Here is a 288358-nt window from a genome sequence, read left to right as displayed (position 1 = left end):
TGTGTCCCCACACAGTAGAAAGAGGCCAAGACAGCTCTCTGGGGTCCCTTTTCTAAGGGCAGGAATCCCATTAAGGAGGCTATACGCTCCTGACCTAATTATCTCTGAAAGCCCTCACCTCCTAATCCCTTCACATTGGGGGTTGTGAATTCAACATATGACTTTGGGTTGGGACACAAACATTGAGTCCATTGCATGTAGCCTGCAGTTAAGTTTTGGTACTGTGACTTGGGATTTCTAGAGATTTCTTTTAACTTCTTTAGGTATATGTATCTTCCTTTACATTTTAATTTGCCAACATAGTAAGCTTTTATTTTTGGATTCAGTGAAGAATGTGTTCACATTTCTTAGGAAGAAATTTTCATTTATAATGATATCTCATCTTTTCAAATGTATCAGCACTGATTTCAAGATATTTTCTTACACTTCAAAACATCTATTTTATTTGACATTTTTCCCTCATTAGATTCTTTAAAGGTTTAAACAATTTCTTTTGGATTTATTTTAAGAACAAGTTTTTTCATTCATTTATAATTCATTTTTGTTTTTTATTTTCAAATTCTATAAGTTCTGACTTTCTATTGCTTCTTATGATTACTTTAATTCTTTCTTATCTTATAGATTAAATTGTCATTTACTTACACTAATTTTCTTCTTGTTTAATAATAAAAAACACTAATTTTTCTCAAAATGTAACTTAACCTTTTGTTTTGATATGTGATATTGTCATTTCTATTATTTATTTACCCCCTCCAAAAAATCGGTTTGTTTAAATGTTTGATTTCTATATAGCTTGAGATTTCTAATGTGTTTCTGACTTTTCCATTAATTTGAGCTTTAGCACATTTTATTAGAGGATTTATAAAATTTCTAAATTTTGAAATATGTTGAGCTTTCATATATAATTGAATATGATCGATTTTTAAAATACACATCCATTAAATAAAATAATAAATTTTGTTACCAAATTCTTCTATATCTATTTTCTCTATCTAACCCATCAAATCTTTGGGTTTTAACTATTCTTAATTTCTATTTTATGATGCCTATTTGTCACATGCAAAAAACAACAGCAAGGCATGACTTAATTTTCTATTGAGGTTTGTGTTTTTTATCTTTATAGAATGCAACCCCTTTGTCCTACTTAAACAATCATTTTTAATCTTGTCACCTAGGTCTCCAAGCTTTCTATTGGTGTTTTGTAGAAATTTATTACCTATTCTTTTATCAATTTAGCTTTGCTTTAATTTTTTAAGTGTTGTTCATTACAAAGAGTGAGGTATTTGTTTCTTGGCTTTGTGTTTAATACAAATTAAAAATTTTAACTGAGGGCCTAACTCATATTTATTATGATAACTAATATGTTTGTATTACTACTGCTGACTTGTTAATTATTTCCAGGTTTTTTTTAAACTTCTGTATTTCCTAATATTCCCTTTTATATAGTAATTTTCAAATATCACATATCAAAAGGTACAGCTTTATTTGATCTTTCATTTTTACAGAGAATATTAAGTAATACCATCTTATTTTTTAATTAATAGGTATATTCAGATTTTTTTTTCAAATTAGACTTTATGTAAGCAACAGGAAAAGGTTTACTGACTCCCTAAAATAAAAATATGCAAATAGTTTTGCATGCTTTAAATTCCTTTTCTTTACCTCCTTACTTCCATATATTTTTCTGGGACCCCAAAGACAATTGTGAAGGTTGGACACTAAAAAGAACTGGAGCATAACATTTGTATTGAAAACATCAAGGGTTTTTATAACATGATGGAAAGTTTGCAGCAGACAGCAGTAATAGGTATTGTGCTAGCAAAATCTGCACATTATAACAATTTCCCAAAGGATGAAAAGATGGAGTAACAGGGACCCAACTTGTCTTTTTTTTATCTTAAGCAAATAATAATAATTTTAAAAATCAACAACAGACAAAACAACAGTAGTTTTCAGAACTACAGTCAGACAAGTCATTTCTGAGCAATGCGTAGATTTGGTTAGTGATCCCAGAGGGAGAAGAGAGCCTTCTGATTGCCCCAAGTTACTGCCCGGAGTGTGTACACACTGAAGGGCAAAAAAGGAAAATCTGCCCTGGCAGGGTGGCTCAGTTGGCTGGAGCATCGTCCCATTCACCAAAAGGTTGGGGGTTCAATTCCAGGTCAGGGCACATACCTAGGTTGCAGGTTCGATGCCAATGCCTGAGAGGTAACTAATGTTTCTCTCTTTTCTCTCTTTCTCCCTCTCTCTCTCTAAAAATCAGTGAAAACATATCCTCAGGTGAGGATTTAAAAAAATAAAAAGAAAAGAAAGGGAAAACAAAACAGAAATCTGACAGCCTCTCTGATTTGAGTTAACCAGCTTGAGAATTAAGGGCAGTTCGAATTTGTGGGACAGATTGCCAGAATGGAGACAGCTATCTGGTGAGAAGGGGGCTGCACAGAGAGCTCTGGAGACCCACAGGTTTCCTTTAGTCTTCAGCTCAGTGTTGACAGCACATGCACATGAGAAAACCATGAGGAGGGGCCAAGGTAAGAGCCACCAGATGTGCAAAAGCTGGTAGAATTCATGAGCAGCAGACCTGCGCTGCAAGATAAGATAAAGGAAGTAATCCAGGTAGGAAAAAAAATGATACTCATGCTCAAATCTTAGTTTCTAAATATGATTCTCCAATTAAAGGAACCGAGGCTCTTTAGAGAAATGGCCAATCCTAGAATTAGGACACACAGAATGAACAAGAAGAACCTCGAATATCTTATAGTACTAGAAAATGAGGAAATACTTAAAAACAAAAAAAGGATTGAGTCATTTCAAAGACAATAGGAATAATTTGTGCAACAGATAATGTAGTATTGGATTATAAGCCAAAGCATAAATAACTGTGCCTATGTCCACATTTATATAAATAAATGTGTAAATAAATGTATTGGCAAAAGAGGTAAATCTTCCTCTTTGACAAAAGGATTACAATAATAGAAAATTTTATATAATTTGAGGGTTGTCCCAGGAACTTACACAAGTTCTGTGAGAAACTTTAGATCATTCAGTGTCCTTAGAGTAGATCATGCCCCATGCCCATGGGAGGTTGAATGATATATGAATTTGCCAGACACGTCCATTACCTAAGCTAAATAAAACCAGGTGGAAAAGAAAAATTGTCAATTTGGTCCCTGAGAAGCACCACTGAGGATAATGACAGCTCACTTGAGCCAGTCTGCCCTCTGATATAAATAAAAGGACAGAGAGAACAGCAATGCTACATAGTACTAGATGATATTCTACAGGCTTCCCTCACTTAAACTTGAGTGCTTTGAGGTGTCTCTCCTTTACATGAACAGCTTCTTGGAGACAGCTCAGCAAGACTCCACTGTGGTTGCCCTGCAAAAGTGGCTGAAGGAACAATGCCAAGCTAATAGTCAATGATTATGCAAAAACTTTTCCTGTGAAGGAGAAATAACTGGGAATATAAAAACCACTGTCAAGACTTTCTGACCATCTAGCATTAAAAGGAGGCTCTTGGGAGCTATTGCTTTTAGTAATTATTGTAAAGGAAAGCATCCATGGCCCCGAGAAGCTAACAATGGAGATGGAAGCAATCATTGGGTATCACTACCATCCCTGGTGGCTGCCAGCAATGAGCAACTGCCAAGAGGCACAGGGCACCCTGGCAAGCCCTCCCGAAGCACAGAGTGTGACTGGGCGTGTTGCCTACTCAACATCCTTGAACAGTACCTCAAAGGCACCTTAATTGTAGCATGTCCTAAATCAAAATCATAACCTACCCACAAACCAGCCACCTTGCCCCAAACTGGCTGCATTCTAGTATCCCCATCTTAACAAATGACAAACCAATAGCTCTCTTAGTCTGGTTATTTACATCTCTTAAACTCAATCTATTATCATGTCCAATTACTCTCACATTCTAGATAGCTCTAAGCCCTGTTTACTTATCTGTAATGTCACTAGCCTACCCAAATAAATGTCCACACCTTTCTGGACTAAAGCTATATTTTTGCCTAATTGGTTTTCTTGCTATCCCAAAATCTACAGTACAGCCAAGGATTAGAAAATGCAAGAATGATCATATCATGCCCTTCTTAAAGCCTGTCAAAGTTCTCCATTGCTCTTGAAATAGAAACACAAATGTTTAAAATATCACTCAAGGCTTTTTGTGTTCCTGATGTTGCTTCTCATTCCAGATGGGCCACTAACAACTGAACATCACTATTGCCCCTTCCAAGAACTTTCCCATGAATTAAGAAGAGCTACATTTCCTGGAATGCTTTATCATGTTTAGAATTTATGGGTAACAGGAACTCATACAAGATTCCAAAGGCAGAAGAGTGAAAATCCCATTTTTCTCATATTAGGAAAGCCTGGGCAGCTGTGAGCAGCACAATAGCGTCTAGCAAGCTCTGGAAAGCACATGTGTTACTGAAATTCTTAAAAGCAGTTATCATTGCTTTTTCTGTTCTTCGGTGGTATTGTCCATGCTCTTCTGTAGCAGCTTTCCTGGCCTTTGCTGGTAACTTCTATAATCCTTGTTTCTGCAACCTTTCTAATAGTTGGATATATCCCTATATTTCAGACTCATAATAATAGAGTGATATCTGTTTCCCTGACCAAATCCTGATGGACCGAAGATTTTATTCTAGAACTAGAGGCCCAGTGCATGGATTCATGTACTTGTGGGGTCCCTCGGCCTGGCCTGTGGGGATCTGGCCAAAACTGGCTATCTGACATCCCCCGAGGGGTCTCAGATTGCGAGAGTGCACAGGCCAGGCCAAGGGACCTTACGGGTGCAGGGGCCTCTAGTATGCATATAAGATCTTTGGTTAATCTCTTCCTGCCCTCCCCCCCTCCCCTCTTCCCTCTGTGATTCATCAGTCTGTTCCATGTTTCCATGCCTGTGGTTTCTGCTCCTGCATTGAAGGTCTGTCCCTGGTGGTCAGTTTGCGTCACAGCTACCAGTCGGATGGTCGAATGGTCAGCCAGTCACTTAGGCTTTTATATATATAGATTGGCCCCATGGCACAAAGCTTAAAGATAAGACTCTGAATTTGGTTTGTAGGTTAGGTTAGATTTAATACAGTAGTGATCTCATTGCCAGTGCACATGGGGGCTGACCTTCCCTCAGAAGCAGACCCTGAGGCAAACATTTTAATGCAAGGTGATCCCAGGGAACATGGTTTAAAAAGTTAGGAAATGAGAGAGCCAGGAAAAGGAAGAGCATGTAAAAAGTCCTTTATCCAGACTTTCCTGCTGTGGGCAACTGGAGAGATAACAGTGGTACTAGAGACAAGGGAGTCACAGAGTAAGCCCAACTGAAGGAGGATGCTGGAGTTTCCATCCGCTAACTGCCCATTCATATTTGCTTCACAACTGCTTCCAGGGTCATGGGTTCTCCCGGCCATTAGACTTGCCCTGAATGCAGGCTGAATGTACTCCTGAATCAGGAAGAGAAACAGAGAACTCAGGCAGAGAGCCACAAGTATTCACAGTTAACCATCTACAGCACACACAAGAGAGTATTTCAAGGACAAGGGAAATGGGGCTGGGGCACAGAGATGCAGTGTCTACTCTGAGACACTGGGTGATCCCTCACATTAAGTGGGAGGAATGCTGTTTCTATTATAAGCTATGGCTGCCTGGAGTCTAATGCCTGCACCAGGCAAAGCTTTAGGAGACAAAATGGCTTTTGCAAAGATGGGACTATATACAAGTGCACTGGAGAGCCTGGAGAAAGAAACTGATGAACTCAAGGTTTTACATCCTCACTTCATGGCACAGAATAGAGCACTACAGAGATTGTATGACTTCCATGAAAGAATTCCTTATATCTTGATACTACAATGTGAGGTTTCTGAAAACTAAAGTCCGACCATGTAGCTGAATGACAATGCAGATTGAACTATAGTCTTAAGAGGGCTCTTACATTAAAGGTAGGGCATTGAATGGGGCATTAATAATTGGAACAGAAATCTTTCAATTCATCTAATAACATTGACCTACTCCCCAGGTTTTTCTGAGTTTGCCTTACCAACAAAAGTTGTCTCTCCTTTATCCTCTATGTGAAATTATCAGCCTCCATTTGCCTAAAGACGATATAATTACTATGACTGATTGGAAACCTTTGAGGGTTATGTTGAATTCTTACCACCTCTTACTATTTCCAGACATATAAATATTCTTTTGAGGGAGAATGCTGAAGCTTTTATCCACTAACTGTGAATTCATTTTTGGTTGAAGGCTACTTCCAGGGGCATAGAAAGGGGTGTGATAAAATAGGCATAACATAAAATTAAACATTTTAATGGTTTTTAAACATATAGGTCTGTGGCATTAAGTGCATTCAAATTGTGCTACCAGCATCCATCTCCAGAGCTTTTTCATCCCTCTGAAACTAACTTAAACACTAACTTTTTCATCTAAGTGAAACTAGCTTAAGCATTCAACACTAACTTCCCTTTCCTCTCTCCCTACTGGCCTCTGGAAACCATTCTACTCTCTGTCTCTATGAATTTGACTATTCTAGGTATCTCGTGTAAGTGAAATGATACAATAGTTGTCCTTTCATGGTTATCTTATTGCGCTTTACATACTGTCTTCAAGTTTCATCCCTGTTGTAGCATATGTCAAAATGTCCTGCCTCTTTAAGGCTAAGTAATATTCCACTGTGTGTATATTCTACATTATGTTTATTCTATCCATCCATTAATAGGCATTTAGGCTGCTTCCACCTTTTGATCATTGTCACTGATGCTGCTAGGAACATTGTTATGGAAATAGCTATTCAAGTCCCTGCTTCCAATTCTTTGCATACAGTAAGCTGTTGAGAAATGCTTATTCTAGTGCTTCAAGTTTCAGTCATTGATAGAAGCTTCCCTGACATTTGGTGTTCAGTTCTTCGACAGTTATTCCTCCAGATCTTTCATGCTATGTATTCCCCTTTGTACCTTGTTTTCCTGGGTGACACATTCACCTTTCGTGTCTTATGATCTCTCCCACTCATTCTCAGTGCTCCATCTTTCTTTAAGCCCATTTGCCAACTATTCTCCCTCCTACCCCGGGACCTTATAACCTGTTCCTCCGGGAGCCTGGGTTACTTTTGATATACCCATCCCTTTACCCAATTAACTCCTCATTTTTCTTTTTTTTTTAAATATATTTTTATTGATTTCAGAGAGGAAGGGAGAAGGAGAGAGATAGAAACATCAATGATGACAGAGAATCATTGACTGGCTGCCTCCTGCACTCCCGCACTGGGGATTGAGCCTGCCACACAGGCATATGCCCAGACTGAAAATGGAACCATGACTTCCTGGTTCATAGGTCAATGCTCAATCATTGACACATGCCGCTGGGCTAACTCCTCATTTTTTAAATCTCACTCAATGTTACTTCCTTGAAGGAGCATTTCCCGACTCAGTTATCTTTGAGTACAACGTCCTTAGCTTGGTTTCTAATTTCACATTTATTGTGTCCTTATTTAAGTAACATTTCTAAAACCATCCAGAAACTAAGGTGTAGATGACCAGAGATCCTGTGCTCACTGTGTATTTCTAGTACCAAACGACTACAGTGTGTAGCAATTACTATGATTTCAAGTCATTTTGGATGTCTGTTAAAAAACTGTGAACTCCAATAGATGCTGGTGTTCTCTGGACTGGGGTACTGAGGTATACAGTGGAGCTAACCCAAGTGGCTCAGACAGCTGTTTGAGTCAACAGCTGAGATCAGATTCTAGAACTGAAAATGCACTTACACATATTGCCAATAGAAATGGGAGATGAATCTGGTTAAGGAAGGAGATGCCCTGGCATCTTTTCAGCATACTGAAGGTTTGGGACTTGCATTTTAGACCTCACTGAGGAAAGAGCCTGGACTTCTCACTGTAAAACTGGGAGACTTCAGAGAGACACACTGGAGCATCGAAGGCAATTAGAATGACTTCAAACTAGAACCCAAGTTTTATAGCAGGAGGACAGTGGCTGAGAGGAAGAGCTAAGTGATTCTACATTTTTTTGGTCACATATTATAAGCTTCTAGATTTCAAATTGAAGTCTTCAACAATTCAGAAAGAAAGAACAAGAATGGAAAGTACAAGTATGCCAATAAGAGACAAGTTTTTTTTTTGATTTAAGTATTTTAATAAAGGTAGATTGTTTGCTTCTATTTTTCTTATGTGAACTATAGATTATTTTCAGAGGTCATTCCCCAAAACTGACGAAGAAGAGTTTCCAATTTAAAAAAAATTGTCCAATTTAATGGAGGATAAAAATATGACAATATCCTTTTAATTTAATCATGTATATAATTATGTATACATGGTCTTATACATATGCTTATCCAACCCCAAAACTTGTACTTCTATAAAGTCTAAACACTGAAAATTATATTCTCTTCAAAACTGAGAACTGATTCATTAGATTGCACCTATAATTTCATCATTCTAGTCATGATAAAAGCCCTATCATTTATTCTAGATGATCACTTATTCTAAAGAACTTAATTGCAACTCCTAAGCCACCAGTTTTCTCTTCTGATTCACCCAAATTTTTGAAGTAACTAATGCTTTGATGATAGTTAAGTTATTATAAATAATGAATGTAGCCACTATCTTATAAAGTTCTTCAAGAAAAACAACTTTTAATGATACAGTAATTGCATGGTAGTTCATTTCTAACTCATTTAAAACTGCTCCAAGGTTTGTTTTTCATTCTTGTTCTAGTTATTTAAAAACTACATGTTTTATAACATTTGGACATAGATAACAGCGTGGTGATAGCCAGAGGGAAGGGGGAGTGGCAGGTAGGTGGAGGTGGGCAAAGGAGGGATAAATGGGGTTGGAAAGAGACTTTATTTACTTTGGGTGATGGGTGCACAATGCAGTGTTCAGAAGATGTTTTGCTAAATTATTACACTGGAGCCCTACTAGCATGGCCTAGTGGTTCAGCATCCACCTACGAACCAGGAGGTCATGGTTCAATTCCTGGTCAGAGCACATGCCCGAATTTTGGGCTCGATCCCTAGTGTGAGGCGTGCAGGAGGCAGTCAATCAATGATTCTCTCTCATCATTGATGTTTCTCTCTCTCTCTCTCTCTCTCTCTCTCTCTCTCTCTCTCTCTCTCTCTTTCTCTTCCTCTCTGAAATCAAATATATATATATATATATATATATATATATTATACACGTGAAGGCTGTATGGTTTTGTGAACCAATGTCACTCCAATAAATTCAATTGAAAAAATAAAGACAGAACTACACAACTTTAAAAAAAAAAAGACTACATCTTTTAGACTATTAATGCAAACAGGAAGAGAGTGTGGTACTGATGGTAGAGCTTCTGGAGAAAGCACATGATGCAGATTTCAGGTAGCAGTAGGATAAGAAACCTAATCAAAGAAAAACAGAAAATACAGGTATTGGGAAAGCCAGAGGCATCTAAGTACATTCAACAAGCTCCAGACTGCCAGAACTTGAAGGAACCAGGAAGGCAAGGTCAGGGTGATGTAAGGTCAAGTATTTACAAGCAATGATTCAGAAAAATAGTTGAGAGCCCAGGGTCAAGGCAGGCAAAACTGAAGATTCTGCAGAGCAGCGGCAACAAGGAAAGGATCTGGATTTTATGGCACCTTCTCTGTGTACTTCTCACTCTGGAAAGAGTTGCTCCTAAATGCACCAGCCTTCAGGCATGAAGTGATAATAACAGAACAGCTGGAAGCATAACGAATGTGCATGTGGGGAGCAGATACAATCCTCTGGCAAGAAAACATTTCCCTGTAATATCAGAGCTTCCTTGTAATGTCATCCTCAAGGTCCACATTAATGGCCCATGCTGTAAACAAAATCATGTTATGATGAGTACCTTGGTGCCCACTCCCAGGAGCTCAAAACCCTCCTGGAGGGAGTCCAAGATTAGCCCAATCTTTTATTCCAGCCTTTCATATTTCATATTATTGTATAGTTTTCCCTATAAATATGAAATTCTCAATGAAGCCATATGCAATCATATTGCAGTGTGTTACATGATATGAAAACTGTGGTTATCTTACACCAGAAACATAGGGAAAATGCTAATCCCATTTGCCACCTGGATATGTGAGCTCTAGGGTGCAAAGCAAGTGTATATTTGGAATTACACAGAGATGATCTGTATGATATTCTCCATTTCATTTCAATACATTGTTGTAACCTTATTGTAATGTTAAGTTAAGGAACAGAAACTTGGTTTTTAAAGAAGGTTATTCTTGAAAACCTCTAAATATTTAATCTACTCTTTGGGGTAGGCAAATGCTTAACTCTATGGGGACTGAAGTGGGAGGTTCAAATGTTTCCATCTGTCCCCTAGGTTTCTTCCATGCATGAGTTACTCATAAAATAGTGTCAGTCATGGTATATGAGTGCACAATGCTAAAAGTACATTTGGCCTTCATGGAGATTTTTCCATCCCCAGACTAGCTCAAATAGATGGGCCTAGGAGGAAGAACAGGGAAAGAGCAGTGAAAGCTAGACGATGGATATCAGTAAAAATGACAGCATGCCACAGTCATACCCACTACACCTTTAATGCTAACACAGATCATATACTACAATTTATTAAAATTATCCCCACCAGTATACCCTTCAAATGCAAACTCAATATAAGTACTTGTCATTAGACCCAAAACCAGAACTCATTAAACAGATTAAATTGGAATAATCGAACAATTTTTGTAATGCACAGTCTAAACTGTGACTATCCAGTTTGTTTGCAACTATACAGGTTGCTAATGGGGTCTCTAAACATTGAAAAATATTTGACCAAGGGAATGCCAAACCAAGGGGAATTTCCATTGCCCTGAGTACCTACTCAATATTGAATTTAATTCAGACTTCAGTATAATAATCTTCATGAAAATACTATCATGGCCCATAGTTTTATCAAAGATCTAATCAAATGAACCACATGACTGCGGTGTAGATTTATCTATGGAAGATAAACTTATATAAGTCAAGCACTTAGAATACGGTAGGGCTTTGACTTACAAGTGTCCCGACTAACGAGTTTTTCGAGATACGAGCTGTCTCTCAGCCGATTTTTTGCTTTGAGTTGAGAGCTAAAATTCAGGTTACGAGCCAGCTTCAGATACCCCACCACTAGTTGGCGCAGCGAACGTCACAGTGAATGCCACAACATCAGCCCAGCATCACGTCTCATTCGTTCACTTTAAGATTTGACATACGAGTAATGAGTAATTTGAGTTACAAGCTCCGTCACGGAACGAATTAAACTCGTAAGTCAAGGCCCCACTGTACTAGTATATGACTTAAGGTGGAAACACCTAGAAAAAATGTTTCCCCTAAGATAATTCTATTTTTAGATTGAATATTCTCTTAAAGTTGTACACAAGATAGCCATTTTATCCTAGATACAGGTCAAACTAGACATTATCCAAATAACTCAGCAGGTAATACAGTCGGTGGAAGGAAGGTTTTGTAGACTCCAGTGGCCTCACACGCTATTTGGAAATTAGTAGAGCGTTGGTAGCCCAGTGCAGCTGTGGTTGCTATAGGGATGGACTCCTGTGAGTATTCCATCTGCTACAAGAGGGACAGCTTGGAAACCCCTCACAGGTCTTAAGAAGAAATGAAGCAAACAAATGACACATCTGGTTAGGAAGGCTGCTTTGACTAAGTAGCTATTTCAGCAGAATTCAAGCATATGCATGCCACAAATCTATGGTCAAACCAGAAAAATCCTAAGTTTCAAAATTAGTTGCAGAAATTATCCAAATTCCACTCAATTACTTTAACATATGCATGTCACCCAAGCACAACATGTAGCAACCTTTTTGTGTTAAATTCAGCAAATGCTGAATTTAATCCACATTTTCCCAAACAATTAATATTAGCTTCTAAAACAAAATTAAGGGCTCATTTAACAGGCTCATTTTGGAGAACACATAAACAGACTTGAGTGGTAAGTCCATATGGACGTCAGGGTCTCACCCACACTGAAAAAAATTCACTCAAAATTGTTGTCACCTATATTTTTAGCATTGCCCCTGATTATTAAACAGAAAGATTGATAGAAAATCTAGACATGTGCTAATATTACTTTTAAACTTCTACATCTGACCAAATTTAAAGAATTAATCAAAATCTGGTTTAGTATATTTTGAAAAATTAGAAAGTCCCTGTTTCTTAAATTCTCAAAAGGAACCAAATATCCTAAAGGGAAATTGGGCTATTGGGCAATTATATTTCAGATAATACAAAATATATAAAGATATGGGTGATAGTGGCCAGTACAGTGCATTTCTCTCACCTATTCAAATGAGGTTTTACCAACTTATTTGGTGATAAAAATCTAACAGCTGCTGACTCATGTAGTTTTCATTTTATATCAATTTAAAATTATATGATATGTTTAATGTACCAGAATCATGTTTAGATAAGTTGGATCCTCAAAGAGTTTCCTATGCAAAGGACTGTGTTTTGAGCAAAACACAATCATTTGGATATTGTCTCTAAACAATATAATTATTCCAATACTAGAGGCCTGGTGCACGAATTCATGCACCAGTGGGGTCTCTGCGGGATTGGGCCAAAACTGGCTCTCTGACATCCCCCGAGAGGTCCCAGATTGCGAGAGGGCGCAGGCCCGGCCAAGGGACCCCACTGGTGCATGATTGGGGCTGGGGAGGGACAAGGGAGGTTGGCCAGCTGTGGAAGGACTGCTAGAGGGCTCCAATGTGTGTTCGGCCCATCTCGCTCAGTCCCAATTGGCTGGCCCCCAGCAGTAAGCTAACCTACTGGTTGGAGAGTCTGCCCCCTGGTGGTCAGTACACATCATGGCGAGCAGTTGAGCAGCCTTAGCATATCAGTAGCATATTACACTTTGATTGGTTGAACAGATGACTGGATGACTGGACACTTAGCATATTAGGCTTTTATTATATAGGATATCACCACAGAGTTTAAATGTCATTGTAGAGATCTATACTCAAAATGGTATCTCCATATTCTACCCTACCAAACTGTCCCTAAACAAAACATATGGCTGCCCTACCTTTCTAGATGGCAGAAAAACTATTCTTCAAAGACTCACAGGAGAGGCTGGTGGGATAAATCTATGGTCCAACATTGTTGTTGAATCAAAGAAAACAACAGCTAAATTTCCATATAAAATTGATAACACATTCAGACACAACCTTACTTATCCTGAACTGAGTGTCTTCAGGTGACCCTGTTTCCTCTACTTCTACTAAAGCTCTCCTTCTGGGGTTTTGTCCCTGCCACTGCTTTTATGCCCATACCTTCTCCAACTCTCTATCATTATCAAATTTAGGCACCATCTTTCTCACTTTCTCATGGTCCTCCTATGTTATCTAATTCTTGCTAAATTGTTAATGACTGATAATGAATTAATATGGCATCTCCTACATGACATATTTGAAGATTTTAGCAGAAATTTTGCTAATCAATAGGAAATAATATATTTAAGGCATCACGTAGAAAGGACTGAGAGATACTTTGGAGCAAGGCAAGAGAGCCAGGGAGGTTTCTAATCCCTCTCATCTTGCCATATGCAAAATGCTCTGTTCTGCTTTGGTGCAGGACTAGACCTTTGCTTACCCTGTATACAATGTATCACAAAAATATCAAGTACAATAATTTATATGCTCAAGTAATTTAGAAATCATTAAAGGAATGGTCTTTAAACAGCATTATACATACAATTTACATAAATATGATATAGATTTCAATTTATTCATTCTCTGAAAATTCACAATCTACTCATGACTGGATGAAAATCTGTGTAATGGGGAAGAAAATCAGAAAGACAACGCTGAAGATAACCAGGGACAACCAAAAGATGGCAGAGTTATTGGACTGACACTTTTACAAATATGGGAGAAATTAAAGAAAGACAAGGCTAACTAAGAAGGAACTCCAGAAAAATAAATTGTAGGATTTTATTTTAAACAAACATCTTTGACCTTCTTTAAACAATCAAAACAACAAGAAAACACCTTAGCAGAGATTTGACATACCAAAGCAGAATGAACAAAAATTCACATATCTCGAGATTCTAGAATCCAGGCCGGTTAGGTAATTAGAGGGATGTAAAACCTTCCTCCTTTCCTTCTCCTGCTCATCCCCTGCTTCTGCTTCTTCTACTGCTTCTGATGATTCTTCTTTTTCTCATCCTCCTTTTTTCTTCTTCCTCTTCCTCTTCCTCTTTCTCCCTTTCTTTCTCCCATTTCCTTTCTTTCTTCCTTCTTTCATTCAACAAATGCATCCCTAGTGAAGACAGTTCTAGACACTAAAAACTCAACAATGAACAAATCAACATTCCTTTTCTCCAAAGTTATATTGCAGACCTCTTCTAGCCCACCCCCACACCACACCCCAGGCCATCACCACCCTATTGTCAGTGTCTATGGGTTATGCATATATGCATACAAGTTCTTTTGTTGATCTCTTCCTGCCTACCCACTCTCCCCTGCCTTCGCTCTGAGGTTTGACAGTCTGTTCTGTGCTCCTGTGTCTCTGGATCTCTTTTGTTCATCAATTTATTTTGTTCATTAGATTCCACATATGAGTGAGATCATGTCATACTTAACGTTCTCTGACTGGTTTATTTCACTTAGCATAATACTCTCCAGGTCCATCTATGCTGTTGCAAATGGTAAGAGTTCTTTCTTTTTTACAGCTGTGTAGTATTCCATTATATGCTATCTTGATAATATTACCAAATTTCCGTAAATGATTTCTTCTCTATCTCTATAGTACCTTTTATATATTCACATTTAAATGTGGAAATCTTTGTATTCTAAAACTTTAAGGTGTAACCAACTTCTCCTTTTTCTCAGTCTAGTAAATACACTATCCAGCATCCCATACAAATAATCATTTTAAATTGAAACCTTTGTATTCATTTGTGCCTTATCTTTACATATGAAATGCTCATGCATTTTGCTTTCAGGAAGTCTTTTTTTTTTGTAATTGATTTCAGAGAGGAAGGGAGAGGAAGAGAGAGATAGAAACATCAATGATGAGAGAGAATCATTGATTGGCTGCCTCCTGCATGCCCCACACTGGTGATTGAGCCCGCAACCCGGGCATGTGCCCTGACTGGGAATCAAACCATGACCTCCTGGTTTATAGGTTGACACTCAACCACTGAGCCATGCCGGCCAGGCTTGGGAAGTCTTTACATGGCACTTTGACCCTACTTTTACATTTCTCTAATTTCTGGTATGAAGTTCGCAATTCAACTGAAATGGAAAATTTGGACTGGAAACACACGGTGTTTCCCTGGGCAGGATGGTTCCCAGGCTCTTGTCCAGTGGAGTCGAAGAATGAAACCAAGGATGAAAGGTGGTATAGCAAAGGTGGAAATTTATTGAGAAACAACACAGACTCCCACATGGGAGGGGGAAAGAGTCCCACTGAGTTCCTTTATCCTATGGTTTATAAAGACTGCAGATCTTTGTGCCTTGATATCCCTTCTGATTGGTCACTATCCCCTTCTGATTTGGTCACTATAGCAACTCCAGAGCCCAAAGGTCAAACTTCACATGGGACATGGGAGGCTCGCCACCTTTTTCTTTCTTATTGTTTCCCTATTCCCCCCAGGCTTTCTTCTTTCCTCTCTAAATGAGGGGCTTCCTCCTTCCCTTTATTTTGTAAATATAGACTTTCTGCTGTTCCCAGCTCCCTTATTCTATGGAAATGTGCCTTCTGCTGTTCCCAGCTCCCTTATTCTATGGAAATGTGCCTTCTGCTGTTTCTAGCTCCCTTATCCTATGGAAATGTGCCTTCTGCTGTTCCCAGCTCCCTTATCCTATGGAAATGTGCCTTCTGCTGTTCCCAGCTCCCTTATTCTATGGAAATGTGCCTTCTGCTGTTCCCAGCTCCCTTATTCTATGGAAATGTGCCTTCTGCTGTTCCCAGCTCCCTTATTCTATGGAAATGTACCCTTTGTAGCTCTCTAGCCCTGTGTTTTTTCCACGGACCCCTTAATTTTCTAAAATTTCCTACACCTGCCTATTTCACCCTTAAAAACTCCTATCTTACCCCTAAAAACTCCTTTCATAACTTTAATACAAATTGATATATAGATTATATAGATTTTTAATGATTTTTAAAAGATAAAAATGTTTTCAAGCCTTCTCATGAAGTTACCATTATGCTTTTAACATTTTATCTTCTTTCTAAATGACAGAGATATGATATGGTTCCCTAATCCTTTGTTCCTAAAGATAAATGCCATCTTTAAGAATTCAATGTATTTTTCTACAACCCTTACACAGCTGCAAGTATATTTCTAATATATGTCTATCTCATTGGGGGTCCTTCTGCCCAACCTGAAACACTGACGACAATACCACCTGAGTCCTGTCTCATCAGTGGCCAATACTCAGCTGGTTTCTGAAGCTTAAGGAAACTGAAAATTAAACCTACAGCCTTTGCTGTGTGCCTATGACACCTGAGGCTATCATACTGAATAGAAGCCCACAACATCACACATAAAAGCAAAATCAAATGAAATGAATAAAGAAATTTTCAAAGATTTTTTTTTGTCAGGACAATGTAATGATGCCAGGTCTCAGGCACTCTGGCAGGAGTACAGATTATTATGAAGACAAGGGAGAAAGTTCATAATGGGCTTTTTTATGAGAATTTATGTGTCGCCTACACTTGCAAGCAATGGAGACAGGTGTTCTTCCCACTGCGACTCCTGCTGATTCTTCTTTCAGAGACTAAAAGCAAATGTTGGACAATGGGTGACTTATGTCCCTGGACCTCCCAATAGAAGATACCTATAAGTCAAATAGCAGCAAAAAAGAGGTTTCTAATGTGGACACACTGAGGTTAGTCTACATAGTATTGTTAAAACAGGTAATTGATAAAATGAAAAACTTCTTCAAATTGCTTGTTTGGTATAAAAAACTACAGAAGAGCACATGTATAGGGACCTCTTTTATAGGACACTAGAGGCTCAATGCACAAAATTTGTGCAAGGGGTTCGCCCCCCCCCCCCCCCCCCCGTCACCGCAGGCCTCTGCCTTGGCCCCCACCCACTGTGGTGGCAGGGGGTCTCTGCTGCCTCTGCCTCTGCCTCAGCCCCCGCCACCTTAGCTTTGCCCAGAAGGTCGTCCAGAAAGATGTCCAGTCTAATTAGCATATTACACTTTTATTATTATAGATACCATGTTTATATATCTGTTTCCACCACTAAACTCACCTTTTCAAGAAAAGCTCTATGTATGACATTCTATTGCTTAAATGCCTAGCGGGGAGCCTGGTTGATAGTAAATACTCTGTTTAGATGAGTGAACAAATGAATGAGTGAAATGTTGCTCTCATGTACCTGACTCTTAGTTTAAACTAAATTTCTCCCATATTTTTCTACCTAATGTGGTTCAAGAATTTTTATAATGTGATAATATACCCAGTGACCAATATGCTAATGCAGGGGTCCTCAAACTATGGCCTGCGGGCCACATGCAAATACAAATATTGTATTTGTTCCCGTTTTGTTTTTTTACTTCAAAATAAGGTATGTGCAGTGTGCATAGGAATTTGTTCATAGTTTTTTTTTTAAACTATAGTCCGGCCCTCCAACGGTCTGAGGGACAGTGAACTGGCCCCCTGTTTAAAAAGTTTGAGGACCCCTGTGCTAATGAGTAGAGGTAACCATTTTTAAGTGATTCAGAATGTGAATGTCATTATGCAGAAAAAAAATTTAAACATGTCAACTGTTAAAGTATATACTTTCTTTTTCATTAACCATGAAGGGAAAGGGACAGAAAGGCATTAAAAGGCTCATCTCCAAACAAATCAAATATGAGATGTTCACAAGGGATCTATTTAAAAAGGAAATTGTTTTTTCTGACCTTTGCGACATCCATGAAAGATAATATACTCAAGTCATCAGGAAGTTTCAAGGTGTGTTTACTAAGAATTAAGACTAGTGGCAAAGCACAATTTTACTTTCAAACTTCGTTTGTGAAGAGACCATTTCACTCTGACTAAAGGAACATTGAATTATAGAATACTGTTCCTGTCTTTAACCGGCATACAGGTCACATAATGCAAAGGATAACACCACATAAATATGGCATATTTTAGAGAGAAGAGAATATTTAAACCTTAATCAGCAAGGCTGACCTTTTCAAACACCCATTCACTTTTTACAGCTTAAAAGTGCTGATGTGTACTGCTCTTTCACTCAACTTAGAATCTTTCCAATAACAAAAAGAGAGGAGAGAACTTCCTGTCCCTTCTAACAGGTATAGGCTTTGTCCTGGATGTCTGCAGGTTAACACTCTCACACACACATGCGAACTAATGATGAATAAAACATTTTAATTCTCTAAACACAAAATGATAGCAAGGTTACTCTCCTCTTCAAATCAAAGCTACTTGAAAGGCAGAATACTTGTTTTTCTCAATCCTCATGCTTTCCACAATTCATTCATTTAATAAATAGTCATTTGGACCAAATCTGTGCCAGACGTTGTTATAGGTGCTAGGAAATCAGCAGTAAGCACCACAGACCCAAATCCTGAGATGTGTGTATCTTTCATTCTAGTGGGAAGAGTTAGACAATGCCAGGAATAAATAAAGCATATGTAGTTCATCATTTCCACGAATGAAAAAATAAGTCACAGTAGGTCTACTGATGCTCCAAAGAAGTGAAATTTAGTGGAATAATTAGCAGATCAAAAGGTTCTTGATAAAGGTGAGGAATTTAGCCAAGGGATAGCTGCTGATAGTAGATATACCACTGGGAGACCCAGACCAGTTGCAGTTGGGGGAGAGAGAATCTAGTTCACCCGCTGATCTCCTTCTTCTAAGATCTTCTCAGGAGAAGCCCACCAGAATCCTGGAGGAGCTGCTTCTCAAACCCACATGGACGACTGTATCTGTGCAGGGCAAGGTTTCAACGGGGCAGCCAGGGAGGTTCACAGCAGGGGTTTCCCTTGAAAAAACAACATTCAGCTATAAGGAATGAAGTTAGCTGCCGGCCTCCAGCTTTGGAGCCTTCAAGACCAACCACACATTTCAAGTTCTTCCCAGGAAGCCACCAGCCAGTGACTAAGCATAGTGCTCATGCTAGGGCCTGGCTGTTTCAGTCCAGTGTGGGGCTCTCCTAGTGGGAAGCTTTGCTTCAAGGCTTTCTATTGGACGGGCTAAGAATGTCAAGTTTGCTTCATGGTCTGAGGCTTTCTACCCAATTTTGCTTGCTCTGTATTTTCCTTTCACAGATAATAGATTTGCACTGCTTTCTGAAGGCCTTACCCATGCAGTTCTTCTCTCTGCACCTTTGTTTTTCATAGGCATCACTTCACAATCAACTTCTTGCATTCCTAGACCTGTCTCAGCTTCCACGTCCAGAACAGCCAAATTGATACACTACCCCATCAACCGAACACCAAGACACATATAATAACAATTTAAATGAATCATTTATAATATTTTGATAATGCTTAGTTATAAAAAAAAAACACTTTCAGGTTGAAAACAAATCCTTGCTATCGTTTATCTGTCAAATTATAAGAATAGGATAGAATATATTTAATTTTACTTTAGCTTGATTTATTTATTTTAGGTATTTAGGCAAGGAGCATATATGTATCTTAGTTTGTAACTCTTATTCTTAGCCCCACAAATACTAGAGGTGAGTTTGGGTAGGAGAGAGAAGGGGTGGCAATATTAACAAATATTACATTACAAAGAGAACTAAAACATTTCCCAATGTCCATGATTCTATTGTCTAGATGGTTTACATTTTGTTAACCACATTTCAGCCACAGAAACTACCTGGACTACCAGGAACATCAGCAATAGCTTTTGTGAGACTCCAGACAAAGAAAGATCCATAAGAGATTGATTTGGGAATGCCTGCTTCTTTTTACTGAATCTTCATTTACCAGGAAATTACTGTGCGCCTTGTGGTATGGCAGGTCATTGAGCATCCAGACAATATAGGAATCACAGCATTTCTGGCTGGAAAGAAGTTGCAGAGAAATCGACCAAGTAGTGAATGACACAGGAGAGAGTAGGAGAGAGGTGAGACTCCGGCCCTGAGTGTCCAATTCATCTTCTGAATTTAAGTCGCCCCTGTGCACAAATCAGCGTAAGGCACACATGTGATATCGTGCATACCCTTGGCCTCCTGGAGGAACACTCACCCAGTGGCAGTCACCCGGTCACTGTGACAAGCTTTGGTAAGCCTCCAAACAATGCCCCCGCCTTTTCCAAATCTGACTTGTGGCCCCATCCTTACCCTTAGAAAAAGGAGGCTTCAGAAAGCATGAGTGAAACCTCCCTCAGTCACCCTGGCATTAGTCTCCATATTCATCATTTCAGGGCAGAAAAGGAATTTGTCTCCACAGATGACTCAGGCCCTTCCAGGAAAGGTTGTAGGTAATGGCATGGTTTTGCTGACGACAGTAGTGCTTTCTTCAGATATGAGCACTTAGTTATCGCACAGTAAGTGAATTAAGATTTGAAATCCCTTTTATGAAGGGAACCAAATAGCTTCAGTGGCCAGTAAGTACCAAGCCCTGTTTCGAGCAGCTTCTTCACCAATGGCCATCACCAGCTCCAAGAACATGAGCAGACTGCACGTGTCCAGATTCACTTTTATCCCTTTGTTCAAACTCCACTGGCTCCACTCTAAATATGCATCCAGATCTGATATATAAGGCCATCTACTTTAGTTCAAAAATATCCAATGACTACTTCGCTCTTAATAAGGAGGATCCTGAATGAAGCACACCTAAAATGCTACAATTACACAGCAGATCATCGGTCTCCATGATCTTTTGAATTGGAAGGACAGAGACCATAATACATATTTTCAGAAGGGGTGGCTGCATTTTCTGGGTAGATCTCTGTCTCTCTCTCTTTCTCTCTCTCTCTCTCTCTCTCTCTCTCTCTCTCTCTCTCTCTCTCTCTCTCTCCAATTCTGCTCCTATACATAGTCATTAGGGGAAGGGGAGAGAGCAGAGAAGCTTTAAATTCTTAAGATACTAACAACTGACACTAAACTATATCCCATTAAGCTGTAACACTCTCTATACCAGTATTAAGTTCAGTTCAGAGACTTTTAGGCTAAAATCTAAAGCAAGGTGAGGTGGAATACTTGAAATATCCCAGTTCCTGAACCCAGACAGATGTGCACATTTCAAACTTTCTGATCCATGTTTATCTCACCGTAACTTGAGTCTGTTAACCCTAATCCAGCAGAGTTGTGAAGTTGAATCATAAAATGTAAAAACAACTAATACAATGTCTAATATTAAATGGTAGTTGCAATTGGAAATTATAATAACTGGTGTGTACTAAGTGATAGGCATCACGTTAAATGTATTTTACACATCATTGAATTTAACCAAATAAGAATCTTATGAGGTAGATATACCTGTTAACTTAAGGTTGTCAGTTAAATTCCAGATGCCCTGTTAAATGTGAATTTAGCATGCATGCAATATCTAAGACACACTTATACTAAAAAAGTTAATTATACATATGAATTAAAATTAAATATTTGCATTTGTATTTGCTAAAAGTCCAGCAACCCCTTACTATTCCCATCAGGTGGGTAGACAGAAAGAGTGCTGAAGACACCTGCCCAGGGTCACAGAGCTAGCAAGTAGTTGAAAAGAAAATAGACTTCCTCAGAGTACCTTCAGAGCCAGGGCACTAAAACCTTCCCCTCTTGTGGACATTCTGAGAACAGCCCCCTGGTAATGAAGTCTAGCCGTCTGGAAAGAAAACCCAGTTAACAGTCCCAGAGTCCTCTTGCCCTTGTAGAGAGGTGTGTCTACAGCACCCTCTTATGGATATTCTGAGAACAGCACCCTAACATCATAGGCTATTCCATTTATCTTTACATCATAAAATGAAGTTAAACTCTTAAAAAAAAAAAAAAGGAGCCCTTATCTTTTCTAAAACATATGTTTTTATTGATTTTAGAAAGTAAAGGAGATGGAGAGAGTGATAGAAACATCAACCATGAGAAAGAATCATTGGTCCATAGGCTGCCTCCTCACGCACCCCACTAGGGATCAAGCCTGCAGCCAGGTCATGTGCCCTGACCAGGAATCGAACTGTTACCTCCTAGTTCATAGATCAAAACTCAACCACTGAGCCATGCCAACCGGGCTGAAGTTAAACTTTCAACAAAGTTTTTGGAGAAGTTCTATCGCTAAGATTTTAAGGGAGGAGGAACAATCCATAGATAAAATGATATTATTTTTATCTATTTGCTTTTATCTCTTCAATAAAGCAGAGTTTTTCTAAGCACAATGGACACTTTATGAGTAGTTTCCACAGTCAATTTCATATATTAAACTGTATCATCATAGGGAAAATGACCTAAATCTGGTGGAATAATTTTACCTCTATTTATGCCCTATTATATCATATTTTTCCAATTGTTCCCGTCATTTAAAGGTTATAATACTAATGGCATGCAAAGAGAGTCTTGATATTAATTATAAATTGGTTTAAAATTCAAGAAACTTTGTCTCCTTCATTGCTTACATTTGCATAATGGCTTTCTTTTGTTTCCTTTATTCCCAGATAATTGAGTTAGAATATCTCTGCTAAACAAACAGCCTTTCAGAAAGACTCTTAGACCTAAAGATAACCCTTGTTAGAATAAGAGTACAAGTCACAAAGTGAAGGAATGTCTCTTTTCCCTTATCTAGGGCATAAATTCTAGAATTTAAGTTTTTGAATCATGGCTTAGGAAATTAAAAAATAAAAAAGCTATTGCAGCCTAATTGGGAAATAGATGGACAAAGGACCAAAGTGACTGGTTGTCTAGTTGAGATAGTTCCCCTACTGCACAGTGGATGTAGGTGAGAAAGTGCTATGATGGGGTGTGGGCAGATTTCATTGGCGAAACTCTTCTTATTGTTCTATTGAAAGGACGAGGACTACACCCTCCACCTTGCCCCAGGGTAAGGGCTATGCCCTCCATCTTACCTTGGCCATGTGCTCAGCAAGGCTTCTTCCCAGAAGCCAAGCCTCTGCTAGCCACACCCAGGACTTCTTTAAACTAACCAATGACAATCAAGGGAAGTCGCCATAGATATGACCACATCCTGTGTAACAAGACACCGACTTGCGCCTGGCCAATCGGCAGGGCCCACAGCCCTTTCTCCTCCCCTTACCCCAACCCCCTATAAAACCTCTCTCCACACAGAGTGTTCTCTCTCTCGGCCACTTGGCTTGCCGTTGTGTCTGTGAGTGTGGTGGATGGGGAGCTCAAGCTAGCTTGAAATGAAGGACTCTTTGCTTTTGCATCGGACTGGCTGGCTCCCTGGTGGGCCCTTGGGAATCTTGAAATCTGGGCACAACACTACCATTCAAGTGAATCATATTCAGAGTCGGAGGAGTATTAGAAAGCACAACCGCCTAAAAATACCCTGGTTCCTAAGCCATCAATGATATTAATATCACATTTATTATTTAATCAAGCAATAATATCTTGATTCTTTAAATTCTAAAATGTGTTTATGTATCTTGGAATAAATCGATGCCATCAGTTCATAGTTCACATTTATCAGTTCATTTCCCCCCTAATTTTTAGATTTGCATTTGTCATTGTATTTTTGTCATGTTGATTTTCTCAGATAAAAGCACATTACCTTTTACCTTCAGCATTTGTATTATTTATGCACTTTGGATTATTTTGTGTTTAAAGTTCATTCTTTTTAAGTGATAATTATTTGTATTACCCATTTTCTGCATTTATCTATTATTCACATCCAGACTTCTCAAAGTATTTTTAATAAAATATTGCGAGGTCTCTTTTGCTATTCCATGTTGGTGTAACTGAACTGCTGTTTTAATATTATTTTCATTTGTCTTTCTGCTTCCAGCATTTCTTTCCAAGACCATCTGGTTGACTTTTACAATTAAGCATTCCCTATAGACTCCTTCACTAGAAAGACCCATGCCCCCCTATTCTGTTGAACTATCTCATATATTTTATTATCTATATATATAAAAGCATAAGTGACTGTTACAACCAGTCGACCATGACATGCACTGACCACCAAGGGACAGATGCTCAATGCAGGAGCTGCCCCCTGGTGGTCAGTGTGCTCCCACAGCCAACCTCCCATGGCCGGTCAACCCCCTGCGGTCCCTCTCCACAGCCAGTCGGCCCCAATAGGCCCCTATTGGGACTGGGCCAGACAGCCCTGATCGCCTGCCAGGCTGAGAGACCCCACCCATGCACCAGGCCTCTAGTATATAATAAATTTATATATATAATGCTGGTAATGTTATGCTATTCCTCTTCTTCTTTTTCTATTAATGAAGATATTTCAACCACCAGTTGCTATGCAACCTCCAAGTGTTATAACCTTGAAATAGTCATTTTTGGAATGGTGATACCATTTTGGAATATAAACCAGGTCTTACAGCTGGTCACTCTACAGAACCTTTCAGAGAGAGAGATTCATTAGTTCTTTTGTATGGTTTTGTAGTTGGCTAAGTACTATTTTTTTGACACTTTTTCCTTCTTTTTATGTTCTCTGCGTATAAAATCTCAATATAGATGCTTCTATATTTCTTTCACTCTATGAAGCACAGCTGTGAGATTATTGCTAACTTGTACATTAAAGAAAGAAACACAATCGAGAGGCCTGGATACAGTGAATAACTGATGAGAGCTATGATTGAAATGCCTTTTCCCATTTCCACACTTCCAAATGGAGTAGCAAAAAGGAGGTCATTTGCATATGCTATGAGAGTGAAATGCAATCTTAATAATTTGTATATTTCAAACCAAATCGGGTCTTTGCTATTATGTATGTTAATCAAACTGTAAGTTCATAATTTCCTGTTGTTATTACTCCTAGCCTCCATCCTATTATTTAAAAAATTAGAAAGTGGTTATCATCGACATTATTTAAAAGTAAAGGTTGACATATAATTTTATTACTGAACCAGTTCATTCACTTACAAAATAGTACTGGGCATCATGCTAATGTTGTAAGAAGAAAGAAATGAAAGAGAAGGGAGGGAGGGAAGGAAGAACGGGAGGAAGAAGAAAAGAAGAGAAGGTGGGTGGGGAGGAAGAGAAGTAGAGTGAGAAGGGGGAGAGGCAGGAGGAAGGAAAACGGAAGGAGGAAGGATTTTCACTCCCTTCAGCAGGCTATTTTGAAACTAAAGCTGGCTCTCTGCTGCGACCTACCGCCAGAGTAGAGAACTACAAATGAGAAAACATTCACTAGTACTATTGGCAGTAACAAATATGCATGTTTCTTTTTAAATCCTGAAGTCTTTATAATTGATTATATAACCCAATGGGGTTAGCCTAAAACAAAGCATCAGTGTTGTTTCTCAGAAAATCATTTAGTTAAACTTTTGCAACAGAATGTATAAATACTATAATATACTTCTTAGTGTGGGATATAGAAGGAGATACCAAATTTGAAAATAATAACCTGGCCCCTAACCAATCCCTGGTTAGTTAAAGACTCACTTTAAAGAAGCTCATATCTCAACCAAATAAAATTATGGTGGGGACAGAGCACAGATGAAAATCGCTGTATAAGGGGAGACTGTCATTTTGAGGATCTGTTTTAACCAGATAGAAGCTCTGGGACTACATTTGAATATTTAAAATATCAGACAGTTTTGTAAAAAGGACAAAACATAAATTGTGAAATGGCCAATATGTGTTTCATAGAACTCTAGGTGGGAGTAGACATGAGGCTTTGGGGTAAACTTTTCTCTGTTCCTGCAAAGCTCACAGGGGAATTCTTATAGCCCAAACTCACTCACTCCCTGGACACTGTTGAGGAAACCATGGGATGCTAAATATATTTTTCATAATCTAAAAGGTTTTTTAATTGAGGGAGAGAGCTTTCTGTCAGGGACACACACACACACACACACACACACACAAATTACCTTATGAGACTTTATGGTTATTCTAGTCAGCTGAAGGATAAGACTTTAGAGCTTCTGCAATAGGCAAAAATAAGAATTAAAGAAGAGAGGCTGGTCTTGGTTGGAAAGTTTCCCACAGAGATGATGGTGCTTGAGTCCCCAGCGAAGAAAAGCACCTGCAGGGACTTCACATTGAGTGAAGTTTTCTTTCCTGTATTGCAACTCTCTTACGATAGCCTCCAATTTTCAGTTCAACTTTAATCAATGCAATTAATTGAAGTCTTAATTTCCAGAATTAAAAAAATCCCCTAGAATAAAAATTTAGAATAAAAATTTTAATATGATAGGTTGAGGATAACTTCTGAATTTTTCTTAAATTCCCTTAAAATGTGAAGTATATGTGGGAACCTTAGAAATGAGTAAGGGAGTCATGGATTAAAAGTTGGGTATAGAATTATTTCACTTTAAGAACAAAAAGGAAGAGAATAATGTCTGGTGTATGATTAAAGAAAGATCTTAGTGACAAAAGATTAGTTCTTTGGTGGCTTTAGAGAGTGAGAAATTAAATAAGATTTTTAAATCCTCTTGTGCAAAAGAACTATAACAAAATAATACAAATAACAACATCAGTTAATGACTAAGTAGTATGATCATTCTTAACAATCCTCACAAAATTCTTGAGGTGCCTTTTCTATAAACTTTTTTATAGATAAGAAAACAGAACCTTGGATGGGCAGCATATTGCCTTAACCTCAGTATCTGCTCAACAATTTTTTTTTTTCATTTTGGGGAGTCATTTATCGACAATATTTCTTGCAGCATGGGCTTCATCAGCACTATTCAGAATAAGGGCATGATACATAAATGACAATAAATGATTTAAAAAACATTATATTGGCTATAATAAAGTGTAAAAAAAAACTAACCAGCAGTAAAAGAAATGAGAATAAAATGGTAAAAATAATTCAAAACTATTTTAGACAGTAATTAATAATTAGTAAAGTATCATCATTATAAACATAGAAAACAAGTAGAAGGGAACAGGCTGTTAGTTTTCTAGTTTTCTCTCCTTTCTCAAGAAAGTTGTGTTTATGGTTTATGTTATAATGTTTGTGTAATGAATAAATATATGCATAGGCATCAGTTCAGATCTTCTGAGAAGCAGAGACCAAGACAGGATTCCACACAGGAGAGATTTATTGGGAGAATCCTGTGAAGGATGGAGGTGAAGAGCCAGGGTAGGCAGGCAGTCTTCAGACAGTGACGCAATCCTGCCACCATAAAAGGAGAGGGGAAGGAAGGAGGATTGGTAGGAAGAGTCAGGCTGCTGTGTCAATCTAAGAAAGTTTGGACCATACTGATGGGTCCCTTAGAGGAGTCCTACCTTCGGCAGGAATGAGCCCACACATTCCTTGTCAGTCACTGGCCGAGGGAGACTCAGGCGTGTGGCTTCAGCAGGAACATGGTTGAGGAACCCAAAGGACAGATGAGGCTCTCACTCACCATGTTCCCCAGCAGAAGGTCGGGGCTGTGCAGTCCTGGCTGCCGCCCACCGTGTACATAAATGTTATTAAGTCTGTGCTGCTTCTTCTGGTGTCATTTTCCCCCTTCACATCTGAGGTCCACTTCCACCATAAGAATTGCCCCAATTCTTCTGAGTTTTTCTTTCACCCACAGTTTACTTACATGGTATAGCAAAATTGACAATTCATATAATATATTGTGTGTCTGGGATTTTCTATTATCTTCCATCTTTGTCCTGTGACTCAGTATATCAATTGAAATGGCATGTCATTTATTCAAATGACAATTTCCAGGCCTATCCATAAGAGGTTTTGGAAAAGAAGCACCAAGTCAACTTGAAAAAGAAAAGTAAAAATAAAAATCAACAGACAAAATGAAAATAACCCACATCAATGGCTTGGAACCCCCATAATACAGGTAATAAAACATCAGTCTCCTATTATATTCTACCTCTGTTATTCCCAGTTTACAGAAATTCTTTCTTTTACTCTTTACAGGTGAGGGAGAACTTCTGTGCTGCTTGTATCCTATCATAATTCCCTGCCAGTAATTCCGGTTTTTGGAAAGTGACCTAGAAAGTACATACATTACACATCGCAAACTACTGTTTCTTTGAATCTGATAAGCCATACGCACTCATTTCTCTCCTCCTCTCTGAATAGGAGGAAATCACCCATAATGAAGAAGGGAAGAAGGGAACATTACTAGATTTTTAATATACTAGTAAAACTAATCTTAAATACCTCCCATGCACCTTAAAATACTAAGTGGAGGAAGCAAAAGTAATCATTTTATCTACCTTTTAATTATTATTCACTTAAGAGAAATATTTCCTACTTAAAATCATCTTATTGGGTAGTCATATTATGAGTCTTCTTTCTTACTTGGACTGTACTGAATAGAGATAAATTAGAGATAGAGGCTGTGCAGTTCCAGACATTAGAAAAAAACAGTCCAGGGAAATTAGTCAGGTTCTGAGACCAGGTAAAAAGTCCTGGGCCAAATTAGTGACCTACCTGAATGGTCAGTGAACTCCCAAGTATTTGTATGTCAGTCTTTGACAATTGATGTTGTCCACCCCCAAAGGGAAATAGCTGCTGGCAGGCACAGGTGACAGTAGTTGCACTTCCACATGAAGCATCAGTGATGGTACGTTATGCCCAACAGTATACTTTAATAAAGGAAGTTGCCTGTGACTCCTTCTGCTTTCCCTCTAAGTATAATAGTTTTCATTCACTTTGAAGGTGGTCTTACCAGCTTCTTGACAATAGTGTGACTTGTGCCTGTTTTGCCATGAGTAATGCAACCTTGATGGTACCACCTGCAGTTTTTTTTAAGCAATAAGTTGATGAATCATTTTTTTGCTGGATCTAGAAAATGTTGATTGATTTGCCAGAGAGGTCATTAGGCAGTTTTGTGGAAACATTTCATAACAGAAGAATTTGTGCCACTGCTTAACCACAACGTTCATAGTAGAGAGAACAGTAGGGATTAGGGGAAATGGAAGGAGTATGCAAATTGCCCACATTTCAGTTCCATTTTTCTGCTTGTCTAAGGTCTTTACACCCACAAGTGCACTTGGCATTGTCAAGTTCACCTGTACAGATTTCATATTCACTGAAGGCCTGGGCACCTTTGGCATATAGAAGGTAATTTTTTGCTCATAGACACTATTTTCATCACTGCCTTTATACTTCACTTAATTAATTTTAAGTATTGCTTCATCTTTGAGAATTGTGGTACAATGCAAACAAATAGCACCCACCAAAAATGAAAAATTGTCAGATGTAAACAATAGAATGAGGATGATCTGGAAAATGTTAGTTGAGTTAAACTTTCCCCTATTATCTGGGACTATAATATTAAGTGAGATTTAGTCAATGCATTCCCATAGGACATGTTCGGTCTTTAAGATCGGAATTATTGGCCAAAACCGGTTTGGCTTGGTGGATAGAGCATCAGCCTGCGGACTGAAGGGTCCCAGGTTCGATTCCGGTCAAGGGCATATACCTTGGTTGCGGGCACATCCCCAGTGGGGTGCAGGAGGCAGCTGGTTGATGTTTCTCTCTCATCGATGTTTCTAGCTTCTCCATCCCTCTCCCTTCCTCTCTGTAAAAAATCAATAAAAATATATTTTAAAAAAAATTGGAATTATTGAAAATATAAGTGGATGTCTGTTAATATCACAATTAATCACATAGTTCTATTTATTCAATGCAGGTAAAAAAAAATTTGTTTTGTTTCTTTGAGTTCAAAACTTTTATATAGCTCTTGATAGAATAAATGGAAGACCATTGCCAGATACTCCTCTTTAAATAGTACTACTGTAGAGCAATTGCTAATCTTGGATTCTTAATATACTGATTAAGAAAAAAAAAGTCCAGAACAAGGATTTAAAACTTTAGCAGACGCACCAATTAGACTACATTTGACTGCCTGATTAAAATGACCTAAACAATAGGAACAGAATAATACTTTTCACATAAAGACAACATCAGAAATAGGTTCTAACAGGGTCCATTCAAAAATTTGTGATTTCATAGCTCTAAGTTGCTCCTCTTGTCCTTCATTTCATGTTAGCCAAATGGCTATGCCCACTGAGGGATTTGTAAGAAGAGACCCTCCTCCCCTCATCCTGCCTTTGTCCCCTGTCTCCACAGCAGAAAGCGCGTTATCAAACGCTAGAGGCCCTATGCACGAAAATTTGTGCAAGAATAGGCCTTCCTTCCCCCAGCTGCCGGCACCAGCTTCCATCTGGCACCCAGGACCTGCGCTGGCTTCCCTCGGGTCACCTGCAGGCACCTGGGACTTGGGCTGGCTTCATCAGGAAGGACATCCAAAAGACATCCGGTCTAATTAGCATATTACCCTTTTATTATTATAGATTCTGTAGCTGCCCCAAATATAAAAATGAAAAAATATGAAACAGATGAAAGCAGAGTAGCACCAACTGAAGAAGAGCGCGGACAGAGTCTCAGTGTCTCCGTGTACCTCCCTTCCCCTGCTGTGGCTCCTGAGGACCTCTGCTCAACCCTCAGGAACCACATAGGAACCTGTCTCAGGAATTGAAAGACTGCTCAAGGTATTCGTTGGAAACTACACCATGACTAAATGGACTTCATCCCCAGAATGCAAAGATGGTTGAATTAGAAAGAGAATTGTATCTTGCTTTATGTTGCTATAAGCCCAGCGACGGAATGGCAGAACGACCAGAACAACCGGTCGACCAGTCTCTATGATGTGCACTGACCACCAGGGGACAGATGCTCAATCAGTGCACTACCACAGTGGGAGCGCCATTGGGCTGACCAGGATCCAGGATAAGCGACTGCTCCCCTTGTAAACCCTTGGCCAAGGAGCAGGAACTCAGGCTGTGATCATTGCCTCCTCACCCCAGGCTCCGCCTCCTCACTCCCTGCTGCCTCCTCCGGACGCATGCAGGCCTTGCAGCGCTGCCTCCAGGCTTGCAGAGGTGACCCTGGAGGCTGGGAGGCGGGTTCGTGGCCACTGCGGGACCGAGGCCTACTCTGCCCCCTCTCAGTGCTATTGTCCCTGGGCCTGGCCCCGACCGGGTCCCCTGGAGAGGCGAGTGCACCGGCTCCACGGAATTCAGATTGTTTTTATCCTGTCTATATTTTATGTATAACAATAAGTGACAAAAGGCAGACCAAAGTGTTGAAAGAACAGAAGCATTTCTATTAAGGTCAGAAACAAGAGAAGAGTATTTGGAATTAATTAATCTGGAAAACTGGTCTCTGCAATTGAAAAACAGTGCAAGTCCACATTGCTCAGAAGGAAGCACATTCCATTATCTGTAGATGATATCATTGACTAACTAGAATATTCAGAATAATACTCTAAGAATAAATTTGAGCTTAACCATGCATGACCCACATGGAAGAATCCCCTTTCTCACTCTTTGAACTCTCTCTTTTCATCATCTTCTTGGGCACTCATAGACAGGCACTTTTAAAAAAATATGAACTGATTGAGTTAGTGGGCATTTTTATGGTAAGACAGTTCAACCATTGTCTAGCAGATAGGCAATGATATCAAAGTTCATATTATATTGGAGGCTCTGTTACTGTCAAGGCAATGCCTGGAGTAAAAGTGATAACAAAGGGGGTTAATAAATTTGGGATACATCTTGAATGTGGGTTTTCATAGTTTGTCCCAAAAGTATACTCTAAGACAAGATTCAAGGGCGAGTAGTTTATTTGGAAGGCACAGGGCATACCAGTGAGCTTGGGGAAGTAACAAGAGAAAAGGAAGGTGGTCAGTAACTGGGTGTTATTAGGCCAATTACTACCATAGGCAACCGGAGCTTATGGTCATGGGGAAATTCTGAGAAACAATTCAGTTATCCTATTGGAGAAGTCACGGATCTGGAGTGCTAGTATTTATACACAAATTCCTGAGAGTCATTGTTTAAGGGCTGCTGCCCGGTGGAGGGATGGACAGTGGTGCTAATCCCCAGGACCTTCAAGTATAGTAAGTGTGGGCAGAATAGCCTTCTATGTTTCAGGAAAAGCCCCCAGACTTACAGAAGCAGATAGTAGCTGCGGAGATTTGGCTGAAGCATGCTGTAATGGCTGAGATGTTAGGGATCTGAGAGGGGTGCACAAGTCAATAGGGATTAGTGATAGACAGGATTGGGAAGTGAAGGACCCAGTCAATTGTACACTTCTTGTCTGCCAATGACAATTAAATTGATAATGCTGAGAGGGGGAGGAATTGGCAAAAGCTTATAGAGGGACAGTCATGTAGGGCTAAACACATGTAACACAGACCACAGGAAACTCACAAAAATTCTCATTGAGCACTGTGAAAAGGGCTAAGATTTATGGAGGTCATGTGTAGCCTCCATCATCATGATTTGAATATTATTGGAAATATGATCTTATTTGTAGCCACTGAAAAAATGATACCTAGAAATATGATTTACATAATAATAAGATTGTTTGTAATTTATAATGTCCAGGGTTCTATAAACTGTGGATAGAAAGGAATACAGAAGCTAAACATGAACATCTATAAAATCCACAGTGACATTCAATTTACTTGCCAAAGTATAATCAAACTATATGACAGTGGCCCTCAGACTTTCTTGGCTTCTCCGTGATAAAATATTAAGTTCAGCTTACCTAATGGTCATGATATCAAATTAAATTTAACCATTTCAGTTGACATTTTGTTGGGTTCACCACTGGAGAAAGAGATAATCTTGAGGCTGCTGTTTTACAACTTTTTAAATGAGCCAATAAAGCCCATGGGGTTGTCAACCGTATTTGAAATATAAACCACTCATAAACAGGAGAAATGAAAACAATAATTCTTTCCCCTAATAACAAGAAAAAAAACCCTTCCCAGCTGCTGTGTCTCAGTGGTTAAGCATCAACCCATGCCCCGGTCAGAGCACCTGCCCAGGTTGCCAGATCGTGCAGGAGGCAGCTGATTGATGTTTCTTTCTCACCGGGGTTTCTATTGCTCTCTCCATCTCCCTTCCTCTCTCTGAAATCAGTAAGAACATATTTTTTTAAAAAGAACAAGAAATCCATGCCTGGGCTTCCCAGTCATAAAATAATCCAGTTTGCATGGAAAATAAATAAATAAAGAAGAAAATATAACAGAATCTTTCAGCAAAATCTTCATCATCGCCTTAAAACACTGTCTCCAGTTATTTTCTCCATTCCTCCTTTTTAATATATCAGCTGACAGCAACAATTGGCCTACAGCCCCCCTCTCATTTGACTGCTCTTTGACCCAATTCAAGCTCCCGAGTGGGGGAAGCAGAGCAAAGCCAGCACTTGGAATTTGTTTACATCTCTGTGTCTCAGCACAAATGATGATACCACTGGCAAGAGTCCGGGGAATAATGTGTCTTTGTTCTGGTGCAGGCTGCCCACCTGCGGGGTCAGTGCATGCATTGTTTTGTGGTTTTCTTGTATGCCAGACCAGAGGAGAAAGCAATTGTTGTTACTGCTTTGTGATTCAATATACCAACCTATTCTAACTCCACAAAATGTGGGTAAAAATGTGTATGCAACTGAGTGCACACTTCAGAACTCTAGGCAGTTATTAATTATTTTTTTTTCTAGCAAATGTTGATTAGGAAAATTCTGGACTGAAACATTATCCAGTTGCCATGGGATACCACCAGTAATTACTGATTTCAGCATTATGTTATAAAAAGTTCCTTCTAGGAAAAAATTATTCAGAGAGTTTTAATAAACTTCACACCATTCTACAAGTTTATTTTCCCCTAATCTCTCTCTTTGTGGTGACCAAATAGAAAATAAAAATTAAGCTGTGACAAAATTATCTGGAAAATGATTATTAAAAAATTAGATTAAAAAAGTTCTTAATTTTCTCATTCAATGATGCATTATATATTTTGGACAGAACATTGGCATACATGAATACAAAATTTATTACCCAACTACTGTAATTTGTATTGAAATGCACTGGACACGAATCAATTACAGTTAATATGCTGAAGACATTAGTGGTAAATGCGGATCCGGCGTTACTGTATTTCTGTGGAAGTTAACACAGTGTTCTACTAAAGCTAATGTGATTGTGACACAGGGTAGAGTTCAGGGTTCCAAAGGAAATACACAAGCAGAACCCTCCCATCGTATCAGCACTCAAAAATTAAAGGTGGTTTACCTCCCGGACTGGAGATACAGTCTTATCCACTCTTAGATTCTGAACATTGCCTTTCTGGGTTTGATTTCTGGGCTATAAACTGCTTGCCTCTCAGGAGGCACTGAGAATTAACAGTTGTCATGTTTTTGGCAGTTTGGGAGAGGCATCAGGAAATACAGTCTCCCATAATCTAGCCCTGACTGCCAACATTTATACTGAGCATTTCGTAAACAATGAAACATCTATGTCATTTGTACCGCTGTTGGGTAATCTCAGGCCAAGGGGACTCTGGGTCACGGATGTGACAGATGTCTTGGACATCTGATTTCAGCAGCCTTGAATCCAAAATATTCCTTTCTATGAGTAGAAAGTCCTACTGTGTATTTCTATAAATTTTATGAACATTTTAAAACAGAAGTAGCACTTATTTGAAAGCAATTACTTGATTTACTGATATTCACTACCTTTGATACTCTATTGGGAAGTATTCTGCCTTTATGACATTCTAAAGGAAAATTCCATGACATACAACTTGGTGCAGCTGGATGAAAAGGGCTTGGCATCAGGCAGAACAAAGTTTAGTTCTAGTCTCTTACATTTAAGAGTTTTTTTATTGTTTGGCAAGATACTTAAACTTCCAGAACTTGTAAAACCTTTTCATTTTTAAATCTATTTTTAATGCAAAACAGGTTTAAGAGGATGGTTTAATAACAACATGCGGTTGTGTACTGAAAGCATAAAGTCCATACAGTGTAAAGAGTGACATGAATCTCAATGGGGTGTGTGCACAGCCTGACAGCTACCGTTTCTGCCTTGGGAGGAGAGGACTGTGACAGGAACAGGGACTGCAGTGAGGGAAGGCGGGGCCTGTGGCATCATCTGGAATGCAGAAGTGGAAACAGAGGGAGCTAAACTGCTCTGTAGAATTAAGTTTAAAGAGAGGAGGGAAGGGTATCCTTTTGGGCTCAAGATGTTAATTTCATGTAAAAAATGATTTGGGGATTTCTGGAGGTGAGCTGGGAAATGGGAGTCCGTGGACACTGAGTGTGGGGAACTAATGAGACACAGCAGTGGAAGTAGGACATGGCCTATGGGATGGAGTTGGTGGAAATTAGTGCCCTCCTCCCTGTGATGAAGTTCAGCGTTTGGACTGTACAATGATGTCTAATATCCCATTTGAGTGATTTTCTCAATGTATAATGTAACACTCTGTCATTTACCAGAGTGTGGTATTCAGCAAAGGCTTATCAACCACAAATTTCATTCTGGTCTTAAGCCTTAAGGATTCAAGAGAAGGGGTTACGACCATCTGGGACAGGGAGAAGGGTCCAGAGAACTGGAGCACCAGGAATATACAGTGACGAGATGGCCAGGTGCTGTCGAAGAGGTCCAAGACACCTGGGTCAAAAGTGAAGTGTCACAGACCACAAACAGGATGTGAAAGCAACCTTGGAAATTTCCTAGTAATAATTTAAAAGAAGAAGAAGAAGATTTAATTTCTTACATTTACATCAGGGTGAGACTCATAATTTTGTATATGAAAAATAAAGCTAACCCCAATTTCTGGAGGACATTTCAGCCATACACAGTATTAGTAAATTTAAATTTATAAAAATAGCAGGAGTTAGTTCAGAAGTAAGAAACTAAAGGGAAAAAATCTGTAATTAAGCTGGCTTAATAGGCCTCATTTGGTGTTCCTTCAATTTTCTTTCAAGGATAATGAACCACCTATGAGGCAATTACATAGAAGGGGAAAGAAGAAAGAAACCAAATTATACTGAGCCCCTCCTGTGTGCCAGGCATCTTAGGTTATCTCATTTGGTTCTCAGATTTTTCCTACTGTTTGCATTTTAGAAATGAGACAACTGATGCTGTGAGCGGTAAAGCAATTGGCCTCAAGGAGTCATTCAGTGGTGGCTTATCGGGGCTGGGAACCTGGGTCCTTTGACTATCTCCTCCCTGCATGTTCCAGGTCTCATCGGCTAAATACCAACTTCCCACATCAGGAAGGGAGGCCGGTGCCTCACCCTCCCACGTGCACACAGATACTTGTAATCTATTATAATTGCTCCCAGAGAAGAGAGCCTAACTTCTTTTATGCAGCCTTAATTCTCTGGGAGCTACTAATATCATTGTTATATGAAATGCAATCAATTTTTCGGTTTAAGAACAGTGCATCATTATTAGCAAACACCTCAGAAAAAAACATGAATAATATCTGAATGTCGCATCATAGTGATAATATTTGTAGAATATTTACTAAGTGCCAGACACTGTGCTAAGTGCTTTCCATAGTTTAGATCATTAAATGCTCACAAAACTCATAAGGTCATTATTATTATTTTCCCCATTTTACACTGGAGGACATTGAATGTTAGAGGGGTTAAGTAATTTGTTGATGGTCACACAAGTAATAAGAGCCCCAGCCAGTTTGCTCAGTGGATAGAGCGTCGGCCTGCAGAATGAAGGGTCTGAGGTTTAATTCCTGTCAAGGGCACGTACCTCCGTTGCAGGCTCCAGCCCTGGTTAGTGGCAAGCAGGAGGCAACCAATCAATGTGTTTCTCTCACATCAATGTTTCTCTCTGTCTCTCCCTCCCCCATCCACTCTCTCTAAAAATTAATGGGGAAAAATATCCTCAGGTGAGCATTAAAATCAAAAAAGAATTGTACACTTGAAATCTATATAACGTTTTAACCAATGTCACCCCAATAAGTTTAATTTTTTTTAAGTACTTAAATCATTTTGTGTAAGGTTTTATTTTCTTTGGGGTTGTTAAAAACGGCATTCCTGCATGGCCAGTTTGGCTCAGTGGATAGGGCATCGGCTGGTGAACTGAAGGGTCACAGATTCAATGCTGGTCAAGGGTACGCTCCCGGTTGCAGGCTCAATCTCTAACCCTGGTTGGGGCATGTGCAGGAGACAACCAATCAATGTGTCTCTCTAATCTCCACGTTTCTCTCTCTCTCTGACTCTCCCCCTCCCTTCCACTCTCTCTAAAATAAATGGAAAAAATATCCTTGGATGAGGATTGACAAAACAAAAACAAAACTACATTCCCTACAACATGTGAAGAATTAAAATGAGAGTAGAATGAACTATTCAAACATTATGCTGTCATAAAGTCACTTCTTAAAACCACTATTGTCCTTCCTTTTCCTGTCAACTAATCTCTTTACTCCATGTTAGTGTAAGAGGAGGTTTTGGTTTTTTTGTTTTTTAATAAAGAAAACAATAGTATTTTGTAAATAAAACCTATTTTTTATAGTAAAAATCGAATTATTTTTGACAAAAAAAAGTAAAGGGAGATATTGTACTATTACTCCTAACTACTCATGATTGTTTTTAAAAGTTAAGTTAAAAATGATGGATAGTGTACTTCCAGATATTTATCCTAATGAAATGATCAAATATGCAAAAAGATAAATACATTTTTGATATTTCACATGGCATTTTAATATTAGTGTATAATTTTTAAAACTCAGTTGTCCAATCATAAGAAATTGGTTCGCCCTGGCCGGTGTTGCTCAGTGGATAGGGCGCCAGCCTGTGTACTGAAGGGTCCCGGGTTCAATTCCCAGTCAAGGGCACATGGTCGAGTTGCAGGCTCGATCCCCAGTGTGGGGTGTGCAGGAGGCAGCCGGTCCATGGTTCTCTCTCATCATTGTTTCTCTCTCTCTCTCTCATCATTGTTTCTCTCTCTCTCTCCCTCTCCCTTCCTCTCTGAAATCAATAAAAAAAATATATTAAAAAAAAAAAGAAATTCGTTCAATAAATTTTTTGTGCATTCACCAATGGACTGCTTTGGATTCTTTAAAAGTGATGATATGGAATTACACTTATCAGTATGGCAATTTATTCACAGCATATTATTAATTAGAAGTGAAATTTACAAATTATTGTACATAGTTTGAACTTTTTAAAAATGTATTCAACAATATGTGCAGAAATATATCAAAATGGCTATATGTGAAAATAGAAATAGTAGTCATCTCTGGGTGGTCATATTGCATATCATTTTTATTTTCTTTTTCCTACTTTTATGAATCATCTGATTTGTCTATAAATGCATATGATTTTGTTATAAAGAAACTATTTGATAATAATTAAGTGAAGCTATTTACATGTAGATCTATCTAAAATAATTTAATAACATCTTTCTTGTTAATATAAAAGGAGAGACACAGATAAATAAAACTTTCAAAGGTCTGCATGCCATAGTTTTAGTCCAATGATTAATATTAATTATAAATCAAGTCTAAAATTGTAAATTATAATAAAAATTAAAAAATCAACATCACCAAGTAGCTTTTATTTGATCCTGGCTGTGGTGCTGACTCTATGATGTAGAGTGAGTTATTTAACCTCATTTTTCTGAACTATAAGATGAAGACAATAATATTTGTACACCTCTCTTAGTAACTGTGAGAATTAAATGATAAAAGAATGTAGGATACCCAGTCAACAAGTAAGATCAGTGATTATGGGGACAGGGTGATTTCTTGCTAGTTCACTGCTCCTTGACTACTCTTGACATCCTGTTAAGTGAGTGAATGAAGGACTGAACTAATTAAATTGTAGAGCAGGTAATAGGTAGCTATTATAGATAACACAATCTCAACTTACCTCCAGAGGCATTGAAAATTCAGCTTAAAGCAATCTTAAGAATCTATAATTTTCTGATAACAGATAGTGTAGGGATTCAGAAAAATAATCTATGCCATTGGAACACTTCCTAGGAAGTTTAGGTTTTCAAAGGCTCTAAAATATCAATGTCTTTTTTTCTCCCACACCTGAAAGGAAGAAGATAGTTAACACATATGTCTTCAGCAAAGTTGACCGGCATTTGAAAGTTGTTAATAATCATCAAGGATTTTGTTTTTCAGAGAAAAGAGATAATCGAAGAGGTTTCCCAACACATAACTGCTTGCTGCCTGATTAGGAAGCCTTTTTGAATGAGAAACATTTCAAAATGGAATTTCAATTTTAGTTAAAAGGAAAGTACCATTTCTCGGTGGCAGATTAAAAAATATGTGTGGGAGTTCCCTCTTATCCAATACATATACATTCCACTTCTAAGATGGAAAAATTAAGAAACCAATCATCAATGCCCCCTCCCCAGCAGAAATAGAGACAGAGGCAGAGAATGAAAATCAGAAATGCAGGCTCCATCTAAAGGGACACTGGACCTGTAATTCCTAGCTGTGATATATGGGAAATCACAGACAAATTCATTAAGGAAAAGCTAGGATGTGGGAAGAAGTTGTCAACTGTGCTGCAGATCTCAGACAAAGCTGACAGCAAAATTGCCTAAAGTGTTACCTACTACCCTTGAGTGGCAAATACTACAGGCTGGCTCACTTAGCAGCCATGCCAACCACTTTACCACCCTCCAACATAGAGTACAGAAAGCAAAGTACTCAAGCACTCTCTTTCAGAATAAATATAAAACTATAAAAAAAGGGGGAGAGGTGTATCAATCAGCAAGGCTATCAATGTTGAAAGCCTGAAAGTATATTGAAGTGGTTGATGGTTGAAAAAGGGAGGAAACTACATCTGGGAGGGGACTGCAGTGGAGGTGGCTGCTGTTCTGCTCTAGACACAGAAAGTTAACAGAGGGCAAAGCGGGAAACATGGGGCCTCAACACTCGACTGTCTATTCATTGAGGTCTGCCTACTGGACAGCTTTCCCTGTTGACCCACCTGTACTTCCCCACAGGCAGGAGACAAAGGCTGTCACTGTGGGTTTGGGCCCCAGAGTGGAGTCCTCAGCTTCATGTTCAACACCCCTCTTGCTCACACAGGGGTTGTCAGGAAGCTTCACCCATATTTACAGTTCAAAATCAGGCCATGGAACACAGATCTAGGGTCACTAAAGCAAAGACCAGTTACAGAAAGAGCACCTGCCATATGGAATAAACAACACAAGCCAATGCAAAGTAAATGCCAAATGAAACATGGCAGCAACATTGGAGAGCAGGTACAGGAACGCACAACGCGGTGCCTGTGATACTCCATCACCCTTCACCGGCAAAGCTGCTAAGGTTGGCAAGCCTAACTGTAATGTTTATTTGTTCAATCCATGGGATTTTTGTTTGTTCAATTTGAGGTATAAATAGATCAACTATTAACTCCCACACTGTATATGCATAAAAATCTGACAACATCTCAAGTTATAATCTAAATGCTCTCAACCCATGTAAAAGTTCTAGAAATCACCAATTGCAGAAAGAAAGCAAAAGAAAAATGACATATAAGACTTGTGTTCCACTTCCCTAAATTCCCTTGAAATTTTAACTATTGCAAATGGGAAAATGATTTCTTATAACTTTTTATTCTGAAACTAGAGGCCTGGTGCATGAAATTCATGCATGGTAAGGTCCCTAGGCCTGGCTGGCAATAAGGGCCAATCAGGGCTTCCCTTGCCCTGGATGCTGGGACCTTCTTTCGTTCCGTGCCACCCCCTGGTGGTCAGCGGTCAAACTCTAGGTCAGTTGAACTCCTGAGGGGACAATTTGCATATTAGTCTTTTATTATATAAGATAGTCATAGAGTCAGAGGAATTTGCACACATACACTTGTCCTTATATCAAAAAAATAGAAATTTATCTTTTCACAAAAATGTGCATGAAGAATATGATTTAAAAAGTGAATTCCTATTCACGTGGAGGAAGCCTAAAAGGCCATTACCTTGGTCTAAACAAGCTTCCAAAGAACATGGCATCCATGAAAGAGAAAAATAAAAGATCAAAAGGACAGTTGAAGTACCGAGGAAAAAATCACTAAGAAATTGTTTAAAAGTAATAATGAGGAGAAACCAAGATGGCGGCATATGTAAACACCGAAATTGCTGCCTCCTACAACAACTTCACAAATACAACAAAAAGACAAAACAGACATCATCCAGAACTACAGGAAGGCTGGCTGAGTGGAAATTCTACAACTAGAAGGAAAGAGAAAAGCACATGGAGAGTCAGGAGCTGCGGAAGTAAAGTGCAGAGGTACGGAGGCTCGAGAGTGCACGGAAAGGGGCTGGTACCTGAGGACGAGGCTGTCTTTTTGAATAGGGAGGGAGTCACAAGCTCCCGACTGCTCTGAACTCCAGTTCTGGTAAGTCTCTGGGGACCCAGGACTCATATGGGGAGAAACTGGACTGTCTGGCAGCGGGTAGAACTCGAAACTTGAGGGTGGCTTTCCCTCAGAGGTGCTTGCAGCAATTTAATTACCAGGACACTGAGACGCACGGCCCCTTAGGGCAGGGCTGAGGATCTGCTTGCTCCACCCTGTTGATTCCTTGAGACCCCACCCCACCCAGGCTGCGGCTGAGGCTTTTGCATATGAATGCCCTGGCCCTTTGCAACCTGAAAATTACCTAACAAATTACAGCTGGGCCAGACAGACCCAGAACTTCCAAAAGAAGACCCAAGGCCCCACAGCAGCTTGCATTGCTTCACAGCTGGGCCTCATCTGGGCACTTCCAAACTCCAAAAAAAAGGGGGAATCTGCAGATCTTTTCGTAGCTCCTTCTGGGTAACCTCAGGCCGAGACTAAATTAGCACCTCCTTAGATCCAAGAGCCAGTGTACCCAGTGGTCAGAGTGGGACCATTCAGATTACAACTCCTCAGATCCATAAGGGACACACTCAGGGGGAAGACTCAGTGAGCACCAAAGCCCTACTGAAGCAAGTCTTGCCCCAGAAGGGTGTCTTCAGCACAGAAGTTCTCCCACTGCAGACACAGCTGATTCTCACTGCCAATCGGCCTGTAGGTCAATTCCTCCCAGTGATACCTACAACAATCAAGGCATAACTACAACAAGACTGTGCACAAAGCCCACAAGGGGGTGCACCAAGAGTGTCCACCTCAGGTAACGGGGGAGGCTGAACCACTGGGCCCTAGAGGACACCTAGCACACAAAACCACTCTACCAACACAGGGAAGCATAAAAAATGCGGAGACAAAGAAACAGGTCACAAATGACAGAAATGGAGGAAAGCAAACGACTGGATATAGAGTTCAAAACCATGTTTATAAGGTTTTCCAAGAATTTTATGGAAACCGCCGATATATTTAGTGAGACCCTGGAGAATATGAAAAAAGACCAACTAGAAATTAATCAAACACTGACTGAAATAAAGAATAATATCCAGAGATCCAACAGCAGACAAGAGGATCCCAAGAATCAAGTCAAAGATTTGAAATACGAAGAGACAAAAAATACCCAACCGAAGAAGCAAAAAGAAAAAAGATTCCAAAAATATGAAGATAGTGTAAGGAGCCTCTGGGACAACTTCAAGCGTACCAACATCAGAATTATAGGGGTGCCAGAAGAAGAGAGAGGGCAAGATATTGAAAACCTATTTGAAGAAATAATGACAGAAAACTTCCCCTACCTGGTGAAAGAAATAGACTTACAAGTCCAGGAAGCGCAGAGAACCCCAAGCAAAAGGAATCCAAAGAGGACCACACCAAGACACATCATAATTAAAATGCCAAGAGCAAAAGACAAAGAGAGAATCTTAAAAGCAGCAAGAGAAAAAAAGTCAGTTACCTACAAGGGAGTACCCATACAACTGTCAGCTGATTTCTCAACAGAAACCATGCAGGCCAGAAGAGAGTGGCAAGAAATATTCAAAGTGATGAATAGCAAGAACCTACAACCAAGATTACTTTATCCAGCAAAGCTATCATTCAGAATTGAAGGTCAGATAAAGAGCTTCACAGATAAGAAAAAGCTAAAGGAGTTCATCACCACCAAACCAGCATTATATGAAATGCTGAAAGGTATTCTTTAAGAAGAGGAAGAAGAAAAAGGAACTCTTACCGTTTGCCACAGCATGGATGGAACTGGAGAGCATTATGCTAAGTGAAATAAGCCAGTCAGAGAAGGATAAATACCACATGATCTCACTCATTTGTGGAATATAATGAACAACATAAACTGATGAACAAGGACTGATCCAGAGATGGAGAGGCATTGATTGGACTGTCGGGCCTTGGAGGGAAGGTAGGGGAGGATGGGGGTAAGGGGGAAAGATCAACCAAAGGACTTATATGCAAGCATATAGGCCTAACCAATGGACACGGACAACAGGGTGGTGAGGGAATGAGCAGGGGGGTGGGGGGGTAGGGGGTAACGTGTGGATAAGGACACATATGTAATATCTTAATAAAAATTATATTAGAAAAATAAAAATAAAAATAAATACAAATGAAAAAAAGTAATCTACCCTAATAAAAGAGAAAAATGGTAATTGGCGTACGGCGATACCTTTTTCATTGGCTAATCAGGGCTATATGCAAATTAACTGCCAACTAAGATTGGCAGTTAACTGCCAACAAGATGGCAGCTAATTTGCATATGTAGGCACAATGCAGGGAGGTGAAAGGGAAAGCAGGAAGAAGCCCCTTGCCACTGACAGTGATCTGAAACCCAGGGGGGAGCTAAGAGCTGGGGGGCAGGGCAAAGGCGGCCCTGGGACATGATTGGAGAATCAGGCGCCTTTGCCGCCCTGGCCAGTGATAGCAGGAAGTAGGGGTGGAGCCAGCGATGGGAGCTGGGCACGGTCGAAGCTGGCAGTCCCAGGAGCTAGGAGTCCCTTGCCTGGGCCTAAAGCGAAGCCCACGATCGCGGCGCCCCCCGCTGCCACTGCAGGTCCCCACTGCCTGGGCCGGACGCCTAGGCCAGAGGCGTTAGGCCTGGGCAGGGGCGGAGCCTGCAACCGCGGGGAGCTGGGGGTCCCCTGCCCAGGCCTGACACCTCTGCCAGAGGCCTCAGGCCTGGTCAAGGGGCCGATTCGGTGATTGGTGATCGGAGGGTGATGAGGGTCAACTCCTCTGGCTAAGGCATCAGGCCTGGGTGGGGGGTGGAGCCGGGGATTGGGGGGATATGATGGTCCCCTTGCCCAGGCCTGTAGCCTGGGTCAGAGGCGTCAGGCTTGGGCGGGGGGTAGAGCAAGCGATCAGAGGGAGATGGGGGTCCCCTGACCAGGCATGATTCCTGGGCCAGAGGCCTCAGGCCTGGGCAGGGGCCAGAGCCAGTGATCGGGGGGAGATGGGGGTCCCCTGTCCAAGCCTGACACCTCTGGAGGAGGCGTCAGGCCTGGGCAAGGGGCCGATCAGGCGATCGGAGGGTGATGGGGGTCAACGCCTGAGGGCTCCCAGTATGTGAGAGAGGTCAGGCTGGGCTGAGGGACACTCTCCCCCCCACCCCCACCCAGTGCACGAATTTCGTGCACTGGGCCCCTAGTAATAATATAAAGTGATATGAAAAAATAGCAAATAAAGTTTCAAAACATATAATAGAGAACTGAAATGCATAAATATGACACAATATATATTTATATACTGTATATTAGGCCCCTAGAACCATAAGAAATGCAAAAAAAAATGCACTGTTAATAACTCATTCTTAAATTGTCCCCCTCCTTAAAAATCAAATTGCTCCCCTGTGGGATGTGTACCCCTGCTGAGAACCACTGATCTAGATCTTGGTTGAGTTGAGTGGGGCAGCCTGTTTTTCTGAGTTTGAACTCAGTGTATTGAACATTTTCTGTACTGCTGCCTGGAGAAAAAGCCGCTGAGAATGGAATGATCAGATCCGTGTGTTTTTTCTCACATGGAAGAGCTTTAGGTTCCAGCCTGGCTCACTTCTGTGACTGGCTCAGCCACCAAGCTGTGATTCGTGCTTCACAGGCTAGTAAACAGTCCTAATATTGCAGGCAGGTAAAGTATTTTTGAGGTCTCTCATCCAAACCACCATCTAATATGTAAATTCCCAACATAATATAAGGCAGGTACCTAGGAACCTCAGTCCTTTGCCTTGTGTTACAACATCTCCAGAAATCATGTTTCTGCGCAGAGGGGCAATTCATGGGAAGTGATTCCATTGTTGAACCACCAATGAATTTCCTTTCTATGTTGGACCGATCCCATTTACAATGAGAGACAAAAAATTTCACTTGCATCCCAGTGGAAATACATTTACTAGGCCGAAGGAGGAAGAAAGATACATTTCTTGAAGTCAAACAGTTTCCACTAATTTTATTAACAAAGTAAAGATTATCTAGCTGGATCCTTGTTTGCTATGCTTGTGTCTAAATGTAAACACATTCACAGAATGGCCCTGGGCTGATGCGGTAACCCTTGCGAATTCAGATACAGCTGCCCTAAGTCCCAAATCATGCAATGTACTAGATGGGAAAGAAGACACAGATTCACAAGAAATGACTGAATGCATATGCTGCTCAGGCCCTGTGATAAATGCAGGGGATTCACACTGGTGACCAGAACAGATGAAAATTGTCCTGCTGCAGATTAGACAGGGTTCGACGTAGAGGGTTCAGGATGGATGGGAAGAGAGCACACAGTGCTTCCAGAGTGTGGAGAAGGGGCATGACTACGGCAATTGAAATCTTCCTGGAAGCAATGACACGGGAGATGAATAGGAAATGTCCAGGTGGAGAGACTGGGGGGAGGGAGAGTGCATTTCAGGCAGAGGGTGTAGAAGGTACAATAACATCTCAATGGAGTGGCATTTTAAGGACTTGCAAATACATAGCCTGGAGCAGCCTTTGCACAGCCTGAGAGGACTGAGGGGAAGGTAGAGGAAAGCAGGATGCAGAGAGCACGGCCGCCCGTGAGGCTGGTGAGAGGAGCTCCTTCATTCATCTGAGCAGAAATCTTACCCAAGGAAGGGGGGCTGTTATTTTTATCATTTTTCTTAAATATATCTTTAGTGTTTTTTTAAAATGATTCATATTTACTGAAAAGAATCCAAACAAGATAAAACATTGTTAGATTGTTAATTTTTAGATTTAGAAACCAAAGACTTAAAGGATGGAAAGAATTCACTGATCAAATTTGTTCAAGGCAAAGTCCCTTGGGACCCTGTGCTCTCCCTGAACTCTGCATGCACTTGCACAGCCCGGTGCACTTCCTATGCCGCCTCCACATCACCTCTCTGACCCCACCTCCCTCAGCACCAGCCCCTCCACCCTTCAGGATCAGTTGCTCTGTTCTATGCACTCCCAAGCATTTTACACATTGTTATTAATTAACATAAATATAATACTAGTAATGATAAGAATAATTATTATACTGGTAATTAGTACCATTTAATTATTTATAATGATAGTTATTGGGCTAATATAATAATTAAATTATTTAATTAACAATATTAGTATTACACACTATTATAATGAACATTTTCTTGTCTTGGTATGTCTGCTTTCACTGGTAGGCTGAGTTCTTAAAGAGTTTGTATGTATCAGTTCTAAGTCTCTGTTCAATTTCTCATCCATTTATTCATTTTTAAAAAATATATATTTTTATTGATTTTAGAAAGGAAGGGAGAGGGAGAGAGAGAAACATCAATGATAAGAGACTCATCAACCAGTTGCCTCCTGCACATCTTGTACTGGAGATTGAGCCTACAACCCTGGCATGTGCCCTGACTGGGAAGAGAACTGTAAACTCTTGGTTCATAGGTCGACACTCAACCATTGAGCCACACCAACCTGGCTCATTTATTCATTTGATAAATGTTTATTGAGAGCCTACTACGTCCCAGCAAAGGTTCAGCTCAGGCTATGAGGTTAAAAATGTAACGCACAGGGTTACTGTGCAGATTAAATAAGTTAATCTTCCACATCACTGGCATTCAATAAGTATTAAGCAACGCCCTCCCTTTTTTGGTTAAGGAATTCTGAAAACCATCAAAGAAAATAAAGTCAGAGAACATAACACAGAGAGAAGATTTTCCAAGTGTAATGAAGTATGGAGCAACAATAACTAATGTGCTTTCATTGTGCATATAAAATGAAATCTCCCCAGGTGCTGCCTTCTCAATTTGGTCTTTATTTAATTGCACATTATTCCAGAGCCTCCTCTGTCTTCTCTGCAGTGCTTTGCTCTGGATCCAATATGCATTTGGATTGGACTAAGTAAATATCTTAAAATTAAATTGACATCACAGACACACACACACACACACACACACACACACGCACGCGCACACACACACGCACACACACGCACGCACACACACAGTCTCTATTTTGCAATATGTGTATAATCATTAATCTAATCAAGAACTCTGTGAAGAAGTTATATTCCTCCCATTTAATTATCCCGGGTTTATAATCCTCAGTCTAGGAAATCCGAAGATGGAAGTCCTCGTGTTGGCCTAATCAATAGCTAATGAAGATTTAAATTAAGGCTTTGCTTCCTGGTTTCCTTTCCTTTAATGAGACACCAGGCCATTCTTCCAGTTGATGGCTAATTTATTAAGAAAGTAATTTAAAGGACTTCACAATTCCTATTGTCCTCTGATAGACACATATTACATTACAGAAGTAGAACTTAGATACTTAATATAATAACAATAGATCATCTTAAAAATTAGAATCCTGAGAAACAAGAATAGATTTTAAAGTTGCAAAAAAAATCCCTTTAGTGAAATATAGTGAGTATATATATAATTAGATTGGTTATTTTCAACCTTTTAAAATAGCTGAAGATTTTAGGTAGCTGGTTATTTTTTATTTTGTCTGGATTTTTGTTTGTTGTTTTTAGCTTTTATGCTATGACCACATTAGTAAGATATTCTACTATTCTACTGGGGGCAAAATGAGCATGTTTTATGATATATTTTAATCAAAACTTTGCTGAGTTCATTATAAAGCAAATGCACCAGGGTAAGCTGGTGCACACAGTAGACCTGCAATGTATTGAGTACTAACAATGATTACTGAACATTAGAACTAATGGTGACCTACATATAGACTCTAGCTCAGATATTGCCAGGGGTGACCCTATGATATCTATCCTGCCAATACAGAGTTCTACAAGAATTTCACTTAGTTTCAAAACTTAAATTTTTAAGATTTCACATTTAAAAATCCAGATTTACAGCTTGTATTGAAAAATAGGTAGGTTTGGTAACACAACACCTAGATTCCTGAGCAATCACTTTTGGCTGGAGCTGAGTGGTAGTTACCCTTTTTAGATGGTATCCAACACCATCTTCTTTCCCTCATTTACTTTTCCTTCATGCCTGGAAGGCAATCTGAATTTGGGACGCAGCCCTATCCCAACACCCTCATGTTGCAGAGAAGGCAATTCATCCAGAGTAAATAGAGCACATTAGTTCTATGGCCCTGATTCTGCTGCACAGTAGAGAACCTCAAAAGCTCAGCAGCACACAACAATGAGCATTTGTTTTGCTCACATGTCTAGGAGTCAGCTGGGTTCAGCTAAGCTAGGCTGGGTTTTTCTGGGGTTGGGGTGGCTTGGCTTTGGTCCACATGTTCTCATTCTACTCCACCATTGGCAGATTAGATAGACAGCTTCTACTCATGGCAATGACAGAAATGGAAAGAGCAAGGGACCACACAAGCCCTCTTAATGTCTAGGTTCATAACTAATGTGTCTTCATGTCTGTCTCTTTCATGTGGACAAAGCAAGTCACATGGCTAAACTAAAGTCAAAGAATGGGGAAATACACACTGCCCCTTTAATGGAGGGTAGTTCAAAATCACAGCATGAATGGGAGCAGGGATAAGGTTAAATAATTAAAGCCCGTAACCACTGCAGCGGTATTCAGTCACCTATGGCTCACACTCCATCAAGCCCTACTTCACTCATTCACCTTTCATTTCTGCCCTGAGCTGTGTATTTGGAAACAGCTGGTCTAATCTTACAATAGAGACAGGAAACCTGCCCAGAGGCCTGAGAAGAACCTGACTCCTAGCCCAGTGTTCTTTACTTTTCAGTTTGACAATGAAGCACTATTATCTTACCTGTGTGAAATAAAATAAGCACTCATAGTTTTTGCCAATAGAATTTCAGGCTTCTAAAGAGATTTATTAGCGCTTGAAAGGCAAAATAGAACATAATGCAAACCACTCATTAAAATCAATCCTAAGTTCTCAGAGCAATCTGTTCCTTAATAATTCTCAGAGTCTAATTGCACCTTGTATAATTCATATATAAATAGGGCACTAGAGACCTCCATTAGGAAAGCAAGAGCACCTCACAAATTAGGCAGTGTTATTTACTTTAGTCTGGAACAACTCAGCAGGCTTCCATTTACTTTCAGAATGATATTTTTCCTTGTTCTCTGTTTCTAAGACTTGATACTTAAAAAAACCCCTTTATATTCCAAAAGCTAATGAACCATTACAACTTCAATAAATGGAGAAAAGAAAAATAAAGCTTAGTAAATGAATGTCAACAATGTCATCCACAAGTGACCTTTGGGATTCCTTAATCCATACAAGGGAAGTAAGCTCCAGTCATTTTTTCTGTACCCAGAGGCTCCCCAAAGCCCTGCGTCCTCTCCTGAAGAGCTGGTGAGCAGTACAGCAAAGGCAGCAATCTGAAAGACCCGAGAGCTCTGATTCCTGAGCCTAGACCCAGCCCCAAACACCCAGCTCCCAGTGTCTTCCTAGGATCCGACCTTTGTAGATTTGGCTTCCCAGGGCACTGTTTTCAGGTCAAATGTACCTCCCACCCCATAAAATGAAGAAGCACCAATGTGACAATCAGAAACCTTGAAGGTGTTAGCAGTTTAAAACATCCAAAAGGTCCCCCAGATACCCCTAGTTTAGCCCTAGCTGGTGTGGTTCAGTTGATAGAGTGTCAGCCTGTGGAATGAAGGGTTCCAGGGTTTAATTCTGGTCAATGGCACATGCCCGGGCTGCAGGCTCACTCCCCAAAGGGAGGCATGCAGGAGGCAGCTGATCAATGATTCTCTCTCATCATTGATGTTTTTATCTCTTTCTCCCTCTCCCTTCCTCTCTGAAATCAATAAAAATATATTTAAAAAATAACTGACTTGGGATCAGTTCTTTGAAAACAAAACAAAGCACCCCCAGTTTAAAAGTTCACAATATCAACCCTCACCTCCACCCCACACACAGACACACAGTGTCCAAATCCTTTCAATCCTTTGACCTTTGACCTTCCCCCGGCTTATATTGTTTTCTTTCCTCCCCTCCTTCCAAGTCCAGAGTAAACTATTTTTCTTTCTCTAAAAACTTTCCAGTCTGTGGTATAAATAATTTGTTGACACCTTTGCCGGTTGATGTCTTTCCGAGTTGGGTGGTGTTACGCTGCCTCCTTGGCCCTGGCTCATACCTTTATCTGCTCTGAGTTCTTCCTGTTCATCATGACCCTTCCCCAAGGAGATTGAAGTGAATGAAGATGCAAAGTTTACCTGACAAAGGGATATGAAAGAATTCCATCAAGAGTGCCTCCAGGAATTTCTGCATATCTGGCAGGGATGGAAAACAGAAATTATAGATAAAGCACTTTCTTCTGTGCTTTCATGAGTTTAATGTCCCTTAAACTACACAACCATGCTAAAAGTTTGTGCCTTCAGTTTGTAGAGGGGAGGAGCTCATAGTTGAGAGAGTTGAAGTCACCTTTTCAAGGTCACACATTTGGTAACTAGAACATCTGGGGGCGAGTTGAGGGACTGTCAGAAGAACTTGGACCTCTGCAAGGTCCCTTAGTACTTGATGAAATATTCTAAACATAACTTCGCTCAAGTTTTCTTTCTAGTGCCTGTAAATTTATGTTGGGAATAAAATCTTCTTCACAAAAGGTTGATTTTGCCATTACAAACTTACATGTTTGTTTGTTCTTCAGAGATGGTTTGTGAACATATTTTAAAGATATTTGGGAAAATAGTAATGCTGTCAGGCTGTACTTTTCTTCAAGAATTCTTTCGGACAAATTGACTGATGCCAAGAAGCATAGAATCCAAGGGCAGAATATGTTTCCAATGTCTTGGTTTGCATCATTCCAGATGTTGTGCCAAGGAGTAGAAAACCTCTTTCCTCATCCAACTGTGAGAGAGCTAGACAGAGGGAGGTGTTGAGAAGGTGCAGAAAGGCCTGCCACACAGCACGTGCTATCTTTTAGATCCCCAGTTGTTCTTCAGCTATCACTTGACCGGGAAACTCATGGTCAAGCTCTACTAGGCATAGTTGCAGCAAAGCTTTATATTTCCTTCTCCTACTTTTCTTCTCCCACTAAGGATTAAAAATATACTTTTTTAGGAGTGAATTATCCTAGTTCTTTTTAAAAATATATATTTTTTTATTGATTTCATAAAGGAAGGGAGAGAGAAAGAGGGATAGAACCATCAATGATGAGAGAGAAGCATTGTTGGCTGCCTCCTGCACACCCCCTACTGGAGATCGAGCCCACCACCCAGACATATGCTCTGACCAGGAATTGAACCGTGACTTCCTGGTTCATAGGTTGATGCTCAACCACTGAGGCACCATAGCTAGGCCTAGTTCTTGATCTAATGGAGAGTCTACTCTAAAATCTAACCTCATATTTCTTATAGTTATTTGAGACACTTTATAAACATCTTTGCACTACATGAACACAATAAACAGGTTGATTAATAAAAATGGAAACATCATAGTCATGACCTTGTGTAATTCCCTCTCGTTGAGCGTGGACTGGCCTAGTTATTTGATTCTAATAGAATATAGCAAAGATGTTGGGATGTTACTTTCATAATTACATGGCACAAGATAGTGACTTCTACCTTGCTTGTAGATTCTCTCCCTTTTTGTCTTTGATGAAGCAAAAAGTCATATTGAAGAGCTTGTGGAGCAAGGAATCAATAATTGTTGAGAAATTGAGGCCTCCAGTCCAACCTCCTTCAAGAACCTGAGTTCTGCCAACAGTCACATAAGCTTGGAATTAGATCTTATCATAGTATAGCTTTGCAATGAGACCCCAATCCTCATGACATCTTGATTGCAGCATTATAAGAGATTCTGAATCTGAGGCACCCAGATAAGCTAAGCCTGGGTCCCTGGCTCACAGAAAGTATGAGATAATAAGTGTGTGCTATTTTAATCCAGCAAATATGGGGGTAGTTTTTACACAACAATAAATAAATAACACAGCTAACCTTAAACACAAAGGGCATATCAAATACCCCTTGAACCATGATGTAGTTTAATTTTCTATAATACTCCTGAGAAGAAAAATAAAATTGGTGGAATTCAGTAATTTCAGAAAAATGGAGACACCTGGATCAGGAAGAAATGTTTTAAAGACTGTCAGTATTTTAAAAATGGATTATGACAGCAGCAATGAATGGCTTCAAAACTTTGATATAAAACCACTATTTGGACATGAAGATGCATTTGGGCAATGCAATGAATTTTAACACCAACCAAATGCCAGTTACTTTGAAGAGATGTTAGTGGATCTCTGATGTAAATTTTTTCTGACCATAATGTAGGCAAAAATAAACCTAACCCAGACACTTCTTAAAAATAGAGAAAAAGAATTCCCTTCCATTTCATTGTATCACAACCTAGAATTTCTACTCCTTCTTAAATTTAAAATAAGAGCATAGATAAGAATCACTTATGATTAGTAACCTATATAAATTAGATGAACAAACCCAAAGAAGATTCCTGAATTCTTACCTATGGATTCAACAGATGGTGTGCTAGTGCTGGCTTTGTACCACCAAGTGAGAGACAATTCTATATGTCTATTCTCAATTTTAGTGTCCTTTTGGTAGCTTGAATTTGTCCAAAAAAGAAAAAGAAAAAAAAAGACTGTGAAAGGCAAAGCAGAGGAAGAGAAAGAGATAGGATCCTCCATAATATTGTTAAGTAAAACCTTGAAACTGTTTTTATTTAACTGTGTAAACCTTCATCTAGTTACTGAAACAAAAAAAAAATCATTTTTATTGTTTTTGAAAATTTGAGTTGGATTTTCTGTGTCTTAAACCAAATACATCTCAACTGATGCATATTGGGGCGGGGGGGGAGTAAAGATCTACTCAGCTTTTTTGATAAACCATTGTCAGCTCTGTGCAGCTTCTCTCACTAAATGCCTATTACAGGATAATAAGTTCATTCTAGTTCAGAGTTTTAGTTGGAAACATGAAGAATACACATAAAATGATAGAATCAAAGTTGTTTCCCAAGAAAAAGATATAATTCCTTAGAATTTCAAAGTAGTATAATATTAGTTTGCATGGATATTTAACAATTTTTTCTTTGTTCTTGATATAGCTATATCAATACTCTCAAGCCGAAACCGGTTTGGCTCAGTGGATAGAGCGTCAGCCTGCGGACTGAGAGGTCCTGGGTTCGATTCCGGTCAAGGGCATGTACCTGGGTTGCGGGCACATCCCCGGTGGGGGATGTGCAAGAGGCAGCTGATCGATGTTTCTCTCTCATCGATGTTTCTAACTCTCTCTATCTCTCTCCCTTCCTCTCTGTGAAAAATCAATAAAATATATTAAAAAAAATACTCTCAAGCAAACAAATTTTTTAAAAAGCACCACTGGACAAAAGGATCAAATCAACTATCGCTGTAATCCCATTTTATAAATGCCAACATGATTAGTGACTGTCACTGTTATTTAACTGGCAGAAGAGGGAACAAGCCAGCCTTCCTCCAAGTGGAGACAAGGGGACGAAACTTCTTATTAGGGAGTTCAATAAAACCAAAGAAAAAATTGAAAATAATTTTAGAATATATTATCTAATTTTAAAAATAATACCCAAGCATTTGAGCTGCTCACAAAGCTATAAACATAACCCATGGAAGTCCCTGCATAAAAGATATCTATCTTCTAAACTTTTGGACCAGTGAATTTTACCTTACTAGACAGAAAGGGTCTTTGTAAATGTGATTCAATTAAGGATTCATGAGATTGGAAGACTATCCTGGATTATTTGGGTGGTCCCTAAATGCTATCACACTGTTCTTATAAGGAGATTTCAGATAGACAGGGAGAAGAGACAGTGATATGAAGATAAAGCGGTCAGACTGTTGGTGATCTGCACTCCTGGCCTTGAAGATGGAAGAAGAGGGAGGGCATGAGCCAAGGGAAGCAAGAAATTCAGAGCTAGAAACTGAGAAAGGCAAGAGAGTGCAGCCCTGCCAACACCTTAATTTCAGCCGAGTGAAACTGACTGAATGTTTCACCTCCAAAACTGAAAACAGATAACTGTGTGTTGTTTTTAGCAAAACTAGAAACCACATTAAGCATGTGGTAAAACAGCTACAGGAAACCAACAGACTTAGAAAAATTAAAGTTTCCAAATAAGTTTTTTTTTTTTTTCTGAAGGCATACTTTTACTACACTTTGATATTGACAGGATGTTACTCTTTAAGATTATCATGAAATGAGTTGTCTTTTATCAAAAGAGATCATTAATCCCATGGTCGGGCAGAGATGCAAAGAATTTCTTAAAAACAAATATGCTTTGTAATTCTTTCTCTGTTGTATAATTAGAATATCAGTAAGCAAAATCAACTGTAGAGGAGAAATAATAAAAGGTTTGGGGGATGCTGTTCTAAAACCTTGAAAATATATCTTCATGTATTAGCAACATCTACCTCAACTGGAATTTAAGCAGCAATGGATCAGAATATGATTTCTCTAAAACTATCTTTCCATGTATTCATTCTTGATTGGTGGTACTTGACAAGGACATACATGAACTATCAATTTTAGAATATTGCTAATTTTTACTTTTAAAGCACATTGGTAAATAGCTTAAATATGCCTTTAACTATTCATTTACTTTCAAAGGCCAGTGTACAGCTATCATTCTTAAAATTATTGAATTCTGAAAGTCAAGAACATGTTCTCCCATGTCTCTGGTTTTGGGGTTTGACAGCAGCTGTTTTGCAGGTGGTGCCGAATTCTGATTTCAGACTCCCAAGAAACAGAATAAAAGATACAGGGCATCCCCAACTCTGTAGGAGACCAACCGAGGTTCCACTATGATACACTCTCCTAACACTTGATAATTCTCCTTGACTCTTGCCACAATTATAACCCATAATCATTGTGTAATTCCTTATAGGATGCCTTTCTCCCTTAACTACGGTGGGTTCCAGGAAAGGAGGATATATATATCTCTCTTATGTTCCCCTGTTTCCAGTGCCTAACATTGCCTGGCTCATAACATGTATCTGTTGAATGAATGGATACAATAAATGTATGAAGTCATTGTTGCTTATTGAGCTCACTAAGTTATATATGCCTAGTATTTCTCATGTTAGTTATTGCATAAATAAAGATGAGAAATCTGAATTTGGTACAAGCCCCATTTGAATATGCTAACCTTAATAATACATTTTAATTATTTTTATTTCTTGAGTATTATGACAAGGATAACGTTAGAAATATTGGGAGTAGGTATTTAATACATTATCAGCAAAACATTACATGGCATAGAGAATATAGCATCAATATTCAGTCCTGTTTATATCATATTATGTTTAATTAAGAATGTATGTACCGTATAGGGATTTTTCTCTCAAAGAACTTACACCTGTATTATATCATAATTCATGAAAATGATACGACCTTTTCCTCAGATATATTAAAAGAATAAATTATTTTATCTACCTTTAAGATATGTAAAATAAGCTCTCAATATAAAATATTTTCAAATTATTATAGTCAAATTCCAATCATGACTATATATATATTTCATCAATAACCATTCCATAAACGTACATTGGATAAACATGATATATAAGGATGTTACAAAGAGAAATGACATCATTCCTGCCACAAAAATGAAAATTATTCAAGCTGGAAGTGGTTAAGAAAAACACCCCAATGGCTACTATCCATCTCTCCCACACCCCGCCCCATCTCTCCCCACATGTCCCACCAATCTCTCCCTACAGCTAAATAAGCAGGGTCTGTTGGTCTGGTCCTGGAAGGATCAAACAAAAAGACTTGGGCTGCAATTTGAATAACGGTTGGAAGTGAGATAAGCAGAGAGGAAATCCCAAGCCAAGGAAATGACTTTGAAAGAAGCTGCAGAAGTAAGAAAAAAATATATGTAACGAAAAACATATATCGAAGGTAAGACATAGGACTATCAGATCATCTATCTTAGTAAGAATGGGCAGCATCAGCTATTGAGACAAAAACTTCTATCCTGATCTAGTTGCTGAAAGACCTTTTTCCTCTTCCTGCCCCAAGAAGTCTATAGATTCTTTTAACCTTTCAATAGGACTCAAAGAACAATCCTAACTCATGCTGTTGAGGGATTAGGCTAAAATTGCTCCACATTGAAAAGCTGGTACCTGGAGTAGAAAGATCTGACCCAGAAAGGGAGTGGTCACTCTGAGATTGCAAAAATGACTTGAACTTTTTGGAGTTCTGTGTAAGGAGCTCAATAGCCTACTCCCATGCCTCCGCCGCAGCCTGGCCTCTCTCACCTCTTCTCAAGCCTGCAAAGTACATACCTCTTTGCTGTCATTGTTGCCCTCTCCCATTCTTGCACTGGCTAAACCATCTTTGGAAGATCTTGTATAATTTTTTAATTATTCTTTGAATGTTAGAGCTGCCCAGTGAAGTCAATCGGCCCTGAATATTCTTTCAATAATAACTCAATTAATTTACCTTAATAATCATAGGACTATTGTGGTTTTCCATTACTATTAAATTTCAATAAGCTATGTTTTTTCCATTTTATCTAAATTTTTCAGTTTTGCCACCAGTTTGCTTAATAATTTTTAATTTCTGCTAGGCCATTAGCGATTTTCTGTTTATTACTAGTATATCTTCTAATAATCTACGACAGGCTTTTATTTTAACCTTAATGTTGTGCTTTCGATTCTATTTACTTCATCAGTCTCACCAGAGGTTTATCAATTTTATTTCTTTCTCTTTAAAGAACTGTTTTTTGGCTTTTTTGAACCACTCCATTATATGTTTGTATTCTATCTTGTTAATTTGTGCTGTCATTTTTATTATTCCTTACCTTCTATTTTTCAGTTTTATTTTGCTATTATTTTTCTCATTTCTGTAAAGGGTAGTAAGCTTGTTAATTTTTAGATTTTATAAATCAATGAATGTATCTGAGAATATAAATTTTCCTCAAAGTGCTGAGCTAGCCACATCTCACAGATTTTATACATATATGTTATAGGTCAGTTCAACTGATTTTTTAATTTCCATTATGGTTTTTTAAAAAACATTTAGACTATATAGAAGTATGTTTCCTAATTCTAAGACATACTGAACTTTAAAATTATACCTTTGCTATTGATTTGTTTCATTTTTATATTGTGCATGGTAATAAATATTGTATAATTCAAATCCTTTGGTATAGTTAGTTTATTCCATTTTGTTCAAGTATTTGTTAATTTTTTGCATGTGTTCTATGGGTATTTTTTAAAATTTATACGATGAAAAATATAATTTATCAAAATTCATAGAATGCAGCAAAAGCAGTGCTTAGAAAGATATTCATAGCATTGGATGCACATTTAAGAATAGAAGAAAGATCTAAAGTCAATAATCTAAGCTTCTAACTTAGGAAACTAGAAAAAGAAGAGCAAATTATATCCAAAGTAAGAAGAATAAAAGAAATAATAAGAATTAGAAGAGCAGATATCATGGAATTAAAAACAGGAAATCACTCGAGAAAATCAATGCAACACAAGCTGTTTCTTTGAAATGATCAATAAAATTGATAAGCTTCTAATCAAGCTAATGAAGAAAAAAGAGGAGACACAAATTACTAATAGCAGAAATGGAAAAAGAGACATTATCACAGATCACAACTCTAGGCCCACAAATTTGATAACTTAGATGAAACAGATTTCTTGAAAGACACAATTTGCCAAAATTCATAGAAGAAATAGACAACCTGAATAGTCCTAGTCTGTATGATGTTATAATGTATGTGTCATTAGACACTTGTCATAAACAGCACGACACCAAAAGTGAATGATATGTAACCTATGGTCTTTGGGTGAAATGATGTGCTAATATAGGCTCATCCATTGTAATAAAGGTTACATTGTGGTGCAGGTTTTTATAGTTGGGAAGGCTGTAAGTTTGTGGGCCTGGGGCATATGGAAATCTCTGTGAATTTTCTCAATTTTGTGGTGAACCTAAGACTGCTCTAAATAATAAATTCTATTTTAAAAAAGAATACATATTTTGAAGTTGGGTGCAATTATCTCTATGTGTGTGTAGGTCTTTGTTAATTACTAGAGGTCCAGCACACAAAATTTGTGCATTGGTGGGGTTCATAGGCCTGGACAGCCATCAGAGCCTATTGGGCCATCTCACCCAGTCCTAACTGGGACCGGGCTGGCTGGGGCCTGCTGGACGGTGCCTGCCAGATAGGGGGAATGAAGGGGGGGAAGTTGGCTATGGAAGCACGCTGACCACCAGGGGGCAGCTCCTGCATTGAGTGTCTGCCCCCTGGTGGTCAGTGCATGTCATAGCAACTGGTCGACCAGTCATTCCAGTCATTTGGCTGTAAAGGTCGCTTAGGCTTTTATATATAGAGATGCTGTTCAGATCTATAGCCCTACTAAATGTTTGTCTGTATATTATAAAATAATCCAAACACAGAGTCACACAAACATATATTTTATCTCAATTTTTCAGTTATCCTCACTCTCAATTACATATACTATCATTATTTCAACCAGAATTCTGTGTCACAAAACTCTTTTCATAACTTTAGTTATTCCCTTTTTTCTTCAGACAAATTTACTCATTCTCTCAAACTCCTACTCAGCCTTCAAGACCTTCTTTTAGAATGACCTTTCCTCTGTTGGTTTTTTGAGTGCCTAGCAGAGCTAGTGATTCCCTCCATGTCATTCTGTGTGGATTATTATCATACCCTTCTAACCTATTATTTATTTCCTCAAGGGCAGACATTTTCTTATTCTTAGCACTTAGCATGATTACTTCAAATGTTATATACTAAATAAATGTCTGCAGCATAAATAGATAAAATTTTTGCAGAATTAGAATGGGAAAATGAGAGATTTGGCCAGACTACCTCATACCTGAATCTTTTCTCCTCTTTATGTTGGTCTTATGTTTTTCTGTGGTTTCTGCCAGTTGTATTTCTCCTGCTTAGGTACAGAATTATACATCATTTCTAACTTGGCTAATGAATCCCAGGTCCTGCTTCCTGCTCAGACGAGTGATAAAAGACTATGGGGAGAGAGGAGGAAAAGTATTAAGGCATCTCTGCAGACATGTGAAGCTGCCTCAGATATTCCAGCCTCAACGGAGCTCCTTTGCTGATCGCAGCCAACCACATGAGGCAGAAGAACTCCTGCTGATTTCAACCAACCCCAGAATCATGATAAATAATACATCATTGTTGTTTTAGAACACAAAGTTTTGAAGCAGTGTCTAACAGATGAGAAACAACCACTGTATCACTCTGGGTATAAGAAAGAATTTAATCTTACAAAATAATTGGAAGGGTAAATTGAGCCCCAATTCAGGGATCCTCTTGGACTATTGTTTTAGAATACAGATCCACCTCATCACTGAACCAGATATCAGGAAGCTTTTGTGGCTACCATCACAGTCACTGCCACAGATGCCTCTTCAACCTCAAGGCTGGGCACCAACACTGGATCCTTAAGTGTGGCCTCCACAGTTGCCTCTATACACTCACATCCCTGCTACCTTGCTTCCCAGCTGCCACACCAGCTGGTAGATGGCTGGCACCTCACTACTGCCTTCCAGATTTCACTAGCACTTTGTGTCACATACCCAGAATCCCAGACTCAAGAGAGTATGAAAAATGTAGGTTGAAGTTTCCAATCTCAGAAGCTAGAAGGGGAGTGGAATGAATGATGAGAGAAGTCTAGTATCCATGACCACAGTCTTCTGACCCTGAATTTAGTCAGCATGACACATTGAAAGGACGTAAGATGGGGAGGGTGACAAATAGGATTTTCCATCCAGGCTCTGTTGCTCATTAGGTATATGAACTTGGTCATACTATCTAACCTGTCTGAATCTCAGCTTCCCCATTCCTAAAAATGGGAATACTCATACCAAATACGGAGGATTTTTCCAAGAGCTCAGTACAGCTTTCATAAAGTTCCCAAACGTCTGGCACATAGAAGGTACTCAATTTTTTTATGATAGTTATTATTAATGGAAGAGAAAACAAGTGAAAAAAACACACTACCTATTATTATTATAATAATAATAAGACAATATTATTCGATCAGGTGGAAGGAAATCTAACAGATTGGGTGGGGAGGGAGGGAGAAAAACATCCTAAGGAAAGGGGATTTCTGGTCTAAATCTTGAAATAGGAGAAAAGCCAGGCAAAAAAATTGGTGGGAACAGGGATTATGGATATTGATGGCCCCACCCATGACGCTATAGATAGGACCATGATGTCAGTGGTTCTGTGCTGTATTTTTGAACAGTTCATATGAATGGTATTTAATTTAATGTCATTAGCCTGTGATTTTTTTCATTTCATGCTTCTGGCTGCAGGGTATATTGGAATAAACACTGGACCAGGAGTATATCTGAATAGTACACTTACTCTTAAGCAAAATAGTTTTGTCACTAACTAGCTGATCTGATATACCACACGGAGCTTCTGGGTTTTCACTTCCCCTCCTGTAAACAACAATGCCAATAATATAAAGAAAAGATAAACAAACAAACAAACCTGATTTAGATAATTTCCATGACCACTTCAAGCTCTGAATATCTGAAATTCCTTAATCCACTTATACCCAGTAATTTTTACCAGCTTACTAAGCATCTGTATATCAGCCTCTCTATCCCTGCCTAAAATGTGAATCTAACCAGAAAATACATATCCAACAATTGAATTAAAGTCTATTAAGTAGATTTACTACTAAACAACAACTGTGGCCTTTATGGGTAAACTTCATCAAACTGATCAACATTGGTTGGATACATTTTATCATCAATGACAGCTGAAAAGAGTATCAGAAGCCTTGTTTGTGTCTTTATGGAATATTGTTGTTGAGCTTCAAGAATCATGCTCATATGTTGTCAAGTAACTCCATCCAAGCATTTCTTCAACAGAAGACAGACTCAAAAGGCCTCTTGTTAACGTGAGCCTGGAGCTTTGTGCATGTGACGATGCCAATGGTACCCTTTTAAAATATACAAAAAGTATTTTGACTTTATTAAGATTTTTAAAAAATAATTGCATAATAATCCCCACTTGCTTTTAATATTCCTACAAAATTCCTACAAAATATCTTTTTCGTCCCTTTAGCAAATAAACAAGGAGAAAGGGGACAATATTTATGATTAGCTCAGAACAGAAACATTTTAAAGCCTACATATGAGAAATTGCTAAAAGATATAGCTATGAAAAACCCAAATCTAGTTGTGTTAATAAATTATAATGATCATGTTGGGAAGAGCAAAGGCCCACTGGCTTTTATTTGAATGAAGACATCCTTAAGACTGTCAATCTGCCATTTTTGTTGTGGGCTTTGGGAAAGCGCGTACGGTTTGCATTGCTTTCCTCCCTCTCTTTGACTTATCCCTTTTCAAAAACTGAGCTCTGGGCAATGCAGTTATATTTCTATTTCACTTCCTTTTACCTCAGCAACAGCAGAGAAAAGCAGAGCATAGGCACAGGAAGTGGGTTAGGGCAAATTCAAGTGCACACCAAAACCACATGCCTGAGAAAGCACTCTGACAATGTAAAGTTGCTAAAATAAAAAAATTCCTGGAAATAAAATAGTGTCTTTACATGATTAGATCCACCCAAAACATGTTTTCTGCCTACCTAATCAAGGTATGGAATTAAGGCTTTGAAAAATTCAACAAGCCTAGACTAAGTATTGATATGTTTCTTTGTAGGGTGGCCTATTAAGGGAAGAAAACACATCCTATATCTTTTATGGGAAATAGTCACTTGATATTTGGTGTAATGTTCTCGGAACTAGATGAAGAAAATGACGGTTGTGCCATCACTTCTGGTCACTATTAGCAATGTGCAATAGTAAAACAAATCATAAAGACATAATATTGACAGAAGACTCATATGCAGAATATATAAATGAGATTTTAAAATCGGTAAGGGAAAGACTGAGAACCCAATTTAAAAGAGACAAAAAATATGATATTTCTTTCCTTTTTCTTTTTTCATTTAGAGTTTCCCTTTTAGGAATTTGCCTATTTGGGGTATTTTCTTTTCAGTTGAAATCTTTATATATTATAGATTTTTGCCTTTGTGGTTTATTTCTATTATAAATATTTACCCAATTATATAACTTGCCCATTGACTTTTTTACTAATTTTTTGCCATAATGAAGATTTAAGTTATTATGTATTTAAATATTATTATTTTTATTACATAATATATGAGATTCTTATCTTGATCAAGAGAGTATCAAACCCTATTGATTAAAAAAAATGAACAATAAGACATAGTCAAACTAATTAAACTCAACACCAGTTCTTTGAAGAGACCAATATAACAGATAGTCCTCCATTGAGGACCCAATTAAAGAAAAAAAAGAGGAAGCAAAAAATTCAACATTAAAAATAAGAAAACACTTTAGATAAAAATAAACAAATTAAATGTCAGTAAGAAGAAACAAGACATGTGGGCTGACTGACTTGGTTTCCTCAATAAGTCAATGTCATCATCAAAAATTGGAGAGGAAAAAGGTTTTAGAATAAAGACTAAGGATACATGACAAGCAAATCAATGTGTCTTTTGTGGTTAAATTATGGATTCATCAAGTCAGTTATAAAAGAAAAATCATTTTGGAAATAAGTGGTGAAATTTAAATATGAACTGGGTAGTAAAAGTTATTAGAGATTTTTGTTAATTGAGTTCAGGGTGTTATAAAAGTACTACAGTTATGTAAGAAAATGTTCTTACACTTCAGAAGTAAATGCTGAATTATTTAGAGATAAAAGTCATGATTTCTCTAATTTAAAATTATTAAAGATAGCAGTTATATGGATATTTTTGATACTTTTAAGGCATGTTAAAATCTTTATGATAAAATTAAAAAGAATATATGATAATGAGGTAAATATGTAAGGCATTGCTGTGTACAATTCTAAGACAAATATTTCTGAACTCTGAAAAAAATTGATGCTACTCTTAGCAAAATATAAATTGCTAAGGATTAAAAGAAGATGTATACATCTTGAATAGACCAATTTCTACAGCAGAGATTATCTCACTCATGCATATAGACGCAAAAATGCTCAAGAAAATATTAGAAAATTGGCTTTATTTTTATGTTGCTGTTTTTTAAAAGTAAAAGAAATAATCCTACATAGCAAAAAGTAATATGCAAATTGTCCCTTTGGAAGTTCTCCCGATTGGGAGTTCGACCACTCGCTATGATGTGCGCTGACCACCAGGGGGCAGTGCGGAACAAAGGAAGGCCTCAGACGGCAGCCAACAGCTGGGGGAAGGAAGGCCCCGATGGCTCTGATTGCCCACCAGGCCTAGGGACTCTACGTGCACCCAGCCTCTAGTGATCTTATAATTTGTTATATGTCAAGATGGATTTCTGCGAGAACAGTGGATGTCTAGAGTCATCAACACACTGAAGAAGAGGAGGAGAAAATGGAAATTCCTAGAAGAGCAAAGTACAAGCATTTAATTATGCATGTAAGAAATTGAAAAGTTTAATTCCCTAAGGCCAGATTCCAAATTAAATCCATAGCAGAATAGAGAACCCAGAGACTAGTTTCCAATGGGAACTGTTCTTGTCATTCAACCATGTGCCTCTCTTTGAGATATGCCCCCTGCCTCACCTATGGAGACTCTTGTGGACTAACAGTAATAGATCCACTCCATGTGGACTGGGGACAAAATATACAGCCTAGCAGAGTTACCCATTCAAATAATATTACTTTAAGTATAATTTTCTTCCAAGGAGTAATCTGTCTTTTAAACAGAGGAACAAATTCATATCAAATGTAATACCTTTGCCAATAAACGACTGGAGAAACTCAGTGCTGTCAAATGGCTCTGGCGCTGGCAAGGACTAATAAATCCCCATAAATATCACTGCTTTCAAACCATATTTTTCTTGTTGCTTTTTAATATTCCCTTGGCAAGGTGAAGAAAAATCTATCTTATGAAATAGTATGCAGCCAAAATGCCACTGGATATAAATTCAGTTTAATTTTTTTTCTTAATACTAGGGAACAAAGAAATGCTTATAGCAGAGTATTTTCCTTGTATTTTATTTTATAGTTCTGACTAGAGGTCCAGTGCATGAAATTCGTGCACTGGTAGGGTCCCTAGCAGCTGCCAGCAGCCAGCCAGGGCCACCCTCCCTTCCCCCAGCTGGCCCTGCCCTCTGGTCAAACTCCTGGACAATTCCCGGTCTAGGGGGCAATTTGCATACTACACCTTTATTTTACAGGATATTTTCCTTTCTTTTTGATGAATAAGATGAGTTGTCTATTTTTAATTGCCAAATGAAATTATTTTAACTTACCTACCCCAATTATAGTCACCAAAGTGTCAAGGCAAGACACCTGCTTCTGTGGACCTCTTTTCCATTGCCTTACTTTATTAATAGAAAAATAGACTTCTTCTAATTTCCATGTTATTAAATTCTCAGCTTTCTCATATGTAAAGTGGGGGAAATATTACATTCCCATCTGCCTTTTAGGATGAACAATTTGAGAATCAAATGCCATAAGTGTACTTTGTAAATTGTGAAACTCAAGTCAAAACTTGAGACATGCTCATGCCCAGAATGAAACCCAGAGTGCTTTGGAGTTGAGATCACTCAGAAAAGGTGGTTCAGTGCCATGGAATTAGTGCAAGGGGTATCTGGTCTAGTCTCTATGATCTCTGAGTATCAAGACCTGAACTCACACTCTGGTCTTTAGACTCCTGGGTTAATAACTAAATTTTAACACCATTACACCTTTAGGTGTTTTGGAAAAGATATTACAGTCTTCACTTTTATACTTATTATTATTATGAAAAATTTCCTGAAGCCTTTCCTACTCAAAAGACCAGTATAAAGTCATAGACAAAGATGGGAAAAGTCATAGAGAAAGATGACAGGAGAGAGCTACTGACAATTTCATATTTCTAGTTATAGAGAGTTTTGAACTGTACCAAGGCAGGTAATCATTGGTTACTGCATCTTAAGAAAACCACTGATCTTTTCAATAAGAAGAATGTGTGCTTGAGCTTTAAAGAAGGCAAGGAAGGCCCTACCCAGTTTGACTCAGTGTATAGAGCACCGGCGGACTGAAGGGTCCAGGGCTCTATTTTAGTCAAGGGCAAGTACCTTGGTTGCAGGGTCCTCCCCGACCCAGGCCCTGGTTGGGGCGCTTATAGGAGGCAACCAATTGATGTATCTCTCACATTAATATTTCTCTCTGTCTTTCCCTTTCTCTTCCACTCTCTCTAAAAATCAATGGGAACATTTCCTCAGATGAGCATTAAAAAAAAATATAAGGGAAGGAAAGAAGGAAGGAAGGGAGGGAAGGAAGGAAGGAAGGGAGGAAGGGAGGAAGGGAGGAAGGGAGGAAGGGAAGGGAAGGGAAGGGAAGGGAAGGGAAGGGAAGGGCTAGAAAATTTCATGTTGAGATCAGTTGTTTTTTTCACCTTAAAGATGAAAAAAATTTTTTCATCTATAAGAATAATCCTACACCCACTGATGTTTATTAGTCAGTTTCTCTATTTGAAAGTAAGCTATCCAGAGGCAGAGACCATTTGCTTAGCTCTATGCCTCCATAGCATAGGGTGAGATCCTGTCTACAGTTGATATTCCATGAACGTCTGTTGAGTAGTGTTATTTCTTTTTGATTGAATGGCTTTGTCCATGCCAACTCAATTAAAGAAGAGATTCAGAACTTGGTAAAACTTGATTGTGGGCTATGCACTCTAAATAATAGAAAATACAGTACAGTAAAAGATTGACTTTGGGGTCATGGGAAAAAAATTAATATCACTGATTGGTTCTAAAATACCTGTTCTGTGGATTTAGGGGGCTTGCTTAATGAGCCATCTAGAATAAGTGGGCTGAACAACCCATGACCCTCTTAGAAGTACAGTCTCACACTACCTACTGTTACCCCAATTTTTGGGTAAGAAAACTGAGGCTGAGAGATCTTAAATAACTGTTGAAGGAAAAAGTAAACCTAAAATTTAAACCCAGGCAATTGAAGTCCATAGCATGTGCTTTCAACCACTATTCTGCAGTATTAGAGGTCACGGAAGATTCAACTCATTACATTAATTGTTCCCTGAGAAATGGGAACCAGGATGGACATGTTTCTGTAACGGTATCTCTTAAAATGGAAAAGGTGCATTTTTATTTGTTTGTAAATAAGTTATTATAATACACTAGTAGCCCTGCGCACAAATCCATGCACCAGTAGCTTGCCAGTAGCTCGCTGCTGCCCTCCAATAACTTTCCACCCACTGCTGCACCCTCCTGTAACTATCCCTGCCCCTCTCCCCTCTTCTCCTCTCATAGCTTGCTGCCCTGCCCCCTTCTGTAGCTCTCTGCCACCCACTTGTAGCTCACTGCCCCACCCTCCTGCTGATCTGCATAGATGTAATTTGCATATTACATCTATATTATATAGGATGTGATACAAAATTCAATAAGTACACAATGTATAGTAAAATATGTATGCATTATGTATATAATATGTAAACACTCTTGTCCCTCAGCTGTCAACTTCTCCTTACCAAAAGCAACAACTGTAATATGTTTCTTGTGCAACCTCCACCACAATTAATTTTAGAAAACTTGCATCATTCAAGAAAGCATCCTTGTACCCATTAGCTGTTATTCCTTATTTTCTCCAACCCCTCAATCCTTAGGCAACCACAAGTTTACTTTCTGTTTTGAGATTTGCCTATTCTGGACATTTCATAGAAAAGGTATCATAAATGTGTCATCTTTCGTGACTAGCTTATTTCACTTAGCAAAATGTTTTCATGTTGTAGCACATATCAATACTTCATTTTTTATTTCCAAAAAGTATTTCATTGTATGGATATACCACATTTTGTGTAACCATTTATCAAGTGATGGATATTTGGTTTGTTTCCACTTTTTAGGTATTATGAATGATGTTGGCTGTTAATATTTTTTGTACAACTTTTTTCTTATACAACTTTTTGTGAATATATGTTTTGTGAGAATATATGTTTGTGTGAATATCATTTCTGTAGGAGCGGAATTGCTGGGTTACGTGGTTACTTGTTGTTTAACATTTTTAGGAACAGCCTAATCTTTTTCCTAAAGCCTGTGCCATTTTGCATTCCTACCACTAATGTACCAGTCTTCCAATTTTTATACATCTCCTTACTAATTTCCCTGTTTTTATTAATTTCCTTATTTTTCATTGTGGCCATCCTAGTGGATGTGGTGTCTCATTGTAGTATCTCACAGTGATTTTGATTTCATGTTGAGCATTGGCTCAACTAATGACTAATGATGTTGAACACTGGAGAAATGTTATGATCACATGCTTTGCCCTTTGTTCCGTTGGGAAATTTGTCTTTTCATTGTTGTGTTACCTTGCTTTCTTTTTAAAAAATAAAACTTTATTTATAGTGCAGTTTAAATTTAGAACAAAATAAAGGGGAAAATAGAGATATTTCCCCTACCTCCAGACATATATACCCAGGTCCCCATTTTCAACGTCCCCAACCAGAGGGGTACATTTGTTACAATAGAAGAACCTACATTGACACGCCTTGTAATCATCCAAAGTCCATAGTTCATATTAGGGTCTTCATGATATAGTCATAGATTTACCTTTTCAAAGTATGTCAGCCAAGTCTCTCCAGGGAACTGAGAGATGTGATCAGCAGAGAGTCAGAATGCCAAATTAGCAGACCCGAAGTCCTATTTCTGAAGCTAAGAAAGTCTGTCTATGCTGCTGTGGGGGAGGAGGGTTGTGTGTGATGGAACTGTTCTTAACATCCAGAGGGGCCTTAACTGAAACCCACATGACGTCAAGGGCTGACACCCAGTGAGTCTCCTCACTGAAATGCTCAGGGTGTAAAGGTCACATACACACACCTTCCTTCTCAGTGAGACCCATGGGATGATCACCATACGGGGTTTGGATATGGCAAATAGGCATTTGTTCGTCAAATGTTCTCACACCAGTTCTCTGGCGACCCCCTGAAGCTGGCAGCAGTTACATTCACAGTAATAAAAGAAGTACAGGTGATTTTCTGTTAGTTGATTCAGTTAAAAACTGGGTTGTGTGGATTACTCATTAATTTGGGTTAGCTCAGTGAGTTGCCATACTTAGGACACGTTACAGGTATTTTCAATTACTATAGACCTCCCTTCCAGCACACCTTTCTCGTCTACTTTCTGTCTGTCCCTGCCTCAGGCACTCTGAGCCCTCCGGCTGCACCAATCCATCTAAGCCCTCAGAAAAGTCATCCACAAACTAATATTTATAACGTGCCTACCGTGTGCCAGGCGCTCTTCAGGGATAAGGACTAAGACACCTCCTTTTGGGAAGCTCGTGTTCATTCACAACTGTTAGAGGAGAGAGTGGTTGGAAGGAGTTATTTCCACAGAGATTTTCAAGAGCCACCACAGAGGCAAACACCTACCTTGCTCACCCTTAAGGTGATGTCCCCATATTGTGCAGCAATGTAAAGGCACACAGTGCAAGACACCGTACTTTCTTGTGAAGGGTATTGTAGAACCAACTGATCTTTCAATGGTACCTCCCAAATTTTCCAGAGCCTCTGCCCAACATGATTTCTAGAATGTGTTTAAATGATGTCCAAGCGGTATCTCTGGATAATTGGATCCCAGATGACAGAGAGCTGATGCAATTGCATTTATCGGCTGCTTAAGAATTCTTTATACCCAAGTGTGGCCTTGTGTTAACAATATGCTGCGGTGGAAAAACATCGGGGTCACAGATCTACATAAAGCTGTGAAGAAAAACCTGGAATACTTGCAGTGGCTGGCAGATCTCTCCAGACTGGTATCCTGGGGCCAGGACAATTCTGCTCTTCCTCCTACGCAGCCCCACAGGGAGTCGGAGAACCACCCTGGTGTGACTCAGGAAGAGAAATCCTAGAGGACTTTAATCAGATAGCTGCAACTGCAGGGCAGAAGGTGTGTGGCAAAGGTGGAAGCAGAAGAGCAACACAAATGTAAGTCCACCCCCATCCCCCTATCCCTGACCCGAAGGACCTACTAACCCCACAGGCTGGTTCTAGCCTCCTAGTCCCTCTAATATCCTCCCTCACCCCCCAGCCTCTTCTACCACTTTACCCTGATGTATTGATTTTAACTTCTATTATCTAATCTCTCTTGTCCCTACACTTGTATTCTTTTATTTGTTGACTTGGTTATTGGCTGCCTCCCACCCCCAACCCCAAAAAGTTATCAACCCCACACAGCCTAAAGGAAGAGGGCTGGCAAGACCACCTTCGTCTCCCCAGTTTTCAGAACAATGTGAACTGACATGTAGTGGGCGCTTAATGGATACTGGTTGAAGGCACGCATGCATTTAAAACCTTGTTCCAAAGCTCTGAGTGAGGGCTGTGGGCGAAGGAGCCTCTGAGGCTGGGTTGGGCGAGGCCGTGCGGATACCAGCCACCAGACCCTTCCTAAGGGTGGAAGGGCGAGTTGAGCTCCGCACGCGCCCATTCGCCAGCCCCAGAAAGCAGGGGTCAAATCAGTAAAAGTGGCCAGAGCTCCCCTGCGAGAAGCCTCCGAATGGGGACCAGGGCCCTGGGCAGGCCCCGCCCGGAGCCCCGCGGCGGCCGCTGCAGGCCCTCCCCCGTCGTCTGTGGTCCCCGAGGTGGCGGGGACAGCCCCGGCCGGCCGGCCAGCTGAGCCTGCGGGGAGCGTGGGCTGCGGCCGCACCACGCGCGCCCCGCGCCCCTCGCGGCATAGGCGCCGCCGCCGGGCCGGGCCCGCTCGCCCAGTTGGCCGCGCGCGCCGGGAGGAGCGCAGAGTTTGGAAAGTCGTCGAGAAGCTTCTGCGGAGAGCAGGGGGTGGGGAGTGGGGTTGCCGGAGAGAAAAACCCGCCTCTAGCGAGTTCGGCGAGGAAGAGGGGGGGAAAGGCGCCGAGTTCCGCTTCCTGAACGGCTGTGGAGAGAGGAGCTCGGCGCTGGGCAGGCCGGCGGGACGCGCGCTCCGGCCGCAGCGGATCGGCGCGCCGGCGATGGCCGTGGAGCGGACCCGCAGGTTCACGCGGAGCCTGCTGAGACCCGGGCAGGCGGCCGAGCTCCGGCACAGCGCCGCGTCCGCCGCCGCCGTGGCCGTCAGCACTCGGCAGCAGCAGCGGGTGAGTGCGCCGCGTCCTCCGCGCCTCCCCGCGCGCCCCGGGCGGCCGGGGACCCCGAGCCGGGCCGCCCGGCACCCGGCGCGCCCTGTCCCCGCCGCTCCTCGCTCCCCTCCCCCGCTCGCCCTCCCGCGCTGCCTCTGCTCGCTCGCGTCCCCGGCGCCACCTCTGCGAGGCAGTGCCACCGACGCGTGAGAACCGGGCGCGTTTGGGGACCTGGGACCTTCGGAGGAGCAGCCGCGCAGGCGGCAGGCGCGCAGCGTGGGAGAGGATGTGTCTGGGTGGGAGGCGGCGGCGAGGTGGCGGGACTGCATCGCGGGGGCGATAGGCTGTGGGTGCGGGGGACCCGAGGAGTGGGGGAGTCTACTGGACCGAAGCCCTCGGTCCACAGCTCTGCGCATCGCCCCTCAGCCCAGTGACTGGTGCGCAGTGAAGGGAGCTGGTAGTCCGAGGTCCTCACTGGGGCCAAAGCTGGGAGCCCCCTGTCAATGCAATCGGGGGGCATAAATGTACTTCGCATCGCCCACCCTCTACGGGGCAGAAAACACACAGACCACTTTCTACGACTCCAGAAAGGGCAGGGCGAACAGGCTGGGGGAGACGTGGGTCTTTAGCTATCCAATGGTTTCTGGCATTTTTCTAAAATGTTCGCGGGGCTCTCCCGCCAAGATCGCTGTACTGGTTACTTCCTCATTGAAGAGCCTTCTAAGTGCTGGGTGATTTCCGCGGGAAATCCTGGGGCAGAAGCCAGCCGTTCTCGCCTGATGCCGAAATCAGATCCGTTCCTCTTGGGATGTTCATAAATTCCAGTAGGTGTCACACTCCGGGCTGGAAGTGTCAGGAGGGGAGAAAAAAAAATCAACCCCGATGGGAAAGGGAAGCCAGAGGAAACAGCCTTCCAGCAAGACCTGGGCTCAACAGCCGCACCGCCCTCTTGGCTGGCCTTTTGCTGGACCGGAATCCCATGTGGTGGGTTGCACTTTCCTTTTCGCCAGGAAATAGCATTAGGAATTAAACGGCTTCTTTTAAGAGTGTCAAAGAAAGTGTTACTCTTGCCAGTCACCCATCAGGAGGGAGCCAAGAGCTGCCCAGAGCCAGTTCCCACAGCAAGGACTTTTCTCGAAAGCCAGAGTTCAGAAAGCTGAACAGAACGGAAGCTAATTGCCTGGCAGAGGGAGGAGGCATCGGATGCCCATGCGGGCGGGGGTGGTTGTACTGTGAACCCACTCAGTGCCCAGGGTGCCTTCTCTTTCATTTACCATGGATGGCAGCCTGCAGTTACTCAGAGGTGATTCAAGTGTTAGCCTACCCTGTGGTTCTGATATCAGCAGGCACACTTTCAGGGCAGGAAGGATAAACTGGCTAAAAGAGCATTTAAAAGAAAAGGTCCAATTCCAGTAAAAGTAGAGATAATAAGAAAACCTCTAGGCATGCATGGAAAATAATCTTTAATTTTGAGTGATTATTTAGGAGTGTGGCTTTGTCATCCTCTGCCATTTGCTTTACAATAGCTTTATTTTGCAAATGATTCATTTTGCCAAATGTCAATAATGATTTGATAGAGAAGTGCAGGGAAATAAGGAGCATTCAGTTGGAATAAACAGCTCTAAATGTTTTGTTTTTAAGTGGGTTGTCCTAGACCTAGAGTGTTTGTCATGCTGGAATTTCTATAAAGAATATGTATCCTGCATACCTTTCTACACACACACACACACACACACACACACACACTACTTTCTCTAAATTCATGTCACCTTTGAAATCCTAGGGCATCTTGTCAAAATGAATAAGCTCAATGTTTAAATGACTGGTGGGGGGTGATTCACCAACAAAGGTGTCCCTGCCTCCCTCCCCTCACTTCAGCACCTTGGCCAACACTCCTGAACTAGCTTTTGCCAAGACATGTCATAGGATCTTACACATCTAGTCAGGCACTATTGGCAGTGATTTTGGCCACAAGAAAACATGTCTTTGCTTTCCATGCTCTCCAGTGATGAGTTTTCTGAGTTGGCACCCAAACTCAGTGGGATTTTGTATGGCAGAGCATCCCTTATGAATCTAAAACCTTGTAATTGAACTGCACAGTGGAGGCTGATCTTGGCCTAAGTTGAGCCAATCCCTTAAGACTGTTTGTTACTTCAAATCCTCAAATCCTGGTTGTCAAGGGGAAAAAATTAATAGGATGGGGGAAGAAGATTATCGGTAGCCCACTTCTGTACAGACAAGAACTGCTTGATTGGAACAAGCTGTCATCTATTGAAAACTATTTGAGAGATGCTAGAAAGTTCTGCTGAGAAAAACTGTGTCGCTGCTAGATTCATAGTGTCCTTGCTGAAATCTCTGTTTAGGGACAGAAATGCTCCAAATGCTACAGAGAGATTGTTGTAGGGTTAGAACTTTGCTTTATCCAATAAGAATGGTTGAGAATGGCATACATCCCTATGTCTATACTATGTCTATATATATATAGACAGTGATTATATATATATATATATATATATATATATATATATATATATATCACTGCACATATACACATAGGACAAGAAAGCGTCAAAATGTATTTGGGTTATGGAGAGCAGAGGGCAAAGGATGCTGAGTGAGGTCACTGACTAGGGAGCCAACTTAGGGCAGTTGCTGAGGAAAGCTGAGGGAGATAGCAAAGCAGATTTGATTTCAGTTTTAACCCGAGACATTGAAGAAGGCTTCTATGCAGGAGACTCACCTTATTTTGCTTCCCTCTTCAATAACAATTACAAAGAGATATCTGTACTGCCATGTTCAATGCAGCATTTTTACAATAGTCAAGATATGGAAACAACCTAAATGTGTGTTGAGGGACGAATGGATTAAAAAAAGTATACATATAACGGGAAGTTTGTATGTTTTAGCCAACATCTCTTCATTTAGCCAACATCTTTTCATTTCTCCCTTACTCTTACCCGCCCCCCCCCCCCCCCCATCTAGATGTTGGCTAGGGCATTGTCTTCTTTCCGAAGCGATTTGGCCTTGCAGTCAATGTTGATGGTTGATCTGGATCAACCCATGATTTTGTGTATTTGGGATTCTCAAAATAAATCCACTTTTCATCACTACTCATAATTCGATGCAAAAAAGACTTTCTTTCCTGCTATTGAAGCAACATTTTACTGATGACTTTGCGGTTTTCATTTGTCTTTCGTTCAGTTGATGTGGCACCCATTTTCCTTCCTTTAAAATCTTTCCCATTGCTTGTAAACAATCGGAGATTGTTTTCTGAGTAAAGTTTAATTTTTCTGTGAGTTATTTTTGGGTTAGACATGCATCCTCATCCAATAATGCTTGTAATTGTTGGGCTTCAAACTTTTTTGGTTGACCTGGCCGTTCTTTGTGTTTCACATTGAAATAATCACTTTTAAAGTGTTTGAACCAGCGTTCACAAGGATCTTGAGATGGAGCATGTTCACCATAAGCTTCCCGAAGTATTCAGCAGCACTTTTCTTCAAAATAAAGTAATGAATTATACTTCCTACAAATGCTCTTTTTTTGGCACTAAATTTGACATTTTTAAGTGTAAAAATATCTATGATGTTAACACCTTCAGAAAATTTGACATGAAGTTTTGAAGCGTGTTGTCGATACAACAAAATAGCATACATATCGAATCGCATATATATCAACATATGAGTAACTCAATCTATTGAAAACAATCTTCATTATTAACTGATATACCTAGTGTGTAGTGTGTGTGTGTGTGTGTGTGTGTATACATATATATATATATATATATATATATATATATATATATATAGAGAGAGAGAGAGAGAGAGAGAGAGAGAGAGAGAGAGAATATGATTCAACTTTTAATAAGAAGGGAATCCTGCCAATTACAACAATGTGGATGAGCTTGGAGGACATGGTAAGTGAAGTAAGTCAGACAAATACTGCATGAACCCACTTATATGTGGAATATACAATGTTAAAACTCAGGGAAGCAAAGAGTGATTGCTGGGATGGGATGGGGGAGTGAGAGTAAGGGAGAAATGAAGAGGTGTTGGCTAAAGCACACAAACTTCCAGTTATGCAAGACAGATGACTTCTGGAGATCCAGTGTACGGCATGGTGACAATAGTTGACAATACTGCTTTGTATATTTGAAGTTTCTAAGAGGATCTATCTTTTTTAAAATATATATTTTATTGATTTCAGAGAGGAAGGGAGAGAGAGAAAGAAACATCAATGATGAAAGAAAATCATCTGCATGCCCCCTACTGGGGATCAAGCCTGCTATCCGGGCAGATGCTCTGACTAGGAATCAAACCAGTGTCCTCTTGGTTCCTGGGTCAACACTCAGCCTCGGAGCAACACCGGCTAGGCTGAAATTTCTAAGAGGATCTATCTTTAATTAAATTGTCTCAACACACAATGGTAACTGTGTACAAGTCATGGATAAGCTCTTTAACTTGACTATGATGGCTTTTTCACAATGTAACATATATCAAGCCATCACATTATACACTTAAATATATATAATTCTTCTATGTCAAAGATATCTTAATGAAGTTAAGAAGATAAAAGAAGCAATAAATAATAATAATAATAATAATAATAATGAACAATTTATGGGAAAAGCCATACATTTTGAAAAGAGAAGTTCTTACTATAGTTATCCAAAAGTTTTTTTTTTATAGAAAATAAGTGAATCATAATTCATGCAAAAGTCAATCTCGGGATCAAGTGAAGTTTAATTTGCTGACATTTCGTTCGTGGTAGTTCCACAAAGTAAGCTTTTCTGGAGCAGAATTTCAGTTAGAAAATAATTAGAAACATTTCTCTCATGTTCGGACTTGAGTGTTGTATTACTTTGGTTGCATGTACATACCATGTTGGCCTCAAAGTTGTAATGCCACTAATTAGAAATTTATTTTTTTTGGTAAGAAGCCCTTTTAAAATGTATGAAGTATATTTGTACTTTTGCACTAATTAGTTCATTTAGATGGCTTTCTACATTTTAGTAAGCTATAAACCTAGGATTTTTACACTTGTGTGCATATGTATTATATTTGATAGAATTTTAAAAGAAAAATACTTTAAAAATATAGACTAGTCTTTGCTAACAAATCAGATTTGTCTCTTTGAAAGAACTAGAGATTTTTTAAAAATATATGTTTTATTGATTTTAAGAGAGAGAACAAGGGAGAGATATAGAGAAATAGAAACTTGATGAGAAAGAAATATTATCGATGCCTGCCTCCTGCACACCCCCTACTGGGGATTGAGCCTGCAACCCTCACATGTACCTTGACCTGGAATGGAACAGGTGACTTCTTGGTTCATGGGTCAATGCTCAATCACTTAGCCATACCAGGAGGGCTGGAGTTTTACTTATAGAACGTGATTGGGTGAGGCAGAGTAATGGGAAATTTGGAATAACAGAGAGGGTGAGAGCTAAGAAGGAGGAGGGTCAGATGAAGGAAAGGATGCCTAAGAGACAGTGAAGGTTCACCAAAGATTTGGCCAGCTTTTGCCCAAAGCCTCTTGTGTGTTTCCTAGATCAGAACATACCACTTTATTTTCATTCATTCTTTACCACATGTATGGTATTTATTATGACACAAAAATTCCTCTGCAACTCATTTGTGAATTCTATCTAACTTTATTAACTTCTTTTAAGAAACATCCTGCCAGAAATGACTGTACTTAACCAGCATGTTCTGTCCCTCCATACCCACCCAGGAAGGGTAAGTGGTAAAGAGGGGATAATATTGACTTTAGTGTAAGCACAAAAATCCATACCTTCGCGTTGATTTGATGTTTCGTCACTTCCTCTGTTCCCCAATGATACAACATTTGTTTGATATTTCAGGGAGCTTTGAATAAAAAGCAGAACCTTCAACAGACCAAAGATCCTTGGTAGAGAAGTAATGACATATAAAATGTTTACAGGACCAGGAGGAATTCCTAGAAGGAAGAATTTCCTCTCCTCTGAACTTTGTGATATTTGAATAGTTTAGAGTAGGAGGTGTTTGGTTTTTTGGGTTTTTTTTTAAGTGAGTGGGAAATTCTAGATGTTAACAAAAAGTCATGTTGGGGGTAAGAGCTAGTGAAAAGATGCCGAAAGTGAATTGTATAAAAATGAAACACTTGTTTTACTGTTCGTGTCTAGAGTTAAAAGCCCTATGCAAAGTAAAGGCCTGCTTATTTGGCATTCACAGCAGTCTTTTGTTGTGTTGTTTTTTGTGTTTTTTTTTTTTGGACAGGGCTTTTCATAACAAGAGTATTTACACTTTGGCAGAAATCACACATTGAGCAGAAATCACACACTTTAGCAGAAATCACACTTTCATGTTTTGACATGAGGAAAGTCCCTTGCCTGGTGAAGAAGTCAACATGGACTTATTAGACAAGATCAAGGTTGAATATTATTGATTGTACCAACTAATGTTTTTGAGTTCTCAAGGGCATTGCAGAAATAACTGTAAAAAGAAAATTTCTAGGTGGGTCCAAAAACTGAAAGAATGAATACCCATGTATGGTGTTTGGCTGTCTTTTTCTTCACCATTTTTTAAGGCCTAGCATAAGAAAAGAGTAGTAATCAATGTATTATGATGAACCATTTCTTGAGAACCTACCGAGTGCCCAGCATAGTGGTATTTTATTTAATTTTCAGAGCAATCTTATGAGGAATGATGTTGCAAATTACAGAGGAGGTCATTGAGAGTCATAGGGTTAAATACCTTGCTCTAAATGAAGGGACTGGTGTGTGATATCTTCTGTAACCTGAATAGTAACGAGCAGAGGGTTACCTTCCATTTTTGTAATGGTTTCCAGCAGCATCTCTAAATTGGAAGACATGAGGAGTTGATTTTGGTTGATGTGGCCTCCGATCAGTTCCTCTATCTAAGGAGCAATAACTATTGCCCCATTGGTATTGTAGAGTACCTGTTAGCATTCACTTTAATGTTCTTCTAAGATTAGAAGCCACAGCATAGTCTATTCCAGTTACCAGTAATAATAACAAATATGCCCAAGGCAAGTGGGAGCTCAGTTGTCAAGACCTTAAAGTATACTAGTAAGTGTACTCAGCCATTTATCTGGCAAAACCATAAGCACACTCTGAAAGAGGGTGGAGTTAATTCTTCTCAAGTCCACTTCTGTTCTAGGACTAGCTCCCTCTTCATGCTCAGTCACTTCACCCCACTCCATCAAGCGCCTGAAAATTGTCCATGCATTGTGTGTCCTTGGGCACATATTTCCATTGAACTGGGTTGTGTTGGAATCCTTTACTCACATGCTATCATATTCAAAGGAATGATTCTAAGTGTTTTACAAAGATAGATGTAAGACAGCAACAACAAAAATGTAGTAAGTAAGGGGGTAAAAAACAATATTATGAACAACAAAAAGCAATATTAGGAAAGTTAGATGTAGTCAGGAGGACTCAGTAAATGGAGAAGGATCAGTAAATAAAATGCATAAGTGTTAAGTCCTATAGTCTTGCTAAAGGTGCTTCCTAGTGGCCAAGTCAAACAGAAAAACATGATCACCCATGAGATTGAGAAGTTCATGAGGTAGAAGAAAATAATTTGCTGTAGACATGTTTAGTTTTAACTTGTACTGAGACTCGAGAGACAAGAGAAATTTTTCTGTGATTTTTTCTAAAGAGGGACATGATGCAGTGATGCACCCTATCACTCAGAGTGTTCTGTGGGCCAGCAGCATTGGCATCACATGGAAGCTTGTTAGAAATGCAGAATCCAAGCTCTGCTGTGGACCTACTCGGCCAGAATGTGCATTTTAACAAGATCCTCTGGTGACTCCTAAGCACAGTAAAATTTGAGAAACACAAAAATAAGCTACATCAGCCATTTTTGGCAGCATATAGTCAGGAAAGACAATTGTATGAGGGTCCAGTATAATGTGGTTTATTCTGCAATTCTTTGAAAGAGTCCCTTGAGGCAAAGATAACACTCAGACCAACTAAGAATGAAAGTGGGATTGGTTCATTGAAAAGTAACTTTAGGGAAGTCCCTTTTATTTTGCAATATATTTTCTGCTTCATTTAGCACCTTAATGGTAGTGTGAACTTACATTTAGCTTCTAGTTTAAGAAAAAAAAATCCATAACGTACAGGAAACTGTTGCCATCTGAATATGCAGAAGGTCTCACCCTGGGTTACAGCCCTAAAGATGTGTTGCAGTGCGTGGTAGGTGTTACCCCTCTTACCAACAAATTTTAAAGCAGAATCTTGCTAACTCGTGAAGGACGTGCAATGATGACTCCTTATTGCTTTGTAAGACTTACGTTGCTATCATAATGAAAATAATTGGTTATATCAGAAAATCTGATTGCTAGAATCAGAAAGTCATGAAAATGTTTCTTTTCTCTTATACTCACTGAGTCTCGGAGAAGAAATGATTTCTCTCGTTTACGTTTGAAGGTCCTAAGGGTGGGATTCCATGGAGTTAAAGACCTTGGTTTGCCCATAGGCTGTAATGTGGTCCAGGGTCCTTTGACTGACTGTCCTGCACCCCTATCTTGGGATGCTCTTTTCTCTCCTTGACTATCCGAGAGCTGAAGTGTTCTCTTGTACTTTGAACAGTTTGGCCATATGGGAGTTTGATGAATGGGAGCTGGTGTGGGAAGTGTCCATGCCTGTGAGTCTGGAGAAGAGAATTCCAACCATGGCCTTTGATGCTTTTTTAAGTCAATTCTCTTTTTGGAGTCTCAGTTTCCTGATCTGTAAATTTAGGGGATTCTATGATTGGGTTCTTGCACTGACCATTTCTCTGCCCGAGTTCTCAGGGCCTCTTCCGCTGATCCTTCAGGTTCTCCAATGTTACCTTATCAGGAAAGTCATCCTGAATCACCATATTAAAGTATTTTCCTCAGCCTCTCTGCTGCTGCCTTCTCTTTCCCATTCTTCTGCTTCCTTTTCCTTAGACCTCTGATCACTACCTCCATTGATATTTTTATTTAATTGACTTCTTATTTTTCTTTTCCAACCTTCTTTCCTTCAATATAAATGCCACTGAGAGCAGGGAACTCATCTCTGTCACTGCTTTTATACTGTATTTACTACTGAGATGAGGTGCTTAAGGAAAGTCAGGAGAGTGGGCTGGATGCACAGGCATCAGTGAGACATCACAGAGGAATTATGACTTAAAAATTTCCAGGCAGTCAGTATCTGCTAATGCTGCTCCTTGAGTCATCTTCACCATCTACTTGGCACGTGGTAGAAACACAATTATACAAAAAGTACGTCCTCTGTGCCAGGTGTTTTACTTGTATAATCTCTTTTGATCCTCATGACAAGCCTACGGCAAAGGAGTTTTACGTATATTTTGTAGATGAGGAAAGAGATACTTAGAGATCAGGAACTTGCCCCAGATCAAATGACGAGTGAGTGATGCATCCAGGAGTCACATGCAGACAGTCAGCGTTCTTCAGGACCACCCAGTGCTGCTGGCCAGTCCCACCAGTCAGGCAGGCAGGCAGGCAGGTCTCATTAAACATGCAGTTTGCATCCATGTGAGAGAGCAAGGAGGAAAAAGGAACCTCAGAGTGCTAGCCATAGGAAGAGGTTTCTAAAAGGAGTTTCTTAATGAGAGAATAGCTGTGACTACTACTTTTGCTCTGCTTACCAATTTTTCATTTATGACATCTCAGCAGCACGTGATATCGAGAGAGGCACCGACTTTGGAATCTATGTCAGTGCTCAGTCACTTCCCAAGGGCAGGACTGGCACAGAGAAGGTTAGGCTCACAAACAAAGCCTTCTTTAACTCTGAAAAGGCAGCCTTTGAGTCTCCTCTTTCTATAGAAATGCATTTCTGGCACCATGAGCGTGGAGTAGTTGGGTTGCAGCTTTATATCTGCTGCATTGTCTTTTGTAGTCTTGATTTTAGTGTTCATGTTTACAAATGAGAGGGTTTTTTCCCCCCATGAAGTGAGATTTGTGTGCCTCTTATCTTTTACAGAAGTGTCAGTGGGCTGGAAAGAAATGCTTGTGGTTGCTGGACTTGATGTGGTGACCTACATTAAATGATGTAGAAATAACGAAGTGTGATGAATGTGACTGAGTTAGTAGCAATAGAGAAAAATACTTGCTCTTAAAAACATTACTATTTGTCAGTTGGATTGAAGTGGAAATGTCTGCCTCTGAGAATAGAAGGATTAATGGGCCCAAATCATCAAAAGTTCCTTTAATTGTGCTGCTACATGTGAATATAGTCAGTTTCTGTAATTCATTTTCAGCATACCTCCTCTCCTGAAATGTAGAATTTGGGATGCTTGGCAGCTTTTTAATTTTAGTTAAACACCAAAATGGCAGAGTTTAAGACTAGATCTGGTGGTGGTGTGAGGGTGTCTGTTTAAAAAGAAGACACCATTTATGATCAGTACAATGAGCTTTTCTTCATATCATTATTTTAGTAATTACCAATTTAAGTGACTAATTACAGCTGTCAAAATGACCAATGACTTTTGGCCTTTCAAATCACACATTCCAAAAGAGACCATGGTCATGAACATTCGACTTGGCAAACAAGAAAACAAAAAACTTAACAAAATTTACCTCTTGATGAAATATGGCAATGAATTTTTTGAGCACTCATTGTTTATTTGCTTAGCTCTTAAAAGTCCCTTTGTCACAGCTCTTTTGAATAAGTAAATGGAAATTGACTATAGCTGAATAACCTTCACAAAAATGAAAGTGATGCTGGAACTCCGTAATGTTTTTGAGAAGAAAATTCAAATATGGAGAACTAACATTTAAAGTAATTTACTTTTCATGTTTCCATTTATTTAAAAATCAGACATTTATTCAAAAATGGGTTTTATTGTTAAAGGGAAAGTATTCCAGTTGCTTTAAAGTATATCTATATACAAAGCTATATATTTTTTCTGTATGTGTCACTAATATTAATAAAATTTATCGTCATACCAAAATGCACACATCGGGTTCTTTCAGGACCTTTCTGAGTGCTAACAGTCAAGGTTCATTCATTACCTTCAGTTTTTTGATGCCAAAATCATTATGTGGCTGCTAGCCAATCAATTAAGAAAAATGTATATTTTTATCATTAGGAAGCAGTGTTTTCCAGACTGTGTAACCTTGGCCAAGTCTTTTTTAGGTTTTACTTCCTCATCTTTCAAACAAGACGGTTGGATAATAAGATATTTAAAGATGCTTTAGTCCTAAAAATCTAGTCAATTCTTATTCTTTTTAAGGGGTTTTCATAGAAGATTTTTTTTTATTTTAATAACGCCATTGCTGATTAAGATACCTGATTTTAACAACTGGAAGAATTAGTCCAAATGATCCACAACCATATTTGTATTTCAGCGATGAAATGGTAGCATAAAGTGGTAATTAGAGGATGTAATCAGGGGAATGGCTGTTTATACCTGAGGAAGGGGCTAGTTGCATGAGAACTGGCCATAGGGCAGCCAACAGGGATGAAGGTGGGCAAGGCAGGTTCTTCTGAGCTGGTGCAGGCTGCAGGCAAGCATGCAATCTCACTTCCTTCTTTCTGTTCCTGGAGAGAACAGTAAGGCCCATCTGCTTTAGAGAGCGAGCTGTCCAGTTCCCAAGCCCACCCTTTGTCATTGCAGCTCTCTGGCATCATGTCTGTGCCAAGGGCCTCTCGGCAGCCACATGGCTGGAACACAGGCCGGTGCAGGGAGGGGTTGAACTGCCCTCCAGGCTCAGGCCTCCTCCCTGCCCTGAAAAAGCAGCAAGAACTGCTCTTTTTTTCCAGCTCTTGTCTCTGCTTTTGGTGGCTGCCTCTATCACCTCCTTCTCACACCTGCGAAATGTCCCTGACATAGTGTGCTTTCAGAGGTGTTGGAGAGACAGCAGAGTCTTCCTTCCCAGATTGGTCTCCTAGAAAGCTGATCACTAAGGAGGTCTGCGGTATTTCATTCAGCAGTTAGAAATTAACCTTAGTCCTCGCAGTTTGGCTCAGAGCGTTGGCCTGTGGACTGAAGGCTCTCGGGTTCGATTTCTGTCTAGGGCACACGCCTCAGTTATGAGTGTATGAGGGAGACAACCAATCAATGTGTCTCTCTCACATCGATGTTTCTCTCTCTGTGTCTCTCCCCTTTCCTTCCACAATCTCTCTGAAAATTAATGGAAAAATGTCCTCAGTGAAGATTAACAAAAATGGAAAGAAAAGGAAAAAAAAGAAATTAACTTTATTTTATTTTATTTTTAAATATATTTTATTGATTTTTTCCAGAGAGGAGGGGAGAGAGATAGAGAGTTAGAAACATCAATGGGAGAGAAACATCAATCAGCCGCCTCCTGCACATCTCCCACGGGGGATGTGCCCGCAACCCAGGTACATGCCCTTGACCGGAGTCGAACCTGGGACCCCTCAGTCCTCAGGCCGATGCTCTATCCACTGAGCCAAACCGGTTTCGGCAAGAAATTAACTTTAAATACACAAAGTGGCTGATGACTTAAGTTCACCACAAGATGTAAATCCATTCCTTAGCAGGTGGGCCTTGGAAAGATCCCTGTTCCAGTAGGATAAAAGGAAATAGAAATGGGAGACTAGAGGCACCAGAGATAACTTTTCATGATTTTGCTGATTTCTGTAGCTCGTCTGATCTCTGGGATACCTCACCATGGTTTTCATGACACTTGTCCCTGATGCCTGCGGGACCAGGAGGATGAACTATGGTTTTGCCCTCACATTTCCAATACCCTCAGGGTAGTCAAGGATAGTCACTGTGGTTATTGTTTCCATACTCCCAAGGCATAAAAATATCTGGCACATAGTAGGTGTTCACTAAGTACTTACTAAATGCAAGAAAGTATGTCACCCTTGGAGATGACAAAAGTACAGGTTAGGCAAAAGCAAATCTAAGTGCCTGATTTGAGCTAAACAAATTCTTAAGTATGTTTGAGAAGAATTACTTTGATGATGCAGTACCAGCATATAGTATCTGCTAAGTAGTCACAAATTGAATTGAAGTGAAATGAATGAAATTGAGTTCAGAAGGCTACTCGAAGATTAAAAAATTAAATGTTGATTGGCATGAATGCCTACTTTTGAATAAATAAAATTTGTCCAAAGAGGCGTTATCGTTATTCCAACACCAGCTTCTTACCTTGGGGGCTCCTTGGTAGCACACACAGCCCTCACTATCTGGCCAGGGATGTCTTTGTCATTCCCTCTGATGTTGTTGGAAGTCTTGAGGCTGCAGCAGAATAAAACCCTGAGCGGGGTGCAGAAAATGATTGCTTAAAATTCAGGAAATGTGGGTGACAGAGTTTTGACAACAATAGTCCGTTCCTAGTCCCATGATGGAGAGTGGTTTATATTTTTAAGGAAACTCTTAATAAATCACCAGAACTATATGATTTTATCAGTGAATGTGAGGGCTATTTTAGTTTTGAAAAACTCGGCTTCTTTTTCTTAACTCAGGGAGTTTTCTGACACTGTTTTAGAGTATTGTAATAACTATGCCCTGTGTGTTGTTGCTGTTTTTAAATTTCCATTTCCATTGAATAGTTTCTCTTTACATTTGTACTTTTTAAACTTCTGTTGCTTTTATTAAATTAATAACTCAAAATGTAGAAAATAATGAAGAAAAACACCAGTGATCCCCCATAACCTACCACCCACTGGTAACAACTTTTTGTATGTTTATTTGCAACGTTTTTCTGTTCACCAGAAATATTCTTTGACACACACTTAAGCTAATATTAAAATTGTATTTAATTTTAATGTGTGTTAAGTGACTCAAGCTAAATTTTGGCCAGGAATTCTTTCTTCTGGAACTTATGTATACCAACTCCACTTGAAATTTATGTGGTAAATAAGAAAAAATAAGTTGTGCTACATTTCTTGGCATCCTATAATCATAAACATTTAGACCCCAAGGAAAATTTAGTCTAAAGTAGATGAGGAAAGTGAGTCACAGGGAGGTTTAAGTGGATATGGTCAAGGTCACGGAGCAAAGCCATGGGTCATCTTGAACCCAATACCTTTTTCCTTCAGCCCAGCTTACCATTGCAGTCATAAGTATAATTTATTATCAGAAAATAAAAGTCTAGAATTGACATATTTCTATGAGGCTCTCCAATAAAAGCGAATAAACAAACTCAACAGATATACATACATTTATAAACCTGAGTGTACACGCAAGGTTTAATTCTTGAGCATGTGAGGTTAGTATCAGCTGTTGTTTGCTGCCCCTGTGACCTGTGTGTGTCTCTGGGTCTGTGATGCAGGGGAGGGGGTGGCTGTGCCCTTGGACTTGTGTCAGTCCTGTAAACTGACATGAAACCTTTTGTTACCACCTCTAGTGATCTGAATGATGGCATGTGATCTATCAGTGCCTTAAAAAGCGATCACAATTTGTCTAATTCTGGGCCTCTGTGACTTTGTAGAGAGATAAACACAGTCACGAGATTTCTATTGCTGCCATGAAAAATAAAAATATTACTTTAGTGGATTAAGCAATACAGCTCTGTTATCCCTCCTTAGTGTAGGTGAGGAGTTCCCTAGGGGTCTTGCCAGGCTAAAATTGAGGTGTTGCAGGGCCTCTCTCTTTTTGCAGGCTCGAGGGGAAAACCTGTTTTCTGCTCATTTGGGTTGTTGGCCAGAATATGTTTCCTATGATTGGGGCCAAGTTCCCTGTTTCCTTTATAGCCAGCAATGGTGAGTCAAGTCTTTCACAGGTTGCATCTCTCTGATTCATTCTTCTGCCTTCCTCTTTCACCGTTCTTATGTGATGACAATAAGCCATCTGGATAATCCTGGATAATCTCTCCATCTCAGGTTCTTAACCTTAGTCACATTTACAAAGTCCCCTTTTCCATGAAAGTTAGCATATCCCAAGTTTCTGGGGTTTGGAATCTGGACAACTGTGGTGAACCTACCAAAACCACAGTTGGATGGATTATTAAAAGGGGCAAGCTCTTCCTAAGCACTGTTTTCTTATCTTGATATCAAGAGGAGGAAACAGTCTTTTATGGAAGACCAGAGTTCAGTTCCCCAATCTGACCCTTTATGTTTGTGTAGCTTTGATCCAAATGAACAAATCTTAGCTATTCTTTTGGCAAAATAAGGATGCCCAAAATGTCGACATCCAGCCAAGGAGAAAGTCACCTTAGTCACCTTTTGTTTCTGTGTCCCTGTGCCTAAGAACAGGCACTGTGGAATGAACACCACTATGACTCAGGAGACCGTAGACTATCACCAAAGGTGACGGTTGTTGGACCTGCTCTGAGCATTCAAGGGAATCTGTCTGACTTCTGTTTAGGGCCTCATCTCTGACCAGGACTATATGACTTTATCAGTGAGTGTGAGGGTTATTTTAGTTTTAAAAAACTCAGCTTCTTTTTCATTTTGTTTATATGAGGGTAGCTTAGATTCATGGTAGGTAGATCTCACTCCTACCACTCCGAATTTTTTTTTCCATATTTTCTTTAGTATTCAGTAGGTCTGGTGGGCCGGACCACATACTCTGTGTGTCAGAGTCAGACAAGTCTACAATTTATGTACAACAATGCAATGACCACTACTCAGAAAGACAGTTTGAAACTTCTATCTTTCATTATGTAACCTAATAGTTAAATGAATCTTTTAACACGGGCTGTTTTATTCAAAATGGCATATGGATTCATCAGTAGGCAGCAACTCTGCATTTTGGTCCTAGAAGAATGAATCAAGTATTCCTCAATATATTTTCAGTTCATGGCACACCTTGAGAGAAAATGAACCACTCCATGTTGGGGTTCACCAGAGATCAAGCCTTACCCTTTCTTCTCTCTGCCTTCCCTGAACCCTCCTCCCCACCTGATCCATCCTCTCCCACAGGTTCAGCTCTCCCTGAGCACTGATGCTTCCAGTGCTGCCTGGACTTTGCACTCTGATTCTGAGCTCTGGCCATGGGTGTCTCCATCCTGGAGTCCCTCCACTACTTCAAACGCAACAGAATCCATACCTAACACATTTTCTTGCCTCATAAAATCTCATTTTCTTTTTTCCTGAGTTTTATATCTGAGTTGGTCCAGTTAATCTCAAACTGAAACCATGTTTAATTTTTTCCACTTCCTGCCACCGCACATCATATCATGCGTCAAGTGCTGGCAATCCTAACCCCTAAATATTTTAAACATCTCCCTGACCGTAGTGATCTAGTTAAATATTTAGCTCATGATTGCTCCTTGATTGTCTTTTGCAATGTCTTTGAGGTTCTTTTCCAGTCTTCTAACTAGTCACCTTTCTGTCTCGGGTGTCCCCACACTTTCCACACGTAGCCTCCATTATCTTATGAGCACAGTTTGGATCAAGGTGCATCTCGTACAGAGTGTTGCTGATACCCTTATTACTGCCCCAAGACATGAAATCTCACCTGGATCCAATCTACCTTTCCACCCTCCCTTTCTAATAGGTTCTGGGCATTTCCTAAGTGTGCCATGCACTCTGATGTTACCCGCTGCTCAGACTACCCTTTCTTTCTCTTCTTGGTCAATTCCTACTTGCCTTTCAAGACCTAACTCACTTTTCTTTCACCTATCACCCTCCCAGAATCCATAGGCAGACTGTCTCTTTCTCTCCTGCATTTCTGTAGCACTTCTTAAATATGTTAATTACTTTTGGTTGTAGTGATTTAGTTATTATCTCACCCCACCAGACAGTCAGAGAGTTTTAATATAATAAGTGATTCTTGGTTAGATAGATGGAGAAATGTGTGTACATATTTAAAGTTGTTTTAAATGTTCTAACCCTTCCGTGTCATTTTGAAAGGGAAATGCATTGCAAACATCATACTATAAGAGGAACATTATGACATTATCTTTCTCTTCCTCACATAGATGCTTTAAGTATTAGCTAGCCTTGGAAATAATAGCCCAGCATTCAGGTTCAATGCTTTTAAAAAAATAAAATAGTTTCTGGTTTTAAAAGACCCATTTTAATTATTACCTTTCAATGAGATGATGTGACTATGAGGAAAAATTGCATTTTAGGTCTGTGATTTCTTTCTTTTACTAAGTGCACACTCTGTCATTGCTCAGTGGAATTTTTAACTCCTGAACATTTCTACCATTTCTAATTTTTTTTGTAGTTGTAGTGAGTTATAATAATTTGTTCATTAAATTTTCTATGAATTATCAGTTTACTGGGGGAAATATGAAGACAACAAATGCCCCATGGCTCACATTAAAGATATTTGATGTAATGGTTTCTAACCCCAACCTTGCCCTGCTTCCCCCGCTCAAGGGCCCAATGGCCACCTTTAAGCACCTGGCATGCAACATGCTCCTATGAGCCAACGGCTTTTACTTATGTTAGGTCTTCCCTAGTCCAGAAAGCTCCTTTCACCTTCCTTCCTCAGCCATTGCTCACTCATCATTTCCTCAAGGCATCCTTCCCTAATCTCTTAGTCCAAAGCCTAGTAAACTTGAATTACACTAGGTACCCATAGCTTGTGGCAAATACTGGTTTTCTGTTCTTGAATTATATTTCATGGATGGAAAGAATATCTAGAATATATTCACTCTTTAGAGAATAAAAATGAAACTATTGTTTATGAAATGTCCATGAGCAATACTTTTGCAGACCTCAGTCTGCCTCTCCTCATCCTAAGCTCCTCCCTTCCCTACAGAGAAGCATAAACAAAATGTGTCATCAGTCCCCTGCTTTGCTGTTTTCTTTTACTGTTTTTATTTTGAACAACATTCAGATTTACAAAAAGTTCTAAAAATAGCCTAAAGACGCTCATACACCCTTCCTTCAGATTCCCCAGTATGAACATTTTATCACACATGAAATTAAGTATGCTCTCTCCCCCAGGTCTCTTTCTGTTTCTCTAACACATGCATGCACACAATATTGTTTTTCTGAAACATTTGAGAATAAATTCTATGATGCCCTTTTCCTTGAAAATACTTCAGGTATATATTGTAAAAAGCAATTATATTACATTATTTTACATACCTGTAATACAATTATCAAAATCAAGAAATTAACATGGGTAATAATAGTATCTCATCAGTCCATAGCCCTCAGTAAGATTTTACCAGTTGTCCTGTTTTCAGTTTGTGTGTGTGTGTGTGTGTGTGTGTGTGTGTGTTTTTCTGGTCCAGGATCCAAGGATTACATTGCATTTAGATGTCCAATCTGTTTAGTCTTCTTTTGTTGTTGTTGTTTTTGTTAATCCTCACCCAAGGATATTTTCCCATTGATTTTTTTTTTCTTAGGGAGAGTGGAAGGGAGAGGGAGAGACAGAGAGAGAGAAACATCAGTGTCAGAGACACATCGACTTCTTGCCAGGGTCAGGGATCGAGCCTGCAACCTAGATACATGCCTTTGACTGGATTCAAACTTGGGACCCTTCAGTTCACAGGCCGACTCTCTATCCACTGAGCCAAATCAGCTAGGGCTGTTTAGTCTTCTTAATATAAAACAGTTTCCTTCTTGACCTTTTGAAAAACACAACCATTGCTTTATAGACTGGTACTCAGTCTGGTTTTAGACTGATGCACCCTCATGATTAGATCCAAACTATGCTGTTTTGGACAGGCATGTCACAGAAGCCATGCATTATCTTCATGCAGCCTTTTGGGGGACAGTTTGTCCCATTACCAGTCACTTAATTATGATGGTGTCTACCAAGTTTATCTTCTGTAAAGTTATTAGGTACCTGCCTTGTCAGCTCAGTCTAATATAACAAAATTTCATAGGCCAGGTGGATTAAACAACAAACAATTATTGTACATAGTTCTAGAAGCTGGGGTGTCCAGGATCAAAGCTCAAGCAGACCCAGTATCTGGGGAGAGCCCTCTTCCTTGTTTGCAGAAGGCCATCTTCTCATGGTACTGAGTTGAGAGAGATGCAATCTCTCTGGTATCTCCTATAAGGATGTTAATCTCATCATTAGTGCTCCACCTTCATGACCTAATTACCTCCCAAAGGTCCCATCTTCAAATACCATCACATTAGGGAATTAGGGTTTCAACATATGAATTTTGGGCAACACAAGCATTTAGCTCTCAGTAATTCCCTCTATGACTAACAAGTTATTTGGGGTGAGATCCTCTGAGACCTCCCTTCTCATACTTTTGCCTCTAAATGTAGCATCTGGAGATGATACTTTGTGCAAACAGTGATTACTATGAATGTACATTTATGTTGTTTCCATTTTATTTCATTTCATTTTTGCTGCTGTTAATCTCCTGGTGCATAAATGCAGGGATTTATCCAGGGCATGCCTGTCTTCAACCTTAGCAGTACCTTATCTAAGGTTTTGCCTTCTGTAGTTTCAATTACTCACGGTTAACCTTGGTCCAAAAATCTTAAATGGAAAATGCCAGAAATAATCAATTTATAAGTTTTAAATTCTGCAACATTCTGAGTAGCATGATGAAATCTCGCACTGTCCCACCCCTGTCCTGTCTGGAATGTGAATCATCTCTTTGTCCAGAATATACACACTGTATAGGCTACCCACATGCTAGTCACTTAGCAGACATCTCAGTTATCAGATCGACTGAGGAAACAATCGTAAATGGGCATTCTGGGGGTGGGTCGGTCGGGCCATAGGTTGGGTGAGGAGGTATTGGTATCTGCTTAGCTTTAGTAGAATGGAAGATTGATGAAATAATGGTTTACTCACTGTTTAACCAGCTGCCCAGCACTACTGTCAGCTTCTCTGATGGACACAGATGTACTGCTGAACAAGACACTTGTGGTCTCTGCCATATTGTTTGCTCACTATGAGGCAAAACTCTCCAAATCTCTTCACCTCCAGCAGACTCCCTTAACTTTTACCCAACTTCCCCCCAAAGTGTATTTCTGGAAACAAAATGCTCATTGTTGTATCTTTGCAGATGTGCTTTAAGACCAATGAATATAAACAATACATTTCTCTGTCACATATGCATTCCATCACATTTGCAGAGCTGTTTTCATAGACCTGCAAAAGGGATGTGTGCATGTCTGAAACCCAAGATTCTTGAGGATCAATTTCATTTTTTTTTACCAGGAGGAAATTCTCTCGTGTATGTCAGAAATTCAATTTCTGAAGGTGGAGGTTATCCTAAATGGTAGTAAGTGTTGCTTCATTCATCTCAAGTTGAGATACTTACGCCACATTTTTATAAAATCACACCATTTCATAATTGCCCTTAACTTGACAAACTCCCATACAATCTTAAAATAGTTACCTCTACTCAGAGGATAGAAACCCCCCAGAATACATCACAGTAATCATTGTCACTTTTGTTCATCCAAATAACTTAATAAAGTATGATTTTGGGTGAACAATCATAATAAACAAAATATTGGGGAAATTTGCTTTTAAAGTATATGTCGCTGGGTTAAGTTGTTTGGCAGAAAGTACATCCTTTGCTTCATAATTAGCTCATTAGTTCTCTAGAGCTTTGCCAATGTGCTCACCATATTTCTTCTTGGTCTTTGCAATGACTCATCTGTTCTGCTCTGTAGAGTATATTGACAGCAGATGAACATAAATGTGTTCATCTCAAGAAAATGCCCAGGTCATATAGTCACAATTGTTATGACCGCCCTTTTAAAACTGTCACATGCTCTAATATTGATTTCAAATCTATTCACTTAGAAATCATTATTAAGGTGAGTGTTCTGGAATAGAAATATAACATTAAACATTGGAAGTTTCAAATTATGAGAAGCCATGGAGATAAGTGCTCTGTCTTACCTAGCAGGACAGCTATGTGTATGCTGACTCTCTGTGCCCGACTCTGAGCTAGATTCATAAGGAATTAGGGCATAAGAACAACATATGGTCCCCAGATAAGCTTGTAATTGACACCGTGTCTTCAGGGCTCCAGCTTGTGGGTTTAGCTTTGTCAATTGGTCACATAGCTCGACAGAAAGCATGGGAACTTGCCTGACTTATATTCATATTTTGGCTGCTGATCCTGAGCTTAGTAATCATGAAATCAGTAGACCGTGTTCTGAGAATGAGAACTGAACGTTAAAAACTTTTCGTCTTTGTGTTCACCCTGATATTCCAGTCTGATACCTAAGCCAGAGCCAAGGGCTGGGTTTGCCGAAGGAGCTTCCAGCGATGAGAGAATAAACTGTCTGCTTCGGAATGGAAGATGTGGTGTCAGAGAAATGTGGTCCTGGCCACTGCGCTTGACAGAAAATTGTAGGCATTGAACAGCTGGAACCAAATGGCAGAAGCCACCAGGGAGCAGATGCCAGGAGTATCAAAAATGGCAATAAAGAAGAAAACCAGGCTGGAGCATGGGGCACTGAAGTGGGATTGGCTTGAGGATTTGTATCTTAGCCAGGAGAGAAAAAATGAAACCATGCTCTCTTGAGCTTTGAAGTTGCCAACCCCCAAATTCACAGTTGTGTTCTGTTTAGTTAACCATGAGAGTCTGTTTCAGATCTTGGAAACCCAGAGCCAGTATTAGTCGGGGAGTGTGGTATTTCTCCATATCTGTTCAGGAAGCGATCACATCATGTGGTCAGAATTGACAGCCTTTCCTCACTCGAAATCCCACGTGTAATAGCAGGGGTCCCGAGGATGTGGAGGGCTGCCCAGCACAGAACCTGATGAACAAAATGCTAGATGATCCATCTCCAGTGGAGCCCAAACCATAAGGTTTTTTTCTCTCTTACATATTCACCAAAATGTTCTTGAACAATTCAAAAAGAAGGGTTTAGGGAAAGTATAGCCATTCAAAAATAGATTATTGCTAATTCATAACAGAGCTTTATATAGATTTACATGACCACTTGGAAAGGCCTAGAACTCCCACAACTGCTACAGCTTGTAGCCCTTGTGTGAAACCAGCTGCATACTCTATCTAAGGGGAGACTGAGGGTTAAGATGGGGTACATTTTGCTCATTTCATCCAGCCTCCTAATTCAGTCCTGTAAGGAAAGGCAATTCATGCCACACCAACCCTTGGGTCACGGTTTTTCTCCTTTCCAGCTGTTCTGAAACAGACGAAAATTTGAGCCCCATGATTGACAGGATGTGCAGAATAGAGAAGGAAACTGCATACTTTAAAAAAAATAATACTTGTGAAAAATTTTTTCATGCTCTGCCCTTTTTTTTTAGAAAGTGTATGAGTACTGTATTTGAACAAGTTGTCATGTTGGTATAATATTCCTTGAAGCTCACTTTTTGTTGTAGAAAATCAGTTTATCAGGAATTGTGGGACAGCTCTAACCTTGGGGGCCGGCCCACCGGGACTGTGCATTCATGTTACTCCAGCTAAGGAACTGACTGAAGGCAGGGGGTGGGGGCTGGCGACCAGAGGGCCTCTACTCTCTGTTGGCAGGAATTAGGAAGAACAGATGCAGTTATAAATGGATTATAGCTCAAACCAGAATTACGTGGATAACTCAGTCAACACAAGGTTTTTGCTTGATTCAATTTTCTAGGTGATGTCATCAATGATTAACCTGTTTGTTAATGGAGATCCGAAATGAGAGAGCCAGCTTAAACATATTCAACAAGGCCGGCATTTATTTTTTGCTTTTTTTTTTTTTTACTAGTTGACATATCTCCAGTTATTGGCTTCTTTGGCTAGACATTTTGTCTTTTTTGACAACGCAGAAAAAAAATCACTAAGCGGTGTTTAGATGTATAAAGGAAAATGGACAAACTGGAGAAGTCTTCCTGCTGAATAGCTGAATAATTATCTTAGATGTTTTACCCAAATGACATACCAGGTCAAACTGCTCAATCACTCAATCTTAATCTATCTCTCTCTCTCTCTCTCTCTCTCTCTCTCTCTCTCCAATATCATTTTATTTCTATTTCTCTCCATATAACATTCAATTCTTAGCTAAGACTGTGGCTAAGCTATCTTCAAAAAAAAAGTTGGACAGGTAATTCTGTCCTAAACTTACGGGTAATGCACAGCCTTTGGAAATGCAGAGGAAAGGCCCAAAGCTGGGACGAATCACCTGCTCACTCTTCTCATTTCCTAAAAATGATATTATTAAATAATATATTTCATTAGGAGATCCTTTCAAAGCTTTTCTTGGTTTAATTTTCATCATTCTAATTTGGGCTTGACTTGGAAAGTGAAAAATGTAAATAAGAAGATTTGCTATTAGGGAAAGAATGTACATTTAGATAACCCCACCTACTAGATTTTAAGTAAGATATTTGCCTCCTTACTCCTATCAAAGCATCACAATTTATATTTTTTGTTTAAAGCATTTGAAACAAGTACAAATTATAATATACTAGAGGCCCAGTGCACAACATTTGTGCACTGTAGGTGGGCATCCCTCAGACCGGACTGAGCCACCTAGCAGTCCAGGACCCCTCGGGGGATGTCCGTCTGCTGGCTGAGCAGGTGGACATCCCCCGAGGGGTCCTTAGCGCTACCTTGGAGGCCGGAGAGGCTTCCACCACCACTGCTGCACTCGCCAGCCTTGAGTCCAGCTTCTGGCTGAGTGGCATTCCACCTGGTAGTCAGTGCTCATCATAGCGACCAGTCGTTCTGCCGTTCTGTTGATTTTCATGTTAGGGTTTTATTATATAGGATTCTTTAAAATGACTTGTTATTAGCATAAGCTCTAGGAAGTTTTATATGTTGTAAAAGTCCAGATGAAAACAGAAAATCTTGACATTAGACCAACTATTTCATTTTTAATTTTTACTTGCACACTTTATATAGAAAGTGTCATAATAAGACATTTAGAAAACAAATTATAGACTAGTGACAAACCTGCTAACCCTGTTTAAAGTCCCCTGACTCTAAGTGAGGCATCCACACTAGACACATTGAGTGGTACCTAATGTTTTATGGCTTTAGACTTTGAAAATTTAAGAAAATTTTAAATTAAGCCCATCTAATTTACACCTCACCCAAACTCTATGATAAGGAAACTGTAGCTTAAAGCGTCTGAGTCAAATTTTTGGCCAAAATTTTCTTATTTTAGCTAATTACTTTGTAGTTAGTGACATTTTATTTTATTTAGTTGAATTTTCAAGGTTTCCCCTTCACCTTTCCTATCCCTACCAAGTATAGAAATAAAAATAATTTTTCAAATGAAATAGAAACACAACACAGTGAGGGCTGCTGAAAAGAAGAAATCATTAGAGGCAGAAGTAGAGGAGAATAGGGGATTGCCTCCAAGTAATGAGTACTGACTGTTCTTCATGGAAGGCAGGCATCTGAAACCAGGCTGAAAACTAGAAACCAGCCATTGGAATGGGCTCCACTGCTCTGGAAAAGCCCTAGAAAAAGCTGCCACCCCTGTCCCATTCCTGGGAGCCACATTCCTAAAACACAGCCTCTCAGCCTTGGCCCAGATACCCACTGGCCTGGATCTTGGGTCTCTCTGGTCACCATGTGATGGAGTCACTAGGTTGGGGTGGAAAGGGAGGTGGCCTCATACTCTGACTCAAGATTAGTCTACAGACTAGAATTCCAGAACCTATGAGGAAGAGAAATACTAAGAAAAGTGCCCCCTTAAGTCAACAGGCAAAGGATGACTTGTTCCTGATTACATGGAAACAATGGTGCCTCTGGAAAAGACCTCTTTAAAAGTATAGTGACATGCTGCCACTTCTCAAGAGTGGTGACCTCCGGGTCAACCACATAAACTGTAGCATTCTCATAGGAAGAACAAGATACATGTGGCTCGCTCTCTTCTAGCTTCTGTGGGAAAAATAAAATTTTAAAAAATGTTTTGTTTAATTTTCATATTTTCATTTAGTATGAATATCCAGTAATTTTAATAAAAAAAGACCACTGTGATACATGTATCATATACTAAATTGAGAAAATCCCAAATTATCATAAAGTGGTCACTTTGAAACTACCTCCTACCCCACCCAGACTGCCCTTCCCCATGTATAGAAAAAACTTTTATTTAACTTTCAGAGAAAAGGCAAATGTTAAAGATGAGTTGCCAATTACATAATAGCCACATTAAAGTTTTTTTTTGTCCCCTTTTATTGGAGTAGTTTATTTTAATTTAGAATCTTTAAGAGGTAAAGGAAGAATTAGTAACTGTATAAAGAATTAAAAAAAACAGGGACATATAGTGTTTTGTAATGAACCAATTGGACATCATGGGAATGGAAATTATATCCCCTGAAATTAAGGAATAAACTTCAGTCTAGACTCAGTTCAGAGAGAACAAATGTATTAAAAGACAGTACTGAAATATCACAGAACAAAACGCAGAAAAATTAGGAGATTAAAAATAAGAAAGCATAAAAATGATAAATTCAGCTATACTTAATTAAGAGGAGAAATAAAAACATTGAGCTTCTGAACCAGTAGAGGAGAAAAAGATTTTAAAACACACCATTCCAGCCAAACACATAATAGGTGAAAAGAAGACAAAAAAAAGCCACGATTGTATATATTTCAAAAATAAGATTTTAGACATTAACCTGAACCCATCAGTAATTAATCACAATAAATGTAAGCTGATTAATCTTACCCATTACAAAACAGAAAATATTCTTAGTAACTACACTAGTACTATAATCTAATCTAATAAAAGAGAAACATGCAAATTGACCATACCTTCGCTATGCCCCAAGCCATGCCCACCAGCCAATCAGATCTACTATATGCAAATTAACCCAACCAAGATGGTGGTCGGCAGCCATGGAGCTGGAGCAAGCAAGAGGCTTGGTTGCCCCGGCGATGGAGGAAGCCAAGCTTCCTGCCTGCCCTGGCCGGCTCTGCCCTGCTCTAAAGGCAACAAAGTTTCAATTATAGAAGATAAATAAATCCCAGATACCTGCTTCCAGCCAGCCTCCACTGGAAGCTTGGGTGGCTGGGGGCCATGGCCAGCCTGCAAACAGCCATCAGCCCTTCTCCCAGACTGGCCATACCCTCAAGGGGTGACGGTCCCTGCTGGGGGGCTTGACCAGCCTGCAAACAGCCCTCAGACCCTCACCCAGGCTGGCCCATCCTCATGGGGTGAGGGTTCTTGCTGGGGTCTTGGCCAGCCTGAAAATGGCCCTCAGCCCCTCACCCAGGCTGGCCAGGCACCCCAATGGGACCTTGATCCAGGATAACCTTCAGGGCAAACCAGACAGCCCCTACCCATGCACCAGGCGTATAATAAAAGGGTAATATGCAAATTGACCCTAACAGCAGAAGGACTGGGAATGACTGGTCACTATGACACAGACTGACCACCAGGGGGCAGATGCTCAATGCGGGAGCTGGCCCCTGATGGTCAGTGCGCTCCCACAGGGGGAGTTCTGCTCAGCCACAAGCCAGGCTGAAGGCTGTCAGCACAGCAGTGATGGCGGGAGCCTCTCTGCTTAGCAGCACTAAGGATGTCTGACTACAGCTTAGGCTTGGTCCCCGCTGGCAAGTGGACATCCCCTGAGGGCTCCTGGGCTGTCAGAGGAATGTCTGCCAACTTGGGCCCATTCCCCCAGGAACGGGCTTAAGCCAGCAGATGGACATCCCCTGAGGGGTCCCAGACTGCGAGAGGGCACAGGCTGGGCTGAGGAACCCCCTTCCCCCCCGAGTGCACAAATTTTTGTGCACCGGGCCTCTAGTATATTTTAATATCCTACTAGGGGCCCGGTGCACGAAATTCGTACACTGGGTGTGTGTGTGTGTGTGGGGGGGAGTGTCCCTCAGCCCAGCCTGCCCCCTCTCACATACTGGGAGCCCTCAGGCGTTGACCCCCATCACCCTCCAATTGCAGGATCGGCCCCTTGCCCAGGCCTGACGCCTCTGACAGAGGCGTCAGGCCTGGGCAGGGGACCCTCATTTCCCCCCATCACTGGTTCTGCCCCCAGCCCAGGCCTGATGCCTCTGGCCCAGGCGTCAGGCCTGGGCAGGGGACCCCCAGACCCCTCCAGTTGCTGGCTCTGCCCCTTGCCCAGGCCTGATGCCTTGGCCAGAGGCGTAGACCCCCATCACCCTCCGATCGCCTGATCGGCCCCTTGCCCAGGCCTGACACCTCCGCCAGAGGTGTCAGGCTTGGACAGGGGACCCCCATCTCCCCCCGATCACTGGCTCTGACCCCTGCCCAGGCCTGAGGCCTCTGGCCCAGGAATCATGCCTGGGCAGGGGACCCTCACCTCCCTCTGATCGCTTGCTCCACCCCCCGCCCAAGCCTGATGCCTCTGACCCAGGCTTCAGGCCTGGGCAAGGGGACCATCATATCCCCGCAATCCCCGGCTCCGCGCCCCACCCCCCCCAGGCCTGATGCCTCTGGCCCAGGCATCAGGCCTGGGCAGGGGACCAGCCCCCCACCCAGGCCTGATACCTCGGCTAGAGGAGTTGACCCTCATCACCCTTTGATCACCAATCACCGGATCAGCCCCTTGACCAGGCCTGAGGCCTCCGGCAGAGGTGTCAGGCCTGGGCAGGGGACCCCCAGCTCCCCGCAGTTGCAGGCTCCGCCTCTGCCCAGGCCTAACGCCTCTGGCCAAGGCATTAGGCCTGGGCAGGGGACTCCCAGCTCCCCGCGATCTCCCGCTATGTCCCTGCCCAGGCCTAACGCCTCTGGCCGAGGCATTAGGCGTGGGCAGGGGACCCCCAGCTACCCGTGGTTGCAGGCTCCGCCCCTGCCCAGGCCTAATGCCTCTGGCCGAGGCGTCCGGCCCGGGCAGCGGGGACCCGCAACGGCAGCAGCGCCGCGATCTCCCGCTCTGCCCCTGCCCATGCCTAACGCCTCTGGCTTAGGCGTCCGGCCCGGGCAGTGGGGACCCGCAGTGGCAGCGGGGGGTGCCGCGATCGCACGGGCTCTGCCCCTGCCCCTGCAGGACACTTCTGGCTGAGGCGTCCAGCCCGGGCAGCGGGAACCCTCAGCTGCAGCGGCCCCGTGATCGCGGGCTCCGCTTTAGGCCCAGGCAAGGGACCCCTAGCTCCTGGGACTGCCAGCTTCAACCGTGCCCAGCTCCCATCGCTGGCTCCACCCCTACTTCCTGCTATCACTGGCCAGGGCGGCAAAGGCGCCTGATTCTCCGATCATGGCTGGGGGGCAGCGCAAAGGCGACCCCAGGGCCACCTTTACCCTCCCCCCCAGCTCTTAGCTCCCCCCTGGGTTTCTGATCACTGTCAGTGGCAGGGGGCTTCTTCCTGCTTTCCCTTTCGCCTCCCTGCATTGTGCCTACATATGCAAATTAACCGCCATCTTTGTTGGCAGTTAACTGCCATCTTAGTTGGCAGTTAATTTGCATATAGCCCTGATTAGCCAATGAAAAGGGTAGCGTCATAAGCCAATTACCATTTTTCTCTTTTATTAGTGTAGAAAGTAATAGTATAGCATTTTTTATTATTAAAAAAGATCTCTATTTTTCTGTAAGAAAATTTCCCTTAATTAGAAATTTTCAGCAGCTAAGGCTTTTTTCAAAACAGAAACTCCCAAAATATCATTCCCAAAACTTTTCATTTTCTCCAAAAGATATATAAGAAGACCATTTAGGCTACCATGATTTCTAGTTACCCTAGGAAATAGATTATATCATTAAAGAATTTCCAGAGGCTAAATGTCGGTTTAAACTCCACATTTTCATTTGAGAATTTTGATTCTGCATTTTGTTACCAATGAGTTTATAAGCTGTATTTCTTTTTTAAAAATAACCTTTATATTCTAACTTCTGGGAATTTTAAAATGATATTACCTACTTCTTACAGTTGTGAAATGATTTTGTCATATGTATTTTTGAGACATTGAGAAATTTTGAAATGATATTTTGGCTGTTCCTATGTTGAGAACAGCTTAGTTGGTTAAAAATTCCAATTATGTGAAAGTAAATTCCTTTACAAAAAGTAGCAAAGGATTTCATAAAAAATGCTATAATTTAATAACATGAAAAGATGATAATTTAATACAGTTTAATCCTGAAGTTTGATACAATATAAATTTAAAAAGGAAAGAATCGCAAGTACAACCAACATTTTGAAAGTATTGTTTCCTGGTGGCAGATATCTTTAAAATCTCATCATTACAACAGAATAACTTCACTAACAGAAATACTTTTTATGCTGGGATGTGTGAGGTCCTAAAATAGAAAGGCAGTATTTGTTTCCATTAGGAAATAAAGCTGTTATTTAATTTCTGTGCACTTTGATGAAACTCTGGCATCAGCCCTCTCATGCCAAGTGGTCTCCTACCCTGGCTGAGCTGAGCCAAACTCCCCTGAAGGGTGGGTGTGGTTCTTTTGTTGGGCTTGCATCCATTTCTCATCATGAAGAGTGTATCATACGCCAGACTTGCACAATCCGCAGATGAGCAAGGGAGGAGAATTCCACCAGCAGGAGGGATGAGTCTGATGGAAAGAAAAAAAAAAAGATTTTAACAAAGAGGAACTGGACAGTGATCTTTCCTAAAGATTTTTGTATTTTGGCTGTTGTCTAAGTGCAAGTTTGCTAAAGTACACAGAAAGGAGAAAAAAGGAAAATATGTGAAGCTCTTAAGTGCTTGGAAAGCTCAATATTTCCTGAACTGCTCATCTACTTTTTCTCACCTATTATCCTCTCTCTCTCTCTCTCTCTCTCTCTCTCTCTCTCTCTCTCTCTCTCTCTCTCTCTCTCTCTTTCTCTCTCACATATACACACACACACACACACAGCCCTGCAGTTTGTACTGGATTTCTATCTCAACTGTATGACATCACTCATGGTACTGGGGAGTTGGTGTTTGAACTGAAAGCAACTAAAAGCACATTTTGAAGATTCAGTTTTCTCTTTTGTACAAATGCGGACAATAATCACACCCGTCTTATAGAGTTTTTGTGAAGATTAACTTTTTTTGATTTATTGGGTGACATTGGGTCACAAAATCACACAGGTTTCAAGTGTACAATTCAACAAAACATCATCTGCACACTGCATCATGCACCCATCGCCCAAAGCAAAGCCCCTTTCCGTCCTCATTTATCCCCCCTTTGCCCACCCCCACCTACCCCACCACACATTCCCTCTGGCTCTCACCACATTGTTGTCTGTGCCTATGTGTTATGTTTTAAAGAGCAAGTACATTTTAACATTTTGTTTGTTATAGAGTGAATGTTTATAATGGTAACCATAATTATTTTTTATTTATTTTTTTAGTTGTGAGCATCAAATGAGATAAATGGTTTGTAAACTGCAGTGCCTTGTCAACTCTAAGGAGCCCTATGTATTAGTTTTAATATTAATATCTTCTAATAGATTTTTAAAATTATCTGATTAAAAAAACCAATTTCTTTTGGCGCTATAATTTTTGAAAGCTAAGTATGAAACTAAGAAAACAGATGTTACACAAGCAGATTAAAGGACTGGGGAATTTTCTCCCTTTCTTATTTTGAAAATAAAGTGGAAGCAGATGGAATTTAGTATGAAATTATTATTGAAATAAAATGAACTTAGAAGTAGATTTTGGATGACTTATGTATTCTCCCTGGTTGTTATGCGGGCCTCCAAATTATTTCCAAGGCTCCTTATTTAACAAAAAGATCATTCAGGATACTTTAGCCTTTGGTTTGTGTGAAAGGATCACACCTGATTCCTGTCCATTATGGTCTGGTCCACAGCAGGGTCGAGAAACCTGACCAAGAGGCTTCAGCCTTGACTACAGTGGAGCCTTGATTTATGAGTGTCCCGACTAACGAGTTTTTTGAGATACCAGCTGTTTCTCTGCCGATTTTTTGCATTGAGTTGATAGAGTAATTTGAGTTAACGAGCTCTTTAATGAGCTCCTTAACGAGCTCTGTCTCCGAACGAATTAAACTCGTAAGTCAAGCCCCACTGTATAACCTGTGGCAAGTCCAGGAAGTGTCGGGGCTTCAAGCGCGTGCGTGCGTGCGTGTGCGTGTGCGTGTGTGTGTGTGTGTGTGTGCAATTAGAGCTGTAGACCCTACTCAGAAGGACTCCTGGTGGCTAACTGGGATCACATTTAAAAATCAGAGCCTAGCAGACATTCTGTACAGGGGCCTCTCATGCAAACTGCACCTCAGGGAGAGGCCTGCACTGCACTGCTTGCCTGCACTGTGTTTCTACTGCCTGAGCCAGCCCTTTTAAAGGAGTTCCTGGAATCCCATTTCAACCAATAGGAACGAGGCTTTGCCCTTCCAATTAGAGCTGTGCAGCTATGTCCCATCAGTTTCTTCACTGACCAGCTCCATTCTGACCAGTCAAGACTGTGCCTTTTGGACCAAACAAATTGTGAGAATTTGGAGTCCTCATTTGCATGAGGATGAACCAATCAGGGCCTAAGGGTGGGGACTTCTGTCTATATAAGTCAGCTCCTCTGAGCCTCTGAGAGCACACTTTCCCTGACTGGAAACTGTATTTCCTGGGTTGGCAGTGAACCTCACTGACTGCTTTAGTGGGAGAGGGGCTTGGTCCCAGGAATGCTTCACCTGTTTAACAGTAGTACTGTTTTCACAGCTGTGCTGTGTCACAGTTGACCTATTTGCACTGAATAAAGTTTCCTTCACTGCACCCCAAATTGGGGATTCCTGTTGATGTTGAGTTGATGCCAATGACCTTCAGATGACCGAGAGAGCAATTTCACCCTGCCTATTGTGAATTTCAAATTCTGAAGGAAGGCCTTCTCATTTCCAGAAATCTGGAAAAATGCCATATTTGGTCATGCGTAATGACCAAGATGCCTTCGGAGAAATGTCATGGATTTAGTCTCTGTGCAGACATTGTAGAGTGCCCTTACAAAACCTAGATGGCGAGCCTGCTGCTGTAATTGTATGTGCTATACTTCGTAAGCCTGGCTGTGCAGTAGCTTGTTAGCACCAGCTTCATCACAAACACATAATTGTAGCGTAAGCCCTAACAGTTGGCTTTGTTTTTGAACTCACGTGACTGACTTAAACTTTGATTACACCCACCTCAAAGAGGCCTCCACTTCAGGGCAGGCTGTGTAGAATAAACTCGTTGCCAGCCACCCCATTAGGTAAGGAGGCAGGCTGCCTCCTCCCTTTGTTTTAGAGAGCTTGGTTGATTTAATAAATAAATAAACCATTTGGGCAACGTTCTTCTAGCCTTAAAGTACTGCTTTTCTGCTTTAAATTCATCGATTAAGAGTGAACCTGGAAACCATAGGCTCCACCCTGGTCCTCAATAAAAGCAGGAGCCCAGGCCCATGCCCTCAGTGTTTCTCTACCTAAGACCTTGCTGGGGGCTCCAAGGCCTGTAAGTAATAAACCCTTTTTTGCTTAAAAGTTTCCTAATGATTGTTGTTGGAGGGAGACCTGCAGTCTTATTAAGAACCACAAGGTGGGTGAAATTGGGACATTGGTTTGGAAGGGGGAGATGTCTGTGGGAAGCTCAGGGACCCAGGTGAGTGCCCCCAGGCATTTCTAACTAATAGCACCACTACTGATAGACTGAAACAACACAAAACAGCAATGCATTGCACTATGACAGCGGTTCTCAACCTGTGGGTCGCGACCCCTTTGGCTGTCAAACGACCCTTTCACAGGGGTCGCCTAAGACCATCCTGCATATCAGATATTTACGTTACGATTCATAACAGTAGCAACATTACAGTTATGCAGTAGCAATGAAAATAATTTTATTGTTGGGTCACAACATGAGGAACTGTATTTAAAGGGCCAGAAGGTTGAGAACCACTGCACTATGACCTTACCATGGCCACCCATCACAAGATGATAGGGATTTTTCAGCTCCATTATAATCTTGTGGGACCACCATCCTATATGGGGGTCCATCGATGGAAACATTGTTATGCCGCATATATGAATGTATAATATTGAATTGTTACTGCTACCATGTAAAGCCATTTTCAAGTCCTATTTCCCCCTCAATGAGTTTAGGAGGCAGTTTACTTTCCTCCTTCCAGGTGGTGCACGGGAGCTAGTGTTCATTCAAATGCAGGTCTGCATTGAGCTTGCTCACTGTTTTCAATGGGGTTCGGTTCAAAGAGCAACTCAGGCCTGTTGACTCTGGGTACGTAAGCGTATGCTGGAGCTGAGAGCACCCAACCTGTCTTTCAGAGCCTAACATTGTGGGTGATTTCTTATAATGCTTGTGGAAATTTTCATATTGATGTGGACTCTCCCCCATAGACAGATGTCCCAGCAAGCCCCAAAGTCTTTCTTTCATTCAACTCCACCCAGCCCTGAACCTGACTTGGCTAAGTTCCTTTGCTAAAGGACTGGGAATCTGCTGTTTTGTTTACTCATTAAAGATCAGGACTAAATTGATTCATTTCATTTCAAAAACTGTATCATAAAAATTTTATTAGATAGGAAATGTATGCACACACTGAAGTCATAACTGCAGACCTCTGTTCCTCCTCCCGTTGGCTGGTGACATCGATCTCAGTATTTGACTCCCTTTAAGAGCTAAGTTCATTTGATTTTCATTTATTCTCTAAACTAAGTTGATTTTCCAACTTTTTCCCTCTCTGACTAATGAAAGAGAATAATTTTAGGAAGCTGGGATTTCTGGTGTGAACACCTCTGGCAGGTTTATCTGTGTAGCAGATATGATGCTTTTATTTAATTTTCTTCCCTGAAACAAGGAAAGAAAATGTTACCTGTGCCTTCTCTACTTTCCATATACAGCCATAAGTCCTTTTCAGCAACTACTGTGACATCTTTTCTTGGTTCTGTAGTAATCTTCATTGACATGAAATCTTTGAACCCGATCATTTGGAAAGACTTCTTTGCTGCGTAAGAACCTGGACTCTACACATATTCTATTATATTCTATTACTACTTAACTTTATCAGAAAAATCACATTCTATTTTCCAGCAAAATGAGTGTATTATATTGTTCAGACAGTTTCCCCGCCTAGGTTTCACTCTTATAGAGCTTAATATCAGCTATTTTATATATTTTGATTTGATGACCAGTGTTTTTTAATAGACAGAATATTATATCCTAACTAATAATATAATACTTGTTTTAGTTGAAAAGTTTCTATGGGGACATGACATTTTAACAACCCAACTATTTAAACTCAGACATCTGTGACCCCTTTACGAGTAGACATGGTTTTTCAAGTAGTTATCCCTAGAGGGCGCCATATCCTCACTTCAAGACTTGGTCTTTCCAACATTAGCTACTGGCCCCTTAATATTAACTGAGTCTGAAGGTTAGCTGACATTGGAATCTTTTAGTAAATCTACGTCTGTCTGTGGAGCCTTCATTTTAACATGGCAAATGCATAACTTCCTGAATGTACTTTGTTTAATCATTTTGACAAATGAGATGCAGCTTGAGAAGGGAGGTGATAGTGTTTATTTAGTATGGGCAGCTAGTGGCTTAATGGAAGGATACTAAGGACAATTCAGTGGACCTGTGCCCTCAGAAGGGGCTTACCCACTTGTAAGATTAGAGAGCTGGTCATGATTCTTTTTTTATGATCTACTAGCTCTGTGAAAAGATTTTTGCTACATAACAATAGCTCTGTACAGTTTGGTAGAGGAAGTGATACTAGTGTTCCTAACTGCTAATTCTAAGGAAATTTAGGTAGTTACCCAGTGAAATTTTGGTCAGCCTGTGGAAAATATTTTAAATTTTGAGAAAAAAGATGACACTTTGTTATTTAAAATCATAAATGTTAATAATTGTATTTTTGTATATCTTCTTAAACCATGAGTATTGTCATAAAGTCACCGTAAGGTTTTGGTTCAGTACTGGCTCAGAAGAACAAGTAGTTCTGCCATGGATAACAGTCTTCACTCAAGAAATTGTGGAATGAATGGCAAGATGGTTAATTCCATTTTGGGTACAGCTTTTATTTTTAGAATATTATTTATCATATTAAGTCAAAATTGATCTTTATGAACTTCCAGGTTGTTGTTCTCCACCAGTGGGGATGGCGGTGGTGGCCTATTTGCCTTGGAGCGTAACATCACTATTTTTGACTACCAGAGACTTGTAGTTTGTTGTATGTGTGTGTGTGTGTTTTGTGTGGGTGGGGGACAGGTGGTGACAGCTGTACTCATCTGATATAACGTAATAAAAATTCTATCTCCTGACACAAGAGATTTTTCTAAAGAGAACATGAGGTTCTGTTTCTCAATTCATTTCTAAATTGACTCTAATATATCTAATGACCTCTTTTCTAAAATTAGTTTCATGAAGGGCTTGATTGATTGCAAGCACTTTATAGATTTAATTTAATGTTCACTCCCTATTGTATTATTGCCCAGCAGGAATAAAGACGATCATACATATGATTAGAGAAATAAAGCTAGGCCAGGACTGCTCCTTTGGGGTCAGATGTAGAACTACCCCATCCCTGAGTTGGGAAGCTGGGCTACGGACTGAATTGCTGATGGACAGACCCTAAGGGCTCTTCAAATGGAAGCAATTGATTCTGGAGGCAGGAAACTGCCGGAAGGGGCTGCTTTGAAACTGCATCAGCACACTCTTGACATTCTTGTTTATTCATAGGAAATCAAGTGCTCTATAAACCAGTGGTTCTCAACCTTCCTAATGCCACGACCCTTTAATACAGTTCCTCATGCTGTGGTGATCCCCAATTTCATTGTTACAAATTGAACATAATTAAAGCATAGTGATTAATCACAAAAACAGTATGTAATTATATATGTGTTTTCTGATGGTCTTAGGCGAAAGGGTTGTTCAACCCCCAAAAGGGTCGCAACCCACAGGTTGAGAACCGCTGCTCTAAACTGTTAAGCCAGTCTATGGCTTTATTTATGCTTCGAGCACAGGTTCTTGAGTCTGAAAGATGAGTTCGCGAGGCTCTACCATATATTAATGCTAGCTCTGTGGCCTTTGGAAGTTTCTGCCTTCATGAAGAACATAGCCTTTCAGGTTTCAAACACTTTCCTCATTTTACTCTCCACTTGTCATTTATTCATCCTTCATGATGCAACTCAACTGTCCTAGATTCTAAGAAATCATATCTAACTACCTGCCAAATAACTGTCCTTCCATAGTACTTTGAATAAAACTCTATTGTAGATAATTGCCTTTCTGACAGATGTGAGGTGGTATCTCATTGTGGTATTGATTTGCATTTCTCTGATGATTAGTGATGTTGAGCATCTTTTCATATGTCTATTGGCTATGTATATGTCTTCTTTGGAGAAGTGTCTGTTCAGGTCTTCTGCCTAATTTTTAATTGGGTTGTTTGTTATTCTGGTGTTGAATTATCGGAGTTCTTTAAAATTTTAGGCATTAACCCCTTATTGGATGTATCATTGACAAATATCTTCTATTCAGTAGATTCTTTTTGTTTTGTTGATGGTTTCTCTTGCTGTGCAAAAAGTTTTTAGTTTAATGTACATTATTGTCTAACCACTGTTACATCTTAAACTAATGCAGAACAATATTGAATGTAAACTATAATCGAAAAAAAAACAACACTCTATTGTAGAAACCCTGTTGTATGCTGTCAGGTAGCTCTGGTAAGCCTCACTTGGCTTCCCAAAGTCCCAGCACCTATTATCGGTTCCTATATACTTGTTGGTAGATACATATACTCTGAAAGATGACCAAGACTAGTACTATTACTAGAAGAATGAACAACTTTGAAGCTAATAACTTTAAAATACTGATAAGATATCCCTGCCCATAATAATCCTTGGCTGCCCATGGACACAAAGCTGCACTGAACCATTTTAGCAGATCAACTCCTTCAATGCCAAATTAAGACAATTTCTAGCGTTTGAGTAATGGCTAGAACACTGTTTGGGTCAGCCTTTCTCTGAAGGAAGGGAACAAACACCACCGTGGCTCCTCACTATCCTCAGTCCCTTCCTTCTGTCCTACTTTTGGCAAAGATACCCTCAAGACACTATGGATGTGTTAAAATTATTATGGGCTTCTAACAAGCTTGGTGCCATGACTCTCCATGCACTCTGCATAGGAAGTGCTCGAAACAATACAGTTTAAAAGTGAGCTGGGTTGCTCTAAAAAATAAAATTTATATTTTAAAAACGTAGGCCGGGGGAGGGGAAGTGGGGAGTGACTAGTCAGTGGATATAAAGTTTCAGTGATGCAAAATGAACAAGTTCTAGAGGCCACTGCACAACATTGTGCCTATAGATAACAATACCGTGTTGTTCATGTCGATATCTATTACAAGAGTAGATTCCATGGACGTGCTCTCACCACAAACAAAAAGCAAAAAGAAGAGAGAGGGAGGAAGAAGCAGGTTATTTCTTCCCCTGTTAAAGCACTCACCTTTGTTCTTTCACATGGAAAGCACAACTCCATTAATGATCGTAATAACCAGAAGGCAGAGGCTCCTCCACTTATAATGGGCTTATGTTCCCATAAGCCCATCATAAATTGAAAATATTGTGCATGGAAAATGCATTTAATATACCTGTTCCACTGAACATCATAGTTCAGTCTAACCTACCTTAAATTGAACATGCTTAGACACTTTCAGTTGGGCAGAATCGTCAAACTCACGGCTCACATTGCTAAATTATTGGCACTGTTATTCCACTTGGCTAAATAATTTCACATGGATGATCTTTATTTGATTTTTCATAGCAACCAAACAAGTTAGAAATTATTACCAAGGTGATCATGCAGGGATTTTTCTGTGTATAGTCCTGATTTATGCCTGTTGTCTTAGCATAATTATTAATAGTCAGTTATATGGTCATCCTGTTACTGCACTTACTTTCTTCAGTTTACAAATGATGCTGAGAGAAATTAAGTTCCTTATCCATTGTCACATAGTCATTAATGGCCGAGCCAGGCCTTGGACACAGTGTCCCACCCCATGTGCCAACATGTCAGCCACTGTGCCTGAATCCGTGTTTCCTAGTCCCCTTCATGCCTAGATGGAAGTTAGGATTCAGTGCTGCTGATTTAGTTCTGGTATTTTGTGTCACACCAGATAGCTTATCCCCCCAGCCCACCCTGGTAGCCACCATACCTACCCCACTGGGCCTGATGGGAAACATCTGATATAGAGTGAGCTCTGACCACACATGGGTGTAATGGAGAGGAGAGAGTTGGGGTGCTCACTTAAATGGGTAGGATTCTTAAATTTATTTTTATGGATGGAAAACATGAGCAGTTTGGTATAAAAAAAAAATCTGAACAAGAATTTTATTGAAGGAGAAATGGTTAGGCAAATTAATGGCCTACCACTTTATTTTGGTGAGTTTACCAGTGGATTCAAACTATCTCATCACTGATTCCAGTGAAGCAAATGGTATCGAATATATAACTGTCTAACATGCCTGAGAACCATCATGTCAGGTATAAGTTCACCTAATGCAAACAGACTTGGATTTTATAGAAATTAAATTTTGAAAATCGATAGTGTCTTTTTCATGCTAAGGCAAGTCTATGGCCAAGAATGTGAGCAATGCACCTTCAAGCTAATACAATATCTCGAAAACAAAACAAAACATAAAATAGTTAAAATGCAACAATGGTCACTTTCCATATCCTGAAAGCAATGATTTTACTGAGATTTACACAGTGGACCATGCTTCCATTACCAAAGCCCTAATGTTCTCTTCCTGGCTACAGTAGCATGCCAACATTGCCCCATAATCTCACAGCATCTTGCCAAGAGCTTGTCAGAGGATGTTGGTCAGCCTTTCAATGGAAATAGAAGAAATCTGAAACCATCAATACCAGGTGTGATCTCACCTGGGAGCAGTGCTCCACAATAGTTGTTGGCAATCACATGTGTACTCTTACATATTTTATCTAATTTAATTCTCACAACAGTTCTCTATGGTGGGTGTGAAAGCAGAGAAAAGTTGAGTGACTTGCTGAAGATTATCAAGCTAGTTAATAGATATACCTCACTTTCCAAAGGCTGAAGTTCGGCAGGGTCTCCCTTAACCAACACATACGCTGCCTTTAGTCAAACTTGGTTCTCAAGCTTGTATTAGCATTAGCTCCTACAAAAGTAGTCAAATACAAACTGATAGACCACTCTTTTAAAAATAAATGCTCTATAGCAAATGAATTAAAAGTTACCTGAATTGTCAGAATCTTTATTCATGGATGTGTAGTGATAGACTGTGCTTTAAAAACCAGTCTGATCATAGGAAAGTTCTCTTCATCCTTCTGTTGGCTGGGGATTGGGCCTTTATTAAGATTGCATTAGGATAGTTTGCATTTTCTTTGAGGAGTGTAATAGAATCATATTATATCGTGATCACACATGTATTTCTAAAGACCTAAAGGTACATACAGTCAAACTGGGAAATTTTGAATACAGCCAAGTTTAAGGGCTTTTTAAAGTAGAAGCAACACCAGCATGGTGGCTGGGATCCATGCCCCACATAATTCAGTAGCCCTGGGGACAGTCTTCATTTGACTCAGTTTTGCCATCTGGGAACTGGGCCACTTGAGCTGGGTTGCTTCCTGGTTCCTGCTCCAAAAAGGAATGTGTAATCTAGGTTGACCGGTGGGAAGAAGAACTTAAGCTGGGCATTTTTAATCTGTCCCTCAGTGCCAGGCTGTGCTCTCGTGTCCTTGTGTCCTTGTTGGGCGGGGTCAAAATGGATGAAGCAGAGGAAGGGGGCTACTTTCTATATGAAAATTCAGTTCTTCTCTGTTATGAAATCTGAGTCTTCCCCCTGCTTGTCTTCCTGCTCTTGAATAGAAAACAGCCCCCAACTCCAGTTAGTAGCTAAGTCTTGGTGAGCTGGCTTAATGGCTGGGCCCACTACAATCTTTTAAAGAAGTTAGACAACTGCCATTACTCCTATCTTCAGCAGGGACATTATTCTAATCGCCTGCTCCCTATGTTAACTGGACCAGAGCAGGTAAGAATATATTTCTTCTGGTCAAAGGCCATTGCAAAGTTAGTTCAGCAAGTTCTTTAGACTCCTGCCTAAGATGGCTGTAAATGCTGAAAGTATGCTTCATAGTTCAATGAATCAGGTGCTGTCCCCTTCTGGCTCAGAAGCAATTGTTTCTGTTGCCTCCCAGGACTTGGCTGTCAGAAAAATAATTGAGGTTGAAAAATGAGTGATCTCCGTGCAAATGAGATATTATTTTGAATTTGTTTACTCATGGAAATGGACCGGGAAGCAGTTTTGAACCTTGTCTTACATTACCATGGGGGTTGATCTCAAAGCACAGAAGAGGCATGCCCAGCATCCCCATTCCCCCATCGCCCAGGGCACATTGTGTGTTCCTAAACAAAGAGTCAGGAGATAGCAAACAAAACAAAACAAACAACTGAAACACTTGTGGAGGGTGGAAAAAGCAAACAATGTCTGAAAGTCCTGTGATCTACTCTTTTCTAGTAACACTAACAAACATGTGCGGATGACTTACCATGTGCATGGTACTGTGCCAAGCACCTACATGGAAAATAGATCCTCATGGGTACTCATTCACTTAACAGATAAGGAAACTGTGGCTTAAAATTTTGCTTAAAGCCACAAAGGTAGTTAAGTGTCTCAATAGGGATTCAATCTTGGCAGCTTTCTTCCTGAGGCTTTGCCTAACTGCTGCAATTAAGAATAAGAAAGATTTATTCTGACCTGAGAAGAGTGCAATCAAACATAGAAGGTATGGTATAAATGGAACATTTTAGTTACCCGTGCACTCTGCAGGGAGCTGCTGCTGAGGAAGCTGCCTTAGGAGAAATGAAGGAGAATTTTCTGATGCATCTAAATGTACCAACAGAAGAGTGATCTGCTTTTGAACGGCCCCAATGCTGAAGGTAGGAAAATGAAGAAAAAGAAGGGCTTGACAATAGCGCCTGGATTTTTTAAAATGAAAGAATGGTGTGTTGGTTTCCAAAGTGATTAATTGTACAACTCAATAAATGTCAGCCAGTGGGAAGGAAGCCTGTAACCAGGAGGCCACTATAATTAAGTGAAAATGAAGAGAGAGACTAAAAGAAGAGAATTCGACAAATCACAGGTGTGGGGAAAAAAGAGGCCATTGGTTATGATCAAAATAGACTGAAGTCCTAAGTTCTTGACTGGAAGTTGCACCAGGAGAGGCAGAGATGCAAACTGATGAAGGACAGCTGGGCCTCAGGGAGGATTATTGCACGGGGTTTAGCTAAGAAAGCACTGATTAACTCCCTCCTAGCCATTTAATTGGGTTTATGCCTGAGGGGATTTACCCATCTCAAATTAGACAAGGAAAAGATCCCACTAATCCCTGCCCTGGAAAATGACCAAATCCATGGCCTGGTTTTTACTCAACTTGGGGCTGAATCATGAGTTGTCTTTAATCTACTGGGGGGTGTCTCTTTCTTTGAGGTCACTTTCACTTGGGAGTAATTGCTGGGCCACTAGAAAATTTACAAACAAGATCAACAGGATTTAGACCAGGGGTGGGCAAACTTTTTGACTCGAGGGTCACAATGGGTTCTTAAACTGGACCGGAGGGCCGGAACAAAAGCATGGATGGAGTGTTTGTGTGAACTAATATAAATTCAAAGTAAACATCATTACATAAAAGGGTACGGTCTTTTTTTTTTTTTTAGTTTTATTCATTTCAAACTGGCCAGATCCGGCTCGCGGGCAGTAGTTTGCCCAGGGCTAATTTAGACCTTGATGATGACAATGATGATGATGCTGGGGGGTGGGGGGCGGGTGGAGGTGGGGGAGAGGAGAAAGTATAAAAGGAAGAGGAGGAGAAGGAGTTAATTTTTATTACCTATTGAATTGTTTTGTTCCACAATCATTGAGGTCCCACATGAAGGTCCTCCAGCTTAAATAACTAGATGGAGGTTTCTACCTTCTGCCTTGGTGTCCAGGTTCTCCCTGTCACATGACTATACAGAATATACTGGTGGAGAAGGAAAGTGAAGCAAAGACTGTGGGGCAGTTGTATCCACCAGCTTGCTGGTCACCCCAGGTTCTCACACTAGCCCAGAAAGGCAGGTGGCTGGTTCCCTGTGTAGCATCCATGTCCAGCTGAAAAGGTGTTCCAGGATGATGGCCTCATTCTTGTTGGACCCAAAGTAGCCTCTTTTCTGGGGAGATTTCAGTGTTAACCAACATGTCGTGTCATGTAAGAACAGATGTTGCATCAGAGTTACAGGGGGAGCCAAATACATTTCTATATTCCGCCTCTATGCTTTACAACCAATTTGGATAGGTGAACACGTCACACAGTAAACACAACACATTTTTTTAAAGTTCTCATCATCAAATTCATTACAATTTAAAATATTTGAAATCCCCATCAAAATGCAATTTAAATTATCACCTGAAACAGTCAACTAAGAGTGCTAGGTGCCTTCTGAAACTGTCATCCAAGAACACATCACAGATTTTCCTATGAGAGGCATATCAGCTCTCAAAGAAGATTTTCTGGAGTTGCTTCACTACACCCTGCAATGTGCCAACATTTTCTGGTATAAATCTACTTTGGAATATATAAGGCTTACTTGGTACAGACTTGACATTCAGAATTGGTTATAAGCTCGGACTCTGAAGCCAAACTGGCTAAATTCAAATTCTGGCTCTGCCACTTGGCTGGCTGAAGTCTTTGAGCAAGTCACTTAACTTCTCTGTGCTCAGTTTTCTCAACTGTAAAATGGGGAAGATCAGAGAACTGTCTCAAAGAGTGGGGTGAAATGAATCAATACTTGTAGGTATTAATTAGAACTGTGCCTGGCACAAAGTAAGTGCTAGGGAAGGGCTTGCTTTACTAATTGGTGTCATTATCATTATTACTGTTCATTGAGCACCTGCTATACTGTGGGCACTGGACATATAGTGAACCCAGTAAAGACAATCTAAGCTCCCTAGAGAGGGGAAGACATCACTTAAAAATGAAATTCATCAGAAGTTAATTTCAGCTTATGTTTTAGAAAGGAAACCACAGGAAGTAGTGATAAGGACAGATTCAGGGCTGTGAGGCAACACCTCTTAGGGGAGGCTTCCCCTAGGCAGTGTCATGTTGAAACTGAGCCTGGAGGCTGAGAGGGAAGAGACCAATCCTCCATTTTTACCATTAGCAGAGGCAGCATCATATTTTCTCCCTTAATGATTATTATGGGCCAGATTCTATATTTATCTTTTAAGTCATTCTCCTCCTACTAGTATCTTGACAAGGTCCAGGATTATCTCCATTTTACAGCAGATACTACCAAGGCTCAGAGAGGTTAAGCAACTTGCTCACAATCACATAGCTTCTAAGTGGCAGAGCTGTGAGAGCAGCATGAGTCTGAGTCCAGAGCTCCCTGTGAGCCTTTCTGCCCAGCATCCCCATTCCTCTTCCTCAGGCTGCCATTAGGGACAAGGATCTACTTAGACTTGAGCCCCTATCCTTTACTCTACCAGACTGACAACTGATGGATGATTTATTAGGTTGACAGATGCCCCAATGCAGTAATTATTTCAGAGAGGGTGAGCTAGGCAGCCAGACTAGAGACATACCCTGCCTCCCCCTGCCAGTGCCAAAATAATGAGGGCATTTCTCTGAGGTGCCAGTACCTATGCCAGGTATCCTGGAAGCATTTGCCCATCTTTAGAGAGTGGTTGTCAGGTGCTCTAGGGCTGTTTTGTGTGTCCTGGGGATGGTGGGCAGGGCAGATGAATTACTCTCTCACATCCAGTGCCTGCATTCCTCAAGCTTGGAGCCCCTTCAGGGCTCTGTTGAAAACTGCAGCCACTTTTTCTGAGCCATCCTCTGCTGTGTACATTGTTGTCAATCCTTTATTTGGGGTTATGGATCAATGTGATCACATTCACTTTTCATTTTTCAAAAATACTTTCCAAAGAGTCTCATTGGCTAAAAAACCTCCCCCTACCACTCTGGTAAGCAATATCTTAGCTCTTACACTGCATTGCTGTCATTTTGCTTGGACTTTGGGAAGGAGGGGAGGAAACAAGTAAACTCCATCCACCCTCTTAAACTAAAAATCAGAGCATCTGGACTCCTAGTGTGGTGGAAACCATGTCCTTCTGGGACATGCAGGTGCAGTGAGGAGCCAGTACCCACAGGCTCCTGAAACTTTGTGTTTTGGAAGCAGGGAGAAAGGTGGGGTTCATTTAACCGGGGGGGGGGGGAGGGTTTGAGAACCTTTCTCTGAGGAGGTGACAATATACTTGAGACTTTATTGTTGGGGTATGGTTTTCCCAGGCAAGGTCTTCTACATTCAATATCTCAACCATACTTTTCTCTTCACAAATAAGTTCTCATCACCATCTTATTAACCTCGTGCAATAGTATCCAGCAACTCTTGCATGTTGAACAATGAGATGAAGCTAGACAGTACCAGGGATATGCAAGAAGCTGATCATGCTACACTTCATTTCTCAATTAAAATAGTTTCATCTGAGCTCATGTTTAGCTTCCAGTGTACTTGCCATAAGAAGATGGCAGAAGCCCTCACTCCCTCAATGTAGGTCTGGCACAATGCTTGAGAAAACGAGGCCTCAGGGCATATGTACAGGTCTTTTGAGTTAGAGAAAAACATGGACTCCACCTCCATCCTGTCCAAACATAGCCCAAATCAACACGGTCTACATCTCAAAATACATTTAGACATATAGCTCTTACATAATTTAACAAAGCTGGAAAAGCCCAATGCTTACAATAGGCATTATTTATTTAAATTAAATATGCATTTCCCTTGCCCATTGTTGAAAGATCTTTGGATGTATTATTCCAATGGCAGAAATAGCAACAACTAGAATCAAATAATTCTTAGTTCAAAATGTTTTGAAAATGGCTCTAAAAACTAAATTTATTTGCCAGGACTTATTGAAAGAGGTGAGCATTCAGTGAGCAGTCCCTTGAGACTAGAATGAAGGCAATTTTTATAATTTTACATCTGTTGTATTTCCCCCCCCCCACTTGCTCTTCAAAGGTCTTTACTTTTTATTCTTATATTTAACTTTCTCCCAGGTATTCCTTATCACTAATATCTCTCTTCACTCTTTCTTGCATTTCTATCTACACTAGGCTACTTCATGTCTATATAACATGGCCATCCATATATGATTTGGAGCAATAAAGGTTTCACTGTACATAAATTTAAGATTTCATAAGTGATTAGTGGATGAACATAAGTGATTAGTGGATCAAATAATATCATATATATGGGTATATATGTGCATATACACACAAACATATACAAATATATATATATATATATTATATATATACGTATTATATATGTAATATATATGTCATTTAATAACCCAGAATGAACTAGTTCCCACCACTTCCTTGAGAAATTTAGTCTTACAAATGATAGTGACAATATTTCCTCATCTATAACAATAAGTTAAAAATCTTCTAGCATTTTTATATTTACTAAATATCTTAGTGAATTGTGAAATAAGACCCAGTTAGGGGAAGAAGGCCAATAAAGACAAAGGAGTCTCCAAAAGTTATTGATTGGTAAGGACATGCACATTTGATGCTTAAAGGCCAGAACAATGATTCATGTTATTAATACTGCAGATGAAAATACCAAGCATCTATAAAGAATTGATTCCTTTTTAAAAAATATTTTCTGTGTATCTACCTATATGCTAAATATGAGGGGAAAAACGGCGTTGTGTATGGGTTGATTTCTATCTCCTCCCCCATCATACCCCACCCACCATCGCTTAATTTATCATGGAAAACTTACAGCTCAGAACCCATTCCCTTTCTTGCAACTTTGCTGGTTATTATCCTTTCGGTCTCTTGTCCACTGGGCAACTGTGTGTGTATTGAATTCCCAAGAAACTAATTCTTGGAGGTTCCCTTCCCTTGATGATAGAAGTTGAAAGAGAAAGAGAAAGACTATTGAGAGTCCCCCAGCAGTCCATCAATAACAGGGATGAATTCCTTAGAGGCAAAGAGGGGATCGATGGAAACAGGACTCTAATAGCTAGAAAGCATCTCATTTGTTTCCCCAAAGACTTTGGCATCTGCCAAAACATCTGACTCCAAAAGCCACCCAGAGGTTAGCCAGATTTAGAGAGAGGAGGCTGGAAATGAGTTTGGGATGTGAAGTGCATCTTCTGTGCCAAGCTATGGTGCACGAGTAAGGGATCTGTCTTCCCATTCGATCCTCTTGCCAACTGGAGCTGGTGGATTGTTTAAGCACCTCCAGTCAGTGCCTTGCTGCATTGGAGTTAGTCATGAGCAAAGGACAAGAACCCAAGGGAAGGAATGGAGAGGGCTAAACTGTCACGGGCATGGGAGCGAGTGGGTGAGGGTGGGCACTGACATACAGGGAGTCCAGAGGAGCAATCATATTTGAAAAGGCACATTTATAGTCTTGGAAGTCAACTCTGTGCTTTGTCTCTGGTGGACACCATTTATATAGATATTCAATACACACAGGCCAGACAGGCGAAATTGTAACCTCTCTTCAGTAAATGCTCTAGTTGTTCAGAGTAAAAATGGTTTGGATTAGCACCCGGGCACTCTGACAAAGGTCTGTAGGGAGTGAGAGGATGTGCCAGCACCATTAGCATTTTTTTCTTCTTTTTCCAGAAGCACTAAAATATGTTTGCCCAAAACAGAGGGAGATGAGAAACTATTGGCAGCCAGTACTTCTTAAAAGAAAAAGAAAAAATGTTTTACTTCTCTGGCAGACATACTAATTAAAACGGTGTTGTATTGTGACAGATTGCTGAGCAATTAATGCCTAATTGAGGATTATGTGAAACCAAGTTTAGTGGGGCCAGAGTGACCGAGACTTAGAGCAAAACAAACCTCCAAACTTCCTGCAGCACCCTCCCCACTGAGAAGCCACGAAACCAAAGAAAACATTTTTATTTTGGCTCTCAGATTTACCCTGGGAGGATTGGCTTGACAGAAAGATCCTGACTTGAAAATCCTATTCGGGATTTCATACTTTCCTCATTTGTAAGCAGAATCCTTTTTCCGTGAGATATTTTTAGTGCAAGCATCCCCTCCCGCCCTATTCTGTTACAGTAGACCATTAGATCTTGAAGCCAATCCAAGCAGGTCACGTGACTTCTAAGCATCTCTCTGGTTGCCTCCTAAGTGACTAGTCTCTTAGGAGTCGGGGGAATACTAGACTCGTAACTACCAAAGTCCTTCCCAAAGACATGAATTCTTATTGATAGGATGTGAAAATGCTTTACAGCTGCTTTTCTAAGAGGTCAGCTGGAGTGACCTCTGTCAGCTGAGTGACCTCAGTCATAGGCATTTTCAGCCCCGCAAGCCGCCTGTGTATTCGGCGCAGAACGGCGTGTGTGGGAACAGAACAACCACACTATTGAAAGGCAGTCGCAGAGGAACAGTGGTGTCGCTCACATGGGTTTGGTTAATGCGTGCATACTTTTGATAAATTGTTTTTGATTCAGTGGACTCCACGTTTGGGATATGCCAGTTTTATTTCTGGAACTTCTGAGCTATGAAAAGTAAAACCTCAATCACTTAGTGAGGTGTGTGGCAGAATTTTCCCCTCATGAAGTATTTACATTTAACAAAAATCGCTTTCACTCTTTACATGACACTCATTTGCCTTGGAAAAAATGTCACTGTGATGTCAGATTTTCAGTTGTTTAGTTTGAAAAAGTGATTTATTTTATTGTCTCAGTGGGAAAGTTATATTTATTCAGATCTCTGAAACTAGAATCAAAGGGAATCATTGTAATGAACAGGAAACATGCTCTCCAAATGAACTGAGACATGCTCTCTGGTCAAAATGCTCTAATATTCCTGAGTGTGTTCGCTCTCAGTGGATTCAATCTTTCCCATCTCTGCATCCAAGCTATTTGGCGCTGATCAGATGACCAGAGCTCAAGGAAGTGATTGGAGCCTGCGCTGGCTGCAGCTGCAATGTGGGCTGTTTTCAGGGACAAGGAGCCACTGTTTTGCAAACATAGCATCAACATAGAAGTTATTCCGTAGGCTGCAGGATGCAGCGATGGGCTGCACTGCCAGCATTGTTCTGCTACAAGCTTTTCGTGCTGTGGTCCAGAGGAGCTGTCCACACATTTGTAGCCGACGCCAGGAGGAACCATCCCACGAAATTCTGCCTCTGGAAAGTGACGATGAAATGAGCAGACCCAGAACCCTCATCATAATGGTATGGTATCTGTGGCAAAGCAGCCACACTTGATTGAACTGTTATTATAGAACGAGGTTGCAATTGAGGGTTCGGGGGTGTTCAGCTTTAGAGAAAGAAATGTGTGACCTAGAGGTTACTAATGCGCTTTAATGTTTGAGGAAAACTGTTCAAAACTGTTTCTATCATTCAGAGAACTGATCTTCTTTCTCTTAGATCTGTTAGGAAAATGTGCAGTTTATCGTTCTATTACAGATTCTTTACTGCCTAACACTTTGTATGCTGTGGTTAACATCTATGCAGAAAAAAATAAAAATAAAACCAGAAAGCTTTGGAGTTGGTTAAAGCGGATTTTATTTTATAATTCTATTTTGAAAGGGTAGCCCCAAGCAGATTTTTTACATCACATGTAACCCATCAAGTTGGATAGATGTTGGTAGTTAGCTCTAACTTCAAGGTATTTGGAGGTTCCAGTTCTCTCCAAAATGCTTAACTTAGGCATAAAATCAGACTAAGTTTTTGAGAATTTTGTGGAATGCATGGTGCTTTCATTAGAAAGCTGTTGCTCACCACCTGCCTAATGACATTTTTGTCTGTGCTTTCATTTATAATAGACAGTGTTACTGCTCCTTTGTACATCTGTTTGATCAGCAAGAATAAAGTGGAGGATAAAGCCTTTCCTCATTTCAGGTTCAGGGAGAGATCTGCTTAGTCACTGAAATTCCATTTGAGGTAGAGGTAGTATGCTAAAGTTTCCAAAATTGAGGAGGCAGTGAAGTCTGGGTGGTTTCAGTACAATCGACTTTTTTCTCTTAGATTTTAGCGTTCAGATATCAAGTGAATAATGAATGAAAAATACCTGTTACACTAAAAGTTTTTAAATGAAAGTCATTTGGCTTGGCCTGAGCCTCTAAGTGACAGAATGCTAAGCTATAACATTTTATGCTAACTCTTTTAACAAAACAATATTTGATTTTTGAAAAGCAATACTGTTCTTGAACTATTTGGCTATGATTATCTCTAAGAGGAAACACTAATTAGGAATAATTTCTTACTCATTACTCTTATAAGTTTTTACAAATTAAATTTGAAAAAAGTTAAGATATTTGTTTTTCAGTTGGACTCTTGTCAATAACATTAACATATGCCATATCTATGAGTATTAACCATGCCATCTCAATCTTTAAAAGCCAATTTTTCCTAATTTTACTAATTAAACCATACAATTTTGCAGCTAGAAATTTGAAAAAAAAAGTTGTATCTCAGAGTAACTGAGAAATAAAAAATAATTCACTTAGTAACAATCCATTGTTTTCTCAAAGCTTTTTCTATTTTTACCACCTTTATGGACATCAAATGAGGTGATGATGAATTTACTGATGAAGAAAACAGGGGGTCAGAAAAATTGAATATCTTGTTCACATCACACAGGGCTAAATGCCAGAGCCTCAAACCACACTTAAAATCAAGGGTTCCAAGAGCCAGTACAATTTCAACTGTTCACACCTCTAAGAAAATATGATAAAACTATTTTTTGTGAGAAGTCTGATGGAAATCTTGGACCACTCAGTCATAGGTGCTCAAACAAAGTGTGTGCATCTTGAAGGTTTCCTCTGGGCCATTCCAAAACTCACACATTCAACAACTCTGTATTGCCATCTTGCTATGAGCTGATCACTCTTCTAGGTACTTGGAACCCACCATTGAACAAACCCACCAAAGATCACTGCCCTACGTTGCAAAGTTTTATGAAGATAGTATATTTTGCAAATCTCGTTCTTATGGAAATGCTTTGTTAGGGTTGTGATGCTTAATGCATAAACTTAAGTCGGTGAAACATTTCCTAATTTCCAAGTTAGTATTTTGAGAACTTGAATTTGTTTCAAAATCACTTAGAAGTGTTTATTTATATAAATCCTTGAGCACTTGGCCCCCATATCAAAGGTTTGGAGGGGAGCCCAGAAATCTGCACTTTTAGCAAGCACCCCCAGGTGATTCTAGTTGAGGGGCACCATGGATGACAGACACTCTGAGAAACATGGCTCTGGAAATAGATAATACAGACTCTCCACCTCTGATCCTCCTTTAACCTAATATTCTTTGTTTCTTCTCACTCTGGCTCTAAGCTTTTGAATAAACTGATTTTTTTTTCCTCATCACTCATTAGTCAGCAAATTGTGTGTGTGTGTGTGTGTGTGTGTGTGTGTGTGTGTGTAAGATCACAGACCCTAGAGTCACAGACTCTAGGCTGGAATCCTGACTTCATCACTTATCAGCTGTGTGGCCTTCCACATGGTATTTAACATCTGTGACTCTCTTTTTCTCATTTGTGAGATGGAGGTAATGGTTCCATCAGCCCACAGCTATTGTGAGGGTTTAATGAAGTAAAATATATGTTAAGTGTTTAGAATAGTGTCTCGGTATATTAGTAAGATGTTCAGTAAGGGGGATTAGGAACATCCTAACTGAAAAAGTGACATTTGAGGAAAGAACAGAAGGAGGTTAGGGAGTGAGCCATGCCATGCTTGGTGGGGACATGTCTCAAGCTGAAGAACCAGCCAAGGTGAAAGTCCCTATTTGGTGAGAAGCCTGGACTGAGTGTGGAACAGTGAGGAGGCCACTGTGACTGATAGCCACAGAAAAGGTAGCAGAAGGTGAGGTCATGAGGTCATTGAGGTAATGGGGGAAGATCATGGCAGGCTTGGCAGGTCATTAGGAAGACTTGGGTTTTTTTCCAAGAGTGAGAAGAGAAGCCATTGGAAGGAGTAGGCACAGAAGTTAAGAGCATGGAAAGTGGAGCCAGAATGTCAGGGTTTGAGTCCTATCTCTGCCACTTACTAGGTGTGTGATCTTGACAAAATGACTTGACCTCCTTTGTTTTTTCGTTGCTAAAATACAAAGTAATTGTGCCTACTGTGAAAGATTATTTTGAGAATTCAGTAAGTTCACACTTGGAAAAAGCTTAGACCAGTACCTGGTGGATAGTAAGTACTAGATTAATTATAAGTTCATTAATATACATGGCCCTGAGCAGGGTAGAAACAGGATATATGGCTGCAGAGTGTCAAAGGTTAAAGCAGGAAGACCATCAACCAGGAAACTATTTCAGTGATCCCAACAAAAGACCTAATAATGATCACCATTGAGGTTGTGGGAAGTGGTGGGATTCATACATATATATATCAAGTAGAGCCAGTAGGGTTTGCTTCCAAATTGAACATATGAGTGAAAGAAAGAGAGGAATCAGATATTAATGTTCAGAGTTTTTTGTTTGTTTTTGTTTTATTTATTTGTTCAGTTTTTGACCTGAAGACTGAGTTGCCATTCAGATGGGAAAGACTGCAGAAAATGATTTGGCAAGAAAATCTAAGATAAAATGTTATGTTTGAGATTCTTGTTGAATCTACATATGGAAATATCATATAGGAAATTAGATATACAAGTCTAAGTTCTGAGGAATGAGATATAATACCCGATGGAACGTAATATCATTTAACTGATTGATGAATGAATAAATGACCTCACTTTTATAATTTTCTATAATACAGTATATAAATCCATTTGCAGTTAATAATAATATGAGCTATTTCATATTTTTGGAATATGTATTGTTTACATATGTGTCCTGTGAATAAAATGAAGACCAGAGAGAAAAAAAAACTGTGAAAATTACTTCAAAGGAAATAAAATGATCTCTCTTCTTACTCTATAATAAATATCCTAATTTAATAAGACTTTTTTATCATAAGGATTTTAACATGTTCTGCCCAATTCATCTTTTTGAATGGTTGCATAAGGAAAAAACAACTTCTAAGCATTCTAATTCTGAGTTAATGTTCTTATTTTATTTTACTTGTGGTGAGGCTGAATCTTGAATATACAATAAGTTTCCGCCATGGGAAAGGAAGCTTGTGTAAATGGAGTGTAACTTTAAATAGTTTGCCGTAGATGGGTGTGAGGTGGGGCTTAATAGCACAGAGAATCTTTGGCAGTCATTTTTCCCGTGAACAAATTTTGAACTGAATCTAAAAGCCACAGAAAATGGACAAATGAATTGGATCTTCTCCTTGGGTACAAGAATTAATTGGATGTGATTGGAGGCTTAGTAATTAGTATCACAAATCTTTGACACAAAGGTTTAGTAAATTCAAATTACATACAGTATCATCTCCTTTATACATAACCTCGCATCTTTCCAGTTCTCCAAATGATATAAATTTAGAAATGATAATGAATAAAGAAAAATATACAAAATCTAAAAAGAAATATTTAAAATTTTAAATCACCACAATGATAAAGAAAAAAAATGAAAAATTGGGCGTGTATGGGGAGTATGCAGAAACACTAAAAATGATGGGCAAATTCAACTATATATAAACATATAAAACTCATCTATATATCAACTATATATATGACACCATACTCTTAGTAGATATGTTTGAGTGTGAAGCCATAGTGTGAAGATTAAAAAGATTGTATTATCAAGTAGTAATATATACTTATATGGTTAGAAAAAAGAGGCTCAACAAATTGATAGTAGTAACAATAATCCCTTAACTTTCAAAAATAATAAAATACAAAAAACTTGGTTGTGCTTGTTTTGTTTGTTCCTGTGTTTTCTAGAAGAGTAGATTATAAGGCTAACCTCAAGACCAGGCTTCAATCAATGTAATGAAATCTTGTGAAAACCGCATAACACAATTGAGGATAAAATGAATCTTTTAGCAAACTAAATATGTACACAGTATTTTCATCAAGCTTGAGAAAATTTCTCTGTATAGTTGTTTTATTCTCTCAGATTTTATTTCTATGGAGCTGATTTATTCAGGGGCTAAAGTTTAGTATTTTTGATATTTATTTCCCATAATCTACTTTATTCTGCTGAAATATATTTTATTTTCTAAGATTACATCCAACAAATTCAATATACATCAAGTGAGTTTGTCATCCTAAGATGGTCTAAACATCAGAAATTCAGTAGACCATCGAGGGACAGCTGCATATCGAATTTGATAGGCCCTGATGGCAATAGCCACTGCCCCCTGCTCTCATGGAGCTTACAGTTTGGTGGGAGAGACAGAAAAGGCTCCAACAAGTGTAAAATTGTAGTCATGACAAGTGCTTCAAATGAGAGTTTCATTCTTCCTTAAGACTGTGTCCTTTAAGCACCCAACCTCATCAATGCAGTCAAGGAAAGCTTCTAAGGAAGTGTCAATGGAACTGAGACCTGGAGAAGGGCAAAGAGAAAACATGACATGTGTCAACCTATTGGGCATGGTCATCAAGAAGACATGAATGCAAGATTGGGTCAATTTAAAATCATACCCTGGAAGCTCCTGAGGAAGTTGAGACCCAACACAGTCCTAACTTTTATTTTGTTGCCATGAGTGCATGGCTCTGATTCCTATGCAAAAGTATGTGCTTGCAGTGTGATCACTGGATCAATTATTTAAATTCTCTTTGCTTTCCTGTAGGTAAAATGGGAATAATGAGGGTATCTATCTCTGTTGTTTTCCTATTCCTGCTATAACAAATTATCACATACTTAGTATCTTAAAACAGCACATGTTTAATATAGTTCTAGAGGTCAGAAATCTGAAATGAGTCTCACTGAACCAAAATTGTCAGGTTTGTCTATATTCTTTTCTGGAGGCTACAAGGGAGAATTTGTTTTGGGATATTTTTGTTGTTTTTTGGTTCCTTTTGTTTATTTGACTCTTCAAGCTTCTGGAAGCTGTCCACATTCCTTGGTTCTTGGCCCTATTCCCTCTTCAAAGCCAGCCACATAGTATTTTCAAACATGTCTCTGACTCTGACCCCTGACCCCACCTCCCTCTTTCACTTACAAAGGCCCTTGTGATTACAGGAGACCACCTGGACAATCCAGAATAGTCTCCCTATCTCAAGGTCAGCTGACTACCAACCTTACTTTTATAACCATACTCCCCCCTTGCCTTGTAAATAACATACTCACAGGTTCTGGGGCTTTGAATGTAGCTGCCGTTCTGTTTACCATAGTGTCTCATTGGATTATCATAATAATTCAATGAGGGGATACAAGTAAAGGACCTAAAATAATTTTTGGAACTTAGTAAGAACTCACTCAATTTTAGCTATTCTGATATCTTTCATTGTTTTGTTGAAACTAAGAAAAATTTACAAGTATAATATACTTTAAAGAGTTATTTTAGGAAAAATAATTAAACTGCTAAACGGAAACTTAATTTGTACTTCATAGAATATGAGAAAATGGAAATTCAAGGTTATTTTATCTATTGTAATACTTATTGAATAGATTCCTCACACAAATAGATGATTCAAAGTACACTTATGTTTGAGACTCCGTTCTCTGTTATCCACCAATTGCTACTCTTCTGAAATTTAACTTTTAGTTTCTTCTTTTTTTTCTTTCATCATTTATAAATGGATATTGAATCTTTCCAGTTCTCCAAATTATGCCAAATTTAGAAATGATAATAAACAAAAGAAAAAATATACAACATCCTAAAAGAAAGGTTTAGAATTTAAAAACCACAATAATAGCCTGGCTGGTGTTGATCAGTGGTTGAGTGTTGGCCTATGAACCAGGAGGTCACAACTCAATTCCCCATTAGGGCATATTGTTGTGGGCTTGATCATCAATGTGGGGCGTGCAGGAAGCAGCCAATTGGTGATTCTCCCTCATCATTGATGTTTCTATATATCTCTCTATCCCTCTCACTTCCTCTGTGAAATCAATAAAAATATTTTTAAAATAAATAAAAACCACAATAATAAAGAAAAGTAGAAAATTAAGTGAGAGGGAGGAAAGAGTGAAAGAATACATTTTAAATCCTGTAGGGACAATTGAAGTTATCAACTTAGAGATGAAAAATAATCTGTATCTTATTTGTCATTTTAAGTTTACTTCAATTTTTTCTGATGTGAGTATATTTTATTACATATTTATAGTAGTTGAGAAAAATCCATAAATTGTAAATTATGGAATCTAGATTCTTCTTGAAGTAGATACTCAGTAAAAGGTTTGATGAACAAATGAGTGAATGAATGAATGAAAGCCATATCTGATGGGTCATAAAGCTTACAAAGTAGGAATCTGTGAGGTAAAAATAACATATGGATTCATTTGGTAAATTTTCAGAATTCCTGCTCTTGGTCCTTCTGTTACAATTGCCTCCTTTGCTCTCATGCACTTTATGAGAACAGAACGTCTCCAAATTCTGCTGGATGTGTCAGAGAAACTATAGATGGAAATTGTGTTCACAAAATAATAGCTATTTAGAGAGCACTTCCAGCTATTTGTCAGGTACTTTGCTAAGAACTTTGCAGTTATCTTTTCTTGTTGCCACAACAACCATTGGAGGAAATTATTTTTATTCCCATGTTATGGAGGAAGATATTAAAGCATATAAAGTCGCTCTTTATATTTGAAATACAATGTGAGTCATATAATTTTTAATTTTCTAAGAGCCACATTTTAAAAAGTAAAAAAAATAGTGAAATTAATAATACATTTTCTTTAACCCAGTATACTCAAACTCTTATTATTTTGGCATATAAGCAATATAAAATTATTAATGAGATGTTGTACATTGTGTTTTTTCACACTAAATCACCAAAATCCAGTGTATACTTATAAAACATTTCAGTTTGAAAATTAAATTAAATATTCATCACAAATACTGTTCAGTATTTAGGTTTCACAAAATTTACAATTGAAAGAGTAAAGAAGCTTTGTAACCTTGTGTTGCCTTTAAAAATTCAGCCTCATTATATCCATATAACCAGTTAATACTTACATGTATACATGCCATGTAGCTATGTAGTTGGATGTGGACACTACTATGATATTATATTTATTAGTCTGGTAGCCAGAGTTTTTAAAGGAGCCGTGTGTGGATGGAAATAGCAATCTACTACCTTATTTAGCCATTTAGGACTGAAGCTCTTATTTTGGAACCTTGGGAGAATAAAACCAATGAGGACAAAAATTTGAGATAGAATTTATATATCTCAGCAGATGTTATCTCCTTTCATCTTTTACCTTCTAGCCCTAATGTCAATTTATCATCATTTTTTTTGAAGAATACCAAATACTCAGTACCAAGTGGATTAAAAGAAGTGATGTGCTGAAGTTCGCACTGGGAGCAGAAAATTGAAAATAGTGGCTGGGTAGGTTGTGAGAGGTAGGACTTTTGGGTGGAGTTGAGACCCAGGCCTCATATTTTCACTTATTTTTATTTACGAGAGAGAGAGAGAGATGGGGGTGGGGGGAGAGAGAGAGAGAGAGAGAGAGAGAGAGAGAGAGAGAGAGAGAGAAGAGAGAAGAGAGAAGAGAGAAGAGAGAAGAGAGAAGAGAGAGAGAATCAATTTGTTGTTCCACTTGTTTATGCATTCATTGGTTGAGTTTTTGTATGTGCCCTCACTAGGAATCGAATCTGAAACCTTGGCATATCAGGATGATGCTCTAACCAATTGAGCTACCTGACAGGGCCAGGCCCCACACTTTCTATAGCAAATCCAGCAGAGAAAGACTTAACTCCAGGACCTGCCCTGCCTTAGATGATTATTTTGGGCTTAAATTCATATTCCTTGTGGTTTAACAAATCCAAAGCATAAACTATTCTTAGTTCCTAGAGGCTATTCTCTGGTGCTCTTCTTTAAATACTACATGGAAATTATTTCAATCAGTAAAAATGCTTAATATATCATTTTCTGTTGGCTCTCTCTTTGCCATTTTTGTTTCATGCATGCTTTGAGTTCCATGCATCATCATGGTCATAATTTAACATTGTTTTTTTTTTTTATTTTAACATTGTTTTACTTGCCTGTGGTTATCTGACTCCACCTTCAAAGGTATTAGATGAATCAATTCAAAATTTAGCTAGTGATTTCTATCTAGATGTTTTCTCCCAAGTTTAATGAATATGTATTAGAAAATGAGTTGTAGAAGTGTAAACCCAAGAACGAATAAAGCCTCTCAGTTTTTCTTTTTTATGTATTTTATAAAGTAAGTGTATGTTGTGAAAAGGTAAATCCTGCGTATTGGTATAATATAAAAAAATGAAAAGAGTTGAGGAAATTTACTCAGACCTCTTCCACACATTCTCATACTCCTCTCATGTCCCCGCAAATAATTGTTATTTCCACCTACTTATATGTAGTTTTATTTTTTACAAGATGTATTTATATGACTTAGTATTTGGCTCATCAAGAGGAGTTTTTTAATTCTCACCTGAGAATGCATTTATTGACTTGAGAGAGAGAGAAAAAGAGAGAGAGAAAGATGAGTGAGAAACTTAGATTGGTTGCCTCCCATATGCTCCCTGATTGAGGATCAAACCCAAATCCTAGGTATGTGCCCTGCCTAAGAATTGAACCTGCAACCTTTTGGTGTACAGGATGATGCTCCAACCAACTGAGCCACCTAGCCAGGGTTCATCAAGAGATATTTTTAATCACAAAGTTAAACACTATTATAACCCAAGATAGACAGTGGATACAGAACCAATATTTGGGTTGATTTCCTATTGTAATTTCATGAGAAGGCCCATACTGACATAACCTACTTTCTGTCATAGTCACCAAATATAAAGGCACATTCAGATACCTGATTATAAAACAATATTTTGGTTATGTACTACCCAATGCCAAGCTACTGGGCAAACACTGAAATTTTTACATATTATGTAGATCATCAAGCCATATGAAGGCAAACTTTTTAATACTGGACAAGACTGGAAGATATATGGAACTTTATCTGTTTGATCCTAATGATCTGTGTCTAATGGATAGAGTCATTTCATGAGCTCTTACTTGTTTTAGCACCAACGATATTTTACACCTAAGGGGTTTGCAAAGATATGTATAATTTCTGCCTTTTGCATCACAGATATAATTAATGTGAACATCTATTTTTTACCTGAATACCTGTAATTAGGATGAGATATTTAACTTTATCACATGAGCTAGCTGGCAGTGCAGCGTTGATCCATGTTTATTCACAGCCTCAGCAAAATATAATTGACCATAAACCCAGCAAGTGTTAAGGTCTAGTTCCAAGGAAACTTGTTATATAGCCCATAGTATGCTTTGTCACACTGCATTTTTCTGCATCTTTAGAAGGAGAGTTAGTCTGCTTTGTCTCAGGAATGCTGTGTGATAACTGCTCAGATTTAAAGACCGTGTAATTGGTTTTATGATTCACATCGCAGAGGCAGTACCTCATTGACTTCCAGATGAAGGAAATAAACACTTAAGATTTCTAGAAAATAGGAGTAAAGCAAATATTTCCCTTTTGTCGCCCTGGGAGTTGCACTCTGGAACTTATAGTTGCAGAAAAGTAGAAATTCCGTCTTATATCAATTAACAGGCCACGCGACACTTATTTTGTATATTCAAAGCAGCATGTGTCCTATCACGCTAATGCGAAGGAGCATGCTTTTTATCAAATAGGCTTATCTTTCCATGGTGAATGTAAGCAGACAGCCATCACTGGGCCAGCCTCCTTCCACACTTTCTTAGTGCGCACATACGTTTAAGTATCAGGAATATGCAGGCCCTTCAGAAATGCCTTTCGAAAGAATTTGGAGGGAAAGATCAAGTGGAGAATGGATGATATATGCTGAGCACTTTATGTTAGTGAAATAGCTGAAGGCGTCAGACAGTCTGTTGTCCCCACTTGTGTTTTTACAGGGTAATGCTAATCAATTAGCTGAACTCCGCTATAGATAGTAAGTAATTACATTCACTGGAAGCCACAGTAATGTGATTAATAATACATTTCAATTTCCAAGGTAGCATTTCACTCGGTACTTAAACATGGCTCTTTGGAAAAAAAAACATTTTTATATACAGGAAATATGATAGGGTTGAAATTTATTTCTCTGAAAGTAATCCCGTGAGAAGGAAAATATTATAAAGTTTTATAAAATGCCACTGGCCCCTCCTGCATGCATGAGTAAAATTCAAGTTTCTTCTTTAAGTATTTTCAAACAAATTCTTAAGAAATAGTGCTTTAGACTTCATAGTTGAATGCACTGTATGGACGTTTTAGGGAAGGCAGGTAAATCTTAGTAATTATGGAGCACCTGCTGTATTAAAATTCTAAAGCTAAGCTCTTGAAGGGATAGAAAGGTAACTAAGCAACTAATTTTATGTCTAACAATATGCCACAGCAATAGAGCAATTGGCCTGCACTAAATGAATACAATCGAAAGAGAAATAAAGTAATTTCCACAAGAGCAGTGTGAAGAAAGTTCCATGAGATTTCAACAGAGGCATACAGGAGACAATAATCTATCCAAAAAGAGCTGGGCTGTGGGCTACACACAGAATCACAGTGGGAGACAAGGGCAGACAAGTAAATGGCAGACAGTCTTGTGTCTGAACCTTGACCTTGCTATGGAAGAGTGCCTAGCAGAGCCTATTGTGGGCATGCAATCAGCACACATTACTTAATATTCCCTATAAGCCTGGTTCTGTTCCATCTTCTGCACGATATGAAATTTGGACACTTTCTGGATTCTGACCAGACCTCCTTAACTTTGCACACACTGTAAAATTAATGTACTTGTTGAATAGGTATACACCATCAGAAAGAAGCACTTTTGCTGTGGGGCATCCATGCTAGAATAGCCCAGCAGTAAAAGTGGGTGGGGCTGCCCTGTGCCCCTCCCCTTAACCATTCTGCATAATTTCTTGTAGTCTTGTGTCCATAAGTCTACATTCTTATAACACTGCTGTTTTTCCCTTCCAACATAGAAGGGGGCTAGGGGCAGTGAAGGGAAAGGAGTTCTGCTTTTTTGAAGGAATGTCACTAACAGAAAAAATTTAACTTTAATTTGTTGATGATGCGCAAGACTAGGAAACACCTTTTCTTAGAAATATTTAAAAGCCACGATTTAAACCCATGGAAAAAATATGGTTTGATTCCTGGCCCCTTGGTTCCTATACTTTTTTATGCCCTCAAGAAGGAGTTATTGGTGAGTCAGGTGGCATCTATTTCAAAGAGGTTTTGTTTAAAGATCAAGCTGTATTTAAGAATCATTTGTCCTTAGAGAATGAATGATACCAAATTTTGCCTCGTTTCCAAGTATCCTCCATTATTGTAGTAGCTTATCATTTAATAGTTTTTCTAATTCACTTTAAATTCTATGGCATATTTTTATTACATCTATCTAAACACTGATAGTCTTCTAAATTTCACCAAGGAAAACACTCACATCAAGCTTAACATGCCCTAATCCTGTGCATCTGGCATGGAAACCCTCCTTTCAAATATAAAATTTTAAGTAGATATTTGAAAATGTAATATGCAAGAAATGGCTCTTTGAATAGTAGACCAAAATTTAAAAGCATGATGAGTCTTTATGTCCGTAAGAGTCATTTAGTTGGATCTCACACCAGGCTCACACACACATCCCAAGTGCATCCTTGCCTCCTTGAACTTCTCTGGCCTATATTTCTCTGCTCTGCAATAGATGTCAATATTATATTATCTCCCTCAATTACTTACACATTAAACATTGCTTCCCAGGCATTATGAAACAAATAGGTTTTGGAATTAGAGGCACTAGCTAGAAACCTTCCAGAGCCAAATAGTTATTTCCTGAATTAAGCCACCGAGGAGTGACCTATGCTTTTGATGTGTAGGGCTAACTTCATTAAATTTTATTGTAAGAGGATAAAGTTCCAGCCTGGGCAGTGGTTAATTATTGTTAACTAGAGGCCCAGTGCATGAAATTCGTGCATGGGTGGGGTCCCAAGGCCAGGACAGCGATCAGGGCTGATAGGGGCCTTCCAGCTGCTGGCCGGGGCCTTCCTTTGTTCTGCGCCACCACCTGGTGGTCAGCGCACATCAGAGCAAGCAAGCAAATTCCCAGTCTCCTGGTCCAACTCCCGAGGAGACACTTTGCATATTAGTCTTTTATATATATAGATGATATATCAAAATAATTTGGAGGAAAAACAGGCTTGAACCTGCTTCAGAGAATTTCAGATATTCATTATAACTTTGACTTTCCACCTTCTGAACTCCTCATATCATCATTTATGTTGTTTTTGAAATAAAAATTTCCATTCTATAGTTACACTAAAACAAAATTTTCAGTTACTTGTCTTTCACAGTTTAAGAAAAGCTTGGGGCAATGCTCGGTTCCTATTGACCTTCATCTTTTTTATGATTCTCTGCATTTTTTCATGCTTTTGTTTTCCTGTATAGGGCAGAATTTGGTGTACAGTCCACCTGTTTATTGGAACAATGAGGCTAAGCTATAAGCATTTGTTATTTACTACAAGAGATGTCAGCAGAGAAAGTCTTGGCATCATATTTGGGTTATATGGCTAGGACAATTTAAAGTTGTGTGGTTTAGTGTTGAGTACAGAGAGGCCAGAAAAGTACTTGTCTGGAGCCATGAGGAATGAGCCACTGCCTGGCCTCAGCTGTCCAGCAGGAAACCATGGCTGTGGAAATGGCGGATAGCCAAGAAAATGGTATTGGTGCTTTGGAAGGAAGATGTCTGGGATAAATCCATTGCTAAATCATCTCCTTTGACATTAGCCGGAGAAATGTCAATACAAGGGTATAGTGCTATGGACTGTGAGGTATGGCAGAATCCTCTATTGACCATCTTTCAAAGTGTAAGGAAAAAAATGCAACCATAGCACATCTGGAAATAGCACCATGAAACTATTAAATTATTCAAAAGACTCTTGTGGCCTTTCATTGTAATTTATGTGACTACCAATACAGGGAATCTATATGAAGAAGGAAGAATAGTATTCCCTTAGTTTTCCAAGGATAAATGTAGAGAAGAAATGTAATGTTTATAACAACTATTCATTAATTGTTCATAGCTATTCTCTCATAACATGATAGGATTTTAGAAATATCAAGTGTCTTTGAAATTTCTAATCATTCTTACTTTATTGAATGAATAAAATGATCAAGTGCTCAGTTCCTTATCCTGATATTCTACAAATATGTGGTGAGAATCATTTTATATTTATAAACAACTTAGTAACATCATGACCACCTTTCATATTAAAGTTCTTATTTTTTTATTCTTAATATAAAATTACTACTTGATAAAAGATTTATTTCCTCTTTAAAACAAATATCACTTTTTAGAAGTTTTGCTTAGCATCAAGTTCCCATCATTTACATGAAGAGGTGTTGAACCATGCCTGACTTGCACACTGATTTCTCAAAAGAGCTGCCTTAGCATCCAAATAGTCTTTATTTTGAAAAATTGAAAAAGAAATGTAGTGTACTGTGATGCTTTTATGGCTTTAGAAATGGAAAGAATATTCTCTTGCCCCATGCATTCAAGGAGGGGGCATTCTGGTAAGAGTATTAGAAAATAAGCACAGTTTTATTACTACAGCCAAGACATTGATATATTATCCACATTTGGGGAATCATCAGGAGTAAATCATTGATCTCATATAGACCTAGATTTACTACAAATATATGGGCAATAGATGTTTTTAGGCTTGTTGTCTAATGTAGAAGGACAAGGTAAGGCTTAGAGCAGATTCCCAGTTATAATTATCTTACTAAAGACATGGTCTTAAATGGGACAGTAAGTCAAAGGCTTCAAATTCAAATGCCTACAGACCAAGCCTAGACATGGAGATGTATGAGAGTGGTGGGAGCATAGCAAATAAGAGAAGGCACAGACCACCCAAAGGGTATGGCTACTGCTCTGCTTGGGCAGTTGTTTCCATGTCAGAAGGTAGGATCAATGTAGTCATATCTTGAATTTTCCAAGAGAAACTAGTAAGCAGGGCTTTTATGTGAAATCTTCCAATTTTTAAATGCTAGTAACTAATTCAGATATTTTAGAACACTATTGGCAGAAAAACACAATTGTGGGACCAAGTTGAGTCATAGGTTGCTTGCTTGTCATTCTTATAAATTTTTATTAGAGTTTCACTTTAATTCAGCATTCTGACTTCAAGAAACCTGTGAGAATGCTGCCTAGAATATGTTAGGATATGTTTGGCTGATATGAGTAGAAAATGATTTTTATATTAATGAAAATAAGTGTAAGGCTGAAGATTATATTTTGACTTCGAGAAATGTGCCCTCCAGATCCTGATTCAGAAAGATTTGCACAGGTATAATTGATTAATAACAAGTCAGACTATCATTTCTTGACGTAAAAACAATAAAAGGAGAGTGTGGTAATAAATATCAACAATTAAATTTCCAGCAACATAATACCAATAGAAGATGTGGATACTAGTACATGAAAAGTAGCAAATCCTTTTAAAAATCTGTTTACAAACCATACCAGAGCTATCACTAGCTATTGAAGGCTAGAGGTGGGAGGTGGGATGGAGGGAAGATTCAGATGTCCCATATTTTTGCCTTAATTGGGTTATGGATTATTTTCCACGCTGACTTCAGTGCTTACTACACAACCATGAAAATATGTTCCTGCCTCATCCTCTTAGGCTGGGATTTCACAAAGGCCCCATCAACCCTGAACCACATACTTAAATAGATGTTAAGTTTTGTTCAGTTTAAGGAAATGTAAGTATTTGTTTAAGTTATGTATTTGCCTAAGTGAAGTGCACAAGTATTTTGGTTATACTGCTTTGAACAGTCACTCCTGGGGGAGATGACAAGAGCAATGCCATCTAGTGATGTGGCTGAAGAAGGAATGGGGTCAAAATTGGGGGAGGGGCAGAGGGCTGACCCTGAGGGCACCAGCACCTGTCAGCCAGCCAGCATGCTGTCCTCTCTTTGTTTTAGCCCCAAAGCAACCTGGCACCTACCCTGACTCAGCCTGTCCTGCCTCCTCACATAAGCTCCTGCAATTCCTGTGGACCCCAGAGAAGATGCCACTGTGGTCTTCTTTTTCTAAATTATTTTAAATTCTGTCTCAACACATATGCTGGTTGCAGATACCATTTCCCAGCCTGTGTGACACAGAACAGTAAGTGCTCTATATGAAAATGGCTGCTGTGCAAAAATCGGTTTGGGAAATCCTGCCTAGTACACACTCCTTGAGGGCCTCACGTTGTTTGTTGGCGATGTAAAGCCCCGAGGAGCTCTTCAGTGAGAGGGAGGCCTTTGTTCAGTCCACTGCTTCTCAAGTTTATTTAGCATGAAATATCTCTGATCTAGAAGACTGCTCACACGCTGTGAAGCTCTGGAGCATACATCTGGAAACAATATTGACAAGGACTATGCCAATGAAAGCTTCTGAGCTGAGGAATGGCAGTCAAATCTGGCTTTAGACAAGGAAATTGATGCAATGGAAGGAGGATTAGGAGATGTTATATAATCATTAGAGTTTAGTGGCGAGGTAGGTATGCAGATGAGGGATAAGGGAAGTAAAAAATGAGTACCTGCACCTTGATTTTATCATCCCTGGTGGATGATGATTTATTAACATGATGATAAAGTCACGTGGAATTGTGTTGAGAAGGAAAAATGAGCTTTGGTTGATTTGTTTTTTAGGACTCAGAAAGAAATTTGTGGGTGAATGAGATTTTTAATTGTTTGACTTCCAGTGCTTTCTAATGCAAGCCTCCCATGATAGCATTTGCCAAACTACCTCCTCTAAACTCTGTAAAGGCAAAGAAGTTGTTTTCTTTTTATGACTATCAAATACTTAATGCAAGATCTGTACCCATTGACAGAACAAATACACAGATGGTTGCAAGTGTTATGTGGTTGCAAACAGAAAATGGTCTGAGCTAAATGAAGGGGAATAAAGAGAGAAGGTGGAGGTAGCCGCTGTGACCAAAGGAAGAACTGAATATCAGGCACAGGAAGGAGCAGGGTGCTTGAACTACAATTGCGGGTCTTTGGTATAAAATCCAGGTGTTTTCTTCCCTTATGTCATTCTTCTCAAGGTTCAAGTTCAGCAAAAAGAGTCTGTTTGGTCCAGGTGTGGTCAGGGCACTTATTTGATGTCCTCTAGAAGGTGAAGGGGTATAGGATTCAGTTACAACAGGAAGGGAAAAGAGATAAGAGATTAAGTCCCATTCCCATGTTAACTCAGCTTTTTTCCCCCCACAAATCAGAAACTCAGATCTTGTACAAAGACTCAGCCTTGGCAATGGGCACATGGAACCAGACCAAAGAACAGAGGGGGACAAAGCTGAACATCAGGTATTTTTGGAAGGATTGGTTTTCCAGGGTTGGCTTTTGTTTTTGTAGCTACACTTAAGGCAAAAGGAACTATATGTTTTAAAAATCTGATTATTCATAGTAAACCAAGATCATATCAGTTAAATGCAATGCGTGGGTGTGAAACAGTGCTAAATTCTTTCAATGCTCTGTTTACAAACCATGTCAAGGGCAAAGTCATCTAGCGAGAATGCGCAATTTCCTTCTGCAATGAAATCTAGTGGGAACAGGGAGCAAGAATCAGGGAGCATCTGGAAGAGGTAGAGAAAGAGGTGCTGTGATGAAAGATTTTATTTTCCAGTTGGCACTTGAGGTTTAAATAGAAAAAAAAAAAGCTTATTTTCTCAGCCGTCATTATTCGGTCTGCACAATGGATGATACAAGTTGTTTTACTTAAAAACATAGAAATTTGGGGATGAAAAAGACTTTAGGACACAGAGGGCCAGAGATTACTGTTTTGCCCAAGGTTGCTCAGGCATCAGTGAATGGACTGATTCCTGAATATAGGCCCCCTGACTGCCATCCAATGCTCTTCTCACCTGAACACAGATGCCCTCTACCCAGAAGAGGAAGAGGACTTGTCCATGGCACTCTCCACTCAGCACTTATGGGCACGGAGAGATAAGAAGTGAACACAAAACTGGTTTCTGAATGCCAACCAAAGCAAGAGGGATGCCAATTTTAAATGCTGCCAAAGACCTTTAATACATCTAGGTAACAGATCTCCTTCCCAATCTATGACACCCTTGCAAAAAGTAACAAAGTCAGGATAAATGTCTCCCTGTCAGTGTACTTTAATACCTTGCAGTGGTCTTGGAAAGTTGTGAGGAGGGAGAAGGATAAGACAGAGCAGAAAGAAGCGCAATGCCCCTTTCTCCTGCTTGCAACATTGAATTGATAATTATAATGTTGGTATTTGCCACATGCCAGTAGGAGATGCAGTGCAGTTCAGACATAAAGACGATACTGTTTATTGCTTGAGGAATTTACAGTCCTGCTTAGGCAGAAAAGTAACCATGGAAAGATAAAAAAGCATATGATATTGGTTAAATCTTGGCTTTCTTAACTTCCTTGGCATTTGGGTCTTTTGTGTGGGATGAAGGGAGAGGCCAGAAATAGGGTAATTAGAAGCTTTTGTAGTTGTACACAGTGGGATTTAAAAATGAAATGGCCAGTGTCGCAAGACCCAGTGAGCACAAAGAGGTCAGTTGTGGAAGGACGGGGTGTGCATGGGAGGAGGGTTATTTAACCTCATTATCCACGTCCGAGCCAAGAGGGTCTTCTGGACTCTCCCTTCATTTTTGGAATGTCCTTTCCCTCTCAATGTCACTTGCAAAGCAGCTAGTGCCCTTCTTGTGCTCTCACCTTCTCCCTCTGATGCACAGAGAACAAACACTAGGACCGTTTGCAACTCCTTTCACACACTGTAGCAGCCCCACTTAAGATCACCTCCTGGACACAATTAAGCTTAGAGCTGACTTCATTGACATTGTATTATATTCCAGGCACTGTGCTAAGCACTTTATAAATATACTCTTATTAAGCCTCACAGTGTTCAATGGAGTACCCACTATGGTTATCCTTATTTTGCAGATGAGGAAACTCAAGTTCAGAGAGGTTGGGCAACTTGTCCAAAGGCCTCCAGCAAGTAAGTGGGAAGGCCAGGAATCAAAACACAGTGATCTTACCCACAACAGCAAACACCATACTCTCAACTTTATCCTTCACAACATTACAATGCCGTTCCTCCTCTCTAATTCCTTGGGGCTTTGCCTAGGTGGCCAGCTTGCCTGGTGTGATGTGCTAAGTTATTGAAGACAGTCATGGCTTTGGTTTTCTCCAGGCAAGCAATAGCTGCGTTTTAATAGGGTCAGCCCAGAGTAGGAACCGATACCCAGACTCACAGACTAATTCTAATAGTGGGATTTTGAGGCAGATAGAGAAGTGAGAGAGGACAGACTCAGTAGCCCTGAGGTTCTTGCGAGCAAGGGGTTATCAACTTGGCTTTCAAGAGGAGCTAACCCTAGTCTGAAGAGAACTTGCAACGCCTTTGGGGCCTGAAAGCTGTCATCAAAGAAATATTGAGGGAGAATAATTTGCAGTAAAATTCAGATCTGAGATTTTCAAGCAGGAGTGAATTTTTCCTCTTTCCCCACCCTCCAGAGAATTTTGGCCATTTCTGAAGACTTTGTTGGTTGTCATAGCAGGGAGTTTGGGAGGGGAGGGTTATTGGGAGTAAAGGCCAGGGATGTTGCTAAACATCTGCAACACATGGGACAAACCCCTACATGTCTGATTCAAAATGCCAATAGTTCCAGGTTTGAGAAAACCTGATTTAGATAATAACTGGTACAAGTATGACCAGGGTTACAAAGTCCAAGTAAGAAATGGCCAATGAAGAAGAAATGAAGTGAAATGGAAAGATGGGCGGGATATAACTGAAGCCCAGTTTGCTACGGCTGGTTTCACCCCAGGGTTTTCTCCTTGGTCCCCCAAACAGTCAGGGTGATATAGCTGGTTAGTTCCTTCGGGCTGATTGTATATCCATAAGGGAAAGAGAATATTTGATTTTTTAAATAAGATTTCATTCTAGTATACAAAACAATTTGCATTGGAAGGTGGTGACCCACAGGAAACTATTATTATCTGACTCTCTGCCTGAGAAAACTAATAGGTGAACTAGCTTCCAGGTTGTTTTTTTAAAGTGTGGTCCATGTCGCATCTTCAGATAAGTCACGTGGATATTTGTAACAAAGGGTAGTTATTAGACATTGGGTAATATTCATATTGACAGATTTCCGAACCCCCTATGAGACCTACTGAGGTGTTGGAATGGACCAAGGAATCAGTCCTTTCAACAACCTTCCCAGTGATTCTTGCACACATTGGTGAAGATCTGCTTTGGGAGTTCTTACAAAGTCCCACCATATTCAGGACCTGACTTAGGCCTCTGTGCCTATATGAACTCCTCCTTCACCTCCTAGACCTCATGTTCTTTACTGGTATTCTCCTCTTCACCCTTAGTTTATGCCTTCTGGTATTTCTATGGATTGTTTTGTGTGTGCCACCATCTCCCACATGGACTCTGGGACTGATCTTGCTGTCACCTGGCCCTGGCCCAGGACCAAGAAATGTTTGGCAAAGAATCAGAGCCTCTCTGCATTGGCTTCCATTCTAATAAGGCAGATTAAATAGATACTGGTGTCCTTTGCAGAGCTACCCAATCCTCGTTTCTTATTGTTTTAGTCCCTCTGGCCCGCTGGTGAGATGCAGAACAAAGAGTGAGAGGTTAATGTGTCCTTTAATTGGAGACTTGGAGCTACCACACATCAATAGGTCAAGAATTTACTGCAATGCTCACAGCTGAATAAAGAAAATCCAACAACTAATTCTCTTCAAAACACAAAACACTTGATTGAAAAGCCAAGTCCCATCCATTATTTTCCAATTTCTACAGTGCAAGTCATTAAATGTTTAAATCAAAGTATGTTCAGTTGTCTCCTCTGTCACCTTACAAGATCCAGATGCATTATGATGCCGTTAAAGAAATGGTTTGGGGGCAGCCTGGCTGCACAGATCTCAGTTAGTCTATCAGATCCACTAGCCAAAAGTTCTTGGTCTGAATAATGTTTGCATCTTGCTCAGGATTTGGTGTTTACACAACAGTTTGTTCCCTCACTAAAATTGCTTAGGTCAGAACCTTTTATTCCCTGGTAAAGAGACATCCTTCTGCAGCAAAAAGCCCACCACAAGACTAAAACCCATGTAATGCCAATGTCATATAAATTACCAACTTTTCTTTTGAAGCTTCACAGATATGGAAGACCTTGACCTCATCATAACACTTATGTACAGTGTCATTTTCAGGGTAGTTATTAGACATTTGGTGACATTTGTATTAACAGCAATAATTAACAATTGGAATGAATACAGGAGGGCAATTTGGGGTGCTTATTTTATTTCAAACGAAGTAACTCTCCTCTGTAGTTAACTTTGCCAGCAGTGGGAACTGGTATGGGATCCCAGCCAACGAGGAGAGAGGATACCTATGTCCCTAAGGGAAAAGGATTATGGGCAATTGTCCCTCAATGATCAAAGGTAATACCATTGATTCAAAATCCCTCAACTCCCATCTTTTTGGAGGCTATTTTGTGTGCCTTCATCTGATTATTTGTGAACTTAACTGCATCAACCCAGAAAATCTTTCAGTCTTCCTTAAAAGATAAAGCAGCGACTTTCAAACTTTTTCATCTCATGGCACACAAAACTAATTACTAAATTTTTGCGACACACAAATTACATATTTTTGGTGTGCCACAGACAAAACAACTATGTATAATTTTGATTCATTCACACCAGACAGCTATTGCTGTGTTGGCTGTTGTCATTTTTTAAAAAAAATTTGACAATCTAAGAGAAAAATAGTCATTGCCACCAACTAGTCAGGTACTGCACTTTTGAAAAATTCTTGTGGCTCAGGAATTATGTTGCTTTAGGGTTGACTATTTTTAATGGGAAAAGAACACTATATTCTAGGTGAAAAATTAAGCTGTGTGACTTTTCTAAGGGCATTAACAATCCAGACTGTATTTATTTGTATGAAACATAAACTTAGAATATCATATAATAGCTGTGCTATTTTTGTTGTAATTGCATGTTGTTAGGCCCTGGCCCTGAGCATGGTGGCAGGGGATGGAATGAAAGGGCGGTCTTTGTTAGAATGAACACTTGCCTCTCCTAGGGATTTCCCACTTTGCACCAGACCAAGCTAAAGCTGACTTCTTGAAGATGGTTGGATGCCTTTGCCATTGGTAGCAAGAACTTCAAATGGGTGATACATTCCTAAATACTCATCAGGAAATTGAGAAAAGGGAAAACACTAAAATCACTGTTCCTCATTTACTAAATATTGCATTAAGATAATTATTGGCAAGATGTATGAGGCTACAAAGTTTTTCCCAATCGAAGTCTGTGGCCAATGATAAAGTTGAAAAGATGAAAGTCTACCCCTTCACAGATGCTAATGATTCTATGAAAGGTTCACTAAATTCTGTAAGAACTTAGTTTTTAACCTCCTCCCCCACCCCCAGATCAAACCCTGATTAAGTGGAAATTATTACTTCCAGAGATTTATTTAAATTCAATAATATAAACAAATATCATTATACCTTCATACATGTTTGAAGGGCTATGAATGGAATACTGTAAATCATTTTAATGCAGTATAGATCACTTAGGCCTATCACATACACACAGACACAACAAGAACACAAACACACACATCACACACAGTACATAACATGTACACATACGCACAACTGAAATGTTTCTATTTTTGGGCATTTCTGCATTCTCCCTCAGTGCCATTCAGATTTCGTGCCACTTTCTTGTCCATGAAATTTAGAAACATTTTTTACTAAAAGTCATGCTATTTGAATTTGCAGTTAGTGGACAGGAAAATCTCCATACTCAGACACAGGAGGGTTTGTAGTGTTCATTTAAACTCCCCTAGAGAGGTCTGAGGCTCTCGCCTCAGCAACACTGAGCTGTTCAGCGCTGACTTTTGTAGCAGGAAGTAGTGAGGCTCGGTGTTGCTAACTTGAAGAGCACTTCTGCCTGGGGCCAAGGTCAGGAGAGACCACAGTGAAGGAGGAAGTAGTCACTGCGCTTTACTTCCTTTAAACAAGGTACAGTGGGAACTGAACCCGGAGATGCACTGTGGACCAGCCTGGATTTCCCCGGGAGACAAAGGCTGGGCAGCATGCAAACCCTCTGGCAAAGGGGAATCTATTGGAAATGGAAGAGAAAAAAATAAAATGAGTTACTGAGACATCTTCTATCAATGAAGAAGTAGCCATAGTATATCCTGAAAAGCTCACCTGGTAAAATAAACTGGAATAAGGACAAGACTGAATGAAGAGGTAGTAAAGAAAGCAGTGGAAAGGAACAGGAAGTGCTTTACCAGTTGCTCAAATTAGGTTTTGTGGATTCAAATATGACGTCATGTTAGCTGTCTAAGTCTTAACCACAAAGTTTTCAGTTACTCTGCATTTCTAATGGTACTTTTTGGGTAATTTTTATCAAGTACATTTAGATGCATTATCAACGAAAAGCAAGTTTCTATCCTTTGGTTTCTTAGATTCAAGGTGGATGCCATTGGCTGATGTTACAGCCTATTCAAATGTTGTGCAAACATATTTAAATATTTTAGAGATTAATTCTCATAACTTGTTGCTTTGCCTTATTGCCTTTGTCTGTATTTCTATATTTGGTTACGTCTCTACCATTCTTCATCGTCCAGATTTGCCCGTTTGGTTCTGTTGTTCATCCCCACAACTACCATTCTGTTTCTCACCTTTAATTTTTTCAGGTTGCTGTCTACCAGCCACATTTCTATTTCCTCTTCCTCTTACTCATTTCTTAGCCCTACTGCAACCTGTATCCCACTGCCATGCTCAGCGAAACAACCCTCAAAGGCCAGGTTTATCTTCACCTACACCATCTTCTCAGGACATTCTTGATGTTAAAAGTATTCTTAAGAGATAAGCACCAAAGCCAAACTGTTGTCCAGAATAAGACCATGTAGGAGACAGTTTTCTAAAGATGCTCCCCTCTCAAACTCTCTGATGGTTTAATCAAACACTAATCTTAGTACTGCTGTGAAAGGGCTTTGCAGATGTTAATTAAGATTACTTATCAGCTGGCCTTAAGATTTAGAAATTATCCTGTATTATCTGGGTACAACTAATTGAATCACATGAGGCCTTAACAGCCAAGACTTTTCTCTGGTTAGACTAGGTGCAGCAGAAGAGAGCTTTAAGAGAGATGAGGCAGAAAGGAAAGTCAGAGAGCTTCCAAGTGTGAGAGGATTCCACCTGTTGCTTCTGGCTTAGAAAGAGGAGAACAGAATGCCAGCAGCCTCTGGACACTGACAATGACCCCTGGCTGACAGACAGCCATGAACTGGGGACCTCAGTCCAACAACTGCCAGGAATGAATTCTGTCAACAACACACTTGGACTTCAGCCTCTGAGGTTCCAAGAAGAGACTCAGCTGAAACATGTTGTACCTGGATTTCTGACCCATGAGTGGGTGTTGAATTTAGCTGCTAAATGTGTGCCAATCTGTTACAGCAGCAATGGAAAGTCATGCAGACTAGCAGAAACTTTTCTTAAATTTCTGACATCTTAGCACTCAGATTCCTATTTCTTCTTACCATCTTCACTAACTTCCAAACAGCCAGACTCTCATCTATTGAAAATTGATAACTTACTTTCTCTGTCTGGACACCATGGGACCAAACTTTGCATATATATAAATATGAATATGTGTGTGTATTTTGTATATGCATGTGGTATAGGTGTGTCTATACATTCATTATATATCTAGGTAGACCTGGTAAATACCAGTCATATTCAATAAGTAATAGTTTACATTATATGCTCATATAGGAATCTTAGCTATTCTATATACATGCACATAATATGTATATTTCCTCAATGCCAGGTACTAACATGATTTTACAACAGCCCCATAAGTTATATACTATTTGCTTCATTGTAGATATAAGAAACAGGCAGACAGAGGTCAAGTAACTTGCTGGAAGTCACTTAATAGATGGCTGAAGAGGATTCCGACATAGATCTGTCTGAATCCAAGACTGCAAGGTCTTTAGTTTTCACCTTGCTTATCTCTCCCACTGAACCTTTTTGGACATCCTTGGGTCCTACTTGGATCTCAGCCCAGATGCCATGCACCACCTTCCTTAAATTCCCCTCCCCAGTGCATCTGGATGCTGCACTGCCCTGGTAGATTTCCCCTTTATCTGTAGGCCTCTCAATTTCATAAACCGCCTTCCATCTGTCATATGTAAAAGAACTTCAAGACTGTATTCAAGGAGACGTGACTTGGGGTGATGAATACACCATACAATATACAGATGGTGTATTATAGAATTGTACACCTAAAACTTATATAATGTTATTAACCAATGCCACTCCAATAAATTCAATAACAAGGTGAAAAGTAAAAGAAAGAAAAACGACTGTATTCTCAATTCCATACTACTCTGTTCTCCAGGAATTCTGTTTATTTTTGGACTTTCAATTTTAACTGTTTTGATGGTTTTCAGCTTCACATCTGCAGGCCTGACTCTTTCCTGAGCTCGAGGCACACATATAACAATGGTGCTAGACATGCCCATTTGTCTGTCTTCTTGTCCTGATACTCAATATGTCTCTAAGTCAGCATTAGTTGGAAAACAAATCCTTTCTTCTTACCTTCCTGTGTTCCTCAGTCATATTATCCATTTTCTTGATGGCCAAACTCATAAACCTGCTGACATCTGTGAGCCTCTCTTCTGGTTAAAGGCATGGGCTGTGAACCTGGACTGCCGGTTTTAGATCCCAGATGTGCTGCTTACTTGATTTGGAACTTTGGGCCAGTTGCATACCTTCTCAGGTCCCAAGTAACTTCCTCTGTAAAACTGGGGTGCTGATTACAATAATAATAATATCTACCTCACAGGGTTGTTGCATGGTTGAAATAAGGTACTGTAAACTTTAGACCAGCACCCATCCCTAGTACCTGCTCGGTAAATTTCAGCTATCATTTTTAATTTAGTTGCCAAGTCTTTATGTATAATCTCCCTGAAATCTGTTTTTGTTGCCAAGTTTTCTGCCCTCCACCACTATGTGCTCACACCTGGATTAATGCAAACTGTCTCTGGATCACATTCTCCCAAATCCAGCCTGCATATAGCTACCAAATGCATCTTCCAATGGCACTAATTTAATTGTAATTTTAAAAATCCTCCAGTGGTCTCCCATGGCTTTCAGGGTACAGTGGAAACATTCATTATCTCAGCATTCAAATTCCTCCATGAACTGGCCCCTGACTTCTCTTTTCTAATAGTTTCTATCTCTTCTCTCTTATTTAACCCTTGGCTCTAGATGGGCTGGACTTCCAACGTTTCCTTAAACATCCTGTTTTGGCATGCCTCTTAGCTTTTGTAACAACTAATAGTTTTGCTTACTATGTACCATGCATTGTGATGAAATTTTTATTTTTTTATTTATTTATTTTTTAAATATATTTTATTGATTTTTCACAGAGAGGAAGGGAGAGAGATAGAAAGTTAGAAACATCGATGAGAGAGAAACATCGATCAGCTCCCTCCTGCACATCTCCTACTGGGGATGTGCCCGCAACCCAGATACATGCCCTTGACCGGAATCGAACCCGGGACCCTTCAGTCCGCAGGCCGACGCTCTATCCACTGAGCCAAACCGGTTTCGGCAGTGATGAAATTTTTAAAAGAGTCACTCAATCTTCTCATTTATTCTCACAACTTTCTGAGGTGGCTCCCATGCTATCCCTATTTTACAGAAGAGAGAACTTACTCCTAGAGACAGTGAGTGATTGGCTGAAAAACACACAGTCAGGAAGTGGTGGACCTAGGATTTGGTCCAAGATGACTGCAGATCCTATGATTTTAATGTTTCTATCTTATGCCTTTTCTGCACTACATTCCCCTTCCCTAGAGTATATTTTACCCTTTTCCCATCTACTCCACTCTCATCCAATAGCCAAAGCGATCCATAGGTTCTACCTTTACTGTAAAGCTTTCCCAGACTAGTTCAAATTCTAGAACTCCTCTGTGGGCACAAGCTTCTTGGCTAAAAAGGGTGTTACGTACTTCTTATGAAGCCCAGCAATGCCTTGAGTATAGTACTTCATAAATTCTGACTATTTATCGGTATCAGATTTCTTTTCTAATGAACTTCCCAGGGATTGCTTGTGGTTGAGCCACAAGAAATTTCTCTTTATTGTCCATTCTTGCCCAATGTCCTAGTTAGGTATTTTGATTGCCAACATATTTCTGAACTTAAGCAGAAAGGGAATTTGTTGGAATTCTGTGGGGTATCACAGAATGCTGGATAAATAGGCTTGGTCTGAAATCAAGGAAAGCAAAGCTCAGTAGAGTTGTCTAACAGTGCCATCCAGGAACACCACTTCATGTTGCTGGATCTTCCTTTCCTTTGCATTTATGGCTATCTGACAACCCCATATGTTGCCTGGCAATGCCTCTCTTTAAGAGGGCTGCAATCAAAAGCTAAGCCAGGGGAAAAATGAGTCATTCTCATATTGCAGAAGTCCCAGAGTGGGAGGGGCTACAGATAAAAAAACGTGGCGCCTAAAGAGGAATAGAGGAGAGACGAGATGCAAATATTAGAAAGAGAGGAAGTCATTTAAGAGTTGCTCAAGATTCTTAAATTCCTTGTGATAAGATAGTATTCCTTCTAAAACTTCTGAATCTTCTAAAACTCTGAGTTAGGAATTTACAGTACCTTGGGTATGAGGGTCCTCAGATGGACTTTGACATTTGTGACCTTTAACCTTGCATGTATACTTTCTGATACTTACACTTTTCTGGTGAATCCACAGTTTTTATTAGATTCTTAAATGGATCCACAGTCCAAAAGGGATTGTAAAATACTTTTTACAGCTACTGTGCACCCCAGGACATTAGGCGACTCAGAGGCAGACTCTCAAAATCCTATAATAAGAGCCTAATATGCTAAATGTCAGGTCGACCAGTTGACTGTTCAACCAGTCAAAGCATAATATGCTAATGATATGCTAAGGCAGCTCAACGGCTCACTACGACATGCACTGACCACCGGGGGGGGGGCAGACGCTCCGACTGGTAGGTTAGCTTGCTGCTGGAGTCCAGCCAATCAGGACTGAGAGAGATGTGCTGGACACACCCTGGGGCCCTCTCACAGTCCCTCCCCAGCTGGCCAACCTCCCACATCCCTCCCCAGCCCCAATCGTGCACCAGTCGGGTCCCTCAGCCTGGCCTGCACCCTTTCACAATCCAGGACCCCTCAAAGGATGTCAGAAAGTTGATTTTGGCCCCATCCCACAGGCCAGGCTGAGGGACCCCACTGGTGCACAAATTCGTGCACCGGGCCTCTAGTATCATATAATGAAAAAAAAAAAGTAAATCTGAAAACTCGGTGTGTACTATAATATACCTGCTGATGGAACAAATGTGAAAGTTATTTAGAGGGTGAGATCTATTTAGGGTAAACACATACAGTGGAATTCCCACATATTGAATGACCATGGGTCAAAGTGGAATTCCTGGTTGCTTACTTGAGCCAGTTACAGATTAATGATATAGTTTACCCCTCCAGGTGTTTTTATAGCATCTTGCTATTTTTCTTATGGCTTTTGAAAGAGGCTTCCTCAGTCTCCATAGTTCGACAAGTAATGATCAGCATCTCTTTTTACTTGCCCCATGACAAGGTAGAGATGTCTGAGTTGCTCAAGTCTGAGATATATGTATGTGCTTCAGCTAAATCTAGTTATTATTGGAAAAGGGAATTTCCTGCATCAGTAAAAATGTATTTGAGATAAAGGGAAACTTTACTAAATAAGCCGATGACATCTATTTAAGGGCATGGCTGTTGGAAATAGCTGGTTAAGTGAGACCTTCTCTGAGGATCAGGGATTTTAGAACCAATCTTTTAAAGTTTAGTCAATCATTTCCTAGTTCTGTGGTCTCCAAATATTTATCTCATGCATCTCATAGGAAAATATTGACTATACTCCCATATTCTATGGTTATTTATACATTATATAGTTCTTATCATAACTAATATTTCAAAACACAATATGCATACAGGACAAGATTCATTGTTAAGCACAATCAATGTAAGTTCCCCATTTATTTTTTCATTAAACCTAATTATATACTATTCTAATCACTGAAGGACACAGTGAATGAGGCAGATGAAACTCCCACTTTCATGGAGTATAGAGTCTAGTAGAAGACAGACCATAATTTGAATAATAAGTAAAATGTACAGCAGTGTGGCATGCTACTAAGTGCTATGAAGAAAAATAAAACAGGAAGGAACATTCTGGTGGGTTTGAGGGAAGAGTTGCCCTTTAGCACAACCTCAGAGAAAATAAGCAAAACTCTAAAGATTAGGGAATTAGCTATTTGAACCTTTGTGACCATTTGGCATAGAAAATCAAGGCGTCCAAGTCAATTTTCTTTATTTAGATCAACAATATAAATAGAATTCTAATATTTTCTTGTTCCCTAATTGTCTTGGGCAACCCTCTAGGAAAACCACTAATTTAACTACATTTTCATGAGCAACTGCCTTAAACATATGTCTCAGACCTCAGGCATGTTATTATAATTTATCTTTGGATCTAGCCAGACTGATAAAGTTTGGATGGCCATTTAAGTGGCAGACATAGACCCTTACAGTAAATTAGCTCTTTGATTCAATCTTGATTTGGTTCCATGGGTGGACTTACATCTTATGGTTTATTTTGCTATGAGCGATTCTCTTAGATGTCCAAAGTCCCCCTGTGTTGTTGTCTTGCTCTAAAGCAGGTGACGAAGGAGAATACTTGCAAAGAAGCCTATCTGAACAGCTGGTAGTTAGTTACTTACAGGAAGCGGTAACTTGTCGGTTTTCTTTTCCTTTCGGGTGAGTTATGTTAATGTAGCATGAGCATTTCCCTTTTTATCAGAGAAGAAAGAATCGTTAGGCCTGGTAAGGCTTCAGAAGGAAGAGGTTTGACAAAATTGACATTTTTAAATATTTTGCGAATCAAATGACAGCAATACAATGAGCTTCCGAGCAAAAGTTTTCAAACGGGAGCCCAGTGAATTTTGGAAGAAGAGGCGAACAGTGAGAAGAGTAAATCAAGAAGAAATCCACAGACTTGGTTCCGTAGGTATCCAAATGTCGGTGTTTGCTTTTTGGCTTTATTTCAGTACTTTAAAAAAATTAAGATTAACTCTGGGGTGGTATTCTAATAAAAGTTGTGGGCAAAGTCCTAGACACAACCAATTTTTCAGCTTGGCTCTTAAATATCCTCTTATCATCAGCATTATTTTAAAACATATTGATAGACAATTTAAGTAGCTAAGATATTATTAGACTATTTGGAATATTGGAATTACCCCCGTTAATATTTTAAAACATATTGATAGAGGATTTAAATAGTTAAAATATTACTAGAAAATTGTCTTTTTAAAAAGCCTACCAGTGCCTCAGTGAAGAAACCAGTTGATCACTTGTACATAGTTGTGTTTTTAAAAAATACTACTGCTGTTTTTTTTATCACATACCACTCATTATTTGTTTTAGAATTCTTAGAACAATGCGAAAGATGAAAGAAAATGTAAATAAGTATTTGATTACATGAGTCAGGGAAGAGAGTAGAAATTGGTAGGTTTTAAAAGTTCAAAAGATGTGGTTTGCTTACTGTTAAAATGTTTCTGCCTTTTTATTGTCTGTAAACAAAATGAGGGCTCCGGAAATGTGTATTTATTACAGAATTCAAGATGCCTATCTGTTAGAACAATCTGCAGCTAAGTATTGGAGGCCTACAGTGAACCACGTGTAATGTGAAGGGCTCACTGTAGATGATAAATGGCTGCAACAACATGATTGGGAATTCTTTCTACAGAAACGTTCATTCTATGGGGGGTTCAAATTTTGCCTCCTTTCTTCACCGGAGCATTGCTGTTATTTGGGGTCTGAGATTTCTTTGTTGTGCCAGGCTATCTGCATTGTATGATATTTAGTAACATCCCTGGCCTCCACCCACTAGATGCTTAGTGGCAAACTCTCCCCAGTTGTGACAAAAAGGTCTCTAATATTTCCAGATGTCCCCTGGGGCGGGGAGAGTGATGTCCCCAGTTGAGGGCCACTAGGGGTAAATATACTTTTTGTTCATATAAGCATCTAGAAACAGAGCAGCTTTTTAAAAAAATTGTGTAAATGATAATATAATGATTCTTTGTGAATAGTCATTTAAATGAATAATCAAACTAATGAATAGTCAGCCCTTGACAGGCTGAAACCAGGAACCAGAATACCACATCTTAAGTAACAGTGGTTCTCTTTATACTCACCATCTATATTATGGCAATATAACGTGGATAGAATTTACCAGACTGGCGGCTCATAGGATTGGTGCTGTGTTGTTGTTTGGTTGGTTCCTCGGTCATTATCTCAGTACTAAATGTCTTTCATTAGGAAACACAGGCAAGTGAGCCCCTTGACCTTTATCGAATGGGATACACCTAGGTCTTTCCATGCAGCATTTCACAACTGTAATATTTAGGGTCCTGAACCTAACCTCTTGGTCTCCATTGGCCCGAAATGAGTGCCCAGTTGTGTCTTCTCTCCTGGCTCCCTAAGAGCTTCATCAGTTGTTTACCACTAGCCTGTTAAAAAGGATAAGTATTTGAAAAACTTATTTGGTTTGAGATCATTTAACCTTTAGACCAGTCTGGAAAAAAACACCATAATTTCCTCATTGCCTTTCAGTGGAATTTAGAAGTTCTCTGGGTTATGTCACCGTGAGATTTACTTCTTCTTGTGTTCACTAAAAAACAGCACACAAGAGAGGAACAGGCCCATCTCATACAGACCGTATATACAGTTTGGCAACAGGACAGTCCCTGGTGTCTCCCCGTATAATGAAGCTAATCACTCTATGAATTATCTTAATTGAATTTGAAGGTATTGCTACTAAGCACTAGGGGAGAAGCAGCCAGTAAGGGCTGTGTTTTTCCACAGCATTCAGTAGCAATGCATTCACATTTAATTAAGATCATTCATACAGTGATTAGCTTTCTTCTGTGGAAGGCACTGGGGACTTTCCTACTGCTGTTGCCTGCTTGGAGTCTTCGTAAGATAGGCCTATCTCCTTTCACAGGTTGTCTCTTCTGTAGAGTAAGGGATTGCTCAATACATCCGAAGTATTATCCTGAGATGTGGGTTTCACTTCAAAAAAAAAAAAAAAAAGTTAATCCAAGAAAGTGAAACGTGTCATTGGAGCCCTAGGGGGTAATTCTATCTCACCTTCTCGCCTACCATTTAGATGACCTTGTGCAGATTACTTAATGTCACTCTGAGCCTCAGTTTCCTCTTCCATAAAGTGTTCATAACAGCACCTGCCCTATTTTAAGATTACTTACTGGAATTCAAGTTGATCTTGTGCATTCTGAACATGATTTGAACACTACAAAAGTTCTAAGTGTTAGGTAGTGTTAATAGAGCCAAGTAGAATATTTATGTTTTCAAGACAAGGGAAGAGGGATATAATTATAGTGAGATTGCCTTTTCAGTGACTGCAACAAATGAAGCCAATGGGAAGTGACACCTTCTCCTTGGAACCTTTTTCAGTGACAGGGCTACCGAGTAGACATAATTCTGAATTGCATCAAGCTGAGTGTTCAGGGTCCTAGGCTGCTCTGTGTTGATGGGATTTGCCTTATAAATACCATGTTTTTTTCTGCCCCCACCTAAGCCCAGCTGAGCTAAAACCCACTCAAAGCCCTTTTGGAATTTCCACAACACAAGCATCTAAACTTTCTAAAGGCTACACCAACATCCTTAGACTAGCTTCAGAGACAACTTGATAGGTGATAATGAAAAAGCAATTCAAGTGACCAAATGACCAACAAAGGAAGATGAGGCTTAAAGTTTGTTTAGAGAGTAAAATAATAAATTCTTTTGAATTTTTGGATGTACTCCTTCATTGTAGTGAAAAAAGAAATAATGATTCCTGGAGATGACTATTATAGATGATCTGTTTTTATAATGATCATGTGAATTTTGAACTCTACAAATGATTTCTTGCAAAAAGATAATTTAAAAATGGTTTACTTTCTTAGTAATCTAGAATGTTTAACTAGATGTTTGTGACTTCCTGAAGGGTATACAATTCAAACTTGATACTCTCTTGATCTAGATTGACAATTTTGTCTATTCTGTTTTCTACAAATGCTTTTGAAGCTGTTTGTTAAACTGTATTGTAAATTTTAATTGCTTTGGAAGTTTCACTTATGAATCCAATTTTCAAGTGTATTGTCTAAGAAATGCCTTTGGAACTTTAATTCACTTATCACAGAGTGCAGCTGCATTATAAGAAAAGTTCAAGGAAAATGAAATGTGTTAGATCAAGTAGGACAACTTCTCTTAAATTTTGACATATATGTAGTGTTCTATAGTTGGAGGTTTTAGCTTTTTAACTGTCTTTTTTTTTTAATTCAAATAATTTAGAATGACCTCTGGTACACAGGAAGTCAATAAGAATGATAGTTTCCTTCCTATGTTGCAAGTCTTAATTTGGAAAGATTAACTACATGATTAAGTTGAATTATTTTATCAATCATCTGTACAATCAAAAAGATGAAAAATTTATTTAAACAACTGTGTTTGATATTTTTAAGTGTTGTTTTTTTTTCCTGGCTCATAGGTCTTAAATCTGCAGGCCTTGAAAAATTTGAAAATTTTGCAATATGCATGAAAATTCTTGCTTCCCTCTTTAGTAACAGCCTATTGGCACTTTAATAGAAAATTGAAAACTATAGGTAGGGGGTCTGATCTGAATGTCTTTACCATATATCTCATATACATCATTTTATAATATGTATCTTTCAAGTCTATTTTTTAAATATATTTTTATTGATTTCAGAGAGGAAAAGAGAGGGAGAGAGAACTAGAAACATCAATGATAAGAGAGAATCATTGATTGGCTGCCTCCTGCACACCCGCCACTGGGGGTCAAGCCCTCAACCTGGGCATGTGCCCTGACCAGGAATCGAACACATGACCTCCTGGTTCATGGGTGGATGCTCAACCACTGAGCTGTGCGGGCCTAGCTCAAGTCTATTTTTTATCCTTTATTCTTCCTTGTTAATGGGAACAAGCCTCTCTCCCTAGTCATCTGGGCTTCCTTTCTTTACTGTTTGTTTATACGAACATTCTCAATTACTTATTTAGGCTATTTTATAATGAGCCTGTGAGCTGACAGGAAAGGGTCCCAGGATGGCTGCTGCAGGAAACAATGAAATGAGACTGAATGAGGCTTGAAACAGTGGAAATTAGGGATGAAAGCTACAAATGAACAGGTTGGAAAATGCAAAGAAGCAGGAGTAATGGGAGGGGTCAAATTCAATCTGAACCACGGAAAGGGAGAAATGTAAACTGAAACTTTATCTGGCCTAAGAGTTGAGGCCCCATCAGAGGGCTCAGGGTAAGGCAAGAGGGAGGAGCCAGCTCAGGTGCCAGGTAGCTGCAGAGAAAGGATGCTTTCCAAATGAACTCAGGAGAGGTACCTGCAACTTAACCAAGAATGAATTCACTTTCCTCAAAAGTGACTGCTAAGAGAGGAAGAAGAGATGAGCCAGGAGAGAAGAAGGTGGGGGGTAATTGCCATAGCAAGCAGAATTAACTCCATGAAGGTGCCCTTTACAACTATCTGAGCAGGAGGTCAACCATTTGTCAGAACAGGAAATGCCATAGTATACAAGAAGTAGTAACATCATGATCCCAACAACTCTTCCCCCCCCCCCCCCCAGATTGTGGCAGTGGTACAAAACTTTCTGAATTTACAGAATCCCTCTCAATTAGTGGCAATTTCCATTGTGGTTTTTGCCACAGACGTTATCTGACATTTACTATCTGATTCATTTTCTTGGTCCCCCTTACCCTCTTATATATACTTTTTGTTCTCTGTACTTAGCACTGCCTTCCCTGAAGTGACCAGGGACCTCATACCAGCCCCTAGATTTTTCATGTCCTTCCCTGTAGAACTCACAAAGGAAACAGGAATAGTCCTCAAAACTACCGCTCTGTTTCAGCATCTTCACTCAGGAAAATAAAAAAAAAGAAGCTTTGATGTTGTCTATTCCTGAAAGGACATGACCTTTGCTGGGGAGTGGAGTGGAGGAGTGGAGTGGACCACAGGCTTCCTGCTGAGCTGGGTTGAAATATCAGTTCTTCCATCAACTTGCTCAGCAAGTCCTCAGTATCCAAGTCTCTTCATCTGTAAAATAAAGCAATGATGATCTTTTCTGGGTTTGATATGATATGAGAAAGTCTTAAATACTTATCATGGTCCTTGCCATTTGATCATGATAGTAGTTGTAGAAAAATAATAATAATTATTAGCATATATGAGGTAAGTCAGAAAATGACAGTTTTCATTATTACTATTAGTATGAAAATGTTTTGTGTAATTATGTTACTTCTACAAGCAAACATACTTAAAAGATGAGTGTATTTTAATGTAACAAAAATAGCAAATCTGACTCTTACAATGAAAATGGCACAATAAAGGAAAAGGATTTGGGGCCAGCAATGGCTTAGAGATGCCTGGTTGATCATATACTCTAGGGGGCTGCCAGTACTTCCAATACAACCTAGCACCTCCTGGGAGAGAAAATTGTAGTATGCGGAATGTCAGCACTGAAAGTAAATATGGAAATAACCTTTTTATTGCCCCCCAATTATTCTGGTATCATAGGAGAGGGATAAGTTAGGCTTAGTGGTACATTAGAGATAGGGCTGCACTGAGTTTGCCACCTTAGGAAACCAAGCAGGTACTTAAGTCCCTCGTACCCAGGATGTGTGATGCCTGATGTATTTTTTATAGAATGACATGACATTGTAATTCATTAGCAATACATGAGTTTACTGAACCTAAATTCCTGAACTTGAAGGAGTCATCGGCTACGAGAGGTTCTCCTTTAAGACCATTCAAATCCAAATAAAGACAAGTTGAGGAGATAATAGTCCCATATTATAGGTGCTGTTCCTTGTATTATATTTTCTTAGATTTCTTTAGTTGCAAGCAGAAGAAACCCACTCAGGTAAATAAGCGCAGTCCAGATAAGAGAACAGAGGGAAGGTTGGAGAGACAGGCTGGGAAAGAATAGGGATGGACGTGGAACATCTTAGGGCAGTGGAAACGGGTGGTCTTGGTGTTAGGGACTAATGGACAATCATGTGGTGTTTTGGTATCTCTCCACTCAAGATCCAGAGTTCTAGAGGGAAGTGTTGAATGGGCCTCACTGGGGTCGCATGCCCTTGTCCACAGAAAAGCAGGACCCTTTTCATTGTCAGATGTTGCCAGACTGCTCCTTATGGGAATAGGGAGAGAATAAAGTCACCAGAAGGAAAGTAAATGCTAGTAGTAAATATATACATGCATACATAAATACATACATACATACATACATACAGGACAGATGTTAAATAGGCCCAAAGTCCACTATACATATTCAGTTTCAAGCAGCCAAAAGTAAGAAAGGAAATAAAAGAATGAGCTGACTCTCACTAGGGGAAGATTTCTTGAAAACATAGGTACCTGTTCCTGACATACCTGTTAACATTCATGTATGTGATATGTATGTTTTCGTATATATACATAACACTCCCCTCACACTTGACCTGTTAGTGAAAGTTTATTTGTGTGACTATTGATGCTAAAATAGTATCAGAGTTTGTGCCGGTGACAGCTTTCATCAGAGCCTTAATACAAATTAATCTAAAATTCCCAGCAGTTTGCTGCAAGGCATTAATTTCCCTGGTGTCAGGCAGACTTGTAATTGGGTTGTGATGTATTTTAAATGATATCTATTATCTTTCAAGTGTTTCTAGAAAACTAAATGAGACATACAATTTGATTTGGATATTCTTGGATTTTCTAGTTCTTTATAAGTACTGGTATTAGATGAAAAAGTAGCCATTTTTACTTGCTTTTTATTATAATTTACAATAATGTAACACATGAATATTGATGTGCTCTTCAAAGATATACATGGTCAGATTTCCTTAAAAAAAAAAAAAAAAAAAAAAGATTCCAAGGTCTGAATTCAACTTGAAAGTATGTCTTTTATTATAGATTCTATAAGCTTGTTGGTCACCTTGGTTTTCCTATGAAATTGAGGGTTAACAAAATAGACTATTCTGATTTTTCTATCTACCATGTTTATGTTGAGTATGATGATTAATCTTTTTTTATATATTTGCAAAGAGATTTATAATTTACCAAGTTTAACTGGGTTTATTTTACTGAAATGGACTAAGAAATCAACTACTGGTTGATTTCTCCACTACTGGTTGATTTCTTCTGAGATCTGTGTCCTTTTTTTTGTTACTAAGGGAACCATGTCCAAATTCGGCTTAAATCTGAGCTGTCCCAGCTGTGGAATTCCTAACTTTGATTTAGCTAGTGTTTTTCCATTCTCACGAAACTCAGTTGGTCAAAAAAGAGAGAAGGTTACAGGGTCAACATAAGATGGCTTATTCTTTACTTAATCATTTCCTTTTTGGTAAGAAAAGCTAGTCTTGTTTTCTGAAGCGCCAACATTTGAGAAGTTGTCCAGTGGAACTCCCGTTGATGAAAGGCTGAACTGAATCTGTCACATGACCACAGGCTGACAGCTGTGGCAGTGAATCCAGCTGCATGGTCTCTCTCCAATTTTCTCATTTGTTTTAAGCACAAATAGTGTGGAAGTTGGTTCTGTTTCAACTGCATTAAGGCCAAAGGGGCCTGGATTAAATTAAGGTCTAAAAAATCCATGTGTCATTTAGATCTTTTATTTCCTCTAAGAAAATTAATTAGTTATCTTGATAATGGAGAAATTAGTTACCAGCTGTATTGTTTCGAATATGTTTTAGAGATCTCAAGATTGGAATTCTTTTTAGGGTCTCTCTCTAAAGACCCCCCAACCCCTAGATCCCTATTCTTAGCTATTTGCTTGTCTGTGTGCCCAGATGTCAAGAGGATATTTAAAGAATTCACATGGTAGAGCCTACTGTATTGGTCCTATGGTAATTAATTTTATTGGTTTGTTTTTCTGAGTCATTAGCCAGGATGCAAAATTTTGTAAGATGAAGAAAGCATCTCAGATACAGGATTAATTCTGTTATGATACTCAAATTAGAATAAAGTTTCAGATATCCGAAAATGGCAAGGGTGATTAAGGAAGTCCAAATTGACATCACAGGATACATTGCATGTTGAAGAAAAACATAAAACTTCTCAAAAACAGGAAAAAAATATCTTTTCATAATAAATGTTTCTTGAAAGATCAGATTTTCTGAAAAGGAGAGCAACGAGTACAGATTAACAAATTAAAATGACCTTGCTCCCTAATTACACTTAAAATTTAGAACACAAACATATGGGCCCCAAACACAAGGGATTTGCATTCCTTAGCACATCAAACCATTTCCCTGATTAGTCCTTAGTGATCCTGTTAACCTGTCCTAACAAATTTGACCTCCATGTGTGTAGGTAAGCGCTACAGAAACAAATTCTAAGTATCTACAACTTGACTGTTATCTAGATACTTACATTTTCACAACTAATACATTTAATATTAAACCAATGCTAAATTTAATCTTTTTTTGAATCTAGAGGTGTAAATACTTAAAAATATTACTAGGCTGTTTCTCAAGGGAAAAAAAAGGAGAATTTCAAAATCACTTTCTTCTTTCTACCTGTGGGGGACAGAGCAGCCCCAACCTGATTCAGGAGATCCATGGAGGAGCCACTGACCTTTTATCTTTTACTAGAGGCCCAGTGTACGGATTCATGCACATTGAAAGGAAATTAATTAGAATAAATATTTTAGAGGCTGGGGAGGGATCATGGCAGGGCTCCAGAGCATGTTTGTCCCGTCTCACCTGGCCCATCTCACCCAGTCCCAATCGCTGGACCCCAGTAGCAAGCTAACCTACCAGTCAAAGTATCTGCCCCCCTGGTAGTCATTGCATGTCATAGCAACTGGTCAAATAATTGGATACTTAGCATATTAGACTTTTATTCTGTAGGATTTTTTTAATTTCAGTGCTTTTCCTTTTGTTATCATCTTGCCTCCACAGAATCATTAGTTAATAAAATTTGTTTGTTTAAGTGAAATTTAGATGAAAACTATATACGCATGGAGCATAATTCTTAGTACATAAAGAATTTAGTGTAATTAGTTCAATTGGCTGGTTAATTTTGACTTAGTTTTGGTGTATGCTTTGGGGTAAAACATGTGAGGTGCTTTCAATTATTTTCAAATAAAGGCAAATCTATATTTGCCTGGCATGTATTTGATGGTTCACATACTCCATCTCCTTAATCCTTATAACAGCACTACCATGAGCAGCAAATTGACCCTTGACTCATTGGACTCAACCTAAGTCCAATTTAAATGGCTTGTCCAAATTATGCAGCTGGTAGGTAAAAGACCCTAACTTCCAAATACAGATTCTGACTTGGAATCCTCTGTGACAGTGACTGGTACACAGAGGTGTTTAAGTGATTTACCAGATTGTTATGGTACCCTACAGAGCTCAAAATACTTTAGTAAATACATTGCTAATTGTTCTTCCCCTTTTTGCTGACGTTAGTTTCTAGTGCACATACATAATCTGTAATTTTTCCCCAGTCTCCTTCCCCTGGTGTTTATGGATCTTTTTTAAAAAATTACTTGATGATATTAGTGGTTGAACTTCTATGTAAAGTCCCCACTGGGATTTTCTAGGTTCCCTCTCTGGTGGATTTGCAAAGGGTAAACAATTTTACAATGATTCAATGATTCCCCAGTGTTTCCATGAAGGCATGATAACTTGAAAGACAAAGTTCATTTTTTTGCCATGATGAAAGCAATCCATGTTCATTTTAGAAAATGTGAAAATTCAAATTAGCAAAATCCTAAATGTCATCATCCCATCGGAATATAATAACTGATAATATTTGGATCTATATCTCTAATCTTTTTTCTTTAAGTTTTTAAAATCTTGCACAGTTATTCCAGTGTGCAATATTTATTTCCACTTTTACTTAACAATAATACATAAGCAATTTTGCTTGTTATTACAAACTTCAAAAACTCAGTTTTAATGGTCATGTATTATTTCTTAGAAAGGATGTACCATAATTTCCTAACCATTCCTTATCCTTGATAATTTATTGTTTCCCATTTATCTGACCATGTCCTTCATTCTACCCCTTATAGATCTAGGTATTCCAGATTCAAACTCTAATGTCACAATATGTGTGAATCTAGAAAAACAGTGTCAAGATGAACTTGACTTTCTTACCTTCTGAGGTAGTGCCCTCTTGTTATCTTTTCTTTTGTAGCAATGCTTGCCACCTTGATCAAGAACCCCAACCTCCTCATGTTTTCCCACAAGAGCCACTCATAAAAATTTTGTGGGTCAATGAACTGTAATGCAGGGTGAAGAGTTACAAAGAGGAACCATTGCATGTACTATGAAATTACTTATTGCTTTAATCCAACCCCTACCCTATTTTCAGTGCTCTTCCCAGAGCCCATTGTAGCACTAAGTCTCTCCATGACACACAATTTTTTGAAAAATATAAACCACACATTTTTGAGCAGCAGTTATGGTGTCTTCACTTTTTGGATATAGTGCCTACCAGCCTGCCTGCCTTTCTTATCTATCTTGGATTAAGGTGAATATATTTTTCCCATCTTGTTACAAAGATAATGTTGCAAAGACAATTTTGTATAAATTTTGATTATATATGTGATTGTTTTGTTTTTTTTTAAAAGATTGTGTCCCAGAAGAGGAATTCCTGCTTGAAATGATATAAACTTATTAACTCAACAAATATTTATTGAGTGCCTACTCTTTGCTCTTTGTACACATTAAATTTACAATATAAGTGCTTTAAACCCATGGCTAGTGCAAATTTAAAACTTGGCACTTATGTGATGAGCACTGTGGATGTGGTACAGTTCTAAGACATACAAATATTACTCCATAACATTCATTCTAGAGTGCATGCTACACTCTCAGTTGCATCTCAATACAGAATAATCACACTCTTCCTTTCATTTTGGACTTTTCTACATCAGAGCTCCATAGTCCAGCTTATTTTTTTAGTTAGATCATATTTCTATTCTGGAGACAGGTCTAGGTTGATGATTTAATCACGTAATTGTTCAGTGTTACATACTTCAAATGCTTAGTCCTCAGCGTCATTTCACCCATTTGATATTTAATTACAATTATGAAAGCAATTCAGTTCTTTGTAATGGACACTATGTTCTTGCAATTGGAATCTTTAGCTAAGGCATAGACCAGCGACTACTCCAAACCAATTAAAGGGCTCTTGGCAGTACTGGCTGTTACGAAGATGGCAGGTTGACCAACTCTAGGACTTAGACATTGTGTTGGCAATCCATGAGACGTGAGGATTAAGTAGAAGGGAAGGGAGCATTTGTTTTGGTGACAGGATCCCATTCTTCTGCTGTGAAGTTGAATTGGAGGAGAGCTGTGGATTTGGGGAAGTGGAACAAACAAATCCCTTAACACTGTATAGGAAGAATAGTGCCTGTTACCCCTGTGGTGCAACACCAGCCCTGCTGCATAATAACAGTACTGGTGGGTGCCTTCTCCCAGCCTAGAGTGGTTTTAGAATAGCTGATGAAATTCATTACTCATTTGAGAGAAAGAGAGTGAGAATAAAAAGCACTATGAAAATCCAGTCCAATTCAGGGCAGTCTTGGCACATGCCTCCTCCCAGTTGGTGCATTTCCAGAAGAAAGAGGCACATTAAATTCTGGAGGGACAAACCCAACCGTTGTAAAGCTATAAATCAATGCTGCTCAGTCCCCAGCTTTACTCAGTGTCGCTGCAAGCAGCTGTAGTGAGAAATTAACTTATCCCACCATCCTTATATACAGCTGTCTCTTTGACTGAAGTATTGAACAAAACCGCCCTCCTGCACCAGAGAGGACTATGGGATCCATCCATAGCCTGGATTCTCACCATCACAGATCATAACGCATTCATGGCAAACACTGCCAGACCCCAGGCTCTAGATGCTATGAAATATATCATTGTTATTTGCATTTTAAACCTCATGTCCACCCGACCAGCATGGCCCAGTGGTTGAGTGTTGACGTATGAACCAGGAGGTCACAGTTCGATTCCCAGTCAGGGCACATGCCCAGGTTGTGGACTTGATCCCCAGTGTGGGGTGTGCAGGAGGCAGCTAATCAGTGATTCTTTCTCATCATTGATGTTTCTATCTTTCCCTCTCCCTTCCTCTCTGAAATCAATAAAAATATATTTTAAAAAACACAAAAACCCTCATGTCCACAAAAATTATAATGCATTGAATATCCTGAAAATTACACATTGATTAACAAGTTCCTTGAAAAGATAGCACTCAACTAATATATCTCTGCCCAGAGGTTAAGACTGACTACATTAAATGAAGCAGATCTGCTAGGTTTTGTAACTTTGTGTCAAAATAACCTCAGTGCAGCATTTTAAACAGGAAAGTCTTAGTAAATGTCATTTATTGATTGACTGGTATGTCCTAGCCTGAAATGAATAAATGAAAATCTACCTTCCAATAGATGCTTACATCTATTGTAAGCTGTGCCTTTTATTGGGCATAACAAGGAGAGTTAAGGATTTAGTTTTTCTATGGTTTTATTGATAACCTATGACTTGCGAACTCTAATGTTTCTATTCTATGAATTTAGGTGGTGTTCACTTTAGGTGGAAGAGGTGCCCTAGTAAAATGTCTTCTTTGAAGGTCTGCTAGTCTGCAGCTTATTTATTAATGCTGTAGTTTGTAGCTGATGGGAGATGAAATTTAAAAGACAGTGCAAACAAGAATGTAGGAGGCCTCTTCAAACATCTTGATGCCATTTGCCTTTAAATCTATCAACTGCAACACACAAGGAGCCACATTCTCACATGGTGGTGTGAAGAAAAGAGAGAAGGAAAGTGCTAGTAGTTATGCCACCAGCTTATGAGACCAAAGGGCTCACACTTAAGCTGAAAACACAAGAAAGGAAAGAGACATAACCCACCAAATCTGTGACTGAGATAAGAACTGTCTGATGCTTTTACAATACATTCTATTTTATTTTCTGTGTTTAATATACCAAAACTATATTAGGGTGGGAAAGAGATTCTAGAGTAAGCCCGGTGTTTCAGACTTGAAGGCCTTGTGGGGCAGTTGGTAAAATCAATGTATGGTTTTGCAGGGTAAGAGGTAATAGAAAAGTACTATGGAAATCCATAGCTGAACTGGAGTGAAATACCACCCCTGAAAGGCATTCAAAGCCAACTAAAAATAAAGTGATGAACAAAAACAGATCTAGAGACAGAGAAGCATCGATCAGACCGTCAAATTTCAGAGGGAAGGTAGGGGAGGGTGGAAATAAGGGGGAGAGGTCAACCAAAGGACTTGTATGCGTGCATATAAGCCTAACCAATGGACACAGACACCAGGGGGTGAGGGCATGACTGGGGGGGGGGAATTTTGACACATATGTAATACCTTAATCAATAAATACAAAAAAAGAAAAAAGAAAGTGAAATAAATGTTTGCACCAAACCAAACATCTGGGATCTGCATGTCTCTTGAGCTATCATTTTGTAATCCTTAGAATTGACCTTTGACTGGGAAAATAGGAAATTGTAACTTAAAACAAGTCTAAATAAAATAATTTTTATTAAAAGATACTGATTTTAGGAAGATGTTGTTTTTAATTACTCTATTGGTGCCATAGTGTCTCTACTTCTTCTACTTCAAAATGTGACAAGTTTCACAGCTGTTTCACTCAGTAGATTATGTTGGGCAACTAAATTTCTTCTTTTCTTCAAATATTGCATGGAGTTCTGAATTTTATTTGCTACATCTAGCAATCTTACTTAAAGGGCCCTTTCCAGAGAAAATATTCACTTTACATTTTCCTCGATTTATTTAAGGATTTGTAAAATGGGTTTATTTTCCTTTTGTTTTATTTTGATGCAGAAAGTACATGGAAATCTTTATTATTGGCCCATTGTGTTACATTTTGTTTTGTTTCACTTTTTATATTTGGAAAATCATCAAAATAAACATTGACTGCTACTTTGAGGAGTGCATTCGAAATTATTAAAACGTCAATAAAGATTTCTGGGGCTTTAGCAGCAGAGATCTTTCAAAAAAGGCCTTAGAAATGGAAGCTAAATCTGTGTGCCTTGCAGACTGGGGAGGAGCGCGGGTAGTGGGAAACTGTTGATGTCATTGTCGTGAAAAAAAAAAAACCACAAATTTTATTTTCATTTACAAGATCACTTTAGCATACAAATTTCATGGTGACCACTCCAGCTTCCAAGCCTTAAAATAATCCAAACAGCCATTTCTTCTCAATTGTGTCAATATAAATGCTTCATTAAAGGGCCAAGGGAACTTAGCTGTGTCCTTGGTTTTATGTTCTGTGATGTGTTATTCTTTCTTTTGGGCTCCATCATTTAACACACCAACCCTATAATGAAACAATCACACCTTCTCCCACTAGCATTGTCTTTATCTTTCTGGTGCTATGAGCAGCTTATTTGAAGAAAGTGCCATTCTTTTCAGCCTAAGGATTTTTTCTTTTCATTTTATTTGTATTCATTTGTGAGGGGTGGGGGGAGGAGCAAGGGAGAGAGAGGGGGGTCTATTTGTTATTTCATTTATTCATGCATTGGTTGATTCTTGTATGTGCTCTGAACCGGGATTAAACCAGCAACCTTGGCCCATCAGGGCATTGCTCTAACCAATGAGCTACACCGCCAGGGCTTCAGCTTCACGTCTTCAATGCAGTGTGATTATACAGCTATTTTCAGACTCTTCTCCATTTTCACCACACTGTGTCCATAATAGTTATGTTGTTCATTTCTGTTAGAGAATCATCCAGCTTCTCTCTGTTGAGGCAAAAAGGCTCAGAGCCAAGCAATTAATTCTGACACAGGATCCATGCTTCAGTGACAACTAAGACAGCCTGTGATACTTTGATTGCTAGCAGGGAGCCAACATTTTGGAATACACTCAAGTAGACCTCACGAGGAAGTATCTAATTCAGCAAAAGTGATGATGATCATCACAATACTATAGCAAGTAACAGAAGACCTTTCTTCCCATTGACAAGGTAAAGTTTACGTAGAATTATAGTCTATGGGTGTGCTAGGACTCAGTGAACAGCTTGAATTACTGAATGAGATGTCACATATTTCAGGATCTTCTCCTATTATTTGAGATCTGGAAATAACAGTTATGTGGCTTTGCCCTAAATGCCTGGAGTCTCTGTGAAGCTATTGGAAGGTTGCACAATGTCAAAGCCTTGGTGATACTAAGACATGAAACCCAACCAGGCATTAAGAAGATTATATGTGTCAGTGGTTAATATTATGTTTTCTTTTTCTACAGCAAGAAAAACCCAGGCTTCCCGAGCCTTTGGATTATGAAACTATCATTGAAGAACTTGAAAAGACGTATCAGAATGATCCCCTTCGAGATCTCCTCTTCTTCCCCAGTGACGACTTCTCGGTGAGTGTGCTCCTTTCAAGCCATCTAAGTTCAGGATGGCCCGCAAGATGATTAGGGGGTGAGGGGAGTCCAGCCCTCCGTGTGGTCACCTTACATTACAGTCACTGCAGTGGTAGTCCACATCCAGCAATTTCCAGCGCCCAAGAACCTCGTACATTTGGAAGATGGGGGCTAAGTGACAGTGGCCACTTGGAACGGGAGCAGCACAGGGCACTGCCTGGGTCCAGCTAGTCTTGTATCTCTGCCAACGCATGGGTTTCAAACCACTGTCCTACCTGGCCTACTTCCCCCTGCAGACCATTTCTAACTAAAAGCTTCCAAGCAACTGTAATCAACTGATGACAAAGGGGGGACTCTCTTGGCACAAAGAGGCAATTCTTAGAAGTCACTCGTAATCTTGGGTGTCCTTTAATAAGGAAATGATAAGACCTGTGGGCAGAGAAAGATAGGCAGGTGCATCTTCATGGAGGGCTTTGTGATTTTGGATATGCCCTTTTTAGGACAATGTTCACTGGCACAGAGACTGCTCTTGGGATGGTAAACAGTTTAGAATGAATAAAAATGAAATGTGTTTTGGAGAGAAACACAGTGAAGTTATGGATGCACCCACGTGTCCTAACCAATCCATTTGTGGTCATTTTAAGCATTTAAAAATTGTTAGTGAATATCTAACTGTGAAACAGATCTTAATGGGCAGGTGGTAAATTTTCCTTCTTTCTCCTAAAAGAAAGGTACTCTCCAACATCATCAACATGAGCATTTTAAAGCAGATGTAAAGACAGCTCTGAGGTCATCCTGTTAGGTAACCATTGGACCTCAGAGCTCACATTTCCTCAAACAGCCTCAGACTTCCCTTCCCTCCCCTCCCCTATTTTGGGGGCAGGTCTGGCTTCTGGCTTCTAAAGGTTCATTGTTTTCACCTCCCTCCATGGCTCAATAAAAAAGAAGGTAATATGCAAGTTAACTTTCTATTCCAAGTACAAAGAAGAATGGAAGAAAGGTGATAAATTCGTAGGCAAGAAAAGGAAATTCTCCAATCTTTTTCAGATTTTTAAATGGCTCCCACATTTGACACACTTTAAGAGAAGCTTATCTCATGCAGAGATCTCATTTCTGTGGTTGGACCAGGCCACTGGGTCTTGATCTGCAAACACAGAGTTCACCCACGTTTTATTTTTAATTCCGTATCCTCATTTTCTTTCAGACTGAAGGCAAACTTAACAGCCTTTTTCTGTCAAACAACAACATATACATGAAAAAATAGCACCTCAAAACTTGGAAAACTTTTTCTTCCAGCTCTGTTGTTCAGAAATGTGTCAACAGCTACACCAAATTCCCCCAACTCAAGAAGAGAGTAGATGGCATGAAACATTTTCATTGAATTTGACTTCATTTTTTGGTATCTTTCACACTCACTTAAGTTAAGGATGATCTGAATATGGTATGATCTTTGCTGTCCTATGTAAACAGAGCACATAATACATACTTTTTTCTTTTCCCGAGGTGACCATTCCAGTAAACACACTGAATTCTTTTATCCAGTGCAGCCAGCCCTATAGGCATCAAAATGAAGGGCAAACACCTGAGCATTGCCCAAGGGCTTCTCCAACATCTGGCCCTTGTCCATTTCTCAAGGCCATAATCTTCCTCCCCTACCCAACCCTCACCCTTATCAAACACCATCACCCTAATTCCCAACTGGGGTAATATACTAGCACAATTCTGGGTACAACATTCTGTCACCCCTCAGACTCTGTCCTTTCTTTATTCATTCAACAAATGTATAATCCTGAGTGTTAGGCATGAATCTAAGAATGGGGAATCAGCATTGATTAGACAGAAATTACCTTGTTTTAATGGAGCTTACCTTTTACTAGGAAGAATAAGACAAAAAAAGTGAACAAATTAAATTAACAAGATAGTTTGGATAAAGAGCAGTTCCATAAAGAAAATGAGATAGGGCCATGCAATAGAAGCTGACCAGAAAAAGAACTAGATTGGACTGGGGGGTCATGGACAGCACCAATAACAAGGTTGAACTGAGGAGGACCAACCATGCTAAAACTTAGGAGGGCAGAAAGGGGTGTTTCAGGCTGAAGGAAGCTGCTACAAAGGCCCTGGAGAGCTCTGAGGTTAAAGAGTGGTGTGGGCGGACAGAGTGGGTGGTCAGAGAGGAGGTCAGGCAAGGGCAAGGTAAGCCTTTGTGCCATCTTCAAATGCCAGTGGCAAGTCACTGGAGTGTTTCAAGGAGAACAAATGACCTGGTGTATGTTATTAGAGCATATAACAGGGTGAAGAGGAACCTGGGAGAACAGTTGGGAGACTAATTGCCAATTAGCAGGTGTTTAAGAGACATCTGATGCTATGGAGTCCCCCTTATCAGAAAATGTCTTCTCAGACAAACAGCTAAATTTTCATTTACATTAAGCACCTGCCAAATAAAAGGACGGTGTCAAATATTGTTACTGCATGAAGTTGCCAGCTTTTTAACAAAATGCAGATGGATAGTTTTTCCTCGTTCCTGCTCTACAGAGTAAGAGTTGACAAACTGTGGTCCATGGGTGGCTTGCTGTCTATTTTTATATGTCCTGTGAAGTAAGAATGATTTTTATGTGTGTATTTTTTTAACGCTAGTCTGTTGTATTTTCTTCATAGAACTGGTTAAATAGTTGAAGGGAAAAGAAAGAAGCCTCTTTTGTAACTCATAAAAATTATATAAAATTCTGATTTTTGGTACCCGTAAATACGGTTTTACTTAAATGCAATCATTCCCTTTTACTCACCTGTTGTCAATGGCTGCTTTCATACTATACCCGCGGACTTCAACAGAGGTGAAGTCATTGCAGCAGAGGCGAGGACCGTAAACAATTTGCCTGACCCTTTACAGAATCTGCTAGACAGGTTCCTGCTGAAACGAATTGTGTTTATGTGTTGGAGTTTTTCCCTCTTCCTCCATGTGGAATAAAGAGCTTTCCTTACAAACTCTCTGCCTCTGTCTGCCCCATCCTCTGCCTATGTCACCTGTCAGGGGTGTTGGTCACCAACAGCAAGCCAGGCTAGAGGATCATTTCCCAGGCTCATCCTTGAGCAATGGTAAGGACTCTGTGGGATGTGTGCGGACAGTCTCCACCCACCCAGTGAGACGTGGTAGTAGATGACCACTCCAATCCTAGCGTATCACAGAATGGAAGGAAGGGGAACAGCTCCAGCTCCCCACCCTCCTTCCAGTGGTCTTTAACCCAGCTGTGTCTCACTGACTGGAGAATTCAGCTCACTTTTGTGTTTCCACATTTCCAAGCACCCACACTGAGAGCAGACATGATTCATTACTTGGTTTGTTTCATCAATATTTATTTAGCACCCACAAGGCACTGAATATAGAGCAACACTTTCTAGACGAGTGAGGCTGACAGGAAAAGCTAAAAAGCCCTGTGGTTAAGACGTGTGTGCCCTAATATGGATGAATCGTAAAGTTGGTTAAGAATGCTTATAGTTTAGAAGTATCAAGAATTCCTACATCGTTTCTATCTATCCAAACTCTTGGCCCAAGCTAACATCAGCATCATCATTTTTGGCCTGGATCCCCAGAAGTGGCCTTTAAAGGGTCTTGCTGCTCCCTCCCTGCCTTCACTTTGATTTGTTTAAAGAAAGCTTTTAGAAATACAAATCAGATAAGCCAGTCCTCTGGGTAAAACTTCCCAGTGGTCTCCCATTGCCTTGAGAGTCCGGTCAAGCTCCTTCTTGTTATTGTCCCAGCAAGCTGGTTCCTGATGATCCCTTAGCCCTTATTTCCTCACCCCGTTTCCCTTGCTCACTACATGGATACCTACCTTCCATTCTTTCTGTTGCCTGAGTTTGCCAAGCTCACAGGGCCTTTACCCTCTTTGCGTGCTGGTTCCTGTTTTTCATTCATGGGTTCAGTTCAGATGCTCCCTCTCCAAAGACGCATCCCTGACTTCCAGCCTCCATTACCCAACTCCCACACTACATTACCTACCCCATCAGCCTACTTGCTTCTCTTTGTAGAATGAGTCAATACCTAGAAAAATCTCAGTTTGCTTTGCCATTCCTGGTGTTTCTCGCTGTCAGATGTAGCCTGTACTAGGACGGGATGTCTTTTATCTTGGTCATTGCAAGGTCCCCCAGAAACAAGAGTGGCACTTGCACAACACAAGTGGAAAATGGATATTTATTTCAGAAACATGTAGATTATTATTTTAAATATAACTTTATTCCTTTACGAAGCAAACAGCCATTCTGAAAGGAAATTGGAGAATAAAGAGAATAAAGTAATGAGGAATAAAATGATCATTAATATACTTTCCTCCTTGGCACCACTCAAAAATCCCCTCACAAAAACAGCACTAAGATCATGACCCCCTGTTGCAGAGGCTCATTCCACCTAGGACAGTGCCTGGCTAATTTCCTCCCTATAGCACTTAATGTACTTACGCACATGCTTTTTGCTACTAGGCAAGGGAGAAATCCATTTATAACTGTATTTCAAGTACTCAACACAATGTCTGACTCATGGGCATTCAATTAAGATAGCTGAACATTGAATTAAAATCATCTTCTTCTAGGCTAAGGGACTGAAGTAGCAGCACCTTCCTTTTTCTTGACACTCCAGGTAGAAACGATTTCTCCTGATGCGTGGGTTCTGGGAGCGGGCACGATGATCTGTATGACTTAGAATGAGTCACTAGAAATAAGCAGTTTAAGCGCACTCATTAACAGTACATTCAAAAACATGTACTACTTCAATAATTATATTTGCTATTCTTGTTTTTCTCATCTATCTTTTTGAAGCTGGTAGCAATAGAAACTTAAGACCAAAAAAAAAAAAAAAAAAAAAAAGAAAGAACTTAGTCACCAAATTGCGGCTCAGTGAATTAGGCAAGGAGAGTAAGGAAGGCAAACAAAAGCTAAAGGACAGTTTCAAGGGCACACTGAATCATATTGTGGAGTGATTCTGCTTAAGGAGAGGCAGATACAAAACAGCAGAACCCAAAGTGAGAAAGCCAGAAATGAGTCTCTTGCTAAGCGAAGGACACCGAGAGCCTGAGGTGGAATCATTTCTGGGAGTTACAAAGTGTAAATAAACAAGAAAGTTTAGAGGTCTGAAAGCTAGCACACCTCACACTGTGGGAAAGCATATTTCAATACTGCCCACACCAGTAAAACTACTCTATTTCAGCTTAGCCTTATGGCCCACCTCTGTGAGCTAAGTTGTAACTATCACCGATATAAACAAGGTTATGCTTTTAACCTGGGGAAATGCCATTGCCAAAGTCAAAGGTCTATGCTGCACACCTGAAATAGCCTGTTTAGATAGTTACACCATCTTCTCAAAACCCTCCTTCCTATCAAATCCCTAATTCATTACAGCATTAGTCTCTCAGGGCTCTTCAGTACATCCTGGCATTTTCATTGGCTCACTGTTAAGACTGAGTGAATTGTGATTTCTTAGCATACCAATGGCTTGTTCGTTTCATAGTATGTTTTTGGCTATAAAAAGCAACTGTTAATGGGGATTTCCAGATTCAACCACATGGGTCATTTGGTGAGAGGAAGCAGAAAGGTCTTATTTTATTTTATTTTTTGAAAGGCAGGAAGGTCATGAGATTGTTGGGTTTGTTTTTCTTGCTTCTCTTACTGAGACACAACCTAACATGTTATAGAAATCTAAACCCCTTTTAAAAAATATATATTTTGTATTGATTTCAGAGATGCAGGGAGAGGGAGAGATAGAAACATCAATGAGGAGAGGGAATCGTTGATCAGCTGCCTCCTGAATGCCCCACACTGAGGATCGAGCCCGCAACCCAGACATGGACCCTGACCGGGAATGGAACCATGACCTCCTGGTTCATAGGTCGATGCTCAGCCACTAAGCCACACTGGCTGGGCTCAACCTCTTTTTAAACCTTGGCTTCTGAGCCTAAGTGGCTCCCAGTGTTCATGCAAGAATGCTGTAATTGTGATTTAAAAGCTAAGTAATAGTCTTTGTCAAACTAGGTTATTTCTAAGTTATAATAGCTCTCTCATTTATAAGATAATGAAGCTGAGATTTGAAAAGCCTCTTGTTCAAGGATGGAGAGTAACTGTAAAGATGGGAATCAAACATAAACACCTTGACTTTTATTATTAGAGTTTCTGTCCAAATAGTATTTTGTGGCCAAAAATAAGGTGCACAACTTGAGGGAAATATTAACTCCCCGAATCCCACAGTGAGTGCTGCCATTGGATAATTGGCATTGTATGCAACAGTCTAGACCAGGGGTGGGCAAACTTTTGACTCGAGGGCCACAATGAGTTCTTAAACTGGACCGGAGGGCCGGAACAAAAGCATGGATGGAGTGTTTGTGTGAACTAATATAAATTCAAAGTAAACATCATTACATAAAAGGGTACGGTCTTTTTTTTTTTTTTAGTTTTATTCATTTCAAGCGGGCCGGATCCAGCCCGCGGGCCGTAGTTTGCCCACGGCTGGTCTAGACTGTGTATTTCAATTCAGTGAGAACATGTGGAGTCTGCCCTGGGCTCCATCATACTAGAAATATATGTTCAAATAAAGATTGGACACTTATAGTCATAGCAGCATTATTCAAATAGCCCCAAAGTAAAAACAACCCAAATGTCCATCAAATGATGAATGGATAAACAGTTCCACCTGAAAGGGAATTAAGTACTGACACATGCTAGAGCCTGGATGAAACTTGAAATGTTATGTAAGTGAAAGAAGCCAGTCACAAAAAGCCACATACTGAATGATTCCATTTGCATGAAGTATCCAGAATAGGCAAATTCATGAGACAGAGAGTAGATTAGTAATCATCAAGGGTTGGGAAGAAGGAAGAATGGGAAGTAACTGCTAATGGTATGGGTTTTGACGGGGGAGTGATGAAACTGTTCTAAAATTAAATATTGATGATGGTTCACAGCCCTGTGGATATACTTAAACCAGAGATAGGGCACTGAACAATCATAAAAATATATGTCTACACTCAAATACTTCATTCTTTAAAATAATTAAGCAAAATTTACTGAAGAACATGGCAAAACATTTAACTTATTTTTATAATTTGTCCTCAAAGAAGAGTTAATGTGATTTATACTCAAAACAACACACCTGTACAATGACTGACTTAACTAATCACAGGCAGAGCTTTTGGCCCTAAAGATTCTACAGTTAAGCTGCAGGTGGTAACCATATAGTTCAGAGAAGAGAAGATGTATGTTGCATGAATTAGAGAAGATTTTTCAAAAGGAGTTGGCACCTATCCTAAACTTGAGGTTAGGAAAGAACAAGGAAAGAAAGGGATTCTCTGAGAGACAGAAGAGCGTGGGCAAGGATGGTGCAGGACTGAGCCCCGGATGGAAGAGGGATGTGAGCAGCCTTGCGGGAAGATGCCGTGGCAGGGTGGCTATCTGTGTCAGGGCTGCTTGTGTCTGAGGCTGCTAGTCACAGGGTCATGACAGGGCCATGTCTGCCCGCCTCACAGCCAGCACGTTTCTTCACTGTGCAACCATGAAGAGATCAGCCCACTGCCGCGAGTCCTTGCCAAGGGGAGATCCTAGTGCATAAGTATCTGTATACCAGAGCACTGGGTTCTATTCATGCTCACATTTTTCCATAGGTAGGATATTCTATCCTCACCTCCTTAGTGGAGGTGACACATTTTGAAGACTGGGAAATGAATCGCAAAACAGAAGTGAAATGACTTGCTCAGGGGTTTGCCAATCTAAGACTAAAACTTGAATCAGGTCTCCAAACCTCCCTCCTTATATACTTACATCCTGTGACAGAAATGTCCCCATGCTCGCCTTGGCTGGAGGAGGGTGACTGTCCAGTGATGGCCAACTGCTCACTATCTGTGCATCCCTCATGCAGTGTACCTTCAGCAAAACAAAGACACCTTCCCTATAAAGCACAATGAAGGCATTAAAGTGATTTTCTCATTTATTTAAAAATAAAAACAAAATGCAATCACAGCAATACTCTTCTGAATGTGATAAAAAAAAAATGTTTTTCAAGCAACTAATGTAATATAAGCTCCTGCTTAAAATTGAGGTACTGTCCATGTCTCAGTCTGAGAAATCTGGTGGAGGTCACATTCAGACGCTTGCTGGGTTGGGATTGATCGTGACTGTTAGTTAACAGTCCCTGTTGTGAGGCCCATTGACTTCTCAAGCTGGGACTGATGGATTACTGCTGACACCAGCATCTCTGTCTTCTGTTTTGAACAGCTGGGATCTGCAATGCTGTTACAGGAAGCTGTGCTCAGCCCAGGATAGGATAAGTGGCCTCTTTTTTAGACTTTGACAGTGGCCTTTGGTCAATTGAGAAATGGCCCTGATGTACTTGGAATGAAGTCTTCTGTGGTCATGTTAGCCAGCAGAATGGTGGCTGTGGCAAAGCCACCAAGACAACCCACTGCAGAGTAGAGGAACCAGAAAGTGACAGGGCGTAGTCTACGCTGTCTGAATAGTATAGGCCTGAAATGACAAGCAAGCCTGCATGCATTGTTTCATAAATAAAAATGGTAATTTTTATTTCCAAATGCCTAATCTCTGCACAATAGTCCGCTTGTAAAACTACCTTCAGAAGAGGAGCTCGGCTGAGTTCCAGCCCAGTTTCAGATCCATTTCATGCCATTGAGCTGTACTAATTGTCGACCAGACGGTTTATAAAAGAGAACAGGAAGTCTGCTGTGGCCAAGGCAATTTGTCGTGGTCTGAAAGCATCCAATTCTCAGAAAAGAAATTCTCTGTAACCTTAACAAATATGACTCTGTATAGTTTTCTTTTTTTATTTGATCGATTTATTTTTGCTTCAAAGGAGACACATTATAGAAGTCAAATGTGAGCAGAAGTACCACAATTCTTACAGTTGAAACTGGTGGCTTCCTGCTTTTTCAGGCAGGTTCTCCAGTTTCACCACAAAACATAACAGACCGATAACTTGTTATAGGCATTTATTTTAACGTGTATTCCTTTTCTTGTATCTTCTGTATTCTGTGCAAAGTATTAGATGTGCTATAATTCCATGCATGTTGTAAAATAATGTTTTAGATTTATATATAAATTTAAACTGAGGTGACTCAACCCCAGTTGTCATTTCATAACCAGAGGTCATCAGGAATCACTCATAATCATTGCACACATGACTGTACACATGATCTGCTTTTATGACCCCAGCCTGAATCAATTCCCAATCTCATACATGGCATATGAGCATTAGCTTACGTATGGGGGCTCTATCATTACTACATGACATCATGAATCAAGTAGCCATGCAATTATTATTACTGAAAACCTGAGCTCACATTTCAGACGCTTACCATTAAGAAAAAGATGCTTTTTAAAATAGCTCAGTATTCACTCTATTGTACAGAGCAGTGATCTTAGTGGGACGGTAGGTTTATAGTATAACTGAACAGGAAGGTTACATTTAGGCCATGTTACTCTACTTTCCATCACACTTAGAGTATTTAGAACAGCTATTTTTTTTTAAAAGGCACGAAATCAATAGGAGACTATAGTGCATAATGAAAAAGAGGAATCTTTTACTTTTTATATAAAGCTTTTATTATAAAATAGTGGCTGAAATCTAGGGGGAAAAATTATTTAGAGAAAAAAATCCTGATCTTGTCAACAGATTACAATATGTAATGTCCCCTTGAAACCAAACAAGTAACACAGTGTATCTGTGAATTATCTGTCCAAATGGGAAATAAGTTATCCCCAAATAATTGAAATCTAGCAAAGCTCAATTTAGGCATGCATTTAAGTCTTCTACTCCAAACTTTAATAGAGGTTATTTGCTGTTTATAAAACAGAGTGAATAACATAAAAGAAACAAGATGAAAGGGGAAACGCAAAAGGAATGAAAAAATGCAAAATCTAAATAATAATAACAAATCTTAAGTTGGTCCTATCATACTTCCCATGGGAAGGGATGTCTCCCAGTTTGTGGACCTGCACTTTGATTGAATTGATGGCCACTTCCTAACTGTTCACATAACTGCAATCAAATCCTAGGGCAAACGCACTGACCAAGGAAGCTCAGTCCATAGCTATATTTTAGGATGAGCACTGATTTTTCACTATATGAGATATCTTGAGCATAGTGTTCTCATTAATTTTTAGTCTGTAATCTTATTAGACTCACATGACATTCTTCCTCTTTCACAGTGTTCAAGCCCATGTTCCCCTTACAGATAAACTCACACACCACATACACTCACCACATGCTCACACAGAACACACATATGCATACTCACACATGCTCAACACCTTCAACAAATCAGTAGGTACGCCCCCAACCAAGCACTGATGTTATAGCAGTAAACTAAACAGACCAAATGTCTTGCCCTCATAGAGCTCACATCAGGAGTGAAGAAAGAGAGGATTTGAAGAAAAATAGGAGTCTAGGTTTGGGAGAAAAGTAATGATGCTGCCCTTGGTGGCAGAGCTTACAGTTGCCATGAACCCAGAAGACTGAATTCCCTGGACCCCTCTCTTTCCCATCTTCCCCCAAATAGGGAGGGATTTGAGACTTTCATCTGTTCCAATAATTCATCCAAAATACCCCTTATCTAGAACAGTTCAAATGAACTTTATTATGTCTGATTAATCATTTGTGGGTTGGTAATTTACAAAATAAAAGACTCCAATAGTTGGTACCAGGTATGTGAACAGACTCATCATTCCAGCATCCCTGTAATCAAAAGGAGCACAGACTGAAGAGAGCTGGAAGCTGGTGATGGAAAGTAACTGTTTTACGACCTCCCCTAATCCCCAGCTGGATAGAACTGAAGATGTATAAAGAGGAAACAAACTGTGAATTCTGTGTTAGACGTTTTGTTTTAAGAGATACTCTATACTTTCAGTTCATATATATTCATTTAACAGAAGGTTGTTTAGCATTGAAGTTGAAAATACTTTGTTCATTTTAACAACAACAATAACAAAAAAGACACCAGAAACATGACCTGTTTTCTTCAAGGCACAGATATACTAAACACCCTTTCTTGCCTCCCATCCCTAGTTGTAGTTACACACAGACACTCACAAATAGTTCTGAAAAGGGCTAAATTTATTCTGTTGATATTCAAGAGATTATTTACAGTAGGATTCATTAACATAATGATTTTGTATATCTTCTCCTTTATTTTATATTTATTTTGTCACTAGCAACAATAACAAAAGATACCAATAGAAATGAACCAGCCACAATAGACAGATGTCCAAATTTTCATTTTCTGCAGGGAAGGAAAGAGCTTAAAATCATGAGCTTCACTGATAAACAGTAATTGTAATAATGCTGGTAAGTGGTAATAAAGGAGGGTTTGGATTTTCTCTCCTAGAGAATAAATTGGCAAGAACCAAGGAAGTGTCTCTGAAACCTCTTGTCCTTAAACACTAAGATGGAAAAGACCTCCCTGCTGTTTTTGGTATAGAGGTGTGCACAATGTTTTTAAGTTGGAGGGCTTAATTTCTTTTCATTGTTTCTCTCAGACAGCCACAGTTTCGTGGGATATCCGAACGCTGTACTCAACAGTACCTGAAGACGCAGAGCACAAAGCAGAAAGTTTACTGGTGAAAGAGGTAAATGTGATGCTTCCAATCCTTTCTTTTATGAAACTCTCTTTCCCTCAGGTAGTTATTAATACAACTTTATTATCATTGTCTTCCTCACCTTTTCAATAGAGATTAGTTGATGTCTTTCGATCATCATTGCCTGAAGATGTGTTCCATTTTCCTGTTAATGGTTTTTCATTATCTGCTGACTATTCAACTTTTGGAATTTTTTCTGTTTTGCTTTTACTTAACTTAAAAATTCCACATTAAGAAATGTTTTAGTATTCTTAATAGGCAGATTTAATTTTATTTTACTTATTTGGACTGAGTTATAGGCAAGGCCATACTATGTGAGAATTTTTTATACCAGAGTTCCCATTTTAAGAGATATAGTTCTTTCAAGTACTAACTATGAAAATATTAATGTGAACAGCTGTAAGGGACTGATAGAAGCATGTTGCTATGTCATCTACTTGCATTTGAAGGATGTAGGGAAGGCCTACAGCACTGCTGCTTCTCCTAACCAGAGAGCAGGTTGCTTTAGGGCAGGAATTGGGCTAGCACAGAACAACTACTAGCAGGTGGTTATTGAATAAATAAATGGAGCCAATCCTTCCTTTATGGAAAAAGCAATGATAAAACTTAGCCGAGCACAGGTCAAAGTAAAAGTATTGAAGTCTAAATGCAGTCTTTAATCCTGAGAAAGTAGTGTATCCCAATTAGGATTTAGTTAAGCCACACACAACAGCAAAACCCTTTCACAGCTCCTAAACATATTTGTATGAATATAAGTTAGCCTTATATGTGTACCTATTAATACCAAGCTGAGTAATCATATTTTATATTATACTATTCTTTTTTACACATACATGTGTATATGTATATGCATATATATTATATTCTTTATATTGTACTACTTAATTCAGGTTACCTTTTGCCATAAATTTACCTGTTTATTTTTTTCCAATTCCATGATTTTATATTTATTTCCTAAAATTCACATTAAGTTACAGAGTCTGTCTTAAGGAGGTAGAAAAAAGAAAAAAGTGCAAAGTTAGATAACATCAGGTAATCTGAGTGTACTATTTTCATATTTACTAATAAAAATAATAAGTGTGATGTCAGTATTATAATATTTTATTCAAAGTCTCCTTAGAGGAAGTTTTGATATCTACTAGGGCATCACTGTTTAAAAAAAAGAGGTGGCAAATTATTTTCTAATCAAGGAATTAGAATCATTGAGACTGGGTCTACAAAATCATGCAGAACATGTATGTTAACTTAGGTAGGGTTTGAAATGTTTAGGACATTGAATTCCTAACGGAATTTTTAACCAGGTTTTCTTGCATGGTCTTCACAAAATATTGCACATTCTTCATAATGATCTGTAACACTGTTGTTAAGTTCATTTCAGTGTATTTTATAGTTTTGCTAAAAATAAGTGGAATGTTAAAAGCTCATTTCCTTTTCTTAGTGTCCATTGCTGCTATCTTTTAAAAGCTATTAATTTTCAAATATGCATAACTAGCTTACTAACCTCTCCTATCCTAATAGTTCTTATTTGTTTTAGATGTGTAGTTATATCATCTGCAAATAAAATTTCCTCTTTTCTAATAAGTATATCATTTATTTAATTTTTGTGTTACTTTATTATCTAATGTCTTTAAAACAATGTCAAATAATAATGCTAATATTGGGCATCCTGTCTTATTGGTGTTTTATTATATTTTTTTTCTGGCATAAAAGAAGTGTCTAAGAAGGTTTTGGTCTCTACAGTCCTTATACACACTTGCTACTTAGGTTTTGAAATGCATATTCAGTCTATTGACATAACAGCTCTTCTACATGAATTTATAAAGCACTGTAATAGAATTAGTAGGTCGCTATCCTGTGGATCCACACTTGCATTTCTGGTATAAACTTTTTGTTCCAGTTGCATTATTACCTTCATACTCTACTATTTGAATTGTTAATATTTTATTTAAAATTTTTGCACTAATATTCATGAATAGAGTCTGGCTGTTTTTTTTTTCTTTTTTTCCCCCTTTGGTATTAGAGAAATGCTAGCTTTAGACAATAAATTGAGATAGTTTTCAATTTTTAAATATTCTGTAATAAAAAAAATATCCAGTGAAATGAAACAGAGTATCTAGAAACATCTAAGTGCACATGGTTTCTTAATAAATGGGAAATATGGCACTTGAAATTCTTTAGAGAAGAGTGAGCAATTCAACAAATACAAATTGGCTCACCATTTTCGATGAATATAAAGTTAGGATTCTCTATCTCACATTACATATAAAAAATAACTCCATATAAATATTAAAAACGTGGTGATTAATTCCAGACATGTATGAAAAAAAATTGTTAAAATGTAGGATAGTATTTTAAGTGGAAACTTATGAAAAATGGACAAATTTAAGCAAATAAAAATTTTAATATTTATATGATAAATGATACCATAAAGCCAGAAGACAATACTTAACCACAGAAATTATTTGCAACTCATTATATCTTTTGTTACATACACACAGACACACATGCTCCTTAATAGACTGGCTTGATGAGGATATTGTATGTCCTTCACTTGACAAATGTGTAAGCTTTCTGCCTCGGTTTCTCCATCTTTAAATAGAGATATTAATAATCCCAATGCTGTATTTCTAAATCTAAATATAGCAATAACATGAAAACATTTGGAAAATAACAATTGGGGAGCAATGTCTTTATCTGATCCTCCTAAGTGACTTAAAATCAACATCTGTAACCACAAAAAAATATCAGACACTTCCCTGATAAAACAAGCATCACTTCCTGCCACTGGGGCTTGGGGGAGCAATTAAAGGATCTATAAATAGGATGAAGACTTCCTAAGCCAAAAACTTCTAGAGCAAAGTTTTCTTTTGAATATGTACAAAAGGATAATAGAAAGCCAGAAACACAGAACGCTAATTAAAACTAAGCTCTTGGTTTGGACTTTTGAAACAAAGAAGATGAAAGAGCAGAGACTTGAGAATGATACAGTGGCCTAAGAGGAGCAACGGTCTAGGGACCACTTCAGCAGAATGGCTGAGAGAAATACTGACAAAGTAGTCAGGTAGCAAGCAAGTTACTCTGCCAACAAAGCCCTTGGCAGTTTCTGGAAATCAGTCAGCTGCAGGAGTAGAACAATGATAAAATGAGGACTAAGTCGTGAATCCAAGGGCCTAAGACTCAATTGGATCCAAGACTCCAAGTCAAGACAAAATATCCCAGGATTTAAGATTTATGAAAACATTAAATAATAGAAGCAAATGTCTGTCTGTCTGTCTGTCTATCTATCTATCTCTATCTATGCACATACACACACACACACACACACACACACACACACACAATTATACACTGCCCTCATCAGATAGTACTAGGTTACTGAGGGAGGGAAATTTTAAGCAGAGGTAAACCTACAAATAATATTGGAACTCTTCAGGCAGAATATCTTCTGCATACCAAAGTTAAAAATAGTTCTGTAGGCTATTAAGTTATGTATAAAATATTGCTTAATTTATTAAGAAACAAAATTTTGTGAACATGAAAGACAATAAAATCAAATGAATACAATATTGAAAATGAAATTTCTTCCTCTTCCACCATTTGGACCCAGACAAATGATATACAACTAATCCAAGAGAAAATTATGTATGCACAAGGTAGAATTTGTATCATATTGAGAAGTAAAAGAGATATTAAAAAACTTGAGTCCTAGACATAGCAAAGAAAATTATGCGGACAGAGGGATTGGTCATGATTTTAAATGTATTTCATGATGACCATTTTTGTTGAAAGAAATATATAAAACTAGAATGAGATTTATCTTGATTCAAGAAAACACAAGGAATAAAATTTTTACTTTTACAATTAAAATAACTTTATGTCTTTTATATTTAATTTTAGACAGCATATTATGTACAGTGTTAAAGAAAGCATTCTTTTGACCAAAATGCCTTTGTACTTTATACAAAAATTTTAAATCTAATATGTAAAATTATGTACACTCAAACTTACCCTGAAGTAAGAATAAATCTTTGAGTAAGTGATTCTGGGTTTTTTTTGCATGTATAAATAAATTAAGTAAAAATGAAAGCTGTTTCCTGATTCTGAATCATTGGGTAGCAAATGAATGATTCTAATGTATTCATTAACTTCAGACCAGAGCATGATAAGCATGGTTTTGCTCACTGTAGAACTAATGTCTTTGATATGACACCAGGGCTACATGTACAAATTAATTCAGTGAAAGGTACAGGGAAAATGCAACTATAAAAATCTCCCCAAATTAAAAAGTCACAGTTCTTTCTTAATAAAATTAGTGAGAATAAAATGATTTTTACTTTTCGTTTTAAAGAATGGGGTTCTTTCTTAATTCCCTGATAAAGGTCTTACTAGAGGCTAAGGGACTTTTCATTTTGCGTGTATTTTTTAAAAGTAAATTTATAAGTAAAGCCACTTACATATTGTGACTTCAAGAATTTAATGGAGCCCAGATGGAGTGGCTTAGTAATTGAGCATCAACTATGAACCAGAAGGCCATGGTTCAATTCCTGGTCAGGGCACATGCCTGGGTTGCAGGCTTGATCCCCAGTAGAGGGCATGCAGGAGGCAGCAGATCAATGATTCTCATCATTGATGTTTCTCTTTCTCTTCCTCACTCCCTTCCTCTCTGAAATCAATAAAAAAAATTATTGGAAAAATATCATCAAAATCTGTTATTATTCTATATTTAACTTAGTCATATATATATATATATATATATATATATATATATATCTACACTAATAAAAGAGAAACATGGTAATTGGCGTACGACCGCTACCCTTCCCATTGGCTAATCAGCAAAATATGCAAATTAACTGTCAGCCAAGATGGCGGCCGGCAGCCGGGCAGCTTGAAACTAACATGAGCCTTGCTTGCTTCAGTGAAGGAGAACTCCAACGTTCCCCGCCTGAATTGCCGGCCTCTCAGCTGCAACTCTAAGCAACTATGTTGCAAATGTAGAAGCTAAACAAAACCCCAGAAACCTGCTTTACTCAGCAGGGCTTCAGCCAGCCGGACCACAACATTGTATCAAATACAGACGGTAAACAAAGTCCAGAAACCTGTTTTCAGCAGCCCAGGCCTCAGAGCTAAAGCTGGCCCAGAATAAAAAAAAAGAAAAAAAGAAAAAAAGGAGTGGTTGGGAGCTTCAGTCACCCCCACCCTGAAAACAGCCCTCAGCCCCTCAGACAGACTGGCCAGGCACCCCAGTGGGGACTCCCACCCTGATCCAGGACACCCTTCAGGGCAAACCAGCCGGCCCCCACACGTGCACCAGGCCTCTATTCTATATAGTAAAAGGGTAATATGCCTCCCGGCACCAGGATCAGCATGACAGGGGGCAGCACCCAAACCCCCTGATCGCCCTGCGGCTCTGTGTGTGACAGGGGGCAGCGCCCCAACCCCCTGATCGGCCCTGCTCTGTGGGTGATAGAGGGCGGTGCCCCAACCCCCCCCCCCCATGGGCCCTGCTCTGTGTGTGACGGGGTAGAGCCATAACCTCCCCATCGGCCCTGCCCTGAGTGTGACAGTGGCGGCGCCCCAACCCCCTGATCGGCCTTGCTCTGTGTGTGACGGGGGGCGGTGCCCCAACCCCCCTGATGGGCCCTGCTCTGTGAGTGACAGTGGGGAGCTCCTCAACCCCCTGATCGGCCCTGCTCTGTGTGTGACAGGGTACGGAGCCCCAACTCCCCTGATCGGCCCTGCTCTGTGCATGACAGGGGGCAGAGCCCGAACTCCCCAATTGGCTGTGCTCTGAGCCCGACCAGGGGCTGCACCTAGGGATTGGGCCTTCCCTCTGCCACCCGGGAGCAGGCCTAAGCCAGCAGGTCGTTATCTCCCGAGGGGTCCCAGACTGTGAGAGGGCACAGGCCTGGCTGAGGGACCCCCTCTCCCCCCCAAGTGCACAAATTTTTGTGCACCGGGCCTCTAGTATATATATATATATATATATATATATATATATATATATATATATATATATATATATATATTAGTACACATATATATATATGATTTTATTTCTGTCATGGGCAGAACAAAATGGATCACCAGATTTTCTTTATACTAAATGTATAACATTAAAGGTAATAAGCATATGAAAGTTCATTAAGGTAAATTAAAATGCATTATCTTTTCAGTGGCATTAGGATAAAATATATATAAAAACACTGATGAAAACAAAATGGTTTTGTGGTTCACTTTAACAACTGTGAAGAAATTTATTTTCTAGTCACCAAAGTCCCTAGAATAATATAATCTAGTTTCTAAATATGCAAAACTGTTCCAATTGTAAATTGGCTTCCCCTTCTCCACAATAAAAAGTATCCTATAATGTTTGGTGGTAAATAGTTAAAAAGAAAGAAGTGCAAGTTGGAGACCCTGGAGTGCTAGAATAATAAAGAAACCACTTTAAGTTTTCACCTAATATTTCAATGACATTGAATTACAACCCAGATTTTATGCCTTTCATGAGAAGAATGACTAGATCATAATATTACCAAGGTTTTAGTACCATCCATTATTTATATCCTGACAGATTACTTGTGACATGTAGCTAGGAAATTAGTGTGTCTGGTCCCAGGTCAGGCACAGGTGTGATTTATAAAAGTCTAATTTCAACCACCTCAATTCAACACATTCTGAAAAAAAAAACCACAAATATATTTATCCACTTTCAATTTAGAATCAACAACAACAACAAAATAAAACAAATTAGGCTATTCTATAATTCAAAGTGAGAAAATAGTTTAAAAATTATTTTTCTTATGGTTGTAATTTGATATGACATTCTGTTTTGTGTTCCACATGCATTATTTATATACATGCTAACACTACCTAATATCAAGTAATATTTTTTACAACTAAACCCAAATCCATTAAAAAAGAATGTACCATGATTTCTGAAACTGAGTCATATCTATATTTGCATAATTTATTTTGTCCAAACCCATTATTTTTCATTCTTTCCCAAGAGTGCAGTATAAGTATTTTAAAAATATCATTAACTTATTTTTATACTGCAGAAATTATTGAATTTTAAAGGGATTCATAATATGATCCAATTAAAGAAAAAAATATTTTCGGTGCCTTTTTTCCCTCTAAAATATCAATGTATTGAGTGCCCACATGACCTGGTTTGCAGGAATAGTTTCATGTTCTACTTGTTGGCTTGGTTAACAGCTTCACCTTTGAATTTGAAGTGTTTCAATATGGATAATTATCCAGCAACCCTTTCAATACATAATTTGCCTAATTTCACCCAATTTCATGATGCTACACTTTCAAAATTTATACAATAGCCATATTTACTCCTAAACTTTATATAAAGAATGGCATGAATATGAAAGTTACCACAATCTGTTTACAAATACAGAATTAATCCCAGTGGTGACTAAGGGCCAAAATGAACACCTTTTGTGGTTGCATAAATCTTTTGGGCAAGAAAGTAGCCATGTAATTAAATAAACCTGTATGGCTAGAAAGAAAAACAAGTTTGCATCTACAAAGCCATTTATTACCTGCTTATTACTCTGTGGCCAGAATCTAATAGCCATTTTCAGAGATGGACAAATTATATTGTCAAACCAAAATTGCTCTTTGGGTTGGTAACATGATTTGAATTGATTCTAATGATTCTCTAAAGAGGAGAGGGAGAAATGAAATATTTTCTTTATGGTAATCTGCTGCTCTTTACAATTGCCCAATCTTTTCTAAAATATTTAGAGTTTGAGAACTTTCAAGGTGTCATGTTTAGTAATTTCTAAGGGAAAAAAGATATACAAGATTCATTCAATCAACAAATATGCATTGAATATCCCACTATAAATAAAACCCCATCCTGGAGTTGATATGTTCCCTGCCCATTTCAAAGGTTGTGTCCACTTGAGTGAAAGCTGGAGGGTGGTCTCTTTTACTCGACTTCACTGTATAAAGCTAGGACGCTAATGCTTTCAGTTCAGAGACAAACAGCATGACAAGGACTGAGCCACACTGTTAATCCGGTGGATTGAGGGATTTAGGCTCCCCGCCTTTACAGATTCCATGCTCTTCAGTGGATTCATGTGGGACCCTGGAACTTGCATTTTAATTAGCAACCTCAAAAAAATTCAGGAACACAAAAGAGTTTAGGGAACACTATCCTAATGACATAAAAGCCTTTATGTATGTTGACTTGGCTCAGCTTTTTTGTACCTAAATGCCACAGGCAGAGATGCTAATATAAAGGCTAAACAAACAAACATAATTAATGAATAGCCCAGCTGGTTGGCTCAGCGATTGAGCATCAACCCAGGAACCAAGAGATTGCCAGGTCGATTCCCAATCAAGGCACATGCAGGGCTTGTGAGCTATGCTTCTATCTATTCCTCTCCCTTCCTCTCTATCTAAAAATCAATGAAAGTATATTTTAAATAAATAAATAATAAGTAAATGAATAAATTACTAAAACGTGAATTGGGTCATTACTGTTTGGAAAAATTAACTCGCTCAGCATACTTCACCTTTGAAGTAGACTGTAGCAGCCTCCATTTTAAAGGGGATAAGGAGTTGATATTTTGAAACTGGTGTTGTGGGATTGGCCATTAGCAAGGAGAAAAGGGAGCCATTGCCTTATGGTAACAAGCACAGTTGCAGCCTGTGACTTTGAATTTGCAACAGGTCCCTTCAGCTTACATTTTGGACAGAGAGGAGTTGTAGTCATAATTATCGTAGTTCTTAACGATCTTCTTAGAGTGACTGTGTGGGCTGGAACAAAGAATAGAGAGTAATTTTCCATGCATAACATTTCCAAGATGCCATCGCTATGTATGGGAGCATTTATGTGTTTGTAAAATGCATTGGCTTTCTCAGAATCAGAGAAATCACAGATTCAGAAGGATTCTTAAGGGTTATCTAGTGTAACCTTAATTCTCATCTACCCACCACCAGATACATTAAATCTGGCCCATAAATTCATAAACGACTTGATTCCAACAAGATTCTTTGATAATCAGAGCTATTACATCTTCCCAGAACTGTGCTTTTATAAATCAGGAAAAACAAGTTATCATCAACTGTTGTGAATGTGAATTATAGATTGAGTCAAACTGAAAAACTGATTTTTAAAGCAACTATTGATTAAGTATTTACCCTATGCTAAGAGCTTTATAGGAATTGTGTTATTTGACCCTATTAAAGTTGGTATTATTTAGACAGATAAGGAAATTTAGAGTTGTTAAGTTACTTAATTGAGCTAACACCAAAATTAAAAACCAGGTCTGTCTGATTCCAAGACAGAAACAGAAATGCCATAAAAACATCTGGAATGATGGTCCAGTGTCTGCAATCATCATGTAATTCATAAATTAGCTGAATGAACTTTGAGAGTCAGACAAATCTAGTTTGAAATCACGTGTAGGATCTTGAGCAAAGTTCTGAGGTTCTCTTTGCCTCTGTGATCTATAAGATGGGAATCATAAAATATCTTTGAGTGTTTATTAAGATGATATGTAAAGTGCCTAGTAGTACAGTATCTAACAAGCACTTGTCTCTCCAAGACAAACAAAAAGAGGTAGTTCTTTAATATAGCACACTAATATAAGAAAGTAAGTACCACATTCATTTTTGGCCAGTGAAATTCAGGATTACCACATCTCAGATTTATTCAGTTAAGCCTGTGGCACATTATGGATATTGTGTGTAATAAGAATGAGTAGACATGTTTATCATGCTTAAAAATAGCTATTATCCATAACAAGAAAAGACATGTAAATCAATGCATTTCTGGAAAACCTCCAGATCAGAAAGTATAGAGATAGATATTATGGGGCAGAAATTTCTAATTTATTCCAATATTCTAAACTAGAGGCCCGGTGCATGAAATCTGTGTGCTGGGGCAGGGGGTCCCCTCAGTGGGATGTCCGACTGCCAGGTTAGGCCCAATCCCACAGGCATTATCTGCTAACATATTGCACAATTTTTTTGTGTATTTATTAATCATGTTTTCACAAAGGGATACATTTCAAAAGGGAATGACTTTTAGCCTCTTGATCACTGATGGGTTTCCATCACTTAGAACACCCCCAGGCACATAATAAGGGCTCCATAACGTTTGTTGAATTAATTAATTGATGACTCCAAAACTAGGAGTCTGGGTTAATAAATTATTCTACTTTATTGTACTTCTTTAAAGTGGTCATAGAATTTAGAAAGCAAATTTAAAAATCTTTAGAATATGCCATTATGTGAACAAAAAACTATTTAAATTCTAATATATACTTACAGGGGAATGAGGTAAAGCTATGTATCAGAAAAAAAGATTAAAAGGGAATTCAAAAAGGGAGTGGGTTTTATGCTTTTTGTTTTATGTTTAGAATATGTTTTATTTCATTTGAGAACTATAGCAAGGTATTGAGAAAGGAATGTAATTGAGAGAAGGTAAGAAAGAACTATAATCATGAATGTTCTGTCTCTAAGGCTTGGGATACTATGGGCCTATATGCTTGTTACCTGAATCCCTGGCATCCTTAAAGTAACATGGAACCTGTTAGCCAAGGATCATATCAGGGCTCAGTTTTCGTCTTATATTCAGAAACATGTGATCTGCAGAACTGGCTCAGGAATTGGCAAGTTAAGAAATTTAATATTAGCTAAATATTCAGTTTTGTTCACATCTCTCCCAGTCTGGTCATTACAGATCTCCTGAATTCTCTTTTATTCATCTGTTGGCCTTGTTGCTGTTTTGTTTTTAAGCTCTTCTCTTCTCCTGCAGGCCCTGCCCTCATCCTCCTACTCCTGTCTTTGTCCCAGTCTTATGTATTATTTCACCCTCAGTCCCTGGTTTGTGTGTGGGTGTTTCCCTGAACAAATAAACCTATGGTGCTAAGAAAGTTCAAGGCCAGAGAAACCCATAGCAACTGAAGACTCCTAATCCCTCTCCCCTCTTCCTGCATATTCTGTGCATCTTGAGGCAGGTGCCTGCATCCTGGGCTCCCCATCAACCTTTCTACACCATCCACTGGGCCATCCCCTCTCATTTTCTGTTTCTGCAAAAGCAGTGCCAGCGCTCTCTGTTCTGCAGCCCACTGCACTTTCAGTTGATTGTTGTCACAGAGATCCTGCCTATCCCTTCTTGGTCACAAAAGCAATCACAGATCTTTATTCCTCACATTGCATCAAGTTTATTGCTCCTCATACTCCCACTGATGCTAGAAGACAAAATTTCCATCTAATCCTAGCAACAGCTTAATCCCTAGAGTCATATAATTTCAGAAACAAAAGGAATCTGAAAGCCACCTAGTGAAATCCCAATTACCAACCCACAGTAATGGGTTGATAAGTGCATGGTAGGAGTTTGAGAAATATGTGCCATCAGTAAATACTATAAAATCATTCACTATAGACCACTATAATATAACTAGTGGCCCAGTGCAGGAATTTTTGCACATTGAAAGGAGATTAGTTAGAAGAAATATTTTAATATCACTATTCACCCTTTATAATAGAAGTGTCAACCAAATTCACAATCGACGATGACAGATCGAAACACACACATGCAATTGGTGCCAGCGACAGCTTTATATAGAGAGATAAACTTGCTTAATTAGACCTGCTTTCTGATTTAGGTAAACTTTTTCCATCCTAGTGAAGCACCCCAACTTCTCTTTTAGGTAATTGTCAGCAACACAGCAGTAAATATTAACACAAAGCAGATTATTATTGTAGATCACACAGGGAGAACAAAGGGTAAAATATTTAACTGCAGTAGTGTTTGACTATATTCTGCACAGTGAGAAAACCTGAAGCCATTTTCAAGGTCCATCATTTCTTACTTTTCAGTCGGGTCAAGTTTCTAAGCTTTCTAAATCTCCATTTTCTGGCTAATGAAAAGAAAATAGGATTCCATCGAGTCTCCTATCTACCTACTCCAGGACTTTGGGAGGATCAAAGGAGATGAGGCACGGGAAAACACTTCACAGACATTTGGTTAAAGTGTAAAATGTTTCCACCTGGCTATAAAGCAAGTTGTGTTTCTGAGCTGAAGAAACTCCAAAGAGGCTAGTCACTAGGGAGAGGAAGCCATGCATTGCTACGTGATGTCATTACCCAGCGCCCTCAGCAACTGTTTCCAGGCTGGGCTGGGCAGGGCTGTGGGCCGCATTTTGCGCCATGGGGTCTTGGCACATTGGCTATGATTTGGTGGGGTGTTGCTCCAGGGTGGTGGCAGGGCCTGTGTCCCACTTGGGGGAAGCTAAGTGTTGCTTTGTTGGCACCAGGTCCGCGCTGCCATTTCTCTGTAAATGGCCAGTGCGTGTCACAGCAGCTCCTGCATTAAGCGTCTTCCCTCTGGTGGTCAGTGTGCATCATAGCAACTGGTTGGACAGTCAGACACTTAGCACATTAGCCTTTCATATATATAGATTGTTTTGTGTTGTTAATATTTATGTGTTTTTTTAAATAAATAGCTTTTTATCATCTTTTGTTCACATAGCAGTATATGTGTAAAATCCATGAACAGTGATGAAGAAGGCTGGGCTTAGAAGGCAGTGAGGGAAACCGGCAAACAGATTTCAAGTCAACAACGGTGTTGATATAAAGAGAAAAAAGAAACTTACTAATACAAAGACAAGAATAAGTGGGCTAAAATATTCTGAAAAGATTATCCTATATAATAAGAGAGGAATATACTAATTAGCCGTTACACCCTGAGGCGTAATGACCAAGCATGTCACGACCAGATCACGGATCAGCGGGAGGGTGGGCCAGTGAGGTACAAGCAGGCTGTGGAAGCTACAGGAGGGGGCAGGGCAACAAGCTATGTGGGAGGAGGGGGGGAAGGGGTGAGCTACAGGAGGGTGGGGCAGCGGGCAGGGAGCTACAGGAGGGCGCCAGCGACCTACTGGCACACAGATTCGTGCACAGGGCTACTAGTATATAAATAACATCTTTCTCTACTAAAAGCTTTTAAGTAATAGAAGGGTTTGCCAAAGACAGCTGAGAAATGATGGTACTTGAGGTTAACAACATGACCTTGGTGTGATTCAGCAAGTGATAAACTAGGTCTTCCTTGATGGAACAAAATAGAATAAATATGTGCAGTGGTTCCTCCTCCAAGAGTCTTGGAAAGGTGGGACTTTCATTTCACTGGAAAGCATGAAATGATTATGATGAGCAAGCCCCTTACCTACCTTAGCATCACTAGCATACGTACCTTAACATGACCCTAGAGGTCATAAGAACTGTATTCTAGTACTTTTTGGGAGGACAACTGAACTTTTTAATGATAATTGTTTAATTATTGTTGTTCTCTTTCTTTAAGGCTTGTAAATTTTATAGTTCCCAGTGGTACGTGGTAAACTACAAATATGAACAATATTCTGGAGACATTCGACAGTTACCTCGGTAAGAACCTATTATAAGAAGAACTTGGGTTTTCCCATATATAAAATATTTAGTTGTTTAAGTTCTGCCATTGTTTATGAACACATGTTTGTTAATCTAGTGTCAAGGAATATTTTATACAATTTAAAAATAAGAATCACAATAAAATGTTTTATTCAACAATGCAGTGTTTATATAGTGACAAAAATTTGGAATAAGCTATAAATATACTTATGTAATTTTGAACAAAGTTTGAAGATATTGTTATATCATTTTTTGTGAGCTGTCCGTTCAATAGCAGACACAAGGTTAGAAAACTACAATTTGGATCAAAAATTTTTCTAACAATATTCTGTATATAGTGTTCAGATTTGCCACTGGTTCTGTGTATCTTCATGCTGGGATATCAAAAATCACTAAAATAGCCCTAGCCGGTTCGGCTCAGAGAATAAAGTGTTGGCCTGCAGACTAAAGGGCCACAGGTTAGATTCCGGTCAAGGGCACATGCCCGGGTTGTGGGCTCAATTCCCAGTAGGGGGTGTGCAAGAGGCAGCCTATCAGTGATTATCTCTCATCATTGATGTTTCTATCTCTCTTTCCCTCTCCCTTCCTCTCTGAAATCAATAAAAATATATTTTTTAAAATTTACTAAAATAAGCAACCTCCACAGAAATGATATATGCCTTAAAAAAAGCTAAAAGGGATAAATAAACACCTCCTTTTCTTTCTGGACTCTGGGGAAAATGAAGCCTTTAGGAGAAGGTGACTTTTTTCTTTACACTCTGAGAATGTCAGTTTCACAGAGAAGCTCACCTGAACTAAAGCAGTCACTGATGCAGTGTTTGTGTCTGCACTGAAGTAAAAACCCCCAAAGTGCAGGGAGTTTCCTTGCAGAATCCCCTGCAGGCCTATGAGAATTCCTAGCACATATTAGGTGTGCAGTAATTACTTATCAGATAAGTAAACTGAGTGAATGGCAAATTTCAAAATGCAGGATTCCTAGATGGGATTGGATGCTAAAATTTAAGGAATTTAAATAAATTGGGATCTTTCAATGCATTGGTTTATCAAATTAAAATTATGCAAATAACCCAGAAAAACACTTGAGATAATTCAAAGATATATTTTTATTAACACTTTCCTCAAGTGAAATATTGAGATGATACGCATGGCATCTAACTTTTCATGGACACATGGCTCAGATTTGGGTTCCACTTTCCATGATTTCCCTTGCCCCCAAAAAACATCTTTTCCAGATTCGGATACTTGAAAGTGCTCTCAACTTCAAAATGCAGAATAGGGAGGAGGAGTTAGGCAATGGCTCTGAGAGGGTGGCATTTGAGCTCAGATCTGAAGTAACAGTCACTACTAGCACTGTGATCTTAGGAAAAGGTTCCTAGAGGGAACAGGATGGGCAAAGGCCCTGAGGTGGGAACAAGCATGGTCACTTGAGCAGAATGATAATTAGGGAGGCTGGAGCTGAGAGTTGGAAAGAGAGGAGAGAAACAAAACTCTGGAAACCTAGGCAGGAGACATTGTGGGCCCTGGAAAGGAGCTTGGATTTCACTCTCATTGCAACAGAAGCCCATGAAATGTTTAACCAGGAGTGTGACATGATCTGTTTTACCTCTTCAAAAGATTACTTGTTCTACTCTATGGAAAAGGGGATTGCAGTGATGAGAATAGGAAAAAGAGAGGTGTATGCGGTGGGGGGCGGGGGGAGGTCATTTCTTTTGGAGTTGCATTACTATGAAGACCCAGTGTTCCTCCAAATCAGCACATGTGTTTTGTTGTTGTTGTTTTTTAAAAAACAAAAAACAAACAAACAGTGAGCATTAACTTTTACCAAATCTCTGGGCATTCCATTAGAGTCAGGTAACTTGTAATAGATAACTTTCTGCAACTGCTCATTAAGAAGGTCCCATCACACAGTTAGGTGTGCGTGAGTAATTCAGAACGTCTGGGTGTGAGCACACAAGTTTTATAGGTGCAATTGAAAAGCAAAGCATTTTTTCTCACATCAAGACTTCCTCTTTTCCAAAATAGTTCAGAGAAGTGGTTACAACTTGGAGGTTGTGCCCAAGTTATTGGGATACTGCATATGAAGTACAGAGAACAGTGTTTAGCCTTTCAAATAAATGACTCCTCTGTCTTTAGGTCTATTGAAATTTTTAGTGGCTTTATCCCCAAACATTGTTTTTCTTTTCTTATATTTGTGATGTCATAAATACAGCTGTCAGAGGAGAAGGGGTTTGGGAGACTGTGTGCAAAGGTGGAGGGATTAAGAAAAAAACAACTCATAGACACAGAGAACATTATAGTGATTACCAGAAGGAAAGGGGATGGGAGGGGGTAGAAGAGGGTAAAGCGGGGATAAATGGTGATGCAAGAAGACTTGACTTGGGTGGTGAACACACAATGCAATATACAGATGATGTATTACAGAATTGCACCCCTGAAACTGTTAGTATAGTTAGCTAGCTTGCCATACGACAATCTCCCATGAGTGGGTCCTTGGAATGCTTTCCTCCTGATCTCATGGAAGAACCCAATTTCCACTGGCAACATTACCTATATAATTTTATTAACCAATGTCACCCCAATAAATTTAATGAAAATAAACGAAAGAAAAGATTGGTGGTATTTTTCCTCTATTAAAACAATAGAGAAAGCACCTATAGTAAATACAGAGTCTTGTTGAATTGGAATGCCCATAGAGCATAAGAAAAAAATCTTGAGAGAAGAAATGCAAAACATTGTTGAGAATTTTTTTACTTTAACTAAAGGAAGTGGAAGTTGATACCATGAATGGGGAAGAATAAGACTGTCATAAAGTAAGAAAGTTAAAATATATATATATATATATATATATATTCAAAATGAAAATCAGAATTTCTAGACTATAATCCAGAAATATAATCCTCACATAGCCCCTGAAATAATGAAGACTGTAACTCTGATTAGCAAAACTGTTTTTAAAATTATTTTACAAAGCTAAGCACTCCCCACTACATGTATTTAGGTCAGTAGTGGGGACAGATACTTTATTTGGGCCTTCTGAGGCTAGTAGAAGTAAATCATTTCCATACCTCCTGTATCAGGAGAATTCTCCTATGTCTGCTAACAATTAAAATTGATCATTTCTTTTTATGGGTTGCTGAGGTTACAAAATGAAAACTTGCAATTCAGTGAAAAAAGAGGTGTGTGTTTATATTTCTCATTTTTATTCTTAAATTTAAAATTGTATTATTATTAAGGCTTAAGAACTCCACTTTTTTAAGTGTCTGTTTATAGGAAGATACTAGAGAAATGTGAAATGAAAAGCCTTCACACATAAGGAATAAAAAAAAATCGCTGAACTTGTGGTTCCAGAATGACATAAAAATGTATGATGCCAATGGAGCCAAGTATATATATTCAATGAGGAAAGGAGCATCTCTTTAACAAATGGTGTTGAGAAAACTAGACAGCACATGCACAAGAGTGAAACTAGACTGCTATCTTACGCCATGCACAACAATTAACTCGAAATGGATCAAAGACTTGAATGTAAGACCTGAAGCCATAAAGCTCCTAGAAGAAAGCAGGGGGGATAAGCTCCTTAACATTGTTGTTGGCAATGGTTGTTTTTGTTTTGTTTTTTGACACCGAAATCAAAGGCAACAAAAGCAAAAATATAAAGTGGGACTACATCAAACTAAAAAGCTTCTGCACAGCAAAGAAAACTATCAACAAAATGCAAAGGTAATCTATTGAATAGAAGAAAATATTTACAAATCATATACCTGATAAGGAGTTAATATCCAAAATATACAAACTCAATAGCAAAAACTCATACAACTCAATAGCAAAAAACAAACACCACTCCCTGCCACACACACACACACAAAAGAAAACCAATCTAATTAAAAATGGAAAGAGGCTCTGAATAGACATTTTTTTCAAAGAAGACATACAGATGGCCAACAGGTGCATGACAATGGAAAGTAAAATCAAAACCACCATTAGCTATCTACTCATACCTGTTAGAATGTCTATTATAAAAAGACGAGAAATAACAAGTGTTAGTGAGGATGTGGAGAAAAGAGAACCCTGGTGTATTGTTGATGGGAAAGTAAATTGGTGCAGTCACTATGGAAACCAGTGTGGAGGTTCCTCAAAAAAATTAAAATAATCCAGCAATTTCACTTCTGGGTATTTATCTGAAGAAAATGAAAACACCAGTTTGAAAAGATATATACATCCCTTGTTCACTGCAGTGCTATTTACAATAGCCAAGATATAAAAACAATCTGTCTATTGATGGGTGAATGGAATACTGTTCCATCATAAAAAAAAGTGAAATCTCGCCATTTCCAATAACATAGATGGTTCTCAAGGGAATTATGCTAAGTGAAATAAGTTAGAGAAGGACAAATACCATATGATCTTACTTATATCGGGAATTTGAAAACAAACAAACAAAAAAGAAAAAACAAGCTCATAGATACAGAGAACAGATTGATGGTTATCAGAGGCAGGAGGTGGGGGGAAAGCAAAATAGTTGAAGAGGATCAAAGGTATTTCCAGTTATAAAATAAATGTCATGTGGATGTAATGTACAGGATGGTGACTATAGTTAGTAATACAATATTGCATATTTGAAAGTTACTGAGAGTAGATATTAAAAATCCTCATCAAAAGGGAAAAAAAAAAAGTCTATGTATGGTGACAGACATTAACTAAACTTACCCAGGAGATCATTTTTGCATTATATACAAATCATTATATTGTACACCTGAAACTAATATATTATTTATCAATAATACCTCAATTTAGAAGATATATATGATGCCACTGATCACGTTAATCCACGGGGTAAAACACAAAGATATATGACATATCTAAGTTTTTTACTATAGCTGTTTTGATATAAAGAAGAACATTTTACAGAATGTATTTTGTGACTGAATATCAAATAAAATGTAACCAATTTGAGGTTCTGGATTAATTAGAATAGATTTTTTTTTAATAAAAGAATGTTTTCCGAGTGCGCTAGGTTCCGTTTGTATGTTATCTCATTTAGCATGCATAATCCCACAGAGTAGGAAGGGTTATCCTTGCTGTATAAAGGAAACTGGGGCACTGAGAGGGATAGTAACTCACCTCGAATCTCACAACTGTAACCAAGGAGGCTCTCAGGCATCCCCAACCCCTTATGTGGGCGAGGGGGTGATTTGGGTGTAGAAGTGAGCAATGAGACTGCCTAGAAATGATAGCTAATGTTGAGTTCAAACATCAGAGGGTCCCTACTGAGCCCTTTACTTCAAGATCCCAAAGATTCCGAGACCACACGGTGCTGCTGGGGGAAGAATGTTAAACTCAGGAGCAGGGGTGCTTATCTTCCCATGGTCTGTGAAAGGGTGAATGGCCTTTGCTTAATGGCCCTGCAGGCATGAGAGACTGAGTGGTGACATGGTTACTTAAAGGCAAGGAGGGCTGTGCTGTGCGGGGCAGTGAGACCGAGGGACTGGGAAAGACGAGCCCTCAATAGCCCCCATACTTTTTCTTACATGGCTGCTCTCACCTCCTATTGCTCTCCTTCCCCGACTGTGCTCCAGCCCCCAGCCTTCCACTCCTGGGCACTCCAACTTGGTTCCTCCACGGGACCCGTACTGTCACCATTCACTATGCCAGAATGACCTCCCCCAGATCATCACATGGCCAGCTTCTGATGAATCTCAACTTAAATGGCCATCCGTGACCACCCTTTCTAAATCTGGTCTCTTCCATCCCTACTTGGAGCAGTCTTTTCTCCGCCCCACTTTAAATTTCTTCACAACCGTTTTCACCCAGGGAAATTATCTTGTTTATGTATGCTTAATTATCTATTCTCTCCTTCCTTGGAATGCTCGCTTCCTCAGGTTGGGGATTTGTTTTCTGGTATATATTATTGGGGGTCTCCTGTGTAGCAGGTACTATCTGGGTACTGGGGCAAAGAATAACCTCCAAGAATTAAAACAACTCTGCATTCCCATTGAATTTGATCAAGCAAACTCAGAATTAAGAAAAGTCAGCAAGATATTCACTCACCCCCAGCCCCACCCCCATGATAGGATATAAATTGGCACACACAGGTCTGCACTTTTTTTTCTATGAACATAAGGTCAGCAAGAATATTGTTAGGGACTAATGGACTTGGCTGAATAGCTTCAACATAGAAGATTCTTTGTGATGGGAATATTGAATGTACCACTGGGCTCTTTCCTCTCAATAGTCAGATTGTGAGGTTGCTTCTACACAGTCTACATCATCTTAAAGAAAAAAAATATGCCATGCAAATTCTACATGTAAAAATGTCTAACTAGGTATCAAGAAAGATCTGAACCTTGAATGATAATGTCTGGTTTCCATTCTGCCATGAGGTGTGAGACAGAATCAAGCCAAGGAAAACTTATTTCTGTCTTATATTTCCGTGTATAGAGCCAGGTGTATGCTCTCACTCTCCTGAGCTGGTCGGTGATGCTATGACACAGAGGTGTTTCTATGCTACCATGGAATTTCACAAAGTCAGCACAATTGCCAATAATGGATGCAGACTTTTGGGGAGACCATGGTTAGGGGAGCAGCACAGTCTAGTGACCAGATCACAAACTTGTTTTCTGGAACACAGTTCTTCAAATGACCGCCTGTACCCTGGGGCATGTCATAAAAAGGTGAAGCAGAAAGGTAATGAAAATATCACATCAGCATGTGGAAGAGGAAAATATAAACCATCAAACCTAAAAATTGTCCTGCTCACCTTCATCGCATTCAGTGTGTAAATCTGCATAAATATTAACTCCATTGATTAAAATAGGGATTTATTTGCCGATTAAGATGTCAAGATGTAGGGGAAGGTTAATACCTCCAAAGAAAATGGGATCCTCACAAGGTTACATTATTTTATTTAAAAACGCAGTAGTTGTTACCCAGGAAACAGCTGAAAATGAAAGCCGTGTCTCAAATGACAAATCAGAACCTTTATTTTTGTTTTAATATTAGAGCAGAGTACAAGCCAGAGAAACTTCCTTCACATTCCTTTGAGGTTGACCATGAAGATGCTGATAAGGATGAAGTAAGTAAATTGTTGAAAGTGAAATGTTTAAAACATGAGCATAATTAGTGCCTGTCTCTCACTTGAGTGTTCCATGTTCTGAACAGTTTTCATCAAGCTTCAGTAACTGTTTGTATGAGGGCTTTTAGTCAAAATGAGTCACGTTTGTTTTGAGATTGAACATGATTATTTGAGATGAGTCAAAGAGAGAAAAAGAGGCTCATTTTTAAGTGCAAGTGCAGAAGATCTGGGATTCACAAAAGATTGCAGTCATGCTAATGATGCTTTTGTACAGGATACCACCTCCCACTCGTCTTCCAAGGGCGGTGGGGGAGCGGGAGGAACTGGAGTTTTCAAGTCTGGCTGGCTCTACAAGGGGAATTTCAACAGCACCGTGAACAATACCATTACTGTGCGGGTAAGGAGACATCAGGACGCATCTTTGTGTCTGCCACCTTTCCCGACACCCCTTCTTCGGTCAGAGCACAGAGGAGAGCCATTTGCATTGAGTTTATGTTCTGTGTCATATTTTATTGATGAGAAAGGAGTGTGCTCTTCTCTCAGACAGCACCCTACAGGTGTCGCACTCCTGGAGGAATTAGAAAAAAATGCTAGTTTCTGTGAGTAATAGGACACTGCAACCTCAACTACCTTCTTGTATCTTTTCCATTATTTAGTCATTCAAAAAGCGCTACTTTCAGCTGACTCAGTTGCCTGATAGCTCCTACATCATGAATTTTTACAAAGATGAAAAAATATCCAAAGAACCCAAAGGCTGCATCTTTTTGGATTCCTGTACAGGTGTGGTGCAGGTGAGTAGGAATCTTTTTTCCCTCTTGGGTTTTTTTTTTTTTTTTAAATCAAAGAGTATGTTCATCCAGTCATCAGTTATTTTTTCCACAAATATTTATGGAGTATCTGAGATGAGCCAGGAATTGTTCTAGTAGACCCCAGGGATTCAGTGGAGAACAAGACAACCTTGATTCCTGCTTTCACAAAACTTACTTTCAATAAAGGAAGGAAAAACAGAAGATAGGCAAAGAAATAAATAAACAATAGAATCAGTTGGTGAAATCTGGAATAAAGAAAAGAAACAGGGATACTGAAGGGAGAGAGACAAATGATGACATTGGAAAAGAATGTTAATTTTCTAGAAGTGAGCAAAGTATGTTTGAAGAGAAAGTATTTGATCTAGAGGTTGAAAACTGACCAGGGCAGCGCATGCAAAGGTCCTGAGGCGAGAGCAAGTCACACATATTCGAGGAAAATGGCCACCTGTGTAGCCGCATTAGAGAACCGCTGCACTAAAGAATTTTGTAAGATAACATGTAAATCAGATAACTCAAAAGATACACTTCATAAATATTATCTTTATTATTAGATATGAGATAGTAAATTTATAATGTGCATAGACATCATCTTCCTTCTAAGAGGAGGTTTCCCTCAAAGACAAGGATTACATTGATTCCCAAGAGCTTAATTTAAGAAACAGACATAGTGCTTTTAACAGACAATGCTCTTCTGCAACCTCTTGATCTTCAGACTATTGTTCTTAATATTCAATTTGGCACGGACCACGGTGGCAAAGGGCAGCAGATAATTCCACAGACCTCGTTTGGACCTCTTACTTTCAAGACATTTATTCTTTCTACTCTGATTAAATAGCTATCCTTATTCCCTCTTACATAAAAATTGAAGCAATCAAGTGTTTTAGCAATATTACCTCAAATTTCACATTATTATTGTCTCAATGTGTTAAAAAAAAAAAAAAAAAAAAAAAAAGCCCTCGCCGGTTTGGCTCAGTGGGTAGAGCATCGGACTGAAGGCTCCAGGGTTCAGTTCTGGTCAAGGGCATGTATCGGTTGCAGGCTCCTGGTCCTGGTCAAGGACATTCAGGAGGCAAACAATTGATGTGCCTCACATCGGTGTTTATCTCTGTCTTTCCTTCTCTCTTCCACTCTCTCTAAGAATCAATGGAAAAAATGTCCTTGAGTGAGGATTAAAAAACAAACAAACAAAAACACCTCAGAGAGATAAAATACTTTTCCAAGTCACAGAACTAATAAATGGCAAAATTAGATCTGAGGCACAGGAATGTCCAAAATTACAAAAAGATGCCCAAGAAAATCATTTGGTTATTATACATGAGTGGACATACCTGCACACATACACACATACATTTATCCTGTGTAAGCCACATGGGCACAGGAAACACTATAAAGATGTGTTTATGTGCAGCTCTAAACAGTGCATTTTAGATGTAGGGTTTACTTCATCAAATGTATATTGAAATGCTTTCTATATGCAAGGCGTTGTGGGAAAGCCACATATGAATTAGATGTGGTTTCTGTCTTCAAAGAGCTTCCAGCCTGTAGGAGGATGAACAGAAATATATATATATATATCGTGTGTGAAAATAAAGCATAAATGACTCATTTCAAACATTAGGTTCTGATAATACATGCAAGAGTGAAACTCTATCGCTGATGATGATAAATTGCATTATATTACATTATACATAGTATATATGTGTTAGTTCCATTTATTTGTTTATTGACACTCCATTACACTAGAATGTAAGTTCAAGGAGGGCAAGCACTTTACATGTGTTTTTTAATGCTATGTACTTGGCACATAGAAGGCACCTAATATTGTTTATAAATGAACAAATAAACATACAGAGAAAGGACAGAATTGCACGGATGGTAGCCAGCAATACCAGTAACATGGAGTTGATGTTGTGTGTTTCCTTTTAAAACTCTTCTTTAGTTTCTGAAAAATTCTGTAAAAGATGCTAGCACCATTGCTGGCGTGATGGAATATTTTGTTTGGGTAACTTCTTTCTTCGACATTCAGTCCTCCATTGACTTCAGTGGCGTTCTTGGAGTATCTATTTCGAAACTTTTCCAGATGAACGTTGTAGAAACAGACCAGTTTGCTACAACTCATTAAACACATCAGATGGCATCAGGCCACATTCAGTTTCCTATTGTTTATGAAGCCGTGTAGGTGGGCTGTGGTGAGCTTGGATGAGCAAAGTAGTTGCAGTGGATACAAAGAACACTGATTTCATGGAAACGGGAACATTGGGGGAGTGAAATGAGTATGATTACTTTATGAATGCCATTGTAATGACTTAACTATTGCATTTCAAGATTATTAAAATGTTCCATTGATTTTTCTATTTCTGTCCTTTCTTTTTTGCCAGTTGATATGCCATTATTTTGGAGAATGAGATAGAAAACCACTTTAGACATCTTAGTCCTCTCCAACATAAACCTCTCAACACTGAAAGCGGTTCTATTTCTCTCCAAATTTAAAAAAAAATAATTTGGTGTCTGAGCAGTTGTAAATAGAATATTTATTTTATTTATAAATACCACCTCTTTGTGAGAACCAAGGGCTGGCTTATAATAATTCGCACAAAGTTTTAAAAAAAATATTTGTAAAATATTGTTGAACTTGGCAACAATATTAAATTTATTTGATGTACAGAATGCAATTTAGGAAATCGACATTTTTAAAATATTTCATAATGTTTTCTTTCTAAAATTTTTATTAGTTTCTTAGCCGCAGCATTGGAAAGCAGGTTGCAGCTTGATCCACTTTTAACTTGGACCCAGTATTAGCAGTTTGCATAGCTGCATCTCCCAGTTCTCATGATTTACAACATCAGATTAGTCAAAGAGACTCTTTAACTTGTTTGTTTTCAAGACAGCACTGAGATTGGCTTGCATTTGCAATTGTCAAATAACTAACAATATCCTAGCCCAGTGGTCGGCAAACTCATTAGTCAACAGAGCCAAATATCAACAGTACAACGATTGAAATTTCTTTTGAGAGCCAAATATTTTAAATTTAAACTATACAGGTAGGTACATTGTTATTAACTTAATTAGGGTACTCCTAAGGCTTAGGAAGAGCCACACTCAAGGGGCCAAAGAGCCGCATGTGGCTCGCGAGCCACAGTTTGCCGACCACTGTCCTAGCCAAAGTGAGGTCTTGAACTCTGGGCATTTCTAGTTTTTCTCTTTTTGTCTATTTCTCTTCCTGTGGGGTTCGTTTTTTGTTTGTTTGTTTGTTTTTGTTTGTTTGTTTGTTTTTAAAAGAAACCTGTCTCTCTTTTTTATATGTGCTATCAGCCAACTTGTCTTTGTCCTTAGGCACTCTGTGTCACTGAGGTCACAGGAGGTTCAATGGACCACCTTGGACAGAAGCCCAGGAAGCTTGTGTGAGAGTGTATGGAGGGAGTCTGCTCACTCTCCCTGCGGGGAGCAGGCTTCTAAGAACTTGCATTCTTAAAGAGGCTGCCTAGATGTTGGCTTTGCACACAGTAGTTTGAGGCCACTGCCTTTCTGGTGACTCCTCATTCTGTTGACACTGCAGCCAAATAATTTTTTCCAAATGCAGCTCTGGACTTTTACTTGCCAAAGCCATCCTGCCCTGTGCTCTCATGAGACCAGCTATATTCTCAGATGCCAATAGCAATTCTGTTCTCAAAAAGCATATTAATACCTTGACTTTATACCTTTTCTTCAACATATTCATACAAAATGTGAGTACATTTATCTCCCAATATCACACTGTGTTTCATTGGTTAAGGCCTGTCTCCCTGTTCGGCCAGGGCAGAGACTTTGTTTCTTCCTGACACAAAATGCAAACACAATAGACACCTCTTTCGGAGTGAATGTTATCACTGCCCTGAGCACTGAGGACAGTTAGGCAGCTTCTGCTCCAATCAAGCTCATGGGCAAATAAAAGAGCCAGCCTGCAAGTGAGTCATTACAAGGCAAGGAAGTAATACCTTTGACAATAGTACAAAAGTATGGACGGGAGCCAATAGTTCGTCATTGGAAGAGTGCAGAAAATAGCATTTGAACTGTGACATTTTACAGTGAGAATCACATGTAGCTTTTAAACTGATTCTTCTTTCTCCTTCAATTTCCAAATTTTACTTTTTCTTGAGGCATTTATGTTGTCTCACTGTCTATTCTCAGCACATGGAAAATTTATTACCTCCAGGCCACAGCTACCCCGTAGGTGGGTGATTGTGCCAGGGAGGTAGCAAGGAAGGAGGATGACATTCACTGAGCATCTTCTTTATACCCGGTTCGTCTCAGTGGGTGTTAAAGTCTAAAGAGATTATTTCCCCTTTCTACCACTTGCTACCCGTGTAATTCCTAGCTTACCTGCCCAAGCCTCAATGTCATCATATGTTAAATGGAATAATATGATTTTTCACACAAAGGTTGTTGGGAGATTTAAATAAGATAATGACTGTAAAAAGTCCAGCACAGTGCCTGGTATACAGATGGCGAGTATTTAGTAAGTGTCCTCTTTGTATTTGTAATTGTGCTGTGGAAGTTGAAAGGAACAAGTTATTTTGGGACAGTGTCTGAAGGCATCCCCCCAAAAAAGGACATTGCCGAGAGGATATTCAAAATTACTTTTTGTTGCCACCAAGAAGAGCAACCCTGTTCCCATAAAATAATTTATACTTTGATATTTATCTACAATTTCACAGGATAGTAACACTCCCATCTTCTGGCTCTTCTCCAGTTTGTGTTTTACTTCTACAAAGTTGAGTTATCCTGAGTATATAGACTTTGCTTTATTATAGTGTGGGGGCTCTAAAGATTTTAGAACAGTGTAAGAGTTGAATACCTATATCAGAATTACAGATTGATTCATACCCATCTAAATTTGTGTCCTATTTTGGAAAATTTCTTTATGTTACTTACCTATATGGAAAACTTTGGAACCATCAGGAGCCCATAAAATATGTCTCCCACTCTCTAAGACTTATTTATCTGGTGTTTTTTCTTTCTTTTTGTACCAAAGAATAACAGACTAAGAAAATATGCCTTTGAATTGAAAATGAATGACCTGACCTATTTTGTGCTGGCGGCTGAAACGGAGTCCGATATGGATGAATGGATCCACACCCTCAACCGCATCCTGCAAATCAGCCCTGAGGGACCCCTTCAGGGTCGGAGGAGCACAGAGCTCACTGATCTGGGGCTGGGTAAGAGCACATCACCAACCCCTTCCATCCTTTGCAAAGTGTGACCTGTGCATTTGGGTCATTTAAACTCCTAGAAGTTATAGTAGCTGGCAGGTCTAGCTCATCCATCCCTGAGTTCCAAGAAATTGTCTCTAAATTTTTACTTGTACTGAATAGTGAGCGTCACCACACATAGGTACGATTTTGACTAGACGAACAGTGATTGAGGCTGATGGCCAACAAATGATGTTGGGAAGCATTTGTCATCAGTATAAAAAATGTACCCAGATCTGATGAGATGTCACCCTGGAGGTGTTTGATAGCTTTTCATTAAATTTGATTAATTACAGTATACTCTGTGAAGGCAAATATGCATTACTTCCTTTTAATTGAAAGGAGTGTCATGTATGCTTTTTGACCATACTGAGATCTGCTTATGTATATGTGAAAGTTCCATAAATTTGACATCGTATTAGAGATTTTTATAAGACAATAAATTTTTCTGCCCATCCTAATTCCCTCAAAAAGATTCAAATTCACTCCAGGCAAAGAGAAGGGAGCAAAAGAGAGGCGAGAAGGAGTGAAAAGAATGGTAGATAAAGCAGATCTATCATTATGTGGAAAACAACTTCACCTTTAGAGTCAATCATTCCTCCCAAATGAAAACTATTTTAAGGCATCTTGCACTGCATCGTGGTACATTAGAAAATAAAGTGTCTTTAAGTTCTAGTAGCCTAAGTATCATGTGCTTTTAAGTGAACAAGTCATGGGATAATGAGGAAGAAAATCATTGTTGCTTTTAACACCACTTCTGTGTACCATAGTAGGTATTTGACATTCATGATTTACTTAATAATATTCAACTAGAAAATTAATGTTTACAGAGTTGTAGAGAGTTTAGTAACAGAAGCTATAATGTGAGTTTTAAACTGATAGCCTGAGAGTCAGAATTATCAAAAATAAAAACATATGTACAAAAACTTTAGTATGCATTCATGAAGTAAGTCAAGACAGCACCAAGTATTAATGTAGAACTGTAAGGGTTCAGAGTTCTCATGGGCACAGGATGGTGTCATGGAAAGAACCCCAAAAGATCATTAGAAGGTTTGGTTTCCCGGCCAATGTCTTTTTAACAGTAAGGAGTACTGGAACCAAGATATAGTGAAGGCATCTGTTCACTAACATCCATCTTTCATCGCTCTTGGGTCTAACCCAGTCTCTCTCTCCTCTCTCTCTCTCCTCTCTCTCTCTCCTCTCTCTGGAATTGAACCTCAGATGCTTCAGTCTGCAGGCCAACGCTCTATCCACTGAGCCAAATCAATCTACGCTCTTCTCCTCTCTTTTTTTTTTAGGGGATAAGTCAGAGGGTTTTGAAGTCGTACCAAAAGGAGGGATAAATAACTCCACTTCTCTACTTGGACACAGACCAGTCCAAGTAAGACCCCAGAGGCTTAAAATAGTGTACAAGTTGGGCAATTATGATGTGTTCCAACTATAAACTGAAAGGATGGAAGGAGATGAGGTTGGAGACAAGGGTCCCAGGCTGTCCTCACATAGAAGTAATTACAAAGCCTCTCTTTCCCACTCTCCCTCTTCACTCTCTTTCTCCCTTTCACCAGGTTCACCTATTTGCTTTAAAATAACCCCTCAATTGAAAATTGAAAACAATTCAGGCCTTAGTCAGGATTTTCACCTTTATCCTGAGAACAATAGGAAACCATTTGGCAGACTTAATTAAATGACTGGTCAGAGCAGGTTTTCTTTTTAAGTTTATTCTCGTTGCTGCATTGAGAATGGTCTGAGAAGGAATGGACAAGAAAGATTTGGACAGAGCAGTCAGGTGGTGATAGGTAAGAGAGATCATGGTGAACTAAAGTGGTGGTAGCAATAAGATAGAAGGAGTATTAGACAGGTGTGGAAAGTATTTCTAAGGCAGAATTGATAGGTCTTGCTGATGGGTTGAATGATCTTTTACCCTCTCTGCATCCACCCGCTTGGGCATTTAACTTTGAAGTGTCCTCTGCCTCTGTCTCTGAACTTGACCATGTGCCTGGCTTTGGGTAGTAGAATGAAACAGAAGTGCAAGTATGGTGCTTCTAAGTCTACCACTCGAGAGGCCTTGCTCTTTCTTGTGTTTCTGTGATCTCCATGAGGACATTCCTGAGGTAGCCTACTGGCATGGAACAGATACGTGGCAGAGACTTGAAGTGCCCAGTCAGCCCAGTTGAGACTGCTCTTCAGTGGTCGGCAAACTCATTAGTCAACAGAGCCAAATATCAACAGTACAACGATTGAAATTTCTTTTGAGAGCCAAATATTGTAAACTTAAACTATATAGGTAGGTACATTGTTATTAACTTAATTAGGGTACTCCTAAGGCTTGGGAAGAGCCACACTCAAGGGGCCAAAGAGCCGCATGTGGCTCGCAAGCCACAGTTTGCCGACCACGGTTCTAGCCTAGTTTTGAAATGTCACAGGCTAGAGAAAGGTGTGACTCATTAGTTGTTATTTAATAACCTGTCTTTGTGTATCTTTTCAAGATTCCCTGGATAATTCTATCACATGTGAATGCACACCAGAGGAAACAGATTCTTCAGAGAACAGCCTACATCCAGACTTCACAAAAGTAATAAAGCTGATACATTATCATGCAAATGAATTTGCATTGCTTACTTACTTAATGCTTTCATGGAAAAGATGGAAATGCTGTTTTTAAGGTTTAAGCAAAGAAACACAAAATTCAAAAAATAAAGCATGTTTTTTATAAGACTTGCCAAGTGTCAATGGGTGATTTTAAAACTCTGATAATACTCAGGGGGCTACTTCTTGCCATGTTGATGGGGCTGGGCTGTAAGTATCTGGCTGTTTAGACCGGAGCTAACACAGTGTTCTCTGTAGTACCTCACAGAAACTGAAGAGACTGTCAAAGCCACTCGAAACCTGGAGAGGCTAAATCTCTTCTCCATGGATCCAGATATAGAAGTAAGTTGGAATTCCTTCTAAGCCCACATGAAACTTGATCCATACAATTGTGGTTTATACATTTTGTGTGTGTGTGTGGATGGATTTTTGTGGAGTAAAACTGTCAAAATTTTTCTAGACCTTGAAACTTCAGAAAAAGAATCTTTTAGAACCTGAGTCTGTGATCAAACCGTTTGAAGAAAAAGCTGCCAAGAGAATCATGATCATCTGTAAAGCTCTCAACTTCAGTCTTCAGGGATGTGTTACGGAGAATGAAAATGATCCGATAACGAATGTAAGTTGCTCTTCTGTTACTTCCTACGCCAATTAACCAACAGCACACCACCCAGTCAGATCTCTTCTGTTCCTAGTCATTCCAAGCACAGACTGCACACCATCTACTGTAGCAGGGAATGTGACTGACAGCATTTTTACACATGACAAAAATGCACAAGTTCTGAAATGGAATTGTCAATATGCTGCCATTAAATGTTTCTGTTAACTTAAAGAAGAAGCGTCAGAGGGACTATGTGCTAGGATTCTCTCCATTAAATCAGCATAGCTTCTGAGTTTCCTAAGATACTGCATGTAACTTCTTGTATCTCAAGATGGCTTTTAAATTGACATTTTTATTTTAATAGTTATGTTTATTTTAATGTGTATTAGAAAGTAATTTAAATAAACATACCAGCCCTGTGATTTCACAGTTATTACTGTCTAAGACAAGGCTAAATAGTGAACCAAGTGAAATAATATCAGGTAAATATTAAATAATAGTACAGATGCTACATGCAAATTGTAGGAAAAAGTGCTTCACTGATATTTGGAAAATATCACACTGCTCATTAAATCAATACAAGAGTCCTTTTTCTACCAAATAGACCCTCAATGGACATAAGACACTGGGGGGTAGGGGAGGCCAGGGGATTATCAAGGGCAGGGAAAAAGAAAAAGGACACATATGTAATACCCTTTGTAATAATTTTAGCAATAAAAATAATTTTAAAATAAAATAAAATAAAAAAAAACTAAAAAAAAACACAAATAGACCCTCTTGGGAGTTCTCCCCGTTCTAGGATATAGTTCTATGCTAATTGTGAATGTATGTGTGGGAAGAGTGCATTTTGTGAGCATCAACATTACCAAATGTTTCTACAAAGAAGAAAATAAAAATCACTCATAATCCTACCATCAATTTAAAAAGTTGCTATATTGGCATGTTACTTTTACTATTTTTAATACATTCTTTTCTAATTTCTAATAAATTATCTCTCAGTTGTCATTTTTCAACTCTAAGTAAAAACTTATTTCCAGATCCATGGTAAGGCCCCATTTGCTTTTAGAAGGCAGACACAGCATTACGTTTCCCTACAAACTCTGCACTTCATTCATGTACATCTCTTTTTAGATGAAGCCTTATTTGTTGTGATGGTGAGTGGCTGGCAGAAAGGACAAACTCTGGATTTACCCTAAGTGTGAGAGGAGGCGATTCAAAGGTTTATAGTAGTTTATAATGATGCAATCTAATCTGTGTTTCTAAAATATCCATCAGGGGAATGGATTGGAGGAAACAGGAGTTGATAGGGAAGAGAAGCTATGAGGCTACGTCTATAGTACATTTCCTCATTTGGATTAGGGATAGCAAGGAAGGAGAGAAATGGATGGATTTGACTGACGTGTTGTAAGTTGACCGGTTTTGCTGGTAGATTGGATATACAGGAGAAGGGAAAGGAAAATCTCAAGGATGAGTCCTTAGTATTTTCTTTGAGCAGTTCTATGCAGGATGCTGCCATTTACTGCCATAAAGAGGACAAAAGTGTAGTAAGAGCAGATTTGGGTGATTTAGGCCAAAAATTCCACTATGGACGTGTTAAGCCTGACCGGCCTATTGGATAGCCAAATAGAGATATCTATTTAACAGACTCAACACAAGTTTGGAACCAAGGGACTGGTCATGAGCAGACATATCAACTTGAAAGTCTAGTCAAGGCAGTGACCTGGAGGGAATCATCTAGAAATTTCTATGTACGTAGAGAAGAGGCCAAGAACCAAACATTTAAATGATGAATAGAGATGTGACCAAAGAAGACTATGAAGGAATGACCATTGAAATAGAGATAAACCAGGAAAGAGTGCATCATGATGCCAAGAAAGAAAGGGTCAGCAACGAGGAGTGGTGCTGAGAGGCTGCGTGACACAGAGCCAGAGAGGAGCCCAGTGGGTGTGGGAACATGGAGGATGTTGGTGGCTATAAGGAGAAACATCTGTGGAGTAAAAGTGTTAGGAGGAACAATCAGAACATACTTTTTTATTCAGGATTTAAACACACACACAGACACGAAACTTGTTTTTCAAAACTACTATTAGAAATATCAGAAAAATTTAACCCAAATCATAATGTCACTTAATCATCTTATTAAAGAAAAATAAATGCTTTTTTTTTACTCTAATTAAAATGTCAAATTTAGGAACTGAAACACAAAGATAATGGGCTTTTCTTCCTAGTGCCAAGGACATATGACTCCTTTCCCGTGGATTCCTTTATTTGTGCAAAAAATCATATTCAGAAGCTCAGTGTTTGTATTTGGGCCAATCTCCCAAGCAAGAGAACAGGCAGAAGTTCAGAGAGCAGCTTACAGTCTCTCTCACATCTGTCCACCGGAGGGAGAAGTTGATTTGGAGTGCTCTGTATGTCTGTATAGGTTTAATTTATTTTACAGTTGCCATAAATGTTAAAAAACAAGGAAATTGCTTTTTAAAATATAATGTCATTATGCTTATAAGCAATGTTTTACACAATCAATAAAGCAGCCTCACCTTAACTCAACAGAAGTTTGCTATGCAATGGCATTCTTTTTTTTTTTTAATTCTTGCATATTTTTTCAATGACACTGTTTTATTAATATAGCTACTTTTAAATTTATTGTTTCAAGTCCATGAATATGTTTTTAAATTAATTGAAATATTGTTTTAAGTTGCTAAAGAACCAACTGCTGCATTTAATCAATGAACTTCTAAACAACACCCTAAAAAGAACTTTTGCATGATGATGAAACTATTTGACAGCATGTAATTTTTTAGTCAGTCATTGAAAACCAAGTTCAGGTTGATGGTTTTATAGTATAAAATATTTCTTTTAAAATGGGGATAAATTCCAAAAATCTAAAATAGTAAAGCGGCTTCACAGCAGAGCAACATTTTAAATGTCATGTTTTTTATTTTTTTTATGAAAAGTACAAAATTCTAAACAAAAGAAACCTATGATTTTATTTGTTAGGCTTTGAAGGTGCTTTTTAAACAAATCCTTACTGAAAAGCTAGTGATTCAAAGAGTAAAAATTGACATTTAAGTTGAAAAGCTGGATTTGAAGAAATAAATGAATCACTGTATGAGCTTTAATTTCTGATGGATTATCAATGTAGGTCATTTATTTCCATTCTCTAAGCAGAAATGAAAATCAAAATGCAACAATTCAGGAAAAATAATACGGATTTTTTCCTTTGACCTTCAATGTGTTTATGTTCCTGCCTGAGTAATTTTCATGTGATTTTTTTCATTTTTCAACTCTTAGCAGACTACCATTACCACAAACCAGGGGTTTTTATGAAATAAATTAAACTGGTAAAACATAAAGCTTTTACTTTCTAATTGTCTTTTTTTTCCAAATTAATTTATTGAATTTCATTTTGTATGTGTCATTCTATTTGTAACAGTAAGGCGGCTGATAAGTATTGGTAATATTAAGGAATTAAATGAAAACCCTCATTATAAGTTAAACCTCAATATAATTATGACTTCAAAGAGCAAGAAGTATCTATTAAACATTCAGCAAAATCCACAGCATTAGTGAGTCTGTACAATGATGAACCATGTCATACTTTGATTTGTATGTATAACCTGCTTGACCTTAGAATATTGGAAGATACATCATGGGCATCAAATCAAAATTAAGAAGCATTAACATAAGTAAAAATATTTTTGTAAGCATGTTCTATCCTTAGAAGCCTGTAATCTATATATATATAAAAGGCTAATATTCAAAGTGTCCCCTCGGGAGTTCGACCAGGAGTTTGATCGCTCACTAGGACGTGCACTGACCACCAGGGGGTGGCACGGGATGAAAAAAGGCCCTGGCCAGCAGCCAACAGCTGAGGAAGGAAGGTCCTGGCAGGCAGCCAGAAGGCCCCGATTGGCCTTGATCACCAGCCAGGCCTAGGGACCCTACCCATGCATGAATTTTGTGCACCGGGCCAATAGTTACATATATAATTATTCATATACATGTATGTACATATGGATGTGTGTGTGTGTGTGTGTATATATATATATATATATATATATATATAGTATATAATTACATATATAGAGATTTGTTTCTTTTAGTCCTTGTTTTATTTAATCTGTTCATTTGATGTTTTTCTAATTGAAATGTAACTCTTGAATCTTTTTCCTTTGTCTTCTGTGATACTCTGGTCGCATTAAAAAGGTTTTTTTAGCAGTTTGGGGTTTTGAGGGTGATCTTTTTATTTGTTTGGTTGATTTTTGTCAAAACCATCGGTTCTCTTTCCTGCAGGTTGAGCCTTTTTTCGTGAGTGTGGCCCTCTACGACCTCAGAGACAGCAGGAAGATTTCTGCTGATTTCCATGTGGACCTGAACCACGCGGCTGTCAGGCAGATGCTCTCAGGGGCCTCCGCGACGCTGGAAAATGGGAACATAGACACGGTCACTCCACGGCAATTGGAAGAACCTCACGTCAAGGGGTTTCCAGAGGAATGGCTGAAATTTCCAAAGCAGGTTGCACTTTTGCTTACACATGGTGGGGCATAAAATGCTGTCCCACTGTTCTTTCCAATACCTTACACGAGAGGAGCAATTACCCAAATAAAAATCCCCTTAAAGCTGTTCTTTCAAAACAAATGAGATTTTGTAAATGTCTTCAGGGTGGCCTCCTACATGCTTACTAGTTTATTAATCCTAACTCTTTTTTTGTACATAGGCCATATTCTCTGTAAGCAATCCACATTCTGACATTGTTTTGGTGGCCAAAGTCGAGAAAGTATTAATGGGAAACATTGCAAGTGGTGCAGAACCTTACATTAAGAATCCAGACTCCAACAAGGTAATCCATAATCTTTTCCACACAGCATTTCAATTAATTTCAAGAAATAAAATTGCACTGTCTGATGAATTATCAAGTTTGATAAGTCTCAAAATATTTACTTAGTGCATAAATATTTTCACTAAGGCATTTACTTAGGCATCAGGAAAATGTTAAAGTATATATTCCTGGCTTATGCTTTGTGACCCAGCAGTTTCTGACTTTTGATCATCTATTAGTAGAAATAAATTTAAATGTGGATAAAGCTTTAATTCCAAGGATCAAAGTGTTAACAATAATGAAAAGTTGGATTAATCTGACTAAAAACAAGTTAATACAGCCCACTAAGACATTATTAATGCTGATGGGAAACTATGAAAAGGGGGATAGATAATTGCATATCAAGTTATAATAGACCTAAGTAAAGAAAGAGAGAATAAAGGACATACAGTGAGTTCTTTGAATGATGGGAACAAGGGATTTTTTTTCTATGACATTTTCTTTAATAATTGAATGTTACTATTTAGTAGAAAATAAATATAAAAGTCTATATTTTCCACACAAAAGAAATACATTGCGAAAATAATGTATAACCATTGAATTTGAACATATGTGTCCATTTAGGGCAGAATTTAAGAGATTTATGAGATTCAGGATTTGGCAAACTATGGTGTGTGGGCCAAATCCACCCTGCCACCTGTTTTTGTAAATAAAGTTTTATTGAAACACAGTCACACTCATTCATTTATGGATCTTCTATGACTGCTTTTCTGCTAGAGCAGCAGAGATGAGAAGTTGTGACAGAGACCATATGGCCCAGTATATTTACTGTGTGAAACTTTACAGGACAATTTTGCTGACCTCCGCCATGATAAATAAAAGAAAACATAGGACAGACTCTGAATGTATATTTGATAACACTTTCCATTCAATATTTTAAGGTTTTTGAAGTCAGAAGAAAGGAAAAACTTTGATATTCCAAGACAAGGGTATTTTCTATATTTGAATTTCCAAGCTAAAAAAGAAAGAAAAATATTATATAGTAGTTTAACACAGAGACTTATCATTTTGGTTCTTTAAGAGGTTCATCTGTGGGCCCAGTAAGTCAGAATTCCATTGAGTTTCACTGTAAGATAACATAAAAAATATTTGTTAATATTTTTCATGGGCAGGTTGTAAAGTGATGTTCTAAACCACATATCATTTATTTCTCCCTTAGTGTGCACAAAAGATACTCAAATCCAATAGGCAGTTCTGCAGCAAGTTGGGGAAATACCGCATGCCATTCGCTTGGGCAATGAGGTAGGTTGACAATTACAACCAACAGAATAGACATGCATTTGTAGTCAGCATTGGAAGCTTCCGTTTTGAACGCTTCTGTGTTACTTGTTATTTTTAATATACTAACACCTAGAATAATGCTAATATGTTCATCTTTATAAATACCTTGAGCTCCCCAGAAATGTGTTTTACAAGAAAATCAAGATAACTCATACTAAACTGAGGCCACGACATAGGTATAGTGTTGGCATGACCAGTATGCTGTGGGTTCTTGGTAGAGTCAAATCAAAGTCATAACTTGTTTAGGATATAAATTTTATCAAACACCTGACATTATATCACCCCTGAGAGTTTGGTGTGTATAAAATTCAGATGGACACACTCTGATGTCTTAGGCAGCTGCATGTTTTCATCTATCCGTAGAGCACAGGTCTATGTATGGTTGTCTAGAAGCCTTCAGGTTGATCATTTAAACTCTCTTTGATTTTGGTGCTGATTAGCATAGCTAAATTTATCAGTACCAGTTGATGCTGATAGCAATGCTGAGTTATATAGACACTGATGATGGAATCACCCTCCTGGAAATATAACCTCTGCATAAAGAACAAAAATAGTTTGTTGGATCTACTCAAACATCCATTATTATTGTCCTCTTCAATCTCTGTGCATCTTTATTAGTATAATAATTTCTTAAAGGAGGAAGAGCCTGGAGCAGACATAAGGAAAAAATGGCCAACAGTGCACAAATCCAATGAACTACAAAATGAGACTGCCTATTAAGTAATCATTTGAATGTTGATAATGCTGTCCCATGGCAGCAATTTTACAATGCAGAATGGAGTGAGAACCCGTTACTTATGCCATGCTTAGGTCTCCCAGTTTCCAGCGATGAGCAGAACCAGAGTAAACTCACCATTGTTTGTTATAGTTTTGAGGGTGTTACTTAAAGTTGGTACAAGTAAGTGCAGGAAGGAGAAATGTGGGAGTCTGGGCAACAGTAAGCCTAGATAGGCTCACACGGTCTCTGGGAATTTGTGTGCTGTAAGGCAGCCTTGCAGTACGGGAGAAGGAGACCAGCCCCAGGAGTCTGACAGAAAGGGTCTAGGTCAGGCCACCACTTACAGTTTGTAACTTTGGGCAAGTTTCCTTCCTGATTCTCACGGTCCCCATTTACAGAAGGCAGGTGACAACACTGGCCTCATGGGCAGTAAGCGCAATCTCAGGTGCCGAAGCCCATGGCATAAAGTAGATCATAACTATCACTCGATCTCCCTTTTCCCTCTCTCTCCTACAGGGACAATTAATACCAGGAGAGCCTGTATGAAAAACTTCTAGTGAGATATACTGAACACTCTCTGATAAATATAATGCTTTTTACTTCTCATATGTTTCAAAAGAAAGGATAACTGGCGGTAATTTGCTGGTCGAACTTTTTGACATTGATAAGTATTCTCAGCAGTTCCCACAAGAAAATCTACTGGAGCAACTAGAAACAAAATATCCCTTGGCAAAAGTAAAATATCCCAATATAGCAAAATTACAATGGTGAACGTATTTTCTCTTTAAGGATCCAGCATTGTTGTGAGGTTTCAGAGGCAGGCATTTTAGAACCAGAGATGGGTTTGAAATCTCAACTAGACAAGTGAACTTAAGCAAGTACTTATGGTCTGTCTTTACCTCAGATTTTTTAAAGGAATGGTTTTAAAATCTATTTTTATTGATTTCAGAGAGGGAGGGAGAGGGAGAGAGAGATAGAAACATCAATGATGAGAGAGAATCACTGACTGGCTGCCTTCTGCACACCCTACACTGGGAATCGAGCCTACAACCCAGGCATGTGCCCTGACTGGGAATCAAACCGTGACCTGGTTCATAAGTCGATGCTCAACCACTGAGCCATGCTGCCCAGGCTAAAGGAATTTTTAAATCATTCTTTTTCAAAAGAGGACAGAAGGGAGGGAGAGAGAGAAAGAGAAACATCAATGTGAGAGAGAAACATCACCCAGTTGCCTCCTGCATGTGCCCCAAGCGGAGATCCAATCTGCACCAGTGTATGTGCTCTGACAGGGAATTGAACCCACCACCTCTTGGTGTATAAGACAATGCTCAACCAACTGAGCCACTGTGGCCAGGGCTACCTCAGATTTTTTTTAAATGTACAATAGAGGAAGGATAATACCAAATTTACTCTTGCAGGAATTAATAAGCATGGGTGTGTACCCAATAAAAGATAGCCATTATTAGAAGTCATTATTCTCATGTGATTATTATGAATTCTCCTGATTAGATCACACTCACCACAACAAGCTCCCTTTCTAGTAAATTTGAGGCAGTGAGAAATAAGTAAAAGAATTACCCATCACAGAGCAGTAAGGGAGAAGTACCAATCCAACTTTCAAGTTTCTAGTAACATATGTTGGAAGAAAGACAGATGAAGTTTCTAGGGAGGCTGGCAATGTTACCACTATTAAAGTAATTATGTCTAAGACAGGAAAGCCAACAAAACCACAAGCTCATGCTACATGAATGCCTGATGAGTGGTTTGGTTGTAGGTTAGGGAATAGTATATACCACCAATTTCTGTATATATATGTTTTAGACTTCCATAGACATTACTAGCAACTGAGAAAAATGGTTAGCATACATTTCTAAAGGTTTTATGTTATACTACTTGTATTATCTAACCACAAAAATAAGTATCAGGTACAATTAAAGAAGATTTTAACTTTATTATATGGAAACTGCTTCCAATAAACATTGAACGCTCATTGTTATTCATGTGATTTTGACATAAGCTAATTCCTGACATATTTCAATACCCTACTGATACTGCTAATTCTCTGGCTACTTCTCTTTTCTAGATTGACATTAGTCTCACATTACAGCTTTGAGTGTATCCTAAAACATGTTGGCCCTTAAAATCAACTGTCACTAATCAACTATCACATAGAAGTGACAGTGTAACATATGACCATATTTTTACCCAGATCTAATCATCTGACCCACTACAAGACACAGATGCTCATTGCTGTGAACATTTTATCTGAAATTCATGTTCTTATCTTTGACACCAACTGTGGTGCCATTTTACAGCAAAAAAACCCCACAAAACATTTAACCTCCAGTAGGTAGGGCATTTTACACTCATTGATTCAGGAGAAAATCATGTTGTTAAATGGAACCCTCTCTGTGCATATCATCCTAGAATAATATGTGCCCTAAGTCCTTGCCAAGACTGTTTTTTATTTCTTTACTCTGTTTCATGCAATGTTCTAAATGGGCCAGTGCACAACACTGAATTTTCTTTAAAATTAAATGAGACTACAGTAAAATATTGTTCTTATATTTATAACTTAGAGAAGGTACACAATGTAGTAATATCCCCAACAAATGGTTATTCAACCTCTGAATCCTTCCAGTGACAAAAAGTCAAGTGCCTCCCACTGTGGTTCTTTCTGTCTTTCTGTAGCTCTGATGATTACATAAGTCATTTAAAAAATGTTTAAACTGTTTGACAATCACTTCTATATTTTGTTTTCCATAGCCACAAAAAATATGCCCAATTCTTTCTGTACATTGTGGCATTCACGCTACCTATGAATGAAGCTCTAAGGGACACCTAAGCTTCTTTTTCTTTTGGGTAAACATTGCATTTCCTTCCATCATACCCCAAATGCCATGATTCTGAGACTCACATATACTGATCATTGCTCAACTGCGGCAACTGGAATTAGTAGGCACAGTGTTCCAGCCACCCTGAAGCCATCTGTGTAAGTGAGACAGTCTGTGTTCTGTTGCCAGTGAGAATATTTATCAAGCAAGGACAGGGTGTTTGGTGCTATGCAGGACTTCCTGGTGCTGTGCTCCTCATTCTCTTTATAATGTTTCCAATGTAAGTGAGCTATTTCTAGGACAGAACTGTGGATAATAGCAAAAACGAGTTACACAACCCATGCCTATCAATATATTTGCAGAAGCTGGTTAATTAAAAAAAAGAAATTCCTGTCCAAGCTCAGTTAGTCTTCTCCCATGTTGGGAAATACACCATATTTGTTTCAACATGCCACGCACATGAATAAAAGCCCTATATTATATTTAATAAAAAATATTTGTCTAGTTAAATATTTTCATTCTGCTTCATTAGTGTTATCTGATAGGAGAGCTTTTCCCCCCTCACTTAGTACTTAACAGAGAAAAATTGGAAAAAGATGGAAGGAATCTAAAATATTATTCTGATAAATTTCTGGCACATTTTCTGTATTACTAGACATTAAAGCTCTATGATCAGATATCTATTTAAATGACCATTTCAGCCTGAACACTGAAATCTTTGGCTAATTTAAAGAGTAATAAAATCATCTAGTCAAGATCTTTAAGTTAGGAGGAATAAAAATTTAGCATTTCTTCAACATTAGAGAGAAATCAATTATACATGCATCTGATTTTCTTTGATAGGCAGAGTATGATGAATGATGAGGAAGAAAAACTGAAGTAAGCTGTGTTGTGTATACTAGTTTGTCAGCAATGTTGCCTGACATTACTATATTGTTTGGACAAAAACAATTTATATATTTTAACTAAAATCTATGTAGTTCCAGTGAAATGGATCAAGAAAGGAAATAAATGACTTCGATTCATGGTAGTATCATTAGTTAGTACAAAATTCTGACTCAGATGTTCTCCATTTCATATCTGTCTCTGTCCTAAAATGTAGGACTTGGGCACATTTATCTCCATGAAAATGTTTCAAGCGTCTGGCCCTTGTACCCATGGTCAGGTTCTTATCCTTTTTTTTATACTTATAAAACTAATGGTACGTGACCCTGGCTTGCTCAGAAAATAATGAAGAAGGAATAACATGTTCCTTTCCTTTCAGCTTCCTTAGGTTTGATATGTTACTAAATCATAAATAAATGTAGTTGTAATATGGGTGCTGTCACTTTAGATACTGAGTTGAAAAATAAAAAGTTAAATATAAATATAGTGTCTAAATGAAACTTTTGTCTGAGAATTTTTCTTGTATTTTTATTCTCTAAATTTTTTATAATGAAAGTTTTTCCATTATAAATGGGAAATTAAATTATTTTAATCACCTAAAAACACAACTCTGTAAATAGTATCCAAATACCAACCTAAATAAATATTTTTTTTTCAGATCAGTATTTAAGGACAACCAGGGAAATGTGGACAGAGACTCAAGATTTTCACCATTATATAGACAAGAAAGTAGCAAGATTTCAACCGAGGACCTACTTAAACTAGTGTCAGATTATAGAAGGTAGGACTTGGGCTATACTCTTGAAATTAACATAAATCAACATCATTGCCACCATTGATTTGTAATTTATGCATAAACAATACTACCATTGCTAATTTCAAGCTACCCATGGGGCTTGACCAAATACAGAATTGGGAGGAAATGTGCACAGCATTATATAACATTTCCACCATACAATACACGTAAATAACATCAAGATTCTGGATCATCTATCTTGTAGTAAAATAATTAGTAAATGATGAATTTTGAATATACTTATAACCTTGGACTTTAATACAATTTGTTTAATGGTAAGTTTACATAATTTCATTTTCAAAAATGGTTGTATTTAACAATTGGCAGGCAAAATAACTGAAAATTTAACAATCAGCTCTCACAAGTTGGGAAGAGCTGGCTCTGACCTACCACTGTAATTATTCCACCTATCAAAGTCAATATCCTGAAAGGGAGAGAGCACTTGAAGCTGTTATCAGGCTACTATGGTTTTCACTTTACTTTAAAGGAGGTTGGGCGAGAAGGTTTTAGTAGAGAGAGAGGGAAAGAAATGCAAGGACTCAAGAGTCAGGAACCAAGACTCAGAGTGAATGGAGAGCAGGGATAGGCAGGAAGGGAGTGTCTGCATGCATTTACAGGCTGGGAGAAGGCAGAAGAACCAAGATCAGGGAAAGACTCTTTGTCCTTCTTACTGTTAGTGAAGAGGAGAAAAGCAGACTCGTCCACTTAGCGCTTGTAACAAAGGCCAGTGCTGCTCTCAAGGCTTCTTAAGATTCTTTATGAAAATGGATTACTGAAACCAGTTCAAATACTAGTACTTTTTGGTACAGAAAACTATATTTACTATTATACTTGTTTAGCCGTTTATGTAAATGTTATCAGAAGTAGGTGCAAATAAATTTAAAACAATTTAGGATATCTGTAACTTGACCCCTCCCTGGTTTTTATTTGTAATGGCAATATCACATAAAATTTAGTTTTCAAAATCAAACCAGCTACATAAAGTCATTCACAAGATTGGATGGGGTCCTACTGTCTACCCTTAATCAAAGCTCAGAATTACAGTTGACTGTTTTTTTCTTGACAACTAGAATAATTCAGTGTGTGTGTGTGTGTATGTGTGTGTGTGTGTGTGTGTGTGTGTGTGTGTGTGTGTGTGTTTATATGCTTTCACAGGGCTGACAGAATAAGCAAAATGCAGACCATTCCTGGAAGCCTGGATATTGCTGTTGACAACATTCCTTTGGAGCATCCAAGTATGATGATGATGTCCTAGTTTGCTTGTAGAGTTTTTAATATTTAGTGTTATTTTGGTTAGTTGGTTAGATGGTTGGTTACAAAGATTTGTTTGGTGAGGGTTTTTTCTCAAAGTTTGAGATAAATGGAATTTATTACCTTACAGAAATTTAGGGCTTCTTATTTCTTTATTAAGAAGATAAGTATAGCCCTAACCGGTTTGGCTCAGTGGATAGAGCGTCGGCCTGCGGACTGAAGGGTCCCAGGTTTGATTCCGGTCAAGGGCATGTACCTTGGTTGCGGGCATATCCTCAGTGGGGAGTGTGCAGGAGGCAGCTGAATTGATGTTTCTCTCTCATCGATGTTTCTAGCTCTCTATCCCTCTCCCTTCCTCTCTGTAAAAAAATCAATAAAATATATTTTTTTAAAAAAAGAAGATAAGTATAGTAGGACACTAACTATATTCAGGGTAACTTAATACTTATCTGGTGTGCATCATGCACAGAGCAAGGTATTAAATTATATAATTTAATCCTCAAACCCCTAAAGGGTTGCAAATGCAGAAAGTCAGATTCAGGTAGAATGATAAACTAATAACCCATAATGGGAGAACCTATATTCATTCTATCTAGTTCCTCAGACTCAAAATACAGGGCTGGTTCTGCTGTCCTGTGCTGTTGGTTACTCTGAGCACCATGCAGAGCCCCCCAGCGGTCATACGGTGATTAGAGCTAACAGTGGTTCTCAACCTTCCTAATGTTGCGACCCTTTAATACAGTCCCTCATGATGGAATGTAATTAAAGCATAGTGATTAATCACAAAAACAATATGTAATTATATATGTGTTTTCCGATGGTCTTAGGCGACCCCTGTGAAAGAGTCATTCGACCCCCAAAGGGGTCGCGACCCACAGGTTGAGAACCACTGCAGACTGTAATTACATGGAGGAAAGCATTCATCTTTTTCAGAATATGGTCAAAGTTCTATTTATGTCAGTGAAATGAAAATTTGAATTTCAGAAGTGTATAGTAAAGAATTAACTTAAAAATAGACCTAGCCGGTTTGGCTCAATGGATAGAGCATTGGCCTGCAGACTGGAGGGTCCCAAGCTCAATTCTGGTCAAGGGCACGTATGTACCTTGCAGGCTACCAGCCCAGGTCAGGGCCATGTGGGAGGCAACCAATCAATGTGTCTCTCTCACATTGTGTTTCTGTCTTCCCTCTTCCTTCCACTCTCCCTAAAAATCAATGGGAAAAAATATCCTCAGGTGAGGATTAGAAGGAAGAAAGGAAGGAAATGAGGGAGGGAGGGAGGGAGGGAGGGAGGAAGGAAGAAAGGAAGGAAGGAAGGAAGGAAGGAAGGAAGGAAGGAAGGAAGGGAGGAAGGAAGGAAACTTATAAATAAGAGTTTCAAAATTTATTTCTTATGTGGTGAGATCAGCTTATTTTGTTTAGTTATTTCTGATTATGCCTGTTCGTGACTTTCTCAGTGATGCAAAGAATGAATCCAGACACCCTAAAATTAACTACAAGCAGGGTGGGATGGGTGCCACAGGATGGCTGAAGCACCATTAGCATTGTGAAGTTTCTTATTTTTATAATTTTTCCATAAAACATCTTATTATGAAATAAAATGAGAATTCTAACTTAAGCCATGTTCCAAATCACTTTTATATTGATTGGTATGAAAAAGAAGAGGACAAACTAAGTCATTTCCTCTCTCTGATGTGAGGGATGCGGCTTTTATTACCTATGGGAAAGACAAGTAACAAAAGAGATAGCTAAAATATTCTTTTTGTCAGGACTGTGGGACAGTAGAGAAACTCAAATAAATTATAGAAATTTTATAATTTATTTTTTTAAAAGACCTGTAATTTGATTCCCCAGCATATTTAGCTAATAATTTTGCTTTTTTGAACACAGGAAGATTCCAGATGGGATAAAGGAAGGTAGAAGTCCTTGCTATTTTTCAATACCACAACTTCAGCCTCCAAACTATTTTATCAGAGAAATTTTGATTTATAAATTCCTCATGGTCTTCTTTTTAGACTGTACTTACAAGGTTAGATTTTTAAAAGATTATAAAAACTGAAGAGAAAAATACAATAAATTATAGCTAATATTGCAGAGGGGTTTCAGGTCAGATCTATGTTGTGAAATCACCCTGTAGGGAGAAAAATACTGTTAATCCACTTGATACTATTAGTAATAGACACCCAATATAGGGCAATGGGTGAATCCCTAATACCTGGTGAGTGTGCTCAAAAGATCAGTAGCCAAATTTTACTTTTTATATCAAGTTCAATACAAAAATAATTATAAACCTATCTGACAGATTTACCAGTTTTTACAACATCAATTGTATTAAATATATAGTTTGATTGTCTAGCATGCCTAATTCCTACAAATTTTTCATGCTAGCATAATTTAACATATTGTCATAAAAGAATGGAGTTTCTATTTTGAGTAGATTAATTTTAAAATATGTTAAGTGTTATTCACTTAAAAAATCATATTAAATGACAAACTCTTATTTTCTGATTTTTAAAGACTGTGTAACATCGTCCTTTATCCCTGTCAAGCCTTTCAATGTGATGGCTCAACCAGAACCCACAGTGGAGGTGGAAGAGTTTGTTTACGACTCAACAAAGTATTGCCGTCCTTATAGAGTATACAAAAATCAAATGTATATTTATCCCAAGCACCTCAAGTATGACAGCCAGAAATGTTTCAACAAGGTAGGGTGTGTTTCTGAAGTATCATCCTCTGTCTTCACTCTTTTTAGACCACATTAAGATGGTCTCCTGAAAGTTCAAATACAAATTACCATAGTTCATCACTTTGGAAAAGAAAATGATTTGAAGGAAATGCTTAGTAATGGGCAATGATGAGTTTCCCGTTAAAAGTGCTTAAGGATACACAGTTGTGTTACACATTAATAACCTTTCTAAATTAGCCCTAAATAATGTTGTTCTAGACTTTTTTCAGTTTCTTAAGATACTCTGCGCATGGCATGCCTGTCCCTTTTGGACATGAGTTTTTCTTCTCTTTTAAATAATCTCTCCAAATCCTTCTGCTATTTCTGAGCTCTATGGATGTCACAAGAAAGTATTGAGTACTGTACATGTTTTGGATTTAATTCAAAGCTACTTATTTTAGGCACTTGGATTGCTTTTTGGTGTTATATTATAGGCCATTATAATTTCCATTTCCCTCGCTGTAATTTCAGGCACGAAATATAACCGTGTGCATTGAATTCAAAAATTCAGATGAAGAAGGTGCCAAGCCCGTGAAGGTAGGCCAAGTCCACGGGGGACGCAACATTAAAGGGTGGGCAGGCACACGGTTCTCTCTGCCACCTGGGGGCTTTTTATTCGAGTGTGGTTGAAAGAGGAGCAACACAACACATTTATCCTAAATGTACCTGATTGAATAGCCATCATTAACTAGAGCTATGAGAAGTGCCAGGCTGTGGCTCTGCTTAGCTTTTCATAATAGAGAAAAAGGAAAACGATTCTAGTGTGAAATAAATGCAAAGGTTCCCCCTGGAAGACTGCAATTTTCAGAGAGTAGCCTGCCTCTGGATTTGGCATGCTTGATTTAAATGCCACCTCCCAGCTGGCCTGCGTGTGGCCTGTGCAGAGGGGTTGCTGCATACTGACCTACTAGCTAATGCACTGGGCCCATGGGATGCTCACATTTATGGAAGGTGCGTCAGGCCAGAGGAGCTGGGAAATAGCTCTAGGACTTCAACGGTCCCACTTGTTGGTCACGTGGTTTTATAAGAACAATAAAGCTATGAGGTTTGTATGAATTGTGCTGTTTTAACCTATAAAGCTGCCACTGGGTGGCATTTTTCAGAGTTCATATTTGATATCAACTGTTTTTATTTTAGGGGCTTCAAACATAAAATAACCTATAAAAATAGGCAGGAAAATAGTTTCTAGCTGGCCGGTGGCCACATCTTCCCAGTTGCAGTGAGTCAGAGAAAAGACAAAACCAGTTGCTAATGAACCCCACAGTCCTCTGAGATCGCCTGTTAGGTACCAATTGAGTTCTCTGCGTTAAGAAGGTCAGAAGAATAAGCAGTTTGAGGGATTGAATGAGTCATGCTACAGAGAGACTTCTTTAAAATAGCCTCGAGCTGCTCTCCACATCCACAGGTTCCAAGTTCCACAGCACATTAGCAGCAGGAGAGAAAAAAGGAAGTGAAATGGAGTAGCCAAGCAAACAAAGGCAGTGACCAGATGGCAGACACACCAGGCTGTTAGAGCAGCATTCATGCGGAAAAGTCTAGGAAAGAAGGGTAGTAGCAGGGGCGGGGCCCCTGTTTCACTGCATTCTAAAGCTTCGCACAGCATCCTGAGCCTTGGGCAAAGGGAGCCTTTAAGCTGCATGAGTAGGAAGTGCCCTGTCACCTCCCCTGGCCTGATTAGGGGCTGGGATCAAATGGTAGTTTCATATGACGGAGCCAGGAGCCAGGTCTGTCCTTCCTGCTCATTCTTGGTTGGGGGCTGGCATGTCAGGGGCTAGCTAGGGTCCAACCACTCCTATGGTCAGCCTCAAACTCTAGGCCTGTGCTGGATACTCCCATAGGAATCAGAATGGGACAGATGCAATCTCATATCCTAGTCATCAAAGTTAGGTAATGGGGTGACTTGGGTGTTCAGTGTCAATGTAATACCTACACCATGAATTAAAGCCTTCACATTTTTCTTTAGCAGCCACCCATTGTATAATACATTCAGGGCAGCAGGTCAAAGGAGTTCAAGGTCACTTAGATGTCACCTAGGCCAGCAAGTTATCACAAAATTTATCTTGGTCCCAGGATTCGTAACTGAAGAGTTGTGGCCTTTATTGTGCTCAGGGTCAATTTCAGATGCTCATAATTATTCAACTCATAACTTTTTAAACAGTGTATTTATGGAAAACCTGGAGGGCCCCTCTTCACCTCAGCCGCCTACACAGCAGTTCTGCACCATTCCCAGAATCCGGATTTCTCAGATGAGGTAAGGGCCAGGCCTCCACTACCCCCAGCAGCTCCTGAAACTGCGGGCCAGATAACACACAATATAAACACTCAGTCTAGCCCGCACCACAGACTGAAGACCTGCCTTGGCAGCTGTGTTACTTAACCAAGATTTAGAAATTACGTTAATTGACAGTTCCTCCAAAAGTATGTTGCAAATTCCATTAGTTCAATCCAGAATTGTCTTTTAAAAATGTGATGTTTTTCTCTTATTTCTTTGGTCAATATAATAAAGATTGTGTTAGATAGCTTTTACCAATCAATTCTATATCATAACAAAAAGAACAAATGAATACATACACTATGAGCCCACACTATTGCTTATAATCAGTGTGAATTTGAGTGACCTAGACCCCCCTCATCTCTAAACATGACATGGAATAAACCCTGCTCTGGCCAACTCTCAAGACTCTCTTACTACTTGCGTGAAAAGAGAAAAATTCATTATGTTACATTGTTAATCATGGAAAATTTGAACTGTATATTGGCTTTTTTAAAACCAGGCTAGCATGCTGGTATGTAAAGAATATTTAAGCTTGCAAACCATTACCATTCAGGACTTCGGAAACTTTATCATGCGTCAGAATCACCTGGAAGATTTGTTGAAATGCAGATGATTGGAAGCCTCCCCAGATTTTTGGATTCCATATGTCTGGAATGGGGCCTGAGAATTTGCACTTCTAACAAGTTTCCAGGTGACACTGATGCCACTGTTAGTTTGTTAGTCCCAGGGACAACACTTTGATAAGCAGGGTATTAAATTTTTCCTGAATAATGTGGAAATAAATTAGAGAGATAGATAGAAGATAGATAGATAGACTAATAAATAAGCTGGTAGGTTTCCAGGGTGCTTGTCCCAGCATCAAAAATGATTCATGAATCTGGAAAAGGGGCTGTGCATAGATGACAGAGGAATCCAGAGACTAATAAAGAATCCGGAGACGACATATAATTTTGAAAGGCATTGGGGGTCTGCAGACCTTCAGCTAAAGGAACTGAAGACTCCCTCCTTGTCTAGGACCCTTGCTTTTATTAACACAATTTGTTCTACGGCAAGGTGGAGATAATACACTTCAAAGGGTAAGGTTTCAAAGGGTACAGAAGCATTGTCAGTTTGGGGAATAGCCTATGGCTGTTCAGGTGTTTAGCCAGTAGGAGGCAATAACATGTAGATTAAGATGCCCTTTAACTGTCTGGCAGCCACAATCAGTTTCCTATTCAGGTTTGGGGGAATGCCTTTAGCCATTCCCAACAGGTGACTACATGTGTGACTCAACCCTGTTGAGTCCCCAAGTTTCATCAACCTTTTGATGAAACTCTTGAAATTATGACATGCTGGAATTGGTCTACAGCAGTAGATAATTTGCATGGCTCTCTATCACATTATTGCTTGATTTGACTATTCTGGAAACTACTTAGTTGCAGAAAAGGAATGGAATGCAGCTTGCCTGAGTGGGATCCTGGGATTCCAGTGTGAAGTGGTGATCAGAAGACGGGGGTCCTTGCCCTGGAAGATCACATTACTAACAAAGCCATAATCTCAGTGACTCTAAGCCTGCAAATATATCTCATCTTCATTTACCCTCTGTCATCCCACTCACAAGGCTATTGGGGGGATTAAATGGAAATGTATGTGAGAGATGTTTGGAAACTGCAAAGCTCTATAAAATGTAGAGGGTTTCAAAACACGTCTTTCCAGGAATATGGAGTTTGCTTCTCATTAAGACTATTCTTAACCTACATCAACTTTGTTTTATGTTTATCCAGAAGCATTATAACTATAGTGTGACCTCTTCATAAAATGGCTTATTACTTAGTTATCACAATCTATATTTTTATACACTGTACTACATATATTTTTGTTATTGTCTAAAAGGAAGAAACTTCATACTTAAGTTACATCATGTATTACTACCATGTTTCTCAGCAATGTGCCTGTAATTGCCTGGGTATCTTATAAAAATTTAGATTCTAATTCCAGAGGTCTGGGGTAAGGTCTGAGACTCTGTATTTCTAATGAGCTCCCAAGAGATGCTCATACAACTTGTTCTGTGCACACTTGTTGGGAGACAAAGAATTCCTCTTCTCTCATTTTGTGTCCCTTCACAATAGATCCTCAGGCTGGGCCTTGTTTACTTTCTACAGTTATGTCCGTGTGTGTGCATTTAATCCACACTATAACAGCATGAATTATCTAATGAGACATACTAGGTATTCTAAATTATCACAATCGACCACAATAAAGAAGTGAAAATATCAACATCTTAACGCATTACTGCCAGCAGGATGGGTATTGAGTGAGAGTTAAATCAGTACTTCTGACACTAACAATTAAACATAGACCTAGATTTCAGTGAAAGAATTCTTTAAAGAATTTTGTCTTGCTCTGACTCTGGGAAAATTATTTTAATCTCGGTCCAACTATTATCTCTTTCGTTGCAGGTGAAAATTGAGCTGCCAACACAGCTCCATGAGAAACACCATATTCTGTTTTCTTTTTTTCATGTCACTTGTGACATAAATGCAAAAGCAAATGCCAAAAAGAAGGAGGCTCTGGAAACATCAGGTACTGACAGGAAGCAATCTGAGATAGCTTTACATCTCATTTGTTGGACTTGAATTGGAGAGTATTTTAAAAGCTCTGATTTATTCCATTTTTAGGGAAGTTTTATAATCATAATAAATAACTGTATTGTCCCCTTTCCCCATGGAGGTTTGTACTCAAAAGTTTACTCTTTGTTGTTCCCCTGCACAGTTGGATATGCGTGGCTTCCTCTGATGAAACATAATCAGATAGCTTCTCAAGAGTACAATATCCCAATAGCTACAAGCCTGCCTCCTAATTATTTACGCTTTCAAGATTCTGCAAGTGGAAAGGTACTGAATGATGTATAATTTAAGAGAAAGAAATACATGAGCTAAATGGCATGAGGTTATCTTCTTTCTGCTATTTAAATGAACCCAACCATGTAGTTATACATCCATTATAATTATGAATCAAGTGCACCTATGATATTTCAAATATCTTGTTTACTTTATGGCCAATAGAAATGATCTATTAGCAATGATCCCTTGATACCACACTGGTCTCATTCACCAATATTGCCAGGTGTATTTGCATCTTTTATTTTCTCTATATATAGATTAATGGATCAGGATGGCAAATGAACATACACTAAATAACCTATTTATCTGCTTTCTCTCAGATTGCCACATTAACAGTAACAAACTCTTTTTTGTAGCAGGGCGGGAGTGACATGAAGTGGGTTGATGGTGGGAAACCACTTTTCAAAGTCTCAACATTTGTTGTCTCAACAGTGAATACTCAGGTGAGCATGGTGTCTGAAATGTCAGTATCTTGTCCAACAGGTAGAATCATAAGGTGCCTCCTGTATTTACAGGAGGAGGAGACTCACCATTTCACAGGGTGTCAGAAGAGCTGGTGATTGAAAAGGAAGAATGTGCCCTGACCGGTTTGGCTCAGTGGATGGAGCGTCGGCCTGCGGACTGAAGGGTCCCAGGTTCGATTCTGGTCAAGGGCATGTACCTTGGTTGCAGGCACATCCCCAGTAGGGGGTTGCAGGAGGCAGCTGATCAATGTTTCTCTCTCATCGATGTTTTTAACTCTCTATCCCTCTCCCTTCCTCTCTGTAAAAAATCAATAAAATTAAATTAAAAAAGAAAAAAGAAAAGGAAGAATGCATAATTATATGCCTCTCCCAGGGGAAATAGAATGTCCTAATCCATAAAAGTCCAGGCACCAAAGTACTAGAGTGTATTTGTCAGGATGACACCTTCCTTGGAAGATGGTGCTTCCACTGACAACACCCAAATGTTAAAAATGTGAAATGTTAAAAATAAAGACTTTGGACCTTTACCTGAAGACTAACTCTAACTCCCAATGCCCAGCCAAAGCTTTCCTAATGGGAAGGCCATGAGGTCAGCAGAACTGCCTCTGATAACTGCCTTGGCCAACTTCTGGCTCAGTGACCCTGGGCAAGTCACTTCACCCAGCATTCCCTGTTTCCTCATCAGGAAAAGGATAACAATTAAGCCTCTCTACCCAAGGGTGTGGTGATGATTAAAGTGAGAAATTACATGTGAAAGTATTTCATGAACTGAAAAATGTGATGCAAATATAATTATGATCATTGTCACATTACCACAAACGCACCCCTCCCATTGTGAGACATATTTTACCCCAATGTGAGCATATTCCTGGCACCAATTATAAACTGCAAAGCAAATTATCACAAGTACCTAGAACACATTTTTCTCTTTCCTTAAAGTCTCTGTATATCTGCTTTTTGATTTTTGTTTCATGCCGCTTTAAATTTAGTACATACATAGTTGCTAAGAAAAAAGAAATAAATTAGGACCACACATAGATCGGATCAAAACTTCTCTCAGTAATCTCAGGTGCCTCAGGCCAAATGCAGTGGTCTTTCCCAGACCACAGATGGCCTTCTAGAATTGACAGATAGACCCAGAGAATGTATCTGACCCCTCAGCACAGAATTTAGAGAATTTCCAAAATGCCACCCCCTTTAGTAAATACCATTAAAGGGTGTCTCAATATGCAGGGGCTGGCATAACAAAATACCACAGATGGGGTGGCTTAAACAACAGACATTTATTTCTCACAGTTCTGGAAGCTGGAAGTCCGAGATGAAGGTATCGGCAGAGTTGGATCGTTCTGAGGCCTCTCTCCTTGGCCTTCTCGCTGTATCCCCACATGGTTGTTCCTCTGTTTGTGCAAATTTATGCTTGTATAAGGACATCAGTTATATCAGACTAGGGCCACTCTAACTGCCTCACTTTAACTTAATTACCTCCAAACACAGTCATAGCCTGTGGTACTGAGAGTTAGGACAACAACCTATGGATTTGGAAGAACACAAGGGTAAGAGTCATGTTATATCATGATGTTAGTGTGAACGTCCTAGTTTTTTATTAGCTCTGGCAGTTAAGTCTGAAAAGATCCCTATGCATTCCTCGTATGTGTTAAGGAATATGTGATAAAAATTGATAGAAGTCTGTGGAAGAAACAGGAGCAAGAATATGAAAGAAGGCAATTTGAAAAAACAAAAAAAAATGTAGAAAGCCAACGAAAGTAATTCTCCAGCCATTATCATGTAGCCGAGAAGGAAAACAAATCTATGAGCATGAAATAGGGAAGAGAGTTGGCTTGTAGTTTTTTTCAACTCTAGCCCTCCATGAGACGCGGAAATGAAAGCTGTCATTGATCTTTCATAAAGCACTTGCACATGGAGGCATCGATCCTACAGAAAGGCTGCCTCCCATCACCATGATTGTTACACAGTTTACATGTCCTCAGAAATAAACACTTTTATTTTTGCCGTTTCAGGATCCATATGTGAACGCATTTTTCCGAGAGTGCCAAAAAAGGGAGAAAGATATGTCTCAATCACCTACCTCAAATTTTGTCCGCTCTTGTAAGGTAATGTGACATGCAAATCATTTCAGTGGTCTTTGGGGAGAAATGGGCTAAAGGGACCTTTGTAATTTTCATTGACTCACAAAGTAAGAGGTAATTATCATTGAAGATTTTTAAATGCCTTATCAATGAAGAGAGTCAATTATTTCATTTCACAATTCCTTAATAGTTTCTGTCCGTGGATTAATAAACAAGCATAAGTAGGTGTTTCAAAATAAGAAGGATTGAAAATTAAAGCCAATTGATTTTAAATTACTTTTTAAAATCGCATTGCCACATTGCTCCCATGCCTGCACACCATGCTAAATGCAATGAAGAGCAAGTTCTGAAAACCATCAGCAGAATAGGCTTTCATTTAATCAGTGCCCTTTTGTTTCCTGTTGGTTTACTACAGAACTTATTGAATGTGGAAAAGATTCATGCGATCATGAGTTTTCTGCCTATAATCTTGAACCAGCTCTTCAAGATTTTGGTCCAGAATGAGGAAGATGAAATAAGTACAACTGTGACCAGGTATTCATAACACAGCCTCAGGAGAAGAGATTTTTCTAATCTGTAGTTACACAGAAATTTGATTATAACTGAATGGTCACCTAATTATGTATGCTTGCCTTTCATTTGAACACATATCTCTAATTTAAGTATTTCTTACTCTTGATTTCTAATCATCTGTTGTTATAATTTAAGTAAAATACTATACATCTTTTTCAACTTTCCTTTGTGATATTTAATTAAACTCTTTAATTTGAGGTAATTATAGATTCACATGCAGTTGTAGGAAATAATGCAGAGAGATCCCATGTTCCTTTTACCCAATTTACCCCAAAGGCAACATCTTGCAAAACTGCAGTACAGTAGCACTAACCAGGATATTGACATTGATAGACTCAGAATACAGAGCACTCCATCTCCACAACTGTTTCCCTCTCATCCCCACCCACACTCCTCATCCCAGGTAACTACTCAATCAACTGTTCTCCACCTCCAAACCAAATTTTGTCATTTTAAGAAATAAAGAAATATATATATATATATATATATATATATATATATATATATGACTTCATCTATGTATCTATACACATATCTATTTCTATATCTACTCTTTGGGATTGTTGTTTTTCTTCACTCAGATTAATCCTCTGGAGAGTCATCCAGGTTGTTTCATCTATCCATAGTTCCTTTCTTTTTTATTTCTGAGTAGTATTCCATACCACAGTGTGTTTAACAATTCACCAGGTTGTTTCCAGTTTGGGGTAGATTTGGGGTAAATATAAATTATCATATCACTAAGAAAAATGACCAGTGTAATTGCTGGGTTGTATGAGAGTTCTCAAGAAAATGTTGAGTTGTTTTCTACAGTGGCTGTACCATTTTACATTCCCAACAGATCTTTTTCTTTTTTTAAAATATTCTATTTTTCTTCAACTCTTCTCACTTTAGGTTTGTCTATACTATGCATTCTGCCAACATTACTAATCTGTCTGGTGACTTTGATAATCACAATTTCCTCTTCATAGAGATCATGTTTTGAATTATTGAATCATCTATTCCTAATGTTGTTTTTCAATTAGTCACAGCATTCCAGAAATAAAATTACTCTTGGCATTGACATGTTTGCAGTACTTTCTGAACTCACAGGCATATGATTAGCCTTTTTCAGAAGGAGGGTCTTTGGCCTTGGCTGTTTGTTTTGGGGTTTTTTAATATATTTTTTATTGATTTCAGAAAGGAAGGAAGAGGGAGAGAAAGAAACATCAATGATGAGAGAGAATCATTGATCAGCTGCCTCCTGCATGCCCCACACTGGGGATGGAGCCTGCAACCCAGGCATGTGCCCTGAACAGGAATCTACCCATGACCTACTGGTTCATAGGTTGATGCTCAACCTCTGAGCCATGCCGGTCAGACTCTTTGGCCTTGTTTTTACTAAAATGGAGCCATGAAGCTCTGGAAAGTGAGGGCAGCTCTAAGAGTTCCATAACCAGCCAGTTCTAGACACAGATTAAAAGTCCCCAACTCTATCTTCAATGGGTGCTGTTATAGCATGAGTATATGGGTCTGTGTTGACAAGATTCCTAAGTATTTTAGCTGATAGATCTGTTGAAATTCTGAGATATTCTTAAACACAACAGCTCCATATGGAGTAACTGGAAGTGTTCATGTGAAAATACCAACCCTTACCATCACTGCTATAGAAACCCTGTCCCAGCTAAGGGTAGGAAAAAAAAGACTATACATCTTAACCTAATTACTTTTTCCAAAAGCATTGACATATAGTGCCTCTCGGCTGGAAGTGAAGCCCTTTAAAAATGAATATGATCATTCAAGGTTAAAGATCTTAAGTTTTAATCGGGCACTAAAAATGATCCTTTTTCCAAGAAGACAGCGTCAGCAAGCACAGACACCATAATAGCACATTCAGCTCAGGCAAAAAAGAAATCTCCAAAGTGATACTACAGCCATAAGACATTACTTATATCTAGTTTTTAGAGATTTCAAGGTTGGAAATGGCTAACAGGTACTATAGATATTAAATACTCAATATTGGAGGGGTACAGGAGATGAAGGAGAGTCTGAAATTGGTTCATTCATTTATTCATTAACTAGTAAGCACCGTTTTCAAGCACTCCTGTGACAAACCCAGTGGAATTTTTCTGCCTTCTCCAGAAAGGCCACTGAACATCTCTGTTTTTCCAGGGTTCTGACTGACATCGTCGCCAAGTGCCACGAGGAACAATTGGACTATGCTGTCCAGTCATACATTAAGGTATGAAATCACCACTTGGACATTGGTCCTATGCCCTTGTTCTGTGTGGCTTGTCTCATTTCCTGTCTACATAAGTGGGAAGTTTTTCTCTTTAGCTGGGTGGTGTCTACCATAGTAATACCAAGCATTCCTCTTAGCTACTTAGAATTTCTTCTCTTTGCATTGATGAGCTAGATGTATTGTTTGAATGTATAAGTGAATAAATAACATGTACATGTACAAATGAATATTTATATGGTGGAAAACAGCCAAGAAGTTTGAGCTAGAGAAGAAAAATATTGTCCTTTGGACGTCAACATTACAAGAAATGAAATTTCTGTGTAAATTTAAGGAAGATTTTTTTCCTGTTGGTTTGTTGAATGCTCTATGTTTCTTCTATAATGTTTTCTTAGCTTTTCTTATTGTTTTCTCAGGCATTATTTCATTTTCCCAGTTACTGTATATTTGTACCTGCTTCTGGTATGTTAAGTCCTTTATCCTCCGGCATGAACCACTAGCCCATTCCATCAACTGTGCACTGCTTCTTCCAGTGTCCTTCAAGTTTATATTCTCATTTCCAGTTGGCCTGTGAATTAATGCCCGTGAACTTGCGATGATGTTTGCACATTATAAACCCTGTCTGAATGTCATCTTTTTGAATGAAAAAAAAAAATAACCCAACCAAAGATAGCTTAGTTCACTTTATGATGCATAGAGGACCTAAATTTCTATCTTTTCTATGCATAGGTGAAATCTTTTTGGGACATAGACCATTTTAATTAAAATAATGTATTGCACTAATACATATTGATAGTCATATACCCATATATTTTAGATGTCTAGAAAGGTGACTAGAAAAGAATTTAAGGTTTTTTTGTGCTAGAAACTTGGGGGGGGGGCTGTTGTGTTTTTCTTTAAAAAAAACAAAACACCTGTTGTTAAAGGAAATAATTAGAAATGTCATTCTGGAGTGAACCCCTCTGAAATACCATCAGTGAGAAATTTTTTTATTACAGTTTTATATTAATATATTTTCTACCTGCCAGAAATGTTAGATGGTTTCCCAAATATCTAACTTTAAGTGTATGCCCAGATGCCAAAAAATCATGTTACTTCACAATCATTTCCCTTTGCTCTAATTTTACTCAATATGATCTACATTTCACTTTCAGAAAGCCAGATTCTTAGATTCACCTATAAATGCCTTTTTAATTTGCTCCCTGTTTTTGCATGCTTTATATGGTGCTGATTAATTTATATTCAACAGAACCATCTACTGAACTTTTACTCTCTCGATGCTTACCTCAATTTTCCATTTCACTCCTCAAAGGCATTGAGACAAAACAAATTCTCCAGTCCACATTACACAAAGTCCTCTTCATTTCAATGCAGTTATTATATACCTTATTCCAAAGGAATCATTAAAAATTACATTAAGAACCCACTGGTTTTGTGACATTTTTTGTGACAGTCAAGTCTAGATCTTATGAGAACCTTAAAATCAGCTCTGAGACTCCATCTGTGACACTCTTGGAGAAGTATATTGCCAATGCATCCTGGGATGGTCTTTATTTCTAACCAGGATGTTTGAAATATCCCGATGAGATCATTTGATTTTATAATAAGAGACTGCTTATTTAGCTTGCTCTGAAGGGGTTCAAATTCGGAAATATGCCTATGTAGAATTTCAAACTGATAACAATGCCTAAAGATGTTATGTAACACATTTTCATAATCTAAAACAAATACAGCCTAACAAATATAACCAATTAAAATGTTACTCTGGAAAGATCATTAAAGTAGCAAATGGGAACCTAGATTCCAGTCAAGGTTCAATAGTTAACTTGAGCAGTCAGCTTCTCTGAACCTCACTTTTCTCCTCTGTGAAGTGAGATGGGATAGACCAGATGAACTTCTAGCTCTCTGATTCTGTGATTGGACTCCTGTTATAGTACCTGGTTGACAGTCTGACCTTGACCAAGGAGTCTGATTTTTTTTTACCTTTGGTGGGAAACGTTATTTTTAACATGTAGATAGATATTAAGCCCCACAAGTAGGACTGTAATGAAAACTGATGATCTGTTACCTATATTTGCTTTGATGTCCTTGAGAGATGTGATATTTCAATGCAATTAATATTTATTCAGAAGCAAACTAAACACCATTTCAAGTTCAGTGGTGCTAAATGCTGCTAACTCACCCATCTATGGTATCCAAAATACACACATACACCATGTCTTTTTCAAAAATGTGTGTCTAAAGCAATCCAATGAAATGCCATGGGCTACAGAAATTCATAGAACTGACATGTGATAGCCAAAATTTTAAAATAAGAATATTTCAGAACTAGTCATAATGCCCTTAGGCCTAAATGACTGTGCATGATATTAGGTGGTTATGACATTACCTTCACATGAGCCATGATCAAGGGGAAAAATCATATTACTCTTGACTTCAGCTAGTTTCATGCATCTCTTAGCTTTTCTTTCTCTTCTGGGATGAACGTGGAGAAGTCAGGCCCCATGAGGACACTTATCTGTTGATGAACACTGAAGTTCAAACAAATAATTACAGATCCAAATTTGAATGTGCCTCTGCTTTGAGTTTCTTGCTTGCCTTCACTCCTGATTATAATGAAGTCTGAATTGTGGATATTCTGAAAAAATGACCTCCCTTGAGGCAAACCAAACTCATTAGTAAAATAGTGTAATTCAGTAATAAGCATTTTATATTTGAAATATACATGTAAAAATTGATGGTACTATCCTTAAGATAGATGAAGAAAAACTGAAAACTAAAACCATTATATGCACTCAGTGGTGCATGCCAAAACCAATCTTTTGAGAAATAAAAAAGTGAGTAGGTGTTATCTTACTGATGGCCAATGTTCATGATCCTTTGATGCCTGTGCCTAAGCATGAGGTGGTAGGCCCTGGGCATGTGGGGAGCTCACCTACTGGCCTCTGGAAGGCACCTGCTTCCCCACTTGGCTATTTGAGTGGGTGCTCTACCCTTTCAGGATGAAGAAATGCTACCATGCCACCTGTTACCAGTGGAAGGAAGGAGAAGGGGAAATGTGTCCTAAGTAGGTGGGTCAAAGCCCTCCATGTTTCCTTGAACCTGCTAAATTGCACTCTCACTCTTCCTTTGATTTCTACAAAAAGAGTTTCAAGGAGAGTTTAGGTGAGCCAGGCCCTACCTGTGCAAAGCCATAAATAGGAACAGGTGTGTACTGCTCTTCTCATTGGGCCTTCATTTATTTCATGACAAAATCTGGTATGAGCAGATAATCTTGAGTTATGAGTTATTCATGGAACATTATTTTTGAAGTGCTGTTTTCTTAAAGCATCTTATTTATTTCACTCTTTGGATTTTGTTCAGTTCGTGTTCAAGACCAGGGCATGCAAAGAAAGAACAATACATGAGGAACTGGCTAAAAATGTGACTGGTCTTTTGAAATCAAATGACTCAACAACAATTAAACATGTCTTGAAGGTAAGGAATTGAAAGATGATTCTTTCATTATTAGTATAAGGTTCACTCTCACCCCCAAGAGGTGATCGCATCCACTGATTTTCGCAGATCATTTCTCTTATAGTTTCTAGCATACACATATTGAAACTGTAGCATATAAAAGCATTAAGCAAGAGAGGTCTATGTCAACAGAAAAGATCACCTTAAGAATAAAATGAACCTCAGTTAAGTTCTTTAGCCTAAAGACAGAATAAATGTCTACAAAGAGTTACCTCAAACATTCTTCTAAGTATAATAAAAATCAAGTGTGTTGAGTTTATTAGGCATATTATATACCAACAAAAGAATTAATGATATGTTAATAAATATATTGACAACAGAGAGGAAGCCAAGAAACAGCCACTCTTTGACCCTAAAAAGTTGAAACAATAAGGAAGGGATGGTAAAAAGTTTATGAAAAGACAGCTCAAATTATTGTAAAAGAGTGAACTTAGTCCCCAGCTTAATTAATTATCTATCATGATAGGACCCTCAGCTTCATGATGCAACATAAATGAACCTTAAAAACAGAATTTGTTGAATGAAAAAGGCAATCACAGGAGAATACATACAGGATGATTTCATTTACATAAAGTTAGTGGCAAGCAAAACTAAATTTATTTCTTCAATGTATGTTATTGGTAGCAAAATTATGAAGTTAAGCAAGGGAATGACTACAATAAAATTCAGGATTGTTTGTAGTGGAGGGGAAGGGAAAGAGAGAGGATGAGGGGGTGCATTATTTAAACTGTATATATATAACATAGACTTTTTTTTATCTGGGATAAGTATCACCCTTTTACTCTTGGACCTAGGGAAGAAGAGCCTTCAACCTAGTGCTTGCTTTAGTCTTTTCTGACTGATCCACACCCCATAGGGAAGGATATAACAGTAGCCAAGAGGAATGCTCACTGGGAGCTCCTCCCATGCCTTCCTAATCTTTGAGGAACCCCAGAGCCCCCGCCTCATGGGCTTACAGGCTTCCTCGCAGGCCTACTTAGACCTCATTCCTAAGTCCCTCCTTCACTGGAAAAATCTTCCTGCCTGAGTACAACCTTAGAACCAAGTGGGGAGCAGTTTGCAGTGGAAGAGAGAGACTAGTTTGTGGACAACACTTGGATGTGCAGGCTGGACAGTCACACATGAACCAAATCCCTCTAGGTTCTTCTAGCCAGGGTTCTTCTCCCCTGAGAGCCCCATATTCTGGTACAACATTCCAAGTTGTCATGGAGTTATGTTTGTTAAGGTAGGATGATCAAACTTTGTTAGCATGACTTCGAACTTTAAGACCTGTGGCTTCAATTTTTTATCTTGCCTCTACCCCTTAAAATATTCGGGGTGGGCCTGCTAGGATATATTTTAATATAGAAAATTTTAGTTTTGTTTAGATAAGTGAAACAAATAGAACGTCATGGATAAATACTGCATAGGACTATTCTTTAATTAGCCATCCCAAGTAAACTGGCATCTTGTTTTAAACATCTTTGAGATGACAGAGAAACTGAAAGTCTGCTATTTACTTTTACCATTAAGACTTCGGTACATCCTAACACATATCATTGCTCTGATGGATTTACTTTCAAAGAACACACTGTAAGATAAAGATTCTATAATATTACATGATGTAAAGAACAAAATTATCATTATTTTACCATGGAACAAATTTCTCACTGCCTTTTCTTTTCCTAACAGCATTCCTGGTTCTTTTTTGCAATTATCCTGAAATCCATGGCACAACACTTGATTGACACAAATAAAATTCAGGTAAGATCATAGGTAATACAATGCTACCGAACAATTATGCTCATGAACATGCTGTCAGTAGTTCCATTGGTATTTACTTTGTAAACCATAGCAATATATGTTCATTGCTTTTTAAGCAGGAGAAATGACTGTGTGTCACTTTAATCTCCATTGTTTTCCTTCTTGCAGCATGCCAGGCTGGGTACTCAGAATCTTAGAAATTTAGGCTCAGTCTAACATCGATTTTTGTGTTTCTATCTATAGCGAAATGTGCGTCTAATGATAAAGTTGACTTGTGAAGATGATTGAATCTTGCCTCTCTCATGAAAAAGGGGCTGTGTAAATTCATGAAGTAGAGCCTGAGATGGGAAGTCTCAGCTGCCTGGACTTCTCCATTGTGGGCAGGAGTTCAGGCAGCAGGAATGGATTCCTGGACCTAATGCTGGTCTTTAGGGACCCATGGAGTTTCATTCCATGTAACACATGTATTCTCCTAGCCACACCATTTTGCATCTTGTGGCAGAAATCTCTTGACTCTGATGTCCCACTGGTGCCCGCTGTGGCAAATGCTGAGACCATGAAGTAAAGACTGGCTGGTACAAACTTTCATCTATGAGTAAGATCTGAAGACCTAACATAAACCATGGTGATTATAGCAGATGATGAAATTTGCTAAAAGAGAAAAACTTAAATGTTCTCATCAAAAACAAAAATGACCAAACCAAAAAAAAAAAGATAACTACGCGAAGTGATAGATGTGTTAATTAACTAGATGAGGGAAATTCTTTCACCCTCACATATAAATGTATCAAAATATGATCTACACTTTAAATATCTCACAATTTTATATGTCACTTATACTTCAATAAAGCTGAAATAAAATTTTAAAAAGACTAGCTGTATCTCACTACTTAATAAAGGACATTTTAAGCCAATATTTTTACTCATTTAGTTACTTAGTCATTCATTGATTTCTTAGAGTTGCTAATTGGGGGATTTCTAGTTTAAAAAAATCAAAGTACTTGATTTTTCACTAAATGTGTCTAAGAAAATCTAGACCAAAATTTATTAAACCATTAATAGTATGTACTTCCTGAAAGGGAAGGGAGGGGAATTATGATGTGAGAGATAATATAGTCAATAATATAATGGTGGGTGCCAGGGTTCTAGACTTATCAGAAGGATCACCTCATTTATATATATAGAAGCCTAAGCAATTTAACAACTAAACAACCGAATGACCGGTTGACTGGTCGTTATGTCACGCACTGAAAACCAGGGGGCAGACGCTCAATGCAGAAGCTTCCCCTGGTGGTCAGTGCACTCTCACAGCCAACCTCCCGCAGCTGGCCAACCTCCCGCAATTCCTTCCCTCCCCCCGCCCCCCCCCCTGCTGGCCCCAATCAGAACTGGGTGAGAGGACCCCAATTGGCCCTGATCACCAACCAGGCCAAGGGACCCTACCCGTGCACAAATTTGTGCACCAGACCTCTAGGAAGTTATATAAATGTCTAACCACTATGCTGTACACCTGAAAATAATGTTGTATGTCAACTGTAATGGAAAAAAAAGATGTGAAAAATGTTACATGTTTTAATAGTTTGCAATTAAAATATGTTATAATTTACTTTTTAAATGAAAATTTTTATTGGCCAAAGGAGAAGAAAACATTAAATGAAAATTATGGAAATCATGACTTTGAAATTAAAAGGGCTTCTATTTTATTACTGCATTCAAGTTTTCAGTTTATTTTTTTTTTTCAGGCTTAGCATTTCATATGCCACATTATAAAGAAATGATCTATTCTTTTCTTAGCTTTCTCGGGCTCAAAGATTTCCTGAATCATACCAAAATGAATTGGACAATCTGGTCATGGTCCTAGCTGATCACATGATTTGGAAATATAAAGACGCCCTTGAAGAAACAAGAAGGGCCAACCACAGCATCGCCAGGTTTCTTAAGGTACAGTGATGAGATGCAATTCCATTCAAGCCCCCATGCTAATAGACGTGAGATATCCTCAATGTTAATTGATTCAAATCTTCATTTTTTATGAGTAGTAACAACTAACACTATTTGATGAATACTTTTATCTATCCTTCCTACTTGAAATACTTTTTATGGGTTTGTTTTTGCCTATCTCCCCAAAACTACCTGCTGCTTACACACTCATTACAGTTAAGAGAGTCTGACAACAGAATAAGAAAGACAGTGAGCCGCTCCCTGATAGAAATCTCAGGAACTCTTACCTTTGCTCCTCAAATTCAAGCTGCCTTCACTGAAAGAAAAGCTCCTCTGTGGAAGGAGACTAGTGAGATTTTAAAAGGTTTTTATGACCCATCTCTGCCACCCCTGCTCCTTCCCAGAGCTGTACAGTACAGGAATGAAATTGCTAAAGAAAAATAATAAAATGTAACTCTTTAAAAAATAAACACACAAGCATAAGCTAAAACTTTCTATAGAAAAGGAAAAGGCTCTAATATTTAATTGCAAAGCTCCAAGTGATGTTGTATAACATTGATTAATATGGGTTTGTAGCTTTCTGACGGGTGTACTATAGCTAACATTTTAACTAGTTGCCCTATGTGGACAAATGCTTAAACATACTTGAGAGGTTTTTAGAACACTCAGGACACAACACATTTAGTTAAATGTTATTTTATTTCAATAAATTGCATTATCTTTTCAACATCTTTAATGATCTTTAAAGTAAAAATGTTTTAATTTAAAATTGTATCCTTTTTAGCGCTGCTTTACGTTTATGGACCGGGGCTTTGTGTTTAAGATGGTCAACAATTACATCAGCATGTTCTCCTCTGGTGAACTCAAGGTAAGAACCAAGTGCAGGAGCGATTGCTTTCTCAGCTAAGGCAGCATAAATAACTAAATTGGTCGCTGTATACATATGCCTAAAACATCAACCTATCCATTCTCTGCATCAAGAAAATAATGTCTATACCAGTGAGAGGCAGTCTTGTAAATGGTTCATCTAGCTGCTGAGAAAGTCTCCCAAGTCCTTCCTTAATGGGGAACAAGGGAGAGCGGAATGAAAGTGTGTACATTTCACTTCTATGTCCTGTGGGTGGAGAAGAAATAGTTCTTTCCAGCTGCAGTTCTTATATAACTCTAGGTCAGGGCTGTGTTGTTTAAGTACTGAAAGCCCCACCTCTGGAAATGCTTCAATCTTGGGCAAAATGGACATTGGCCACCCTGCCTACATAGGAGGTACGTTTTGGGAGACAGGCAGGAAACAGTGCTCTAGAGAGGAGTGGTTCTCAAAGTGAGGTTCCTAGGCTAGTGCAATAGAATCTCAGAACTGAAGTCTGTAATGTATCAAGACTTTCAGGTGATTTTTATTTATCAAGTCTGAGGACCACTAAGTTTAGTATGGCATATGCTGAAGAGAAATAAGCCTGGGCCAGGACATGAAAGTTGTTATCAGTGAGGGTTCGTTGGGTTGCAAGCAAAAAGTTTACTCCAATTTGAGTAAAAGCAAATTTATTGGAAGTTCTATTGGGAATAAATAGCATCAATGTAAAGAACTAGACTTGGAAAAGAGCTAGAGCACAGGAATAATCGCCAAGAAAGAACCATTTGGCCAAAGTCTGCTGCTGCTTAAATGATAACACTCTTCTTAATATCTGCTTTCCAAAAAGGAAGTGTGTGGTCAGCCTGCTTTGGGTCACATGCCTGCCTCTTAGCAGGAGAGACAGGGCATGTGAATTAGCAGTTCCTCATTAAACTTCCTTTGGGAAGAAGGTAAGTCCTGAAGAAGAAATTACCTACGTGTTGTAAAATAATAACCAATATAGAACAACCAAAAATAAAAAATGTTCATCTTACAGCCTTTCATGTCATGCTTAGGAATCTGAATATTATTTTTCTTGGCAGTTTTGATCAGGAGAGTTACCTAATTACGTATCATGAGGTTTTGAGCATCCAATCCTCTCTGTAAATAATTTTTGAAAGAATATTCTTCATTAATTTCCCAATTATGCATGAAATTTGAAGAATGTCCATTTAGATACAATTCCAGTAGACCTAAATTATATATTTTTTCAAAGACCAAACAGAAACTTCTCAATGAAGAATAATTAACATATAAATTAAGTATGCTCTTCTTCACTTTGATGTGCGAAGGATTAAGTCAAGTACAATCATTTGTAAATTGCAGTATTTTAAATGATTGACTAAAGTTACCACAAAATATAATTCTGTAATATTCAAGTGAATGAAAATATTTTTTGTTAGCTGATATTAGCAAATATAATGAACACAATCTGAGTCTTAAAAATGTATTACTTATCTTGCATGAGAGTGAAAACAGAACAGTTATGAATGTGCTGATTGTTTCTATTTTTGTGGTTGTTCTTAGCTCGTGTATTACAGTTGTCTTAGACTATGTCTAGACTCCATTTATCACTGTGCTATTCAAAACATTATTGAAAGAACAGGCGTGTTTGCAAGAGTAGGGAAGAGGTAGAATTAATAATGTATCTGAGAACAATGGCATACGAAGAGAGATTCACTTTCATTTTTTATTGTCTTTCTTACCTCCTTGAATCATAGGAATTGATTGTAGCAATCTGTTCTATGATCTGAGGGTAGCTGTAGAGCTCTGTGCATTTGGTGAGGCACTATTTTTCTCAAAATAACTTATAAACTAAAAGAAGCAAAAAAATGTCTCAGTAAGGTAGGTTACAAATGAGATTACTTCCTGAGGAAGCCTTGATCAAACTCCCCAAATAGGAAGGCTGCCTGCATTTACCACTACAGAGGGTCAAAATTCCTTAAACTTAACAATAGCTGGTGGTCACACAAAAGTAACCGCATCTTCTTTTTAGGTACAAAAGTCAAGTACAGATTCTTTGTTTTATTAAATTTCTTGGTGTGTAAATAATAGTCATTCGGCTTGTCTCTCTTTCAGACTTTATGCCAGTATAAATTTGATTTCCTTCAAGAAGTGTGTCAACATGAGCACTTTATCCCTTTGTGTCTCCCCATAAGATCAGCAAACATCCCAGGTAATAATTCCCAGAGTTTTCATCGGCTCCTACAAAGTGAACACTTTTATTTGTTCATTGTTTTCCTGTTTCCTCTATCTTGGTTTTGTTTAAAGTTGTCACATGGGTATACCCAGACAATGAGATTAAAATGTAAAAGAAATTGTTGGCCTGTGACAATGGATACAACCCTATGATTCTCAATGTTTGCCTATGTTTCCTTTTTCATTAATGAAATAACCTAAAGCATTTCTCTTGAAAAACAAAGCTTTATTGAAGTAATTCCTATTTTAGGACAATATATTTTAATTTTTCAGTACATATTACACATCATTAATGAACATAATATATATCTGAGTATGGATATATCTGAACTTTTTGTTTATTTGTATTAAATCCAGATCCTTTGACACCTTCAGAATCAACTCAAGAGTTGCATGCATCAGGTAAATAGTGTAATTTTATATATTACCTAAGCATCAATAGTCCAAAAACATTGATGAATATAGATAATATAAATTTTCAGTTTCCAGATGCTGATAAATAGCCATATTTTAATACCATATAGTCAAAATAAACAAAATATTGTCTGAACTTTTCTCCAGTCACAAATAATTAAATGATTCCCCGTCTTGAATTCTTTCATATTTTATTCTCTAAAGTTTGATTTTTTTTAATTTTCCAAAGTTCCTGCAATTTCCTTAGAGTATATCATAAATAAAATTCCAGCTATATATAATAGCATACTTGTTCAATGTAACTAGTTTTATATGATATATTTCTTTCAATAAACCACAGTCTGATTTGAGCTATTTTTTCAAGATTGAAATTATTAGAAGCCTATAAATTGAATATAATGCATATTCCAATGGTGCACTATACTAATCGTAACTACCTTGCTGGTTGTCCTGAAAACTAACTAAGATACTTCTTATAAAGTGTGTAGCCTAGTGTTTACTCACAATGTGAGCTCTGTAAGTGGGTGCTAGTCCTATTATTAATAGTTACATTTAGAACCCTGTTGGACAATTTTGAATAAGTGCATTATTACTGGAAATTGTAACACTGCTTTCTTGGTAATTCAGGCTTAACATTTTGCAGCCTACCTTGGCTTTCCTCTCTCCTTGCTCTTTCACATCCTTCAGAAAACTTGTTCTGCTGATATTACTTCTGCTACTTTGATCCTACTACCCCAGGCCCTCTAATTCTCCCCTCTCTCCACTACTGCTACAGACTCTGGTATTATATCCCTCCCTGCAATCTAATTAACTTACAACCTGCCACCATATTAGTAAATCAATAAAGCACAGGTCGGATTGGGCCACTGATCTCAAAGCCCTGAATGACTTATCATCTACTACAAATGGAATTGCTACGGAAGTGCAAATAGCAGAGGAACCTAAATGCCAGCTAGCGAATTTGTACTTAAGTTACCCATCAACTAGTCCCAATGTGGCTCACATCTTAATTCTCATCACTCCTCTTTTGGGCACTGTATTTACTGTCCCCTATATCTGCGTTCCCCACATACCTACTTTCACAATTCTGTGCCATCAAAATCCTATCACTTCTCCTCCCAATGTCCTCCTCTTTCCTCATTGCCTCCATTTACTCACACACCTGCACTTCCAAATCTTAAGCATCCTCAATGGCCCATTTCAACATATTACTCTCAGTTGACCATTTCTGATTCCTTCAGACAGACTATTCAGGTTTTTCTCATCTCAGCTATAATACTGTAGGGTTGCCACTTTCATGGAGCTTGATATTTGACATCACACATTATTTGTATTAGTATACACACAGTATCACCCTATCTTTCTGAATGTTCCTCTCTCATAATTCTCAGCTCTGTGGCAAGACTATATCCCTGAATCCAGGGAGGAATTGATAGTTGTGTGATAAACTTGTCTTGATTATAAAGTGACTATTTGATTTTCAATAATATGATCTCTTTTCTTGCCTCACGAAGATATGCCTGAATATTCGGTCACTAATGAATTTTGCCGCAAGCACTTCTTAATCGGGATTCTGCTCCGAGAAGTTGGCTTTGCTCTGCAGGAAGACCAAGATGTCAGGCACTTAGCTTTAGCTGTCCTAAAAAATCTAATGGCTAAGCATTCATTTGATGATCGATACAGAGAACCAGTAAGTGGTCTTCCTTTCTCCCTTCCCTAAACATAATTTAATGGCACACAGCATTAAATGCACAATCAAACCAAGGGGTCCATTGATTTTTACATGAATCATTTCTTTTGGCTCCCTTCTCACCTAGAGAAAGCAGGCCCAGATAGCAAGTTTATACATGCCCCTCTATGGCATGCTCCTGGACAATATGCCAAGGATTTACCTGAAGGACCTGTATCCTTTTACTGTCAATACATCGAACCAGGTAAGTTTGCATACTATTTCCAATGTCTATTTGAATAGTTAGCCTTTCTTATATTTTTGCCCTGAATACCACGTCCACCTACCTGTGAGTGACTAAGAATTAATCAGCAGTTCCTGCTAGGTGTTTCTGAGACATTCATGTCAGTGTCACTGGTTCCAGACTGGTCAGTGAATCCTTCCATCTAGCCCAGAGGTCCTCAAACTTTTTAAACAGGGGGCCAGTTCACTGTCCCTCAGACATTCCACACATGCGCACTGCGGGCCCGGGATGAGTCGGCTGCTAAGCAGGACAGGCAGCGGCGGCAAAAACACCCGGCGGGCCGGATAAATGTTTTCGGCGGGCCACAGTTTGAGGACCCCTGATTCTAGCCCATCTCTCCAGCACTTTTTTTTTCTTTTTCTTCTGTTCTCTGCACCATTTTCCAGTTCTCTCCAGTTTTTACCAGGTTCCTCTGTTACATCCATGGCCCCATCCTTAGTGTACACCTTTCCCACCACATTTCGGTATCAGTTTTATGACCACTTGGTTGTCTATAGCCAAGTGCCTTCATTATAGTCACAGCCTAGGAGTGGCCTGTTTGCCATCCTTTCTCCACTGAGTCATCACAGTGACTGTAAAACAGGCCTCTTCGGATCAATTACCTGTGTTCAAATCCCAGATGAATGAACATACTGCTGACCCAGTTTACTACACAAGATACTACCATCTAGAAGTTAGGTGCTGTGCCTTAGGAATTTTGGGGGGGACCTCGTTCAAATCCTAGTAGTATCAGTTACTATCTATGTGATATTAGGTAAATTATCCAACCTCTTTAAGGCTCTAATTTCTTATTTATAAAATGGTATAAAATACCTCCATCACAGGATTCTTATGAGGATTAAATTGTGTAATAGAAAACACTTATCATAGAAACTGGAACATACTAATTATTTAAAATCTGGTTTTTAGTAGTAGTAAAATACATAAGATAACCCCTGATAATAATGATATAGAACACATGATATAATCCATGAATATAATTATTCCATCCATTTAATCTATACCTAAAAGATAGTTTATACTATATTGTAAAAATTTTTAAATCACATATGAAATCAAATGTGACCCAGAGTATGGTTTTGACTATATTCATTTTCACTGCCTGCTTTGGCAGAAGACCTTTGCTGGGATATAAAAGGTCAAATTAAATACCATCTAATTGAAAGAATAGTGAAGAGGTATATGTGTGGCTTTACAATGTTGAAATATGATGATTCCCATTCATTTCTTCTGTGCTCTGAATACAGGGGTCTAGAGATGACCTCAGCACCAATGGAGGATTTCACAGCCAGTCAGCAATGAAACATGCGAACTCCGTGGACACATCGTTTTCTAAAGATGTTTTAAATTCCATAGCAGGTACTTGACGCCTTCCGAGGACACTTGTATTTAACCCTCATCCATATTTACCTTGTACATCATTGTGCTTTTCACCCACTCCATAATCCGTTACCCATAATCTATATGGCACAGTGTACTATATTTATATAGCTAAAGTGTCTTTTTACATATTTCTTGGAATGCCATCCAGCAATTTCCTCTTCTGTTTAGCTTTCATTTTTACTTGGCTCAGATGTTATCAAATGGCTTCATTCTGGAAACAATATTTAAGTTTTCATTGCACATAGCCTTTTAAGATATAATAGCCCTTCAACTTCAAAGCATATTTTTAGAACTGTTTTGGAAATGTCATCTTGATTTCTTTTATACTGTCAAAAATTGAAAAATTTCTTTCCCCAAAGTATTCTTGTGAACTTTTACTAAAACATTTTTAAAACAGAAGCTTTATCTTAAAAGCTGTTTAAGAAATCAAAAGAATAAGCTTTACTTTATTTCCATTTATAATGATCTAAATTTTTCTAAATCCTTAACGTTGGCATGGCCTTTGTAATGACACTTAAAATGTGGCGTCTCTCTAATGCCAATCCCAGACTCTATTATGTCAACCTTTCAGAATAGTTCATTATACCATGCTCAATGATCAACATCTTTTTGGTTCATCATTTGAGCTATTTGTGTGTCCGTGCCCATACATCTCATTGTCATCCGTGTGCTGTGCCTTGTTTACAGCATTTTCATCAATAGCTATTTCTACAGTAAACCATGCTGACTCCAGAGCATCCTTAGCAAGTCTTGACTCCAATCCAAGTACCACTGAGAAGAGCAGTGAGAAGACTGACAACTGTGAAAAGGTGGGACTTACCTTCCAGACTTGCTCAGCACATTAGGACTCAGAAATCTCTTACTCTTACTCAATCCTTATTGGTTCTTTGATTCCTAGATCCCAAGACCCTTGTCTTTGATAGGCTCAACACTTCGATTTGACAAGTTAGATCAAGCTGAAACCAGGAGTCTTCTTATGTGTTTTCTTCACATTATGAAGAATATTTCAGAGGGTAAAGAGAACTCTTTAAAATTAAAACTTAAAAAAAAATAACACTTTGAATTTCAAAGAGTCTCATACTATGTGGTGTTTCCTTTCAGAGACTCTGATTGCCTACTGGCAACGAGCACCCAGTCCAGAGGTGTCGGACTTCTTCAGCATCTTAGAGTAAGTTATAGTGTTAATTAGTTAACACTCATTTTCTGGAACCTTCTAAATAGTTCATTATACCATGCTGCATTTTAAGTGCTTCTATGGTGATTTATCTATCAATGATAATGCATAAAATCTATATATATAAAAGCATAAGTAACCAGTCTACTGGCCAGTAGCTATGACGTGCACTGACCACCAGGGGCAGACACTCAATGCAGGAGCAGAAACCAAAGGCATGGAAACATGGAACAGACTGATGAATCTCAGAGGGAAGGGGGAGGGAGGAAGGTGGGAAGAGATTAAGCAAAGATCTTGTATGCATACTTTAGGCCCAGTGCATGGATTCATGCTCCAGTGGGATCCCTCGGCCTGGCCTGCAGGGATCAGGCCAAAACCAGCTCTCTGCCATTCCCTGAGGGTCCCAGATAGCAAGAGGGCGCAGATCCGGCCAAGGGACCCCACCAGTGCACAAATCTGTGCACCAGGCCTCTCGTATTTAAATAAAATTTAACATTTTTAATGTATTAGGATGAACAGTTTGCATAAATAAGAGTTAAATAACTAGAATGTAACTTTTTTCCTTTCTAGCGTCTGTCTTCAAAATTTCAGATACCTAGGAAAACGCATTATAATAAGGTAATCATTTTAAGCTCCAATAGGTCAGTCTGTTCTTTCAGCGTTATGACATATATTAATGCATCAGGTTATATTTACAAATATATGTTAGAAATCTTAAAATGCAATAATGATTATAAGGTTGACCTCACATTCAAAGTTTGACAGTAGCCCTATCTCCATAGCATAAAGCTTTAGAGGTAGAGAAGCAAAAAAACACATTTCTCAAAGGAAGTCATATTTCATGTATCTTTGAACAAATTTATCTACCTTTGTAGGGATAAAACTTGGAAGGTACCAATTTAAGAAAATATTTTAAGTAAAATAAAAAGAAAAATTAATCTGCAGTAGCTTTGTGCTGCCATTCTTTCTTCATGAGTGACATCAAAGTTCCTAGCACCTTCACTAAACCCCCACTTCCCCGTTTCCAGAAGAATGTGTGATTTCGTTTTTCATAGCATGTGTTTTTCAAATGCTGAGCTATGATTAAAACATCACCATTTCCTGCAGGAAAATTGCTGCTGCATTTAAATTTGTGCAGTCCACCCAGAACAATGGAACTCTCAAAGGATCGAATCCTTCCTGCCAAACATCAGGCCTCCTGTCACAATGGTAATTGTCACATTTGCTTCATATTTAAAAACATAGTGTGCATATATGTATGTGTATTTATGCATGTATTTGTGGGGGGTGGCTATATATGTATGTGCACACACATGTATATGTATATGCATATATGTGTGAATATAAATATATATATTTTCAAAACAAATACAGATTTAAAGTAATTCTGTGTTTCTGTGAAGAAACTTAAAGTGCAATAAGGATTATAAGGTTGGCCTCACATTTGAAGATTGACATTAGCCCTATCTTCATAGCATAAAGCTTTAGAGGTAGAGTAGCACAAAACACATTTTTCAAAGGAAGTCACATTTAGGTACTTCCCTATCTGCCCTACTGGCTTGTAAAGAATGAAAATAAGATTATAACTTATTTACCTGCATCTAGAGCACAATGCCCTGCATAGAATATTAATGACTATCGTAATTTATTGGAAACTGAAAAGGCATAATTCCAACAAATGTCTCTTTTAATGGTTGCTAATCCCTAGTGACAGAGTAAAATGTAGGGTCATATCTCCCTATTATTTTTAGTAATTGTAGTGTTTTAGAAGTGTTCTTAGAGCTGAAATTGTTTGTTAAAGGGTCAAAGGCATTGAGGAAGCGTGGATGGCCTTGTAAGCTCACCTTAGATTTCCTCATCAGTCTGATTTGACTATCATGTAGGACCTGGAGTCATCCTTCATTAACCTATTTATTCTATGAGAAACACTTGCTCTGAAATCCTACTTTACAGCTCCTCTGGGTCTACTAAATACGAAGTCTTTGCTAAAATTTTCTCCAGTTTGATTTATTCTTCCCAAAGGGATCTTAATAACATGTAACATTTTAAAATGTCTATGTTTTAGAAAGTTTTAGAAAGAAATATGAAAGTGGTACACAATCAATAAATCATAGGATAAATTTTGCCACTCTGTCTCTGAGGATCCCTTGAAGTTGCTCTTTTTTGAGAAAGTAAATGAAAAAACATAAGGTTGTGTTTTGAGAAGGGTAATAGAATAGAGGACTATCAGCAATTATTTTTCATGTTTAATGACAATGATAACCCACCTGCAGTCACTGTAGTTTTGTAGATGTCTGGCAGGTTAGACTTCAAGCTCCTGCCCCAAACCATCTGGACAGGTCCTGACTGTTTCTGCCCCTCCCCTCCTAGAAACCAGGGCTTGTACCCCAGGAGTTCAAGACTGAAGCAGACTCAAAATTTGGAAATAATCCAGTCCCAAAGGTCCAAGCCATAAATCCCAGATCCCATTATGCCTTGTAGCTTCAGGAATGATCCAGACTACCCTGGCTGCTAAAAGCCAAAGTCAGATCTCCTGGGCCCTGATTCACCCAGAGTATTCGAGAAGTATGACAAAGAGAAAACCATGGCCTCTTTTTTAGGCTTGACTCTTCAGAGTACCTCCGATTTTCTGCTATTCTGAAAGACATGTTCTATTTTCTTGGCCAAATGATAGTCTAAATGACAGTAGAGAATGGGAAGTATTCCTACTACCACAGTAACATGGCTCATTTCCCCAGTTGGAAGTGCCAAGGAGGCATTGAATGAGAGCCCTTGTAGGTCATGGTCATTGCCCTGAGGAAGGAGCTTCCCAGAAGTCCCCTCGGCTCTCTTTGCCCCACAAGGATCATGTATCAGGCCCCTGTGCACTTGACACAAATGAAATGACATGACAAAACATGAAAAATTTTCAAATATGAACAACTAGGAAAGCAAGGGTTGTTCTAGACCAGATTTTACTTTTTAAGTACTGCCTTCTAAATATAATTTCACACAACTGAGTTATACTATCTTCCTGATTGACCAATAGTCAACTTCACATCTATAGAATCCCAGCATTCATTAAATACTAATGAGTATGCTTGTGCAAATTTAAATTCAGTATCTATTATTCTTCTCTTATCTTTCTGAACCTTTTCTTGGCTTAAATAAAATTTCTTTAGAAGTATTTCATGTCCCTTTTATCATGTCACTTCTAATCAGTAGTTTTCATAATAGGTTTCAATTTTAAAAAATGTTATATATCTGACTCAATATAGAATATCTGAATGAACATTTGGATATCACATGTCCATTGCTCTAACCATTTTTCTTATTTAATTTTCAGGATGAACACCAATTCTGGTCATGAAGGACATAAGCAGTCCAGATCACAAACTTTACCTATAATTCGAGGCAAAAATCCACTCTCTAACCCCAAACTCTTACAGATGTTAGACAATACCATGAGCAGTAAGTAAATCAGAAATAATAGGAACAGATGGTTATCCGCTTTTCTCTAGATGTAGGTAGGACATGAAATGCATGGTAATGATTCAAAACTGGAAAGAATACTGTTGTGCCGCTGAGACCACTGTTTTTCAGGGTGCCATGGCCCCGAGTGTTCTTAGAGGAGGCACTCGCCATGGAGTGCTTAAAAATTTGTAGTGTTCTTATGAGAAACAAAGTGGGAAAGCAAAACGCTCAGTATCATATGCTTAGTGTAGCTCCTCTGGGAAAAACAATGGTATTATAAATGGTATGCAGGTCCCTCTCAATCATATTGTTTATTGTCTGCTCTGTAGGAAGAAGAAAATGTGGTTCATGTCAGTAAGCATGACATCTTGAATCCAGTGATACCCACATTTCAGCTTGTGAATTAGGAAAAAAACAAGGAACAGTGTTTTGTATCATGTAAATGTTAGCAAATGTAGACATGTGACCAAAGTTAGCTGTTTGAAAGTATATACCTTATCCTATAAATGCATTTAATGCCGTTCTCAGGAGACCATTCATGCAGACTGCCCACTGAGACTGTACATTTGGTCTATTAGCCTGGGAGCCTAAAACTTGAACCAGACTGATTATCGAAGAAATATGAATTTGTCAATGATGGAATTAATGGAAAGTTGTAGGAAGTAATGAAAATAGACCACTCTGGTCTTTGGAAATTCTCCAGCTGACATAAGAAAAGGGCACACGGTCTTTGTTCAAGCTGCTACAAGATACCACAGACTGGGTGGCTTAAACAACATTTATTTCTCATAGTTCTGAAGGCTGGGAGATCTAAGACCAAGGTACCAGCAGGTTTTAGGTCTGGTGAGAACCTGCTTCTTATTTGCACACGGCTGCCTTCTTGCTGTATCCTCACATGATGGAGAGAGAGAAGGATGATCTTTCTGGTGTCTCTTCTCATAAGGGCACTAATCCCATTCATGGGGCTTCAGGGGCATGACCTAATTACCTCTCAAAGACCTCACCTCCTAACGTCATCACATTGAAATTCACACCAACATATGAATTTGGGGAGACACAAACATTTAGTTTGTAGAATTCACTAAAGACTCAGTCTAGTGTTTTCGATTCAGCCAGTAGGAAGTTGAATAAACCAAAGCATTTTACTTTGATAAATTATTGATCAAAACCAGTAAACACTAAAAAAACAAACAAAAAAAACCAGTAAACACTGAATATGTAATAATAGAAGAAAGTCCTTTACAGGGTAAAACAGTTGTCTTAGATGTTTATATGCATTTCCACTTTGTGTTTTTAGGCAACTCAAATGAAATAGACATCGTGCATCATGTGGACACAGAGGCTAATATAGCTACAGAGGTTTGCCTGACTATTCTAGACCTGCTGTCTCTCTTCACTCATATTCACCAGGTGAGTATGATTATAACATCTGTAACATGATAGAATGGAAGATATAAAAGTCATGTGAAGTCAAGAATATGTATTAAAATATCTTATGAAAAGAGTGGAAGGTCAAAAAAAAATATCTTATGAAAGTACTTAACCTTACATAAATGAACCTATGTGTGAGTGGAAAACACGTTAAAGATGAAGTTCATATTTTATCAAAAGTTGAGTGTTGCTTGATTGATATACACATGTATATATTTCACTATTGTCAAATAGTTGATGATACTCTTTCTAATTTTTCCTGCTTCACTATCAGGCAAAATGACTAGGAATGTGACACTACTTTTCATTCTCAAAGGGAGAGACATATGACAGCTAGATCCAATAGCCTAATAATGTTGAATATTTTTCACGTGCTTATTTACCCCCTGGATTTCTTTGGTGAAATGATACCACTACATACTAATAGAATGGTTACACTTAAAAAGACTGACCATAGTAACTTTTGGCAAAGAAATTTCATTCACTAATAGGGGAAATGCAAAATGGTACAAACACTTTGGAAAACAGTATGTCAGTATAAAATGTTAAACATTTATTAATCACATGACCCACCATTCCAATATTAGGAATTTATCCAGAAGAAGTTAAAACATTTCTTTGGCCCCAGCAACCAATGAGGTTCAGTTGGAGAGTCGTCCCATGCACTGAAGGGTCATGGATTCAGTTCCTGGTCAGGGCACATACCTGGGTTCAGGGTCAATCCCCAGGAGGCAACTGATGGATCTCCCTCTCCCTCTCCCTCGCCCTCTCCCTCGCCCTCTCCCTCTCCCTCTCCCTCTCCCTCTCCCTCTCCCTCTCCCTCGCCATCTCCCTCTCCCTCTCCCTCCTTCCCCCCCCTCCCTCCTTGGGTGAAATATTTTTTAAAGCATTTGCCCACACAAAGCTTTGTCCACAAATATTCATGGAAGCTTTCTTTTTAATAACTACCAGTAAACACTGGAAACAACTTAAATGTACATCAACAAATAAATGGCTTAGAAAATAAATGATGTTCTATCCATATAATAGAATACAGCTTAGTTATGCTCAGGGAAGGAAGCCAAACAGAAAGAGTATATACACTGTATGATTCCATTTATTAAAAATTTCATAAAATGCTAACTATAGAAATTTTATGTTAATTATATCTCAATAAAGCTATTAAAAACATTAGCTGCACCTAATGGGGTTTAAACTATGAAAAGTTGGATGTGCTGAATAAAGTCTACACTAAACAGAATGAATACATCAAGAAAGTCCTGCAGGTGAAAGCTCAGCATGGTGGTAGAAAAAGCAATAACCATATTTTAATTTTGTATTGCTCAGTGGAAATATTACTCAAATATCATACATCTCACAGGCTTTACAAGTGCCTATGATGACTTACCTGTCTGTGGTCTTATTTCCTACCTCTCTTTGTTATCCCACCCCACTCATTCTGCTCTTTTTTCTCAACTTTGAGCTCAGAGTCTCCTTTCTAAGTCAAGTTCTTGGTATTCAAGCCTCCCTCCTTGGATGGCCCTCCTAGATCTGCCCCCAGCACACTCCTTTAACTCACATGTCAATTCATCCATTAAAGAGGTCATACCTAACCACCCTATCTAAAGTACAATCCTACTCCCAAAGAAATTTCTTTCTATCATAATATATCATTATATTCTATTTCCTTATTTAGTACTTTTTTTCAGTCACTACTCTGTCAGTTATACTGGGAACATAGACCTTCTCCTCTTAACCAGCATTTTATGTCCAGCACCCAGAATTGTGCCTACCATTCCATAGGTTCACAACAAATATCTTTTGAAAGAACACAGGTGTCCTTTTCCTCATCCTAAATAACTTCTGTGTTAAATCTCCAGAGACAACTCCAACAATCTGAATGTCAAAATTCATTAATGAAAAGAGTCTTCGATACCTACATGCTCTTTTTCCAAGTCAACCAGTCAGCCACAGCGCTAAAGCATGTGTTTGCATCCCTCAGACTGTTTGTATGCAAGGTAAGGGTGCTCCAGCTTCCAGCAAAACTCAGTAAAGGATGATCATAATTGCATATTAACCCTTACAACTTTTGGTATGGAGAGAAAATATGATTTTTTAATTTTGGCTTATTTGGTTTTATTAGACTATTTATTTGGTCATATTAAATCTTTGATTGGAGATCTCAAAATAAGCTCACAGCCTTGACAGCCTTTTGGCTTGGATATCAGAAGGAAATAAAATTAACATCTGGCCACCAATTCTTTGAGTAAGTGTTTGTAGCAGAGTTAGGTAAGATGCACACCGTGAACTGTGATGCCCATTCATGCCAAGTTAAAGCTTCATATTGAAGTAGCTACAGCTATGACCTCTTAGGGCCCCTGCAGTTTACAATGTTGGGTAAGTAGAAAACATGTCCAAGCTCTCGCTCTACGCTTTTGGGTTATCATTAGTTATTTATGCAAGGGATACCTAAAAGATAGAAAATGATTATTTTTAGAAGAAAAAAAAAGAAATACTAAGATAGACTTTAACAAGCAAAAGTATATCCTCTCCCACTTGCAAATAAAAGAAAAAGACTTAGTTAAAAGAAAAGAAAGAAGGATTTCATTCGCAGGAATTTTAAAATATGAGAGTGAACAGAGACAATGAAGGAACAGGGCTGACCTCACCAGTGTTTCCATTCCCACAGTTTCCTTCAGCGTTCTTCCAAGGGCCTGCCGACCTGTGTGGATCCTTCTGCTATGAAGTCCTAAAGTGCTGTAACCACAGGTCACGGTCAACTCAGACAGAAGCGTCAGCACTTCTGTACTTTTTCATGAGGAAGAATTTTGAATTTAACAAGCAGAAGTCAATTGTCCGGTCCCACTTACAAGTAAGTGCTGCCAGTTTTCATTAGTGCTATTGTTAATGCCACGACTCTGTCTCGGCATTGATAGAAGCCTGCTGACCTCAGGGCAAACAGTGACCAACTCCTCCTCCAGACTCTGCCCTTAAAGGTGCCCATCACATTCAGTTCTGATTCATGGGCAGAGGGCAGCTGAGAAGAAGCCATCAAAGCCTATAACTCCACCTGGACTTGTTCTTGCTTCAGCCAGGGAATAGGGTCATACAGAATACACAAGTCAGGAACCCAGTGCTATCTCTACGATGCCAAATCTCACCAGATTCTAAATGCATACATTTCTTTCTTCAAGGCATCCTAAGATTCTTACAACCTTCCTTAAGTATTTAAGTTTATAAGAAAAGCCCAGGATCGCATGGCCTTTAAAGATTTAAAACAGAGAGATAGCATTCATTGGCTCTAGAGGGAGAAACGAATGGTACATTCAACTAATCTGATGGATTTCTTTATAACTCCTATTTCTTGGTTACTTTCTTTTGAGGTTTCATTTTTCTTCTCTCTTTCAGCTCATCAAGGCCGTAAGCCAGTTAATAGCTGATGCTGGGATTGGAGGCTCTCGGTTTCAACATTCCCTTGCAATTACCAATAATTTTGCTAATGGAGACAAACAAATGAAAGTAAGAAATGTTTTGTGGGATTTTTAAATAATTAGGAATAAACTAAACTGATTGTTTTTGTGAACTATCTAACTCATTTAAAAAATACGAATTTGGTATTTTGTTTATTGAGACATCACTTACATTGTTTCCTTCTTTAAACTGGTAATCAGCTCTTACACTTTCAGAATATAATCTGTAAGTGGAATTTCCAAGATGTGTGGTTGAATGGTGTGCAACAAGAAAACTTACCACAAATATCCAGAAATCCAATGGTTCTCTTATAATTCCATTCTTAGCCAAATTTATCTTATCTTTTTTTTTTTGCGGGGGGGGGGGGGGGGCGGTACTTTCCAGACTTCTCCTTTAGTTAATATACTGAAAAGTCCAGGTCTAAAGCCTGGCTAAACACAGGAATCAAAATAATATTTTCAGATATCCTCCTCCTACTGCCTCTACTTTCACCTGTCTCCCTACCTCTCAGGTCAACTTTCCTCTGTGTTTATTCCATTTACGGGAGAGCTCTCCCTGGTAGTATTCCTTGAGTGGAAACAGCACCTCATTCCATAGTGCCAATTGAAGTCCCAGTACTGGATCTCCTTCATCCAACCTTGTGTCATATGCCCTTCCCTAAACCAATCAATGTTGCCTGGGAGATCAAATAATGTGATTGGCCAGGCCAGTATCATGTGCCACCCCTGGTGCCTGGGAATGAAGTAGACCCTCTCAAATCACACGCACATGAGCCAGAGAGGAGAGCATTTCAAAGGACAACCAAGATGCTATTACTAAAAGGAGATGGGCTATAAAACCAAAGAGCAGGACCTACACCAATTCTTATCTTCCAATGTGTATAACCACAATCACAACATGTATATATGCATGTATAAATATGCATGTATAAAGAATGTACATATTTATGAGCAATAGATAGGAGGCACCAAACTGAGATGACAAACCACAATTAACAGCCTCACTTCTGAATTCTAAGCAGGTTATGACTCAGGCTCTCTCTTTTCCAAAGAACAGCAATTTCCCAGCAGAGGTGAAAGACCTGACTAAACGTATAAGGACTGTTTTAATGGCCACAGCTCAGATGAAGGAGCATGAGAAGGACCCCGAAATGCTGGTGGATCTCCAGTACAGCCTGGCAAACTCCTATGCAAGCACCCCTGAGCTACGGAGGACCTGGTTGGAAAGCATGGCCAAGATTCACGCTCGAAATGGAGACTTGTCCGAGGTGATTGGCAAAGGCTGTCATTCTCCATCAGCATTGTACTTTGATAAAGTTCAATTGGATTTTCATTTACAGCAGGAATATAAAAAGTTATCATATATTTTCACTAATCTAAATATTGCTTAACTATATGTTATGTGCATTAAATTTGCATGTAGGAATCAAATAAAGACCAGAGTCTGCAGGGACAGCTGTAATTATAGGCTATACAATGAATGCAGAGCTGAATTCTACACGCCCGAGGCTGTAAGGGTGTCTGGAAATTAAGAGTTATATAAATTAATGGTCTGTGTTTTAAAACTTTCCTGTAATTGGAGTTGGATGGGGAAGCTTGCCAGCATGGTGAGTAAATTCAGATTAGGGTCAGCTGTCCTCATTTGCAGCTAGTCTGAACTGGTGACATAAGAATTAAGACTCCTGAGATCCAAGTGAGTGAAGAGGGTCCACTGTGTGAAGGTTATAAATCAATAGGACATTTCTATATCAATTTAAATGATGGGTGGATTTATGAGCAGCAATTCACGGCACTCAGATGGCTTCCGGACACCAAATGGGGAAGTTCTGCCTTATTCCCAGAAATATGAACCCTTTGGGAAGAGATAATTTGTCTAGGGTAAGCCTAAAACCCTAACAATGCATGCAAGGGACTCTGGGATAGAAACAAAGCCTTGCTTGGTGGCTTTTTGGTGAGGACAAAATGCGAAACTCTATTTCCCTTGGACTGCCGTAAAAATGGAAACGTTCCTCTATAAAACTTCAGAGGGAAAAGCTAAAGTCATTTGGACCCTTCAACCTGTCAAGTTCTGGTAGGTGTCCAGCAATGTTCAAGGGTTGACCGGATATGTTAGAGAAGAATAGAATGTTGCCCATGTCATCTGGTGGAGGGAGCACATGTGACACATTAGGTCACACTATTTAACCAAGCGAGGCGACCACTTGAAAGGCAACAGATATTCGAGTGAGGACCTATCCTGGAGGTAGAAAAGGTAAGAAGGCAGCATTTGCCTTTCCAGTTTAGATCCAGATGCTAATAGTTTTCACAAGAAAAGAGAACTGTGGAAATATATAAATACATACATACAGGTGGGCAAAAAATAGGTTTGTAGTTTTGAGTACGCGAAATACAGAGTTTATTCAGCTATTGTAATAATCATAACCTGCATGTCTTTTTCCTTATGAACAACCTCAAACTAGTTTTGCCCACCCCTGTAAATACTAAGAGAGAGAGAAACTTAGATATTAAGGGAGATAAATCTTTGGGAAAATTCTTCAGGCCAGCTCTTCCTGAGAATTACATCAAGAAAGACAATCCCAAGTATGCATTTTATTTTTGATTGTGAATTTTTTTGGAAATGTAATTGATTACCTTTAATTATCTTACTTAAAAGATTCCTCCACATATTCTGACATGACATTAGTCCTAATTAGACAAATAGTAAAATGGGTGCTGCATCCTCCTCTGACACTGTGTTTTATTGCAGGCTGCTATGTGCTACATCCATATAGCCGCCCTCATTGCAGAATACCTGAAAAGAAAGGGTAAGATGACAACCTTATGAGGGAGAAAAAGTCCAGAAATCAACATGTTGAAATCCAACTTAAAATAATTTTAGATTTTATTAATCTTGGTTATGCTTTATTAAGCAACATTAATATTCACAGATATTTCTAATTACGTTGTACTTTTAAGTTTTAACTTTCATGCCATTATCATGTTTATTCTGTGTGCAAGGCTAACTGGTCAGCTTCTTGGTTAGGTTAATGATTTATGGTTTTGTAAGCTTGAATTAACCCAAACATGTAGCATTGTCCTAACCTCATCTTGCACTACCATAGGTTACTGGAAAATGGAAAAGATTTGCACACCATCCCTGCTCATGGAGGATATGCACCCCTGCGATAGCAACCCATTACTAACCAGTCCGGGTGGAGGAAGTGAGTGGTCTAACAGCTCCTTTACCCACGAACAGTGCAGAGGACATTAAACTGCGCTTAAGCTTTACTTCAACGAAATTCTTAAATGTATTCCTGGAAGTAAAAACCATGTCAGAACTACATTACTTACTCTGCAAAATCCCAAAGTTCCTAGCATTCAGAAATTCCATCCATCCAAAATTTATGCAGTTTACGTTACCAAAAGTTTTCAGCAAACATAGCTGCATCTTATCCTATATTATTATGAGTTGTGGCCATATTTTGCTACCAATTTGCCTGCTAGTCTGCCTTTGGGATTTTATTCAGAAACTGATGGATTGTTTAAAATGGCAAGAGAAATCCATTTTCATTTTGAAATATAATAAAATAAGTCCAATAAAGTGATGCAGAAATGAAAACATGCAAATATAGTGCATATACAGGACTATACTTATAATTGGCATGTTAAATTTCATTTTTAAAAGCATAAACTGGTTCTGACAATTTACAATATGTAATAGTTAACAATATTGATTTCCTTTAAAAATACTTCATCTTTAATGCCTTATAAAATGTTTTTATAATGATAACTAAATAATTACTCTGTAAACTAGTTGGCAATGTAGTTAACACATTTAATCTGGTTTCTTTTGCAAAATTGTTCAAACCCAAAGTTTATGAACTGCAATCTATTTTATAATTTAATCTTCAAAAAGCTGTGGTAAACTCAGTGTATTAAAAAACAGGAACAAATCTTTAGGTTTAAAGATCAAAATACCCAAACAAAAGGTAAATGACTTTAGTTACAATATTTTGGAAGCTTAATTGGTTCCTCAATCTTTTAAATATGTATATATATTTTTAAAAGCTTCAGTGGATTTTGCAAACAAGACATTTAAACCCAGTGACCAAAGTGAACTGTGGACAGTGAGGTCATTTGCTTGGGAACCTTGGAGAAGAGACCAGACCTGGCACCATGGCTCATGCCCACGTGAAAGTCAGGGATCTCCTGCCTCAGTTGCCAACTCCCTGTTGAGCTTTATTTTTATATGCAAGTCACCAAAGTTATCATTGTTTTATTTAACATGCGCTTCCTCCCCATCTAATTTTTTAATCATAATCAGATACTCTACAATTCCATAAAGCCTATGTCAAATTCTAACTAAAAAACTAAATTAGAGAAACCTGATAAAACTAGGTGTCAGTTTGAGAAGTTGTAGAAACTTAGATCCCAAAAAGTTGTGTGAACCTTTAATATTCAAACACTTTTAAATACCCACTTTTAGGTCTAAAATAATGTTAGAATATATCATACTCATTGAGAAAATAATGTATTTGTTTAGTAAACTTTAAATTAAGGAAGGTAGTCATTTATGAGGCAGTAGCATCTATAATAATAAAAGCATAATATGCTAATTAGACCAGATGTCCTTCCAGATGACCTTCCAGACGAAGCCACGGTGGGTGGAGGCCGAGATAGAGGCAGCCGCCACAAGGGTGGGGGCTGAGCCCCTTGCACGAATTTCATGCATCGGGCCTCTAATATATAAATATAAATATATATATATATATGTATATATATATATATATATGTATATATATATATATATCTGAAATCCTCAATATACTTTTCGTTACAATGTTTCTAAGTCAAAGAGGTAGACTATCTCTCATACAATGTGTGAATAATAAGAATATAAGTAAATATAGGTGACTCCAGGAAATAGAACTGTAATAATGATCAGCTTCCTGTGAGAAGTATGTCATGACATTTCCTGCTACCATCAGTTCTCATGTATTTTAATGCATGTTTAATTATGGAAGGAATATTATAGAGAAGTAGGAGCATGTAATTTTAATTCAAGGATTCGGTTGCAGTAATTATTATAATTATAATTTTAACAGGTCCTGGGTTGATAACTTAGTTACATAGCCAATGAACTGATTATTAAAATGAAAACACCCACAGGAGCATCAGCAGTAACTTACAAAGCATGTGCTCCATGTGAGGCACAGCACTAGGCTCCATACTGACAATACCTGAATTAGTTACCAATGACAAGTCTATAATTGGGTGTGTTATTACCTCCCATTTACAAATGAGAAAATCAAGAGCAGTAAAGCAACCTGCCTCAGAGCTCATCATTAGTTTGTGGTGGCCAGAGATCAAGACTGGTCTGTCACCCCAGGCTGCGCTCCTAACCACTCTATTCCCCACCATTCAGATCTGATCCCTCCTCTATGAACATGACCCATTATCAACTCTCCATATATATCTGCAGAGCGTGACCTTTTTATAATCTTGGTGGCAAAATGCTAACAAAAATTTTAAGGAGGTTTCTAGATAATGCCAAAGAGTAAAAGTTAGTGAGTATTGAGCATTGCCATCCTAATGTGCTGACCATAACAGGTGTTTTCTCAAATATTAATCCTTTCACCCATTTGTTGAGATGGACATTAATGTCTCCAATATAACAAATGGGAGAAATGGTCTCAAAGAGGTTAACTAAACCAGAACATTGGAACTACGTCAGTCTACAAATCTTGTTTTTGGTCCATAATCCCATGCCAGCTTCTTATAGAAAAGGTATCACCTGCAAATAATACAGAATTACAAAAGGCTGGCATTGGTTGCCTGGCAGGGAGTATTTACCAACAGTCATGGTCCAACCATCTCGCTGATTGTGAGCTTTACACTACCACTTGGAACATCATGAAGCAAGGCATTGTCTAATCCAAGCAATACTTGACTCAAATAATGTTACATTTCTCTTGGTCCTCTCCAGGCATGTTCTCTATGGGCTGGCCAGCTTTTCTGAGCATTACCCCAAATATTAAAGAAGAAGGAGCAATGAAAGAAGATTCGGGAATGCAAGACACACCATACAATGAGGTTAGACCAAAGTAATCCAATGTACAGTAAATGAGTAAAAAAGATGCATTGAATTGTAATATAAAGCTAAATCGCGGGGAGGAAGTCTTATCAGAAATCAAATAAAGTTACTCTATAATATGACTGAGGCAAAATGAAATGCAGGCTAAAATTAAGCTGAGATTAATCAATATCAGACTTCATTGAGAAAGCGTCATTTTCAATGAAAATTTAAACTAAACTTTACTTCTCTAAGATGGACCCAATATATATGATCAGCTCAAATCTCTGGTCCTTTGGTAAATGTGGTAAAGGATGCTGAAATTTTTGTGAGCTGGTCATAACTTTTTAAAAATACATTAGAAATTTTATTTGCAAAAATATTTGAAGAGAGGGGCTCACTAATTTCTGCAGGAAACCTTCTGGTATGCAAACCATGGGTTGTTTTATTTTCACTAATAAAAAGTCTTCCTACTGGGAATAACCTAGAAACAATTCTGGTGAAGAAACTAGAGCTCCCCTCATCAAGTAAGTAAAATATTACACAAGTTAATTTTTTAAAATCCTATTACATAGATTGAAAGTAAGAATACAGAAAGCAAATTTTGGGATGGATCTAATGAAATTTTACATGTGGTTCTACATAAATTTAATTTACATTGCAAGTAAACAGTGAATGCAACTACATATTTTTATTACCTGTTTCAAATAACGTTTAAAAATATTTTCTTAAAAGACATTGTTAGAAACATTCCAATAATATCACCCACCTGCTTTAGAGAATATATAATTGGATTCAGTTGAACATTCATTAAACCACTAATATATGTTGAAGCATTGAATTAAAGGTGGGAGACAGATAAATCAGGCATAATTCCTGCTCTCAAAGATTTTTGAACCTTGAGAAAGACAAACTTCCTTCAGGTGGGTAGTATCCAGTCTGAGACCCATTAACTATAACTCCAGGCATCACATGTGGCTATAATTAAAAGGGAACATTTTTTTATGTGAATGTGGTTGGGATGGAGATAGATGGGACATAAATAAAAGTTCTCTAGACTTTGGCACTGGGGTCTTGATATTTAATAGGACTTGAACATGTCAGTGAAAAATAACATTCTGTAATACTTTAAGCAATAAATTAAAAAAAAAAAGAAAAATAACATTCTGATAGGTGTGGCAACAAACAAAACAGGCAAAAGTGGGAAGGTGAGAATGTATCCTAAAAATGGTGTGGTATGGTCTGATACAGCCAACATGCAAAGTCAACATCGGGGCGCTGAGAGAGGGGCTCTGCGGTGGAGGCTGGTGCTGGACTCTGGAGCTCTTTGAATACCGTGATAGAGAGTTGGGACAGCAGTTCATAGAGTGGGGGTCCCACCAAGGTTCGGGGCAGTGGAGATCTCAGGATCATATTTATGTTTTAGAAAGAAGAATGACTGAAGAGCATCACAGAGGACAAATTGGAGTGGGAAGACAGATTATCTAGAAGACTCTGCAGGGGTCTCAGAGTGAGCAGGGGTTCAATGGAAGTTGTGGACAGTGAGAATGGAAAGGACTAGGCAAATCTGAAGGCATTTCTTAGATTTAAATTGGCAAGATTAAGGAATTGATCAGGGGATGCGAGTGAGGGAAAGGGCATAATCCAGATGACATCACCATCCCTTGCTGGCTAGATGTAAATGCTAATAACAAAAATAGGGAACACAGAGATTCCACCATGAAAAAATTAATAGCAGCAGTTTTGAAATTAAGTTTCAGTGATAAGCTACAGTGGAACTCATAAAAGGTCTTGCTTTGGTTTGAGGAACTACAGCATGTCCTGGTGGAGCAGCTATACATGTGTGTGGAGTTTCTCTGGAAGTCTGAGAGATACGAACTCATCGCTGATGTCAACAAGCCCATCATTGCTGTCTTTGAGAAGCAGAGAGACTTCAAAGTATGTTTTCAAAACCTAGACATTAGTGACAACATCCTACTTTCAATGGGTCAATTGCTTATTATTTTCAAAAGCAGAAACTCCCTATTGTTTATGTGGGCATCATCGCTTGAGACCCTTTGATTTATGGTTTCAGAAATTATCGGATCTTTACTACGACATTCACCGGTCCTATCTGAAAGTTGCAGAGGTGGTGAATTCAGAGAAGCGACTGTTTGGTCGGTACTATCGCGTGGCATTTTATGGGCAGGTAAGTTCCCTAGAGGCAGCATGACCTGTGAATTCTGTTGAGCAATTGAATGTTGTCCTTTCATTCTTTATGAGACATCTAACTCCATGCGTCAAAGGATTGAAGGGGTGTGGGTGTGGATGTGTCTAGATATGTTTGTTTCTCTGAGTGATTCTATATGTTTGTCCATAGGAAGGTACTGGGTAGAGAACTCCATGGCTCTTAATACAGATTGAGTTAAAACAGTGATTTCTAACTTCTTGGAGAAGAAAGGCATTTATTTTTCCATGTCTTCTTCTCATTTCACCCCAAAATATCTAATTATATGTTTGCCTCTAAGTCAAATTAAATTCAACATATTTTAAGAAATGAAATTCATAGCTTTCTAAAAAATAAATAATTTCTAGGAGCTCCACCATATCAAAGCCATGAACTTTAGACTTTATAATCATGCATTTTCTTTTCCCCTACTTTCAAACTATCACTACTTTTATGCAGAACACTATTGTTTCCTGTATTACAGGTCAATGTAATTTTTAAGTTCCCTTTCTCAGTTGACTACATACACAACGAACAAGAAGGAAAATATTAGCTAGCCATAGCATTTGCCTGAAAATAAAGTGAGTGTATTACATATTAATTCTGAATATCTCTGAGTGGTACTTTAAGTAGGATAGACCCAGGAACCATCCTGTTCTTTTCAGGGAGGTTTATACACTCTTATATTTCAGCAGATATACTTCGGACTATGACTGTGGATAAACATTCCATTCTTGTTTGTTCACAGGTGGACTGACTCTCAGTTCCTTGTTTCTTTTTTTTTCTCCCCCTACCATGTAAGGCACTATTGCACATAGCTCTTATTCTCCTCAGAATTGCCTTAAGGAATCACATGCAGCATGGTCATTCTAGATCATTTCTCATTGAAGTCTCTAGAAAAAATAGATATTTTCCTCTAGTCACCAAAGACAGCTTGAAAACTAATTTCTGAATTAGTCAAGATAGCTGCTCTCTACCGGGAAAGGAAAATGTCACTGAGTAACCACTTACCATAAAGAAATTGATCCAGCCCTAGCTGGTTTGGCTCAGTGGATAGAGCATCAGCCTGCAGCTGAAGGGTCCCGGGTTTGATTCTGGTCAAGGGCACATGCCTGGCTTGCGGGCTCGATCCCCAGTAGGGGGCATGCAGGAGGCAGCCAATCAATGATTCTCTTGCATCATTGATGTTTCTAAAAAAATTTAAAAATTAAATGAAATTGATCCAGCTCAGGTTTTCCCGTAGCATCAGAGAAAGCTAGTAGTATGAGGAACAGATGTGGGGAGATGGTCTACAGAAAGAAGCTAAATTTACATATTTGGGGGATCCCTGGAAAAGAATCTGAACTCTCTGAAGTGATAGAATATGTTGGGGACAGAGAAATGTGGAGATCTGCAGAAGAGGAGGAGAGAGAAATGGAAGGGATTTCTTGAAAGTGAACAAGAAACAAAAACATTTTTGTCCTTGCTGAAACATTAGCAAGAAAAATGGCAGAAAACCACATGAGGAAGGGATGTGGTAGTTGAGGGCCTATAGGAGAGAGTCTCCAGGGAATGAATGGCAGCATAGTAGGGACACACAGATGCACATCAGCCAGCCTGCATTTGAGTCTACCGTCCTTCAAAGGATCTTTTTAATGACTGCCATTGATATTCTGATCACGAAAACCAGATTGCCTACCTGGTAGTTTCTCCAACCAATGCCTCACATACTGGCTAATGAACAGGTGGAAATGAATTAGGCTGCTTTCCAACCAGATTTTAATGCAGATGTTTACTCTTTTCTTCTTTTGGTATTGACTGTTCCAGGCTGTGGTAAGTTCTCTCTTTCTCACTCCATTTGCATGCTCTAAAAGTTCTCACACTTCCTTCTCTATGGTTTTACTGAACCTTAACTTTTTTGTGCCAATCAACATTTGGTACAAAGGTGAGATAATCCTGCTTCCATTCATTTGGGAGTCATCCTGCTTCCTCGAACTAAACTTTGTTTACTCCAGTTATCTGAATTACAAAAATGTATCCTTTATTTTTCATATATAATATCTTCTGAAAACCTACATACATGCACACACACTCACATAGATAAATATGGGAACCACATATGGATAGTAGACTCAGTATTGGGTATTGCCTGCTCACTTCAGGCCACTGTGTTCCGGCTGATGAAGAAGAGCACGGGGGTGCTAGAATTTCAAAACCTGGAGTGGTAGCCATTGATGGGCACCTTCCCAGGTTCCTAAAAGAGCCTGCCATTTTCCAAATGAGTATTGTGGAGTAACAGTGTTCTCTATTGTGCTGGCTCTGAGTATTCTGAAAGGTAATAGTATTAATTCCCAACACAGAAGATGAACAATAGACTAAATCTTTACCCAGGAGGTCAGGTTAAATCTCCTGAGATGCGGAAAGAAGCAATGTAAGAAATGTGGAGGACAAGCAGAGATAGAAATAACATGCCAGTACCTAGAGCTCTGTGACATAGAATTTTGTTTGCATCCTTTTGAACCATATGAAATTGTCCATATTCAACCATACTTTCCTGGGGAAAAGATGGCAACTTCATGTGGCTCAACATAATTATTATTGATTAAAGTAGAAAGACAAATTCTTGCAATATCCACATGTTGTCCACATTCAACTGTGCTTGTCTGGTAGATACTTTTTTGTAATTCTTTAAGTCCCTTCCCACATCCATACCACATCAGTATTTTCCACCTTCACTTATAAATTTGGGGTCATGGGTCCTTAACTCACCTACTAAAAGAATACTTGAAAATCCCTATACTAAATAGACTGAGGGGGCAACGGGGAAGGATTCGGGAGAGCTATTTTCAAATGACTTAACTTTGTTCTTTTTGCAGATTCCTCTATAAAGTGTGCTGATTGTGCACCTGGCTTTTTCTTTTTAATGTTGCCAGTCTTCTCAATTATCTTTTGTTAAAAATTCCAATTTGAGATTTTATTAAAGGGCAAAATGGTCTGTGAATCTGCAGACCTGAGTACGTGCCTAAGCGGATCCTCTATAAGTTCAAACCGCAGCCACCCCTGACCAGGGGAGACTAGTGGAGGTCGTCCTGATAAGCAGCAATGTAGAGCCTTGGTCATCATTGTTCAAATGATGTTCAGATGCCTGCCCCAAGAACCCAAATGGAGATAGGAACTAATCATTGGACAGGAGCGGACAGTGCACTTCACTTCACATTTGATGATAAGGAAATACTAAATAGGCTTGGACAGTATCCCAAACGTGTGCAGAATGAAGGTTCTGAAGATCTAAGATAAAGTCCTGACTACTTGATTAGCATAATCCCCATGGTCAACAATAATTCCTTTTTTATGATAGTACTTTGTGTCTGTGTAAAATTCACCTTTTAATATCCAGATAGACATGTCTTGTAATCATGTTTCAAAAATTATGCAAATAGCATATGCAGTAGACCCGTTGCCTCCACAAAGGCCTTTGGATAAATCTTTTAGGGTCCCAGCTAGACTGATGCTTGCATTTTACAGTACTGGCTAGAGTAGTTAATATGATGTCTGCAATAAGCCAGACACGACAAAACAAGTAGAAACTTTAAAAACATAAGTCTTGCATAACATGAATTTTCTGATGCAACATCTGATATCAATGCCTATGGAAATTTTACATAGAACAGCCTATAGAAAGCAGCTCCAGAGTGTCCTTGAAATATTCATTTAAAGAATAATGAGCAGCAGTAGTGATCAAACATCAACTGTCATCAATGAAATCTTAGGCTCTAATATTTAGCATGAAAGCAAGCAAGCAAGTGCCTATTGCATAACTTAAAACAGCAGATGCCCCTGGAATAAGTTAAGTGAAAGGCCTGGGGAATTTTATTCCATTCACCAAAGGATGTAGATTCCTTGATTCTCAACCATGCTTATGTGGCTGTAGATGCATCTCAGAATCTTGATAGAAAAGGGATTGGGTGAGGAGGTATGGTGCATGTATAGTTGGGGATGTGATACAACCTTCTGGCTCCCCACCCATATGAAAGTCACTGATATAGACAACATATATGTGTAACTGAGTTCATATTTATATGGAACCATCTCTCGGCATTCTTGTAGTTTTTCTTCTCTTAGCATTTAGCCCATTATTAATATTTTCTGACCCATCTTTTACTCACTGATTCCTCTTTCAGTGCATTCCTTTACGACCTTGGAATCAATCGTATGTAACATCGGGAGCATTTATATCTGACATCCCAATAGTGATTCTGAAATACCTGCAAAAATATCAAAGGGGTCAATAATTTCAGGTGTCAGTTTATTGAAGTACATTTTTATCATAATCTATTAGAGTTTCATAATCCATGCAAGTAACTCTACTGACTCAAAGTCCTTGTTTAAATAGAATGTGTGCTGTTTCCTGAGAATAAGACAGACTAGGGTTTTTATTGCATTGCAAAATGACATTTTAAAACATGAAACTAGCAAGAGAAATGCAGAGGTCACATTTCCTGTTGCCTTGAAACACAGTGCACTCATGACCTTGTGGCTAACACAAAAGAGAAACTGTCCCTGGGTCCTCATCACCTTTTGTCCCTGTTTATAAATCATTTATTTCATAGACAGAGCTGAAATTGAAGCCTTCTTTAAGGTAGTGTCCTACCTTTAAGGTTCAGTGGGTTTGGCTTTGATAGTTTCCTTGGGTAAAAGGTAAGCACGCATTGCCAACATTTTCAGAGCTGCTATTTCTCTGGCTGCAAACGCTCTTACAACCCTGGTAAACAGCAGATGAAATACTTTATTCTGTTATTCCAGCTCCATTTTAATAGTTTTATAAAATAGTCTCAAGAGGTTTATATATCCATGCTGGGAAGGTAGATAGATAGATAGATAGATAGATAGATAGATAGATTTTAATCACCATTTCTTTCTGATCAGTCCCATAACCAAAATATTGAAATGAGCATCAGTAGACTTTTCTAATAGGAAAGTATAGTTTCTATGTAAGAGAAGCTGAAGGTATGTATTTTAAGTTCTCGAAACTCAGTCAAGCTATTTCCCTGCATATGAATCAGAACTCAAATTGCTTTGCTGACACAAACTTTTTTTTATTGACATCCTCCTCATTCTCCCCATGATAGGTGACATTCACCACGGGCCTGTATGTCCCAGGCACTGTCTTTAGGACCTCTCCATAGATTTCTGGGTCTATTTCCCATCCTCCAGACCAAGGGGTAGGGATGAGAGAAAGTCACAGGTCATGACCAAAAAGACAGAGGTCATAGTAATGACAATAAAATCTTGCTTCCCACACTCCTTCTAATTCTAAATTCAGAAAGTTGTGAGGGGCAAGAATTCACAGTGAAAATGTCTCTTTGTGCTGGTTTTCACAGTGTGGTGAGAAAATATTTTCCTGGGACTTGGAAACATTTTTCTCACTGGAGTGGAAGTTGTAAATGTTGCTTTAGCTATTGCCCTGGGGGGATTCTCGTTGATGGCCTCAGAAGTCTTACTTCTGTGATGTGTCAGTCTGTCAATGTTAGCCACTACTTCTGACCTTGAATAAAACAAAACTCCACAAAGACAGAAAAACAGCAGCTGGAAGTCATGTGGGAATGGGGCCAGACCTCACCATTCCTACAAAGTCTAGAGGAACAACAGGGAGCAACTTTTCATGCTTTCAACAATCATGCATCACTTTTTTTTTTGGCAGTTGAGGGTCAAGTTACTCATAGTCATCTGTGTTTCGTCTTGAACATTTCTTAAAGAAATTGTTCAATTAAAAACTGTTCTTTAAAGCAATACAATATTTTCTATTGATACCTGGTGCACACATACCTTTTTAGGATGTATGCCCACCAGAACTGTTTTATTCTTCAGTTTATTAATTTAACAAATGTAGAATGACGTCCCCCTAAAGACGAGGCACCGTGCTAAACACTACACATACCATGTTGAACAAGACACTTTCCTGACTTTGAAAAGCCCAAAGTCATTTTGGGAAGTGCACAAGGAAACAGACAATTAATTTCGTGCTTGACAGGATCTGTGCTGGCAAATGTGCCTTGTTCCTTGGCTTCTCCAAATATATAATTGTGTCCCTCTTATCATGCAAAGTACCCTGTTCATGATGGTCAAGTGTACATGGGTAAAAGTGCCTTCAAGTACAAAGGCGCCATTCAGATGTGAGTTTAATTATTATTCTCACCTCACTTTGGCTGTGAAAAGTCCAACATGGGAACATTTCATCCATGTCTTTTATAAAAAAGGAATCTTTTTAAATAGTCAAAAATAAAAGTTTTTTAAAAATACAGCTAAGATTCTTTGTGACCTCCATTGTCTTCAGCTGGCTCTCAACAGCCATAGCCTTGAGGTAAATTCTGAGTCAGAAGAAACAGACACACTTGGAATCTTAACTCCAGACTTAACCCAACAGTCGGAGGCCACGTGTCCCACAGGAAAAATGCCCTGTGTCTCTTCAAAGGGAAGGAATTATAAAGATTACCTCACTTAGTTATCGCAGATAATGGAATATTCTCTCCCCCTGTTTCCAACCAGACAGATAAATTAATAGAGGCTAAGACCTACTTGCTCCTACGACATAAAAATGATGGCACAGTTGGTTGCTTTACTATTTTCTATTCTTAAATGGGTCTAGCTTTGCCAAAAAAAAAAAAAAAATGAAGATCTACTAGGAAAGCAAAGTGAATGATGAAATTGCATATAGCCAAGTTGCATCAGGCCCCAGACTTAATGGAAAGTTATTTTTTTAAATTACAGTACGTGGGAGCCTACCACATGCAATTTCTGTGATTACAATACCAGTGCTGCAGCTCTTTAAGATGATGTGGGTGCATATCCACCCACATCGATACCTTTACGTGCCCCTCGGGTTTTCCTGTGCTAACTTCGAAGACTTCGAGAAGACTTAGTTAAAAATGACACTGCTCTTTGAAAAAATGCCAATTATTCCAGACTCTGTGTTCTACCCCAGGCTGCCACATGAGGGCATCCTTCCCCCAAAATATATGCAGCAGATATTACCATTGATTTCTACAAATAGAGAAAATATTTTAAGATAGCCTATGAGGTTCTTTGGCCTGGTGAGGGAGTGTTTCCGTTAATGACTGATTCTAGCATGATATTTTGTTTTCTTCACTTGGCTTTTCTCTGATTTTGACTTTATAGGGTGCTAGTTAGTGGCTTGGATGACAACCAAAAGACTGGATAAACGGCTTTTGTTTTGCTTGTGATGTGCAATTAGAGTTTTCTAATAAATTTGATGGTTTCTTATGTATCTTCCATAGGGTTTTTTTGAAGAAGAAGAAGGTAAAGAGTATATTTATAAAGAGCCTAAGCTGACAGGTCTATCAGAGATTTCCCAAAGACTGCTCAAGCTGTATGCAGATAAATTCGGAGCAGACAATGTGAAGATAATACAGGATTCCAACAAGGTAGAGGAAAATTAATATTCATTTTGGGTGTTTGCCTGTTTGTTTATTGGTTAGTTGATTGGTGATTATTTTTGGCAAAAACATTATGTGTTTATTGAAGTAACCTCTAAGTTCCCTATTTTTCCCATCGGTTATTTGCACTTGTATAGCAACCAAAGATTTAAAGTGGTTGGGCCCAATGGTGGACTTGGGGGAAAAGCAAAAATGTATTTCTTCAGTCTGGGAGGTCTTCCTGGGTCATACCAATTTTGACATCTATTCTCTGTGATAATAGCAGACTTGCCAGTTACATTTTATTAACCTGTGGATATCTAATTAATCTTCTGGTGGCTCCAGAAGGCCAATGCTTATATCCTCTGGTTATATTATTCAGAATCCTCTAATATGCTTTCATTCCTGTAGCCAACCTCTATTAAGCACCTACTGCATGCTATCCCCAGAACTAGGAGCTGGGGTACAAAGACTCTTTCTCCAAGAATCACATGGAGCTGAGAAGAGAACGATGTCTGCAAACAGTTAATTAAATAAAGTGCAATGAAGAGCCATGACAGACATGGTGCAAGTCACACAGGGAAAGCTCAGGGAAGGGGCTCCCTGACCAGCTCATTCTCTTGTGGGCAGTGCTTCCCAGAAGAGATGATGTGTGAGCTGGAAATTGCAGGGTGAGGAGGTGTTTGCTGGAAGCAAAGGGCATATTGAGCAGCCCAGCACATGCAGTGACAGTGGCCTGAAAGGGGAAAATGTGTTTCAAGAATGGCAGGTCTTCAAAACACAGGTTGGTAGAAGAGTGTCTCAGAAGGCAGCGCAGGAAAAGCTGGCTTATGTTTCGAAGAGCCTCGGCTACTCGGCCAGCTGGCTCCAATCCTACCTCCCCCACAGTCTGGCTGCCTGACCCCAGTCCAGGCAGGTACTCTTCTATGGTGATATGATGCCCATCTTTCTCCAAGGGGACAGGGGCAGTCCTCCCCTACCCCACCCCAACCCCCAGGATGCCAGTTGAGAGAACACAGAGCTTCCTGCCTTTCTTTCCCAAGTACCTTGGGCTCACCACTCTTTCTTTCACCATCATGTGTTCATATAGGTAAACCCGAAGGATTTGGACCCCAAATATGCCTATATCCAGGTGACCTATGTGACACCATTCTTTGAGGAAAAGGAAATAGAGGACCGGAAGACAGATTTTGAAATGCATCACAACATCAACCGCTTTGTGTTTGAGACACCCTTCACGCTGTCGGGCAAGAAGCACGGTGGCGTGGAGGAGCAGTGCAAGCGCAGGACTGTCCTGACAAGTAGGTGCAGCCCGCCCAGGGGCTGTGCAGGCCCTTCACGGGGATGGAGAAGTTAAAATCAGCACATTTCACTCTGGCAGACAAGTGCCCCGAATGTGCCACCGTGGACGTTTGCCTGGAAGAGTAGATTTCCCCTTCCTTACAATCTGTCAAGAAGGACACCCTTGAGAAGTCACCCAGAAGAGAAATTGTCAGTAGTTACTTTACTAAGCCCTTCCCTGTAGAGCTTAGTCACAAAGGTCATGGTGTCCGTGTCTTGGGAAGGCCACTCTTCTCTCTCCCTGAATCTACCCTCAGTTAATTCAAGATTAGAAGCTCTCAGGATTGTGTACTTTGGAGCAAGATCCTAAGTCGCTCTGGAAGTGTGGTTCCTCATCTGTAAAATGAGTGCAGAGGATGGTCACCATCCCTTCCAGTGCCGTCTAAATCTATTCTGTGAGCTAGTCAACAAACCTTCAGCAAGTGCCTACTACATGTCGGGTACTCTACTGGCAAGTCAAATAAATAAAACATGAGTCTTGCCCTCAAGATGCTCCCAGTCTGATAGACGAAAGAGCCAAGTAAAGCAAGAATTTCAGGCGAGCACAGCGTGAGCAATGAAATGGGGGCACACGAGGGGGACTCCTAAGGTAGACTGAGGGGAAAGACGAGCAAAGACATTCTGGACTAGTGATACCTAAGCTGTGTGAGAGAAGAGCAATCCTGGATTATGCAATAGGCAGGCAAATAGCAGTGACATCCAAACTAGGGGGAATATTCTCCTTCAGTAAACTTTTCCAGAACTTTTCTAATAAAATCTAAAACAAAGCTACTATAACATAGGCCATGCAGTGCTTATTTAAGCATTCTTTATTGTGGCTTAGGGGAGTTTCTATTTGAACTGCAAGTTGTGGTGGAAGCTATAATCTTTTCAGTGTTGAATGACTCAAAATCGAGGTTTTACTCCAGCCCTGAAAATGAGGACATGGCTAGGGAGGTGTGGAAGAGAATGGCAGGTGAAGGTAGCTGGGGCAGAAGCTGAGAGGAGGAAGGGCATGTGGCACACAGGATAAACAATAACTCATATGCACAAAAACAAGCAGGACGAACGAACTGTGTGCAAAAAAAACCCTATGGGGTGGTCTGTACCTTCAGGGGACCCCTGACTCTGTACTCACCCTCAGCCTTTCCATTCTCTCGTGTTGCTCCTGCACAGCCAGCCACTTGTTTCCCTATGTGAAGAAGAGAATCCAAGTCATAAGCCAGTCAAGCACAGAACTGAATCCTATTGAAGTGGCAATCGACGAGATGTCCAAGAAAGTCTCTGAGCTTAACCAGCTCTGCACAATGGAAGAGGTGGACATGATCCGACTGCAGCTCAAACTCCAAGGAAGTGTCAGCGTGAAGGTGAGGGTTGCCCGGGGCTGAGATGCACGTGGCCCGTGGAACCTGGTACAACACACCTTGGCATTTATTTTTTTTATTTTTTTTTTTACAAAGGGCACCTTTATCTGAGTCTTTAAAATTTTGTTTCATTGTAAATGCGCATAAATGGTGTCAAACACCTAGAGATAAGCCTTTCTTAACTTTAGCTGAAAATAAAGTATCTTCTTCCTTAACCCTCCTTTCCTATCTTCTCTGGATAAGCTATGTTCTATATTCTAAATTCCAACAAATGAATTAATTAACAAATAACGTGTCTCTCTTATAAATATCTGTCACTAAGAGCCTTATAAAACTGTTCAAAAACACATATTTTTAGAATGTATATTAGTTCATAAATTGTGCATCAATATTTATTTGGCTGCCAAGGTCCTGATAGGAAGCAGGTGGCCTGCTCACAGTGGGCGATTAAATGAAATACAATAGATAGACTATTTGCAAGTCTGAGCAGTATTTAAGGAAACTAACAAGGGTAGGCACCAGAGCTGGCAAGACTGAGGGGCTGCTACTCTTCCTAGGCCCAAAAACTGAGGAGAAAGAGGAATCATTGGAAGCAGAGAGAGAGCTGAGAGAGCCTGCTGATGACAGACAAACATACAGATGACTTAGTCCCTGTTAGAGGACTGCCAGGAGGAAGCCTGGTGCTTACTTAATACCCTCCAGGGGCTGAAACCAGGGTGAGGCAAGTGTGGCACTCACCTTGGGCATAAAGTTTAGGAGATGCATCAAAAACTCAGTAATCATGATAAAATATTATAATGCAAAATTTTTTTAAATAAAAAGTAATGTCAAAAATCCATCATGAACAAAATGCTAACCTTTTTTAAATTTTATTGTTTAAGGTATTACAAATAGTAGTACATATGTCTCTTTTTTTTTCAACTGACCTCTCCCCGGCCTCCCCTACCCCTCTGGCACTTGCCCTTGTCCCCTCGCCCCCAGTGTCTTGCGTCTGTTGGTTGTGCTTATATGCGTGTATACAAGTCCTTCGGTTGATCTCTTACCCCTCCCTCAACCCTCCCCTACCTTCCCGCTGTAGTTTGACAGTCTGTTCGATGCTTCTTTGCCTCTGTCTATTTTTGTTCAACAATTTGTAATGTTCTTTATTATCCATAAATGAGTGAGATCACCTTTTAAATAAAGGCAGGCCAGTAACAGTATCACACGGAGCTATATTGGAGCCTGATGCAAAAGGAAAAATCAGTAATGTTGATCCTGATATGGACCTGGCTGTCTTCTTCCCTGCCAACACCTTGTCTGACTCAAAAATAATTAATAATAATAATAAATTTTAAAAGCCAGGATGCAGGAGAACCATAGTTATACTCCAAATGGGACAACTTCCCTCAGCACACAGCTGAGTGGAGGAAATCAGAGGTGGGAGCTGGAGAAGCCACAGAGAGCACCCAGCACTGTGTGCTCCTTCCACCACACTGGCCATGCCGGGTGGCCACAGCCATCTGCAGATGGCTCAAGGACAGCACTAGCTTCCTTCTCTTTCCCCTACTCCTACAAGCTACACGGTCACTTTAAAACATTATAAGCACTAAGGCATAAGGACTCCCTCGCTAGTGTGAGCCTACTCTTGTGTGTGAGCATAGCATGATCAGGACCTGAGCATACATTCTGCAAATCTGATAATGCCACCTTGGGCCAGAATCTAAGCCAGACTGTCAAGTGGAATACCGTAGACAGTAGTTCCCAGGGAGGTGTGTACACCACCACCTCTGTGGAATGCCTTGTATTAATAGTTGTGTGTTTATTTTAATGCTAATAAAAAAACTAGCACGTCAGACATTGGATTTCACAGATGTTTAACTTAAATTTGTTTAAGTAAATAAAAGGAAATCTAGTTTTCAAACATACTAAGAAAATAATAGTTCGAGAGGGTAAAGGAGGGATAAATGGTGATGGATGACTTGACTTGGGGTGGTAAACATACATACAATATACAGATGATCTAATAGAGAATTGTAACTCTAAAACCTAATAATTTTATTAACCAGTGTCACCCCAGTAAATTCAATAAAAAGTAATAACAGTTAAAGCCGTATTTGAGATGGCAAACACGTGAGATGGTGGGCAAGTAACTGAAGCTTGGGAAGGATGGCAGTGGCGTGTGGAGCTCAGATGTGTCCTGTAGTAGCTGATTGACCAGTTGTGGGGGCCGCCAATAAAACAGATAACAAATTAGCAGACTTCACGGTGATGTGAGAGAATTGGGGTCCCACACGATTGGTGCACCAGTGGCTACTCCTCCCAGCTGCGGAGCGGGCTCCTCCATGGAGGACGTGGGCTCATGCTCAGCAAATTCTCTCCTCCCCGATAGGTTAATGCAGGGCCCATGGCCTATGCACGAGCTTTTCTTGAAGAAACCAAAGCAAAGAAATACCCTGACAACCAAGTAAAGCTTTTGAAGGAAATCTTCAGGTAAGCTCTTCTTTGTGGAATGTTCTTCCTTGGGATCCTTCAGATGAGGAGTCTTGAATTCCCCAGGAAGCCACCTGACCAACCTCCTTCTGGGTGGCAGAGTCTATCAGCAGCCTGGCTTTGAGTGGCCAGTCTCTGTGGCTGGTTGTTAATTTGCTTCTTGCTGTCGTTAAAGGCAATTTGCAGATGCGTGTGGGCAGGCCCTGGATGTGAATGAGCGCCTCATCAAGGAAGACCAGCTGGAGTACCAGGAAGAACTGCGGTCCCATTATAAGGACATGCTCAGCGAACTCTCCGTAATCATGAATGAGCAGGTGAGGCTTTCCTTGGGGTGGCCCATGCTGTTCATTCATCCAAAGCGTCCATTTTAACCCCAATGCCAGAAAGGGTCTCTTTTCTTGCTACTGATGTCACTGAACCTTACGTGAGCACCATGCTGCTGACTTGTCCTCTCCCCGATGCACAAAGTCCCTTGCCTCAAAGCAGAGATAGGTGAGAGAAAAAAGTCTGGAGAAAAAAAAGATGAGAATCCAGATGCTTTTCATAGTCTTCAGAGATGTTTAATCAAATCATATGAGCTGTTGGTTTTCTAGGACAGATGGGCCCTATTAGACATCAAGAAACATTGGGTAGTATTCCTGGTAGGGTTTGCTATCACTCCCTACCTCTGACTTTAAGACCTCTCACCTCCCCAGGCTGTGATGTGGAGTTCCACAGTTCTGCCACTAGGAGTCTCTGCACCATACTCAGGAAGAACACCAGGACTAAGAAAGACATGGCTTTTTAAAGTTAAGATTGCCTCTACAGAGGCAGGGCCTCCTATAGATGTGCAGAATTGGGATAAAACTCAATCCCCCACCCTACAAGCAAGTCATCCATGACTTCTGGCATCTGTCCAGCATATAAAGCTGTGCACAAAATGTGGACATTCGATATCACAGTACTTTTTGAGGTGCTGAGAGTCGGCCTTACACTCTACCTGACATCTTATCACTGTGGTCCCTTCCAGGAGTTAGATGTGTTCTTTACAGAATACTTAAGGGGGAGAACTTGCACTAATCTCCAAATAGTGCCTCATGCATAGTAGCCACTCATTAAATATTAGTTCCCTTCCTTTCCTTAAATGGTCTAACAGGGGTGGGCAAACTTTTTGACTCAAGGGCCACAATGGGTTCTTAAACTGGACCGGAGGGCCGGAACAAAAGCATGGATGGAGTGTTTGTGTGAACTAATAGAAATTCAAAGTAAACATCATTACATAAAAGGGTACGGTCTTTTTTTTTTTTTAGTTTTATTCATTTCAAACGGGCCGAATCCGGCCCGCGGGCCGTAGTTTGCCCACGGCTGGCTAGCACCATCAACACTACTCAGGAAACACAAAATGAATCCTATACTTCTTTTCTTCTGATTGATTTTCTCATATATGCTTCTTTTTTCTTATTTTTTCTTATTTTCCATTTCCTTTTGCCCACATTTTAAACCCTCTATCAAAGCTGGAGAATGATGTGGTTAATTGACTTATGTTAGAATTAATCTCTCTGGGTAGGATTCTTAGAGGAGGGAGTCTTGGTTTGGGATTCTTTAGAAGCTGATGGGAATTAAATGTTCAGGAGTGATGCTTTGATAGCCTGGGGAACCCATAAATCTGGGAGTGAAACAGAAAGAACAATGGATCTGAAAGTTGAAAAAAGTAGTGAAGAAATGCTTGCTTCCAACTGTAAATTGCATCTGACCTTGAAACTTTGAGCAAAAATGCTTTTCTCTTTTTTCCCTGGCAGCTCTGTTGCAGTCCATGTTTATACAACTTCTGTTCCTCTGTGTCTAGTATTTCCCTCAGTACTGTAAGCAAAAGTGGTATGTTTTTCTTTCCTTATGTCTACTCTGTCTTTTGTGGCCTTCTGGTCTACCTATCACTTTCTAACTGTTCATTTTTCCCTGACAATCCATAGTGGCTAGTGTTCTCGAGGTTTTTTATTTAATTAGAACAATTTTACTTCCATTGAGAGGTAGGTGAATATGGGGGAGAGGGAGCCTACTAATTAAAGCTAAAATTAACAAATTGGCTTTTAAAAACAAAATTCATATTTCACCAACTTTTTAAAATATTTGAGCTCACTTGTATCCAAAACAAAGACTCACTATACTCTAAAGTGCTAAAACAAAAAGACAAAAAAAAAAAAACTAGAACCAGGTGATGAAGGGGTAGGGAAAGAAAAATAATTGATTTTCCAGAAAACCTTTGCTAAAAGAAGCAAAATTTGATTTCATGCTTCCTTCAAGCTGATGCAAAGAAAAGAAACTGACGGATTGAATAGGTTTTGTTATTCAGTAAACAAAATAGATCTTTCAGCAGGAAAGATTAACTTTCTCCTGGTCTACAGCTTCTATGGGGATTTGTCCACAGGTTTTATATCTGGGACAATGACCACAAAATACATGATATCTTCAGAAAAAGTGCTCCTTAGAAAATTATTTACTCTATTATATGGCCATTCCATATTTCCACCTTAGATTAAAATAAGGACAAAATACTAACATCTAACTCTGTAGAGGAGATTCCTAATTGTGAGACTATTTAATTGATCATTATAAATCATAAGTACAAATTATCCATAGCAAACTGTGTTATTTAGAGCAAAAAAAGCTATTTTCATGATAACCATTGATAAGTGCTTTGAGTTGGTTGTAATGAACAATTTCCTGAAATCAGAAATAGTTAAAAAAAGATAAGGGTCTGTAAAGTCTATAGTATTTTTAAATATTATATATTTGTTTCAGTTTATGTTTATAACAAAAAATTGTTTGATGCTTTTCTCAGGTGCGCGTGTGTGTGTGTGTGTGTGCATGTGTGTGTGTGTTTTAATGAAAATGCATCAGACCGTTTTGGGTTTGAACTCTAGTGGAGGGAAGGGTAGGCAATTCTTAGCAAATCCTGTAATGTAGAAATGAACCATAATCTATAATGCATGTGTACCTTCATGTACCTATATATTCATGTAGATATTCTGGAAACAGGTACATATATAAATACAGCAAAGAGTAATTCTACCACTGAACTTTTATAAATAGAAACATAGCCCTAACCAGTTTGGCTCAGTGGATAGAGCGTCAGCCTGCGGACTCAAGGGTCCCGGGTTCGATTCTGGTCAAGGGCATGTACCTTGGTTGCGGGCACAAACCCAGTAGGGAGTGTGCAGGAGGCAGCTGATCAATGTTTCTCTCTCATCGATGTTTCTAACTCTCTATTCCTCTCCCTTCCTCTCTGTGAAAAATCAATAAAATATATTTTAAAAAATAGAAACATAATTAGAATGGATGCAGACATAGAAATACAAAAATATAAATAGAATTAATTATGCAGTTCACTCCAAGAGTGTCCAGCAAAGTCTTAGCTGAAAGGGCAGCCTGAAGTCATCAACTTAGTGCAAGAACATTTACTGTAAGGGACGAGATGGAACTGGGTGAAGTGGACACTATTGTGCAAACATGTTGAGGCGAAGCGGCTTGAGTTATCAAAGTGACAGACAGGCAATAATTACCCTTATAGGCAGACAGAATGCCACACTGTTTACAAATATCCAAAAAGCTTAGAAGCCTCCTTCTATGAAGCCATCCTAGTACATATAGGTATCTGAAAGAAACATGAATAGAAGGATCTCATTTGTAGTCTGTTTCAACATTCAGAAGGATGACAGCACAGTGAAGTCCATGGTGGTAAAGGATATTAAATATAAAATACAGAGAAAAGAACAGATCTGCTGTGTGATGGTGCCAAGTGGGTGAGATGCAAAGGCATGTTGCTCTCAGAGTTTGACCTCCTCTTTGGAAACATTATTTGCCAAATTATTTAAGTAAAACTTGTGACATAAGGAGAATGAATTGGTAGTAGGGAATTCTGGTGCTCTGTGGGGACAGAAGTGGCAATTCTATCTTGGAAAAGCAATAAAACTAAAGCATAATAATGTGTGGAGTTGGTGGGGAAATCTCCATAACTAGAAACTTAAAATATTCATTATCTCTTTTTTACAGAGATAGATTTTAGAAGTTTCTGAGGGTTTCATTGTTGTTATTGTGATTACATGTCATAATTTGAACAGAAGTAGCAGCAAAGTATTATTTAGATATATTATTTTCAAAAGTATATTTTTCCATTAACACACTTAAATGAGGTTTCAGATGTCTCTCTGTTTTGGTATATGTCAACAATTTAAATGATAAACTTTTAGAATGAAATAAAATTCTGGTATTACTCAGATACATTCATAAGGTTTACCCAGACATTTAGTAATTTATATTTGATAGTTGAAGAATATTGTGAAGGTACTTTAAGTCTTACCAAAATGGCTATGACATGGACGTGGGGAAAAAAGTCTTCAGATCTATGTTGATCAGTGCATTTTCAAAATTTGCAGATTTCCGGGGCGGGGGGGGGGGGTGGAATAAAATCACTTTCCTGGGTTTAAATTTTGTCTGCGGAAATACTAACATGAACCTATCTATTGTGTTTCCTTGTCGTGCTGTGTGCTGTCCTGTCTTAAGATTATGTGCAGGGACGAATCATCAAAATGCGGAGTGGAGCGAACCTTTTCTCGAATACTTAGCAAGAGGACCCCAGCTCTGCCCACGGTCTCCATCTCAGCTAGTGCGGACGTGTGAGCAAAGGTCTGCAGCATCAGACGCACCTCTAAAGGGACTTTCTGAACTTGCAGCTGATCTCGGGGAAGAGAAGATAGATTTAATTTATTTGAAGTTTTTATGTTAATATTTTTTACCTCGCTAGCTTAAGAATTTTGCCAGTCTCTGAATTTGCACATTTCCTATGATTCTTTTTCCTTTGAGCAGCGTTAAACAAGCCAAGCTGAATATTTGCCATTCCAATGAACATGCAGCTCAAAAGCAAACCCTAAGTTTGCTGTCAGTTTCAATATGTTCAATACCAAGTCATATTTTAAAGGTCAAAGTGAATGTTTTTGTAACATTTAAGCATATTTCAAATGTAAATAGGAGATTGTAAAATATATGGTTTTTACCAAAATTAAAAGAACCTTTTTGGTTGATACTTATGATGTGCTTAAAATTATATGAATAACATTTCAGAATGTTATATTAAAATATTTGTGTATGTGTACAAAAGTGTTGATAAATACTAATCTTTAAAGTTTGTGGAGTTCCTTTATTTGTAATATATGTGCTCTTAAATGCAATAGGCTGTGAAATTATGGAAGTATTTTGTTGTTAATAGAAATAAAAACACAGTTCCTTTGCATTTGGTTCTCTCATGAAGAGTGGGTGAGTCCCTACTAAAAGTAGTCCTTGGACCGGGCATGTACTAAAAGCGACCCTACATTCACTACTTATGATGCCTTACCTAGAAACATGAAAAGGACTCGAACTTCAGCAAGGCAGTTCTTCCAAAAAGATCAACTAGACAGGCCAGGGGCTTTCAAACCTAGGGGATTAGCAGACTGATGTGGGGAAGATATAATGAATCAGAATCTCAAGGGTTGTGTGATTACTAAGGTTATTCACAAATCCCCCATCTCTACATTCTGCAAATGCGTGGTAGGATTGCACTTTCCTTCCCCTTTTGAAGTTAGACTTGACCATGGGGCTTGCTTTAACCACTGAAAGGTGAGCAGAAATGGAATGTATCCTTTTCAGGCAGAAACTTAGAAGCTAGAAAGTAGTTCTGCCCAATCTCTTCTCTGATGCAGTCATCTTGAAGCACATGGATTGGAGCCTCAGTGAGACACACACACACACCCCAGTCCCTACTAACCTTGTGCCTGAGATTCCAGGATTGTCTGTTATTGCAACATTATGAGCTTATCCTGGCGGATAAGTACTTTTCTCAAAATTGTGACTGATATACAGCCAGGTTTGGGAGCCACTAACACATTCCACCTCCCTCCCCCAGCCGCCTGTCTCCCTAGCCAACACCAGCAGCAGTGCATCTGAACAAAGCTGCCTGTAGATGCAGAAGGTAAACTCAGGAGTGTCTTCATATTCACCCCACCAGCCACTGCAAAGGCCCAACTTCTAATAAGGAGACAAGCTGAGTTCATCTTTCTGCTACTTAAATTTAGAGGACAGGGCCTAGAAGACATTGAAATACTGAATATACTGAAGTAATTAAATATAATTTAGGTGAGAACTCTGATCCAAGATTCATGTAACTTTTCTCAAATACAGCTCACTGCTTTATTAAGCACACACAGACACACACACACACACACAAACACACTGACCTCTGGCAAGTTTAATTATGGAATGCATGCTTATAACCACTGCGCTACATGCTTTCAAGCTGACCTCTAGATCAAAGCATTGCCTCAGCTTCATTCTGGCTCCAGCTTGGTTTCTTACTGCTTGGGTCAGCATCTTCTGCCCTTTCTATTTTCTCATTTGGATTTTTGGGATTGTCTAGGCATGATTGTTGTCCCATGAACCCAAGAAGAGTTTGCCTCTGCTATAGTTGCCCACCCAATTCTTACCTCTAGGCTCTAGGCTCAAGTCTTCATGCCCATCCCAACCCCTGGCCTATAGACACTGTCAGCAATGGGTTGCCTGTCCAAATCTGAAAATAAAAATAGATGTGTGGGTACTTTGCAGAGGGGTGTACATGGCATGTGTTAGTTTAGCAATAATATGAGCAACTCACTCTGTCTTCCCACATCATTCCAAAACAATCAGGATCTAATTCTCCTGATTCTCAGATGACATTCAAAGTCTGATGATTACTGAGAGAACCTCATGTGTATAAGGCCAATAAAAGAAGTTTAAAAGCATGAACAAATTTACATGGGATCCTGAATTTTTTAAGAGGGTAAAAAGGAGTTTAAGGAGTGGTAAGAGTTAGCATCTGAGAGCCCCTTTGGCTTCTGTCTTGAGACTTAATGAGAAAAATCCATAGTCTACTTAGAGAACACAGTCCCATCCTGACCAGGAGTTCATTTACCTGAGATGGAACATGGTAAGTGTAGACTCACCTATGGGCACATGAGAGAAGCAGCTATGAGAAGAGGGTAGATAAGGATAAGAAGAAGAACATGTTTGGATTTATAACATGGTTGCTTTAAAAGTTCCAGGTGAATTATGGAGATGGGGAGATGATATCAAAAAATCGAAATGCCCAATGAAAGTTCTAACCTCCTTTGTCTTTCTCTTGCCTCTTGATATCTTGTAGCAAATGCATGCGGTTACAGATGGAAGGTAAGATAAGACTAATTAGATGGAGACATTGTAAATTGTAAGTCTCATGACAGACACTACAGTAAGCACATAAAGTTGTTCTTAGAGGGATATGGAGTGAGAGATAGATCAAAAGATGCCCAACTGGGGTTCATGAAGGTCATTCAAAGAAGACAATGGTGATTGAGCTTGAGTAATTAAGCAAAGGTTTATTTTAAATAACACTACTGTCAATGATTCTCCAAGGGAATCTACTTGCAATTTTCTAACATCATTAATATTAATACCCAACTATCAAGTCATTGTTTCTTGGATGTATTCCTAATGTATAAAGAATTTTACTTTCAAAGCTGATGGCTTTACTTCTAGTTCTTCAAAAGCACCCCATAATTATAACTACTAAATCCAGGGTAGGTGGAGTTTTTAACTTATAAACAAGATCATGGTATTTACAGGACATTAAGTTGGACAGGATATTTTATTGGACATCATGTCCTATTGATTGAAGAAGTTTGTTTCATGATATTTGCACGGAGTTTAGTGACTTACTTTGGATTTCTATGGGACTGGTCTTCTGCAATATTTTTTCCCTTTGGATGAACAATTTTTAAAGTAATAAAGAATATTAGTAAAGTTCTAGAACTCAGGTTAACAAAAAAAAAATGGAATCTTTGTAACAAAAGTCAAGTAAAAGGAAAATCCAGACTGAAAGGCTCTGGAGTATTCTACAAAAATATCTACAAGCAGATACCCAAGACCCCGGTAGAGGCCTTTCACCTACTCAAGCTCACAAACACGCCTCTGGACTTCTGAAGTGAAATAAGCCTATCATGTTCTATATCGAGTGGTTTCCACTTTTCAGTCCCTCCCTCCTGAACAGCTGAGCAAAAAAAGACATGGGTTCCCCCATGTTTGTTCAATTGATTATTCATAAGCTGAGGGATTTGGGAAGTGTGTGACCCCCTTACTTTGCCTTTCACATTTAGAAGGGCTGAAAATTGGAGTCCTTCCCAGAAAGAAACAGTTTCCATAGGATTTTAAGTCCAAACATTGCAGGTGATGATGCAAAACTCTTTACTCTTCCTTTAAAGACACTTTAGATATCTGTAGTTACTACTGGAAAAATTAAGAAAGGCCAGTAATAGGTTTTTTAAAACCAACATTCATTGACTTCTATAGTATAACCTGGGTGTGTAAGTCAGAGACTCTTAAAAGGAGGAGAGCAGCTTCGTTTACTACCTGATTGTAGGTCCTGCTTGGAATGAGTCAGAGCCCCAAGAGGAGATGGATAGCTGCCACACCCCAGAAATGGGGATTTCCAGACACCATACATTTGGCAAGAATGAAATGGGATGTTTTAAAAATGCATGGAACACAAATGAATCTGGCCCAGCAAAGCAAGCCAATACTTCCCTGACTCCCAGCCACATCACCAGCCCTGGGAAGGCTGAGGTTTCCCATTTGCAGAAGGTCCCATACAATGAGGCATCTGTTTGTTTCTGAAGGATGTCATGGCAACGTTATTTTACACATCTCAGAATGGCTTCCATTTGGCTCTATTCATATGTACATCATTAAAGTGTGGATTTTCAAATCAAGTTATCAATAAGATAAAAAGGCACACTAAATTTGAATAACAGGTTTTAATATTTGAACCACTGTTGACTTTTTTCACTCATCAAACTTGCAGTTTTTCTACTTCTTTCAACAGAAACTGAGAAAGGAGAGAAACTTCATCGGAATTAGCAACTTCTTGCCAAATTTGATGACATGCCCTTTGAAGTGTATTTTTTAAATATTAGGAAGTAACATTTTCCTTGTCAGAATTCCCCACTTATGTTTTCTGTATTGTGATATCTTGACATCTGAATATGCAATTAAGTCAGATCTGAAAGATTTCTATAGAAGTGCTTTGCCAAGGGTCAGTAACAAACACCTTCTCTGGGTTTCACACGGCTAAGATGCTACATGGTTCAAGAATGTGGAATGAGAAATTCATAGAGGCAGAGATAAAACAAATAGCTGAATCTAAGCATGCAACTCTTTCAAGGCAAAGCTTGCATCTTGTGTGCCTTTGTATTCCAGAGATCTAACAAATTGTCTGGCACAGAGAAGGGTCCCCATCAACGCTGCTGGACATATGGGTGAATGAACAAATAAGTAACCCAAACAAACTATCAAGGTTAGACTTCCTTGATCAATTTCATATTAAATAATTACTCTTTGCTTTTCCTACTTGTGTCATTAAAGATGGAAATTATTGCCCAAACCAGTTTGGCTCAGTGGATGGAGCGTCGGCCTGCAGACTCAAGGGTCCCGGGTTCGATTCCGGTCAGGGGCATGTACCTTGGTTGCGGGCATATCCCCAGCGGAGGGTGTGCAGGAGGCAGCTGATCGATGTTTCTCTCTCATCGATGTTTCTGGCTCTCTATCCCTCTCCCTTCCTCTCTGTGGAAAATCAATAAAATATATTTTTTTAAAAAATGGAAAGTATTAAACTGGAATGTCCTTGTGGCTGTTAGCATGGGCTCTGGGGCAGGTAGAGAGCCCCAGTTATACCACTAATTGCCTATGTGATGTTGAGTGAGAATTTTCACTGGGTTTCATCATCTGTAAAATGGAAAAAATAAATACATTTATTCTTGGGGATTGTTAAAAGGATTAAGTAAAATAAAGAACAGAAAGTATTCAGCACACAGCCTGGCAACAATAGCCCTCAATAGCTGTGAGCTATAACTGCTAATATCATATCAAGCAAACAGAATCCACTCGAGAAGTTGGGGTTATGGCTTTAAATTATTCTTAATACTATTTTTTAAAAGGATGGTTAAATTAAGTAATGCATAAACTAAAAAATGGGTAATTCCATGATCTTGAATGAATACCTCGAGCGAGTTGGAGGCCCTAGGCGGTTTCCCTTTCTCAAAGACTGCTGGCCTAGTGCACACTACCTGAAGGTGCTCAGTAAGTGGTGTTAAAAGTGCACAAATCTACCTTTTACTTGCATGTATCCCTAAAAAATGATGTTACCCACTGGCTTGGTTTGAGATAAACACTCTGAAATTGCCCATAAAAGACCAAAGTGAAATTAATCACTGACAGAGAAAATGAATACAGAAAAGCAGTTATTTGCTCAAAGATGTTTCTCTTTTTAATTAGTGCTGTCAAAAATAATTTAGCATAGCCCTAGCCAATTCACTGGTTAGAGTGTGGGCCTGTAGACTGAAGGTCAAGGGTTCAATTCCAGTCAATGGCATATACCTCGGTTGCAGGCCCGTTCCCTGGCTCCTGTCGGGGCAACCAGTCAATGTGTCTCTCCCATATCGGTTTCTCTCTTTCTGTCTCTCTCTCTTCCTTCCACTCTCTCTAAAACTCAATGGGAAAAATATTCTGGGGTGAGGAGTAACAAAATAATAATAATTTAGCATAGAATTTGTCTTCTGTGTTAGAGAATTTGATCTTCCTGAGTGACAGAAAAACAGTACGAAGATGTGAGGTTTGATAGTATTAAAAAGTGCTCAGAAGCTACGGAAAAACAAGAGGACTAATGTGAAACCCTGTCCTCCTGAGTGTTCAGAAATTGAGACTGACGGACCATTGAATTGATTAATGTTCTCAAGAATCATTTACTATCATTAACACCAAAAAAACTGACTCAAAATATAGCATCGAATTAAATCGACAGCTTTTCAGAGCAATGCTGTAAAGTAATTAAGTAGACATACACATAAGTAGACAGATATTATTGTGAAAAAATGTAAAACAAATTCAAATGGAGAAGGTGAGGACATGGGGAAATGAGAGTAAAGGAAACCTAAAATAAACTGTTCATTTTCTAGTCTATTCTGAAAGCTGAGAGGTGTGCATGTGCACACACACATACACACATAGACATGCATGCACACACATAAAGAATACTGTAATTTTGACTGCAAAGCAAAAACTTTGGCAACTCACAATGAGTGAAAAATGGAAGTGAATATTAAAATTACAAACTGATTTAATCTCATTAGCTCAGATTAGTGGTTCTCAAAGTATGGTCTTCAGCATCTCTCTCCTAGTAGCAGCATCAGCGTCACTTTGGACCTTGTTAAGAATGCTCAGGTCCCATCCAGACTTAGAGAATCATGAACTTTGAGGGAGGGGCCAACAAGTTGTGTTTTTCCAAGCCATCCACATGATTCCGACTCACCATAAAACTTGAAAACCAGTGACCTAGATCATATGTCCATCCTCAGACCCATCACAGTGCATAAAAATCAGGCCTGGAGCTGTGGGGTGGGTCAGTAACCACAGAATCATCTAAACCAGTGGGGCAGGGCCTGAGAATGTCCATTTCTAGCAAGTTCCCAAATAATGTTGATGATGCTGGTCTGGGGAACACATTTTGAGAATCACTGATCTAGGTTAGGAGTGCCAAACAGGAGTGGCTAATTGGAAAATCAATATCCTATTGACCAAAGAAGGAAACAAAGGAAGAAGGATAGTAGGCAGGGGGCAAATGTCAATCTCAGCTGCTTGGAAGAGATCGGACAACCACCAATTTCCTCCAACAATTCTGCAGAAACAGGAGAATCTGGAGCCACAAGAGAATTCTCATCTGTCTTTTTAGCTTATAAAATTGATTGAGACATGAACTGATTTTTCCGTCCCCTCATTTTCTTGAAATTCAATACAGATCTGAGGAATCCAATCAAAAACAGCAGTTTTGGCTACAGAGAGCCGTGTATCATTTCAAATGTGATGTGAGTTGTCACACAAATCTTTCTCAGTACAATTCACTGAAGATAAATATAGTGCTTAAGGAGACAGTGCCTATCTGTCAAACAATTGAGTCATTTTGATCCATTCTAGTGAAACCGAGACAAGAGCCTCTAGTTTGAAGTGATCCAAGATACACAATACAATCACAGCCCGTGCTTATTGCTTCTGTTTTTAATCTATTCTTGCAATCTGGAATCAAAGAATTGTAAACCTCAAAGAGCCGGAGAGATCATCCAGGCCACATATTGCAAACCACCACGGATGGCCCACATTCTGCCCGGACCTGTGTGTGTGTGTGTCCTGCGCAACAGTGTTCTTCTTTTAGTGAAAATGACTGCCATCTTTAAAGTTTTTTAACTTTGCCTGACAAGTGTGAAGGTCTAGCAATACATGACGTGGACAGATGTCTGCTCTCTCGTAGCACAGCAAGTCAGAGCTGAATGCTAGCTTCCTGCTCTTGAAGGACTGAGTACCCCCACTCCCCAGTTTGTTTCACAACCAGCCTGCTTCACTCATTTCCAGGGCGTGCCTGGGTCCTATAAATATGTAGGTTTGCTACCTCTCATCTGGACAAACTCCCCTGCTTTAGCAAGGAGGACACTGAGGTTCATGGTGGTGACCAACTTTAATTCACATTATCTCTTTAGTGACAGCGAATTGTCAGTCAAACACATTGAACACAATGCTAAGTGAAACAAAAGACCATTCTTTTATTTCATTGACACTTTTTTCTTTATTGATTAAGGTATTACATATGTGTCCTTATCCCCTCATTGCCCCCCACCACTCATGCCCTCACCCCCCTGATGTCTGTGTCCATTGGTTAGGCTTATATGCATGCATACAAGTCCTTTGGTTGACTCTCCCCTTTACCTCCACCCTCCCCTACCTTCCCTCTGAAGTTTAACCGTCTGATCAATGGTTCTCTGTCTCTGGATCTATTTTTGCTCATCAGTTTATGTTGTTCATTATATTCCACAAATGAGTGAGATCATGTGATATTAATCTTTCTCTGACTGGCTTATTCGCTTAGCATAATGCTCTCCAGTTCCACCCATGCTGTTGCAAATGGTAAGAATTCCTTCTCTTTTACCACAGTGTAGTATTCCATTGTATAGATGTACCACAGGTTTTTAATCCACTCATCTGCGATGGACACTTAGACAGTTTCCAAATCTTAGCTATGGTAAATTGTTCTGCTATGAACACAGGGGTGCATATATCCTTTCTGATTGGTGTTTCTAGTTTCTTGGGATATATTTCTAGAAGAGACCACATCCTTTTATATAAGATGTACAGAATATGAAAATTTAGAGACAGTAAGTAGATCAATGATTGTCTCAGGGAGAGAGGGAGGAGGGCATGTAGAGTGACTGCTAAAGAATAAAGTGTTTCTTTTTGTACTGAGGAAAAATTTCTAGAATTAGATAATGATGATAATGTTGGCTGTACATCCTTGTGA

General features: G+C 39.0%; 1 protein-coding gene across 4 annotated transcripts; it reads left to right on the top strand.

Annotated features, from left to right (window-relative positions):
• The first annotated feature begins 69700 nt into the window (after positions 1 to 69700).
• On the top strand, positions 69701 to 280207 carry DOCK10 (dedicator of cytokinesis 10). Of its 4 annotated transcripts, XM_081096070.1 has the most exons (57): positions 117873 to 118049; positions 163237 to 163356; positions 174880 to 174969; positions 188312 to 188394; positions 195397 to 195469; positions 195744 to 195866; positions 196126 to 196260; positions 201290 to 201473; positions 203993 to 204078; positions 204351 to 204434; positions 204553 to 204708; positions 208987 to 209208; positions 209411 to 209533; positions 210732 to 210814; positions 215949 to 216071; positions 217242 to 217321; positions 219853 to 220040; positions 220532 to 220597; positions 222219 to 222311; positions 224774 to 224897; positions 225087 to 225208; positions 225574 to 225660; positions 227700 to 227792; positions 228184 to 228302; positions 230490 to 230559; positions 233920 to 234033; positions 235744 to 235815; positions 237610 to 237756; positions 238541 to 238624; positions 240722 to 240818; positions 241199 to 241243; positions 242770 to 242945; positions 243073 to 243189; positions 244476 to 244587; positions 245299 to 245420; positions 245510 to 245624; positions 245713 to 245779; positions 246356 to 246403; positions 246893 to 246994; positions 249111 to 249235; positions 250536 to 250648; positions 252529 to 252666; positions 253338 to 253520; positions 254057 to 254167; positions 255171 to 255386; positions 256865 to 256922; positions 257220 to 257318; positions 260084 to 260190; positions 261986 to 262108; positions 262245 to 262358; positions 269651 to 269797; positions 270879 to 271089; positions 272285 to 272475; positions 274841 to 274941; positions 275117 to 275255; positions 276720 to 276795; positions 279481 to 280207. In XM_081096070.1, the coding sequence occupies exons 1-57, from the start codon at positions 117888 to 117890 to the stop codon at positions 279540 to 279542; spliced, it is 6621 nt and encodes a 2206-aa protein (XP_080952196.1). In that variant the 5' UTR covers positions 117873 to 117887; the 3' UTR covers positions 279543 to 280207. The 4 variants fall into 4 exon arrangements, with proteins under 4 accessions (XP_080952198.1, XP_080952196.1, XP_080952197.1 ...); XM_081096072.1 differs by lacking the exons at positions 117873 to 118049; positions 276720 to 276795 and adding an exon at positions 69701 to 70189; XM_081096071.1 differs by lacking the exon at positions 276720 to 276795.
• The last annotated feature ends 8151 nt before the right edge of the window (positions 280208 to 288358 follow it).

This window comes from Myotis nattereri (genome assembly GCF_964212035.1).
Source record: "Myotis nattereri genome assembly, chromosome: 7".
NCBI lineage: Eukaryota > Metazoa > Chordata > Mammalia > Chiroptera > Vespertilionidae > Myotis > Myotis nattereri.
The sequence above is the reverse complement of the archived record's forward strand: the minus strand, read 5'-3'. Positions and strand labels throughout refer to the sequence as shown.

Excerpts from the sequence above, each read along its gene's own strand:
- DOCK10 (XM_081096070.1), top strand. The coding sequence starts at position 117,888 with ATGGGCTGCACTGCCAGCATTGTTCTGCTACAAGCTTTTCGTGCTGTG. Across the intron at positions 245,780-246,355 it reads GACTTCTTCAGCATCTTAGA|CGTCTGTCTTCAAAATTTCA; the intron begins GTAAGTTATAGT and ends TTTCCTTTCTAG. Across the intron at positions 256,923-257,219 it reads AGAATACCTGAAAAGAAAGG|GTTACTGGAAAATGGAAAAG; the intron begins GTAAGATGACAA and ends GCACTACCATAG.